The sequence below is a fragment of the Girardinichthys multiradiatus genome, chromosome 10 (genome assembly GCF_021462225.1).
Source record: "Girardinichthys multiradiatus isolate DD_20200921_A chromosome 10, DD_fGirMul_XY1, whole genome shotgun sequence".
Taxonomy (NCBI): Eukaryota; Metazoa; Chordata; class Actinopteri; order Cyprinodontiformes; family Goodeidae; genus Girardinichthys; species Girardinichthys multiradiatus.
Genome location: NC_061803.1, coordinates 584,871 through 846,406, shown reverse-complemented (window position 1 = coordinate 846,406; position 261,536 = coordinate 584,871). Strand labels below are relative to the sequence as shown.

The 261,536-nt window shown below is 42.3% G+C and overlaps 6 protein-coding genes and 2 long non-coding RNA genes across 13 annotated transcripts; 4 read left to right on the top strand and 4 right to left on the bottom strand.

Annotated features, from left to right (window-relative positions):
* Positions 1-15,461: 15,461 nt before the first annotated feature.
* noxo1b (NADPH oxidase organizer 1b) lies at positions 15,462-20,061 on the bottom strand. Its single transcript, XM_047377373.1, has 8 exons — positions 19,903-20,061; positions 19,738-19,818; positions 19,566-19,638; positions 18,935-19,118; positions 18,640-18,842; positions 18,449-18,553; positions 16,864-16,981; positions 15,462-16,728 (listed from the first exon to the last, which is right to left on the bottom strand). Exons 1-8 carry the CDS (start codon positions 19,975-19,977, stop codon positions 16,095-16,097), a joined length of 1,473 nt encoding a protein of 490 aa, XP_047233329.1. The 5' UTR covers positions 19,978-20,061; the 3' UTR covers positions 15,462-16,094.
* A 12,101-nt stretch (positions 20,062-32,162) lies between these two features.
* Positions 32,163-49,693, top strand: atpaf2 (ATP synthase mitochondrial F1 complex assembly factor 2). Of its 4 annotated transcripts, none has more exons than XM_047377377.1 (10): positions 32,163-32,235; positions 33,946-34,114; positions 44,072-44,128; positions 44,239-44,283; positions 45,072-45,220; positions 45,519-45,616; positions 47,459-47,539; positions 47,653-47,765; positions 47,846-47,961; positions 49,273-49,693. In XM_047377377.1, exons 2-10 carry the CDS (start codon positions 34,078-34,080, stop codon positions 49,408-49,410), a joined length of 834 nt encoding a protein of 277 aa, XP_047233333.1. In that variant the 5' UTR covers positions 32,163-32,235; positions 33,946-34,077; the 3' UTR covers positions 49,411-49,693. The 4 variants fall into 4 exon arrangements, with proteins under 4 accessions (XP_047233333.1, XP_047233331.1, XP_047233330.1 ...); XM_047377375.1 differs by having other exon boundaries at positions 33,946-34,135; XM_047377374.1 differs by lacking the exons at positions 32,163-32,235; positions 33,946-34,114 and adding an exon at positions 36,871-36,973.
* gid4 (GID complex subunit 4 homolog) lies at positions 34,329-43,707 on the bottom strand. Its single transcript, XM_047377379.1, has 6 exons — positions 43,243-43,707; positions 42,855-42,914; positions 36,417-36,524; positions 36,240-36,341; positions 36,019-36,149; positions 34,329-35,531 (listed from the first exon to the last, which is right to left on the bottom strand). Exons 1-6 carry the CDS (start codon positions 43,429-43,431, stop codon positions 35,468-35,470), a joined length of 654 nt encoding a protein of 217 aa, XP_047233335.1. The 5' UTR covers positions 43,432-43,707; the 3' UTR covers positions 34,329-35,467.
* Positions 49,694-52,062: 2,369 nt separating the features above from the next.
* On the top strand, positions 52,063-68,559 carry tom1l2 (target of myb1 like 2 membrane trafficking protein). Of its 3 annotated transcripts, XM_047376774.1 has the most exons (16): positions 52,063-52,216; positions 52,579-52,663; positions 55,447-55,525; positions 55,636-55,785; positions 57,661-57,795; positions 57,875-58,021; positions 58,825-58,941; positions 59,052-59,185; positions 60,863-60,914; positions 61,989-61,997; positions 63,202-63,370; positions 64,001-64,127; positions 64,252-64,324; positions 64,908-64,967; positions 66,317-66,353; positions 66,432-68,559. In XM_047376774.1, the coding sequence occupies exons 1-16, from the start codon at positions 52,165-52,167 to the stop codon at positions 66,578-66,580; spliced, it is 1,575 nt and encodes a 524-aa protein (XP_047232730.1). In that variant the 5' UTR covers positions 52,063-52,164; the 3' UTR covers positions 66,581-68,559. The 3 variants fall into 3 exon arrangements, with proteins under 3 accessions (XP_047232730.1, XP_047232731.1, XP_047232732.1); XM_047376775.1 differs by lacking the exon at positions 61,989-61,997; XM_047376776.1 differs by lacking the exon at positions 64,908-64,967.
* A 3,183-nt stretch (positions 68,560-71,742) lies between these two features.
* Positions 71,743-76,220, bottom strand: foxl3 (forkhead box L3). The gene is made up of 3 exons (XM_047376777.1): positions 76,019-76,220; positions 74,682-74,850; positions 71,743-74,239 (listed from the first exon to the last, which is right to left on the bottom strand). Exons 1-3 carry the CDS (start codon positions 76,123-76,125, stop codon positions 73,781-73,783), a joined length of 735 nt encoding a protein of 244 aa, XP_047232733.1. The 5' UTR covers positions 76,126-76,220; the 3' UTR covers positions 71,743-73,780.
* An 8,272-nt stretch (positions 76,221-84,492) lies between these two features.
* Positions 84,493-155,212, bottom strand: fam20cb (FAM20C golgi associated secretory pathway kinase b). Its single transcript, XM_047376605.1, has 11 exons — positions 154,041-155,212; positions 152,504-152,679; positions 147,233-147,311; positions 99,391-99,483; positions 92,153-92,268; positions 91,216-91,396; positions 90,777-90,886; positions 90,590-90,671; positions 90,398-90,457; positions 87,375-87,525; positions 84,493-85,887 (listed from the first exon to the last, which is right to left on the bottom strand). Exons 1-11 carry the CDS (start codon positions 154,532-154,534, stop codon positions 85,771-85,773), a joined length of 1,659 nt encoding a protein of 552 aa, XP_047232561.1. The 5' UTR covers positions 154,535-155,212; the 3' UTR covers positions 84,493-85,770.
* Positions 101,098-105,240, top strand: LOC124874928. Its single transcript, XR_007039916.1, has 2 exons — positions 101,098-101,797; positions 101,895-105,240. It is a non-coding gene; the product is annotated as an uncharacterized LOC124874928 (long non-coding RNA).
* Positions 155,213-155,394: 182 nt separating the features above from the next.
* On the top strand, positions 155,395-160,126 carry LOC124874929. The gene is made up of 2 exons (XR_007039917.1): positions 155,395-157,437; positions 159,470-160,126. It is a non-coding gene; the product is annotated as an uncharacterized LOC124874929 (long non-coding RNA).
* Positions 160,127-261,536: the final 101,410 nt, after the last annotated feature.

Here is a 261,536-nt window from a genome sequence, read left to right as displayed (position 1 = left end):
AAATACATTATGAGTAATAGTGGCCCAAGAACACAGCCTTGAGGAACCCCACATGGTTCAGATTTATCATTGTCATAGCCCCAGTTTGCTTTTCCAGTATGTTACTCAGTATGTCATGATAATCAGTGTCAGAATCAGACATGAGGTCCAGTAAAACCAAGACATGTTCATAGGTGCGTCATTTTATACATTTACCATAACCATGCACACAGTGCTGGGGTTGAAAACCGAACCTTCTCTCAAAAAAATATCATTGGTTATGTTGACCAGTTTATTAACAAAAGCAGTTAAATTACCCTCATTTTAATTATCTGATTTTCTATAATCAAAAGTTGATATTTTTGCATGAAACAACATTTTAAAAACAAAATAAGAAGATTCCACGTACTTGTTTAATTGAGCTGATGGACGAACAGTTTCCTGTAGTTGAGGGCATAGCAGGGAGCTGGATGCATGAAATGAAGCCATGTGGGAAAATCAGTGTGATCATGTGTAGGAGGAAGCATATGCAGGGAGCATGTAAATGTGCACACCTGACTCTATGAGGCGCTATTTGCATCTAATGAAAGAGGCTCCAGGTTTGTGTTTGTTTGAACGTGATATAAGATGCATTCCTGATGATAAAATGATTATTTTAAAGTAGAAATAATGGGTAGCTTATCACAGTCGGAATAATCATTTGTTGTGCAATTTCTAAAGTTCAGTATGAACACCTACACAGCTGATCCCAACTCCTAATAACTCTGCCTGTAAGCTACTACTAAAGCTTGTAAATAACTACAGGACAGAAGCAGAAGAAGTTTTAGTATTTATTATAAAACTTTTTTCCACATCCAATCCTAATTTTAATTCCCTCAGACCTGGAATCTGCAGATACAATAAATAAGGTGTTATTAAAGAGTGTTTAATGTAAATCACATTCATCTTCGATAAACTAAGTCATTTTTCTTTTATCGGACTGAGTCTACGTATAACGAAAGCATGAAGCAAATCTACATTTGATTAACACTCATTCCTTTGTCTTTAAAGCAGTGGAGAAAAAGAATAAATTACCAATCATTTGTAAGTTTATCCTCTGCCAGCATCCTCAGCTGCATCATGTGTCGGGTTCCTAACATCCCATGTTCCTAACGTGATATATCAGGAATGCCTGAAAGGAATTTCTTTAAATATCACCCAAAAGTCCTCTTGACAATGCAGTCTGAAACAGTCTTTAAAAACACTTCCAACCACTAGATGGCGTTAAGACTCAGGAAACTGCAGTGGTATCCGGTATGCAAGAAACCCCATAATTTAAAAATGCTCAGGCTTCAGCTTCGATAGAAGAGACATTCTGCCCACAGTCAAGTTTAGCTTCTAATGGTGCGTTCACACCAAACGCGGTTTCTGCGATAGGAGCGGCTGATTTACATGTTATCCCTATATAGAGGCGCGTTCAGGAGTGGCGTGGTCAGTGTTACCAGGTGAGAAATATAGGATTATCGTACTAGAGACATAAAATTATCGTATTTTGAGGGAAATTATCGTACACTCGTCATAACCAAAATAAGTCTGTTGATGTGTTGAATAGCGTCTAACAGGCACTTGCAGCTTTGTGGCGTCAGTACGTAACGGATTTATCAACAGCTGCAGCCCCACAGTGCAGCTTTTCTTCTTTTTCTATTCATTTTTTCTTTTCCTCTATAATGGGCGGGCGCAGTGGACTATTCAGCCAATCATGGCCGTTGTTCTGAGGCCAACGCATCACGTCACTCGTAGGTCACATTTAGAAAAGCACGATTGGCTGGAATGTCCAGCATCTGTTTCCGAATCCGGACACAGATGCCTTCAGGGTTCACAAAAAAATTGTACATCGCTCTCTATACGATCGTACATTGTACAGAGAGCAAAATTGTCGTACAAATACGATAATTATCGTACACCTGGCAACACTGGGTGTGGTGCAAAGGAGACGAAGCTGCGGAAGGCGCGCCGAGCGAACGGGAGCGGAGCGAGAGGAGTTGAAAAATCTAAACTTTTTCCTAAATTCGCATCGCGTCAACCAATCAGGGACTGGATGTGGCTGTGACGTAGGGTGAAGAAAAGCAGGGGAGAAGAAGTGGTTGTCAGTGAACATGGAGGACCAGATCATAGTGACAGTGTGCAGCAAGCCAGAGTTGTATGACTCAACTAATTACTTTTACCGAGACAAGTACAGGAAGGACCTGGCCTGGTTATGTTTAGGCACAAATATCTTATATTTAGGAGATGTGGACATTAAAAATCTGCTGTTTTTTTTTACTGAGCTGAGATTTATTTACTCACCGAAGACAGATGGACAGGATTTCAGCAGCGGGGATACAGCACCGGTAGTTGGTGTCCCGGAGGCTGATTCGTGTCCCAACGCGGGACAGCAGATCTTCGAACTGGGTCCTGGATAGACGGAAGTACCGCTGAAATCGATAGTCATCCAGACGCAGCTCCTGGAGTAGGTGGTGGTACTCTCCGAACTGTTCCCGTCCCTGAAGAATCTGGTGAACCCAGGGACGTCGACAGCGTTTTTTGGCTCTCCACCGGTAAAACACCGTGATTAGGTCCGTGAAATCCATGTCTGCCATGTTCAGTTGAAACCAGCAAGCAGCAGATGGAAGCTCCTCCTATTTGATGATGGGGCGAAGCGTTGCCGCTTGTTGCCAAATGGTCACGCAGAGTTCACGCTGAATGTCAAGCAGGCAAAAGCACACAAATGACGCGAAACATTCGCAGAATCCGCGTTCGGTGTGAACGCACCATAAGGAAGAAGCATGTAGAAAGTTAAGGAAATGCAGGAATATAAGACAAGTTATCAGAGACAGCTGAGGTTTTATACAGACTTTAAACAGTTAAACTGATCCTTTAATCTAAAGCTGTCCTCTGATTGTTAATGTAAAAACATGGAAAGAGGCTTCACAACTGCATGTAGATATTGAAACAAATGATCAATTTTAAAATAAAATCATGTACAATTTGGGATTCCAATCAAAAATGCTGTAATACCTATGTGGCACCTGCAGTTGGCGAAAACATAATTGAAAGCCTGAGCATGATAGAGCAGGCCTGTGTAGCTGCAGCAGATATCCAGTCCACACATATACACCACTGGAAACCCCAACACAGCTCTGTTTGCTTGTGGATGGGTGGAGCATCCAGTGGAAAAAGCCTCCATGTTGGATACAGCCTACGAGGCTGCTGCATTATTTCTGACTGTCTCCATAGCAGCCTCTTTGAAGCTAGCTGGACATCCAAGCTAGGGTCTGCTGAAAATCCTGATGCTGTGGAGGATATCTGACTTAAAACCCAAAGCAGTGATAGAGGTGACAGAGCACCCATTGGCCAGCGCAACAGTTGGTTGCCATAGAAACCAAACCCGGGCTGAGGGAGAGACATTGATGCCTCAGGAGTTAAGCCTCAAGTATAGATCTGTGTGCCTCTTCCAGACAGAACCCACATGTGGGCCTCTGCTGGGAACAGCAAAGACAGAATGGATGGGTATAAACCTGGTGTTGCACTGACCTCTTTGGCTGCTTTGGGCCCAGAAGATGTGACAGGTGACGCTCTCTCCAAGATCTGATGGATCTCCTGATATGTAATATTGTTCTCCATCAAACAGCTTAAATATAATGTTGTTATTTAGAATGGATTATTTACTGTAAGCATTACATATTATCCAATCAGCACTGAGATTAAGAAAGATCTGAGTTCATTGCTGAGAATGAATCACTGCAGGAAGATCCTGGGTTTGAAGCTTTCAACCTGGAGCATCTGTTTGTCAAGTTAAGATTTCATCTCAGGTGGCTTTTCCATCCGCAGACCTGCAGGGAACAATACCTGGCACCTATAACCGTTTTGTCCTTTGCTCCTCCAGATAAAGCTGTCAAAGAACGTAGACAATAAGAGTCACAATCATCAGTTTACTGAAGAACTGTTCATCACAGAGATGAGGGAAAAAAGCCTGAATACTCTGCTGATATTTCCTCATCTAAGGCCATCATCTCACACCGTGACTTCTAACAATCCAGAAACCAACTTTTACAGAACAAACTTTGCAAATGTTGGAAAGATGTAACACTGATGTGATTCATGTAACACACTGGTTATACCCTAACCCTAATCGGTTAATACACTGGTTAACACACTGGTTATACCCTAACCCTAATCGGTTAATACACTGGTTAACACACCAGTTAACACACTGGTTATACTCTAACCCTAACAGGTTAACACACCGGTTAACACACTGGTTATACCCTAACCCTAATCGGTTAATACACTGGTTAACACACCAGTTAACACACTGGTTAACACACTGGTTATACTCTAACCCTAACAGGTTAACACACCGGTTAACACACTGGTTATACCCTAACCCTAATCGGTTAATACACTGGTTAACACACCAGTTAACACACTGGTTAACACACTGGTTATACTCTAACCCTAACAGGTTAACACACCGGTTAACACACTGGTTATACCCTAACCCTAATCGGTTAATACACTGGTTAACACACTGGTTATACCCTAACCCTAATCGGTTAATACACTGGTTAACAATCTGGTTAACACACCGGTTAACACACTGGTTAATACACTGGTTAACACACCAGTTAACACACTGGTTAACAGTCTGGTTAGCACACTGGTTAACACACTGGTTATACCCTAACCCTAATCGGTTAATACACTGGTTAACACACTGGTTAACAATCTGGTTAACACACCGGTTAACACACTGGTTAATACACTGGTTAACACACCAGTTAACACACTGGTTAACAGTCTGGTTAGCACACCGGTTAACACACTGGTTATACGCTAACCCTAATCGGTTAATACACTGGTTAACACACTGGTTATACTCTAACCCTAATCGGTTAATACACTGGTTAACACACTGGTTATACCCTAACCCTAATCGGTTAATACACTGGTTAACACACTGGTTAACAATCTGGTTAACACACCGGTTAACAATCTGGTTAACACACTGGTTAATACACTGGTTAACAGTCTGGTTAACACACCAGTTAACACACTGGTTAACAGTCTGGTTAGCACACTGGTTAACACACTGGTTAACAGTCTGGTTAACACACCAGTTAACACACTGGTTAACAGTCTGGTTAGCACACTGGTTAACACACTGGTTAACAGTCTGGTTAGCACACCAGTTAACACACTGGTTAACAGTCTGGTTAGCACACTGGTTAACACACTGGTTAACAGTCTGGTTAACACACCAGTTAACACACTGGTTAACAGTCTGGTTAGCACACTGGTTAACACACTGGTTAACAGTCTGGTTAGCACACCAGTTAACACACTGGTTAACAGTCTGGTTAACACACCGGTTAACACACTGGTTAACACACTGGTTATACCCTAACCCTAATCGGTTAATACACTGGTTAACACACTGGTTATACCCTAACCCTAATCGGTTAATACACTGGTTAACACACTGGTTATACCCTAACCCTAATCGGTTAATACACTGGTTAACAATCTGGTTAATACACTGGTTAACACACCAGTTAACACACTGGTTAACAGTCTGGTTAGCACATCGGTTAACACACTGGTTATACGCTAACCCTAATCGGTTAATACACTGGTTAACACACTGGTTATACTCTAACCCTATTCGGTTAATACACTGGTTAACACACTGGTTATACCCTAACCCTAATCGGTTAACACACTGGTTAACAATCTGGTTAACACACCGGTTAACAATCTGGTTAACACACTGGTTAATACACTGGTTAACAGTCTGGTTAACACACCAGTTAACACACTGGTTAACAGTCTGGTTAGCACACTGGTTAACACACTGGTTAACAGTCTGGTTAACACACCAGTTAACACACTGGTTAACAGTCTGGTTAGCACACTGGTTAACACACTGGTTAACAGTCTGGTTAGCACACCAGTTAACACACTGGTTAACAGTCTGGTTAGCACACTGGTTAACACACTGGTTAACAGTCTGGTTAGCACACTGGTTAACACACTGGTTAACAGTCTGGTTAGCACACCAGTTAACACACTGGTTAACAGTCTGGTTAACACACCAGTTAACACACTGGTTAACAGTCTGGTTAACACACCAGTTAACACACTGGTTAACAGTCTGGTTAGCACACTGGTTAACACACTGGTTAACAGTCTGGTTAGCACACCAGTTAACACACTGGTTAACAGTCTGGTTAGCACACCAGTTAACACACTGGTTAACAGTCTGGTTAGCACACCAGTTAACACACTGGTTAACAGTCTGGTTAGCACACTGGTTAACACACTGGTTAACAGTCTGGTTAGCACACCAGTTAACACACTGGTTAACAGTCTGGTTAACACACCAGTTAACACACTGGTTAACACACTGGTTATACCCTAACCCTAATCGGTTAATACACTGGTTAACACACTGGTTATACCCTAACCCTAATCGGTTAATACACCGGTTAACACACTGGTTAATACACTGGTTAACACACCAGTTAACACACTGGTTAACAGTCTGGTTAGCACACTGGTTAACACACTGGTTATACCCTAACCCTAATCGGTTAATACACTGGTTAACACACTGGTTAACAATCTGGTTAACACACCGGTTAACACACTGGTTAATACACTGGTTAACACACCAGTTAACACACTGGTTAACAGTCTGGTTAGCACACTGGTTAACACACTGGTTATACGCTAACCCTAATCGGTTAATACACTGGTTAACACACTGGTTATACTCTAACCCTAATCGGTTAATACACTGGTTAACACACTGGTTATACCCTAACCCTAATCGGTTAATACACCGGTTAACACACTGGTTAATACACTGGTTAACACACCAGTTAACACACTGGTTAACAGTCTGGTTAGCACACCGGTTAACACACTGGTTATACGCTAACCCTAATCGGTTAATACACTGGTTAACACACTGGTTATACTCTAACCCTATTCGGTTAATACACTGGTTAACACACTGGTTATACCCTAACCCTAATCGGTTAACACACTGGTTAACAATCTGGTTAACACACCGGTTAACAATCTGGTTAACACACTGGTTAATACACTGGTTAACAGTCTGGTTAACACACCAGTTAACACACTGGTTAACAGTCTGGTTAGCACACTGGTTAACACACTGGTTAACAGTCTGGTTAACACACCAGTTAACACACTGGTTAACAGTCTGGTTAGCACACTGGTTAACACACTGGTTAACAGTCTGGTTAGCACACCAGTTAACACACTGGTTAACAGTCTGGTTAGCACACTGGTTAACACACTGGTTAACAGTCTGGTTAGCACACTGGTTAACACACTGGTTAACAGTCTGGTTAGCACACCAGTTAACACACTGGTTAACAGTCTGGTTAACACACCAGTTAACACACTGGTTAACAGTCTGGTTAACACACCAGTTAACACACTGGTTAACAGTCTGGTTAGCACACTGGTTAACACACTGGTTAACAGTCTGGTTAGCACACCAGTTAACACACTGGTTAACAGTCTGGTTAGCACACCAGTTAACACACTGGTTAACAGTCTGGTTAGCACACTGGTTAACACACTGGTTAACAGTCTGGTTAGCACACCAGTTAACACACTGGTTAACAGTCTGGTTAACACACCAGTTAACACACTGGTTAACACACTGGTTATACCCTAACCCTAATCGGTTAATACACTGGTTAACACACTGGTTATACCCTAACCCTAATCGGTTAATACACCGGTTAACACACTGGTTAATACACTGGTTAACACACCAGTTAACACACTGGTTAACAGTCTGGTTAGCACACTGGTTAACACACTGGTTATACCCTAACCCTAATCGGTTAATACACTGGTTAACACACTGGTTAACAATCTGGTTAACACACCGGTTAACACACTGGTTAATACACTGGTTAACACACCAGTTAACACACTGGTTAACAGTCTGGTTAGCACACTGGTTAACACACTGGTTATACGCTAACCCTAATCGGTTAATACACTGGTTAACACACTGGTTATACTCTAACCCTAATCGGTTAATACACTCGTTAACACACTGGTTATACCCTAACCCTAATCGGTTAATACACTGGTTAACACACTGGTTAACACACTGGTAAACACACTGGTTAACAATCTGGTTAACACACTGGTTAATACACTGGTTAACAGTCTGGTTAACACACCAGTTAACACACTGGTTAACAGTCTGGTTAGCACACTGGTTAACACACTGGTTAATACATTGGTTAATACACTGGTTAACAGTCTGGTTAGCACACTGGTTAACACACTGGTTAATACACTGGTTAACACACTGGTTAACACACTGGTTAACAGTCTGGTTAGCACACTGGTTAACACACTGGTTAATACACTGGTTATACGCTAACCCTAATCGGTTAATACACTGGTTAACACACTGGTTATACTCTAACCCTAATCGGTTAATACACTGGTTAACACACTGGTTATACCCTAACCCTAATCGGTTAATACACTGGTTAACACACTGGTTAACACACTGGTAAACACACTGGTTAACAATCTGGTTAACACACTGGTTAATACACTGGTTAACAGTCTGGTTAACACACCAGTTAACACACTGGTTAACAGTCTGGTTAGCACACTGGTTAACACACTGGTTAATACACTGGTTAATACAGTGGTTAACAGTCTGGTTAGCACACTGGTTAACACACTGGTTAATACACTGGTTAACACACTGGTTAACACACTGGTTAACACACTGGTTAACAGTCTGGTTAGCACACTGGTTAACACACTGGTTAATACACTGGTTAACAGTCTGGTTAGCACACCAGTTAACACACTGGTTAACGATCTACTCAGATGAGGAGGAGAAGGAGAAAGTAGAAGCAGATCTTTCCTTGGTTGTTGTTTTTCTTCCTTCATTTTCTTTCTCCACTGTGAGTCTGAAGACACATTAACGCTATAGTTTTATTGTCCCTGCAGGTCTATACAGTTTTATTCAGTAAATGAGAATATTATTGGCGACCGGCCGTGCATGACACCCCCCAGCCTCTGCACGCAAGCGCAACAGAGCAAACACCATTAAGTCCCATACCTGCACCGGACCCCCCGACCCAAAACAAAGACAGGATCAACTCACCTGCAAGCAGTCCCCGATGGCCCCCACCATGCAACAACATAACCGCCACTGCAATGGCAGACCAGGGAGAACCACCAATCAGTTCAGCTCCCATCAGAATATTATTGAAAGGTTTCATTTATTTCCGTTTCTCCTTCACTAAGTGAATCACATAGTAACTTTACCTTTTAGTATTTCTGTAGATGATTGTTTTACCTGCAATCATACAACAACAATCTGTTTTAAGGAGCTAAAATATGACAGTTCATTGTTTCCTTGTAAATATTAACCTTCCAGCAGGTGTGCGCAGAGAAAACATTCCCCAGGGTTTGTGCACAACTTGTTTGTTCTGGAAGCTTCTATTGACATCCTTTAGGACCTTGTGTTTATTGGAGGTTCCACCTCCACGGCTGTTTGTCCAGTATGACAAGCACGTAAAAATTAATTATGGTGTTTCTTTTAAATATTTTTTTCGGCAGTAGTCTGGAGAAGGTTTCTGGCTGTCTTAAATGTTTTCCATTTTTGAGTAATCTTCACTACGATGGATTTCTCAATAAGCCCTCCCAGATAAGGTCCAGCAACACTCTCTAAGGTCATTGCTGATCTCTTTCTGACCTGGCATTCTGTTAATATTTTTCTGCATGCTCCAGGTCCTACTTTTATCTAAGTGCTCACACTTACTGATGATTGTTTAATGAACTGCACATGACTAGCAGCAACTGACTGCTACTTTACACCTTTTGGCTGTGGAGTCTTCTTCATGTTTTTCAAAAAGTAGCTGCTTGAAACTGATTCCACACAAAATTTAAAAGCATTATTCTGCTTTCCAGCTCATAACCTCCCCTTACATCCATTCTGGAGCCTGCTCTGTATCAATTTTCCTCTGGGGCTGATTTGCATCTTCCCACATTAGCAGGTCTACCTAGAATGGATGATTCTCTGAAATGCACAGGTGATTCTGTCAGTAACATCTACACGCAGACAGCCTGAACACAGAGGAGTGAAAATGTTATGTTACATAAAATGTTATGTGAATCTGGCCTGTCTGGTCATCCATTATTTTAGCTGACATCTGATTAACCACGCCTGTCTCCTGTCAGAAGCAGTAAAGAAAAAGGCCTTTAGATTAGCATTCAGTTTGTTTCTCTCAAATTTGTGTCAGACCAAAAGACTAAGCCTTCCTACTTTAGGTCACACCTTGCAGAAGGTTTACATAATGAAAGGATGGTGAGCTGGTTGAACTAGTTACCTCACTGAGAAACCTTAGATGCATCTTACATAACAGTGGTTTTTCTCACAGATGGTGTTTAGTGATGTTATGGTAAATGGTGTTGCAGGAAACATTCAACCAAACTGTAGGACATTTTATGTATGAATCATTTGGCTCTAGAAGACAAAGCATTCTCTGTTCCTGAAACCAGCAGCAGTCTGATGTCTCTTTAAAAAGGTATCAGACTAGAATAATATTTGCTTGTCTTTGATTTTTCAGCTTAAGGTAGTTTAGATAATGCATGAAATGAATGTAGTGACTCTTTTACTTAAATTCCTGTAACTTTGACTTTGAAAATTTGACTGCCAGGTGTTTGTGAGTGCAGCTACCATGCATGAAAACTTTGCACCCTTTAAATTAAGACGAGTTTCATAGCATGTGTCCCCAAATTGAAACTACACTGAGAAAACACTAACGATGAGTAATTCTAGAAACAATCACAAAGATTTTCACACATAGCATTAAATAAAAAATGCATTTTGTGGAAAAGTTAAAGTACGTTTAAAAACCACGAGTGAATCTTTTTCCTGAAAGAATAATTAACTTACAAAATAATAAAAAGAAGTGCATTCATTTATGTATGTAGGATTAAATTTAAATGCATTTCATGAAAACAGTTACTGAGCTTCTGTAGTAAAAAAGTTCAGAAAACTAAATGTGCATAAAATCTCCTGCACTGCACCTTTGTTCAGGTTTCTTGTTTTCCTTAAAGGTAATAGATCTGTGTTTCTTTTAAGGAAGTAGTTTCTGTCAGGTAGGTAAACTCCTTCCAGATAATAACTGGATGTTTGCCAGTAAAATGACTTCTTTCTTCCAATCTGACAAATTAATATGTTTCACATTTTATATGCATTTAAACAGTTTATAAAATGTTTTAACTCTAAATCATTTTTGAACCATAAAATTTACTGATAACATAAATCAGGATGTGTTTTTTCTGTAATATTAAAGCTTTATGATAAGTTATATATTAAAGATGATAAATGATTGAGGAAGCGGTGCTTTGCAGGGAAATATTTGTTAAATTGTCTCCACCTTCATCAGTTAAGGATTTAAAAGCAAACCATATCCCACCTCTCTATCTTCAGTTGTTTTAATCATCAACGCTGCCTGGCCTGAGTGATAACAAATACCTATGAACATTGATTGCCATCAGTGGCACACTTCTGACTCATATTTCTTCCACATTTCCTCATATTTGTCCATAAACCTTGTTTGATGGTAAGTGACCCTCCTAAAGTAAACAGGGCAGTTTAATGATTTTTTTTTAGCAATGCTAAAGTATGCACCATTGCTCCAAATGTTTGTTTTAAGGAAATCAAGTGTTTTACACATTTGAGTCATTACATAAGTGGAAGAATATATTTGTTTTCTCAAACCTTCTTTGCCCTGGTGAACTAGTCATGCATGTACACACTTGATGTTGATGTCAGTGTAGGATCACCCTTTAATCCGGCATTCAAACTGGATCCTGACACGATGATAACCTCTTCACCACCGTGCGGAGAAGCAGCCTTTATACATTTATTGGACACTCCTAGCAACCGTTTTGTCCTTTGCTCCTCCAGATAAAGCTGTCAAAGAACGTAGACAATAAGAGTCACAATCATCAGTTTACTGAAGAACTGTTCATCACAGAGATGAGGGAAAAAAGCCTGAATACTCTGCTGATATTTCCTCATCTAAGGCCATCATCTCACACCGTGACTTCTAACAATCCAGAAACCAACTTTTACAGAACAAACTTTGCAAATGTTGGAAAGATGTAACACTGATGTGATTCATGTAACACACTGGTTATACCCTAACCCTAATCGGTTAATACACTGGTTAACACACTGGTTAACACACTGGTTAACGATCTACTCAGATGAGGAGGAGAAGGAGAAAGTAGAAGCAGATCTTTCCTTGGTTGTTGTTTTTCTTCCTTCATTTTCTTTCTCCACTGTGAGTCTGAAGACACATTAACGCTATAGTTTTATTGTCCCTGCAGGTCTATACAGTTTTATTCAGTAAATGAGAATATTATTGGCGACCGGCCGTGCATGACACCCCCCAGCCTCTGCACGCAAGCGCAACAGAGCAAACACCATTAAGTCCCATACCTGCACCGGACCCCCCGACCCAAAACAAAGACAGGATCAACTCACCTGCAAGCAGTCCCCGATGGCCCCCACCATGCAACAACATAACCGCCACTGCAATGGCAGACCAGGGAGAACCACCAATCAGTTCAGCTCCCATCAGAATATTATTGAAAGGTTTCATTTATTTCCGTTTCTCCTTCACTAAGTGAATCACATAGTAACTTTACCTTTTAGTATTTCTGTAGATGATTGTTTTACCTGCAATCATACAACAACAATCTGTTTTAAGGAGCTAAAATATGACAGTTCATTGTTTCCTTGTAAATATTAACCTTCCAGCAGGTGTGCGCAGAGAAAACATTCCCCAGGGTTTGTGCACAACTTGTTTGTTCTGGAAGCTTCTATTGACATCCTTTAGGACCTTGTGTTTATTGGAGGTTCCACCTCCACGGCTGTTTGTCCAGTATGACAAGCACGTAAAAATTAATTATGGTGTTTCTTTTAAATATTTTTTTCGGCAGTAGTCTGGAGAAGGTTTCTGGCTGTCTTAAATGTTTTCCATTTTTGAGTAATCTTCACTACGATGGATTTCTCAATAAGCCCTCCCAGATAAGGTCCAGCAACACTCTCTAAGGTCATTGCTGATCTCTTTCTGACCTGGCATTCTGTTAATATTTTTCTGCATGCTCCAGGTCCTACTTTTATCTAAGTGCTCACACTTACTGATGATTGTTTAATGAACTGCACATGACTAGCAGCAACTGACTGCTACTTTACACCTTTTGGCTGTGGAGTCTTCTTCATGTTTTTCAAAAAGTAGCTGCTTGAAACTGATTCCACACAAAATTTAAAAGCATTATTCTGTTTTCCAGCTCATAACCTCCCCTTACATCCATTCTGGAGCCTGCTCTGTATCAATTTTCCTCTGGGGCTGATTTGCATCTTCCCACATTAGCAGGTCTACCTAGAATGGATGATTCTCTGAAATGCACAGGTGATTCTGTCAGTAACATCTACACGCAGACAGCCTGAACACAGAGGAGTGAAAATGTTATGTTACATAAAATGTTATGTGAATCTGGCCTGTCTGGTCATCCATTATTTTAGCTGACATCTGATTAACCACGCCTGTCTCCTGTCAGAAGCAGTAAAGAAAAAGGCCTTTAGATTAGCATTCAGTTTGTTTCTCTCAAATTTGTGTCAGACCAAAAGACTAAGCCTTCCTACTTTAGGTCACACCTTGCAGAAGGTTTACATAATGAAAGGATGGTGAGCTGGTTGAACTAGTTACCTCACTGAGAAACCTTAGATGCATCTTACATAACAGTGGTTTTTCTCACAGATGGTGTTTAGTGATGTTATGGTAAATGGTGTTGCAGGAAACATTCAACCAAACTGTAGGACATTTTATGTATGAATCATTTGGCTCTAGAAGACAAAGCATTCTCTGTTCCTGAAACCAGCAGCAGTCTGATGTCTCTTTAAAAAGGTATCAGACTAGAACAATATTTGCTTGTCTTTGATTTTTCAACTTAAGGTAGTTTAGATAATGCATGAAATGAATGTAGTGACTCTTTTACTTAAATTCCTGTAACTTTGACTTTGAAAATTTGACTGCCAGGTGTTTGTGAGTGCAGCTACCATGCATGAAAACTTTGCACCCTTTAAATTAAGACGAGTTTCATAGCATGTGTCCCCAAATTGAAACTACACTGAGAAAACACTAACGATGAGTAATTCTAGAAACAATCACAAAGATTTTCACACATAGCATTAAATAAAAAATGCATTTTGTGGAAAAGTTAAAGTACGTTTAAAAACCACGAGTGAATCTTTTTCCTGAAAGAATAATTAACTTACAAAATAATAAAAAGAAGTGCATTCATTTATGTATGTAGGATTAAATTTAAATGCATTTCATGAAAACAGTTACTGAGCTTCTGTAGTAAAAAAGTTGTATTTCCTAAGTTTATTATTTTGTGTTCTTGTGATCCTTTTACATTTAGACTGTTAGATCTGTTTCTAGTTCAGATCCATTCATGTTTGTTTGTCCTTTCTCTCCTTCTTTGCTCTTTTCTTCTTCCTCAGCTGCTCCACATCTTCTCTGATTGCTCTGCCTTCTCTCTGCCTCAGCTGCAGTTCATTCACCCTGATCAGCTCTTCTGGTTTTCCTGTCATTTTTCTACCACTGCCTCAGTATATATACTCACTGGTTTCCTTGTTCCTCACTGGTTCCCTCTGTTTTACTCGTGTCTGGTGAGACATGACAGGCTCAAAGACACACAGCACCAGCAAGTGCCGGGTGATTCTTCTGGCTGGATATTCCATCACTCTGTTCATCAGAAATAATAAAAACTATTTAAATAGTTTCATTTTCAGTCATGGACCTTTTCCTTAAAATAAACATTTTCAGTGTAACTGAGGTCCATGTCCGGTCCAGAAGCCTACTGTTAGCCTGCTTTAACTTATCTTAAGCCAGTTCTGAGGTGCGTTTGGGACTGTTGTTCTTTAGGAGCACAGACTGAGTCCAGGGATCCGAGGGATATGACCCGAAGCGTCACCACCAGATCAAAGTAAGGATGTTCAGGAACAACCCGCTCAAGTCAGAGTCTGAGAAAAGATTGAACTATGTGGTCACAATGACCAGAAGATTGTTTAGAGTCAAAGTGAAGATTTCATGCACAAGAACAAGGTACCAACTGTCAAGCATGGCAGTGGCAGTATCATGCTGAAGAAACTTGGAGACAGATTGGTGGCTCCAACAGGAATGTATGGTGTATAGTTATTAAAAACCTCTGACTGTTAATTTGTTTTTTAACTTGAACATTAAATCTCTGCTGATTTGTTAAAGCAACAGGACCAGAGATGTTGGAGCCTTTCTAAAATGAACCATGATGTTCTCCAGAAGGAATCAAACACCTGAGTGCAAACAGCTTTTTATTGACATATTTTTATTTCATCAGCAAAGGTTTCAGGATGAACTTCAGTTAAATATAGTCAGGATTTATCCAGATGAGGAGCTGGGATTTATCAGCATCGTCAACTGACTCCCTGCTGGTGGCTCCTGCTGCAGCCTAACAGCAGAACCTCCTGGGGATCATTTGCATCATCAGAATCTGTTTAAACACAGAATACAACCTGCTAAAGTGTCCATGGAGTAACAACGAGGCTGCTGGACATAAGGAAGCAAATCAAACATTGATTCAAGTTTCAGAAACAGTTCAGATCCTGCAGCCTCAAGCAGACAAAAGTAAAACAAAATCAAAGTTTACATGAAGATTTTCTACAGTCTTGTTAAAGTAAGTGAATCCTGTTCATCTTCCTGTTCCTACCTGCTGTAATGCTTTGCTGAAGCTACGCTGTCAACATGCAAACAGTTTAACAGAAGAACATTTCTAACACTTGGTTTGTAATCATCCCGACCAGCATGAAAACAACCTGACAAATAATGCTGCACAAAAGCCATCTGTGTGTGAGAATATAGTTTACATCATAGAGTACAAATATAATGTTAACATTAGAAAAGAGCGATGAAGACCGCAGCTTCTTCCAGGGTTCTAATGGCTCGACTCGACTCTCACAAGCGGCTGTGAATGGAGTCTGCTTCCATCTCAAGGCGCATCTTGGTGGCCAAGGCCGTCTTGCGTGTCATGGTGCTGCAGCGAGTCAGGATCTCCTCCTTCTTTGGTCTACATGGCACCCTGGGAGCTACTGAAGCTGTCTTGCTACTTTTGGACCTGGCAGATCCAGAGTTTCCAGTGCTGAACCTGGAATGGGTGTTGTAGCGTTCGGAGAAGCTGCAGCCTGTATCGTCGGCCTGGAGAGGTGAGTCAGGATCGCTTGTTTGGTCCTGCACCTCCTCCCTAAGGCTTGAGGAGGAGTTGCTGCTGGAGGAAAACCTGGAGAAGATGGAGCCGTTGCTGTTAGATTTCAAGGTGTCATGCTGCGTCTGGGTGTGGGGCCAGGTCTCTGAGAGGACGTCCAGGGAATGGGCCCTGGGGCGACATGCAGGGACAGCGGACTGCCGTCTGGGGTCCTGTTTGGAGCTGTTTTCTTTAATTCTCTCTAGATGAGAACGTCGGGACTGTGTGCTGCTGGTCAGATTCAGAGAGGAACTGTGCAGATGTCTGTGCAAGCCATGTAGACCTGCCCGTGGGTTGTTGTGGGGCTGCAGGTACATGGACGGGATGTAACCAACCTTGCCATTGAATCTGAGGAGAAGATTGCACCACATTTAGAGCTAATGTTCTGAGAGATTTGCTCAATTCATCTATGAAGCTACTTTATGGCTGTGTTAGGAGACATTGGTAATTTATCTGCATGCAGGTAAGACAAGAGGTTGATACCTGATGAGCCACCAGCCGTCATCAGACTTCCTCAACACCTCCACCACGGAGCCAATGGACACAGCCACCTCATCAGCCTTTGTGGTTGAGTAGCTCCTCACAGCACAGTACAAGGAAGCTGAAAGCAGGAGGCAGAAGATCTTTCAATGACAGTGAATGACTCATATACAGGTCCTTCTCAAAATATTAGCATATTGTGATAAAGTTCATTATTTTCTATAATGTAATGATGAAAATTTAATATTCATATATTTTAGATTCATTGCACACTAACTGAAATATTTCAGGTCTTTTATTGTCTTAATACAGATGATTTTGGCATACAGCTCATGAAAACCCAAAATTCCTATCTCACAAAATTAGCATATTTCATCCAACCAATAAAAGAAAAGTGTTTTTAATACAAAAAACGTCAACCTTCAAATAATCATGTACAGTTATGCACTCAATACTTGGTCGGGAATCCTTTTGCAGAAATGACTGCTTCAATGCGGCGTGGCATGGAGGCAATCAGCCTGTGGCACTGCTGAGGTCTTATGGAGGCCCAGGATGCTTCGATAGCGGCCTTTAGCTCATCCAGAGTGTTGGGTCTTGAGTCTTGAGACTTCTGGCATTTTGGCATTTCCTTCTCCCCAGTCTTCCTCCAGACTCTGGCACCTTGATTTCCGAATGACATGCAGAATTTGCTTTCATCCGAAAAAAGTACTTTGGACCACTGAGCAACAGTCCAGTGCTGCTTCTCTGTAGCCCAGGTCAGGCGCTTCTGCTGCTGTTTCTGGTTCAAAAGTGGCTTGACCTGGGGAATGCGGCACCTGTAGCCCATTTCCTGCACACGCCTGTGCACGGTGGCTCTGGATGTTTCTACTCCAGACTCAGTCCACTGCTTCCGCAGGTCCCCCAAGGTCTGGAATCGGCCCTTCTCCACAATCTTCCTCAGGGTCCGGTCACCTCTTCTCGTTGTGCAGCGTTTTCTGCCACACTTTTTCCTTCCCACAGACTTCCCACTGAGGTGCCTTGATACAGCACTCTGGGAACAGCCTATTCGTTCAGAAATTTATTTCTGTGTCTTACCCTCTTGCTTGAGGGTGTCAATAGTGGCCTTCTGGACAGCAGTCAGGTCGGCAGTCTTACCCATGATTGGGGTTTTGAGTGATGAACCAGGCTGGGAGTTTTAAAGGCCTCAGGAATCTTTTGCAGGTGTTTAGAGTTAACTCGTTGATTCAGATGATTAGGTTCATAGCTCGTTTAGAGACCCTTTTAATGATATGCTAATTTTGTGAGATAGGAATTTTGGGTTTTCATGAGCTGTATGCCAAAATCATCCGTATTAAGACAATAAAAGACCTGAAATATTTCAGTTAGTGTGCAATGAATCTAAAATATATGAATGTTAAATTTTCATCATGACATTATGGAAAATAATGAACTTTATCACAATATGCTAATATTTTGAGAAGGACCTGTAGCTGGTCAAGTTCTTAAGATGGTCCCAAGTTGGTCAAAAGTTTTTCTAACAACTAGGCTCTATGGTAATTTTTAACCATGAAACTCAGGTGGACTTCAACTACTAAAAACAATATCTCACCTCCCAAGAATCCATCATTATCCTCATCTTCTCCTTCAGAAAGCTCCAGGTAGGGAGCAGGAAACCAAGCCAGGCGCTTGTCTTCGCTCTCCACCAGCCACCAACCTGCAGAGGAGAGAACAGCTTTTAGTGTCTCTGACTAAACGTTGCCATTAAGGAACGGATGGAAAGTTGAAAGCTGCTGCGCTTACCTGCCGGGTCTTTGATCAGGACATCCAGCGTCTCATCTGCAGCCACCTTCAACAGCCGGTTCTTGGTGTCCTTGGTCTCATAGGGTGCCACGCAGCGGTACGTCTGGGTGACAAACGGGTTGGTGACGTTGCCCACCTGGTGGCGAGGAGCACCCTCTCCTCCTCTTCCGCCCTCCACATCTTCAGACATCAGGATCATGACGCTGTAAAAGATGTAAAATCATCCTCAATGTTGTAAAACTGCTAAACACACTGAGAAACTTCAGAGAAATCCCAACTGGATCTCAGAGCTTACGTGTTCTTGGTGAAGTCCGTCTGCAGGTCGTGGTCTTTGGGCGTGAAGAACCTTGCTACCTCCGAGCTCAGGGTCACAGTCTGCTCACACTTCAGCAGTTGGTCGCAGTAGGTCTCCAGGAACGTCATCTGCCTCACAGACTTCTTGGATCCTTTCTGCTGAAGGCTGCTTCTTCTGGCCTTTCCTGTGCAGAACCAGGACAATCAGATTAAGATAATGTTTGCTAAATGTTCCACTAATGATGAAACAACACGTCAATGAAGTAGGTCTCAAGTCAGCAGTGTGGTCAGAAAGGTTCTTTAGGATGCAGACCCACCCAGATCAGCTCGGTTTTAAAGTCCACATCTACATATTATTTAAATAAATATCTGGGTTCTATTATAGCTTTAGTTGTTTTAATGATTCCAGTCAGAACTTATTTTTACCAACTTAAAATGAACGTAAAATTACACGTCTTCCTTCAACCAATCAAACAGGACCAGTGGATTAAACAAATTATTTTTATGTTTCTTCTTTTTAAAAAGTTTTGTTGTGATTCTGTTTTCTGTCTAGATGTTGTCACTAGGACATATTTACTGAGGTGGTCCTTCTCATTAATGGATTGGGAGGTACCGTGGTGGTTTGTCCTTACCAGTGAACTTTGGGATCATTCTGTCGTTCTTCCGAAAAGGATTGAAATTGGGAAACTTCTTTTTCAGTTGTCTCTGTTGGAAAACATAAAATATGCCAGTGGCCCAGATTAGGATTTTATTTATAAACCAGTTTGTTGACATGTAGCTCTGATTAAATGTTTACTGACTCACATGAAACTTCTCGAAGTCCTGGAAGGACCTGTAGATGATCACCTCAGATTTATCAGACCAGAGGACCGATACCATGAACGTCTGGGAAGAAAACAAACCACAACTATTAAAAGAACCGTCTTCTGAAATAATGGATGGAAAGTAAAGTCTGAGGTCTAAACCTACCTTAAGTTTTGGCTTCTCTCTGTGGACTCCTCCGATAACTCGGGCAGTGATCACGTAGCGCTGATCTTCAGTCATCTTGTTCTTGTTTGGGGCTCAAATTGCTGCTTGCATCAACCTCAGATCTGCTGCTGCTGCTGCTGATGTGACGATCAACCAGCTTCGACTCTTTTTTTATTTGAATGAAGGAGGAGTCTAGCCTGGCCTGTAAGCGAGAAGATGCAGTCATCTGCTGGCAGGGTGGGGTGGAGTGGCCACTCAGAGGACAGCAGCACCGCTGAAAGATGTCCTACAGGATTGGCAATAACCTGCAGCAGAGATCATAAACCATCTTCATACAGAAGATATGAGCTGTTTATGCCAGAGTATATATAAAATAAAAATATGGAAAAAAACGACTATTAATATTATCTAAAAATGAAACATGTAAGGGATTGTGTTAAATACATAAAAAATGTAAATCTCATAAAACAGAAACCATGAATGTGTGAAAATATGTCGATTCTAAAAAAGACTGAATGTGTAAATTCATGCATTCAGTCTTTTTTTCATACTTTTAAAAATGTGTAGAGTATATATAAAATGAAACATGAAATCAAACTATTGTGAAAAAATGTATCTGTTTCTATAAAGTCTAGATTTTTAGGAGTGTCAGTGGTTAAAACTTTCAGGGAATTACATGAATAATACGTTCAAGTTGTCAGACCTGAAACAGTTTCTCGCAAAGCCTTGTTTGTTATCAGCTACTTCCCGTCGGTCTGGATCAGGCCTTCCAGGCATCCCTTGCATCATCAGCCATCATAATTACTACCTTGGCACTTGCAGTCACGCCACACTTGTCATCTAACAGCAATAAAACTTTGCAAGATCAGAGCTGGATCTGTGTGTGTGTGAGAGAGCAGTTTAAAGCAGATATCTGTGAGTATTAGCAGGTGTTTCTTCAAAAAGAGCCAGAGGCACAAAGGGGGGCTGTCCCAAGCACTCATCAGATGGATGTGAAGTCCCTGCTGTGAAGGAATGCCAGCATCTTATCCCACACTCACACAGACATAAAACCAGCAGCACGCAGGAAAACACACGGCACGTGCTGTGGTGTAAAAGGTCACGACTGTTCAGCTTTGAGGTTCACCTGAAGAGATGTCAACACCTGAGACCGTGGACACATGGTGTTCCTGACAGAAAACAGCCGTGAGAACTCTGAATGTTCTGGACATCTGCTCATTGTGCATGTAAAGACAAAAACATGAAAACTCTCTGGATGTTTGCAGGAGGAACGCACACAGAAATGTACACAAACATTTGATTTTATTAGGACCAGGATCCACTAGATCAGTCATCTGTTCAGAACCAGGAGAACCATCTAAGATGTCCTTCAATACAAATACAAATGCATGCCTACATTCAGTAATGCAAATGTCTCATATTATGTGTAAGACATTATCTGATGATCCAAAAGAATAAAATATATTAACTGCAGATAATTATATAATTATTGAGCAGAAGATACTCTGGTCAGGTGGAACCATGATAGAACTTGTTAGCCTAGATGTAAAACCCCATGTCTGTGTGTGTGTTCCAGCAGGAGAACCACCCTGAACATACAGCCAGAGATACAATGGTTTAGATCAAAGCAGATTCATATGATAGAGCGGCCTAGTCAAAGTCCAGGCCCAAGTCTACTTGATGTTGACGATTGACTCGGGATGGGAGAAGTAAAAATATTTCTGTTTACTCTGGATGCAACACAGTCCCAGATCATCACCAGTTGACCCCTGTGCGAATCATGCTGGCTTCCAGGTAAGTTTACTCACAGGGAATGTTGATGGGAGGCTGCAGATACAACTTCCTTATTGTCAGTCGGTCAAAGTTTGTTCATGCTGGGTCTTTCCAGCAAATCAAGCTTTTCTAAGGGCCTAACAAATGATTGACAAAAGCAGGAAATACAACAAAGACTCCAGGAAGGCCATATTTATCCAGATGTGACTGCAGCAGAACAACGCAGCATCTCTCCAAAATCTTCCTGAAGGTATCTGGAAGGAAAGCATCTTTTTAGTTTTATTTTATGTGTCTGTTTAGTCTGGAGTTATAATGAACAAATAGCACAAATATTCCAGGTCAACCCTGTCTTTTAATAAAGATTTGAATGTGATCTCCCAGGATAAATATAATAAATGAACTTTTTAATATCTGGAATCATAAAGTTTTAATAATCAGGTATTATTGCACTGGACTGAATCTGACCAAATAAACCAGAAATAAGTTGAAATGTACAGGATTAAAAGAAATAACTAATCTTTTTTATATATAACTGGAGCTGGTATTTATTTAAGTCTAAAAGAATTGAGACACTTTAACGGGTTTCCAGTGTTAACATGTTTAAGGTCAGGCCACACCTTTGCAATCAGATTTAAGTCCAGACTTTGACTAGGCCTCTTCAAAGCCTTTGCATCTTGTCCTTCTGCAGAATCCAGGTGTTCTGGAGCTTCAGTTCACAGACTTGACGTTTACCTTACGGACTTTCAGCTAGAGATCAGAACTCATGGTTCCATCAGTTACAGCCAGTGACCCAGATCCTGATGCAGCAAAGCAGACCATCACACTGCCACCACCGTGTTTGACTGTAGGTTCTGTTTGGGCTGTGTTAGGTTTACACCAGATGTCACCTTTAAAAAGTCATCAAGATGTTTTCGGTAAATGTGAGACGGGACTTTGTGTTCCTTTGGGTCAGCAGTGGTTCTGACCTTGGAACTCTCCCATATGGAGGCCATTTCTGCCCAGTCTCTTGTTGTTATTGTTGAATCATGACCTCTGACCTTAACTGGGGCTCAAAGCTATTTTAGCAGAAATATCAGCAAAGGTGTTCCCCTTCGTTTCCATGGCTTCATTAGATTGATGCGCTTTACATTTACAAAGTGCTATCTTTGCAGGTAGCTGGATAGCTAACAGCAGTCGTTTTAACAGATTAAAATGTGTCAATTCTGTTCCAGAGGATGTTTTAAACCCTCTATTTTCCCACATTTTAGCAAAATGGTGAACAGAACTGAATACACATTGGCTGTCTGTATAAATGGTTAGGATTTTTCCTTCATATAGTTCACACGCTCTGATAACAGCATAGAGCTCTGCAGTCTGTGCTGATCATGTATGGGGCAGGGCCTGTGATTCTATAATTTTAGTTTCAGTGGTTACTGCATAACCAACTCTGTTTTTTCCATATTCATCTTTTGATGCTGATCCATCTACAAAGATTATTTGTGAGTTTTCCAGAGGTGTCTGAGAGATATCTTGCCTAGGTTTTGTATCTTCCTCAACCTTTGTTTTACAAGAATGTGGTTTTCCATCTTCTGCTGTTGGAATTAATGTGCTAGGGTTCAGTGGACCACATCTTTGCAGAGTTATATTTGGTTGTGAGAGTAACAATGAGGTCAACGTAATATGCCTTGCATGAGTCAAGAAAGGAAGTGAAGTTTGTAGCAATATAAGTGACACTGAATGAGGAACTTTCAGTGTGAGCGGGTGGCACAACACAATTTCAGCTGTCTGCTTCACAGCTTCTGCTGCTGCGATGCAGCTCTGCAGACAATTTGGAAATCCAGATGCCACAGAGTCCAGTTTTTTAGAATAAAATGCTAAAGGTCTGTTTTTGGAGCCAAATGGCTGGGTTAATACAGCTTTCATATAACCCTAGGCTGGCTATAATCCGGCAGAGCTAAGGTGACTGTTGTTTGAAGCAGATTTTTTAGCTCTGTGAATGCTACTTCTCCTTCCTTAGTCCATGTGATTTTGTCTTTTAATGTCATGTCTTTGCCATAGATCATAGATTGCAAAGGTTGTACAATGGCTGCATAGTCTGGTAGCTATTCTCTGCAAAAATTACACAGTCCCAGAAAGGACATCATTTGTTGTTTAGTTCGTGGTTTTGGGGCTACCTGTATAGCTGTTTTTCTACTACTTAGGAGGGAACGACCATGCTGTGATAACATATGTCCCAAATAAATCACTTTCTCCTTGCAAAACTGCAGTTTATCCCTAGAGGCTTTGTGCCCCGTCTGGTAGAGATGTTTCAGAACTGTTATGGTAGCTTCCTCACAGTGTTGTTGAGTGTCTGAAGTTATAAGAATATCATCTACATACAACAGGACTTGACTATGTTCAGGCACCTCACAGGTGCTCATAGAGTATCTTAAGGCTTGTGTATATACATGTGGGCTTTCACTGAAGCCTTGTGGTAGTCTGGTGTAAGTATATTTTTTCCCTTTAAACTGAAAGCCAAATAAATGCTGTGACTCTTCATGCAGTGGTACTGTAAAGAAAGCATTGCTAAGATCTACCACTGAGAAATATTTTTTATCTGGAGTTAATGAATGCAGTAATGTATGTGGATTTGGGACGTCTGAAATCGCATGTCACACTATTTTATTTATCGGTCTAAGATCCTGAACCATTCTCCACTTTCCTGTGCTGACTTTCTGCACTGGAAAGATAGGTGTGTTGCATGTAGCATCAGGTGCTTCCCTTAATATTCCTGACTTCAACATATCCTGTATTACTGGCTTAATACCCTCTTCAGCTTCTGGTTTCAAGGGATACTGGCGAACTACTGGCCTTTCTTCAGATATTAATTTAACCTTATATAGTGGAAACCCCTTTATAAGTCCTACATCAGTCGATGATTGGGACCACAGTTCAGGTGGGACAGCAGCTAAGGCAGGGTGCCTGTTGCTCTCTTTGCTTTCAGCTAGGCCCTGTATCTGTCACTTTGCCTCATCCAAATGTGTCTTTGGATGAACTTTGACTATCCACCCTAGAGTGAGTTTCCAGATTCCTGTGTTAGGATCTACTTTCCAGTCAGAGCTTGTTAATGCCTCATATCTCCCTCTTTCAGCACGCTGTGTAAAGTTTTCTAATTCTTCCCACTGACCCCCACAGGTTTAGTTAATGACAGATGAGGTGTACTGCCTTTAAACTGTTGAAGCTGTCTTCCTGACAGTATGATTGAGGTGGAAGATTTCCCTGTTTTGGGGTCAACGTACAGATGCTGTATGGTAACAGTCTGATTATTTTCTCTGTGAAAAACAGTATCATATTGATAATCTGACCCTGGAGTATTTTTATATCTCATGGTTACATGGAGCTCAGTATCTAGCATGTACTGTGCCTCCTGGGAAGTTTGTTTTTCTCTGGTTCTCCTCAGCAGTTCTCGAGCTGTTAGTGTGGGGCCTAGATCGAGGGACCAGTAATAATGTGGCTGTGAGAGTTCATTTAGGACCAGGGCATCTTCTTCTACTACAGCTTTCATACCTGTTTCTGTTGATACTATATTTATATGCAACTTTTGCATAAGATCTCTTCCCAACAGGTTTACTGGACATTTTTGACTTATCAGAACGGGAGCCTGACAAGTAAGTTTTGTCTCAGGTTCTGTTATTGTTACTGGTGCACTTAGGTAATGTACCTCTGATGTACCAGCTGCTGATCTAACATGCACTGCGGTGTTAGAATATTTTACTCCGGGTGGAGGTTTAGTTAGCACAGTTCTACATGCCTCTGTATCACACAAACAGCTTTATACTTTGCCATTTATTATTATGTTTTTATATGGCAAATCTTGCGTCCTACTTAGTGCTATAAGTTCTAATGCTGCTTGTATATCAACTTCCTCCATTTCACTACTGTTTTTCTCTGCTAGTGGGGGAGGAGGTGGAGGCTGTGGGTGTAATTGTCAATTCTGGGTAGAGTTGGGGTTATACACCCGCTTTTCATTACATTCTCTTGCAAAATGTCCTGGCTCATTGCAGATCCAGCAGTTTTCATCTTTTGCGCCAGGGTTTTGTAAAATTGTCCTACATTCTCTAGCATAATGCCCTATTTTTCTACACCTCAGACACACATTGCTCTGTGTGTAACTGTGTCGTGGCCCTCCTCCTCCTCCTCTTCCTCCGTGACCTCTAAATCCCCTCCGTCCTCTTTGCCCGCTTGCCCATGAGCGATGCAAAGCCATTAAACTGTCTTTCATTCCAAACGTATCTGTCTTCCTATCTTGCTGTGTTTTATGAGCGTGCTCCACATATTCTAAACCTTGTGTAACAGTTCCTGTATTTTGATGAACCCAGTGTTTATCTATATACCATCTGAGTTCAATTTTAAGGCCTTGCAAAAAGGCTCTCTTCAACTGTTGCTGATAGGCTCCTGCCTCTGCTTCATCATATGGTATAGCAGAGTTTGCTCTAAAAACACGTCTCATCCTATCCAAGAAATCTTGTGGGTCTTCTTCCTCCTTCTGTTTGCATTGTGAGATTTTACCATAATCTGCTGTCTGTATATAAACTCTTTGAATTCTTTCAAAGAGTAAGCGTGAGGCGTCCCTTAAATCTAGTGAATTATGTGATAGTATGTCACCATTATCATCACATCCAGTGAAACCTCCTGCTACTCTGCACCAGCGATGACCAAACAGCTGGGTAAAACACTGGAGCATCTCTCTGCCATTAAGATGAAAACTTCCTCTGAGTTCTGTAATAGCGTCTAGAAATTCTTCCACGCCTTCTTGTATCGAAGGGATACCTTTTAAAGCAGCAGTTCTGTCTTCCTGTGTCCATGGTCTATATACTAGAATAGTTGGCGGCTGTCGGTGATTAGCGTCACCTACGTTTGGATTTGCTACTTCAACTAGAGGAAATGTGTTTTCCTCTAAATTTATTTCAGATGGATGAAATTTCTGTTCGTGAGCCATTAAGGCTTCACCTGGGTATATGCTGGGAGTAATTTTCTTATTTTGACTCCTAGTTCGCACTCCTGTGTCCCACCAGTAATTAGGAGACCAGGGCTCACTAGAAGAGCTCTGTTCTTCTGTTTTAAAAGGATTACTTAATTTTTCTTGCTTACTTATAGGAGTTTTAGGAACTGCTCCTTCCATCTCTCCTCCAATTTGCTGTGCTCCAGCCTCCTGTCCTGCTTCCTACACAGCAGGGGGCTGAACACCTCGCTGTCTGGATGTGACCACTGTTTCCTCATGTGGGCGCACCAAGACTGCAGCTGTCAGCTTCTCCTTTCATTTCTCCTTCTTATCTCGCCTCTGAATGTTTCTTAATTTACTTTGTTCCAGCCATTTGTCTGAGAATTTATACTCAACCTTTCTGTTCCTTTTTAGTTGGTTTCTTGGTTTTTATTATTTCTAATTTTAAATCTTGTAATTTTAAGATATCGTTAATATTTAGTTTACCCAAGAAACCATGTTTTTTGTTCCATCTATGACAGATCATACCTGCTCCTTCTACATAATTCTCCATAAACTTTACATCTCCTTCTAAGTTAATTACTTTACTTTGTTTCTTCCCCATGATGTTTAATTTTAGTTCACAATACTATAAATGTCCCAGATAGAAGTTCACTGTCATGAGATTCAAGGAGAGGACATTAACACGCCCTTCTACTGCGACTAATTCGCAGCGGTGTTCATTTTCTGGGATTAAACCTGACCTTTATCTCCATAAATCACCAATACGTCTTTCTATTCTGGGCAAAAGAAAACACAAGACCAGCAGAATCCTACTAAGATTCTTCCAAAATGCTTAGTCCTCCAAACACACAAAACATCACTCACACAATTTGTATTTTAACATATTTATGTCCCTTCAGATATATATATGGTCGACCTAGTTTAGTTTATGAGCTCTCTTTATTATTCAACACTTAATTTCATTCCCTTCTGGTGGAATGTTACCAACCAAATTATCCAGTTCACTTTACGGCGCCTAGTCGTTTTTAATCTCCTTACGTCGAGATAACTACCTAAATTTATCATTATTTCTTTGCGGCGAAATAAAACCTTCCCAATGCAGTGTCCTTAACCGGCGACACACTACCAACAACTTATAAGTACTTTTCTTCTTTCATTTATATAGCGCTTACTCTTATCTCATGTACTGTATTTTAAAACTGTCTCACCTCGGAGTTGACTTTCAGGTGACTCTGTCGGACCTCCAGAGTCACCCGGCGCCGAGTAAGACAATAATCCACCGGCCAGATGCGAACGTCACACACCGGGACTTTCAGCCACCAGGCCTAAATGCGGCTGTACGGCAGCGCTTAACTCGACGTCAGGCTGTTCCCGGAGATCCGCCAGTCACTGCAAAGAAAGAAAAAATCAGTTTAGTTCTTATAATATCCGGCTCCGAAGGACCAAATTAATGTTAGGTATTATTTAGTCAACTCAGAGGTAAGAACGATACAGAGTCAGTTATACTTGCGGCAAAGGTAGGTCACACTCTGCAGTGCAAAACTACAAAGTGTTAACACTCCTTCCTCTTTATTTATACATGCTGGTTCACACACAGTTCAACAAACATTCAGGGTGTGTGTGTGTGTGGGGGGGGGGGGGGGGGGGGGGGGTCAGAAAGGTTAGGGTTCATGTGTCTTGATTATAAACAAACAGAGGAAGTGGGAAGTGGGGACCTGGTGAATAGCCCCCAGATGCTGCTATTAAAATAATAAAATAATAAAAGAATAAAAGCATAACTCATTCTTGTGACCATCTCCCTTCCTGTAACATGTAAGGAGGGAAAAGCACTTAGATGAGTGATAAACAATACAAAAAGTCATAAAAACCCTAACACCTTTAAAAAGTCATCAAGATGTTTTCGGTAAATGTGAGACGGGACTTTGTGTTCCTTTGGGTCAGCAGTGGTTCTGACCTTGGAACTCTCCCATATGGAGGCCATTTCTGCCCAGTCTCTTGTTGTTATTGTTGAATCATGACCTCTGACCTTAACTGGGGCAGCCAGGCCTGCAGGGCTTTATGTTTACAGGTATATTTTAACAGTCAGGCTGGTTGTGACACATTTTACGATGAATAAATGAAATCATCAGGTTATCTTCATCTGATCTTAACTTTAAAATGATCTGAAATATTTAAGTTGGACAAAATACAAAAACGGATCTAATAGTTTTTCACAGAAGTAAACATTTTTAAATCCTTTCTTTACTGCTCCACCCACAGAGTCATTGTAGAGCACAATGAACAATGGTTCAATAGGTGATGTTGATGAGACATGCTCTGCATCCATCAATGTCATCTTGTGTTCTGACTGATGTTGGAATAATCTCAAATTTCTTTTGTTCAAGGCTCTCCTCCTACAGAAACAACAACAACCGCATGAAACACTGATTCATGAGGAAACCATCACAGTCCTGCATATGAAATCTCCTTTAGTCGGACCTAATACTTACTGGAAAAGGTGTGTTTCAGTGTGAAGTTTACCTGGAGGGGGAATCTGAGCCCAAACAATGAGGACCGATTCATTCATGCTCAATGCTACTACTACTAATAAGAATAATAAGAAGAAGTAGACAACTTTAAATCTTAGGCTGGATGTTCAGGGTGGTTCTCCTGCTGGAAGGTGAACCTCCACCTCAGTCTCAGGTCTTCTGCAGCCTCTTAACAGGGTTTCTTCCAGGATTGTCCTGGATTTAGCTCCATCCATCTTCTCATCAACTCTGACCAGATTCCCTGTCCTACATCATGTCTGCTGTGTTTCTTCATGATTTTATTTATTCAATAATGTTCTCTAATAGACTTCTGAGGCTTCATTAATTTAATTTAGGGGTTATAGATGAAAGGACACATTTCAGATCTTCCTTCCACATCACAATTATTGTGTTGGTCTGTTAGATAAAAACTCAATAAATACGTTGAAGTTTGTTGTTGGAACACAAACTGAAATGTTGGTCCTAGAGTCTAGTTCTCCCTTATCACTATACCTCCACCGCACTTAATCAGAGCATTAACACCCAGAAACAGACGTTGGGACAAGAGGACAGATGTTTTATTCATAGGGTGGTGCATCAATCAGGAAATACACCTAATCCCACTAATATCACAGAGTAAGTGTGACTTTGGATGGAAAGCCAGTCATACAAGGATGGGCCAAAGTGCGTTACATCATCTGACATGGACGGGCCTTACAATCCCGTCTTTGTTTCACTAACCATGAAACTGGCCGTCTCATCTTACTTTTCCATTTTCCCCGGACACTTACAGGAAAACATTTGCAGTAAATAATCCTTCAGACGTAAATATCTCTCATCTTTTGTTCTATACGTTTTAATTTAAACACAATAAAAGATAGAACCATTAAAACTACAGACAAGGAAGTGCAAAAGTTTTTTTACTGTTGTTGATTTGCTCATGTTAATTTACACATTATTTTATTATTTTAGTGTGAGTTTTTATTTTTACATTTCCCACTTCAATTTATAGGAAAGATAAGGTCTGGTTCCTGAGAATATAAAAGTGAGGACGTGACAAGAGGCTCGTGAGGGTTCCTATCCCTTGCAGGATAAGTTTATTGCACAAACCTGACCTGCAATCAGAAACAGCTTGAGATCTTTTTCTCTCCATATAAGGACGTTTCAGGTGTGTCTTCAATTCCAGGCTTGAGAAATAACAGGAAGGTTTCTAGGTGTTTGTATTGGAAGAAAGCTGGTTGGTAAATCTAACTTTTATTAAGTTATATTTCCTCGACCTAATCCTGCAGGAGGATATTGTAGAAGTTTGACCAAAGGCCATGATGATACACACAGAAAGGTGAAGTAAGAACATCAGAGCCTCTAAACCACTTCCCAAATACAGGAAAAGATCTCAGAGAGCATATAAAGCACGGCTAGAAAATCAGATCATTTGCAGCTGATTAAGATCTGTCATGTCAGATTGTTACCAATGACTCACTTCCCTTTAAACAAAGAAACCAGTTTCTGACTGTAAATAACTCATCATTTATTTGTTTCTATTTTAATGAAACGGCTTTCAGAAGTTTAGCTGGGTTTGGCAGCTGATGTTCTGGGTAATGAGAACCTATTGTCCAGCTCCTGTTTTAGAACGGTGGGTCTCTGAGAACCCAACTCAGAGATCTCCACCAAATGATGGTGGTGATTCTTGCAGAGGGTCCTTACAATGATGGGGACATTCATGTTTTACCTCCTGGGGGGGGACGCAGTTTAAAATGAACTGCTGTTGTGTATAAAATGAAGTTGACTGCACAGAATTTAGTCTTCAGAGCAGAAAACAAACGACTGTCCTGGAAAAAGCCCCAAAGGAAGTCATCTGTTCAGAACCAGGAGAACCATCTAAGATGTCCTTCAATACAAATACAAATGCATGCCTACATTCAGTAATGCAAATGTCTCATATTATGTGTAAGACATTATCTGATGATCCAAAAGAATAAAATATATTAACTGCAGATAATTATATAATTATTGAGCAGAAGATACTCTGGTCAGGTGGAACCATGACAGAACTTGTCTGATCTTTATGTCTAAATTTGTTAATTATGATGGCCTAGTCAAAGTCCAGAGCTATGTCAACCGAGAACCTGTGACAAGACTTGAACATTTATGCTCACAGACATTCTTCATCCAATGTGACTGAGCTGGATGAAGATGAAAGATGTTTTCAGGAGCAGTGTTTTTGGAGCACTTCCTGGATTGGTTGCTGTCTGGATGGGTGAAGGGGATGGTTAGTATTTCATCCACATGAATGGAAATGAAGAATTTCCCTCAGATCTGTGTGAAAAGTGTCGCCATGGTTGTTCAGCGGTGAAGGTCAGTCAGCAGCTCCTGCACTTTGCCAGAAGATCACTCTACAAATATCACCTTCATCTTAATGATATATGCCTCAGCTATCCCTAAATCTCATGACACCAGTCCTGTGACGTCCCTGCAGGAACCTTTCCTGTTAACAGTTAAAATTCTTCTATTACCATGCACTAAAAACGACCAACCTCTTCCAATAAACTCAGAGCAGAACAGAGGAAGGGAAGAATACGCTGTTCAGTTACTCCACCAGATGGCAGCACAGGGTAATTACGGTGAGGAAAATAAGTATGTGAACACCCTGCGACTTTGCAAGTTCTCCCACTTAGAAATCATGGAGGGGTCGGAAATTTTCATCTTAGGTGCATGTCCACTGTGAGTGACATAATCTACAAAAAATCCGGAAATCAAAACGTATGATTTTTAAAATAATTTTTTTATGTGTTACTGCTGCAAATATGGGTCCATTCCTCCACACAGATCTTCTCCAGATCAGCCAGGTTTCTGGGCTGTCGCTGAGAAACACGGAGTTTGAGCTCCCTCCAAAGATTTTCTATAGGGTTTAGGTCTGGAGACTGGCTAGGCCACTTAAGCAGGGCAACCTTCCATGCCATGCATGACTTTAAACTATGACGTCTTAGTGTATTACCCACAGTAACCTTGGAAACAGTGGTGCCAGCTCTCTTCAGGTCATTGACCAGCTCCTCCCGTTCACCGTTCTTAGGATCACTGATACGCCACTAGGTGAGATCTTGCATGGAGCCCCAGTCCGAGGGAGATTGACAGTCATGTTTAGCTTCTTCCATTTTCTAATAATTGCTCCAACAGTTGATCTTTTTTCACCAAGCTGCTTGGTAATTGCACCGTAGCTCTTTCCAGCCTTGATTAGGTCTACAATTTAGTCTCTGGTGTCTTTGGACAGATCTTTGGTCTTAGCCATGTCAGTAGTTAGGGTCTTTCTATGGCTCAGTAGGAAGAGTAGTCGTTTTGCAATCACATGGTTGTGGGTTCAATTCCAGGTTCCTCTTGCCATATGTCGATATGCCCCTGGGCAAGGCACTTGACCTCAAGTTGCCTACTAATCTGCATATCGGTGTATGAATGTGTGAGCGTTAGTGAGTGCTATTGGGTGAATGTGGTCTGAATGACTGGAAAACACTATATAAGTTCAGTCCATTTACTGATTGTGTGGGATGGACAGGTGTCTTTATGCAGCTAACGACTTCAAACAGGTGCTTCTAATTTAGAATAATAAGTGGAGCGGAGGTGGACTTTTAGAGGTGGACTATGGCCAGAATTTTGCTGATTGGCAGGTGTTCAAATACTTATTTGCAGCAGTAACACACAAATTATTTAAAAAATCATACAGTTTGATTTCCGGATTTTGTTTTTAGATTATGTCTCTCACAGTGGACGTGCACCTCAGATGAAAATTTCCGACCCCTCCATGATCTCTAAGTGGGAGAAGTTGCAAAATCGCAGGGTGTTCACATACTTATTTTTCTCACTGTATACAGTCTGGTTTCTGTCTACACTGACGACAAACAATGCTTGTGTGGTGAAAAACAAACCTGTCCATCACCACAAACACCACCCTGACAGTAAAACATGGTGATGGCAGCATCATGATGTAGGGAAGCTGGTCAGAGATGAAGGAAGATGGATGGAGCTAAATCCAGGACAATCCGGGAAGAAAACCTGTTAGAGGCTGCAGAAGACCTGAGACTGAGGTGGAGGTTCAGCTTCCAGCAGGACAAACACCCTGCTGGAGAACATACAGCACATATATTAGAATGGCCTAGTCAAAGTCCAGACCTAAATCTAACAGAGAATCTGTGGCAGGATTGAAAACTGATATTCTCCATCCTATCTGAGATTGAGCTGTTCTGCAAAGAAAAATGGGTAAAGGTTTCGGTCTGTAGATGTCCAAAGCTGGACGAGCCAAACCTCAAAGACTGGACCTGCAGCGAGGTGGTTCTACAAAGGTTTTCTTCAGAGTAAGGATCACTTTCCTTCCACTTCAGGACACCCTACTTTCTGTTGGTTTTCAAATCCTAATAAAACACATTGAAGTTTGTAGTTGGAACGTGAAGAATTGAGGAAAAGGTTTTATATAAGAGGCCACTCACTAATGCCTCTGGACTATTTATCGTCTACATTTCCACAGTAAACAGGAAGCAGGTCTCCTCTCACCATATTGCTGCTACCTCCTGCAGTCAGTGACACAGTGCTCCATCACTCTTAAAACACAGATCATTAGGCCTATACTATTGGAAGAAGATGGAGGATGTTTCAATAGGACTGTAGTTTCTAATTAAGCCTAATTACCTAGAGAGGCAGCCCCAACCACTGATGCTATCAGGAGACCTCAATGTTTGCACCGCAGAGAACCGAAGCAGGATTTATCAGAGAAAATAACTTCATCTCAGTCTTCTGCTCATCCTTCTCCTTCAGGTGGACTTTTTCTTGGATAAAAGTGTCTTCTCTGCTGCCCCTCTTGCACCAGGCAGTTCAAAGGTCTTCACTGTGGATGGAGATGTGCTGAGGTCCAAGCTGAACTGCTCCTTCAGATGATGAGGCCTTTTGATGCAAAACAGTGGCGTGCAGCACATCCACCCTTCAGGTAGCAATTACCCTACTGGAGGTGACTCTCTCTCTCTCACACACACACACACACACACACACACACACACACACACACAGTGCTGTAACCCCCACCAGATGGCAGTGCAGTGCACCTATAGTCCTGTGGCAACTCCTTCAGGCTTCAGTTCTTCCAGCATAAATGCAGATTTATTCAGGGAAATATATAGAATGAGGATAAAAAGACACATAAAGATGTTTTGAATTGTTTCTTTGTTCACTCTTTACAGTCACTCCAACCTTAAATCCCAAACAGCCCTCAGATGTGTCACGCTGCAGGCGTGGCAAGCTGTGAACACCATGGCACCATCACAAGGAAGAGAAACATGATCAGGGAGGGGGTTTGTTAACAGACAGTTTAACAAAAATAGTCTCTTTAATGAAGATACATCTTTTTATATATTATAGGAATAGAATAAAACTTCACCTCTAATGTTTGCTTTCTCTAAAGTGTTGCATAGCTGAGGAAGGATAAATGTAGTAAGGAGGAAATCAACCAAATGCTCTTAGTTTAATGCTGACTGTAAAATTCCCTCCTTTTAATACTTTTATCAGATTGTTTTGGCTCGAAACGTCACTGTTATAAACCTGACCTGCTTTAAAACCCTAACTGTAAGCATTATAGTAACACATGTACAGGAAACTCAGAAGAAACAGAAGAAAATCCACAACAATCCTATATGAGAAGAATCTCCAAAAGCAGCTGTATGAAAACGGAGAAAAGCTCATTTAAGGAATCTCCCAGATTGTACCTAATGTTTTTAAAAGTGCCACTCGCTGCTCAATCAGTAAAATATGAAAATATTCTCTTGGCAGACCAACAACCTTAGCTTAAAAATACTCTGTCACTTTTCCATGGACTTCTGTCCTGCTTCTCCTCCAGTCAGACTAGCTGGTTTCTGTCCAGAATCGGAGCGGACTCCTCAGAAGAATCCTTGTCCAACAGCAGTTCAATGTGTGCAAAGCTGGAATTGTTCCTATTGGCAAACCAGGAAGGGAGGAATCCCACCAAGGCTTAGAAAGTGTCTGGATAAACGAAGCCAAGCGTTTTAAAACCAGACCTTAAAACAAATGAAGGGGAACTCTACAGGAACCACACCCAGTCTATGCTGCTGGTTCCTGCTTCAGGAGCCGCTTCTGGAAAGCACAAAAGCACATCCCACCTCTTCTGCTTGCATCCATACATTCACTATGCTCATTTAGAAAACGTGAGCGTTTGCAGGTGTCCCAAGCGTCACTCTGGTGTTGCAGGTTGGTGTCCTTTTTCTTCTCAGCAACATCTGCAGACCTTCTGCTTTTCCATCAATAGAAAGATCCTGGAAGGTGACGGCGGTCACCGGAACTCATAGATGGCTGCACTGTGCTCAGGAACATGAGTGAGGTTTAAGGACTGGTACCTGGACAGCAGAAACAACACAGTAAATATTAGAACCTGCGCTCTGCACGGGTCCACATGGCTGAAGTGGAGAACCACTAAAAGAGATGATGGAAGTAAGTCTCCTCCTTTCTAAATGAAAGCTATTTAATAGCTATAGAAGTGGAATTGAAAATGTCCACTTGTGTCCAGGACGGGTCACACCAGGTTTTAACTTCTGCCTCACGGTTTTTCCTGTCTGCAGCTGAACCACATATTTACATACGCTGCATAGAATAACATAATGCAGCTACATTTGGTGCAACCCACCTTAAAAACTCACTTCCCGTTTCTGTGCTTCATTTCTGCATAATCCTGTTACACCATGTTGTCTATCTAGTGAATTTTTAACCATCACGGTGATTTTACCCTATTTTCCCTGCTGTGAAAAGAACTATATTAATAATATTGGTAAATACTGGTTATCAGCCCAACCTTTATCCCATAATAAATCCTATTTAAGCTGTTACCATTCGGAGCTCCTGTGGTAGTAATAGCCCTCGATTGTTGCTGTGGACTTCTGGAAGCAGATGTAGTAGAAGCCGGCAAAGGAAGCACCGCTGATGTCTTTGATGGTGTGGTCAGGAACCAGAAACTGCTCCTGAGGGAGGAGGAACGTGGAGAAAACAGAAGAACCATTCATTTATTGAGGCAACCTGTACACACCTGCAAAATTCAAGCAGTGACTTACTTTCCACCTCATGAAGATATAATCAGAGTTCTTCAGATCCTCATAGTCGAACTCATCAGTGTTGAAAGTCTTTGCGTACTGGTAAAAGGCCTGGAACTTCCCCTGAACAGAAAAACTTGCTATGATTCGTCTGTTTGTTGCTCATTTGTCCTGTAAAAATAAAAGATTTTATGGTACCCAGTGTTTACGATCCACATCTTCATCTGCGTCCCACTTTCGAGTGAGAAACGGGCGCTTCCTGCTGATGATTTCTCCAGCGAAAAACGTCGTCAGTGTTGGATATTCCTACAGGAACAAGCAGATTAAACAAGTCCTTCAGTTTGTTGTCCATAAACTCATCTTCCCTCACCAGGATCACAGGGGGCTGTTGCTCATCTGCAGTAGACAGCAGCCCAGTTCAGAGTCACCAATTCCCTGTCATGCATGTTTTCACACTGCAGAAGAACAATGTCGTTCCTGGAGAAGACCTTCTTGCAGCCACGGAGCTTCCTCTGCAGTCCACAGTTATTATTCTCCACCACATTCATGTTGTTAAACCCATTTGAAATGCGTGTATTGTGTCGAGACATTACAACCCAATAGATGCTGATTATTTGGAACTTTTTATTTATTTATGAATTCATTTTGAGTTCTTGCAGGTCTCTCTATGCTTGGGTTAGGAATATACCTCTACATCTCTGGACCACCTGGAGACATCCTGAGTTCTTTAAAGCTCTCTGTGCTCTGCTCCACAGGTAACAGCCAACTTTAGCTTTCTAGTTTATATGACTTTAGCTGGGGACATACCAACAGAACATAGTCTCAGAACTTGGGCTGGCTAAATGTCTGGTTCACTCCCCCATAAAATGAAAGAGATGCAAATAAAATATGTTGAAGTTTATCCCACAGGTAGACGTGGTTCTGATAGTGTGGACTGTGTTCTTTGTTCCACTCATGTGGAGAAAAGTCCTGTTAGCTTTTGTTCAATATGTGAAAGATTTGGTTTATTTCAACAAGGTGCTTCATTATTTACTGTATTTTAGTCACTTTTTATGATTATGGGACCATAATTAAATAGTCTGTGTTATGCCCAGTGCTGTTCCAGCAGTTAAAGGAAAGGATAAACCGCATTTCATTCAGGAAGGAACGAGAGATGAACAAGTTCTGGTGTTAAATGTGTGAATCAACCCCGTAACAGAAGCTAAAATCCTTGTAGAGATGTTGCTGAAGCTGGTAGAGTTCAGTTCAATTCAATTCAGTTTTATTTATATAGCACCAATTCACAACACATGTCGTCTCAAGGCTCTTCACAACAGTCTGGTTCATACATTCCTATTAATCGTAATCATTGAACAGTTCAGTCAGATTCAGTTATTTATTCAAATTGGATAAAAAGTTTTTCTATCTAAGGAAACCCAGCAGATTGCATCCAGTCAGTGACTTGCAGCATTCACTCCTCCTGGATGAGCATGTAGAGACAGTGGACAGTCACTGGTGTTGACTTTGCAGCAATCCCTCATACTGAGCATGCATGTAGCGACAGTGGAGAGGAAAAACTCCCTTTTAACAGGAAGAAACCTCCAGCAGAACCAGAACCAGGCTCAGTGTGAGCGGCCATCTGCCACGACCGACCGGGGGTTAGAGAGAACAGAGCAGAGATACAAAGAGAACAAAGAAGCACTGATCCAGGAGTACAGAGTCAATGTCCAGAGAGAAACAAGTCCTGCACCAACATGGGCTGAAGCCTGTAACAATATATCTATATACACTCACCGGCTACTATATTAGGTCCACCTGTCCAACAGCTCGTTAATTTCTAATCAACCAATCACATGGCAGCAACTCAATGTATTTAGGCATGTAGACATGGTCAAGATGATCTGCTGCAGGTCAAACCGAGCATCAGAACGGGGAAGAAAGGTGATTTAATTGACTTTGAACGTAGCATGGTTGTTGGTGCCAGACAGGCTGGTCTGAATATTTCAGAAACTGCTGATCTACTGGGATTTTAACGCACTACCATCTCTAGGGTTTACAGAGAATGGTCTGAAAAAGAGAAAATATCCAGTGAGCAGCGGTTCTGTGGGCCTAATGCCTTGTTGATGCCAGAGGTCAGAGGAGAATGGCCAGACTGGTTTGAGCTGATAGAAAGGCAACAGTATCTCAAATAACCACTCGTTACAACCAAGGCATGCAGAAGAGCATCTCTGAACGCACAACACGTTGAATGGGCTACAGCAGCAGAAGACCACACTGGGTGCCACTCCTGTCAGCTAAGAACAGGAAACTGAGGCTACAATTCACACAGACTCACCAAAGGTGGACAAAGAAGATTGGAAAAACGTTGCCTGGTCTGATGAGTCTCGATTTCTGCTGCAACATTCGGATGTTAGGGTCAGAATTTGGTGTCAACATCATGAAAGCATGGATCCATCCTGCCTTGTATCAACGGTTCAGGCTGGTGGTGGTGGTGTAATGGTGTGGGGGATATTTTCTTGGCACACTTTGGGCCCCTTAGTACCAATTGAGCATCGTGTCAACACCACAGCCTACCTGAGTATTGTTGCTGACCATGTCCATCCCTTTATGACCACAGTGTACCCATCTTCTGATGGTTACTTCCAGCAGGATAACGCACCATGTCATAAAGAACGAATCATCTCAGACTGGTTTCTTGAACATGACAATGACTTCACTGGACTCAAATGACCTCCACAGTCACCAGATCTCAATCCAATAGAGCACCTTTGGGATGTGGTGGAACAGGAGATTCTCATCATGGATGCAGCCGACAAATCTGCAGCGTCTGTGTGATGCTATCATGTCAATATGGACCAAACTCTCTGAGGAATGTTTCCAGTACCTTGTTGAATCTATGCCACCAAGGATTAAGGCAGTTCTGAAGGCAAAAGGGGGTTCAACTCGGTACTAGCAAGGTGTACCTAATAAAGTGGCTGGTGAGTGTTTCATCCCCTTTTCAAATGTAACTGTATAATTATTGAGAACTACAGTAAATACTCTGTATTATTTTACTTGCAGGTTTGAAACAAATAAACGAACGGACAATGAAAGTGAAACACCTGTCATTTTAGTGTGGGAGGTTTCATGGCTAAATTGGACCAGCCTGGTAGCCAGTCTTCATTGATTGCACATTGCACCAGTAAGAGCAGAGTGTGAAGGTTCAATTACCAGGGTAAGAGCACAGTTTTGCTCAAAATATTGAAATGCACACAACATTATGGGTGACATACCAGAGTTCAAAAGAGGACAAATTGTTGGTGCACGTCTTGCTGGCGCATCTGTGACCAAGACAGCAAGTCTTTGTGATGTATCAAGAGCCACGGTATCCAGGGTAATGTCAGCATACCACCAAGAAGGACGAACCACATCCAACAGGATTAACTGTGGACGTAAGAGGAAGCTGTCTGAAAGGGATGTTCGGGTGATAACCCGGATTGTATCTAAAAAACATAAAACCACGGCTGCCTAAATCACGGCAGAATTAAATGTGCACCTCAACTCTCCTGTTTCCACCAGAACTGTCCGTCAGGAGCTCCACAGGGTCAATATACACGGCCGGGCTGCTATAGCCAAACCTTTGGTCACTCATGCCAATGCCAAACGTCGGTTTCAATGGGGCAAGGAGCGCAAATCTTGGGCTGTGGACAATGTGAAACATGTATTGTTCTCTGATGAGTCCACCTTTACTGTTTTCCCCACATCCAGGAGAGTTACGGTGTGGAGAAGCCCCAAAGAAGCGTACCACCCAGACTGTTGCATGCCCAGAGTGAAGCATGGGGGTGGATCAGTGATGGTTTGGGCTGCCATATCATGGCATTCCCTTGGCCCAATACTTGTGCTAGATGGGCGCGTCACTGCCAAGGACTACCGAACCATTCTTGAGGACCATGTGCATCCAATGGTTCAAACATTGTATCCTGAAGGTGGTGCCGTGTATCAGGATGACAATGCACCAATACACACAGCAAGACTGGTGAAAGATTGGTTTGATGAACATGAAAGTGAAGTTGAACATCTCCCATGGCCTGCACAGTCACCAGATCTAAATATTATTGAGCCACTTTGGGGTGTTTTGGAGGAGCGTGTCAGGTGATTAGCAAGACACTCAATAAAGGAGTAGTTCTGCAGGTGGGGACCACAGACCACTTCTCAGTACCGATGCTTTCTGGCTGATGTTTTGGTCACTTTTGAATGTTGGTGGTGCTTTCACACTCGTGGTAGCATGAGACGGACTCTACAACCCACACAAGTGGCTCAGGTAGTGCAGCTCATCCAGGATGGCACATCAATGCGAGCTGTGGCAAGAAGGTTTGCTGTGTCTGTCAGCGTAGTGTCCAGAGCCTGGAGGTGCTACCAGGAGACAGACCAGTACACCAGGAGATGTGGAGGAGGCCGTAGGAGGACAACAACCCAGCAGCAGGACCACTACCTCCGTTTTTGTGCAAGGAGGAACAGGAGGAGCACTGCCAGAGCCCTGCACAATGACCTCCTGATGATGGCCTGACGTCCACAAATGGGGGTTGTGCTCACAGCCCAACACCGTGCAGGACGCTTGGCATTTGCCAGAGAACTCCAGGATTGGCAAATTCACCACTTGCGCCCTGTGGTCTTCACAGATGAAAGCAGGTTCACACTGAGCACATGTGACAGACGTGACAGAGTCTGGAGACACCGTGGAGAGAGATCTGCTGCCTGCAACATCCTTCAGCATGACTGGTTTGGTAGTTGGTCAGTAATGGTGTGGGGTGGCATTTCTTTGGAGGGCTGCATGGTCCTCCATGGGCTCGCCAGAGGTAGCCTGACTGCCATTAGGTACCGAGTTGAGATCCTCAGACCCCTTGTGAGACCATATGCTGGTCCGGTTGGTCCTGGGTTCCTCCTTATGCAGGACAATGCTAGACCTCATGTGGCTGGAGTGTGTCATCAGTTCCTGCAAGATGAAGACATTGAAGCTATGGACTTGCCCGGCCATTCCCCAGACCTGAATCTGATTGAGCACATCTGGAACATCATGTCTCGCTCCATCCACCAACGTCACGTTGCACCACAGACTGTCCAGGAGTTGGCGGATGCTTTAGTCCAGGTCTGGGAGGAGATCCCTCAGGAGACCATCCTTCGTCTCATCAGGAGCATGTCCAGGCGTTGTGGGGAGGACATAAAGACACGTGGAGGTCACACACAATACTGAGCCTCATTTTAACTTGTTTTAAGGACATTACATCAAAGTTGGATCAGCCTCTAGTGAGTTTTTACACTTTAATTTTGTGTGTGACTCCAAATCCAGGCCTCCATTGGTTAATAAATTTGATTTCCATTGATGATTTTTTTGTGATTTTGTTGTCAGAACATTTAACTTTGTACAGAACAAAGTATTCAATTAGAATATTTCATTCATTCAGATCTAGGATGTGTTATTTGAGTGTTCCCTTTATTTTTTTGAGCAGTGTATATATGCCCTAAAAGACACATTACACTTGGTAAATTAATTTTTAGAGACATCTCATCTGGTCTGATGAAGCCTTTCACCATAATGACCACTGAAGCCTGAGAACATCATTCCATCTGTGAGATACAGAGGAGGCAGCATCATGCTGTGTGGGTGTTTTGCTGCAGGAGAGACTGGTGGACTTCACAGAATAGACAACCTTATGTGGAAATATTAAAGCAGCATGTACCAGAGAGGGCCTGCCAAGATGGGACATTACTTCCATGTCAGGCAGGAAGTACGTTGTGTTCTGCAACACAATAACTTTGATCTCTCTACAGACCAGGTTAGCTGACAGGTTTTAATGGAGAATCATTTTTTGGTGACAAGTTAAAGCTCTAATTATATTGATGCTTTATTTAATGATGGTATTTTCTAGCTGACAAGCTACAGACACATCAGACAGAGTGCGTTGTCAGGGCCTTCATTACAGTGACGTCTCCAGGACCACCTAATCAGCAGTTCCCGAGATTGTCTAGAGAGAACACCGTTTGTATTCATCAGTTCTGTCTGCTTTATTCCTGCCATCCTGGAGAAAGAGATACTTTTCCCTTCCGATGTTAAGATTTTGCCAGAACTTCCTCCCCTTCTGCTGATATCTGCCTCAAACCAACCACCAAACACCTGTGTTGAAAGACAGATAACGCTGTGGCTGGCCCTTAGTGAAACGATCCCCAGGGCCAACACGTCCCAGCCTCGAGAGACACTGGTTTGACACTGAAGGACGCTGCTGGCATGTAGCACTTGGACGAGCGAGACAGAAGCTTTCTGGTACCCAGATGGGATTCTTTAGAATACTGCAAATATATCATCATCGCAATATCAGTGTGTGCAATGTTCTTATCGCAAAGGGATTGTTTAGAGTGCAATAATCGTAGGCTATATCGTGTTAAAAACTTGCATTTATTAATTATAATGTAATATTTATCGAGCTGGAAAGAGTCTCAGGGCAGCACATGATGGAAGCACAGATGAGAAAGAGAAGAAAATAGGCAGATTTGGCATCTGATATCATCATAATATTCACGAAGATTTTCTAATTTATTTAAAAATGCAGCTTTCTGTTTGCACATATGAAAAGAAACTGGGGAACTGAAGCAGCTCTTGGGAATTTATAGAGAAATACTCACTTCTGTCAATCCTTTTATCTTCAGGTAGCCACACAAGTAGGAATCCTCCATGGTGACATGCTTTGGGAGGAAAAAATACAAGATTTTCATTCTAATCTTTTCATATTATTTATCGATCTAAATCATCTGCATGAACATGAAGACCAACCTGAACGCCACTGTTGTTCTTCACATAAATACGAGCAACGTTTAGTAGCATTAAATAGTTTTTAAGACTAATCAAATGGTGTGTTTTTTAGTTGCGAGCAGTTGTTAGCTTATTTTTGCTCTGCTACACCCTCAGACAGGCCAGGACGGATTTATTTTCTCCAGCTGTCAGTCATCACATCACCAGATGCCTGTCACGTCTTCACTGAGACATTAAAAGGTTAACATTTTAGTTCCCTACCTGCAAAACAACCTCCACGTCGTAAGAGTTCCCTTTGCTCTTCTGGTGGCCCCTGAATTTGGAGCCGCTGTACAGGAGCGAGGTGACGACGCCCGGCTGCTGGGTGTTTATCGGCGGCGGCGGGATAAGCGAGACCGAGGAAGTGAAGGCCGCGGGGGAGTCGCTGAGGTATCCAGCGGGGACGGGCATGGCTCCGGCTTCGCTGGCTGTGCACCAACCGCAGTCAATAGCCGTGCACGGAAAGGACTCCACTCGCTTCTAGAAACAGCTAAAGCAGCGCTGGGTACGTTCAAAAACATTCAAAAAGCCATTTACGTCCGCCACCGCATAGTTTCCCCGAGAAGTAAAGTGGACTTCGTTGCTGCGCTGTGAGCGGGAGCATCAGCCTCTCTGATTCGTCAAAGGAATTCACTTCGCTAACATCGTAAACGATCATTGGATGAACATGCGGAAACGTTTTCGTGAAAATGTGAGTGTAGTTTATTTCCTGCTGGGTCAAGGTTCTACAGAGATACTAAAAGACTACACATCCCTTCACGTAAAATCCTCTAGGAAGCCGTCTGTTAGAGAAGGTCACACGCGTGCTTTTGAACGCAGAAGCTGCTGTTATACGCGGCCAAAAAATAAAAACAGCATAAATTAGCATAGCTGCTTCATAGCATTAGCAGTTCACCTTAAAATACAGTTGGTCCAACAGGACCGCGCCATTTTAATTGAGGAACTTACAGTTGTCTGCATCTTTATCCGCCACAGCACTGCTTTACATTAAGCTTCACTATGTTTAAAAGTATTATTAGACTGAAGAGCGGTGCTATTTCTTTTTGTAAAGTGTGTCCAAGACATCAAGCCTTCAGGGGTACGCTGAAATACTCCACCGCCTCAGCAGGTAGGATAATAATTAAACTGAATAAAACTGGGCAGATGATACATTTTTCTGTTAGCCTGACTTGTGTCGTGTGTCTCCAATGTTTTTTGGTTTTTTTCGCTCTTTACTAGATAGGAAGAGATTTTATGAAGATGTCAGTATATCCCAAGGTGAAGGTAAGCACAAGCAATGTACAGTTCCTTGATTAATACCTTCCTAAAAAGTTGAGCCTCCATCCCCAGTTTCAAGTCTGTTGCAGCCTCTAACAACTTTGCTTCCAAGATAACCCAGTGTTTGGAATCTGACTAGCTTCCCCATTCCTGCTGAAGAAAAGTATCCCCACAGCATGATGCCACCACCACCATGTTCCACTGAAGGGATGGTGTGTTCACGGTGATGTGCAGTGTTTGTTTACCATCACACCTAGTGTTTTCATGTAGGGCAAATAGTTTAGTTTTGGTCTCTTCTGACCTGAGCCGCTTGTTCCCCATCTTTGCTGTGTCTGCTGCATGGCTCTATCTGCTTTTCCATAAAGACCAGGCTTGTGGAGTGCAGGACTAATAGTTGTACTGTCAACAGATTCTCCCTGTTAGTTGTGGATCTCTGCAGCTCCTCCAGAGCCAACATAAGCCTCTTGGCTCCTCCTCTGATTAATGCTCTACTTGTCCAGCCTGTATGTTGCCAGATTTACTAATTAGGTGACCTCTGAAGTCAGTTAGTTGCATTGGATTTCATTTGAGTTATCAGACTAAAGGCCACTGTATTATTTTTCTTTATATCTTGCAATCATATACTACTTTGTGTTGCTGTCTCATCAAATCCCAATAAAATACATTGAAGCTTGTGTTTGTAACATTGCAAGATGTGAAAAATGTGAAGGGTGAAAATACTTTTCCTTTCCTCACACATTAATCCGCTGTACATCAATATCTGTTTTATAATCAAGTCTTAAATAAAATTACAGGTGGTCTGTATGAGGTGAACCTTGACAGAAGGAAGTTAAAGACTCCCAGTGGGAAGTTGTTCACCGTGCCAAATGAAGCCCTGGCCATTGCTGTGGCTACGGAGTGGGATGCTCAAAAAGACACAATTAAGTTCTACACCATGCATCTGGTACGGCCTCCTATCTGACCTGGACTCGTGTTCACTTCTCAAGCTGTTACTGTGGATGTTGTAATATTTTTCATTGCAAATGTATATCTTTAAAAAAAGACAATGTGTCATTTCATTTGTTAGAAACAGAAAAAGTGACCAAATCTTCCAAAAAACTCTTAACTTCAGTTTTAAACATAACAGTCAGTTTATATCCTCAAAATACTCTAAGCAAGCCTGGTACTTGGAATACATTAGATGAAATGTACATGTAGAGATGGTCTTTTTCCTGCATTGATGATAAAAACCTCCTCTGCAGACTACTTTGTGCAACACTGCTCTTGATAATCCCACTCAGCGCAACGAAGACCAGATGATCAGCGCTGCTCTGAAGTTTCTGGAAACAGACACCATTTGGTATGCTGTTCTTTTACGTTGTGTGCAGTATCTTCCTAACTTCCTTAAGAAGATGTTTTCTTACCTAATGCTTCAGTTAGACTAGAAGTTAGTTGTCACTGTAACCAAAATTCTGATGTTTCTGCATTTCAAGCTTAGTGATAGATCTCATATGTACATAATCTCACTGGAGCTATGATTATTTTCTTCTGATGTCAGGTTCTGGCCTCTATTGGTATTCCTATTTTGTAGTACTCAGAGTAATTGTACTGGTTGACATATCTGGATGCCTGCAGCATTTTAGCCTCTGGGTTGTTTTATCACGCAGTCATGTTGTTGTAGTATTTGAAAAACTTGGTTTGGGAATGCTGTACTAAACTAAGAAGACCTTTCCTGAAAAGATGTCAACAGATCGAACAGAACAGAACAGAACAGAACGAAAGTAGAAGTTCTAGACATTTGCTTCCCTGGAACAGGAGCGATGTGAGGTAACATCAAGAAGAAAAGACATCAGCAGTGTCTTTAGGGAAGCAGTTAAAGCTGTCAACAATATGGGATGGGTTAGAAGGCCACTTGAAGTCCATCATTCTACAGTAAAAAATAATTCATCAGTGTTAAAACATGTAGAACGTTTTCCAGTCCTCCCAGTAATGGATGGCATCATGACTTTAGTTTGCATCTGAATGAACAAGAAGACCTCTGGGACAATGTGGTTCAGACAGATGAAACAGGAGCATGTTGTGAAGAAACCAAGCTCAGTATGAGGGCTGGGCATTTATCCTGTTTATCGTTATCATGAAAATTTCCTTATTGTGATAAGAAATGTGGATTTAACAAAGATAAATTCCCATTAATGATGACTATTGTCGGGATTGTTACCTTTACTATTTTCTCCACTGGTGGTTCCATCAGCGCATCAATAAATATCAATACATTTATAAATATGATTAAATGCAGTTACTTTGTGCAGTTTAGTGCTAAAAATCAAACTTCTTCATGTAACTGGTGGCCTGAAGAAGCTCATTTAAAACAGCAGTGGTGGCCAATCACAGTCAGGCAGTTACTAAAAAACACTAAAAAGAAGTCATAAATACTTTTTTATCATCACCTGTATTACCACAATAAATACTACAGAATATCATGATAAAGGGTTCACCCACCCCTGTAAGCACCTTATTTCAGCTGTCAAGCACGGTAGTGGAGGGCTGATGGTTTGGGCTTGTTTCTCAGCCACAGGACCTGAGGAACTCACCCGAGGCAGTCATTCTGTCAACCAGAAGCTCCTTTGTAGACCAAGCTGTAATCTGCCTGACAGCTGAAGTTTGACTAGAAGAGTGTCGTCTGAACCGGTGGTTTTCAACCCATGTCCGCAGGCCCGCTGTCCTTCACGTTTTAGATGTTCCTCTGCTCCAGCACAGCTGAAGTAAATGATTGCATTACCTCCTCAACACACCAAGAAGTGCTGCAGAAGCGTGTTAATCACCCATTTAATCAAGTCAGGTGTGTGGAGACAGGGACACCTACAACATGCAGGACACTGGATCCTGAGGAACCAGGAATAAAACCAACAAAGCAAATGGCCAGATTTGCCCACAGCAACTGATGAATACAGGCAGACTGCTTGAAGTTGCTGCTACTAAAGGTTGTTCTACAAGCTGTTCAATAATGGCATGGACCTTTTCACAAAGCTTCTCCGTTTTAGCTTCTTTTTAGTTTAATAAAATAATCCCGGGGTTGGATCTGAATGGGTTTTTCTGCCCATGAGGTTAGATTTACATTTAAAGAATTAGAATAGTTCAACGTTTAGTTGCAAAGATTCTATTATATTAAGCTGTGACTTCAGACTGCTTTCTGTGTTTTCAGCTACAGAGTAGATGAACCTCCAGGTTTGGTTGAGCTGCAGAAGAATGAGTGGGACCCTGTGCTGCAGTGGATTGAGAACAGGTTGGAGATAGTTTTAGTTAGACTCCAGGATTATTGGCTGGTGTTGGAGACCTGCCTTTTCTGTCAATGAAGATGGAATAACTACATGTGTTAATCTTTATTTCACTCAACAGATACAATGTCACTATCGGGTCCTCATCAAGTATTTTAGGTCCAGAGATACCAGAAGGAACTAAAGACAGGTTCAGAAAGCACCTGAGCTCCTACACTCTCTGGTCCCTGACAGGTAAAATATCAGTACACTAACATCCAGATGCCCTTTGAAGAACTGGGCCCTGATGTGCATGTGTGGTTGCTCCTGTGCAGGGCTGGAGTTTGTGATCACACAGCTGAAGTCCTTGGTGCTTTCACTGGGAATGATCGATAGACATCTGAGTGTAGAGCAAGCGGTTCTGTTGTCCAGACTGGAGGAGGAGTACCAGGTAGGAATGACCCGATACATGACGGTACAAAGTTTATTCAGTTATTGGTCATGTTAATATTTTAGTGCCTTGTGATTTTTTAAATCAACAATATTTCTTCAGGTTTTTAAAAGTTTTTCAAAGATTTGTTGGGCATGACCTTTCCTGCTTTCCCTTTAGTTTTGTCCGGAACCGGAACATTTTTAAATAAATGTTTTTAAGCCACTTCAATATAATTCCGCCCTAAAAAGGCTTCTGAGCTTGATCAATGAACCTTCAAGCAGCTAGCAAAAGTATTTACACCCCTGAAACCTCTTCACATTAAAACCACAGACTTCAATATATCCTCTTGTGATTTCATCTGTTAGACCTACACAAAGTTGTAAAGTGGGAGGAAAATTATATTGCATTAAATAAAGAGACAACCAGGAGCCCCATGGTAACTCTGGAGGAGCTGCAGAGATCCACAGCTCAGGTGGCAGAATCTGTTGACATAACAACTATTAGTAATGCATTCCAACTCTGGCCTTTCTGAAGAGTGGCAGGAAGATGGATATTACAGAACAAAATCAAAAAGAAGTCCTGTTTGCAGTGTGCCACAAGCTATGTAGGGGAGACCACAAACATGTGGAAGAAAGTGCTCACAACACACTCATGCAATGCCCACAGCAGACATGGTGGTGGCAGCATCATGCTGTGGGCATGCTTTTCTGCAGCAGGGACAGGGAAGCTGTTGATTAAGAGTTGATGGGAAGATGAATGGAGCTAAATCCAGGACCAACCTGGAAAAACACCTGAGACTGGGGTGAAGGTTCACCTTCCAGCAGGATGACCACCCTAAACATACAGCCAGAGATACAATGGGATGGTTTAGATCAGAGCATACTGAGGTGTTAGAATAGCCTAGTCAAAGTCCAGACCTGAATCCAATTGAGAATCTGTGAAAAGACTTGAAATATTAAAAATGATTTTCCCTCCACTTCAGTTATGAACTACTTTGTTTTGGCCTGTCACATAAATACCCATAAACCACATTAGTGTGTGGTTTTAAGGTGACAAAATATGAAAGAAACCGGTGAGATGAAACCTTTGAACAGTACTATAGTACTTAACAGATTGTAGTAACCATTTCCTTGTATAAAGCCTATTTCTGCTTGCCTGGCCTCCTTCAGTAGAACAAAGCTCTGGAGGTTGACTGGCTTTGCAGCTTCTGTCTCAGGTCATCTTTGAATATCTATGTGTACTGGTCTTCTGGTAGAAAGTCTCCAGCTGGTGTCTCTGTTTATTCTCATCATGTTCTTTATTTTTCTTGGTTTTCCTCTGTCTTGACAGATTCAACAGTGGGGAAATGTAGAATGGGCCCATGACTACGACATGTATGAACTGAGGGCACGGACGGCTGCAGGAGCTCTTTTCGTTCACCTCTCATCTGAAAGCTCAACCGTTAAACACAAACTAATGCAGGACTGAGGATGATCAGGATCACCCGGTACCTCAGAGAGAAACGGCAGCAGAAAGTCTACCCTGAAACATCCAGACCATCTGTGTCACATGGTTCTGTAGCAGGACATGCTGAGCAACCCAGTACTGGATTGTTCTTCTTAGACGTGACACATCTTAGTGAACCGTCAAGTCATCTCAGCCCAGTATTTCTTATTTGTTTAAATGTAGCAGCTGTCAAAGTGTGTATCTTCAGTTTCTGATGGGACATTCTGGACATTTTCAAAATAAAGCGTCACCTCAGTAAATAATACGTTTATTGATAACCTCTGTAGGTTGATTTCTTTTATAAAAAACTTATCTAATGGTGAAATGTGTTTTCATTCAGCATTGTGTTTCTCCTTGGAAGCTGAAACAAAACAACCACTAATCCCACCTGAAGTTGGAAACTTCCAAATGGGAACTTTGGAAGTTTCACTAATATATAGCCTGAAAACCTAATATGGCTGCTGTACATATAAAAGGGAGATGCAGAAGTTAATTTTTCCACTTTTTTTTTTTTTTTTCTGCATCTTCGAGATACAGGGGTTGGACGATGAAATTGAAACACCTGTCATTTTAGTGTGGGAAGTTTCATGGCTAAATTGGACCAGCCTGGTAACCAGTCTTCATTGATTGCACATTGCACCAGTAAGAGCAGAGTGTGAAGGTTCAATTACCAGGGTAAGAGCACAGTTTTACTCAAAATATTGAAATGCACACAACATTATGGGTGACATACCAGAGTTCAAAAGAGGACAAATTGTTGGTGCACGTCTTGCTGGCGTATCTGTGATCAAGACAGCAAGTCTTTGTGATGTATCAAGAGTCACGGTATCCAGGGTAATGTCAGCATACCACCAAGAAGGACGAACCACATCCAACAGGATTAACTGTGGACGCAAGAGGAAGCTGTCTGAAAGGGATGTTCGGGTGCTAACCCGGATTGTATCCAAAAAACATAAAACCACGGCTGCCCAAATCACAGCAGAATTAAATGTGCACCTCAACTCTCCTGTTTCCACCAGAACTGTCCGTCAGGAGCTCCACAGGGTCAATATACACGGCCGGGCTGCTATAGCCAAACCTTTGGTCACTCATGCCAATGCCAAACGTTGGTTTCAATGGTGCAAGGAGCACAAATCTTGGGCTGTGGACAATGTGAAACATGTATTGTTCTCTGATGAATCCACCTTTACTGTTTTCCCCACATCCAGGAGAGTTACGGTGTGGAGAAGCCCCAAAGAAGCGTACCACCCAGACTGTTGCATGCCCAGAGTGAAGCATGGGGGTGGATCAGTGATGGTTTGGGCTGCCATATCATGGCATTCCCTTGGTCCAATACTTGTGCTAGATGGGCGCGTCACTGCCAAGGACTACCGAACCATTCTTGAGGACCATGTGCATCCAATGGTTCAAACATTGTATCCTGAAGGTGGTACCGTGTATCAGGATGACAATGCACCAATACACACAGCAAGACTGGTGAAAGATTGGTTTGATGAACATGAAAGTGAAGTTGAACATCTCCCATGGCCTGCACAGTCACCAGATCTAAATATTATTGAGACACTTTGGGGTGTTTTGGAGGAGCGAGTCAGGAAACGTTTTCCTCCACCAGAATCACGTAGTGACCTGGCCACTATCCTGCAAGAAGAATGGCTTAAAATCCCTCTGACCACTGTGCAGGACTTGTATATGTCATTCCCAAGATGAATTGATGCTGTATTGGCCACAAAAGGAGACCCTACACCATACTAATAAATTATTGTTATCTAAAACCAGGTGTTTCACTTTCATTGTACAACCCCTGTATATCAGCAAAGCAACAACGTGGTACTGCACAACATCTAGCATGTTCTGAGCCCCTTATAGTTACTATCATGGTCCAAGAGCACAGCAGCTGGCACATCCCACCAACTTTCCAACGTGTTGCAGGTTGAAGAATCCACATATTAATTTGGGTTTGGCCCATTTATCTCAGAACTTGGAATTAGATTTTTGCAATGTGGAAAAAAAATCAACATTACAATGTTCTAGTTGTAAATCGGACCGCTAGTAGAACTTTGTAATTGATTAGATCAGTGACCCGACTAACTACAGTTGGTGGTACAATGGTTTTCATTCTCTGTAAGCCATCAAAATTGCAACAAATAAAGGCTTCAAATATTTCACTATGTGTATTGAATCTATATAAGAAGTTTCACTTTCTGACATGAGATGCACAGAAGTAGGAACCATAAAATACTGAAATAATTTTATCTGGTTGATTTTGACATCATAGAACTTTAAATTTCACTTAATATCACATAGTTGTCCTATTACGTATTTAATTAATGACCCTTTTAAATAATTATGAAAACATGCATGATGGCATTTATCATGTTTCATTTTAATAAGGATATGTGTACTTGTGGTATTTTTGCCTCTCTGTCCTATTTTTCCATGCTTTCCATTAGGTTTTGCGCTGTACGCAAATAAACTGAAGCAGAAAATATTTTTTGCACTCATGGCTTCTTCTTAATTACCTGATAAGATGAAGATTACTGTGACGTCAGCAGGCGTTTATTGGCGTAACCTTTGGCATCTTTCGTTTATCGTTCCCATAGAGTTGCTGTTGTCCAATTAAAATAAAGGGCCAGAATTTGTTGACCAATTGTTGTCGTTTGTGGGAGGGACTTATTAGGCGTTTCCTATCTATCATCGCCGTCGTCCCATGGACTGACTTGTTTGTTGTCGAACAAGATGGAGTTCCTTCTGGGAAATCCTTTCACTACCCCTGTGGGACATTGCATCGGTGAGTTAGATTATTCTGAAGAAGACAGTCCAGGCTTGTAGATGTTTGTAGAAGTAATTTAACGGGTTGCTACTTTAGCATGCTAACGTTAGAGCTGGAGAGCCTCCGTTAGCCGCCTAGCTATTGACCAGCTATAGTCCTACATCTGTCACTGTGGAAACATTGACGTTAACTAATTAAATGTCTCCTTTAGATATTATTCACAGCAGTTGGTGATAACGGCATTAGCAGTCAAACATGTTTTAAAGGGTTACGTGCAAAATTAGCTCGCAGCTAGCCGCCAGTCATCGTCATGTAGGCTGTTACTGTTACAACGTGGTAAAACGTGGTTATTTTCCTGACATTCCGCATGTATGTTCCAGAGAGAGCCACTGATGGCTCCCTGCAAAGTGAAGATTGGACCCTGAACATGGAAATATGCGACATCATCAATGAAACAGAGGATGGGTGAGTACCCATCACTGTAGGTCAGTATCTATAACCTGTACACAAAGGTCCATGGGATTTACATTAGGAATTTCTGTCCAAAGTTGCTCCCTCACCTGGTCTCCATACCTGAGCCAAAGTAAGAACAGGAGCATGAATCCAGCTCTGGCTGGGGGAGACTGGTGCATGCGAGGCCTCACTGCTTATCTCGTTGCTCCATAATCTTCTGCTTTTATGCTTGAAGCTGGTGTGTGAAGTCCAGCTTTTTGTTTGATTAGTGGGGTGTAAACTGGCCAAGCCCTGCATTGACAGGAGGCTGCTTTACATCAGCTTTGTATTAAAAAGAAATGACTCCTTCTTGATATAATGCAAAAGATGCCAACCCAGCCCTCCAGTGTAGCCTAGGCTGAATCACTTAAATGTTGGAAGAACATGCTATGCCTGTAGCTCTTAACAAATATTAACAGTTTATCTTTTGTTTTCACTCACTAAATCTTTGCTGGTATGCTCGACTGACTATTGGTGCCTCCAGGAATGTCAATCTGCGCCCTCGCCTACAGATCCTTGCAAACATAGCACTTGTTTTTCTCACGTTTGCTGCAATTACAAATTTCCGAGTTTTTCAGTGACAAAACTGTACATAATTGTGATGCAGAAGGAAATTTAGGTTTTCCACAAATAATAAGTGGGGTGTGCATTTGTATTTAGGAGAGCATTAATCAGAGAAGCAACCAAGAGGTCCATGCTAACTCTGGAGGAGCTGCAGAGATCCACAGCTCAGGTGGGAGAATCTGTCAACTGGACATCAGCTATTTGTGCATTTCAAAAATCTGGCCTTTATGGAAGAATGGCAAGAAGAAAGTAATTGTTGAAAAAAGCTAGAAGAAGTTCTGTTTGCAGTTTGTGACAAACCCTGTAGGAGATATGTGGAAGAAGGTAATCACATCTGAAGAGACCAGAACTGAACTTTTTGGCCTATAAGCAAAACACTCTGATGGCAAACTAACACTGCTCATCATCCTGAGCACACCATTCTTACTGTCAAACATGGTGGTGGCAGCATCATGCTGTGGAGATGCTTTTATTCATCAGGGACTGTGAAGCTGGTCAGAGTAGATGGGAAGATGGATGGAGGTAAATCCAGGACAATCCTGGAAGAAAACCTGTTAGAGGCTGCAGAAGACCTGAGACTGAGGTGGAGGTTCAGCTTCCAGCAGGAGAACCACCCCGAACATCCAGCCACAGATACAAAGCAGATTCATCTGCTAGAATAGTCTAGTCAAAGTCCAGCCTTTTTTCTTCCACTGGGTCTCCCCAGGGCTGTGTCTTGTCACCGCTCCTTTTCATCTTGTACACTGACGACTGTGACAGTCAACATCCCCAATGACATTTCTTAAAGTTTGCTGATGACACAGTTATTGTATCCCTCGTCAGCAGTGATGACCTTGAACTCGGGTCAGAGGTCAGGGAGTTAATTGACTGGTGAAAGTCCTCATTTTTAAAGATTAACGTCTCAAAAAACAGTAGATATGGTTATAGACTTCAGGAGGAACTGTATTGTACTACAACCAGTTCTATTTTCAGATATAAAAGTTGAAGTTACAAACCGCTACAAGTACCTGGGAACATTAACCGATGACAGGCTGACCTTTAAACCCCATGTGGACCTAGTATGCTGAAAGGCTAATCAGAGGATGATTTTATATGGAAAGCTTTGCTGTTTTAATGTGAATTCCACTTTTATGTGTATGTTCTATTCTTGTTATGTTGAGTCTGTTCTCACTTTTAATATTGGCCGTTGGTTCGCTACATGTTCATCCAGGAGGAGTGAATGCTGCAAGTCACTGACTGGATGCAATCTGCTGGGTTTCCTTAGATAGAAAAACTTTTAATCCAATTTAAATAAATAACTGAATCTGACTGAACTGTTCAATGGTTACGATTAATAGGAATGTATGAACCTGACTGTTGTGAAGAACCTTGAGACGACATGTGTTGTGAATTGGTGCTATATAAATAAAACTGAATTGAATTGAATTGGACCTTTTAACTGTCAAAGATAGGAATAGACTTAAGAATATCACTGAATTATGTAGGAAAATTGCTGGAATAAACCTTAACAACCTCACTCGCCTGTACAAGACAAGGTCAACTCTAAAAGTAAAGCAGATGTTGGTGCAACAGGATCACCTCCTAAATGGGTTCCAGTTGCTTCCTTCTGGACACAGGTACCTCATCCCAGGTGTAGGACAAATACATTTATAAAATCCTTTGTTCCTGTTTTCTAACATTTCTTAATGATATTCTTCAATGACCTGATTTGAAGATAGGTTTTCTGTCAGACTGACTGACTTATATTTATATCTTGAGACTTTAATCCAAATGACAGTTTGTGACAACAGTTGATCTTAACAGATGCTTTCCATTCAGACTGAGTCTGAGATATTTTTCAAATGACACCCGGCTGAAAGGTCCCTCTATGTGCATATGTGGTAGAACCATGACCAACAAGACGGCTGTAAATCCAGCAGAAAGTGGTTCGAAGTATTTCAGGAATATAAATTCATGACACACTTGTTTAAGATGTTTAACTGTGTATCATTTTCCTTCCACTTCACAGTTCTGTTGTTCTTTGTATTGGTCTGTCAGTTATGGATACTTTTTCATGCCACAGTGATTCTTGGTGTGGTCTGCCTAAAGATCATCTTTTATTTGGTCTTCTTGCTTGGCTTATTTTCTGACCACATTTAAATGCAACAGAAAAGCCATGTTGAGATGTCTTGGTTTGTTTCTCTTCTCTTTAGCCCAAAGGATGCGATTAGAGCAGTCAAGAAGAGACTTGGTGGCAACAGGAACTATAGGGAAGTGATGCTGACTTTAACAGTGAGTTAAAGTGGCTGTGTGCTACTGCACCATCGTATAAATGTAGTGAATGGATTGGCTCCTAACTATTCATGAAAACCACTAACAGCTTTTCTATCTCTGTTTGTCAGGTTCTTGAGACGTGTGTGAAGAACTGCGGTCATCGTTTCCATGCTTTAGTGACCAGCAAGGACTTTGTGGATGGCGTGCTAGTTAAAGTCATCGCTCCTAAAAACAACCCGCCAACCATCGTTCAAGACAAAGTGCTCGCTCTGATTCAGGTAAGATGACCGATCGGCTGGAAAACGGACTGTAGTCTGGATTACTGGTTTCACAGTGGGCCAATTAAACGAAGCTTGATCCTGATCAAGCAGCACATCCCTTTCGCAGCTAAATGTATGTTGGATTTGGCCCGTTGGAGGTGGGGGGAAGGGGCAGCAGCAGTGGTGGTGAAGCAGTCGAGGAGATAGCCTGTTGGGTCTCTGGGCTGTAGGCAGCAGCAGCTATAGTTACCTGTCCCAGCTCAGGTGACACTGCAGCTCTTATTTCCACCAGTCAAGCTTACAGCATGGATTCAGCATTCAGGAGGGACCTGTTGTAGCTGCTGGTGGAGCGTGGGGGGGTGTCGTCATTGTGTTTTGTTTAGCTAATATTTAGACAATCTGTTGTTTGCTGGGAAACTGTGGAGAAATGTGGGGCAGCGATCCATAAAACCCAAGCGAGCCACAGACTGTAGATGTGTTGTTCAAGCCTTCACCATCTGTGGAGCAGATTAAAAGTTCTAGCAGTATGGACTCTCTGTTAGTATTGATGAACTCATGTTACTGATATGTAAGAGGGAAGTTATCTGCTTCTATCTGGTTGTATAAAGCTGCTGAAAGTGTTCCCTACCCAAAGTACTGGTAATGTTGATGCTCATCTGCTGGTTTATCCTCAGTTTGGACCTTTTGAAATAGCTGGTCAGACTTAAAGCCAAGAGCCTCCATCCGCTACAACATCTACAGTGCCTTGCCAAAGTATTCATACCTCTTTACAACCACAAAATTTAATGCATTTTATGGAACTGACCAAAACAAAGAAGTGGAAAGAAATCAGTATACAAGAAATGATTTCATATTTTCATTAATTAAGATCTAAAGGCTTTGGCTTGCCGTCCGTGCTGAGTCAGAACTCTGTAGAACAAGGGCCTGACCCAAACCCAGGGGTCGGTGTCCTGCAGCTGCTAGACATGTCTCTTCTTCAACGCTCCTGAATCAAATGTATGGCTCATTACCGGGCCTGTGCAGAACTTTACTGCATACTGAGCAGGTAATTCATCCAATTGATTCAGGTCTGTTGGACAAAAAAAAACCCCACAGATAAAAATGATAAGGCACGCCAGGAGAATTGGAGCACTTACAGCAGCTGAAAACATCTAAAGAGAAGTATGAATTATGTACAGGGGGGTGTAGCATGACGTATTTATATGAAGTGCAGCTCATGCCAGAGCAGCCAATGAACAGACAAAGGTCATGACATGGACTATTCAGTGTCAACAGGAGGTGATTGCCTTCACGGCTCTGAGAGAGAAACTGTTTTAAGTCTTTGTTTTGGATTTAATGCAGCTGAAACGCCGACGCAATGAAAGTAGGACAAACAGTTCATAGCCTGGGTGGAGCTAGCTCGAGACTTGCTGTAGATGTTTCAGTTGGATTTAGGTCGAAACTTTGACTAGGACATTCTAACATGAATAGCCTTTGATGTATACTATTGTCTTGCTGACTGTATGCTTATAGTTTACAACATTGTGGCTGCATTGAAATGTGACACAGTTTATGAATATGAAGGTTCTGTAGGTCCTTCATGTTTTGATGGAGGACATGCATCTAATTCTCCTCCTTCTTTGAGATGTTCTCACATCTCTTCTGTCAACTTAAGGAAATGATGATGCATATTTCTAAGTAGCATGGGTGAGGCTAATTTTCACTGCACCAAAAATAGGCACAAATCCATCTAAACAATTGTGGTCTGTAGACCTGGCTTTGAGGATTGCTGACTAAAGTTTTCACTTTAGACAAACAGGAGTTCTTGGAGAAAGCTGTTAACTATTATAGGCCCTCGCTTTGCTGCTTGTTTGTCTTTTGGTTTTAGCCCATTTCTCGGTTCTCTTTCTGCAGGCATGGGCCGATGCATTCAGGAGCAGTCCAGACTTGACGGGTATAGTTCAAGTGTATGAGGAGCTGAAGAGGAAAGGCATCGAGTTCCCCACATCCGACCTAGAGACCCTGTCACCGATACACACCCCTCAGCGGGTTAGAGTTCGAGCAAACGGTTATGTTGGCCTACACCTCACCACAAACCCTGATCTTTGCATCCTTGTGTTGCTTATAGGTGCCATCGGCTCCAGAGGGTGACTCCACCCTACATAAGTACAGCACCAGGACTAAACCTGCACCCCACTTTGTCCCACCAGCCTACAGCACCCCTCAGGTCCCAAATTTACCTGCATCTGGATCCATCAACCCGACCCCTGAACAGGTGCACTGATGCAGCAGTAAACTTGTCTCAAACTGTGCAGGTGTGGTGCTCTGATTGTTGGGATAGTGTTTCTGTTGGGCCCTGCGCACACAGCAACATTTTGTTGCGTTTCTTCTGTTTGTGCTTAAAAACGGTTTCCAGCGTGTAACGTTTTAAAAACGTCCCAGTCTCTGTTGTCCTGTAGACGGAGTGTAAAGGGAATCCCAGCACAGTATGACTGCAATCAGTAGGAATTCATGTGGGGACCAGTTTAAAACCACTAAAAAGAAGATCTTAACAATAACAATGGTGGATTGCAGAATACTGTTTGTGCTGCTGACAGAAAATGAATCCTGTTATTAATGGATTGTTGTGGTTTAAACAGGCCCTAAGGTCACTGTACCCTTCTGTTATACCTAAAGATGATCCATGTTTGAGAAATTGATTTCTTATCAACATCTATCTTTGGTGGAAGCGCACATGTTTTCCCTGACCTGTCTGCTGGGTTCCTTGGTCTCCATGATGCTGTTTGTTCTCTAAAGAACCTCTGAGAACAGAAGCAGAACATCTTCAGGTAGACTTTGACTTCTGAGGGCCATTTGTGACAACGGGTTTTATTCAGGGGTGTGAGAGTAAAGGGTGTTAGTGCCACACTACAGTTATGTATTACGTTAAAGTGCCACATAAGATTCTCCGTAAAAAGTTTGTCACCTAGGAAACGAGGAGCGGTTCAGAGTATGAATGATGTTGGAGGGTACTGTTAGTTGATCCCAGCTTCACCACTTGGAGGCTGATTGTTGTTGGATTAACTTTGTGTTCTTCAGATTAGCCGGCTACGCAGTGAGTTGGAAGTTGTTCGTGGAAACACGAAGGTCATGTCAGAGATGTTGACTGAGATGGTGCCAGGACAGGAGGATTCTTCAGACTATGAGTTACTGCAGGTGAGACGTGCTTTCTTCTAATCGCTGCGTGGGACTAGGGAGTGTTTTCTTCTGAACATGCCTGTAGAAATCAGAAAACTAATAACCTGTCCATGTAACGTGTTCCTCAGGAGCTGAACAAGACATGCAGAGCCATGCAGCAGAGGATAGTGGAGCTCATCTCCTGTGTTTCTAATGAGGCAGTGACTGAGGAGCTGCTGCATGTAAATGACGACCTCAACAACATTTTCCTCCGTTATGAACGGTCAGAACTGTTAAAAAATCAGCTGTTTTTCATACTGTTGGCCTGAATATTTCTGGTAGCAAGAGAAGTTTGTTAGGAGGGAGCAGATCCAACCAGTCAGGGAGAAAGGTTCAGCAGTGACACATATGGTCAGTTCTGGGGCTTCATATATTTATGTCGTGTTTGTTTGGTATAATAAAGTATAGTTTCAATGACTGAATGACATTTCAACCAGTAGTGTTGACCTTTCTTGTTTCCCTCTTCTTCAACTTGGCAATTCTTGAACACAGATTTAGATTCAGGAAACCATTTCTCTTTTAGAATAAAGAACAAATAAGATCAGGTGTGGTCCTTTTCCAGCCTGAGGACCACCTTCTTGGGTCCTACTTGAAAGCTGCAGTAAAACCTGAACTGAACTACACTGATGCAGCTTTCTCAGGCAAAAGCTAGAGCAACCTTACCCACACACTGTATCAGGATGCTTCACCTTTGTCAGCTCTCACCTCTTTGTCTCAAGTCCAAGGATGTTCCAGATGTCCCAAACCAAGGAGTTGATTGGAGGAAATACCTGTGGACCAATTATCTGCAGTCCATCCCTGCAGGTCCTGCAGCTTCACTCTATCCTTGATTTGATTCTCTGTGTCTTGTTTGCTGCTACTGTTTTCACAAGATCATTGCTCTAAAGCATGTACCTCACTGTGCAGATGCACACCAACCTGCTGCCAGCAAGCTCTGCACTGGTGGCTACAGGATCTGTAGGTCACTCCTCGGGGTGACCTCTGTCTTTTCTCTTGCTCCAACCAGAGCTAACAGGCAGGAAATGAAGGTCTTCCTCTCAGTTTGAAGGAGAGACAACAGCCTAACTTGACCCGTCAGCTGTGTTGGAGGAGAGACTCAGGTAGGACACTGGCTCTGGAGGGCTGCAGTTGTCTACCTCTGGACTGTACTGAAATGAAGTTGACTGATTTGGGTCGAGAGGCCCAATGGTGTCCAGGTTTTATCCATCTGACCCAAACTGTCACAGAAGAATGAAAACTGGTTTTAATGTTCAGGACCAAACCAGGAACCAGCCAAGGCTTCGGCTCCTCATCAGCTGGAAGCTGCTGTTACTGTCCACATCCACATGGACTCAGACGCATCGACCCTGAAAGAATCTGCTCCTCCTAAATCGAGACCTTTAAGCTCAACTGACAGTTGCAGATGTTCAGATGAAAAAAACAAATTTGCTTCTGGATAAAAGTTTAATGGAGTCACAGGAGAACGAGGTTGGTGGTGGTGGCATCATGCTGAGGTCCAGCCATATTGGAGCATTGCTCAGAGTAGATAGAATAATGGAGGGGGACTACCTCCGTGTTCTTCAGCTTCCTTTTATCTCAACAGTTACTTGGTTGAACCTTGGTCACTACTAGAAATTCTGGGAGGAGAATGATCCCAAACACATCCGGACTGGTTTGGGATGGGATAAAGCAGGCTAACATTAAGCTTCTGGAATGGTCCTCCAGACCTGAACCCTGCTGAAAACATGTGGACTATGTTTTACAGCTGGGTTCGTACCAGAACACCAACAGATCCTGAGGATCAGAACATGGTCATCAATGACATCTCTGTCCATAATGCTTGTATGGAAACGTCTCACCAGATAACTCTGCTCTAACCTTGGGTCATGACTGTTTTGTTTTGACCTTCTTGTTGCTCCAGGTACGAGAGGTTTCGATCTGGGAGGTCCTCGGCTCAGAGTGTCAACAACGGGGTGAGTCAGAACCAAACACCGTATCATCTCTGACTGGTTAGCTTCACTGCTTTATCTCATCAGCGTTTCGTCTTTACTTGTCGATCTCTAAATGTCATGTTGCTCCTCAGTATTGGCCTGATGTACGTGCCTAACCTGAGACCCAGTCAGCTCGGAACCAATCATCTACTTTCTCCACTAAATCTTTTTTACATTTTGTTAAAACACGGAGTAAAGATCATGTTCCAGCAACTTTCTCCCAGCAGGGGGCGTCACACTGACGGTGGATGCAAAGGAAATGGACCCGGTTTAAATAAGCAGTATAATGCATTATCAGCTGTTCTGCAGTTTTCCGTTACAGACCTGAAATGGTCCAATCATTGGTTTGAGGCAGACCTTTTGTGATGCACCATTAGATTAATTTCATGTCATTTTTATTTTTAAACCAGTAGGTTTTCTTTATTCAACTCAATAATTTGCAGGCAGGTTTTTTACCAGTTTACCTTTTAACCTGCTCTGTTTCACCACTGAATCGTAGAAATAAGCTGCTTTTAGTTGTTAAAATGGCTGCTTCTGCTCTACAGCGCATAAAAAAAAAAAAAAAAAGTATTCATACCCCCTTCCCCATCTCCATATTTATAATGAGAATAAATTACACGCAAGTAGAATGTATTTACTAATTGGGTCACATCTTAAGGCAGGGGGATGCACTTAATTTTCTTTAGGTGTATCAGAAAAAAAGAGGCTGATTTAAAATAAAAAAAATGCATGAAAGATTTTAAACTATATATACATTTTCTTTCAATTTACACTAATGCACAATTTTGTTTTGGTCAATTACATAAAATCCCAATAAAATAGGTTTTAGGCTACAAAAGCAGAGTAAGGGGTGTGAATACTTTAGCTAGGCACTAATGCTTGCAGCTGATGGCTGTAAAGCTCTTTGACTGTTTCATGCTGCTCCTGTTTCAGCTTTAATCAGAAAGCAGTGATGAGTCTGTGTAGCTGCAGCGTTCTGGGGTCTCATCATCCATAACTGGCATACTAATATTATTCACTGTCTCTTCCTCTCTGTCCATCTGTTTCTGTGGCTAGCTGAGGCAGGCAAGTATGGAAAAATTGTCCTCTTCCCTAAACAAGCAGCCATTTGAAAGATGGTGAAATGACCCGGGCTCATTTTACCATCATTACTCCCCCACATGGCAGTGGTTCTCAAACCTTCCGGGTTGAGCTTAATGAAACCCGGTGCACAGACCATGGCTCTACACCGTGGCCCGGCAGGATGCTGTCGTGGCAGAATGACGGCACCAGGACCCAACGGATCAGTGGTCCCATCAGTAAATGAGAAGCAGGTTCTCGTTGGAGGCAGACCATGGCAGTGAAGGAGAGGATAACTATTTATTCATCTTTAATCTAATGAAGCGATCAGATAATAACTCGGCAGTAATTTAGTCAAAGCTTTGAGCCAATAAGAACAAGACTCATGGGTCACATGACCACTGTTCTCTTCCTGATTTCTATCACCTTCCGCTAAGTGATCAAACTATCAAAACCACCTCATCCTGAGAACTAAATATTTATCTATGCATGACATTATGAGTTAAATATCTCCACTAATGAGCCGTATTAGAAATACAATAATTATATTTGACTAACTGGGTCTTACAGTCTAAATTACGGAGCTGTAGTGCTGCTAAAGTACCTGCTCAGATCTGTTATATTATCATCTGCAGTTATTATCATTTTTAAAGCTACATGGTCAAGGTAACAAGTTATCATGCTGCCATGCATGTTTGCTCTGTGTTGTAGTAGTTGAAAGTACAGCTGGCTTCCTGTTCCTGCCTGTGATGCTTTTCCTCCATATCTATCTCTGTCCTCATCCATCAGTTTGTGAACCACTGCCATGCAGCATGTTGTGACCCTAATAGCCTGAAACAGGAAGTAGATTTTGGAAACAGCAGCTTAAGACGGCACCAAAATAAAAGGCGTGCTTGTAGCTCAGTCATGTTGTCTTCTCCACTGATCTGTCTTCTTCAAGGGGTTTCTGTCAACATGTTCCTGTGGAACCTCAGTGTGTCTCTAGGAATAATTGACCTGGTTGACCCCTCTTAAGAAACAGCTTTCTATAGAGTTCTTCCTGTAGTCCTCAGTCACACCCTTTCATACTTTCCTTAAGCTAACCAGTAAGTGCTACACTTGTTGTGCTCCACACTCGTACTTCTTGTGTTTAGTTAGAAAGTATTGTGAATTATTTCAGGCTTATTATAGTTTCTCTTTGTTCAAACATAAAATGTTTCTTCTTCATCAGGTCCTCAGCGAGGCCACAGAGGACAACCTGATTGACCTCGGTCCAGGCTCCCCTGCAGTGGTCAGCAACATCCCCAACACAGCTCCAAGTAGCTTGCCCCCCGCCCCGACGGGCCCTGCAGGAAGACCCTCCTCCCCTGCTACCTTGGCCTCCCGTCTGGCTGGTTTAGGTATTCAAACCTTCTTCTGGTTAGAAGCCACAGGTTGAATTTAGGCCTTTTATACATTCTCCTTGTAGTAACCTGTTTAGACTTTAATAGTATCATCAGAGAGCATTCGGTCGCTCAGTAAATGTGAAGCTACTTCATCTGAATTGAGTGATTATTAGAAGACTGCTGCTGTAGCTCTCAGGTTTGACCACTAGGAGGTAGCAGTGGTGCTGATGGCATCTATCTATTAATACAACTGATGATGCAGACATTACAGTCACAGTTGAGTTAAATAATAAAATATCTCCTTATTTAGCAATGAAGAAATATGAAGTAAATAAAACCAAACCTTTGTGATGATGGAGGCTCTTCATTGGCTTTTAAAGATGATTTCTCAACGTTCTGCAGCAGAAACTTTTAAAGATGATTTCTCAACGTTCTGCAGCAGAAACTTTTAAAGATGATTTCTCAACGTTCTGCAGCAGAAACTTTTAAAGATGATTTCTCAACGTTCTGCAGCAGAAACTTTTAAAGATGATTTCTCAACGTTCTGCAGCAGAAACTTTTAAAGATGATTTCTCAACGTTCTGCAGCAGAAACTGTCCCTGTTAAATCTCACTCTTGATGTGTTTTTATTTGTGTCCACTGCAGATATGGGTGCAGACAGTGTCAGCAGCACCCTGAGCTCCCTCAGCAGCTGTAAACCTCCGCCTGCCCAAGATGACTTCGATGTGTTTGCTCAAACCAGGAGCGGAGCTCTGGCTGAACCGTACCCAACGTAGGAACCGCTTCTGAACTTCCTTCATCTTAAATGAAGAAGGGAGTTCAGGGTTTACTCCTCTGGTCATCTTTGATTGAGAAAACACTTGTTGCTATGATCTAACCCGCCCGTTTCATGTCAGTACTGCAGCAGAAAACCCTGCAGCTGAGGGTCCTCCTCCCACCCTGGACGTCCAGCAGCCGGCTGCAGGAGGGGTGAGTTGTTCTAATGATGTTCTGTTAGCAGTCTGGTCCGTCACTGGTGGCGTTGCGACTTGGTATTTTTCTAAGAGGCTGCCTTTTTGTTTTGCTTTCCTGGGTCGATTCAGTTCTTCGCCCCATTTTGATCTGTTCTGGTTTCTGTTCCGGTTGACCCAGAGAGACCTCCTGCTGTTATTTATTGGACTCGGTATATTATAGAAAATGACTTTATAAATCATGGTGAGTTTGACATGAGGTGCAGGCGAGCTGTGAAAGACTGCTGGATGGGAGAAGACGGGCCATAGCAGATGGATCCTCCTCACATCCAGAACCTCTGGTAGAAAATAACCAAAGGATGAAAGGATCTGCACCCTCCTGCTGTGGTACAACATGTGATCTGATCCCTGTGTCTACAGCTTTAAATAGTCTGTCCACCTCACCTTCCAGAACCATCTGCTTTCTTTGTTTTCATCTGTGAATCAGTTTTAAGTTGCTTTTAAGTTTGTTTGAAGTCATGTTTTCTATTGTTTTTGTGCTGTTTTTTATGTGTTTGTCTCATTTTGTGGCTGCCTGCGTTGCTCTTGGTGCTGCCCCCTAGGGCCTGGGATGTCAGTCTTCTGTCATGGATGACATAGAGGAGTGGCTGAGTACTGATGTGGTGAGCCCGATCAGAACTTTTATTTCAGCTTGCTTTTCTTTGCTTGTCTGTCTTCTGTTTCATTTGTTTTTGCAGCGTGAAAAATGAATGTCTCATTTCCTTAAACTGGGATGAATCACCTCCTAATTCCTTTACTCACTAAGCGTTTACTCGGTGTTGCTGGATGAAATGATTATTAAATATAAAGTGATTAACATGAGCTCTTGGTGATTGATTAGATATTAATAATGCCATAAAACGCTGGACATGTTTGTTTAGCACCAAATAAATGAAATGCATCAAAGCTGAAATGAATGGGGCCTTGCAAACATTCATATCCCTGTTTTCACCTGTGATCCCATCACAACAAAAGCTTCAAGTATTTTCTTTCTGTGCCAGAAAAACACAAAGTAGTCAATAATCATCAGGTGGAAAACCTGAAAATCTAAAAAAAAGTGTGTTGTGCATTTATGTTCAGCAGCCCCGAGTTGAGGCTTTCCAGAACCACTTTGTTTTGTTCAGTTGCAGCTGAAGGTCTTTTTGGGATGTGTCTGTTTTAGCTTCCCACATCTGGAGACACCTCAGTTTATCTTTGAAAAACAGCTCAAACTTGGCCAGAATGCTTGAAGAGCATCCAGAGAACGCATTCTCAGCTGGTTTTAGGTCTGGACTTTGACTAGACCATACTAACACCTGTATCTGCTTTGATCTAAACCATCCACCATATCTCTGGCTGGATGTTCAGGGTGGTTCTCCTGCTGGAAGGTGAACCTCCACCTCAGTCTCAGGTCTTCTGCAGCTTCTAACAGGTTTTCTTCCAGGATTGTCCTGGATTTAGCTCCATTCATCTTCTCATCAACTCTGACCAGCTTCCCCACAGCATGATGCTGCCACCACCATGCATCAGGTCTTCTTTGGTCTTCTAGACACCGTCTTAGATTAATTAATTAGGTGGCTTCTAAAGGCTGCATTGGACTTTATTTGGGGGTATCAAAGTTACCTGGGCTATAGAGGCGTTCCACGCTTTTATTTATGTTTTTAGGGCTTTAAATCATTTTCCTTCCACTTTACCGTTGATGTTTGTGGATTTGAATACTTTTGGCAAGTACTGCTCATTTGGCCCAGATGGGGAAGACTCCCATGTTACTGAGTTTGAGGATCTCACAAATGGAGATGGGAAACATCTCCAGAAGGTAGTGTCCCAGTCTTGGGTAAATGGCTCCTCAGCTTTAGGGGTTGATGATCGTTTAAAGCAACAGAAATGATCTTGTTTTGGTTTCTTTGAAGACATCAGAGTTTGGTAATTTGCAGCAGGTTTTGCAGACCAGTTCTCTAGAAGTGACATTTCTGTCGTGTATTTTCTTCAACAGAAAGGAGATGAAGGTGAGGAAGGGGTCACCAGTGAAGGTAAGATGACCCAAATCAGATTTTCTCCACTTTTTAATTTGTTTTCCAGCTACATTTTTAGCCTGATCTTCCAACCAGAGTTTGACAAGTTCCTCGAGGAGAGAGCCAAAGCTGCAGAGATGACCCCCGGCCTACCGTCGCCCCCTATCAGCAACCCAGGCGCAGCGCAGGGAACGCCCAGCAAGAAGAAGCAGACACGACCGGAAGACGCCCTGTTTGCCATGTAGACCCTCCACCTCTTAGACCTGAGCAGCAACACCTGAGAATGGACTCACCTGCCATCCACTGAACCGTCATAGTCTTACATTGCAGTTTTTGTACATGAGTAGATTCTTACCAGAAAGGCTAAACCAAACAAAAACAGCTAGCAGATGATGGTTCCATCTACTGGCTAAAGCAGAGACGCTGAGGTAGACCTGCTTCCTGCTCTGATGGACTGCAGAGCTTCACGTTGCTGCTAATCCTTAGAAAGTGTTTCACTAGAACAGAATGGGGAAGGAAGTCCATTTCTTATTAAATTCCTCAACTTTAGGTTTAATTTTAGTTAACAGTTTCCAACTGCAGACAACAGCAGAAGCACTGATGGAACCTCCACAGATCCTGGTCTTCTGTTTGTCCTTCAGTCTCCTTGCAAACATGTCCAAGCTGTAAATCTGTAAATGGTAAATGTCATGTTTATTAGTCTGGTGTATATTTAAGCTCCATATATGGAAGAGATGGTAATTTATGTAGAGTTTATGTTCTTACTGTCATCTTAGAGATGAACGTTAACAAGAAGGGAAAACATCTCTATGATTATCTGTAAAAGCAGAAAAGGGAAGGAACCTAGATCTGCTCATAGTTGACTGGTCCTGAACTGGGAGCAGGTTGGTGGTTTAGCTGAGGTTTCTCACACTGAAGCTGCTATAGCTGAGCAATGCTGTGTAGAGTCATGGCTCTAAGCTGAACGAGCTCACAGGGAGGCGTTACTGAGCAAATTCACTCTGAGGACTTCTTCTAGAAGCTGGACATGCTGGCAGGGCCGGTCCACGGTAAACACGGCCCGGGGCAGAATTCCTCTTTGGGCCCCATTGGAGCTAAATCCATCCCAAAAGACCTGGGTAGAGCGGAGACAAGAGGCAAGTTTAATATTTGTTTCCAAGCAACCAGGGTAGTTATCTACTCAGCAGCAGTTACACTGTGCTTAAACATGACCCCAACTCAGACATGCAGCACAAATAACTAACATTAAAACATGACTGTTAAAATAACAGGGTGCCCCCGAGCAGCTGCAACATTTGCTCATGACTTGGGCCGGCTCTGCATGCTTTACTCCGTGATTGTAGTGTTTTTGTCCTAAAATCCTGCTGAGACGACCAAATGTGTTTTATTTCCCTTCCCTAACCTCCCGCCTCTTTTAACGGAAGAATTCAGCATCACACTACAGATGCATTTTGAACATTATTATAATTTTTTGCTGACATCTTTAGAGGACTGACCTTTCAACATGACATTTAGTTTTCAGAAATGAGGTCCACGTAGACACGCCACCACAAACGAGACATTTTGATCTCTGACAACCGGTAAACACAGCCTTTGACACCATGGCAACAAGCTTAACAACAAGCCGCCAGTTTGACGACTGTTGGGCTGCGTCAGCGAACTCTTTTCATTTTGACCCGTTCAAGTAATTTATTTCTTTTTGTAATCAGTATTTAAAAGGTTTTTATTGTGAAGGAATTGGAAAGGGTGGATCAAACCATCGTCATGTGTGAGCTTTAATGTTATTGGCTGCTGGTTTAGCTTCTTGTTAGTTTTACGTTGATATTGTTGGTTAAAAATGAGCTGATGCTGGAGAAGTCATCTCCTGAAGGAAACATGGCTCTAGTCTGAAGTTTTTTCACTAACCAGAACACTAACACAACCTGGGGAAAACCTGATCGTCGCACATTTTAAGAGATTTTCTGTTGAATTTTCTTGTTTTCAGTGTTTGTCGTGTGTTTTGTGTTGCAAAGACATCTCAGCTGAGTGGAGAAAGAAACCTCCATGTTTGTTTTTAAGGATGCACATCAATCACTGCTCTATTTAAACCGTTGAATAAACCTCTGCTTCTCAGTGGATTGTATGAAAAGGGAGACTGTGCTGGGTTGCTTCATCTTTCTTTTTTCTTTGTGTTGGTTGATCTTTGCATGAACTTTAAATAAACATTAGCAGTGTGTGATCCACATGCAAGATCTAAGTTTTTTTTTTTTTTTCTTCCTCTGAGTATTTATTTCTAAAGATTCTGGCTTGCAGCTCCTGAAAACCCAACAATCAGGTTCTCAAATAATGAAAATATTACATAAAACCGACTCTACAAAAAGATTTTAACAGGGATGTTCTGTCAGGTTTGGTTATGACCTCCATGGTCAAAGTAAAAGACTGTTGACCTGTCAGATGTCTGACAGACCCTCCACCAGAAGGTCATTGGTAAATAAGGTGACTGTTCAAACTGCTGTATCCAAGCATATTTATAGAAAGTTGAGTGGAAAGAAAAACTTGTTAAAGGTTTGAGACAAGGAATTAATTGCAGTTTAAGTCAGAGCTTCAAGGCATGTCCAGGTCTGGACTACAACGATCATGTTCCTTGTGGTTAGCCCGAACCAGAGAGAACATCAGAAGCATTTTACATCCACTAAGGGGAAAAACACCTAGACTGTTGGTTCAAAGTTCTTGTTTCAGATGAAACGAGATGATTTAAGGAGGCAGTGTGTGTCCGCTGGGTTTTATCGAGGTCAGAGCAGCCATCTACCAGGATGTTTCAGAGCACTTCATGCTTCCCTCTGCTGATGAGCTTTTATGGAGATGCTGATTTGGACTTGGGACCTGCCCACGCTGCCAAAACTACCAATACCTGCTTTAATCACCATGGTAACTCATTCTACAAAAGGGGGAAAATGACTGATTTCATGGAGTTAATTACATGATATGGAACATCTGGTTTCCACAGACGAAGTGGACGGGCCACGATTCAGGGTCATAGGAAAAAGGTTTGGGGTTATCTAGGCTGGTCTGTTATCACCTCCACCCCCTGTTGTGGTGGTGTTTGTGTAGGGGTCTGTCCAAATCACTCCATGATTAGTTCCCAGGTGGAAATCTATGGTTCTCTGGGATGCTCTGGGCCTGAGTTGAACCCCCTGTGGGGTTCCTGCCCCCTTCAGACCCCAGTCATTGGGGATTGCCAGCTAACCTGTGGGGGTGCCTGGTTTCTGTATGCCTGGGGTGCTGCGACCTCTGGGAGCAAAGCTGTGCTGAAACGTGAGCAACCATCTTCTTCATATGGTACGCCTGAAATGTTGAGATGGGACCCATTAAGAACCAAGCCTGGAAAGTGATGCTTTGACAGTTATTGCATGAATGTAATGTAAGGGCTAGAAGTTTTAAAAGATCAAAATGTTCAAAATAAAACTTGATTTTAAATGATTTTATTCAAACACTGGCTATTAAAGTGTGTTGTTTTTCAAAAAGCAGCCCATCGGGTCTCCACAACAGGTTTCTTCTGTGCATGTGTGGTAGGTTACCTGTGTCCCTCATATAAAGCTTTAGGGAGACCGGGTCCGTCTGTATGGACACCTACAGTACCGACAGGCAGCGTTGGGGGCGATCCAGTGTGGTGCATGAGCAGAGAAACTTTGTGCATGTAACAAGTCAAATGATGAATTGGCGGTGATTTCCCATCAGTGGATGCCCCATAAACGCATCACAGCATTATAATTATAATAATTATAATATCACAGCATTATAATTATAATATATTATAATTATAATTATAATATATTATAATTATAATATATTATAATTATAATTATTATAATTATAATATCACAGAATTATAATGGAGTTGGAGGTGGATGAGTTCAGGTAGCTGCTGAAAGAATCACTAAACCCAAGTCAGATTCTTCTCAGGACACAGTCTGGTTGCCGTATGTCTAGAAAACACAACAAAAATGATATATTTTAATACAAAATGTGTTTTAAAAGTAGAAATGTTTTTTGGTGGAATGTGGCCTAAACCCTTCAGTCTTACCATGATCGTCATGGAAATCCTCCACATGACAACTTATAGGAACCATTTATCCCAACATGAGCTAAAACCACTGAACGTTAACAGCTATCAACTCAACTAAATTAACCGTTAAATGTTTGCAGTTTGTTTCAGAGCTTTACTGGAACCGTTCTGACTCTAAACTTGAGAAGTTATTCTAAAAGAAGATTCCAGATCCCAGAAGGTTTGTCTCCTACATCATTAACCAGACGTTAGGAGCTCACTGTCAGGTTTTATGAAGTTTCTCTTCACAAGAACAGAAATATGATTAAACATTTTCATAAATATGTAATTTGTTATTTTCCTGCTAAATGCCCCCACCATACCCTGGTAGTTATCAATGAGTTTTTGATGTCATGCAGCCCACAGCATCATAGATCCTCCACTGTACTTGACATTGGACATGAGGTGCTTCAGCTCATATTCAGTTTATGTTGCTGAAAAGCTCAAAGGTTCAGCATTGAACTGTTTACAGATTATGGGATTTTTAGCTACTGTAAAGGTTTCTGCATGTTGAAGGTTGGTTGCTCTGGTCCCAGCAACAGAAATGTGTTTTAAACCAGTCTGGACATTTGTGCCTCTAGAAAAACAGTGTGAAGCTTCATGAAAACATTTTTACCAAAAGAAACGTTTAAATTGGTTTCAATCTTCAACCCTTCATTAAAGTGCCTGTTTTCAGATCCTTTCAAAATAAAAGCCCTCCTGGTGACCTTCAGCCACTGCTGCTGTATTCCCAGCAGGGACCTTCTAATAGGTGAAACACCATGTCTCCCTGCAGCTCCCTTTGACTGATGCCTCCTCACTCAAAGCCATTTAAACATAAGAGCATATTCCAGTTTGGATTACACACACAAGGCTTTTTATGTGCCTTCAAAATGGCAAAGGCCAGAGATCTGTGTGGAAGACCTCAGGTTATTTTCCACATCTTCATTGGCTGGAAGCAAAACTTTAATACTCCCACATTTTTCTATTTAATGTGGAGAAATGAAACTGATGCATTTCTATAGAAATATTTCTCTCTATTCCCATAATTTTCTCCACAGCCTTGGTGAAATTCAAGCCTAAAACAAACATTGGAGATTAAATGACCTCTTTGTGTTTATTATTTACTTGTTATTAACGTTGCACATCAGTAGTTTCCCAATTTCCTGTACCTTTAATTCAGCTGTTTTTGCCGTCAGCTGCTAATTTAGCAGGCGGCATGCACATAATGAGGTCTCAGACAAAAGAACAGCTCGTATTTAGAGAGACGAGAAAGACTGGAAGTAATTATAAAAAACAGTCTCAGTTTGTTCAAGGAAGCAAAGAGGACTGAAACAAAGGAGGTGGATTTCCAATAGGTATTTAATAGAAGCGATCCATTCGGACTCACTGCCAGTAGCTAAACGCTCACATATTCACTCACATTGTAATATGTGCATTGACTTTTGTGGTCTGACTGCTGCACCACATTTAGTTTAACCGGCTCCAAAGACTCCTGTAGCCTCGAAGCACTTTATGCTAAGTTAATTTACCCAAATATATCCACGGCATCGCGGCTACAGCGAGCCTCCGCTCCTCAACATCAACAACTTTGTTAATGGAAACTTGCTGATCCATGAACGCTTTGTGCCACGCAGACAGCTGCTGGGGGGCAGTTCACACGTGAATGTTAAAAACCCGCAGATCGATGAGGGGCATTTGCAAAGGAGGCATGAGGTGTGTTTAATTATACCTGAATCAGGGCTTTGTGGGTGTGCATTGTCGTCGGGGGAGGTGCTGCTGTTGAAGCTCGGGGAACAGGCCCTGGTATTTAAATAGGGTCACTTCTGGGCCTCACCTTGCAAGTGTTATGCTATATTAAATGCCACTCATGTTAAGTGTGTCGAAGCCCTCCTCTCATGTAGTCAAGACATAAAATAAAGGTTAAACTGAAAAATGTCCCTTCAACAGCGAGCCAACATGCAATGATTGATCTCCCCTGTAAAGGAAACAAATGTTTCCACAGGCCTCTTTTACCACATTTAATGCAACACGCTGTAATAAGAAGGGACTGCATTACAATCTAAGTGTCAGTCAATCAGGCTCTCCAAAGGTCAATGAAAAATTAGCTAATGCGGGCTGAAACAAAACCAACTGAATTCCATCAGAACCGGCCCGTTTCACTGCGGTCTGCTGTGATAGAAAGATGCTACTAATAACACCAGCCAGTTTCTGCAGGAAACATCTTTCAGTGTGAAAGGAGGTTCTGGATCCCCCAGCTGAACCTCAGCTTCCTAACAACAAAGCATCATGGGAGATATAAACCCTCCAGACACCATTGTGTCTCATGCAGCCGGTGCTACATATGCTAATTAATTTCATTTTTAATTCAAATTTTTCCTCTCATATTGAGTTCAGTTTAAATAATTAAAACAGTTTCTTTCATGATTTCAGTTTTACTACAGTTTGACTCATTGAGCAGTCAGATCAGACAGATACACACAAGACAGACAAGCTCCAAACCCAGACAACTTGGGCAGAACCAGAACATTCAGTGGTAACTACTGGTTTAAAAGTTTAGCTTTAAGGTACGCATGGTATCAGCATGCTAAATCCTGCAGCCATGTATTACTAATTGCTGTTTCATTAGTGATTTAACTTCTTTAATTATCTTTTACTAAGTTTTACTGTTTCCACTTTAAATTTGACTTTAAAAGTCGAACATTAATTTTATATAAGGATGTCTGTTTCCATCTGACATTTAACGGAGGATAAACCTGGATGATGTTCTGCCTCCTACGTACGAAGGTGTGTGTGTGTGTGTGTGTGTGTGTGTGTGTGTGTGTGCGTACGTGTGTGTGTGTTGAAAAAATGTTGCGTTCATTAAATATTTGGGAAACATTTTTTCTGCTTTAATTCTGTGTTTTAAATCGTTGGTTTAAAACACAGAATTGAGCTGTCTTTGTGCAGCAGGTTAACTTATAATAAAATATAATTCATGAACGTATATTCAGCACTTTTCATGAGTTTTTTTCTTCTGAAATAACTTTAACAAACATCTTCTGTGCTTTTAAGGTTCTTCTGACACATCAAACGTTCACATCACAGTTGGACCTACAGGTTCTGTGGAAAAGCAAATGCAGGATACTAGAAATACTGACTGGCAGCACAAACTACGGCACCAAAGATAGAACAACACAGAGACTCTTTAGTGAGTTTGTATCTTCTGGTAAAAGTTGATCTTCTGGGTGACCTCTCCTTGAAGAAACCTTTTCCATCTCAGATCCAGTAGAACATCCTGTAGAACCTCTTGTTTCCTATTACACATGTTCAAGCTTTGGAAAATGTCTTGAGTCGAAGTTCTTGTCACCATGAAGAAATATGTCTTTCATTATCTGCCTTCTCAAAGAGTCCAGAAGTGCAGGTTCAGCTGTTGTGGCTCCAGAACATGAGCAGGGGGCCCGGTTGGGACTATAGAGGATCTGAATCCAGGCAGTGGTGGATCTGGAGTTGACAGGATGTAGTCGATGCTAAACTTGATCTCTGACTCTGGTTTTCCCTGCTGGTTAGAGGTCGGGATCAGGTGGTTTTGTTGGAGACTGGACCTGGGCCTTTCAGGGTTCAGATGGCAGAGGGCGGAGTCGAGCTCAGGGCGCCCAGACGACGGTCCTCGCTGGTTGCCGAGGCTCTCCACTGGGTGAAAGGAAGCCTCTCCTGAATCCCGGAGGCCAGTTTTCATGTTCCTGCGGCGCCTGCGACGTCGAAAGTTGCCATTTTCAAACAGGTCGAGCATGGATTCACACCCGGCTGCAAAAGTCCAGTAGTTCCCTTTTCCTTTCTCGTTACCTTCGGTCCGAGGAACCTGTTCAACCAGAGAACATCAGTCAGGTGGAGCTGCTTGTTTAGTCTTCAGAGAGCCAAGAGAGGTCTGATCATGACCAATCAGTCAGAACCAGATCATTTCCTCTGGTCGGTTCTGATCAGCACCGATCGGCAGGTCCAATACTGAAAAATCTGAATTCATTTTTGCCTTTTCTTTAATGCATTAAAAGTCCCATCTAGAAATGTTTTATTATCCACTTTATTGACTTTATTAGAAATCAGGCGAAGGAGAAAATCTTTCTAATTCCTTCAGTTTCTGTTGGATTCTTAACTTCTGCGTCTATCAAAGAATCTGTCTCAATCAGAACCAGCAGTTTGGACCTCAGAAAGCGGCTCTACAGACAATAGAATAAAAATGATTTATTTTCTAAAAGTGAATCTGTTTGATTGAATTAATAAAGCATCAATTTGAGTGTTTTTACCTTGATGAAGCAGCTGTTGAGGGACAGGTTATGTCTGATGGAGTTCTGCCAGGCTCTCTGATTGGACCGGTAATAAGGGAACCTGTTCATGATGAACTCATAAATGCCAGAGAGAGTGACCCGCTGCTCCGGGTTCTGCTGGATCGCCATGGCTATCAGAGCGATGTAGCTGGAGCACAGACGGAAAAGTCTGGATCAGGTTGTACAGAAAAATCCTTGTTCCGACCGGTTTGGATCCCAAGTAGTTTAATGCAAATATTTCCTTCTGTTTGGACAACAAATAATTACCTACAGTTGAGCCTAAAAGTTTTCACACCCCTGGCAGATTTACGTTTAAATGAATTTTTTAATGTGACCAACATGATTTTTCTGACAGGAGGTAATATTGATGCTTTGGAGCGACCCAGCCAGAGTTCTGACCTGGTTCTGATAGAGAATCTGTGGAAGGAGCTAAAGATTAGGGTGATGGTAAGAAGGCCTTTCTAACTTCACCGCACCGATGATTAATAATCAGAGGAACCCTGCAGAAAGCTGCTCAGCCGTTAGAAGAAGGGCTCTAATTATGTGATGCTAATAAAGATTTTTCACTGATTATAAAGAGACAATAAATAGTTTTCAAAGTTAATGTTTTACAAAAATGTAAATAAAAACAGATTTTCTTCAAAAATCAGAGATGCCGTCTCCTTTTATTTATTTATTTATCTGAGAAAAAATGTTTTTACAAAGAATAATATTGTAAAAAGGAAAAGTAGAGTTGAACAACTAGAACACTGATATATGGGTTGATATGTTAAAAATAAATAAATGTTCCATCTTTTAAGAAAGATATATCTTATAGTTAAGGAGCATTATTTTTTTAAACATTTTATATAATAATACTACTCCATAAATATATGCTGTATAGCAGAGAAAGATTTTAAGTTTTGGCACCAGTGATTTTATTTCAGTGCAGAAAAATGCAGTTTTTTCCAAAATGTAAAAAGCAACCATAACTTCTAAAGCAGGTAAATATGCAGTGGATTTAATAGTTACATGTTGGTCAAAAAGGCATTGTTAAATAATTACATTTTTTCTTAATTAGAAGGAACAAACATGATACATTTCTCTATTAAAACCTTTTTATTTAAATACTTTGCTGAAGATTTTTTCTAAATTGATGAGAATTTTTCTCAGAATTCTAAAATAATTTTCATCATATTTATTTTAGTTTTAATGAATATTATTTGTAGTGTAATAAAACAGCTTGCTTAGCTGGGTTACAGCATAAGACTATATGAGAATAATAAGTAAAAGCTATAGATTTGGGTCTAATCATTTCTCTATGAAATCCTGCATACCTGTAAGCGGGTCTGCATATCCTCTTCTCCTCATCGGTACCAGAGGACGGGTACCCGTCCCCGTCGTAGTTGAAGCAGTTGAAGGGGTAGTGAGAGTTGTCAAACATCTTTGAGGAGTCAGGTGTGGAACAGCAGGACCGTCCCGTCCAAAGCCCAGCAGCAACGCTCTGTCCTGCCGTGCAGCTCAGCCACCATGCTCTGCTCAGCCCGCTGACACTCTGAGCTCTGCTGAAGACGGCCAACCCCCCCCACCCTCCTCATCCCAGCTGCTCTCCAAGAACCGGGTCTAAAGACTCCCCCGCTACCTTAGCAGTTTTCCTTCAGCTCAAATCTTTCATCTCTAGATATTTTCTCCACCTGGTTTTTTTTATTGACTTCAAGCACATCTTTAAAGACCTCTTTTTTACATGCAGAGCCCGGTAAAAGTATTCACACCCTTAGAACATTTCACATTTTGTTAAAAACAAACTGCGGTTTATTTTGTTCGGGTTTTATGTGAAAGACCAACACAAAGTGGAGCAGAACTCTGGTGGTGCTGAAGCAGAAGGATTCACAAGTTTCAACTTTTTTATTTCAGTCAGTCAGTCATTTTCTACCGCTCCTTCCATAGTGGGTCGCGGGGAAGCTGGTGCCTATCTCCAGCAGTCTATGGGCGAGAACTTTTTTATTTTACGAATAAAAATCTGAAAAGTGTGGCATGTCTTTAAATTCATCTCCCTTTACATTGATACCCTGAATCCCCAAATCAGCAACCAGAGTTCAGCTGAGTGTGACTCTGACTGCAGATGTTCTGTTTCTGGTCTCAGAGGTTCTCTAGAGAACATCGGAGAACAACCAGCATCATGGAGTCCAAGGAACACAGCAGAGAGGCCAGGGAGAACGTTGTGGAGAAGGTTAAAGCGGGGTTCAATTCAATTCAGTTTATTTATATAGCACCAATTCACAACATGTCGTCTCAAGGTTCTTCACAACAGTCAGGTTCATACATTCCTATTAATCGTAACCATTGAACAGTTCAGTCAGATTCAGTTATTTATTCAAATTGAATAAAAAGTTTTTCTATCTAAGGAAACCCAGCAGATTGCATCCAGTCAGTGACTTGCAGCATTCACTCCTCCTGGATGAGCATGTAGAGACAGTGGACAGTCACTGGTGTTGACTTTGCAGCAATCCCTCATACTGTTCTACAGCAAGCTTTGAACAGAGCTCTGTTCTACCCATCATCTGAACATGGAGAGGATGGACCACCTGCAGACCTACCAAGACATGGAGGTCCACCTAAACTGACAGGCTGGACTCAGAACTTTAATCAGAGAAGTAGCCAAGAGGTCCATTGTAACTCTGGAGTAGCTGCAGAGATCTACAGCTCAGGTAGGAGAATCTGTTAATAGGACATATTTCAGTCGTGCACTACATCAATTTGGCCTTCAAGGAAGCGTTTGCCTTCTTGCTGAAGGATCCTATCGTTGAAACAAAGCTGTAAGAAGTTCTCTTTGTAGTTTGCAACAAGACATGGAGCAAATGTGAAGCTCTGGTCAGAGGAGAGCAAAATGAAACCCTTTGGCCAAGATTCATGGTGCTATCCGGCTTGAAAAACAAGCACACCACCCTGAACACACCATCTCCACAGTGAAACATGGTGGTGGCAGCATCATGCTGAGGGACAGGGAAGGTGGTCAGAGCTGATGGGAAGGTGGATGGAGGTAAAACCAGGACAATCCTGGATGAGGAGACTGGGATGGGGTCCACCTTCACCTTGGAGCTCATAAGTATTTTCTTGTCATTCTGCTTCCCAGTCAAAGCCACGTTTCCTGCAGAGTTGACCTCTAAATAAGCTTATTGGTGGGACCTGTGGGAGAATGTTACCTCTTTGCTCCCTCTGGAGACGCAAAGATCAATGCTCAGGTTCTCCTCAGTTTCTCCTCACGTGCATGAAGAGGTTAACAAACACTCATGTATTTCATATTAATTTGGGGCTTTTGGTGATTTATTTCTATTCTTCAGCCATTCTGGAGACATTTACACACAACAGTTGCAATTCTCAAATCCTGAAGTTCACATTTATTTTTATTTTTTTCTCATCAATGCAGACCTGAAATTATTCATACAGGCTCAAAAAGAACATCTAAGAAGGATTACTGCAGATTTAACCGAGTGAGGAAGTCTGTAGATTCAACGATCAGCAGCTTAAATGAGTACAAGTCAGTCAGATGTGTCATCACTCTTCCAGGGTCCAGAAGAAGACCCAAACTTTAACCCTCAGATGAGTGTATGTATATATTTGAACCAGTTCTTGGTTTTAAAAAGCATGGAAGCTGTTGAAGCATCATTCATGTGGGTCTTTAGTCCGTTGTTCCTCACCAGCGCCGGGTTTGGATCTCACAACAACTGTGAAGCAGAGAAAAAAACTCCTACAGGACATTATATGACTGCAAGACATAAACAGAGGGGGCCCTGGGGCAGGTTGCTGATCTGCATCCACTGTAAGTGTACTGGACAGACCCACCTCCATCCGGTTGGATTCTGGGTGGTCCAGTAGACTCAGAGGCTGCCTTTATGTTTGATTCCCGTTCTTTTTAGAGCCTAATCTCTCTCACTGAACTTAAAACAGCCAAGTTCACATCAACAAACTAAATTCTTTGTTTTCTTTTTCTCTCTGTTAACTCTTTAGTGTGCATGTGTGTGTGTGTGTGTGTGTGTGTGTGTGTGTGTGTGTGTGTGTGTGTGTGTGTGTGTGTGTGTGTCCGCCTGGTAGACCTTTAGTCAACAATGGGAAGTTTTGTAGATGCTATCTATAATGCTCTATAATGGCCACAAATTGTTTCCGTGTCTATAAATTAAGGGGATGTGTGTTTTCTAGGGCTCATAGCGGGCCAATCGGAGGTGTCCCATGAGGACGCCAGGGAAACAGCCCGGGGTCTGTCAGGTCTCTGTGTGTGGCCTCTCAGCTGCAGGAGTCACTTACATGTCGCTGAATATTCAATTCAATTCAATTCAAAAATACTTTATTAATCCCAAAGGGTAATTAATTGTTGTTGTAGCTCATATCATGAAGGTTTCTTCAAAGAGTCGTTGTAGATGCTGATGGCTGTGGGCAGGAAGGATCTCCTGTAGCGCTCCATCTTACAGCAGATCTGAAGAAGCCTCTGACTGAAGACACTCTGTTGTTGTAGGACAGTCTCATGAAGAGGATGCTCAGGGTTCTCCATAATGTTCTTCATTTTATGAAGAATCCTTCTTTCCACAATGATCTCCAGAGGTTCCAGAGGAGTCTCCAGAACAGAACCAGCCTTCTTTATCAGCTTGTTGAGCTTTTTTAAGTCCCTGGTTCTGATGCTGCTTCCCCAGCAGATGATGGTAGAAGATATCACACTTTCCACAACAGACTTATAGAAGATATGCAGCATCTTGCTGCAAACACCAAAGGACCTAAGATTCCTCAAGAAGTACAGTCTGCTCTGTCCCTTCTTGTAGATGGCTTCACAGTTGCATCTCCACTCTAGTCTGTTGTCCAGGTGAACAACGAGGTATTTATACTCCTCCACCACCTCCACTTCTTCTCCCATGATAGAAATAGTTTTTGACTTATTCCTGTTTCTCTTAAAATCTACAATCATCTCCTTTGTTTTATTTACGTTCAAAATGAGATGATTGTTTCTACACCATGCCACAAAGTGGTCCACCACCTTCCTGTACTCAGCTTCTTGTCCATCTCTGATCCACCCCACAACTGCAGAATCATCCGAGTATTTCTGCAGATGACAGGAGTCTGTCTTGTACTGGAAGTCTGAGGTGTACAGAGTGAAAAGGAATGGTGAGAGTACCGTCCCCTGTGGTGCTCCTGTGCTGCTGACTACCTGGTTAGACTCACAACCCTTCAGTCTCACAAACTGTGGTCTGTTTGTCAGGTAGTCTTTGATCCAGGAGATTGTTGAGGCCTCCACCTGAGTCTTCTGGAGTTTCTGACAAAGCAAATCAGGTTGGATTGTATTAAATGTTCTGGAGAAATCAAAGAACATGATCCTCACAGTGCTGCTGGCTTTGTCCAGATGATAGTGGGTTTGTTGAAGCAGGTGTATGATGGCATCTTCAACTCCAACTCCACAGTGATAAACAAACTAAAGGAGGTCCTGATGGTTTACTGTTTGCTTACTCAGGTGGGCCAACAGGAGTCTCTCTAGGACCTTCATGATGTGAGATGTCAGGGCAACAGGTCTATAGTCATTGAGGACTGATGGGTGAGTTTTCTTTGGTACCGGAACAAGACAGGAGGTCTTCCACAACACCGGAACCTTCTTCTTGGCCAGGCTAAGATTGAAGAGGTGCTGCAGACTTATCTGCTGAATGAAAACCTCCTGTTCCACCTCATCCCAAAGAAAACTGTGGAGTCCAGTGAACCCATCGTGATGTTCCAGAAACCAGTCTGAGATGATCTGAGCTTTGTGGCGTGGAGCATCATCCTGCTGGAAGAACCATTAGAAGATGGGTCCACTGTGGTCATAAAAGGATGGAGATGATCAGCACCAACACTCAGGTTTGCTGTGAGGTTTAAATGATGCTTAGTTGGTACTGAGGCGCCTAAAGAGTACCAGGAAAATTCCCCCGCATACCATGATACCTCCACCACCAACCTGGACCATCCCGACCCGACCGTCTTAATGTTGCTGCTAAATCTGGACTCATCAGATCAACAGTGGTTTTCCCAACCTGTTATGGTCCAGTTTTGGGGATTCTGTGTGAATTGTAGTGTTGGGACCACAGCCATGGTTACAACGTGAAAGGCCAGTACAGACTTTCCTGGAACTTTCAAAATAAATTGCATTAACCTACTTCCGGCACAGCCAGGAAACGGGGTAACTGCAGACTTCCTGTGACGTCACTGTCCAAATAAAAGCACCGCTCTTGCTACATCCTGTCTCTTCCACACCGGTGATCATCGGTATAAGAAAGACAGCGCACTAATGTCTCTTTGCTGGCAAAAAGACATAAACTCTTCAAACTGGATCCAAGGGAGTCATCAGATCATCGATTGTTTGCACTAAGTTAAGTAGGAATGAATTGCTGTTAAAAGAATCTTGTATTCATTCATAAAAAGGGGTAATAATTAAGGTATAAGCCTGTCTTAACTTTCTCTCTGAGGCCTGCAGAAGCAAACTGTGTTCCAGAGAAGTTCCCAGTAGAGTGGAGCGGTTTCCCCGGTTTGAAAGGACGACAACAGGAGCTGCATCCCTTGGTAACTTGCAGTTTGGTAGGCCCGATAGAACAGCCCTCCAGCCACAGATCCGGAGGTTAGCTGGAAGCTAACTTTTGTTCTCTGAGCTTTCATCAAACTTCGTCTCGCCTGGACAACTCGTCCTCAACACGTTTCAAAGAGGTTAGGTTTGGGCAGAGAAAGATGTAGATTGAAATGATCTAAACGTTTTTCATTTTATGAAGTTTTGTTTGTGTTAAACTCAGCTATCTTGGTGCTAGCAGGCTATCTGCAGCACAGTGTTCAGGTTGTGTTCTTTATTTCCTGTTTTTAAAGTTAAGACAAACTTTATTAAAGGGTGATTTTAAACACAGAAGATTGATCATAACGTGCCATCCATGCTTATGCATTTTAACCCTTTTATTAACGGTATTTTAAAGGTCTGTCTTTGATTCTGATGCTAAGCTATTAGCTTCTTTTTTTAGCTTTAACCGCTAACAGCTAAGAACACGTGCTAGCTGCTAAAGATCATTTACCCAAAAAGGTTGTTAGTTTTCAATCTAGTAAAATAATATTTCCCTAAATATTATTTTACTACACTTGATATCTAAGTAACACAATTAAGCCCATTTCTCCAGAAAGATTTGGTTCTTATTCAAAATATTCCCTTAATAATATTTCTTCAAATATTATTTTAATAAATAAAGGCAGTTAATTAGACACCGTTGAGAATTAGTCATCCAGAAGTTTGGTTTTATTCAGCAGATCATTATTTAATTGAAATAATATTTTATCTGATCTTACATTGTGAATGGTTGTCTAAACGTTTGCTGATTATTTCCTAAGTTGGTTCCAAGACTAACTTAACTTCATTTCCAGATTCTTCAAGATAATCCTTGGTTCTCAAACATAAACATTGCATGGTAATGTTGCATCACTCTTTTGATCATAATTATCAATCATCTTTAATCAACTTGTTTATATTGTACATAGTCCATTAGTCTTCATTATTCTTTAATTCTGCTTGGTAGTTTAGTTGGATTGTTTTAGCAAAGTAAAGAGTTTGTTGATTGAAATATGTTTGACTTTGAGTTGACTTATTTTTGTTAATAAATTCTTGTATTTTAAGAAATTGTGTGAATTTATTCCATATATGTGCAGAGTTTATGCTGTTCAATAATGTCAGAGCTCGTCTCACACCTTTCTATTTGGTCCTAATACCATCACCTTACTGGGCTGGTATTCACAGGACAACCCTTAACAGACCCAAATATTATTTGATTAAATATTAATATTAAATAATATTCTCAGATTCATAGTCACAACAGTAGTGCTGGCTGAAAACAGTGGTTACTGGAATTACTGCTGTCATCTGGAACCAGTCGGCCCTGACCTCTGACACCTACAAGGTGTTTCCTCCACACAGCTGCTACTACTAGATATTTCCTCTTTTCAGACCATTTTCTGTAAATCTGAGATGGTTGTTTCTAATATTTAATAATATATTCAAACAGCCAGTTTATTTTGACTTTTTAACCAGTTCTTAGTTAAGTCAATAAAAACCAGTGTAAATAGTTTCCAATGTTTCTGTCAACTCATCCAAAGGACAAACCAGCCTTTAGAAGCTCTAAAATGTGCCTGAAGTTCTCTGCATGCTCCTCCTGATGTTCCTGGGCTCATTCAGGTGTGCTGCCTCACACCAGGCCAAGAAAAACACGCATTCATGCAAAGCTGGAAACATGACCCACAGAGGGTGGCAGGACAGAAGAGACTAAGAGGTCATTGAGGTTGGTATGAGCTGGGATCTGATAAGCTGCCTGTGGCCCGCTCCCATGACGAGGCTTCCTCTGGAGGCCCGTCTGCGGCCGGCTGCAGTGATTATAGGTCTCCTCTGGTCACTCTGTCCCCTCTGATGGTTGTCTCAGACACCACTTCCTCCTCCATCTCAAGAGTGTTCGTGTAAAGCAGCCGAGGAGGCTTTCCGGGGCTGTTCTGTGAGGAAAGGTTATCAAAACACAACAGAGCACATCAGATCTGGGCTGCAGCCGTCTTTGCGATGCCACCTTTGTCAAAGTGCGTGAGGTTGTGTGAGTGACTTGTACAAGTATTATTGACCCCTGAACTTTTCCACATGATGTCAGCTTACAACCAAAAGCATGAATGTTTTAATGGGACTTTATCTGACTGACTGAGACACTAGTGAATAACTGAAGCAGAAGGAAAGGACACAGGGGAAGTGTTGCATGTATTTGTATTCAAACCCACTGAGTCCAAACTTTAACTGCACGGCTTTCTGGCTGTCTCCACCAGCTTGGAACAAAATGACACAGAGAGCATTCTTGAGTGCAATCTTTAAGTCACTCTGTACTTTGACTAGGCCATTTTAAAGCATCAATATGTTTTGAACAGCAGCATCTTAAAAGCACAATGCTGCCATCACCGTGTTTCACTGTGAGGATGTTGCGTTCAGGGAGATGTACAGTTTTGGTCTTCTGCTACACAGCATTTTGCATGGGGGCCAAAAAGTTCAGTTCTAGTCTGTCTGACATGTTTGTGTCTCCTACAGCCCACCTTGTGGTAACCTGCGAACAGGACACCAGAATTTCCTCAGAAACTCCTACCTCCTTCCACTGCAGCCAGATTTGTGGAGTACAAGAGTGATAGTTGTCCTCTGGACAGAAGCTCCCACCTGAGCTGTGGTTCTCTGCAGCTCCTCCAGAGTCACCATGGGCCTCTCAGGTGCTTCTCTGATTAATGCTCTCCACCCTGTCAGTTTAGATGGACGTCCATGTCTTGGTAGGTCTGCAGGTGGTCCATCCTCTCCATGTTCAGATGATGGGTTGATCAGAGCTCTGGGTGATGTTCAAAGCTTCGGATGTTGTTGTAGAACCTGACCCTGCTTTAACCTGAACCAGAACTTTCTCCCTGACCTGTCTGTTGTGCTCTTTGGTCTCCATGATGCTGGTTGTTCTCTGAAGAACCTCTGAGGCCAGAAACAGAACATCTGCAGCTTGACTCAATTAAATGACACAGCTGGACTCTGGTTCTGATTAGGTGATGTCTGAAGGTGATTGGTGGGACTGGATTTTAGTTAGGGCTATTAGAGTGATGTTGAATACTAATATATGCCACTCATTTCTCATTTTTATTAAACAGTTATGAGTATGACCTGTTGGGGTCTGTCACATTAAACTGCATTAAATTAAACGAATGCCAATAATAATTCATGTAGATCTGCAGCTGCAGCCCATCTAGTCTAATCAAACACACACACTGCATAAGATTATGCTGATTTTGTTTTATTGCACTGTTACCATGATGCAAAGAAATAAAAAACAAAACTAAATATAAAAAACAATGAGTCAAAGAAAAAAAAGAAACATTTTCCCTTTAGGACCATGGTCTCCATGGATTCAGCCACACACGCTGTTCTGGCCCGACCCAGACAGGACCACAGGAAAAGGATAATAATTAGGAATCTGCCTCATTCAGCACAGACGCGTATGAAGAGCTCTACAGTTTGGACCCGCTCCGCTATGAAACCACACATTCAAGTATTTCTATCATTGCACAGGCACTAGATTTTCCTACTGAATATATTAACTTTCAGCTCAGATTTCAGCTGTTGGTCATGAAGGAAATATACAACCTGAAAAATAATCTCTCCACAACAGCAACATCAGGACATCAAATACATTACAAACCAAAGTAATAATAATTTGAATAATTAGTGTCACATTTGGCTTAAAAACAGCTGATGGAAACTGATTAAAGAAGAGGAGAGAAAGATTGCTGATTTAACCATAGACATATATAAAGATATATTATATATATATTTTATGTATGTCTGGATTTACCGGCTTGGACCGTTGCACATGCTCACGGTGCCCTCTTGTGGAGAAACAGAGAATTATACTGTTGATGAAAATCATTTGGCTTCTTTACCAGAACATTTTTCATTTTTTGGCAAACAATAAATATGAACTTTAATAAATACTTTCTCAAGTAAAAGATTAGGGACAACATGATCGAGGAGTAAACCTGTACTCCCATCAAAAACCTCCTGAAACAGATCAGCAGAAATAAAGTTAAAAAAGAAACTATGCAACAAAATATTTTACAAATAAAATCATTGAAAACATCATTTTGATCCAGCTTCAGCTCCTCCTCCTCTCCTGTGGTGAATGTTTTATCCTCGCTTTAAGGAAGTGAGTTGAGGAAGAGTTGGGAGATTCGCTTCAAGGCCCTCAGAATTCACTGAATTCAAACACAGGGTTCAGGATGTGTCTGTAACAAGCTGTCTCTTCCAAGACTTTGACTAGGACCTCAACTTCATGTTCACTTTAAGGAGTCCGGGTAAAATGGGATTGTTCTGCTCCCCTTTGCCTAAAGAAACCCTGGTTGGTTTGTGAGAGTTCTGGTGAAAGTTCTGGCTTCCTTGGAAGTTCAGAGGAATTCACCACAGGTTGCTTGTTCAGTTTCAGCAAAAGGCAGCTTCAGATCAATATCCAGTGTCCTTTCCCCTGGAAGTTGGTCCAATCCAGCCATCTGCACCCCCTGGCTACCTCCTTCTTGGGCCGCTGTGTATGTGGTCAGCCCCTAGGTCTCCCTGGAGATCGTCCTCCACCACGTAGCTGTAGCCCTCCTTGTCGATGCACTCAGACAGAGCATTTAGCACCTAGAGAAACCATAAGAGATATGGTTTAAAAGTTGGCTGTGTTGGTTCCACTTAACGATCAAAGAAAGTTCTTTGGACTTGGACTTAGCAGCTTAAAGAATGATACGTCTGATGTTTCAGGCTGTAAACCTAAAACGTCTGACAGCAGAAAGCTACATCTAGTCTGGAACCAGACCTGCAGTCTGTGGAGGATGAAGGTCAGAAGCAGCATCCAGTCTCTTGACACTATGTCTCATTTCCAAATAATATCTCTCATTAGACGACACATAAGAGCTTTTAAAGTTATTTAAATATACTTTAGTTAAACGCAACCTTTCAAACTGCAGTCAGTGATGGAGAACCTTCTGGATTTGTTCCACTGTGTCATACATACTGCTGCTTCCCGCTCATATCACATTACAAACCCAAACATCTGCTTCTCTAAACATCAGTGTTTTAGTCTTGCCACAGATTATCTGTGGCTGGACTTTAACTAGGCCACTCTAACCCATGAATCTACTTTGATCAGAACCATCTGATCGTATCTTGGGTTTTATGTTTAGGGTGGTTGTTCTGCTAGAACACCTCAGTCTTTTCTAACAGGTTTCCCAGCTTTTCTGTCCCTGCTGAAGAAAAGCATCTATTCAGCATGATGCTGCCACCACCATGTTTTACTTTAGGGATGTTGTCTCATTGTGCATTAGCTTCCTTCTTGCCATTCTTCCATGAAGGTCAGGTTTTTGATGTGAACCAACCTACCAGTTGGTTACTATGTGTTATGTTACGCCCTCAGAGTAACCATGGACCTCTGATTAGCAGCTGCTGCTTCGGTAGTTTCTGATATTCTGCTGTTTTCGCTGTGATTCTGTGAAGGAATTGGGCAGTAAGTGACATTATATCCACGTCTCTCCGATAGTGACTGAAATATATCTAAAGAAACACCAGATTCTTCGCTGCTGTCTGTGTTGCTGCCATTGTAGCAGCAGTCAGAGCGCAACAAAATCGCAAAGGAGTCGTCTGGAAATGTTTTTTAGTGGAATTTATGACCATAAATTTCAACAACTGTTCATTTCAGGGGCATGAACTTACTTTTTAAATTATTTGATCAATGTTTTCTTTCTATAAATATAATTGGATTTATAGTAAAAATTTGATGTCACAGGCACTTTAAAGGTTTTCTGTTGGTGGTACCAGAACCGCAGCAGCAGTAACAGTGTACATGTGCCTTGGTAACAAGTACACAGCTGGATTGACTTTACCATTTAGAAACCTGTCCATCCTGCAGAGTCAAACTATGGTTTCATATCTCAGTAGGTGGGACAGAACCCAGCACAAAGAGGGAGAATGAATCTAATCTGGGACGTCTGACTCGCTTGGTACTGAAAAGACGTCAAGAAAAGCTGCAGGTGATCGGAGCATCTTTCATTTAGTTCAATTATTCTTTGGTTTGCCTTTTCTAGATTTCTGTGCTGAAAAACAGCAGAACACGCTCATACTGAAGCACCGACCAGGCGCAGACGTCGGTCCATAGCGTCCAGGTGAACCTGGATGAGGATGGGACTGAGCCGGTCCCTCGTCATGGATTCTGCCATCAGAACGGACAGCTTGTATTCCTCCTTCGCCAGCAGCTGCAGACGCAGGTGGGTTGACTTCCTGACCCTGCACAGAGCCAGCAGTTCAAGCAGGTGTAGGTGAGTGCTGGAGATCAAACTATGTTAATCCAAGACATCATTTTCACGTTTTGTTAAATATAACAACTTTTCATAGCCTGTTTTAATCTTTAATGTCATTACATTCTGCTTACTGTGTCTTATTATGTATCACTTCAATTTTTCATCAGGTATTTATTTGGCATATTATAGACCAACACAAACACAAAGTAGTGCATAAAGACAGGAGTCCTTCCAGGACTGTCCTGTTTTTTGCTTCCAAAACATCCCCACAGCCTGATGCTGCCACCACCATATTTCAATGGGAACTCTTTCTGCTAATAACAATTTAAGGCCGTTGGTTGCACTGGATTTATTCCGATTTCTTGGTTAGAAGCTTTAAAACCATGAATCATTTTCCTTTGCATTGGTGATGAAATACCAGTGAAACACACTGATTGGTTGTAACTGGGCTTATCATAACTTGACTTCACCTTTCCCTTTGGTGCTGATAGACTGAAATGTTCACAGTGAGGCACAAATAAAAGATTATTTTCTTCTACAAAGATTTTTACAGTGAATACAAGAATGTATTCAGCTGCAGCTCTGTACAGTTTCTGCTCCAATGGTCAGTTTCAGTTTCAGTCTGGGTTCACAGTTTATAATAAGCCACTAATTCCTTCATTGTGGTACAGATCGGTGATGGGGGGGTGCAGAATGGAGTGGACTCTGCTCTAAATCTGGAGAAAGCATCTGGATGGGAATCTCAGACCCACGTAACACCAGCGTGTTTACTCCTAGCTTTATGAAGCTAACATTGGTCATCTTCTCCAAGCTTCAGTTACTGTGCTCTAGGGGGACACCTGCTGGCACAGTTGTTGTTTTACAGCGTTGCAGAGGTGACTGATGCACCTAACTTCATTTAACTTGTTGTTTTTCTTCCAAGCTTTATAAAGTATCTTAAATTACAATTTTACAATTAAGTAACCATTTTCCCCAAGAATTCATATGAAATTAAAATGGATTTATGATTATAGATCCCAAATTACACACTGAACCGAGCCCATAACCCCCAGAACTTATTTACAGAAGGTAGGAAACAGAGGACACTGCGCTGTTTCTTCTTTATCTCAAATAAATCTGTGCCGCTCCCATGGTTTCAGGCTCCGCCTAGCGACTGATTCAGGGAAGTGCTTCAACCGTCATCATTCACATCATTGTTCCTGAATTTAAGTGATCTCTGACAGTACCTGAAAAACTATCCTGCTGATTCTGAAGCAAGCTTCAGACCCTTGGTATCACTGTAAGGGGACTTTTAAACCTTAGTTCACTGTTTTGATCTCAGCCATGAATATACTCAGGTGAGCCTCTGGAGAGGGGAGGGGCTTAGAGTCAGTGTGTCTACAGAAAGGGGAGGGGCTTAGAGTCAGTGTGTCTACAGAAAGGGGAGGGGCTTAGAGTCAGTGTGTCTACAGAGAGGGGAGGGGCTTAGAGTCAGTGTGTCTACAGAGAGGGGAGGGGCTTAGAGTCAGTGTGTCTACAGAAAGGGGAGGGGCTTAGAGTCAGTGTGTCTACAGAGAGGGGAGGGCTTAGAGTCAGCGTGTCTACAGAGAGGGGAGGGGCTTAGAGTCAGTGTGTCTACAGAAAGGGAGGGCTTAGAGTCAGCGTGTCTACAGAGAGGGGAGGGGCTTAGAGTCAGTGTGTCTACAGAGAGGGGAGGGCTTAGAGTCAGTGTGTCTACAGAGAGGGGAGGGCTTAGAGTCAGTGTGTCTACAGAAAGGGAGGGGCTTAGAGTCAGTGTGTCTACAGAGAGGGGAGGGGCTTAGAGTCAGTGTGTCTACAGAGAGGGGAGGGCTTAGAGTCAGTGTGTCTACAGAGAGGGGAGGGGCTTAGAGTCAGTGTGTCTACAGAGAGGGGAGGGCTTAGAGTCAGTGTGTCTACAGAGAGGGGAGGGCTTAGAGTCAGTGTGTCTACAGAAAGGGGAGGGGCTTAGAGTCAGTGTGTCTACAGAGAGGGGAGGGCTTAGAGTCAGTGTGTCTACAGAAAGGGAGGGGCTTAGAGTCAGCGTGTCTACAGAGAGGGGAGGGCTTAGAGTCAGTGTGTCTACAGAAAGGGAGGGGCTTAGAGTCAGCGTGTCTACAGAGAGGGGAGGGGCTTAGAGTCAGCGTGTCTACAGAGAGGGGAGGGCTTAGAGTCAGCGTGTCTACAGAGAGGGGAGGGGCTTAGAGTCAGTGTGTCTACAGAAAGGGAGGGCTTAGAGTCAGTGTGTCTACAGAGAGGGGAGGGGCTTAGAGTCAGTGTGTCTACAGAGAGGGGAGGGGCTTAGAGTCAGCGTGTCTACAGAGAGGGGAGGGCTTAGAGTCAGTGTGTCTACAGAGAGGGGAGGGGCTTAGAGTCAGCGTGTCTACAGAGAGGGGAGGGGCTTAGAGTCAGTGTGTCTACAGAGAGGGGAGGGGCTTAGAGTCAGCGTGTCTACAGAGAGGGGAGGGGCTTAGAGTCAGCGTGTCTACAGAGAGGGAGGGGCTTAGAGTCAGTGTGTCTACAGAGAGGGGAGGGGCTTAGAGTCAGCGTGTCTACAGAGAGGGGAGGGGCTTAGAGTCAGTGTGTCTACAGAAAGGTGAGGGGCTTAGAGTCAGCGTGTCTACAGAGAGGGGAGGGGCTTAGAGTCAGCGTGTCTACAGAGAAGGGAGGGGCTTAGAGTCAGTGTCTACAGCTCTGCAGTGCGGGGCGTACCATCTTCAGGAAATGAATTTCTCAACAACTAAGTCTCTTGAAAGAAATTCATTTTTTACCCTCTATTATTTTGACAGCCCAAGTTGTAATGTGACAGAATATTAAAAGCATTAAAGTTCTTCATAAAAGCACTAGAAAGGAGAGCTTACCTGCAGCACTGCACAAGAGGCACCAGGATAGACATCTCATCATGAGAGTGTTTTCCAAAGCTGGCAAGAAAAACAGCAGAATGAACAAGTTTCTGATCATAAGGTTACTCCTGATTCTGGGATAAACACAGAATATAATCCAACGTCATTTTGAAGCCAAATCATCAAACAGCAGAAATGTTGGCTGCTTACCCTCTGCCGTTGTCCAAGTGGATGATGAAGGTCTCATTTCCAAACTTTTCAAATGTCTCATAGTGGTGCCGATCCATGTTCCCTGCACAGAAGTAATGAAAATGCTTTTGAAATGAGTGACCATCACCGCAGAGGACGTTAAACCAAATCAAAGCATGCAGTGTCTGCAAAGCCCAGTCAAACGTACCCATGAGAAAGTCAAAGATGGTCATGTCCATGATGTCCAGCAGCCGTGTGCCGCTGTCGTACGGTGGAGTCTGTTTCACCTCCTCGCAGTAGTCTGGGTCCACCTCCCATCTAAAAGAATTTGGATTTATGTTTAGCAAATATGATTTAATTAAATTTTCTCCTTTGATGTTATTTCATAAATTCTGTCTTAGTCTGTTGTCTAAATCTTGCTCGTTTTTAAGGTTCTTTGCAGATAAAACTGACACTAAATGTATCTGCTTGGATTATTTTTGGGAACTAACCTGTGAGGTTCCCTAAAGGACCACAGAATATCTCCTAAAACACAATTTGAAGTTACAGGTTTCATGAAGTACACCCACCGCCAGCCAGCAGCATGTGCAGCAGCAAGCATTTCTACTGAGCGTCAGTACTAGCAGCTCTCTGTCTCAATCTCTTACTCTGCCTTCTTGCGCTTGTGGTAGGAGCGCCTCCACGGGTTCCTCCAGGTCTTGCGCTTGGCGAGGGCCAAGTCGGGCAGGAAGGCCGCCAGAGATCCTTCGATCTGGTCCGGTTTCCCACACAGAGCGTGCTCGGTGGAGCAGTAATAGGAGCACTCTCCGTAGAAACACACGTTGTTGGCTGTGAGTCACAGAAACAGCCTGCAGTTAACAACTGAAACACACTTCCTTCAGATATGTTTCAGTACTCCACCTGGCGGTTCCTCTCCTTTTAATCTTTTGTTATTCAGGCCACATATACCCAGAGCCCCCGCTGTGCACGGCTAAAGCTGCCTGGGGGCATTCACTGAGCTGTGTTAAGTGCTGAGATTGCTGTTCATTTTAATCCTTAGAGGTTTCCACGTGTTTAATATGTGAAGGGAAGTTGGACTAGTAATTAAATGAAGTGCTCGGCACAAGGTAAATTCCCCCGATAGAACTAATCCCATGCAAGTGATTCTGGTAATTCAGCTTTGCATTATGAGAACAGAAACAGGGTTTTTTATTGCTGGGCTTTGACTTTCTCTAAGATGATCATCAAATCTTTTTCACATTTACTCACATTACAAGCACAGTCAAATGTGACTTGGATTTATGTGACAGACCAATGCAATATGGTGCATAAATGTGATGATACAAAGAATCAGATGTCTGGGCTGCAGCAGAGTGGAGGAACGAAAGCCACGGTTAGAGACATGTGGAGGAAAGTGATGAGACCAAAATTAAACTGCAAGAGTGACAGACTTCAACACTTTGTTTTGGTCTCCCAGAACAGGTTTGTAATGTGACAAAATGTTAAAATATTTAAATGGTTCTGAATACTTTGGTATGGATCTGTACAGGTTCTATTTATGCAGAACATGTGTAAGTTGCAGCACACTGATCTGAGTGTTTTTACCTGGAGAAATGAAGAAGGTCCTCCACAGCTTTTTGTCTCTCGTTACATCTCTGATCTCCTTCGTCATGTTGACCAGCCTGCCAGCAACAGGAGGGACCCGACGGAAGTCCAGGATCCTGTTAGACGAGACAAATATGAGCCGGCAGGACAGACACGAGGTGTTCATGTTCTCAGAGACAGCCTCCCACACAGGATGAAGAGATGATTAAATGTGATTTACTCTTTCTAGGTGTCAATTTTTCTACGAATTCAATGAAGTAAGAGAACACAGGAACAAGATAAATATGAAAATACTGAGTCGGTTCTGCTGATATTTGGACACGGTTAATGATTGGAAGCTTACATAGCTGTGATTAAAACTGAATCAATTAGAACATCATGGTCAAATTAATTTAGTTCAGTTCTAAAAGTGAAACCCGTATTATTTTATAGTACAGATTCACAAGACTGCTTGTTTTTGAAGCTTTTTCCTGTTAAGTTGGAGGATTTTAGCTTCTAGCACAGAAATAGTCCCAGCATTGACACCCTCCATAAAAGGTCATTGCTAAAGGAGCTGGTTGCTCACAGAGTGCTGTATCTAGGCATATTAATGGAACATTGAGTGGAAGGAAAAAATGTGTGAAAGCAGCAGGGAGAACTGTGGTGAGAAGATTCACATGGTGTGGACTGCAGCTGCAGTCAGAGCTTTAAGAACCACCTCACACAGATGGATTCAGGACAGGAGATACAAGTGTCACAATCCTCATGTTAAACCACTCCTGAACCAGAAAACACCAGAAGCTTCTCGCCGGGACTAAGGAGAAAAAGGAGTGGACTGTTGCTCAGTGGTCCAAAGTCCTCTTTGAACATGAAATTAACTTTCACCCAAATAGTGGAGAGGGTCAGAATCCAAACTGCTTAAGGTTCATTGGTAGGTTTCCACAGTTGGTGATGGTTTGGGGTGCCATGTCATCTGCTGGTTCTGATCCACCTGGTTTTCTTAAGTCCACAGTCAGCACAGCCATCTATCAGGTCATTGTAGAGCACATTTTAGAGTTTACTTCTGCTGACAAGCTTTATGGAGATGCTGATTTCATTTTTTAGCAGGACTTGGTACCGGCCCAAACCAAGTAGTGACAGTAGATACTGTTTAGTAGGTCCATATTCCATTTTTGCAAAATTCCAGACTTTTTGCAGCTTTTCCTACCACATTTTTCCTTCCACTCAACTTTTTATGAATATGCATGGATACAGCACTCTGTGAACAACCAGCTTCTTTAGCATTGACCTTTTGAGGCATCCCCTCCTTGTGGAGCCGGCCAGTAAACTGTCTCCTGGACAACTTTCCCATGATTGTGTAGACCATTGACTCCCAACCGGGGGTACTCGTACCCCTAGTGGCAAGGATATCTGCCGAATTTTGTTTTGATGGCAGCACTTCAACTCCTGCAGCAACATCTGGGTTAACTCTCCTACTACTGGTACATTTGGCGAAGGTAGAAGTCCACAAAATAGCCCAAGTGTTTCATGACACGCAGCTAAAGTCACCCCAGTCACCTCAGAATAAATGTTCTGACCTGGCCTGGCTGTTGGAGATGAAATAGTCCCCCTGGCTCTAAAAGAGTGTCAATCAATCAATCAATCAGACACACAGACAGACCGATCGATTGATAAATAAAGAAAGAAAGAGACAGAAATAGATAAAAGATGTGATAGTGACAGAAAGATGGATAAACAGAATGATGGAGAGCCAGTTAAAACAGATAAAGGAAAATATAGAAATTATATATGAATACAGTAGGTAGAAGATGAACAACGAAGTTGTGTCAAATATGTAGACAGCTTTAACAGACTGCAATCAGAGGAAACTATGGACCAGGCCATTCCTTCATATATATATATATATATATATATATATATATATATATATATATATATATATATATATATATATATATATATATATATATATATCAGGGGTACACAAGTTCAAGAACCACTGGTGTAGACCATAACACAATTGTAACCGAACATTTCTGTGATCAAATCCTTTTTATTGCTTTGATGTAATATTAGGTTTTTATTAACTGTAATTCAGTCATCAAAAGGAATAGAAATAAAAACTCACTCTGTGTAAAGAATTGCTTTAAAATAATGTTTTACTTTTCTAGCTGAATTAAAATAAATTCTCTTTAATGTTTAGAGATGCACCAAGTTACAATCACTGCCAACAGGGGGCACTGTTGCACCACTAAGAGTCTAGTGAGGTAAACCTCCCTGTGGTGATGAAGTGGCTGTGATTCTACATCAGAAGCATTTTTCTCCCTTTCCTCACTTTAATATATTTGCAGGTAAACATTTCTGTAGCAGCCTTAGAGTTTAAGATCTCTGAAATTCACCATAATAAGGTCGCTCACTGTGCTCCGGTTCCTCTGCAGCATTTATACAAGTTATTGACTCGTCTCACCTACTTCATGCATGCTCCACCCTTCCCTGTCCACCGACTGCATCATCAGCATGGGCTCTTTAAAAATTGATGCCTGTGACAAACCCTAATAGCCGAGGTCTGCAGGCCCAGAGATGCTGGAGGACACGCCGTGGTTCTGTTGGCAGGAGGAGGCGGCTGCCCGCTCATTGTCACACAGACAGACAGACTGAAGGAAGAGGACAAAAGCAGCGTGCGGCACCGGCCTGCTGGGCCTGAAGACGTGCTGACGGGAACAGTCGGGGTTGGCTCCAATTTGCTGGATGACCCGTTGGGCAAAGCTTTGTGTGACTGCAGAGAGCTGCTGGCTTCCTAATGCAGCAACAGCATCAGTTGAACCCAATCACATCATTAATGATGCTAAAAGCAGCACGGCCTACATAAAAGGAGACAGTGTGTGTGTGTGCTTCTTTAAAAACGGCGGTGTGTGTCTGCGGGCCCTCTAGGAGGCAGTGCAGCGCCTGCACCAGTTATCCCACCATCAGCACCACCATCACCAGCACCACTCCTTTCTGGACGGGCTTTAATTTAGGACCGACAAAAATAAGGGAAAAATAAAGCGCCGCTTTTGGCAAACCCTGCCTGGCTTATATTTAGTACGGGCACAGAGCCTTTCATGCCTTTGGTTTCCTCCTCTTCCTCTAAACCCACACATATGCTGAAGTGTGTGTGTGTGTGTGTGTGTGCAGAGACCAGATGTGCAGCAGATCGCTGCTGCACATGTAACTGCAGATGAACTCTTTGTTTTCGCCTGAAGGGGAACGAAGGAATAAACATGGCTGCCCTCCGCTATGTCTGAGTGTGACCTCCGTATCGTCTGCTGTCGTTGCAGAGAAACACCTGCCTTCACACCACCCACCCCCACCCTACAAAAACACCCACAGCCACAGTGAAACAGCTTGACTTTAATGGCAACACCGAGTCCAAACTCGCTGCCCTCTGTTGTCGATCAGAGAGCCCTGTAGGGATTTCTCTTTTCATTCAGGCCTCTCCAGCAGGCGGTCAGGCAGGAAGACGACCCATAAAGTGTTACTTAGTAAAGGCAGTGAAGTCAGAGAGCGTGGTGGTTAGCTAAGCATGGAGGCTGGAGTCATTGTTCAGTCAGATGCTAGCTGCGGGAGGCTGGCATTCATTCTCTGTGACTCATGGCCTCATGGAGCTCACATCCTCTGCTGCATGGGCCGAGAGGAACGCTTTTTGTCCTTTTGAGGGACAACAGAGAGGGAAAGGCATAAATAGGCGCATAAAAATTCGACTTTATAAAAGATGCTGATGCTCAGAGATAAAAGGTCAAATCAGGTCAACCAAGGAAGGCTTGTGTGTTTTTCTATGGATACTTAATGGTAAATGGTAATTTAATATTTCAACAATACTGAGAAATCCATAACAAACAGAGGAAAATTACCTTTTAAGGTTTTCTGTTAGATTTTTTAAAATGCTATTTTTAGTACACCCCCACACTTATTCCCTCATAACAGCTAAAATCCACCGCATAACACATCAGGTCGACATGATGAGAACGTCATTACTCAGCATTTAGAAGGAGGTTTGCTCTGTCTAAACCTCAAACATCTAACCTGGTGCTCCTGACTGCTGCAGTAAGAGTGAACACCATGCTTAGATCCAAAGATCTGTCTGAGGCCCTCAGAGAGAAGATTGGAGCAGCTTCTGAGTCTGGTCAGGGATATAAAGAGGTCTCACTGCAGGTGGAGGATATTCAGAACATCTGTCAACATGTCCAGGTCTGTCTAAGCAAGTTCACCCTGAAAACAGACCACAAAATGCTAAAAGAAGTCTCTAAAACATGTCCTCATGAGACCTACAACAGGTTCCTGCTACAGTTGACATGAAAGTTCACATCTGTCCAATCAGAAAGAGTCTGAACAAGTTTGATCTTATGGGAGGTGGGAAAGTACAAAAACTTCGGTCTCTAAGAAGAACATGAAGGTCAAACTGAAGTTTACCAGAGAGAACGATGACAAAGTTTAGAACCTCTTGAATAATGTTCTTTGAACAGATAAGTCTAAAACTGAATTATTTGGACGTCAGAACAGAGACCATGTTTAAGGTAAACCAAATACAAACCAAATCCCAGCTGTGAAGCATGGAGGTGGAAGTGTCATGGTTTGGGATGCTTCACTGCAGCAGGACCTGTCCAGTTCCCCCTCATGGAGTCCACCATGAACTCCACCCTGTATCAGAGGATGTCTGAGGAAAATGTGAGACCATCTGTATGAAATTAAAGCTGAAGCAGAACTGGACCCTGCAACATGACAATGACCCGTAACATACCAGTAGGTCCACCAAGAACTGGCTGAGAATAAAGAAAATCCTGGGCCTAGTTAAAGCCCAGATCTTAATCTCATTGAGGTTCTTTGGGGGGACTTGAAACAGGCAGAACATGTAAGAAACCCTTCAAACATCTCACAGCTGAGGGGGAGGAGACAGGATGGAGACAGGAAGGTATTTCAGTTAAAGAAGAATCGTTAGTTGCAGTAACCATCTAAAGATGACCTCTACAAAGTGAGACCAGGTTTCCCCACAGAGGAAGACAGATGCGTCACATATGAATCAACAAAATCTCACATGATCTTGGAAAATATGAAGCATTGTAATAAATAAAAACTGCAGTAGGATCAGCTTCCAACAAACAGCAGGGCTGAAGCTGCTTCCAGGCAGATGTGGAGTTAAACTTCAAACCGTCGGCACAGAGGCACGGCTGGCCAAGGTTAGAACGCACACGGAAACCCAACAGATAACTTTTGTTGAGTAGATAAAAAAAAACTGAAATATGCAATAAAATCTTAAAATACATTTTATGACTATTAGACAAAGGTGCCAGCACTGCGCCATGAGATGGTAACACCTGGACGACTGAAATATTAGGATGATGTGAGAATAACCAGATACTTGACGGTTCCAGATGAAACCTGCTGGTGAACAGAACGGGCCAGTTTTTGGTGACGGCCGAGTGGAAACTCAGAACCTGAGCCTAAACTGTTCATAGATGCTAACAAATCACGCTAACAAAAACACTTCAGTGTGGAAGCTGTTAACGGGGATCAAAGCTAGCTATGTTTAGCATTAGTGAGGTGTTTAAAACCAGAAGAACCGAGATGTAAAAGGAAACTACCTGTGGCTCATTAAGGCTGTAAGAGAGAGCAGGACGTTTAGCAGATAACAGGAAGGGTGAACAAAGTTCATAAGCATATCTGTTTCTGCTATGAAACATGCTGGATTTAAAATAATGGCAGTATTGAGAGAATCACATCACTGAGGTAAGAGAATATAATGATGCATGCTGTTTATGGTGCTAGCCATGCTAGCCAGTTTAAAATGTCAACTCTGAAATTATTTTGTCTTTGCTGTAAAATAGTAAAACCCTGTTTTAGAGTGACTGCTCTGTCACACAGTGTGACGTCGCCTCTGCCCCTCATAGAGATAATAAAAGACAACTGGAAGGCTGAAATATTCCTGTTAAATCTCCTCAAATAGATTCAAATCTCCTAAAATGTGTCTCAGCAGGTCCAAGCTTTGGCTACAAAACTCTGATTAGTGCGTCTCTTCTCGTCATGCATCATACTAGATGAAGCAACTCTTCACACAGGAAGTCTGCAAACTTAAAGCACAAGAGGGATGCAGTTAAAGCTGCTGGGACATTTTAGTACTTTTCTTCCTGGACTGCCTTGCTTGGTGGTCTTTTGTCTTACTTCAGTCTATAAAAATCTTTTAAGTAAAAATAGATTTTTTTACCTAAAAGCAACTGAAGTTGGCCGATACAGTAATACTGTTTGCAGAGAATCTACAGAACTGTTTCAGATTTCAGGTCCAAAACCAGTGAAATGAAACCGTGTTTTTAGCAGATTGGACCTTTTCTGTCATCTTCCTGTCCAAACAGATAATCAGATCTAGAAGCACCTCCACCGCTGTGGTGTGCACAGATATGACCAATCATTAAACAGCAGGTTGGTTCATTATGAAGGCAGAACATGATTAACCACTGAGGCTGTTGTTCACACTGCTCTAAGTCACCCTGACCCAAGTCCTTTAAACGGCCCCACGCTGTAGAGAAAAACCTCATTCATCTGTTATTAACTACTATTGAACACGTGTTGTTATCTGGTTTATGTGGGACAAATACACACAAGCCCCGGACTGATCAGCAGACATAATCAGCCTGCTCCAGCCTTTCTTCCTTAAGAGCTTCTCAAACAGAACAGTAGTAGTTCTGACGTTCTGGGCTCCACCCAGGAGGTTAATGAGCTGACATGGCGACAGGCTAATTAGCAATCAAGGACGGACTAAAACCTGGCAGGACGCCGCCCTTCAAGGATGCAAGATAAGTAACTGGGAGGTTATAGTAGATTTGCACCACACCAGCCTCTTCATTCCAGCTGAGTTGAAGATGTTTAGAGTATCTGGACCTAATCTGGATCCGCAGAGAGCTGCTGGGTGAAGGCATCTAGAATGCAAATGAATTTTGCTCACATACTTTACTTGTCCATCATTATCAGATTGTGACGGTGGTTTCTGTCTCTGGAATATTAATATGTTTTTCATTTAGTTCCTCTGTTTAAGCAGAGGGTGATGCTTCCTACTGTGAGATGGAGGTCACATCCAGAGCACTGTGGAGAAGTGTGCAGTGTTAGTTTTCCACCACACACTGTTTGCCTTTAGACCTTCTTCCACATGTTTGCTGCGTTAGGGTTGGGCAACCCACAACTGTTCCCTTCCACTTTAGAGTCCTGCTTTACTTTGTGCTGATTTCACCTACTTGTCCAGATGAAAGGCTGCGATCTCTGCGTTGTGTCTTTCAAAGTCAGAGAAATAGAAGAAGTCTGGCGGGGTTTCCTGCTCCCGGGTTTGCCTGCAGGGGGACAGAGAGACTGTTGGTTGGTGTGCTTTTTAAAATCTTTAACAACATGCAGAAATTTAAACTTTAACATGAAGATTTCTTCAAAGCTGAAACAGAAATGATACGTTAATATCATTCAGAACTGTGTACGCATTAAAACCAGCACTCTGGTCTCATGAATGCTCCTCTGAGGCTTCCTCCTGGACCATCTGCTCCTCTTCTTGGTCTGCACCTGTATCAGGCCAGCTCTGATCGTTCCCCTCCAAAAACTGCTCTCCACTCACATTCTGCCTTAAAGCTTTTACTGCAGGGAACAGATGCTCTTAAAGGCTTAAATCCCCAGGCTGATGGAAAATGGGCCGGTACCGAGCAGGACATGTGGAGTAGAAATCCAAAGTGAAAGGGAGCGTGGGTAAAAAGACCCAGAGAAGGTACAGAAGATATGCTAATGTCCTGGAGGAGTACAAAGAGGAGCGTGCCGTCCGTCTTCCTGCAGAAGAGTCACACATTCAAGCTGTTTTTTGCTTCCTACAAACTGCCTCCTTTTCCTCTCTTTTATTGACAACAGTAAATAGTTTCCAAGAAGGCAGCTGAGCGTAATGATTTGGACCGCAGCCTCTGCCTTTTCTTCTCCAGCTCAGGCTGAGGGAGCAGGAGAAGAATGGAAACTATCTTGGCAAAATCTCTTTCTCCCTGTGGATTGCTTCTCTGTTTATCCTCTTTCTCACCTCCTCTGCTTTGCTGCTTGCCCCTAAGAACTGTTTTCCTCCATTTTTATCATCAACAGCTTAATGCTTTAAGTCTGCCTGCGTTTCCCTCACTCCCCTCCCTCAGCTGGCTGGCTGATTGTGTCTCCACAGCTGCGTGGCTGACATATGCACCAGTCATTATCTAAACTAACACTGAGCCCAGAAACTCACTCATCCACTAAACAGTCCTCTATTTCCTCCATCTTCCACCCCCCGTGTCTCTGCAGACCTTTGACAGACCGCATCGTGCAGATGGGTGGCCTGCTTTGAGCAAAGCAAGCAGAAAAGTTTCATGATAAATTTGGGATAAAATAGCTGAGTTCTTGTTTTTCTGCTGATAAAATCTCTGAGCAGGATCACATTTTAACAAGAGTAGAGAGTCACAGAAACCTGATTTCTTCTCAGTGTCGGTTTCTTCCGTCTCTTATTTCCTGAGCCGTTGAAGGCCAGGAGCTGCCTCTTGATGCTACCACCCAGTTTCTCTGGAAAGCTCAAGTCCAGGAAGTCACAGCTGAGAAGAGACGTTTGCACCACCACAGCAGAGCCAAGCAACAGGACCAGTAAGCTTCATACCAGTCAGACTCAGCTTCATGTTTCCTTCCAACTGCTTAAAACTTCTTCCTAGACCAGAGGTCCACAAACGTCTCAGATTCTGCCAGCACAGACTAGGTGACCTATGACCCTACCTATAGGTTCGGTAAACTACTACTTGAATATTCATCAGTCAGTTTATTACAAGAACTATAAACTCATTTAATTTAATTTTATTCTCCGAGCAGTGTCTGACTGTTTCACCACGTTTAGATACTTTTATCATTATAACAGAAAATACTGATTCTGATGGATCTATTTTTAAAATAAAGCTCTAAGGTGTGTGAGTCCAGACTCATTAAAAATGCTAACATTAGCCTCGTTAGCGGCTAATGGTTAGCCAGGTGAGAGATTCTTAAATCATTTGGATCTTGTCTGTCATTAAGAGCTGGAAGCTTCTTTTTACCCAAGAGCTACAAGCTAACCCAACAGATCTTTATTAGCCATCTGTCAAAACAACAAGAGAACTACTTCCTGTCTTACTTCAAAATAAAAGTCTCTCACACATACAACAGGATGTCAAACCTAAAGAACACAACACTGTTGCTACTTTAGAGGTCTATCTGTTTAGTGAGCATTCAGACTCCATTTTTACAGAAAAGAGACAAATCTAGAGACTTTCTGGTGTCATTTAGGCCTGAAGACTCTGAAACAAGCTGACCTGCTGCTCCGTCTGCTTTGATTTCACAGAAGAATAAAGAGAATGTAGCTTCATGAGAAGGAAAAAGAAATCCTCTGCTGACAAATTGTCTGACAGTGGAAGCTTTAACTCGGTATTTCATGACCTCGCTCTCTGCAAAGCAGTGTAGTCATGGAGATTTCTTCAAGGATAAGAGAGAGCAAACATTCTAGTGCAATGAGTCATGGCCGCTCAGCTTTAAAGAAGCCAACTTCACATAGTCCTACTACATTGCTCTCTCTGTATAGGAGGGGAGGATACCACAGTAAGCCTCTTCATGCTCCAGAAAGCCTGTTAAAGACAGTTGGTAAGTGCACATATTCTCCACCGCTGCTTTTCTATCAGAACAGGAATGAAAGTCAGAGTAAACATGTTAAAAATAGGAGCATGTTTGTGTTTGACAGCTGGTTTTAAAGTGCTTCTGCTCCCCGACGCTCTCAACTCTGGAAGGCTGGGGTAATTGCTGTTATCCACGACCAATTGGGATGTCAATAAAGTTATTTAAAGCGTGGCATTACACCCCCCGCCGACATGGAGAGGATGAGGAACAAACACAGAGAGGATGAAATGAAGAAAGGAGACAGAAACTGTGATAAATGCAGCTCTGAGGTTAAATAAACCCAGAGTGGAGGACGCTCCCCTGCATAATAATACTTATAAATAGCAGTAATGTTAACTACCTGAATTACATCCAATAATAACAATATTATAAATAATATTATTACTGGTTGTAGTTTAAGTTGTTGACATTAGAACTATTCATATTCAATGTATTTCATCCTTTTACAAAAATAATAAAAATGTTTTTGTTAATCTCCAACAGGAGAACCAGAGTTCTGGAAACTCTTGGCACCTTCTGATCAAGCAATCTATTTCAGGCCATGTTATGAGGGCAGAGGACACCTGCATAATGTATGACCTCATAATAAACTCTATAAATGTTTGAATGTGCGGCGAGCACGAAGTGGGCCGAGGGGAGCTTCTCGTCCCTTTGGAGCTTAACCTTTAAAATATTTACAAATTTATATTTTTGCAGATTTCTCACACAAAGCTGCTAGAAGAAGCCCACCTCTCTCCTCTTTCTCCTCCACCTCTCTCCTCCTCCTCAGAGAGGCACAAGTATAAGCTGCCTGTCTGCACTGACATCAGCCCCTTTATCATCAGAGGCAGGTGAGCCGAGCATGCCCAGAGTGAACCTGGCCCTGCTGTAAACACATAGTTTACATTGGGTGGCCAGACAGTTTCTTGGCTCGGCTCTCTGCTCTGAGGGGCCCTCGGCTGTGTGGGGTCCACACAGCTATGTGGAAACTTGGAGCTGAATAGCAGCGCCGCCATCTTGAGTGCAGAGCAGGAAGAGGAAAAATTTGAACCAATGAAGAACAGATCCTGTTAGATTGGAGTTTTAGAAATGAAATGAAACATTTGTTAATGTGGGTTTTTGTCCAACTAAAGGTTGAGGTTTTATCAGATTTCCAGTGTGAGGTTGTGCAGCTGCACTAAAACATGAACGTTGGAGGTGTTACTATGTGCGGAGGCCACTGTATCACCCAGGTAACGAGGCCCATAAGGCTTAGGCGAGGCACGATGCATGTGGGCTGTGGGTCAGAAACCAACTTCAGCAGTGAACCGTCCCGCCCTCCTCACATGCCTGACACATACTAACTGAATCATGCTTTACCACCTTCATGTGATGAGGCTACAGCCTGGTACCACTACCCAGCCTTGCTGCACACTGAATGCTAAACGTTTCAATACAGCTACAGCTCAATAAATTAAAATATAGTCAAAAAGTTTTTTTATTTCAGTATTTCAATTTAAAAAGTGAAACTCACATATTTTCTACATTTAATAAACATATTTGAGTTTTTTTATTTCTGTTCATTGTGATTAACTAATAAAAGCCCAAAAGTCTGTTTCTCATCAAATTTAAATATTACATTAGAGCCAAAAAGAAAGCATTATAATACACAAATGTTGTGTCACGGTCTAAAAACCATGGAGAACACTGGTGACCTGACCAGCGGACAGTCAACGACGTCCTCCACAGGAAGGCGAGTCTAAGAAGGTCATTGCTGAAAAAGGTGGCTTTTCACAGAATGGGTGCAAACAAAGAAAGGAAAAGTTGGGTGGAAGAAAAAACTGTGGTAGAAAAAGGTGCCCAAAATCCAAGGTGCTTGAGATTAAGTGTGACTTTTCCCACAGTGGGGAGCAATACCATCTGCTGGTGTTTGGTCCACTTTGTTTTATCAATTCTATGATGTTGCTTTTTGAGATCGTTTAGCCTACTTCATGTTGACAGACAGGTTCTACTGAAATGAAACCAGTAATCAGGCCAGGGTGAGGCAACTTTTTTGCATTTCTGTTTATGATCTCTGAGATCTACTGTCTGTATTAAATGACTGAAATAAATAAACTTCCTGATGATATTCTAATTCATGCCTGTACAGGCACGGAGCTGAGTTTGGTAGCTTTAATGTTTTCCTTCGGTGTGGATTAAAAACATGTATTAGAAATCAAACAACATGTTCCTGAAGTGGGTGTTCACACTGCAGAAATGTGTTTCCCACTTCAGCGTACCACCCCTGTGGGATAAAGCCTTTCATTATGGAGAACAATTCAGAAGCTGTGACAGTCGACATTATGCACACAGCTTTTTCACTGAGAGATGTATCGGAACAACTCATTATCCATGCTCTATTTTTCTTTTTGTCACGGTCCAACCGCTCACTTCTGAACAACCCCTGCTCCTGCTCCACAATTTTGTTTCATCTGGAGCTGAGCTGCATTACAGAAACCAAACATCATGGAAATGCTGTTTCATTTCACTGAGCGATAAGAGGGGAGTTTCGCTGCACATTTGGATAAAGCAGAGGATGTTTTATGTAGTTTCAAAGTCAATCGATCATCGCGAGGCCTTTGGTTGCAGGCCAAAGCACAGCAGATCCGCAGAGCAGGGAGGAAGAAAAAGATACGCTGTAAAATCTAAAAGGACAAGGGCATCCTGGAGCCCCAACGGGTTCCCACCAAAGGGCTGACTCCACACACTTGTCACACATCATCCGTCAAACTCATGGACAAGGCAAAGTGAGAGTGACGCTGTGCACACACAAAACTTGCACACTTCAACGTGCAAACACACAAACAGTCACTGTGTGGTGTAGCTTCTGCACTTGGTCACAGATAAAGAAGGGCAAGTTTTTCCAAACCTCAAGAGGGAGGTGTTGAGCTGCAGGCCGCCAGGTGGAGCTGAGATGTTTTACAGCAAATCCCATTTATGGTTCAATTAAAAATAAATCCCCATAACAACCCGAGTGAGACTGGAAGTGAGAGTAGACGGCGTGATGTCTGTGGCCTGGAAGCTGACCTTTCCAGCCATGACATCTGAAGAAGTGTCTGAGACGGACGTTCCTGCTTGTGAACATCTGGCTGAATGTGTGAGGGTTTACTAGCCTCTGCTGCTCTATAACCCCGCCTTAATCTCCCGCCTGCTATGAGGATTCGGCACGCAAATGGAAAGTGGTGACATGTTATTTTTGTATGAGCGAGCGCTGTGTTGGTGACACTTCCTGTTTGTAACGAGAGGATCTGTGGACATAATAACAGGCAGAATGAGGAGGGAATGGACTGAAGAGATAAAGAAAACCTTGAAAGCAGGAAGAAAGCTCATCCTCACATTACTGTATCAGTAGCTGCTGTTTATTTCACTCCTTTTATCACTAAATAAATATTCAACTTATCTTCATATAGAAATATATACGTGTTTGTGTATTATTGTGGTAGCATTATTTTTTACTAAAACCATTGTAGAAATCCAACCTTATACTGATGAACATTCATTTGGTGGGAAACACATAGTGTTAACACATATTTAACAAAACAACTTGTTTTTAACTAAATATATTGTTCAATATTTCCCTTGAGTTGATCAAAGTGTTGAGGTCCCTTTACTTAGTAACCCAAAACTTCCTGTTTCCTTGGGGTATAAATATGATGTGGCAATGACACTCATTTCTCTTAGCTACTCTTCAACATAGAAAAGACAAGAGAACATCCAGATGTGTGTTGATACTAAAAACAGGAAATGGCTCCAAGAGAAAAGCTGCTAGCTTAAAGGTTGTACATTTCTACAGTCAGAGCAATAAATAAAAAGTTTTAAATAACTGGAAAAAGTTATTTTAAGGCTTTTGTAGACATTTTTACCTGCGGTGGTAGTAACTGCAGAGGGCGCTGTAGCTCTGTGCTCAGTGTAAGAAGAGTTTAACTGCTGGGGCTGCAAACCTCTTAGTAGTGACTGGAGGACATAAGTAGCTAAATCAACTGTACTTTTATAACAACTGCAGAAAATGCAACTTTCTTACTTGTAGAACAGAATAAAACGGAAATACAGCTAAACTGGACCTCTTCCTGTTTACATACAGTTAGCTATCGCACAGCTAGCTGCTACTGGCAGTAAGAAAAGTAGGTGTTTAAGAACCCCTCAAGAGACAATGTTTAGAAAAGAAATGTAATGATCAACTGACTGATTTTCACATGAAGTTTTCAGTGTAGCTTCAGAAGTTGTTGCTCACATCTGCAAATAGTGACCATGACAACATTTCTTTGGCTGGAAGTGATGAGCTGTTTGCACACCCAGAAAATCTTCAAAACAACAATTTTCTTTTAGCCTAGAAACATCTGCCTGTAAAGTGAAAGCCTTGTCTGTGCAGAGTTGAATAAGTGCTGCAGTAAAAACTTCAGCCTGTGATTTTTAACGAGCAAACCGCAAACAGCCAAAGGCTCTCAAAGTAACCTTCACACAGGGGCCCAGGTGTGTGTTGTTTTGACTTTGTGCGTCACAGTTTGGAAGTGAGACGGCTGTCGCAGGTCTCCAGGCAACGCAGGGACTCTTCATCTTCCTCGCGCAGTCAAATCCTATAGACCTGACATACAGAGAGACAGCTGTTTCCTACTGGCAATGCTCATTCTGCTTGTCTCTCTCTTCGATGCATTAACACACACGCATGCAGATAAATTTATACCGTTTATACACGTTTGAGGGACAAACCTCAGGGAAGCTTGACGATGAAGTAGGACAGAGCTCCAAATAGAGTCATAAACACAGAAATGGATAAAAGTGTAGCGGTAGCATCCAGGACAGCTACAGTAACACATTCAGTACAAGGTATTGTGATGCAAAAGAAGAATTATACAAGCATCCATTTTTCAAATCTGAAAAATCTTTACTATAAGCGTCTACAATGATCAGACAAAATTTAATTCTATTTTGTATTCAGTCCCAGTAACCCAGTTTTTGTAGAGCCCACATCTCTCTGCAGGTCCAGCTGCAGGTCTTTGGGATTTTCTCTACCAGGTTTGAACATCTGCAGACTGTCAGTTCTCACCATTCTTTGAAGGATATCTCAAGCTCAGTCAGACTAGATGAAGAGCTTCTGTAGGTTATCAGGTCTGGCCACAGATTTTTAGCTGGATTTAGGTCTGCACTTTGACTAGGCCATTCTAACATCTGAATCTGTTTTGATCTAAACCATCCATTGTATCTCTGGCTGTATGTTCAGGGTGGTTCTCCTGCTGAAAGGTGAACCTCCACCTCAGTCTCAGGTCTTCTGCCGCCTCTAACAGGTTTTCTCCCAGAATACTCCTGGACTTAGCTCCATCCATCTTCCCATGAACCCTGACCTGTTTCCCTGTTTCTGCTGAAAAGATCCCCATAGCATGATGCTGACACCATCATATTTAGGATTGAAATGGGGTGTCCAGGGTGATGTGAAGTGTGAGTTTTCCACCACATATAGTGTTTTGCATGTTGGCCTAAAGCTATTTGTTTTTTCTGATCAGACAACCATCTCCTGCATGTTTGCTGTGTCTCCAGTTTTAGAACTTCTAACGGTTTTCCTCTTCCTGCTCTACCAGAAAGGTCAGACTAGTGGATTGCATCAGCTGTCCTGTCAACAGATTGTCCCACTGAGCTGTGGATCTCTGCAGCTCAGCTTGGTACAGTTCCTAACTCTCATTCCTGTCTAGAAACCATCTGCACATCTCTTCGTTTTTAAAGCTGATTCACATAACCGTGACTTGCATTCATCAGAATGCGTCTGAACAAAGAGAATGTCACTGCCATGAATTATGCATTGAAGATGTTTTTTTTTGCTGGAGGTTTTCTAGCTTTGTGTCCCGAGGCTTAGGCACCATGCAAATACAGCCCTCCTGAACAAGCCAACGCCTTCAGACAAGACCAGACGGCGCTTTTTCTTCTACTATCTACACCTTCAAAGAATCCTCTGCTTTTGCAAAAAATTGGCCCAAATGAAAATCATTGGGCACAGCTCTGGTATTAGAGGTTTAATGTGTGTCAAGATGCTGTGAAGAGTGTTAGCTTGTAAGAGGATGAAGGTGGAGAAGGAGGAGGGACGAAGGATGTTCAACTAAATCAGCACTAAGAGGCTTTTTAAGATGATGGCAGGAAACAAGGGACAAAAAGGTTTGCACCATTAGTTACAGACTCATGCTGTCATTATGTTTGTATTTTTCCAGGAATTGAGTGATTTTGCATGTCTATAAATGCTCAGCCACACGTGGAGGCAACGCTGCCTCCTCTTCTTCTTCTGCTGTGTGAGTGGTTGTCATCTCCAACTGTAAATATCCTGGAAAGATAAACCAACCATAAAGCTGGGGACATCATCACAGCATAATCTGAGATAGATGCACCTCCAACAGATCGCTCCACGCTCTTATCTGTGCAGGATGCTTCGTCCCAACAGCGCACATTCTAATACAGCACCTCTTCTTATCTCAGGAGCTCTATCTTCTGCCAGTCTCTTTCTCCTAACCTGGTATCTGTGTGTGTCAACAACTGAATGTACTGCCTTCAAGAAATAGTTACTGCATGAGGTATGAGTGGTCACAGAGCACTGAAGCTTTCAAAGGAGTCATCCCTGCAGCAACGGAAAATCCTGGGAAGCACACGGTCAATTTAAATGCATCAAAGCAGACAGGAAATCAGGAAGGGCTCTGAGTTTAATTAAATTTCCTTCGATTAGAAATAGAGCTTGGAAATGCAATTATGTGTTGCAAAACACCTAATGCCATTCCCCTCACCTTGAAGTTAGAGCAGCTAACTTCAGCTGGGAGATGGATGGAAGGATAGATAGATGAAAAACCTCTTTCTTCATGCACAAGGACGTAGATCATGAAGGTCTTTTTCTGGAGCAGATTTAAAGTGAACGCTGGATTCCTATAACCTGTTTTCTGATCTCTGCTTCTAAAGCTGAGGTGGATTATACATCTGTCCAAACGTCTGTAAGTGGAAAAGGAGAGAAGATAAATTTCCCCGAACGGCATGAAAAGTTCATCCTCAGTTCGTATGATTCATCCATTGTTCAATCGAAGAGCTTCAGTGATTCTCTGCCATTGCTGGTTGGCTTGCTCAGATCTGCAGTCTGATCAGATGATCACATCACACTGCTCATATGCATGGATAAGGAGTTCCTGAAAACTCCAGTTGTGCCCTTTAAAAGCTCATATATCATGACCTGCTGAAGTATTCACACCCTTAAATATCGTCGTCGTCATCGTCTTCCGCTTCATCCGGGACCAGGTCGTGGGGGCAGACGACTCAGTGGAGACACCCAGACGTCCCTCTCTCCAGACACCTCCTCCAGCTCCTCTGGAGGGAGCCCAAGGCGTTCCCAGGCCAGCCAAGAGACATAGTCCCTCCAACGTGTCCTGTGCCGTCCCCTGGGCCTCTTCCCGGTGGGATTTGCCTGGAACACCTCCCGATGGTCTTCCAGGCACACTAGGGTACAATAAATATTTAGCAGTTAAAAGCATTCCTAAGTAGGAATGTCTTAAATCCAACTTTAAAAGAATCCAGACTCTGGATGTCTCTCCGCTTTGGAGGGAGGCTATTCCAGAGCCAGGGTGCAGAAGAGCAAAAGGCTCTGTCCCCCATGGTTCTGAACCTGGTAGAGGGGACCAGAAGGAGCAGTGGAGGTTTGGAGTGGAATGAGTTCTTGTAAATAAGATCGACAGTGGCCGCTGATGCATTTATGTGTGAGCAGAAGAATTTTATATTGGATGCGAAATGGTACTGGGAGTCGGTGGAGGGAGTATAGGATGAGTGTGATATGTTCGCACTTGCATAAGGACTCTTGCAGCACTGTTCTGGATATACTGTAATCTTTGAATGTTTTTGGAGGAGATCTCCGTAAAACGTCCATTGCAGTAATCCAGTCTGGAGGAAAGGCAAGGCAGGTTTATTTACAAATGCATGGATAATTTTTGCTGAGCCAGAGTGGGAAAGAAATGGGCGGATCTTGGAGATGTTGTGAAGGTGGCGGAATGAGGTCTTTGACACATTCTTTATGTGGACATCAAAGGTGTTGGGAACCACAGCAAAAAGACATAAACTCTTCAAACTGGATCCAAGGTGTCATAAGATCATTGGTCATATGCTCTAAGATAAATACAAATGAATCACTGTATATCCGATAGATTCATTCATGAACGGGAATTAAGGCATAAGCCTGGCTTGACTTTCTCTCAGACGCCTGCAGAAACAAAATTTGTTCCAGAGAATCCCCTGTAGAGACGTGATCTCTACGAAGCCGACTGGAGCAGTTTCCCAATCGGAAGGACTGCATCACCGTGGTTACGGTAACGTGCAGTTGGTTGGCGGACACAACGAGCCATTTTTCATCCACAGCTACGGAGGTTAGCTGGAAGCTAACCTTTTGTTCACGGAGCTTTCTTCAACTTCGTCGTCGCCCGGACAACCCCTTCTCAGTATGGTTCATACGAGGTTAGGTTTGGGCAGAATAATAGAGAAGGATTTGGATATAAATGATCTAAACATTTTCATTTTATGAAGTTTGGTTTTGTTTGGGTTGAACTCAGCTATCTTAGTGCTAGCAGAATATCTGCAGCACACGTGTTCAGGTTCTGTTCTGTGTTTGTGGGTTTTTAAAGTTAAGACAAACTTTATTTAATGGGTGGTTTTAAACACAGAAGGTTGATCATAAAGCGCCGTCCGCGCTTATGCATTTTAACCCTTTTATTGACCCTGGTATTTTAAAGGTGTGTGTTTGATTCTGGTGCTAAGCTATACGCTTCTTTGCTAGCTTCAACTGCTAACAGCTAAGAACATGTGCTTGCTGCTAGGGAATATTTAACAGAAAGGTTTAGTTTTCAATCCAGTAAATAATAGTCCTAAAACATCATTCTACTAAATATGATAACTAAGTAAACACCATTAAGCCCCATTTCTCCAGAAAGATTTGGCTCTTTTCCAAAATATTCCTTTAATAATATTTCTTTAAATATTATTTTAATAAATAAAGGTAGCTAATGAGACACCATTGAGAATTAGTCATCCAGAAGGTTGGTTTTATTCAGCAGATCATTATTTAATTGAAATAATATTTTATCTGATCTTGCATTGTGAATGGTTGTCTAAATGTTTGCTGATTATTGTCTAAGTTGGTTCCAAGACTAACTTAACTTCATTTCCAGATTCTTCAAGATAATCCTTGGTTCTCAAACATAAACATAGCATGGTAATGTTGCATCACTCTTTTTGGTCATAATTTCTAATCATCTTTAATCAACTTGTTTATATTGTACATAGCCCATTAGTCTTCATTATTCTTTAATTCTGCTTGGTAGTTTAGTTGGATTGTTTTAGCAAAGTAAAGAGTTTGTTGAATAAAATATGTTTGACTTTGAGTTGACTTATTTTTGTCAATAAATTCTTGTATTTTAAGAAATTGTGTGAATTCATTCCATATATGTGCAGAGTTTATGCTGTTCAATAATGTCAGAGCTCGTCTCACACCTTTCTATTCTGTCCTAATACCATCACCTTACTGGGCTGGTATTCACAGGACAATCCTTAACAGACCCAAATATTATTTGATTAAATATTAATATTAAATATTAAATAATATTCTCAGATTCATAATCACAACAAATGTGAGTTGTTGGTCAAACCTGACACCTAGGTTAGTTACTGAGGGGGAGAGAGCAATGACATGACTGTCAAAGGAGAGCTGGGATATTGAGGAGTTGGTGATCTGGTGAGTTGTGTCAACAATTAGTGCCTCGGTTTTGCTACTGTTGAGCTAAAGAATGTTGCTGTTCATCCAGGCCTTAATCTCCTTAAGACAGACAGCAACACGTGACATGGCTATGGAGGGGTTGGAAGCAGTTCTGATTTATAATTGTCATCAGTGACAAATAGTGTCTGCAGATGACACAACCGAGTGGAAGCATGTAGCTGACAAAAAGCAGGGGGCCCAAGACTGATCCCTGGGGGACACCACATATAACAGGGTGGGGTCTGGACTTACATGATTCCAAGAAAACATATTCTGTTCATATTCGGTAACTAGTAATGAACAGGTAACCAGTGATGAACAGGTAACCAGTGATGAACAGGTAACTAGTGATTTACAGGTAACTTGTAATGAACAAGTAACCAGTGATAAAGAACAGGTAACCAGTGATGAACAGGTCACTAGTGATTTACAGGTAACTTGTAATGAAGAGGTAACCAGTGATGAACAGGTAACTAGTGATAAAGAACAGGTAACCAGTGATGAACAGGTAACTAGTGATTTACAGGTAACTTGTAATGAAGAGGTAACCAGTGATGACAAAAAAATCTGAGCAACCATAAGAGCTAAACAATCATTTATTACTTGTATTTTAATTTGTTTCCTCTCACCAGTGGGTTGTTCCTTGTTGTTTACCAGTACGCTTTATCATTTCCCAGTAATATTACTAATCAGTATCCATTTGTACACATTTATATCATTCAGATTAATAATAGATTATCTCAATGATTCTATCAGTAGCTCGTCAGATGAGAATGATTGATTAATATCTAGTTATACATAGCCATAAATTCACATCTTTACTTAGGGAAAAACAGTAATATGGTAAAAGGTAGTGATACAGAACCCTGGAAACGATGCCAGACATTTATGTAAAACAGAACAATTTGCTGTTCAATTTGCTACTGAAAATAGATGAAAAAAATACTGACTGATGAACCATCTGTAAATCATTGTTTAAATGCTGCTTTATGATCAGAGACGGATCAGCGACAATTTTTTATTCCCTGCAATGCAGATCCTTGGTAAAACAAGAGGGAGGAACAATTTAATCAACACAGTACCTTTATCATACTGGGTCAAGTCTGATGCTATTTGTCGCTGTGTGTTTGATCAGCTCTTTAAAAGGAAAGCTATAGTTTTGAAATATAAAAGAAGGGTAAAATGCATAACACAATACAGTTATAAGACTGATTGCAAACTGCTTTCAATTATCCATACCCATAATGGCTGCACATTTGACTTCAGTGGAAGTGCTCAAGTGCCAGTTTCTGAGGAAATTACCTCCATTCACAATAAAAATCTCTACTGGATGATTAGGGGACAGGCTTTGGCTAAGACTGATTGCCGTGGCCTTTCAAGTGCTATTCTGGCTCTGCTGAGTGTGTGCCTTCCACTCAGCATCGATCTATCGACCTCCCCTGTCCAGTAAAAACCCAGCTCAGACCAAAAGGTGAATCACACACACACACACACACACACACTCTCTGACTAACAAGCATGTTGATTTTTGATGACAAGATTGATGCAGGCTCTCTGAGTTCTCCTCGCGTCAACAATGACCAGCCTGCAGTGTAACTGGGACACTGCGGCTCATCCATGTAACTGTGCAGCGCAGTAGGTAGGAGGTAAGAAACGACAGCTCTCTGCAGTAAGGAGACACAGGTTGAAGGAAAGTTACAGTATTTGTAAAGAAGACAGCTGCTGCTTGCAGTGGACAGAAATAAACAGTTCTGAATGAGCAGGACAGCACTAAGGAGAATAATCCTACTTAGTGTTTAGTGTTTCTTCAAGCTGCTGTGACTGTGTACATAAGTGGTCTCACTAGTTCAGCATGCAGCAGCAATTTTCGCCACTATGCATAAGCTCCAGCACCTTCAGTGAGCTTTCCTCTCCAGCGTGAAGCTACAAATGCTTATGTCCTCAGTGCAGAAGCATACATCCATCCCCCCCTCCCTGATCTGAGCATGTTGAGTCCAGGGAAAAGCAGCTCTAACAGTGTTTACAGTGTATCATTGACAGGTGTACAGCTCTGTGTTTGTTCCGATACTTTTACTTCCTCCCAATAAATCATGACAAGATGATAACTGAGGATAAGCTTGGCACTAAATATAACTGCGAATATTCTTGATAGTTCAACCATAATGTTTGTTCTTTGTAAGCTTCTGTTTCTTATCTTGTGTATGAATCAAACATGACTTTTAAATCTTGTGAAACATTGAGTTCTGTTACATATACCAAGTATGCTTATCATTTCTAATGTGCCTCTATTATGCATGGAGCATGTTAATTGGGATGAAGGATGATGTTACTGCATCAGGGCCGAGTAATTTACTTTTTACAAGATGAGGGTTCAATGCTCTATGTAGAGCCTCACATATGAAACAATTAGCTAAAGTAATTAGAAAATAGGACAAGCTGACCTGCTGTAGGAGCCTCCTCAATTATTTGTATGAAAACAATATCATAGCAGGTGTCTGTCTTGTGTTCAACAGCAAACTGAAGGTTATTAACCTTCCTGTTGGCATGTGAACATTTTGATAGATCAGTTGAGAAATTAATGAGCCAATTAACAAGGTCATATAAACAAGCACCAGTCCCATCTTTACTCTGATCTAATGATGAACTTCTACCCAAACATTTTTATCATCCTTTAAAATAGATTACATTTGTCAACAAACGAGCAAATACTATATTTTATTAAAAAGTGTTAAGTTTGTACCCGACAACAAAAACAAAATGCCTGAATAAACCCCCTGACATCCCAATATGCAGTAAATTAGATTCCTAATAATAATAATAATGATGATAATAATAATTTATATAACCTGAATAAACTGGGTGTTTTTAATGCAAAAGCTGTTTATTTCTCAAAGCCGTGACTTTAATTTGATGCTATTAAGTTTCTCAAAACAGAGGCCAAAAATGTAAGAGTACAGTTAAACACAGTGGAGGTTATGTCATGCTGTGGGAGTGCTTTAATATCTTTCTATGCTGGAAAGACTAAACGTATAAAACAAATAATGATACAAGATCATTGAGAAGTGAAATCTACTGTCTGGTTTGAAAAAGCTAATTCTGTAGTGAGGGAGGTGACAACATCAAATGGCTTCAACATGGCAGCAGTGAGGTCTGATCTACACCATACATCACAGCTGGGACATTTAAAAAATATCCTCACTTAAAATAGTTAAAATAAATAAGGGCAGGAGGTTTGTATAAGAAGAACCAGATCTACTCTGGCCAGGGCCTTCAAATGAAACATCTCCTTCTCCCTGTTAGGCAGGAAGAGCAGCAGAATTTCTCTAAATCATTGAAATGAAACCCAAACCATTTGCCTTTTCTTCCTCCCTCAGCAATAATTACAGCTAATTATCAACTTCCTCTGCTCTCCACAGTTTCTGCCTTTAGCACTCGAGGCACGTAGCTCTGATCCGTCAGTTCCTTTCTCAGGCCATTGTTACCTGGTTCTACCTCTCTTTTACCCAGGCTGGGGTGCCACTGTACCTAATGGGCCAGTGTGTGCTCCAGAACCTTCCATTCTTCCTTTTTCCTTGTCTTTCACCCATAGATTTAAAAAGAAATATTAGAACCAAGAAGCTACCATCCTTACATCAGAAGGTAAAGTTGGAGGATACTGGTCCTTCAAACCCTCAGCACACCTGTCTCCTCCTGTCTCCATCTCCCACTGCTGACCTTTGTTTGACTGCACACCTAAAGCACACACACCATTTGATGATTTGTTGAGATGACCTGTCTAAACCCAGACATGCTACTCTTTAGTGGGTGTGTGTCATACAGAGTTTCACATGTTTGACTGAACTGAAAGCATCCAGGTCATACATACACATACAGTACATGTAAAAGCACATGCTGGAAGCACATATTTGCTGCAGATCATGCATGTAGGCATAATGCATGTGTTCAATGCATGTAGTGCCGTCTAAAATAACTTACACAGTGTGAACTTTTCCACACCTTGTCATGTTACAAACACAAACATCAGTGTATCTCAATGGGTTTCAGCGTAATACATTAACACAAAGTAATGCATTTACTGATAAAATCTTCCATAGGTGGAAAGAAAATCACCGATGGTTTTCTTCATGTTTGACAAATAAAAATCTGAAAGGTGTGGCAGGCATCTGTATTCAGTGCGCCAAGTCAGTACTTTACAGGACCACTTTTCACTGCAGTTACAAGTCCAAGTCTCGTGGGCATGACTCACTTGTTTTTGAGAATGCAGAATTGAACGACGTTGGTTTTACACGACAGATCTGAACTGAGTGCATCTCTGTCTGACGGTATTCTGCTCAGGAGTGAATGGCAGACGTACGCCATCCTCTTCAAGGGGAAACATTGGATCTTTCATGCAAAAAACAGCCAACAACAGATCTGTGTACGTGTGTGTGTGTGAGCTGTGCAGATATGGTCCAGCTGTTGTGCACAGAGAGTCTTTACAGTCTTTGTGATCATGATATTGATAATGCATGATTTTTTCTCACCTTAAATTTGTTAATACAGTCTTCAGCTTCATTTTAAATGTTAAAGATCAACTGAAGACTCGGGCTCTATAGTTTAATCAAGGTTGATTTTGCACCTTGATTTGATTGTTTTTAGGTGAAAGATACAGCCGAAAAGCTGTAGTAGCATTCAGAAACTGCTAACTTTTCACTCTGACCTTCGTGCAGGTAAGTATCGCACCATCTTCTCATCAACTCTGAAAATTATACCCCTCAGCATGATGCTGCCACAACCAAGTTTCACAGGTGCCTTCAGGTTGATACGTAGTATTAGTTTTGCATATAGGCTAAAACCTAAATGCTGGTCTTAAATGATCAGAGCACGACGTTCCACGTGTTGTCGTCTCCGCTCCATGACTTGTAGCATACTGGACATCTTTTTTTAAATGTGGTGTTCTTCAGTCAATAAGATTCTACCTGAGCTATGCCTATCTGCAGCTCCTCCAGAGCCACTACTGGCATATTGGCTGTTTCTCTGATTATTGCCTCTGAAGGCAATCAGTTGTACTGGATTTTGTGTTGCACCATGACATAAAATCTCCCCAAAATAGATTAACGCTCATAGCTGCAAATAAACAACATGTAAAAAAAAATCAGGGTGTGAATATTTTTCAAGGCTTTATATATTGCATTGATCCATATGCAGTTTATCATATTTTGCTGTTTTTGACAGTAGAAATTGAACATAAAAGCTTAAACATGGATCTTTTATGAAACTCATCTTGGAGCTTACACTACCAACAGTGGCTACAGCGATCAGTGACACTACTCAGAACAATGCTTTGATTCAGCGTCATCCAAATCCCCAAAGAACCTCTCCATCATGCCACTCATTGTGCACCAGACGTATCGGACCGTTCCTGAGCAGGACGCACTAATAGAATTATGAGGGGATGAATGGAGAGAAGAATAGCAGAGATGTTTCCATTGAGAGATGATTCATTTCCAAAGACAGCAAAACCTCTCGCAGACATACGCTGCGGTCATTGCACAGGCTCCGCTCAACGAGGCCTCGGCTGGCACTAACAGGGTGGAAACACCCAGAAGAGGAAATCCACTATCCTTATTGGGCACCAGAACTGCAAGTGATGCTGCATTCAGTCAGATTTGGTGCCGAGAGAGCAAGTCGAAAGGAAAGAATCAAGTTGTTCACGCATATAAATATCTTGTTCCTCAAAAGTGTCCTGAGAAACAAATAAATATGCATCCCCAGAGAGATGCCGGGCCGAAACAGTCCGATGGGCCGGAAACAGCTGGAAGTGGCCGATCAACACTGCAGCGGCACAGCAGAGAAAACTGAAGCAAATCGGATCAGCAGCGTGATACAATGAGCTTCATTAAGTTCATACCGCACTAGGCTTCTGTCACATGTTATTAAGTTTGCAATAAAGCACACAGCGATTCAGCATTAATGCAACATGTGGCCTTTACAGAATGTGTTTCACTAAACTTGTGTTGTGTCACTATATGCTTAAAGAATGTTCAGAATTTGATTCTGCTATCGATGTAAAATCATCCTGAAAAACATAAGTGGGAATAAATTCTCCTCCCAGCAGGTTTGCACCTCTATGCTGAGCTCGCTGTCCTGTCTGTAAAGTGCTTTCCTGCTGCTATTGGGAACAGAGATTTGTGGTTTCTTCATTTATCAGTCAGTGGTCCTGCAAGCATCAATAATTTAGGCAAATGGGACAAATTGCACCATCTCAATTAGAAGGGACAACAGGCTATTCTGATTGCAAATATTACTTATTGTGTTCTTAAAACATGCAGGAGGAGATATATCCAATAAAAATTCTCCTTGAACAACAGCCGTTCGCTGCAGGTTGGTGTCTATGCATTCATGAGGCTGATACCTGACTGCAATTTGGAGCTGGACGGTGATTAAAATATCAGCTCCTTGGAGATGTGATCAGGTTTTTAATGAAGCAGCTTGGTGAAATAAACCTGGTACTTATCATAAAAATTCAAGGTCCCTGGAAGTCTGTGAAGGCTGAGCTAATTTCATTGGCTGGAGCAAAATCAAATACTCATGTTCATTGGAGGAGATAAACAACATCAAAAGGCCAGAAATGATGCTGTTCATTCATGTTAGTAAGAAACAGCTAAGTGTAAAAATCTATAAGATCTCTCTGAAATGTGGGATAAGCTGCGTTTGTTCAGTTACACTGTTTTTCAAAAGTCTAAACTCCAGTGAATGTGTTTTATTGGTACTTTATGTGTTTTACAAACAGAATTAAACTTAATTTTCCTCTTTTTTACAATAAAACGGAAAAGTGCAGCGTGCATATCTTACTCTGATACCCCTAAATAAATTCTTGAGATTTTCAACATTTTGACACATTACAGCCACAAACCTCGGTGTATTTTTTATTGAGGTTTTATGTAATAGACCAAAACAAAGTAGTGCTGACATATAGTAGAACAGAAAAATGATACATGGTTTTCAAAATCTTGTACTCGTCGTCTTCCGCTTATCCAGGACCAGGTCGCGGGGGCAGCAGACTCAGCAGAGACACCCAGACGTCCCTCTCTCCAGACACCTCCTCCAGCTCCTCCGGGGGGAGCCCAAGGCGTTCCCAGACCAGCCGAGAGACATAGTCCCTCCAGCGTGTCCTGGGCCGTCCCCTGGACCTCCTCCCGGTGGGACGTGCGAGGAACACCTCCTGAGGAAGGCGTCCAGGAGGCATCTGTTATAGATGCCAGAGCCACCTCAACTGGCTCCTCTCGATGTGGAGGAGCAGCGGCTCTACTCCGAGCTCCTCACCCTATCTCTAAGGGAGTACCAGGCCACCCTACGGAGGAAGCTCATTTCAGCCGCTTGTATCCGGGATCTCGTTCTTTCTGTCATGACCCAAAGTTCATGGCCATAGGTGAGGGTAGGAACGTAGACCGACCGGTAAAAGTGTATTTGACATCTTCCACCTTCACTTTGATATCTAAACAAAATCCAGCACAACCTCCTAGAAGTTACCATTCAGTCTAGATCTGCAAAACTGGTAGAGAGAAACCCCAAAGACCTCCAGGAAGTGTAGTAAAAGTTGCCTCTACAACATATTACCTCAGGAGGGCTGAATACAAATGCACAATACACCTTTTACGTTTTTATTTGTAAAACAATTAAACAATTAAGCCCTACTTTGATATTGGTCTTTCAGATGAACTCCCAATAAAATATATTTAAAATCATAGTTGAAATGTGACATATCGAAGCTCTATAATTTCCTAAAGCTTTCCCTGCAGCAGACAGCATTAGCACCAAGCATGGGACATTCACAGATCTTCTTTAATCAGAAAATCATTCAGTCATTATTAACATGCACACAAATAGGAAAGTAATGGAGAATATGTGCTGATCTGATATTATGTTTATGCCCCTAGGATCCAAATGGCCCCACCAAGTATGACCAGGCTACATGTAGATGCCATCAGAGTGCTTCTGATGGGGCTGAAGTCATTCCTTCTCCTCTTCTTGTCTTTCATGTTGGCTACATTAGTGACAGGAGAGTAATCAAAGCGGCTGTTAATGCTTGGCCATTTCCGTGGCCCTCGTCATGCAGGCCCCTAGGGCAATTCTGCGCTTTCAGTTGGGAAGAGGGGGTTGGGGTGGAAATCATTCAGCTAATGGATTTTCCTCATTTCCCGTGGCTTTGGACTTGAAAGCAAGAAAACCATCTTAGATGTTTGAGATTTGTTAACAGTGCATATCAGACTGGTTTCATACTGGAAGCTCATTTCTCTGAAACATCTTTGCTGTGACTGACTAGCTACAGTCAGAAAGTTAATGCATGATTATATACATGGACATGAAATAAAAGAAAAAAATAAATTCATAATTTAATCAATAAAGTGAGGTCTTTTCAATATGGTTGTTTAGCGTAGCATAGATAAGAAGGAGCTAGTTTAAAGTTGTGTTCAAATTGTCTACTATAGTCAGTCAGTTACCCAGTTTATTAGAAACAATAAATTTTAAAAAGTAACATTTATAATTTGCACAATACATCAGTGAGATTAAACCATTATAGACTGCGGCCTGGGCTAATGAGGTATGCTAACGCTAATGTTAGCAAGCTAATGGAGATGCCCACTGCTTATTGTTGGTGATGCTATTTTAGTGTATGCTAATCAAAATGTTTCCATTCTTTTTTAGAATTCCTTCAGCCTCCAGCCACAGCTAAATTTTACATTAGATAACCCAACATTACAATGTGTTAACAATTTTAAACAATGTGTTCAAGATTAGAATTGGTTTCCAAATAATCCCAGAATTTGTCTGCACTTCAGAGATAGAGTTGCCAACCGTCCCTTGAAAAACAGAATCGTCCCATATTTAGAATAAAAAGTAGGCGTCCCGTATTGAGCTGAAACGAGACGGATCAAAAATCTTCACTAAAATGTCAATAGAATTAATAAATGATGGGGTGCTTTATATTTAACATTACGGTAAATTCATTACCAGCCATATCCTGCTCTGTGACCAATGAGCTGACAGAATATTTCGACTCATCTCATTGGCCAGCAGGTACCGTTGCTAAGGATAGATAGATAGATAGATAGATAGATAGATAGATAGATAGATAGATAGATAGATAGATAGATAGATAGATAGATAGATAGATAGATAGATAGATAGATAGATAGATAGATAGATAGATAGATAGATAGATAGATAGATAGATAGATAGATAGATAGATAGATAGATAGATAGATAGATAGATAGATAGATAGATAGATAGATAGATAGATAGATAGAAAAATAAGTGGACTGATGTGAGGAACAAATGTTCTGCAGAATTAATGAGAAGTGAACTAATTGTCAGTCTAATTAATGAAATGTTCTGCTCAGAGTTTTACTCGGTAGTTCTGAAAAATGAACAACTCCTTGCAGCAGCAAGAGCTCAAATGAAATATAAATGGAAAAAATAGGTTGTTTCTACATAATTCAATACTGCAGTTTTTAGTTCACTAGTTCAATATTTTTTTCACTACATCTGTACAGTCATGGCCTTTAAGACACAAATGTTTATGTTTACAACGTTTCTACAGACTTTTTGTTTGCACTAAATGCACTATTAGGAAAATGTTTTGCATTATACTGTTATGCTTTTTTATATTGTTTTAAGTTAAGCAGGACGGAGGTCTTTTCAATAGTGGTTTATTTATTTTAGAAGGATATTTGTTTTTGTCTAGTAATTTTATTTTGCAAAAAGAATAAATTATTTTATAAATTGCTGTATAATTGTCTTTCCATGGATATTTGTATCATTCAAAACATGCATCAAATTAAACTTGGGTTCGAGTCAAAGTTATTTCACACAAAGAAAAAGGGTGAAAAAAATCACCAGGCCTCTAGAGGTGCAGACAGTGGGGTTGGACGGCCCTATGAGATGTCCCTTATTTATTTATCAAGGAGTTGGCAACCCTATTCAGAGACCACAAAACTAAGGCAGTATGTTAGCGCTAATGTAACAAGCTAACGGCAAATCTAGCACAATCTGTAACTAGAAACAATGGTTTGATGTCAGATATTAACAGCTTTTTAATGGATATAATTTACCTTTTTATATAGTGAAGACATGGCATAGAGACAACTGCAGACTGTGCTTCTTTATGTTGATACAGTACAGTGAAAAGCTTTGTGAGTAAAATCAAATACATCACGTAATATGTAAAAACATTTTAAATAAGTGCACCCTAAAAAGCTTAGAAAAGTATTATATAAATAAAACCCTAGAAATTCACTTTCCTTCTTTTACCGTAACTGTAAATCAAATTAAATTCTATATACAGAAATCAAGTAACTACTTGTTACAGAAATGTGTTGTACAGCCTTTAACTTTGACATAAGAGGGACAGATAATTAGAAAAATAATAACATCTTTGCTATTTAACGGTAATTACATAATTATTGTACTATGTGCTAAACCCAACTGGTCATATTTATTCTCTGCTTTTTGAAATTGTAGTTACAGCTACAATTGGCAGCTAGGCTGTTTATAAAAAAACTAAATCAAAACCAAATTATGGTAATAGAAACAGAGATGGCTTAGCGTTATTTCTGTGTTTTACAGAAGATAATCTACATGTTCCCTTTGTGTAGTCTCTATGTCACACAGCTGCTGACAAAGCTAGTGAGATCGGTGTCCGAATAAGGCCAAGATTTCTCTCTTGCTGAGTCACTGCTGGTTTGTAGGTCACAGATTATTTTCAGTACAGTCTTCCTGTGTGATGATTGTGTGTGAGTCTGACTACTGAGCATCATTACTTTAAACTAAAGCCAATTTCTTAAAGAATGTAGAGAAATGAAAGAGAAAAATGTATTGACTACAGGCAAGTGCAGGTTGTTTTTACATAATTCCAGCACACTTTATAGATAGTGAAAATTTGTATTTTATAGGAAGTCTTCAATAATAATAATTGAGTCTGTTTATTAGTTGAACTCTGTAAAGTGTGTCACGTTCTTTTGTTACCCTAAAACGAAGTTTGGCACTTCACCGGTGAAACAATTTTCACGCATTACAACAGTTATTTTTCAACAGACTGAATTCAAAGTTAATTTGTTTGAATTGATGACATCCCAGATCTCAGTCAACATCAGCTGTTCATGGACCACCAGGGTAAAGGACCCATCTGAACACAAAGCCACTTGTTTGGTAATTGGGTGAGGCTGACCCTTGTTTGTATCTGCTTAGTGGTTTTGGCAGGAATTGGACCAGTAACAAAGTATATCAAGGTGTTGGGCTAACATCCATTCAGTGAGGTAAACGAACTGACTGCGCCTCCCAGCATGCATTGCAGGCCTGAGGTCACCGGAAGAGGTGATAAATAGCTAGCTCAAGCTAATACAAACTGCCATTTCCATATTCTGCCGATACTGTGCCCGGAGGCGATCACTGGAAAAATAGAAGCTTGCGGGCAGGTTTACGTTTCCTCCAGACTGGCCATTCCCAGAAGAGCTTGACAAAGCTGGAGATCTGTCTGATATAAGAAGATGATAAGATTCTACTCAGGCAAAGGTGAAAACCCACAGAGGTTTCCCAAGGAGGCAAATATCCTCCTTGTTTGTTCAATCGACTGCAACGGTTCATCATATTTTCCCCATTTTGGACCAAGGAGGAGAACGTGACTGTTTACAGTGTTGGAGGATGTGCGACACTTGCCACTCATAACTTCATCCCTTCCTAGAAGGAAGCCCAGTCAAATGCACCCCTTGAATCTTAGTGTTTTGGACTTAAAGTTGGACTATTAAAGTTTTATTCAAAGCAGAGGGAAGCTCAGTGCTGATATCTGCTTATCCATTTGTCTCAATATTTATGGCCCTTTCTGTTTTTCAATGAGGTCCCGCCTTGGGGGGGTTTGTGACTCTTGCTGTCAGCTGTTAGCAGGTGAAAAGCTAAGCTGCTCCTGGAGGTACTGCTTGTGTGGAAAACCCTTTGATGCTCATTATCTTTGTTTCCATATTCCAGTTGAAGCCTAAGCTTTGATCCATTCCCACTCAGTCCATAAACTGCTGGTTTGATCTCCATTTACACTCAGTACGCATCTTTATTTTTGATTGTTAATTTCCCCTTTTGTAGAATAGTGCATGCTTAGTTAGGTGAAAGATGTTGAACATGAATAGTTGGTTGTAAGAGGAACTATTGGTTTAATAAATGTTCACATAGATAAAGAGACAGCGTTTGTGTTTATTTTGTGTTAGAGTGATTTTCTGTTCAAATAAGGTTAGTCTACAACACCATTCAGTAAAACACAGTGACATTTAGCATGATTTTGGTTAATAATTATCAATTATTAATGACAATCTGCTAATTGTAATTATTAAGTGCTGTGAGCCCAATAATCATAAATCCTTACAAAGGTTTTAAAAGTTTAATTTAAAAACCATAAAACAATTTCCATTGTACCTTTCCTATGATTTCCTCTTAGTAGATGCCTGAGAAAGGTCTTCTTTTCCTCCAGCTGTATCAGCCATACAGTAAAGCTGTGCTGCGCCTCCCCTACCTGTTACTGTGCACTGCTGGTCAGCTGGCTGAAAGAAGCCTACTACACTTTTACCTAACATACAAGAAAATCAAATCCGGTCATTTAGAACTTTTCAATTTGCAAAAACCACAGATAAGTACCTTTTATCTGGCCTATCGAGGTTCCACTGTTTCCGTTAGACATTGGCTGGATGACGACAAATGAAGGTTATACATAACATTATTATAACTTTAACATCTAAGGTGTTGTATTAGTTTAGTTGCTGTAGTAAATATTGTTATGATTGTTTCTATGTCCATTTACTTTTTGCATAACAAGTAATCTGAATCTGGCCCAATATTAACAGAACCACAGCAGAAACGGACTCGGTGTTCTCCTAGAACTATTTTTAGGTAAATTATCATCCTTGCCACATTTATTTTAACACTTTTAGTATGTTTTGTTTAACACCAGCTTCATAATTATGGACTGCGGGATTTATGTTGTGGAGTGAGGGTTTAATCAAAACACAGCCACATGCTAAAATGCTAATTCATGCATTTCCTTTGGAATATTCACAAGTATATTTGACACAGAAAGCTTTAAGGAGTAATGAGGAATATTTTGCCCTCATACTCACCTGGCTCACCATCCAGGCCAAGTTGAGCTCAACCTCCCTTCGTCTCATTTTATTTCCGAGGCACATGGTGCACCACAAAAAAAGCAAGGGGCTTTTTATATCTTGGCCCTGCTGTGCACAATTTAATTTAACTATGCCCCAACTTGTGAGTTTCTTTAATCAATTCTAGCTTAAAATTACCCACCATCCACCACTGCACCACTCCCCAGCATTAAACCAATTTCTTTGTCCCGCCACTCCGAACACTCTGACTGCAAACTGCGTGAGTAATTAGTAATACAACCCCCTTCAAATTCTTTCATGTCTGGATTTCAATTTATTGCCGAGACAATTATTCTAATTACAATGTTTGCCGGCTGGCTGGCTGAGAGGTTGCTGACATGCCACTCTAACATGATCCAACTCCTGGTGCTGCTCCTCCAATTCTGACTATTGCAAAAAAAAAAGAGAAAAACAGTGGTTGTATAAAAATGTAATCTGGCAACTTGGTGGGTGACTTTAAATGTTTGATTTATTGCACGCAAATGTGTGCAGATTACAGCGCATCCGTCAAAGCCACAGCAATGCACACAAGAGGAGTAGAGAGAAGCCTTTAAATGAGCGCTGCGAGGGATTCAGTCTCACCACTTTATGAAGCAGAAGAAGACAAGAGAGAAGGAGAGAAACCATGAAGAGTGGGTTTACTGGCAGAGAACTTTAAAACTAAATGTTCAGAAAAACATCAATCAGCAAAGCTCAATGCTGGAGATCCGGGGAAGGTCTAGTGAGAAATAGGGAATGAGAGACTGGGGTGGACAGGGATGAAGCTGCTGTGAGGGGCTGAAGCGAAGGCCTGTGGTGTCCTCGAAACGCAGGGCTGGTTCTCCTAAATTGGTGGGTGGGGAACATGGTGGCTGTCGATAAGCGGAGAGAAAACAGTCCTCAGCGCCTATAAATACATAATAAATGCACATAAGGAAAAGCCTGGAGCCATGGAAATCCAGAGGGAAGAAGAAAGCTGCAGACATATGCACAGGAACAGATGGACAGAAGTGTAAAAGTTCACATGGGGCTTCAACCAATCCTTTTACAAGAAACACTCTGAGATGATCTCAGTAGCATTTTATTTTATCACCATTAAACATACAGAAAGAGGGAATTTTATGCCTTCAACCTCAGAGGAACCAACACTCTTTTATTCTAACCCTCACAAACACCAGAGGAAAATGATGGGATGGACCCTGCTGGAAGCAACAATACTAAACTCACTTTGTTAAGAATTTATAAGTAGTTGCTGGAAGGTTTTTTATGGAGGAAAAAAACATGTTTTACGGGAGGAGAAACAATAAAGTGCAAATGAAAATTTTTCCAGAGCTGTGAAAACTAGAGGCCACACCTCTTTTTCTCTTAGCCCAATCAGTCGCATTATATCAGAAGAAAATGAGGGAAGGTTGATTGTGGTGTTCCTGGTAGGAAAGGAGGCTGGATGAAAAGAGTGATGGTTTAAAGACCGATGGAGAGAAATCAGTAAACAGTCTAAAGAGGACTGGATAAAAGATGCAGAGAAGGGAAAATAAAATAAAACGCTAAATGAGGATGAGATGCAAAGGAGAATAAAATATGCTGATGAAATAATTTAGGGTGTTTTTGGGATAAAATAATTTTACAGGCAGTTTAAACAATATAGGATATTAAACTATTTAGTTTTCAGAAAGAAGTAAACTACTGTAAATTCTATAAATTCATGTAATCACTGAAGTTATTCCAACCTAGTTTAAACTTGAAGGGCATCCTGCACAGACGAAGCTTTACACCTTTACTCTGGTACCCATTAAACCAAGACCAGTATAACGAGTCTCCATCAAACGTCCTATAATTGGATTAGGGCATCATTTTAGGCAACAATGATCTATACTACATCTAAAACAGAAAACACAACTGCATCTCTGCTTCTCTGGTCCAGTGACACCCCCCCCCATAACCCTGTCTCCACTGTGAAACACACTGGTGGCAGCATCATGCTGTGGGACAGAGAAGTTGGTCAGAGTTGATGGGAAGATGGATGGAGCTAAATCCAGGACAATCCTAGAAGAAAACCTGTTAGAGGCTGCAGAAGACCTGAGGCTGGGGTGGAGGTTCACCTTCCAGCAGGAGAACCACCCTGAACATACAGCTGGAGATACAATGAATGGCTTATATACAAGCAGATTCAGGTGGTAGAATGGCCTAGTCAAAGTCCAGACCTACATTCAACTGAGAATCTGTGGCAAGGTTTGAAAACTGCTATACTTTGTTTTGGTCGATCACATAAAAGTGATAACATGGTAAAATGTTTATGGGGTAGGAATAGTTTTGCTAGGATCTGAAGTGCTCTTCCTAAACGGTTCCTTTCACCAACCAATGGAAGATCCCAAAATCACAAACGTTTACCATTTCTTCAGCACTGCAAACAGAACCTCATCCCTGGCGTCCCATCTAATGTACACCAGTATTATCTAAGATGAGTAAAAGAGAAGGAAGAGCATCTTCCAGCTGGCAGTGAAGACCCAAACTGCCGCTCCGCTCCATCTGTGCTGCAACATGACTCTCAACAAGAAAAGGAAGCAGGAAATCTTTGAACAACACGCCAACTTCTCTTCAGCCCTGAGAAAAAGCTGGCCTGAAGCTTCAACAGCAACAGTAACTAATGGTGTGTGAGCCTTCACATGTGCATGCACATTGATTTCAGATGCATATTTAAGTTGAATGAACTTAACTGTAACTTTCCATTAATGCATCTTTGAATTAAGCAGTGAATATTGGCTGAGTGCTCAAACAAACTGCGTTTAATGTTTTGCTACGGTCTGCATCACATGTGAAAGCCTCTTTTCTGACTGATAAATTATGAGTTGGAGCGTTTGGGTGTTTGCTGTGAGTTTAAGTGCCTGCTTGAGTTGTTTGTGGCAAGTGAAGCAGGAGAGGATGTGTGGAATAAAAAGCTGGAAGCCCTGCCCTGGATTAGACTCCAGGTTTGGTTTTTTAACGGCTCGTTACTTTGAAGGACGAGTCGGCCACGCCCCACTCTGAAGGCAGCTTGTGGTCAAACGAGAGCCGAGGCTCCAAAGCTCATATTTGAGCAAGCGCTGTGCAAACATGATAAATGTGAACCCCCCTGGTCCCGGCCCGGCTCTGAGTTGACTGAGCACACAGCGTCCCAGTCAGAGGGAAGGCGGACTCCATCGCTAATCCCAGCCATTTTACCAAGCTGCTTTCTCCTGGCAGGGCCGGACAATACTGGATTCACTTTCCCCCTCTGTTCTGTTTTCTTTCTTTCAAACAAAAACAAACTATAATCCTTCGCTGAGCCCAACCATATGTTCTTTTCCTTATTCATATCCCACTGACATTAATAATCTGCAGGACGGCGCCGAAGCATGACCAGGATTTAAATAATCTTCCCTCCTCTTGCAGCTACATCAGACAGTCGATGCCAATAATCAGCATCAGAATCAGCTTTATTGCCAGGTTCGTACATACAATAAACAAGGAATTTGACTCCGGTACACTTTGCTCTCTGGGTTTCTTTTTTGTTTTTTCATGTTATAAGATATATTCTGCATATATCTTTATGTCCATAAATACATATATACAATATACACATATTCAAAGGTGGATTTGCAACTTCAGTATGAGGTTGTTTGGTTCTCTATTAAATGTTCAGCAGAAAAACAGCCTGGGGGAAGAAACTGTCTTTGTGGCGGCTGGTTTTAGTGAACAGTGCTCTGTAGCGCCACCCGAAGGTAAAACTCTGAACAGTTTATGTGCAGGGTGTGTGGGGTCTGCAGAGATTTTAGCAGCTCTTTTCCTGACCCTAGACCTGTATAAGTCCTGGATGGAGGGAAGGTCAGCCCTGGGAGTCAGGTTTAGCCTAAACCGGCTCAGTTATGGTTGAGGTCCAAACACACCCTCCATTTCTGCTACCTGTTTGACCCCTTCTCTTTTCCAATGGTTATAATCAGTCTGACAGAGGGAGGTATCCCAATCATTGTGGTTTTTAGTAGAACAATGACCATCAGTGGGACCCTTTGTGAGGTTTCTTGAGACGACATTGTTGTAAATAAGCGCCGTTTAACTAAATAATCTGAAATGAAACTATCTGTGTAGTTATGTTGCTATAGGCTTATGCTGCTGGAGGACATAATGACCACTTTCACCCTCTTCGCTACATTCTCATACTACTCTCCAATTTTGCATTATTTGCTGTTATTTCAGCTTTTAACTTTGTTTTCTCTTTTCGCTACACCTGGCCTGACTCTGTGTCTACCTGTGACACCTTTCTGGAGAGGGGAATCGTCCGAGCTTCTGCTGGCAACAACTTAATGCTCACCTTCTACAGATGATCCACATGGCCCTGTCTTTTAGTGTTTAACCCTTTCTCTCTCCTAGACATGGCTACTGACTGAACTTCTACTGTAACTAACTCTATGTTCTCTCTTTCAGACTCTAACCTTGAAAACTGGATCAGAGTTTATCTGTTCTTTCTTTCTAGATGAAACGACTAAAGGAGCTACATCCATTAACATTTACTTTTCCTTCCCATAGAAAGTACTCCTGGATCAGTGCTTCTTTGTTCTCTTTGTGTCTCTGCTCTGTTCTCTCAAACCCCCGGTCGGTCGTGGCAGATGGCCGCTCACACTGAGCCTGGTTCTGGTTCTGCTGGAGGTTTCTTCCTGTTAAAAGGGAGTTTTTCCTCTCCACTGTCGCTACATGCATGCTCAGTATGAGGGATTGCTGCAAAGTCAACACCAGTGACTGTCCACTGTCTCTACATGTTCATCCAGGAGGAGTGAATGCTGCAAGTCACTGACTGGATGCAATCTGCTGGGTTTCCTTAGATAGAAAAACTTTTTATCCAATTTGAATAAATAACTGAATCTGACTGAACTGTTCAATGATTACGATTAATTGGAATGTATGAACCTGACTGTTGTGAAGAACCTTGAGATGACATGTGTTGTGAATTGGAGCTATTTAAATAAACTGAATTGAATTGATTATTCTCTCTGCAGTCCTGATTATTCGTTGCAGTCTGGACCTGTCCTGTTTGGTGGATGATCCAAACCACACTGAGATGGATGAACACAGGACAGATTGAATGATGGCAGTGGAGAAGATGACCAGCAGCTCCTGTGGAAGGTTGAACTTCTTGAGTTGCCTCAGGAAGTACAGTCTCTGCTGGACCTTCTTCAGAACAGTGTCTATGTGTGAAGACCATCTCAGGTCCTCAGAGATGGTGGTTCCTAAGAACCTGAAGTGGTCCACGGCCGATACAGTGTTGTTGAGGATGGTGAGGGGGGTGTATGGGGTGGTGTTCTCTGAAAGTCCACCACCATTTGCACAGTCTTGAGTGGGCTGAGTTCCAGGTAGTTCTGACTGCACCAGTGTATCAGCCGATCCACCTGCTGTCTGTATGCAGACTCATCACCATCCTGGATCAGTCCAATGACAGTGGTGTCATCTGCAAACTTCAGGAGTTTCACGGACGAGTCCGATGAGATGCAGTCATTTGTGTAGAAGGAGAAGAGGAGTGGGGATAGAACACACCCCTGGGGGGCACCAGTACTTATTGATCTGGATCGGGAGAAGATGCTCCCCAGTCTCACCTGCTGCTGTCGGTCTGTCAGGAAGCTGTTGATCCACTGACAGGTGGAGGCTGGGACGTTGAGCTGGGTGAGCTTCTGCTGGAGGATGTCAGGTATGATGGTGTTGAAGGCCGAGCTGAAGTCTACAAACAGGATCCTGGCGTACGTCCCTGGGTGGTCGAGGTGTTGCAGGATGAAGTGTAGACTTAAGTTAACAACATCATCTGCTGACCTGTTTGCTCAGTAAGCAAACTGCAGGAGGTCCAGCAGGGGGCCTGTGATGTCCTTCAGGTGCTTCAACACCAGCCGCTCAAAGGATTTCATGACCACAGACGTCAGGGCTACAGGCCTGTAGTCATTTAATCCTAGGATGGTGGGTTTCTTAGGAACCGGGATGATGGTGGATCATTTGAGGCAAGGGAGGACCTCACACATCTTCAGTGACTTGTTGAAGATCCTTGTGAAGATCGGAGCGAGTTGATTTGCACAGGCTTTCAGACATGATGGGGAGACGTTATCAGGTCCTCCAGCTTTCTTTGTTTTCATGCGCTGAAAGAGCCTGTTTACATCTTCCTCGGAGATGTTTAGAGAGCGGACATTTGCCAGGTGGATTGAAGGCAGTGGTGTTCGAAATCCTCTTTTGCGGAGCTTTACCAGCACGGTTTCCCCTCCAACGCTTTCGGCAGAGAATCCCACAGAGTGCCGCGGCTCCGCGGAATTTGGTGAAGCTTGGATGGATGAATGATGGTGAAAAAATCCCAAGAGAGGACTCTGATGTTGAGAAGTTCCTCTCTACTGTATGAGACCACAGTACTGTGGCTCGATAAACATAAAAACACACAAAATACACAAAGAAAGAGAGAGCGAAGCTCTGAGGCTGGCATCGCCAGCACCATCTTGATTGTTCTGGAATATAAATACAGTTTATTCATCTCAACATCATTAAACCTAACATTTGACATTTCACATTTTTATGACAACACCACAAAAAAAATCACAAATCATAAGGTTATAGTGATGAAGTAAGAAAGTTGTGAAGAACAGACCTGAAACAGTCAGTCAGTCATTTTCTACCGCTTATTCCATAGTGGGTTGCGGGGTAGCTGGTGCCCATCTCCAGCAGTCTATGGGCGAGAGGCAGGGTACACCCTGGACAGGTCACCAATCCATCACAGGGCAACACACAAACAACCAAGCACACACTCATTCATTCACCTAAGGTCAATTTAGAGTGACCAATTAACCTAGCAGGCATGTCTTTGGACTGTGGGAGGAAGCCGGAGTACCTGGTGAGAACCCACGCATGCACGGGGAGAACATGCAAACTCCATGCAGAAAGACCCCTGGCCAGGAATTGAACCCAGGACCTTCTTGCTGCAAGGCAACAGTGCTACCAACTGCACCACCGTGCAGCCCTCAGACCTGAAACAGTACCTTGCAAAAGTATTCCCACCCTACATTTTGTCTGAGGTTGCAGGATATGATGCTCCTCCGGTTCTAAATGGTAAATGGACTGAACTTATATAGCGCTTTTCCAGTCATACAGACCGCTCGAAGCGCTTTACACTAGAGCCACATTCACCCAATTGCACTCACTAATGCTCACACATTCATACACAGATCAGTAGGCAACTTGAGGTTAAGTGCCTTGCCCAGGGGCACATCGACATATGGCAGGAGGAAGCTGGAATCAAACCAACAACCTTCTGATTGCAAGACTTCCTAGTGAGCCACAGTCACCTCTGACCTTCTACCCAGCAGGTTGGAGGCACGTTTTCCACGTTTTCATTTCCTTTTCATTTCCAACTTCTTGGGTGAAGGTAATTAACAAAAAATATTGCTAAAAACTATAGAAAGCTATTTTCTCATAATTATACAGTTGTCAAACCAACATTTACTTCCACCTACCGGACAGGAGGGTAAAATTATTAACCCATTTGTCTTGTTTGCAAATCTACATGAAACATGCTGCACCAATGTGTCAGAACCGAATATATAAACTGTAGTAAAACAGGAGTGCAGAAAAAATGTAAACTAGTCTGAAGATTCTTATTGGCTTGGGGCAGATTGTGGACTGCAGGAGAGCAACTCTGGGTTTTAATCAGGCTTATGCAGCAGCGTGGGACAGATGTTTAATCTGCATTTATTCCACAGCAGGACAGTAGGAGATGTGGTTCCCACTTTGACCCGAGTCGTCAGTCGGCGCTCTGCTGTTTTGCTAATTACGTACCAGGACAAGTCCTCAAAACAGCAAATTCCTCAACGCTTCAGAGGACAACATGAAGCAGGGAAGTGTACGTTTAATTACTCCAGCGTCCATCTGCTGCAGCGTAGAGATGGAGGTTGGGCTAAACAATGAGATTGAAAGAAAAGAGCCAAAGAGCTCACAGCGTTGTAATTAAACCTGACAATCAGGAATGTTGGAAAGCAATGGGAGAACATGCTTTTTTACCTCCTGTTTTTTTACAATATAATCACCCCCCCAGGTGTTTTCCTACACGTTCTAAAGGAGGACGAGGTGAGGAGATACGGAGCTCTAACAGGAGAAACCAGACTGAGCCTCAAACACATGAAGCTAAGTGGCAGTAATCAGAATCAGAATCAGAATCAAAAAAGCTTTATTGCCAAGTACATTTTTGGACATACAAGGAATTTGTTTTGGCGTAGTCGGTGCAATACAATACAAATTAAACAGTATAAACATATCTACAATATAATATAAATATATGTGCACAGTTTTAAGTGAGTGAGAGTAAATATAGAGCAGTATAAGATGCAAGAGCAATACAACAGTGCAGGTGATCATTGTGCAAGTAAAGCAGTGCAAGTAAAGCAGGAGTCCAAGCTGAGCGTTAATGTAACTCATAGAGTTACAGGTTACAGGTGTCCTGTCAGCAAAAACAGGGGGGTGTGGGGGAAAGGGAGAGTGTCAGGGTGGTTTCTGGGCTTTGTTAACCAGGCTGGTGGCAGATGGGAAAAAACTGTTCTTGTGGCGTGAGGTTTTGGTCCGGATGGACCGCAGCCTCCTGCCAGAGGGGAGAGTCTCAAAGAATCTGTGACCGGGGTGGGAGGGATCAGCCAGAATCTTCCCTGCCCGCTTCAGGGTCCTGGAGGTGTACAGTTCCTGGAGCGACAGTAGACTGCAGCCAATCACCTTCTCAGCAGACCGAATGACACGCTGCAGCCTGCCCTTATCCTTGGCTGTAGCAGCGGCGTACCAGATGGTGATGGAGGAGGTGAGGATGGACTCAATGATGGCTGTGTAGAAGTGCACCATCATAGTCTTTGGCAGGTTGAATTTCTTCAGCTGCCGCAGGAAGAACATCCTCTGCTGGGCTTTCTTGATGAGGGAGCTGATGTTTGGCTCCCACTTGAGATCCTGGGAGATGATGGTTCCCAGGAAGCGGAAAGATTCCACAGTGTCAATTGTGGAGTCACAGAGGGTGATGGGGGCAGGTGGGGCTGGGTAAAAATTATTTCAGCAGAATGAAAAGGTAAAATTATGAAATCATTTGGAAACATTAAAATGCATTAAAACAAAAAAGAAACCATGACTAGGCCAGATTGTTATCATCATCCAGCTCTATTAATGGCAATAATTGGTTTTATGCCATATTTTGCATTTAACAGATCTGCTTGGTTTATTTTATATTCCGATTTTTTTATTGTTTTGTTCTCAAAGTTAATTTGTTGATGAGCACGCCGTCATGCTGTCTGAGATCCTCTAGTATGTTTTTATTGTTTAGTCCAGTCTTCCAGGGTTCCTGTACTTAAACGCTGTTTTAATGAGAGTTAGCCACTACCCCTCCCCAGCCTGTTGCTGTCTGGTCACTTGGCTGAATATAACTTCGGAGATTTTTCTGTTGCTTACAAGAAAGACAAATTCAGCTGTTTGAAAATATTTTCAAGTGTCAAAAACTCACTAAGTAGCACTTTTTTAAAAGTGCAGTTAGCAAGCAAGCAGCTGGCTGCCGGCTAGCTGCCACAGCAGACAGCCTGACTAATTAACCAGCTAACTTCAGCTAGTTATACTCCTATTGTTTCTTTATGATGACCAAAATGCTGAAATATTCTCTGCAATAAGCTCTTGAAAACTAATCTAAAAATGTGTTTATTACTTCTTTTTGCCTTTATCAACATAGAGATAAATCCATTTTATGGATAACATCAGTGTAATGTATCAACAATATGTTATATTATTTTAGCAGCAGTGATGCTATTTATTTATTTTGTATAAATTCTGTGGAGAAAACACACCCAAGACATTTTAGTCCATGGCTTCAACAAACAATGAAAAGTCTGAATGTGATTTATGCTTTAAAGATTTTTAGGTTTTCTGGCTCTAAAATGAGAATACTTGGCCTTCAAATGTAAATCAAGCACCACATTTCTGGTTCTTTTCAGCCCGTTAAAGAACCTGTATTTGGAGCATTCAGGACTCATGAAGCTGTCATACACCCCCTTTGTTCTGGGACTCCAGGGAAGACATTAAAGGCCTATTTCCAGTCATGAAACACCCTCTGTGCCCATGCTCTCTGCAGCTGCTCCTCGGCAAGGATGCTGCTGTGGAAGGCCAGGCTCAGGCAGGATGAATCAATGTCTGCTGCTTTTGTCACATCAGCTGCTGAGGTGTGCTGAGTCCAGACAGGGACGGAGGAGAGCCTGTCTCTGAGTGACAGCCTCTTCAAGACGAAGTGACAAGATGACAGATGGTTTCAAAGAACGGTTTCCCACAAAAACGCAGAGCAAGTATCAGCCTCTCTCAGATGCTTATGATTGAGTAATTAAGCTTCTTCTCATAATTTCCAAGAAACAATGAGTTTTTCAAGGATGAACTAGGATTTTAATAGACCATGAACAAGTTGCCTCTGAGACTGCAGAGGAAGATCATTACAATGCATCTGAGAGTGTGTGTGAGTGTGTTAGCACACATGCACACACAGATGGCAGAGGACTTTAGCTGTGGCTTTGATATGCAGATTGGAAGTTGGCTCGTCATTTCTGGCTGCAGAACTGTGTTATCGTTCCTTCAACACAGCATTAGAGCTGATAACATGTACCTGAAGGGGGCGGCTGAACGATCGTATCATAAAGATGTTCCAGCGGGGAACGGGTGAGAAGCTGCGTGGAATTGGCAGCAGAGTGATCCTCACCTTGTCAATGAAGACAAGCAGAAATCAGCATCAAAAGAAGAAGAAATACGACCACTCTCTCCTCCTCCAAGTCTCCAAGTTAACCAAAGCTGTTGTGACAGCTAGGAGACCAAATGTCCACAGTCACGGAGGGTGGCAGTAGCAATGTGACACACATACACACACACACACATACACATACACACACACACACAAACACACACATATGAAAGCAAAGTTGCACCAGCAGATGTTCAGTTTTGGGATCATAAAAATGAAACCAACGACTAGCAGATATGTTCAACTTAATGCTAATCAGCCTCTCTAATTAAAAGTGGCGCTCTGTGCTAGAATACATTGCAGAAGAAAACATCACCTGCTCACTAATATGTGCATGAATCATGATGGCTGATTACTGTAGATGGCAGAACGCCAGCGCTACATTAACAGATTTTTACTGAGGGATATGGGCAGCTTCCCACAGCCCCACTAGACCATAGATTAGTTGCATAAGCTTCTGTTACTGCAGGCTCAAGGAGTGATTTTCTATAGAGCAGCAAACCATAAGTCTACAGTGCTCATTGTCTATTACACCGCCGCCCATTACAACATTTGGCTCACATTATAAGACAATTATCCAAATGGGTGAGTTTATCCTTTGGCTTTAATTGCAGCTGCATGGTTTGGTTTACAGATTATATTCCAATGGACGCATGTTCATGCATGAGATTCTGCATCAGTTTCCTAGTATTGCATGTAAGATTGCTCAATTTCATACAATATATAATAAGTTTTAACTTACATCCCTGCTTCAGCTGAAATAATATCTTATATTGCTTAAATAATAGTCTGCACTATCTTTGCTAAGACCAATATTTTTTCTGCAGCTTCCAAACACAAGCAAATTAGGGTTTTGATTTTTAAAAATACTTCAATGTAGAAATGTTAAAAAAGCTCAGGGTTGTGAACCTGAGCAGAGTTGGTATCCAGAGATTAAAAACGATGCATTAGAGTCCCACTGTACACGCTGCATCCATCTACAATCCATTTTAAGAGGTTGTATTTTGAGTAGAAAGTAATGATTTGCTAAAATGAGGGAAGTGAATAACACAATGTGCAAAGTTGCCCTGTGGCACTAGCTCGTCCATTATTGATCACTTCATTTGTGCCTCTTTCTACAAAAATTCAATAGAAAAGAGCAGGTTTAACAGACGGTAACATATTTTCAAAAATACCAGAGGGAAAATGCCAGACAAGCTGCCTCACACCCAGCAAAGCCCAGTGAAGCTGTGATCTCAATGATCCGGATGCACCGGCTCCAGATAACTCGCCCCAGCCTTGTAGGGAACGCAGTAAGGAGGTCAGACTGCTAAACCAGGCGGCTCCATTTGATCGCATGCACCCCTGCGCTGCACTAAGGGAAACACCTTCAGCACACATGAACACTGCTGCACAGCTGTGCTTAATGTGCCGGTGTCGTATTTCTTTGGATCAGGTTCTACACACTGGTTCTGTTCCTCAACTTTTTCACTGCTTGTAATTTCTCCCTTAGCAAAAACTGCAGAGCGAACAATAATCCCTGAGAGGAACAATTAGAACAAGCAAAGTCGCAGAGAAACGAAACCTGTGATTGATCCACATCTGGATCCAAACAACATTCAATGGTCAAATGCTGACATCATCGTAGACCCACCCCCTGAGAACAGTAAGTGTAATGTCCATACTTGACCCCTGTCACCTAATCAACATGAAACTGTCCCCAGTGACAAATAACAAGATGGTCTAAGTTGATTGTATCCAATTGCGTCTAAATTACACATGCATGGTCCGATTTACTTCAAACTGAATATGGTTGATCTTTGTCAACCCCCAAACAGCTCTATTGGATTACATTGGAATTTGGATCAATGGCAACCCCTAGGAAACGTCATCCACTTTTTCTCCCTCATACATCATCGGATCCACTTCAAGTTTGGTATGCATCATTGTGGACGAATGCTGAACATGGTCAACTGATGACATCACTTTAGCCCCACCCACTACAAACCAAATGACAGGTTTGCTGACAGTACCACCTAGTGGCAAGGTGCGGAATCAAGCGCCAGGCTCGTCGGTCACGTGGAGGCGACGATGCCAGTTTCTCACAGTCGCGATAGCGGCGATGAGCTGCAAGGGTTGCCCAATGTTGCTTCCAGCTTTAATTATAATTATGTAATTATATTATAATTTACCAATTTTATTTTGTCCAATTTTATAACAAATTTTTAAAACCAAAGCTGCTCAAACTGCTTTCATCCCATGTATGCTGACATAAGCAGAAAAGTGTCTAGATGCTCTATGAATGCCCCAAAGAGACCAGATAATTAGTAGCTCAATTCATTAGAAAGTAGGTCACAACGTCAGTGTTACTTTGATCATCTTGATGTGAATGAACCTTCATTGGCACAGACAAAGTGTTTGCATAGTGTTGCATGAGATTAAGTTCTGTTATTATTGGGTCACTGCTACAATACTGAAGTAGTTGTTGTGTAAACTCTGTGGTGGCATTTGTGCAGCAAGCATGGCGTGTGATAGCTACACAGTTTATGCTGCAGACTTCAACCTGTCTAAAAGGTTCATGGCAGCAAGGCCTAGTTGATAATCAGACTGTGTTAGCTGCTTACTAGCAAAATGTCTAGTAGGGCGAGGCTGGGATGTTATTTATTTTAAGGTAAATTTTTTTGTGGCACTAGTGGCCTTTATTTTGTAAGTTGGCTGACAGGAGATGGGGTGAAGGGAAAGAGGAAAAGACATTCAGCAAAGGTCAATGGGCCGGGACTTGAACCCGTGACGGTTACGTTCTTACCACTGCACCACTGCCGCACCACCTGGACAGTTATTCATGATGCCGGTATTAGTTTACCCTGACACCAGTAACCAGCCCTGTCTGTTCCTGTGCTTTACCAGTTTGGGGAACTTGGTTCATGGCTTGAATCAAAGTCCTGTTAGCAGTGTTTGTTGATAAGTAGGCCAGTAAATCTGAGGGATAAAGTTATACTTTGGACCCTCCAGCTTTGCCACTGTGCTGCTATGAGTTTCATCTGTTTCATCATCTATGTCCTTCTGTGGTTCATCCCTTTATTTCCTGACTCAAAGTCGAAGCAGAGGCACAAGAGACCTTGTGAATACAGTATAAAGATCATTTACACAAGTGAGCAAAACCAAATAAATATATGTATAGATATTACATTTGTGATATTTTTATTAAAAGACTGAATCCTTATGTTTTTTTTAACATGAGTTCAGATTTAGTCTCATTTATATTACCAAACAGCATAATAAAGATTTTCATCTCATCATCTACAGATGAAGCTCTTTTCTTCATCTCCCACAGCTTGATGATACAACTCCAGCCCTCATATGCAGCCAATTTCCCGCTTATATTTCACATTTAACACACACATTTCCTCCAGGCTGTTGTTTGTGCTTCTGTCGATATGTTATTGACACAAACAAGGTGACATTATGGGGCCCTCGTCTCTCGACTCCCCCAGCACGTCAATCAAAAATTACTCACGCACCGAGCTCTGCACAGATATAGATTGCAGAGAATGAGGAGGGGCAGCGGAAAGAGGAGATATCTCTTCTAGAAATGCTCAGATTGATTTGCGTGTCGCCGAGCCAGAAAGCCGACTGATTGACAAGCGATACAATTAAACTGAGGCAGGAGACCATGATTACATCCATCATCATCGGCCTTTCCCACGCCTTCCTCTGCTGATGACTTGCGCTCATCGTTTAATGGGCTTCGTGTTCTCGCAAACTCTTTACACTTTACAGCAACGGCTTCATAAAGGAGTTCACACCAGAGCAACTGGAGAGAAATCAACAAAACAGACAGAGCGAGATTATTTTACTCCAAGAACCCTGTGAGGCAGAAGTCTGTTTCTGTTTTCACAGAAACTTGGAGCAAAGGTTGTTTGGTTCTTCTCAGTTGGTTACCGGTTTTAAGGTTTTAAAAAGGTCTGGTTTCAAATATATCCCATCATACTGCTTCCAGACGCCAGAGGAAACAACCTTGTCCACCTTTTTAATGCATACAGTCTGGTATTTAGGAAATAGAACTAATTTTGGTAACAACAGTTAAAGTTTAATCTCATTCATACAGTGTAAACATCTGGTTTTTAACTGTGTTTTAAAGGCTAGATGTCACTTCCTCCACAAGCTGCTGTGATTTCCTACTTCTCAGCATGGATGTTTGTGCCACTGGGAGAATAATCAGTGTAACAATACAAATCCCAGCCTAAACACCAGTAGCTAAAAACCTGACCAACAACCAGTGGTTATCACATAGCAGATAATCGTTCCTCCGTCCTTGTAGAGGACAATAAACTGGATGATAGGAACTCAGCAGCAGTGAGGAACCACATCACGCTAACATCGAACCAGGCAGTCCAAGACGTCTGATATGAAATAATAACATGCTCGTAGTAACCTGGTGATGACAGTCTGAGCCCAAACAGAACCTTTCCAGACACACAGCCATAAATCACTGCAGGCTCTCAGCAAGTTCTCCATCCTCTGAATGGGCCATCAGGAAGAAGGTTCAGAATACCAGGGAACAAAACCAGGCCTCAACTCATGATCAGATCTTTGTGAATAATTTTAGGGTGTCCTCTTGACTAATGTTGACTAATGTTCTCTATGAGACCATAAGGGAGCAGCTGACTGGTGAGGAGAAAATACACATTTGTATCAGGAAGAAATAACAGAGCTATGAGGAGCCTTTAACAGGAAATTATTCTCTATCACCCATGTTTAACAGTTTATTCATGGAATACAGAGAGAGAGAGACCTCCTGGTGTTTTAGTAATGCTATTGGCGCTAATAGTTGATATAAGATGCTATCACCAGCATAATAACCAGTATGCTTTCCTATAAATTTGTGAAACGTTGTTTTACAGCGACTGCTTTCTCATACACACAGTGTGACATCTCTGCTGCTTCTAATATCAAAGCTGGAAGAACATATTTTAAATACTGTTTCTATGTGGCTCTTAAAGATTAATTGGAATCAGCTAAAATCCTACTTGACAGCTTAAAACTTTAGAAATCAGCCACCAAACTGTGATTGGTGCATCTCTATTAAAAATAGAAGAAACAAACAACAAATTTCACATAAGTGATTTTTTTCTTTGTTAAGGGAAGGTCTATACAGAAACAGTAATTACCATTTATATTCATTTCCTGTTTGTAACGTCTGTTCCGTCTTTTATTAAGCATTACATACCTTCAAGCATTAATTTGTGTTTCTTTATGCTGGTTAATTAAAGCAGATGAAAGCGTGGCTCAAGGGATCCTTATTCTAGTATGATGTACAGGGGTTGGACAATAAAAGTGAAACACCTGGTTTTAGACCACAATAATTTATTAGTATGGTGTAGGGCCTCCTTTTGCGGCCAATACAGCATCAATTCGTCTTGGGAATGACATATACAAGTCCTGCACAGTGGTCAGAGGGATTTTAAGCCATTCTTCTTGCAGGATAGTGTCCAGGTCACTACGTGATACTGGTGGAGGAAAACGTTTCCTGACTCGCTCCTCCAAAACACCCCAAAGTGGCTCAATAATATTTAGATCTGGTGACTGTGCAGGCCATGGGAGATGTTCAACTTCACTTTCATGTTCATCAAACCAATCTTTCACCAGTCTTGCTGTGTGTATTGGTGCATTGTCATCCTGATATACGGCACCGCCTTCAGGATACAATGTTTGAACCATTGGATGCACATGGTCCTCAAGAATGGTTCGGTAGTCCTTGGCAGTGACGCGCCCATCTAACACAAGTATTGGGCCAAGGGAATGCCATGATATGGCAGCCCAAACCATCACTGATCCACCCCCATGCTTCACTCTGGGCATGCAACAGTCTGGGTGGTACGCTTCTTTGGGGCTTCTCCACACCGTAACTCTCCCGGATGTGGGGAAAACAGTAAAGATGGACTCATCAGAGAACAATACATGTTTCACATTGTCCACAGCCCAAGATTTGCGCTCCTTGCACCATTGAAACCGACGTTTGGCATTGGCATGAGTGACCAAAGGTTTGGCTATAGCAGCCCGGCCGTGTATATTGACCCTGTGGAGCTCCTGATGGACAGTTCTGGTGGAAACAGGAGAGTTGAGGTGAACATTTAATTCTGCCGTGATTTGGGCAGCCGTGGTTTTATGTTTTTTGGATACAATCCGGGTTAGCACCTGAACATCCCTTTCAGACAGCTTCCTCTTGCGTCCACAGTTAATCCTGTTGGATGTGGTTCGTCCTTCTTGGTGGTATGCTGACATTACCCTGGATACCGTGGCTCTTGATACATCACAAAGACTTGCTGTCTTGGTCACAGATGCGCCAGCAAGACGTGCACCAACAATTTGTCCTCTTTTGAACTCTGGTATGTCACCCATAATGTTGTGTGCATTTCAATATTTTGAGCAAAACTGTGCTCTTACCCTGCTAATTGAACCTTCACACTCTGCTCTTACTGGTGCAATGTGCAATCAATGAAGACTGGCTACCAGGCTGGTCCAATATAGCCATGAAACCTCCCACACTAAAATGACAGGTGTTTCAGTTTCATTGTCCAACCCCTGTATTTGATTCAGTCAGCTGCCTTTTTCCTATAACTCTTCCTAAAACCATTGCTGCAATGGATTCCTACTTTCCAGACAGAGTAAGGCCTCTTGCTCTACCATACTTGCTATGAATGTATTTATCAGTCATTGATGGCATCTCTTGAACTAGATGTGAGGGCATTCCCATTTCCAGAATATAAGCCAGCACAAAATATTAGGATGCATGAAGCAGCTCCTTCTACTTGACCTGAAGCAACCCATCTCTGCATCTTTTCTAAAGCAGCACACTTTCACTTGAACTCACTTAGTACCTGCTGTTGAAGCAGAAAGTGTTCACTTGCAGGGCACAGGGGCAGAAATGATGATAGTTCTGTATTCATGGTTATTTTGGACCTTGGCAGGAGAAAATGGCGTTTCTTCATTAGTTTGGGTTACAGTACTGGTTGTTGTGAAATGATGTATTCATCCGTAAGCCTCAGAAATCCTGGGTTGGGCATCAGTGAAGATTTTCTCTTCTTCCACATAAAGCCACACTTATCCTTCATGCTAGACATGCGTTACGAAACCAGCCTTGAGTTGGACTAGACTGGTTAATACCAGGTGAACTCCAGGTCTGCAAGGATGGAGCAAGACTGTTCTCTGCTACATCACAGAGAACAGGCCCTGAAGGGCAGACTGTAGCATCGCACAAATACAGAGAAATCCCACCCAGGGTGTATTTGGTCCTGGTCCTAGAGGAACCATGACACCATAGAAAAAGAAGAACTGATTGGAGTTTCAGATCTTCTCTTTTAGAGGACAGAAGAAAACCAAAAAAAACACCTAAAGGATCGATACTGAAAGGCTATTAAAGACAGAATGAGGGAGAACACTGAGAGAGGAAAAAGAGACAGAGGAGTCGATATCCAAACACAGAGGAACAACCAGAGTGCAGCTTTCCAAAGATACTGACGGCTGACCGGTCGATAGCTACCGAGAAGCGGCACGCATGCCTGCCGACCTGCCTGGGCGGCCCGATTGCGTGGCACACATTTGCATCAGAGCCAAGAAGAGCTGGGAATAACAGCAGAGGCGGAGCGGTCTTTGATCCTGGGGCCGCTGACTCCTTTGATGCTGCATGTGGAAGCTCAGCAGCAGATTGAAGAACAAGAAGATGATTCTGGGTGTTAGTGGATGTGTGTCATTGTGTGGTTGTTAGGCTGAGCATGCAAGTCTGAACCCAGAAACGAGGCCATGCAAAATTAGTCATACCCCGTGAATATCTCCACATGTTGTCATGTTGAACCCTAACCCCTAACCGGCAGTGCCTTTTATTTTCAACACACTCATAGATCTGCGTCACTGTGAAATGGAGGGAAAATTATAGTTTTAAGGTTCTATACAAATGAAAATCAGAAAACAAGGTGCGCTTTTGGATTGAGACCCTTTTATTGCAATTCCCCTAAATAAAATCCAGTCAGATGTCACCAAATCAGTAGCCAGAGTCCAGCTGTGTGTCATTTTATCTACGTCTAACAGCAGCTGTTCTCGGTCTCAGGGGTTCATTTGAGAACATTAGAGAACAACCAGCATCATGAAGACCAAGGAACCCAGCAGACAGGTCTGGGGGAAAGTTCTGGAGAAGATCAAGGCAGGGTTAGGTTCTACAACAATATTCCAAGCTTTAACATCTCAGATTTAAACTGTGATGTCAGGTAAGAACAACATGGCCTAGTCAAAGTCCATACCATTTGAAAACTGATGTTCACGAATGCTCTCCATGCCATCTGAATGAGCTTGAGCTGTTTTGTTTGAGACAAACTCCAGAATATTGACCCAGGGAAGCTAAACACAAACATCTGAAGATCATCAGTCATTTTTCCTTCCCTGTTCTTCACATTAAATCCCAATGAAACAAGCTGAAGAAGTTAAAGGGACATGAACACTTTTACAAGACGCTGCAAGCAGAAACACAAACATCTGCATCAGTCACCGGTTTGGTCAAAGTTAAGTCCGTGTAGCTTTTACTGTTTTTACGGCAGTTCTGACAGGCCCAGGTGTCAGAACACAAATTTACCTCCAACAGCGTGAAGCCGTGCTCAGGCATATTCTGTGGACTCCAACCAACACTCCCTCTCCTCCATCCACTCCTCCTCCGCTCTCCTCTCCTCCATCTCTCGCCTCCTCTCACCTCTCTCTCATCTGGTCTCCTCCCAGCCTGTCAAGATGATTTCAGGCTTGTTGCGTCGGGCCTGACTCGGTGTGGTGCGACTGAAGCAGTAATTACAAAGTCTCTGAATAGCTTCTCCGCCCTCCCTCCTACCTATCATCCGAAGGCTTAACCCCGCTCTCCAGGCTGACACCAGAGGCTACACACCAGGATGAGTAAGAACCATTAACCCACAATTAATTCACAAGCACAATAACAAAGGAAATGTGACATTTAAATCCACCAATCATTGTGGCATTAGGATCAAGCAGCTCTTCTTCTGTTATCATCTAAATGCGACTGGACCGACAAAGCCAACGTGAACTAATCCGACAGCATTGGAAGCATTTTATCATTAACCAGGTGAACAGCATGTTTATGGTTTCCACCAAATCTGGTGAGAAATCCAATCGTCACATGTTTTATGTTCTGTCTGGGATAAAATCAAGAACTCTGAACCGTAAACATGTTACAGTTTCCATCTTTGTCTTGTTTTCCAGCTTCCTTTCTGTTAATTTTTTCATGACGTCAGAATCCTGACTTGAAAAGCTGGACTTTTCTAACCAAATCCAATATGGCTGCCAAACACAAACACATACTGACGGCGGCCTGTGTCCCATCATCAGTCACGCACAGTCATGTACAGCCTCTAAAAATGGGAGCGTCGCAAGGATTTTTATGCCTAAAAGGCTTAGAAGAACACTGTTATTGGCCTGTAGAGCTAACAGTAGTTAGCCGGGTTGCAGCTTAGATATGTCTGTTTGAAACTGCAGCATCCGTCTGAATATTTTCATTGTTCCTGAGACCATGTGGAGGACTGTTAAAGCAGCCTACATGCAGGAGTCATCTCAAGACGACAGATTCTTGGCTCTTCACCGCTGCCTCTCTATGGCGTTAATGATACGTTATACCGTAGTTCACTCATTCTTAGCAGAAATAGGATTAGCAGGTGATGAAGCAAGGAATGTGGGCTTTGCAGCTGAATCCTAAAGATCCCAGCAATTATGTCTTTCAGTGTTAAACTGGATGAAAAATATGCAAACCACAAGCGAGTAATATTTTTATTTTCTTACTGTTTTCAAACTGAATGCATCTTGGCAAGTTTGACTGTGTCAATGAGAATCCCACTTTATCTGTTTAATTTTAATCACTGATCCCCAAAAACCTGGTTAAATTGCTAGAGATCAAATATTTAATCATCCAAATATGATCAGTGCAACAAATCAGAATCTATGAGGTCCAACAAAGGTCGGGGCTGGCAACCTGCGGCTCTGGAGCCACATGCTGCCCTTCAGACCTTTATTAACTTTGGCCAAAAATGAGCGATGCTTTTAATTAGAGCTGAGCAATAAAACTATTTCAATAATTTATCCAGAAACAGACAATATCAATAACAACAATTAAAGCTTTAAAATGATACATGAGGTCAGCATTAAGCTTGCTGTTTAACACAGGATGGAGAACAGACGGAAAACGGTCCTTTTATTTTCTGCTTGAACTCACACAGATTTAAATTGTCCTGATAATAAGATTTATACATCATTATTTTGCTGGTTGAGAGAGTTTTATTTTTAATCCATAAAGTCCTGAAATCTTTGAGGAAAATCAGAGTTTAGTTTCAGTCAGATTTTCAACACAAGTGTTATTATTATTCCTCATGTTGTAATATTTATTTTAATTTGTTCTTTAAGTCCACCGAAACAGAAACTCTTTTAGAAATTAGATTTTAACTTGAATCTGTATCGTTCTAATTATTGAAATTGTTTAAGACCAAAAAAATATTGCAGTATTTTTTTGTCCAAATCGCTCAATATTTCAATTTAATCTAGAAAACAGAATGAAACATTCTTCTTCTTAATCTTTTGTTGCAGTCATCTATAAGGTATATTTTAGCTTCTGACGCCAAAACAAATTCCTTGTATATCCAAAAACGTACTTGGCAATAAAGCTTTTCTAATTCTGATTCTAGATAAAGTTCCTGAATGTTAGGTTATTAGGTGATTTGCCTGCTTGAAGCTATCCGTTATTTAAAACTGGAATTAATCTTCAGGAATGCAGAATATATCAGACCCTTACTCAGCACCTTCAGGCTCAGCTATTTGAGCTGCAACTTTTGAATATTTGCTAAATAAATGAAGACAGATGCATCATGGGAGCAAATTAGTTTTTTCTATTTATAAATTGTGAGCAGTTTTAATGAACGTATACTCTTACTAATGTACTAAAGGCAGCAGATCAAATGGTTACATTTCAAACGTCAAAAACAGCAATATATCAAATATTTAAGACTGGGAGGACTGTTCTGTCATGCAGTCATTAAGATCATTGGGATTTCTCCTCTGGGAACCTTCATTGAGCATATGCTGAAAGGCATTTTCACATACTTTCGCCACTACATGATGACGCAACGGATCACTTGGGTCAGAATCGCTCCTCTGGGCCTCATAGGTTACAGTATCTTTAACATAACACTCATCCATATCTTCTAAGTCTGCTGTTGGACCAGAAGAAATTTCCAGGAAACATTCCCAGTCCCACAGCTGCATTAAAGCTCAATAATGCTCCACAGAAAAGCAGATAAAATTCAATCAACAACATCATAAATCAAGGTTAGTGGAAACATCCCAGAATTTATGCGTGAGATTATGAAAACGTCACAGATGAGATACAACAGATGAATGCCGGAGAGCTGAGGACCTCCAACACGGCCGCTGAAGAATAAGATGTATCACCTGAAGCCAAATGCCTGTTAACAGCCTTCAGTCAGACATCTTTGAAATCACCAGGGAGGTGGGTGAGCGAATGAGGCTGATGTTGTCATGAGAATGAGAAGATGGGAAGATGTTCAAGCTACAAAGCTGCATAATCGGTGCTGAAGCATCATTTTTCCTTGAAGAAAATGGGCTGACTGTTTGCATGGTAGAGCACGGAGAGAAATCCACCAGCACACAACACGCTAAATACACGCATGTGTGACTTACTTCATGGGTTTGAACAGCGCCTGGCCGTAGTTTTGGAAGGTCATGATGAGCTTCAGCTGGGTGCCTCCAGACTTCATTGCTGTTGGAGTCAAACAGAAAACAAGTCAGTGATCTTTATGCAAACTGACACAAAGCAGCAATAGAAATCAATACATTTTAATTTAAAGCCACAAATAATAAAAATAAACATTTTCTCCGGCAGCTGGTTTTTAACTGAAGCCACATTCACCCAGTCACATGTATACACATCGGTGCCTTGCCCAGGGGAACATGCTGAAATCTGGAATCAAACCCACAACCTTCAAAAAGTAGGAAGACTACTCTTCCTACTGATCCACAGTCGTCCCTGCTACCATCTAGAGCTCATACCAGTCAGTCTTTGTGTCCCAACCCGACCCGATCAACATGGACTTGTTTTCATTCTTTCATTTGGTCAAAAACTAAAATATTTTAAAACTAAATAACAAAAAATACAACTTAAGCAAATTTGTGTCTGTGAACATTAGATACAAACACATAGATGAAAAAGTGTAAAAATAAAAAATAATAAATAACCTAGAAGTGAATTTCTAGACTGTAAAGATCTAACATAGAGACACAAACACAGAATGACAGAGACACAGCGTCCGGCTTTATGGCATCTGTCCACTGGATCAGTACAAAATGTCCATAAGGCCAGGGACAAACTGAAACAGGACTGGTCCAAAACATCCTGTGATACCGGGCCCGGTTCCAAACCCAACAAGACTGTGTTCAACAACTGCAAATGTACCAAATATTGAATGGATCCATCCATCCATCCATCCATCCATCCATCCATCCATCCATCCATCCATCATCCATCTATCCATCCATCCATCCAACCATCCATCCGTCCATCATCCATCCATCCATCATCCATCTATCCATCCATCCATCCATCCATCATCCATCTATCCATCCATCCATCCATCCATCCATCCATCCATCATCCATCTATCCATCCATCCATCCATCCATCCATCCATCATCCATCTATCCATCCATCCATCTATCCATCCATCCATCCATCCATCCATCCATCCATCCATCATCCATCTATCCATCCATCCATCCATCCATCCATCCATCCATCCATCATCCATCTATCCATCCATCATCCATCCATCCATCCAACATCCATCCATCCATCCATCCAACATCCATCTATCCATCCATCCATCCATCCATCCATCCATCTACCATCCATCCATCCATCTATCATCCATCCATCTATCATCCATCCATCCATCCATCCATCCATCATCCATCCATCCATCTATCATCCATCCATCCATCATCCATCCACCCATCATCCATCCATCCATCCATCCAACATCCATCCATCCATCCATCCATCCATCCATCATCCATCCATCCATCTATCATCCATCCATCCATCATCCATCCACCCATCATCCATCCATCCATCCATCCAACATCCATCCATCCATCATCCATCCATCCATCCATCCATCCATCCAACATCCGTCCATCCATCCATCCATCCATCCATCTACCATCCATCCATCCATCCATCATCCATCTATCCATCCATCCATCCATCCATCCATCCATCATCCATCTATCCATCCATCCATCCATCCATCCATCCATCATCCATCTATCCATCCATCCATCCATCCATCCATCCATCCATCCATCATCCATCTATCCATCCATCCATCTATCCATCCATCCATCCATCCATCCATCCATCATCCATCTATCCATCCATCCATCCATCCATCCATCCATCATCCATCCATCCATCATCCATCTATCCATCCATCCATCATCCATCCATCCATCCATCCATCCATCCATCCATCATCCATCTATCCATCCATCCATCCATCCATCATCCATCTATCCATCCATCCATCTATCCATCCATCCATCCATCCATCCATCCATCATCCATCTATCCATCCATCCATCCATCCATCCATCCATCATCCATCTATCCATCCATCATCCATCCATCCATCCAACATCCATCCATCCATCCATCCAACATCCATCTATCCATCCATCCATCCATCCATCCATCCATCTACCATCCATCCATCCATCTATCATCCATCCATCCATCCATCCATCCATCCATCATCCATCCATCCATCTATCATCCATCCATCCATCATCCATCCACCCATCATCCATCCATCCATCCATCCAACATCCATCCATCCATCATCCATCCATCCATCCATCCATCCATCCAACATCCGTCCATCCATCCATCCATCCATCCATCTACCATCCATCCATCCATCATCCATCTACCATCCATCCATCCATCTACCATCCATCCATCCATCCATCCATCCAACATCCATCCATCCGTCCATCCATCCATCCATCCGTCCATCCATCCATCCATCCATCCATCCATCCATCCATCCATCCATCCATCCGTCCATCCATCCATCCATCCATCCATCATGTCAATTAGCAGAATAAAATGGAAAATGTTCTGTTCAGCTAGAACTAAAAGCCAAAGTGTGGAAATGGGTTTTTAAAAGAACCATAAAATGTTCTGTAAAGCTTGGATGGTTAAAGACAGGTTGTTCCTTCTGAGACAGCTCGGTCAGCTCCACTTCTGAGCCCGGATCTGGGACTCTCTACCAGCAGTTCATTATTGGACCCTAAACCTATGTGCAACGGTTGAATTGGACCCTGGTCGTGAAGAGGAAGCTTGTGCAGAGACAGCATTACTGGTGTCATCATAGGGTTTAGTCCTTCTGCAGCTGTTAGCAGTTTTTACCTCCAGGGCCGTCACACCAGTCACTGCTCCAGGTCCACTCGCCTTTTCACCCATGAACAACCCATTTTAGACCATTTCATGAAGTCCCGTAACCACAAGTTCTCACAGCAGACTGCGTTCAGACTATAGGCTGATTCTAAAACATTACTTTAACTCATCAAACGTCCTCCTGGGGGGTCTAAACCGATGCATGACTGTGAACCACAGCACGCCGTAAGGTTGGGTAGAAAAATGACCAAAACTGCCACGGTTCTGAACGTCGAAGGGGCGATTGTCCCACAGTCTGCGGTATTTACCATACGTTTGCATTGATGTGTCTGAGGTCTGAAGTAAAAGTTATTTATTAAAACAAAATTACATCTTAGGACCTGAATCTTTATCTTCAGCTTAACACTGAGAATAAATGGGTTTTTGATGAATTATGGATTTTTTACTGTAACAAATAACTGAGGTAATAATCTGTTATTACTGATCAATGAACATATTTTTAATTTATACTTTTGTGCCAGCATAACAATATGCCAATAAGATTTGTTTCAGTATTCCCCAGATGTATAAGGCTCATTAAAACATTAAAAACCGTTTTTATTAACGTTTGGTAGATCACATATTCACTGGGACACATTGTACTAAGAGAAGATAAACTGGACAATAAACAGAAGACATGTCCTGGTTCTGTACCACAGCTCCTCTAATCACTGCAGTGTCCTGTTGGATATGTGCAGCCGTGCGTCATTGTATGTTTGAACCTGGAGCAGATTGAAACCTGACGTCTTGCTGTGAGTTCGGTTCTTTTCTGGACGGTTTATCTTTAAAACCAGCCTTCAATCCTTCTGGGTTTCTCTCTTTTTCCTGACATGATGATGCAGTCTGAGGGCCCATCTGGGACCTAAAACGCTGAAAAAGCAAAGGTGCGATTTCAACACTGATCGATGGGATTTGCTGCGTTTCAGTGGCTTTCCGCCAATGATCAATGCTTTCATTATTTTTCTACATACAAAACTTACGAGGACAAACAAACTGTTTACACAGAAAAAAACGAGAGGCGAAGGAATCGATGTCCTTCTGACCTTTGCAAAGCTGACAGTTTTCACTCGGATGTTTGAAACATGTTAAATAAAGTCAACTCAGGCTGGAACAATCAGGACCTCATGCATGCAGAGGCCTTAAAATACCATCTCGTTTCAGCCTACACACAGTAAACTGCCCACGTTGTTGTTGCAGAAACCTTTACCTCCATCTCTGACCATCAGAGTAAAACGCACTTCCAATCAGCTGCAGAAATGTATCATAACTGCTGCTTTTTTCTTAGCAGGCCTGCTTTCATGAAGGCTGCTGCAGGGAGGTTAGAGTCTAGAATACATCTAAGCATTCCTACCCTTAACTTTAAATGATAGACAACTGCTGCTGGGCTTTATTGGTATTCTGCCCGGAGCCTGTGTTAAGACTCTGTAATTACTGAAGCACCATGTATTTAGCTGGCAAGAGATGCTCAGAAACGCTTCCTGTGTCCAAACAGGCTGAAAGTACAGAGAAATGTAAAGAACTTAGACAACATTTTCTCTAGATAGACAGAAAAAGAAAGTGTTGTATTATAACAGCAACCAAGCATGGAAGGGAGCTTCATGAACAGCTAATCCTGCTCCTAGATAAGCATTTAATCTCCACTTTAGGCTAGTTACATTGTTGTCATTGGCAGATAAACCTGGAATCAGAAATACATATTTTTACAGATGGGCGACCTTGAGTCGACAAGCACTCTAGGAATGCTCGAGTCAAACACAGCCGAACAGAGAAGACACAAAAAGGTGCTCCAGCGTGCATGGATTATCACCTCAGCCTGAAACCTGCTTGCATTCTCAGCAGGAGGAGGTCTTTAATGATCTCTACAGAAACAGCACACGGTGCTTGTGGGATTTGCATGGAGATCCAGGCGTTCCTCTCTGGCTCTTTGTGTGAAATCGTGAAGGAGGACTGTGCCGAGCCTTGTAGGGCAGGAGTGTGCAGGCAGAGGAGATTGAGGTGTGTGATAGCCCGCAGCTTCCTTTCTTTCATTTTGCATACTTGTGTGTTTGTGCATGCTGGTGCGTTCAATCGTAAGCATGTGGGGCAGTGAGGAGATAAGCTGTTAGTTTTGGACAACATTACTGAGTGTTTTTGAAAAATGTGATTGTTTGAGATACGTTTTTTAACATTTGATCAGAATCATGCAAAAAATGTACCATAATTTCACATTTATTTCATATTGAAAACTAAAATGTCTTTCGAACAACTGCCTTTATTTCTTGTAAGCAAGTGCATATGTCCAGCAACAGGTGGGGGAGGGGAATGCAGAGCTACTACATTGGCGTAAATGGTTTTATAATCTGAATTAGACCTAACGTGTATGGTCAGACTGGATGTTTAGGTGAACCTTTACCTCCATCTGTGCACTGCAGTACCCCGTTCCTTGCTATCGTTGCCCCTTCATGTGTCTGACTCACCGACGCTGGTGATCCTCTGCGTCACCAGGTCTTCAAGGAGAGCATCGACGACCGGGTTGTGTCTGGAGTACAGCTCATAGCGGTTAATCCCAAGGTGAAAGCGGAGCCAGTTGGGGTAGGACTCTGCCGTCATCTCCCCAGTCGGGCTGAACTCATCATCGGTGCCCTCCCCGGTCCTAGACAGTGTCAGGAGGAAGAGGAGGTTTAAATAAACTGGAAAGCAGAGAGGATTTACAGGTTTGGGTGATCCAACAGGTGATGAACATGGATGAGGATGAGATCACTGTCACTATACAAAAATAATAATTAGTGAAAAAATTTTAAACTGAAGACTTCTGAGATTTACAACAACAACTCAACGACTCCGTGGGGACAGAGACAATCCCCTTAGGCTCCCCACTGCACCACAGAAACAGCCTAGACGCCCCCTTAGAAACCGATGGGTTGAGGGGATCATGGCTGAAGGGAAATATCTGTGTCAAAACCTGGAATATAGATGTAACATCATGATTGGCCAAAGGATGGTAATGAATGTATGCTATGTAAATTAAGCTGCTTTGCCTAAATTTATGAAGTGGTGGTAACTTTAATCAACCCATTGGGACTGTAATGAACAAGAGGACAGAGGTGAATTTCTACAACTGACCTGTTGGGGGCAGCATCCTGCTTTCTGTCTATGTGATGAAGCCCCTCAGCTGAAACCTTCCCAACGTTAGGAACCACCACAGTGAAAGCAGGGCGCTTAGTTTATCAAGCAGGAGAACAACTGTTTCTACAGGTTCTGACTGCACAGGAAGAACTAGAGTAGGTGAAGTGCTGTTAGAACCTTATAGCGGGTTTCTAAAACCCAGTTAGCAACATCAGAGTTCAAAACCTCTGGAGGCTTAAAACGTCCTAAACATTATTATTACATTTGAAAAGTGGGAATTTTAAGTTTATATCATATCATCATAAGCATGGGTGCAACTTTTTAAATAACAACTAAACTTAAAGATAACAGGGAGAATTTTTAGAGCTTTACAAAAATATTGAATGATTCATTTATTTCCCATATTTGCCTTATTCTCTATTCTTCTAAGTTAATTATTAGCCACATAAATATGAAGAAAATTTTAGGTGAAAGAATGTTTTCCCTTTTAAAATGAGGAGTTCAGAAACATAAACGTGGAAAAACAGAATTTTGAGCAAGAATAAAATAAAGTAAACCAGCTTTTATTTGGCCCTAATGTGCAAATCTACAGTCTTTTGTTGGATTTATACTGCAGATTTATGAACAAAGATTGCTTTATAAACCGTTTTTTTTTTTTTTTTTTTTTTTTGTGAAACACACGTTACATAAAAGTATTTTGATTAATAATAATGAAGGTTTGCAGTGGCGGGTAAAAACTTTGACTTCTGTCTGCATCCCTGCAGCTTAAACAATGAAATCAGGTCTACTGCTCTTCATCACAGCCAACCTAATAAACTCCTCTAATGCTGCTGCTTTTATCTGAGCCGTCCCCCCCCTCTAGGACCCTCTAGATGCGCCCCTGCTTACCATGCCGGGTCCTCCGCTGCTTTGGGGTCAAATCTGAGGTCCGTGTTCACGTTGAACAGCGTGTCCTCCTCCGTCAGACCCGGCAGAGACCTTCTATATAAGGAATGCTCAAACAGAGCCGACAGCCTCGAACCTTTGGCCGGCGTGTGCTTGGCCACCCACGCCTCCTGGGTGAAGGGTCTCTTCCTGTCGGCGCGCTGGCCCAGGAGCTCCGGACCCGGGGCTCGGTCCGCTGGGAGCCGGTCCACGGAGCGGGATGACGCGTTGGAGCTGGGCTCGCTGCTGAAGTCCTGGAGGATCCGCAGGGTGTGCTTGTTGGGCCAGCCCTGCTTCGCCCAGCTGCGGTCGGGCTCCTCGCTCGGCGTGTGTGAGCAGGAGCAGCCGCCGCTGCCCTGACGCTCCAGCTTGGGTAGCAGGTCGATCATGATGTGCATGGAGCAGGCCACCAGGAACACCATGAGGATCAGGACCCGGAATTTGCGCAGGAGGATCATCTTCACGGTCTCCTTCTTTAACAGATGCGAGAACTTGCTGCAGATGATGAGGACGCAGATGAACAGACTGACTACATCGCTGATGATGTTGATCAGACTGGACGCCAGTTTAATGAAATACACATTGAGCAGGTAGGACCCATCTTCACCAGCCGTCTTGAGTAAAGGAGTCAGCGTTCAGCCGGAGTCCAGAGCTTCTTCTCTAATTACTCAGAGGCGTCCGGGTCAAGAAGATTCGGGTGGGTTCAGACCAGCGGGAGATTTGGGCCAGCCTCATCCTCCTCTTCCCGGTGCTCTTCCCTTCCCTTCCCTTCCCTTCCCGGTGTGAAACAGGAAACACGGAAGCTGGACCCACGATCCTGGACCCACGATCCTGGACGCACGATCCCAAGAGACCTGACAGCGCGCACGACTCGAGTCTCCCCGTCCAGTTCGGATCCAGAACAAGGGGACGGAAAAGGAAACGGAGAAGTCCAGTTCGGCTGGGACAGTTGTTCCAAAGAAGGACGACAAACGTCACATTTCAGCGTTGTTCACGGAAAGTCCCCGGAAATCGGTGCTCTCACCCACGTCCCGTAGAAAACTAGCGGCCCTACGGAGCGGTTGAGGTATTCAGCGGAAGGAACCGCTGGGCTTCCTGCAGCTGGAGAAGAGAACGAGCCCCTTGTAAGCATGTGGGAATCTGGGTGGGTGTGTTAAATATGATGATGAAGCCAAGACTAGATCCAACCTTTAGCGCAGCGTCACCGGGCGCAGATTGGCCAAGAAGAGCCGGAGAGAGAGAGAGAGAGAGAGAGAGAGAGAGAGAGAGAGAGAGAGAGAGAGAGAGAGAGAGAGAGAGGCAAAGAGGAGGAAGAAGAGGTTCTGTTGCACATCCCTGCTGCTCAAGAAGAGGGCGTGTTTCTACTGCAGCCTGCAAGCTCAAAGTTGTCTTCTTCTTGCACCGAAATCCATCTGCTGGACAAACCCCCCTTTCTGAAATGTCTCCTCTGAGATGATACCTTAGACAGGCCTATTAGAGCCCTCCTCAGTCTGAGGATCACCTTCCATCCTGCATGAGATGTTGCCACTCTGCAGCAATTGCATCTTAAATACCGTTCAATGGTTGCATGAAATGAACACCACAAAGTGCATCTGCTGTTTTTCTTATCGCAGGACAGATTTAAACAGTGCAGAGACACAGCCTTACTATTATAGCTCATTTATTCATAGCTTCATTAGGATTCATGCCTTCCAGAATTATTCCACATTTGATCACATTTCAACCAACAACCAAAGATTATTTCACTGGTTTCAATGTTTTTTTTTTTTGTTTTTTTTTTGAAAGACCAGCACAAAACATCATCATCGAAAAGGAAAGCATACCTGGTTTTACTAAACTGACAGGCTGGGCAAACAGAGCATTAATCAGAGAAGCAGCCGAGAGGCCCTTAGTAACTCTGGAGGAGCTGTAGAGATCCACAGCTCAGAACTTAGTCGTGGAGACTGTTAGAGATTGTTAAAAGAAAGGCCTGTTTGCAGTTTGCCAACCATAAACATACAGCCAGAGATACAATGGACCAAAGAATATTCATGGGTTAGAATGGCCTAGTCAAAGTCCACTTCTAAACCTACATCTATAGCAATCCATCTTTCTCCAATTGATTGAGCTTGAGATATTTTGCAAAAGGACTGGCCAAATCATTCAGTCTGTAGAACTGCAAAGCTGGTAGAGATAAACCCCAAAAGACCTGCAGCTGGAGGCGGTTCTACAAAGTTCTGGCTTAGGGAGGATGAATACATACCGCTCGCATGCTAAACGTTCTATGTTTTTATCTGTAAAAGATGTTCCTTCCACTTGACAATGATGCTGCTTTGTGTTGGTCTGTCATATAAAATGTCTCAAAGTTTGTGGCTTTAATGAGACAGAAGGTGGGAAATATCAGAGGTATCAGCTGGACCAGGGCCTGACTGCTGGTGGTTACCTCCTTAAAGCAGTTATTACGGGGAATGAAGGAGGAGGGAGATGTTATCCTGATGGGAAACCAAACTAAACATGAGCATCAGGGACATTTCATACATCAGACATTTCAGGCACTCTGACTGATTTTGAACAAATCCAAAAGGTCCGACAGACCTCTGCTGTTTGATACCAGCGAGTGTCTGAAGCAGGAAGACAAAGGGATGCCTGCTGCCCGTCCAGATTTCATGCAGCCAGTTGACCATGCTTGCCTGAGGTGAAACCAGTGCAGACGGATGTGTACTGGTGTCAGTCAGACATGGATCACAGCAGTCAATGGGTCACTGGTTCCTTACGAGGCCTGTCTTGTGTAATTGTAGCCAAGCCTTTCAAGATGAATAACCAGCACTGTTTGAGTTTCGGGTTCATATGTCAGCATATCGGTTTATTTATTTTGTTTGCTGTCAAGTGACATCAGTGTATGGGCCACGCTGACAGAACCAGACTGTTCTACAACAACGGTTTCTCAGAACCAAATTAATGACATTGTTTTATTCACAGAGCTGAAATGGAAGCGGTCACTATGAAAAGCTGAAATCCAGACGACAACACGTCCCAGCAGAGACCAAAGAGTCCATCTCTGGGATTTCCAGGGTCTGATTTCAGTCTTTGTCTGACTTTCCCTGCAGCTGAGGTTTTTCTTTTACAACACGGCCACAGACTGATTGAGCAACAGGAATAAAGCAGCTGAACTTTGTTCAGACATCATCATCGGGGACATGCAGGCGGGGCGGGGGGAGGCAGGTCATCCTAACAGGTAACTCATTAAGACCCGGGTCGTGTGTACACAGGATTTATGTCCTCTATGTTTTCAGCAGAGGCTGTCCCTTTGTGCAGAGACAACACATTCTGTGAGAGCGAAGGGTGGAGGTGGTTTGATACAAAGTCTGCCAGAGAGATTCAGGTGAGAGGCTGAAAGTATGACCACCTTTAGTTCATACTGTTACAGCTAAACATGAATTAGTAAAGAGCCTAAAAATAAACTTTATTACAACATCATAATCTAACATTGAAAATGTAGAAAACATACAAGCTTCAGTTTGATCACATTCATTCAGCAGGAAATATGTTAAAAATATCTGTTCTTAAAATTACTAGTGCCACAATTATTGGCACCTCTGAGAGTCCCTTTAACATCTTACTGTTACCATGCCAACAGGTTAGCAACAGTTCATCGCTGATTGGTGGACTGGAAAAGTGGGTGGGTGACTTCTTGTCCTGTTCTAAATTGGTTCAGATCCTACTTGGCATCCACAGCTACTTCATGTGACCAAGCAATGATACATCTGAGCTAACAAAATCACATGTGGGGATCCTCAAGGCTCTTCATATGCACCACTAGCTCAGATCTTGCAACTTCACATTTCTGTCTCCACATGACCACTTTGGAGTGAATGATCCTGTTTTTTATATCAGCCTATCAATCTACTGTTTATAGCTGCTTGCAGAGTCACAGAGGGGCTGGTCTCTATCTCCAGCAGTCATTAGGTGAGGGGTGGGGTACACCCTGGACAGGTTGCACTCTCCATGTAAGAAGAGGCAACAGTGCTACCATCTGCACCAGGGTGGAGCTCTAAATTAGCCTAATACCGTCTTAAAATTTCTGCATCTCAGAACTGGTCTGGTAGGAACCATGTGGACCCGTCAGGTCTTCAGAGACCTGCTCCGTCAGAGTTCTCTGGACCAGAACTAAACCAGGCAAGGCAGCATTTTATTACTTCTGCTACGTATTTCTCATCTCTAATATAGCTTTAGTTGCCTCTGCTCATAAAGAACTTTAAATCACCTCATGTATGAATGTTTCCATAGAAATAATCCTTGGCTTGTTTCTAACACAAGACATCATTTGTACTTTAATCACCAGAGTTTCTATAAACTTTATATTATTAAACTATGACTATATGTTTCCCTGGGGAAGAAATATGATGTGAAACAGATGAAAGCATATGTTCATCTTGGCACCACACACAGCAACATGAACTGAAGCGAACAGATTCATCTCAGGCCCTGCTGCTGACAGTCGTTTCATATTGTAAGGACAGAAAGTAAGAGGAGGTTGGGTTTCACTCTGTATCATCAGCTTTCCAGACATACTGCCTGAATAAATTCATTTGTCTGTGTCTGCCCTCGGTGTGACCACAGCTTAGAGGGGAACAAGACCAACTTCCATCCCTGCACAGCGGCGCACACAATGCATCTGATATGGCACATTTCAATGTATTTTACAGATAACCATGCCCTCTGTTGACCCCAATAAGTCTTCATCTTCTCCAGCATCTTCCTCATTTCCATACACAGCTGCTTGGTTTAGATCCAGATGTTCAAAACTTGAACCACCTGAATAAAGTAAAAACACGTTGAGTCACAAGAGGCCTTCTCAGACATGCTTTAGAACATCTCACCCTGAAGGTGGCTCTTCTTTCAGCTTCAACACGCTGCAGTTATTTGCAGCTCCTTTTCATTCGTTTCCTTCTAATGTTGAAATGAAAGACGCATCTTTTGTTTACATATTTATCAGCTGTGGGTGTCAGCACAAATCAGGCTTGACATTCTGCTTGATTGCATGTTAGGGATGCATGAGAGAGACGCGTGTTCTCCTTGTGATCGTCACTTTGCTCTGCTAACACAGGGATGGAAATAATTGCTGTCTTACTTAGAAGAAATCTGATACTAAGAGCGAGATGATGCCTGAGTATGGAAGAAAGCAGCCATTTAAAAAAGTAATATTCTATGTTTTAACAATGCACATTTCTCCATTAATATTTTATTAAAATTCAAGCTATATTGCTCTCATTTGCACTAATCAGTAATGTGTCCTGTATTTAAATACACCAACCAGTCATGTACTGTTTCTCACTAACAGATGTAACAAACTAGGTAACAAAGTATGGCTCGTAAACTTTTAAAAACGTCCAACTGTATTTTGTGTGTTTCAGGTTGATGACATCACAGGGGGCACGGGAACTAAACTGATCAGTGTTAGTAAACACTATGTAGGATTAATAACCTTTGACACATTTAAACTTTGATTCTGATGCAGAGTTTGAGTCCGATGAACCTCCACATGGATACTGCTATGGGTCCTGAAAATTAACCTAACAGTGATTAGGACAATGATTGTCTACAGAACTTTAACTGGTACAAATTGGTCCGGTTGTCATAATTTGAGGGAGTTTGAGGTTTTGTTTTTGGTATTTCTCTCATTCTGATTATGTTCTCCAAGCTGTGTTTTGGACTTTGTTCATGATTGCTTATGTTTTCCATGTGGTCCTTCAGGTCATTTCTTTAAGTTTAGTTTCTTGTTCTGATTATGGTGCATTCTAGTTCTGTTACTTTAACATTTATGCTTTGGTTTCATTGTCCTTGCCCCTTTGCTTAGACCATTTATGTTTTGTTTTCACTCTGCACCTTGCTAATCAGTCTCCTAGCTTCACCTGTGCCGTGCCTCATATATACTCCTCTGTTCTGGTTCTCCTTGCTGGTTTATTATGTTCTGTTCAGCTGTCCATGCCAGAACTGTTTTTGCCAAGCCAGTTTCATGTCCACCTGCCTGCCTGTAGGTTTTGTTTTGTTATTAAACCTTTTTATTTTTACCGATCTGCTCCTGCCTTTGGATCCGCTCCAAGAACCACCACTCTGACACCAGTATGAGGTTCTGTTGTTCTGAACCTTGAGTGAAAAGGATCCTGAGAAAAAATGACAGTAAAAACACAATCATTTCAAATACAAACTGATCTAATTGATCTAATTCTGCTTTTTACACAACTATAAAAACGTCTATTAGCTGGATGATTAGTCAGGCTATCTGCTCAGGTAGCTAGCCTGCAGCTCACCCATTAACAGATATACCACTCATTGCTTTTCAACTGTAGTTACAAAACAGCTGTACCTTAATAACTGTAAAGAGTGGCACTTCTTTAAATTCCTCATTATAAAAGTGCGCAGCAACAGGTGGGGGAGGGTAGCGCTGGATTACTCTGCCATTTTGTGTTCGATTGGCCTCCATTATGCCAGAAAACTCTGGGATCTCAAAAAAAGGACGTAAACCTGTAGGAACAGAAACTAAACTGAAACAGATTTAAATGGTAAAGAGGTAAAAAATAATCTGGGTTCTTCACTGCGAGGCAGACATCTCAGAACCAGAATTAAAGTAAAACTTTAGCCCTAACAGAGTAAAGATGTAGCATGAAACTTCAGTTAAACATACTAGGAAACATCCCAGTCAAAGATATGTTGGTCTACAGTGGTAGTCATGGTAACCATCCATCCACCTACCTACTGTCCTCAGCAGTATTCATGTTAGCTAAAGGCTAACACAGACCATGTCTTTAACCTAATTATTACATGTTTAGACCGACTCACTCAGCATTTAAGATAAACCATGTTTTCTCAGAAGAACCTGGCTTTGTTGCACCACTTATGAATCAATGCCACCAGTTAGCTGGTTCTATTGCCTCACATCTGGATGCTGAAAGGGTCAAAGGTTGTAGGTTTCCCTAGAAACCTACAAAACAATGAGAAAAAGAAACCTGCACCTATAAATGAAAGGACAAGAAAGAAGCAACTTTAAAAAGGAGCACAAATGTTTGAGGAGGGAGACATCCTGACAGCAGATCATTCCCGCAGGTTAAAGAGTCAACAAGAAACTTTGCAGTCATATTTTCTTGTCAAACTGGTCTTTAAAACTGCTTCATGACTTCATGATTTCTATCATGGCTGAGAGCTGACGTGACCTAAACTATTACCCTTCCTTTAACCAACTTTTACTTTTACTTTGACTTAAATTCATCTTTGCAGGAATGTTTGGCTTCTAATCTCTTGCCATTTTATAATCTGTGAACTTTTATTGTGAAAATTGCAATATTAGTCACTGGCTTATTTCTACTGTAAACTTGTGGAGTTGGATCAATTCTGCTGGGTGTTTAACTGGAACTTTGGTCAGATGATATGAAGATGGAGCTGGACTGAGCTGAGAGAAGAAGAAGTGGATCAGAGGAACTAGGAGTCTTTTGCAGGTAATACCTCAACACACATGATTTAACAGGCCTATAGCGGTTAGCAGTCCTGCAGCAGACATGAAAGTAATTATTTTTCAAGATTTTTTTTATTGCCAAATAATAGTCCAGTAAATGTGGATAATGCTGAGGATCTTCTTACCGGGTTTTGTGAAGTCCACAGTCAACGCAGCCATTTACCAGAACATTTTAGAGCACCTTATACAGATGGCCTAAAGCAGCCTGGGCTTCCTGAACATCTCAGCAGAACCACAGGCCGATCGCCACATTTATGCAGTAATTCATGCAAGAGGAGCCCAGAACCAAGTACTGAAATCTGATACAATACAGAACGTGAAGATACTGTTCAGTAGGAACACATTTCTGGATCATTTTCATTGGTTTGATGTAATTTTATAATAACTGAGAAACTGAACTTTGGGTTTTCATGAGCTGAAAGCCAGAATCATCAAAATAAATAGAAATAAACACCTTAAATAAACCACTCTGTGTGGAATGAGTCTATACCAGTTTCTATTATTAGAAGTGAATTACTGATATAAATAAACTTTCTAATTTATTCAGATGCTGTCATATTTCTACAATTGTTTCCTTTTTAGGTCAGTCCAAAGTGCATAATGTGTGATTTTTGTTTCTGAATCTAGTGAGGCTGTTGAAAGGAGGACAGGGAGAAGGCACTTTTCTCTTTCCAGTGATGCTGCAGCATCTGTGGGATCATCACTTATAACATCTTCCAAGCCCAGACTGTCTGTGGCTATAATAAGCTGTTATTGAGCAGAGTTCTCCTGACCCAGTGCTCCCTCTGCAATCAGACGTTGGAGCTGACTCTCCTTGTTGCTCCATCTAAGAGCTTATTTTTAAGCTCGTTCAGGAGGTCCAAAGTCAGCACTATACTTACCCAGGTGTGTGTCTTGTCTGATTTGTGTGAGTTCAGACTGAGGTGTGTTCACAGCGTCCTGGAGTGAGGCAGACAAAAACAGGCTCTGTGCAAATAAATGTTTGAGGTTAGGGTGTGTGTGTGTGGGTGTGTGGATACCTGGGTCACTAGGCACAGTGATCCATGTGTTTTGAGGCTTCTGCATCCAATCAGAGGCCCTTGCTGTGTTCTGATGGCTGCCCTCTAATCCTATAATTAGAGCTTGGGTGGACCTCCTTAATGAAGGCTGGCTCGGATGGATTAGCGTTCCTGTTTGGACCGTTTCAGCACATCGTTTGTTTATTTTGGAGTGTGGCCCTTTTGATTGCCATGCCTCCCCAGCGTGGGCTTGCTGCTCAGGTCCAGATATAGCAATGAGCCTCAGTCAGAAACCTCCTCACTCCTCATCGTACACCAGTCATCTGGAGAAAATCAGTATACTTTTTCCAATTGCCCCGTCAAACATTCACCTGAAAAACTGCTTATTTTGGAGGAAACATATTTCCCACAGCGTGTTTCCTTCAGAAATCCAGCTTAGATGAGATGTTCAGCAGAAACCTTTGAAAACCAAATAGAGGACGATTAGACACAAAGCCCAGTCATCAGGACGCCCAGCAGCAACCTGGGTTTTTCTGACATATCTGGACATCGGGATATTTCATAGACATTTTAACAATACTAAAAATAAACAATTAAAACAGAAGAAGAGAACATTTAAAACGTCTGTAAGATATAATAAAAAAAATAGCTAAAATCCCACACAGGTGTATCAGACCAGGTGGACATGAACTCAGCATTTAGAAGGAGGTTTGCTCTGTTTGGACCTCAGACATTTTGTTTGGTGCTCCTGACTGGTGAAGTGAGACTGGACATCATGGTGAGATCCAAAGACCTGAGGCCTTCAGTTTCTGAATCTGGTCAGGGATATAAAGAGGCCTCACTGTATTGAAAATAGTCTGCAGGTGGAGGACATTCAGAACATCTGTCAACATGTCCACGTCTGTCCAAGCGCGTTCACGCTGAAAGCAGCCCACAAAATGCTAAAAGAAGTCTCTAAAAACCCTAAGATGTGCTCATGGGACCTACAGCAGGTTCTTGCTGCTGCTGATATGAAAGTTGAAAGTTCACAACTGCCCAATCAGAAAGAGACTGAACCAGTTTAACCTCCATGGGAGACCCAGCAAGGAGGTAACCTTTGGTCTCCAAGAAGAACGTAAAAGTCAGACAGAGGTTTACCAGAGAGAATGAAGACTTCTTGAATAATGTTTGTTAGACAGATGAGTCTAAAACTGAATAATCTGGTCACTAGAACCAAAGACATGTTTAGGTTAAACCAGATACAGCATTCATAGAACCACATGTGAAGCATGGAGGTGGAAGTGTCATGGTTTGGGATGCAGCAGGACCTGTCCTGCTGACCCTCATGGCGTCCACCATGAACTCCACCATCAGAGGATTTTTCAGGAAAATGTGAGACCATGCCATTGGCCCAAAACATACCAGTAGATCCACCAAGAACTTGCTAAGAAAAAAGAACTGTCAAAGACCATATCTTGATCTCATTGAGGTTCTGTAGGGTGACTTGAAACAGAACCAAACTCTCTTCAGTCTGAGGTCAGAGATGGTTGCTAGAGACAAGAAGCTTCTCACTGAAGATATTTCAATTAAAGGAGGAAACATTAGCTGTTTGAGGGCAGGGTGTACTAACTTTTTCCTTAGCTAGAAACACATTTTTGCTGAAAGCTTTTGTTTAATGGGTAAAAATAAGTAAATTGTTTATGTTTAACTTATTTTCAGCAGATGAATAAAAACTGCGTTGTCTCAAGGCAATATTAGACAAACATGGAAGGAGAATTATGGTATGAAGCAGGGTTTTGGGAACTGAACTCGGATCCTTGGTTCTAGTGAAGGAACTCTTAATGCTTCAGCAAACCTGGACCAAAATGCAGACAGCACTTGGGACACAGCATGGTGAGTAAAATGGTTTAATGAAAGAAAAACACAAAAACTTACATGCAGGCATGAGGTGAAGAACTTGTGGAGTATGAACAGAAAACTGGGCTGAACCATGTGGAAAAGGAGCTTAGAAAACAGGTATGACACGGGCAGACAAGCAGGGAAAAACAGAGAACTTAAATGAGTAGAAGGTGCAGGTTATGGATTAATTGAGGCGGCGCAGGTGAGAATCTACCTGACTGAATGGCTGTGGCTGAGGGTGCAAGACGAGCTGAACAGAATACAAGAAAGCCCAAGAAAAGATCTAACAAAGATCTGATAGGAAATATAGATGGTTGTCATCGTTTTTTAAGGCTGACTTGACCCACATGCAGAGAACACTCAAAGACAGAGAAACGTTTAAGATAATTATTAATAATGCAGAAAGTACTAAGAGCAAGGGAACCCGGTGGGCCGTCAACCCGAAAGAAGAAACGACAGAAGGTGAGTTTAGATAACGGAGACAGATAACTGTCAGTAAGGCGAGGCTTACTATTCGGGTGGAGGCGATCCACCAGGGGGAAGGTTTGTGAGTCTGGAGACTGATTCTGATTGGGGCTTCTCAGATGATCCAGGATGAATCGTTGGAGGGTGGACAGGGTTCGCTTTACCGGACAGATGGATTACCAGAGCGGCAGCCAGCTGGGGAAAATATCCAGAGTCCAAATTACAGTCTATGGTTTCTTCAGAAAATCTCCAACAAGGAGGGATGTAAGGCTTCCTAGAACAAGGTAAACAAGGAGTCAGTCAGGATTTCTTCAAGAACAATTCCTCAAGAGTTTCAAAACTCGAGGCCAGGTAGAAGTACCACAGTGGGCAAAACACTCAGGCGTAGAGGTGCTGGTGAGCCACCCTGATTTAGTCCTCCAGCTGATGTGCATCTGTCACACCTTCGGTCCTCAGCTCCCGTAGCCCCTAGTGGTGGAAAACGTTAGCAGCAGGCAAGGTGAACAACCAGACTTTGACAATGGTGACAACTCCTTCCTCTGTGGGAACGGTCTGATGATAGCTCCTTCCTGTTCCTCCATGACTGACCACCAGTGCACAAAGCACGATCCATGAAGAGACGGATGATCACATTTGATGTGTGGAGGAACTGGAGTAGCCTGGACAGAGTCCTGACCAGGACCTGATAGAAGACCTTTGGGAGGAATTAGAGCAGAAACTGCGAGTCAGACCTTCTTGTCCAACATCAGTGTCTGATCTCACACATGCTTTTGGAAGAATAGTGAAAAATACCAAGAAACATTCCTCCAAACCATGTAGAGAACCTTCTCAGAAGGGTTTAAGGTGTTATAGGTGCACAGGGTGGATCAACAGGGGGACATCCCTCAGGTTCATGTCTGACCAGACAAGCAAAGACGTCTGCATTATAGCAACTTAATTTTTATGCAGGATTCGACTTTTTAAACCTTTATATGTTCTTATCAGAGCTAGCAGTCAGTAGCAGATGTTAGCTTTAGTTTCAACAACCTTAAAGTAAGTTTTCCCAATTAATTTTTATTTTAAACTTTAGAAAATTCTGACTTTAATAAAAAAAACTGCCTTGATAGCAATAATAAATTAAACTGTGAAAGCAAAACTACGTTAGCTAAAAGTTTTTCCTGTAAAGCGGAGGTTTGCATCAGTTCTTCCTACTTTATTTAAATTTTAATTCCAAGTTTCAGCTAATGATCATGGCTCACTTTATTTAAAAGTGGGTATCGTTTTCCAAACACAGAAACAGAAGTCAGAACCTTTCATTTCAGATGATTTTTTCCACATACCCACATTTTTCAATTTCATGCAGATAAGTTAAAGTAATGACTGTAACCATCATTTGAGCATAAAAATATATTCTTATCTCGCTGCATGCTCTTTTTTTAAAAACAAGTCTTCTGCTCCCTCTACGCTTTTTACATGACCTCGTTTACAGATACTATCTCACAAAATCAACATTTCTATTAGAACATTTTATGGCGTTTATGCAGACCGCCTCCTGAACAACGGGATGATGCGGTGCGCCGGAGCAAAGCTGCACGTTTGGGACCTCAGAAGGAAATAAACATCTTGATGGCATGAAAAGGCTGAAATCTCCGCATTAATCTCGCCGCCTGCCTGGCAGGAACGTGTTGGGGTTGCTTACTGCAGCTTCAGCAGAGGAGCGGCTCGGCACTAAATCCCAGCACTTATGACAGCTGGGCCTAAAAAAGTGCTAAATGGAGACAGATCCTGTTGCCATGAAGTCAATATGAGAGACAGAGATAACTGAGACATTTGACTTAGGGTCAGAAGCAATACGAGTGTGATTTCTAATTCAGATCCAGGATCCTGGGGAAAGGCAACTAAGTGCATGCGCACATGTGGAAAACATGTAACTAGGTGCACACACACAACCTATATAATCTCCTGCGTGAAAGTCATGCATGGTGAACTATTCCAGCAGCTTTCTGCAGGCTCCAGACTGCTGACTGTGCAGCTCCTTCCTACCTCTGTGTTTGTCTCCACCTCCTCAACGTTGCCTTCTCCTCATTAAAACCTTCCTGCAGACCTGTCACTGCTCCTACTTGCTTCTCATTAGAGTAAAATTCAGGTTTTCTCACCACTGACAGCCACCAATGAACTCTAAACACCAGCGAAACCATGCAGTTTGCTCTGAAGGTCTCAGGTTCTGCTGCGTGTTTTTGGTGAAATCTGAATTAATGAAAGCCGTGTAAAAGGGCTACCACCAACATGTGGGCCTGGATGTTGTTTTTCTGCTGTAGGAATAACTTTGACTTCAGGCATGAAGGCGGTTCTGTTCCAGTGACGAGCCCAGCTTTTAGCAGCCTCTGCCTTCCTGCTGGAGCCTGTTACATCCCAGGATGATCTTCACTGACACCACAGAAGTCAGCGTCATGGAACCAGTAACAGCAGCTCTGCTGGTTATAATGGAGCTCTGTTCCACCACACCGGTCCTTCAGCAGCTCAGAAGAATAACAGAGGTTATGGTCAGAGGTTCTGGTCGATATTGACATGATATCATCATACAGCTGCTGCAGACGAGTCTGCTGAACATCCATGATGAGAGTCTCCTGTTCCATTACATCCCAAAGCTGCTCTGATGGACTCAGATCAGGTGAATGTGGAGGCCATTAGACTCATTGTGATGTTCCAGAAACCAGTCTGAGATGATCTGAGCTTTGTGACATGGGACATTATCCTGCTGCAAGAACCATCAGAAGATGGGTCCACCACGGTCATAAATGGATGAAGATGGTCACAACCAACACTAAGGTAGGTATGGGGTTTAAATGATGCTTAATTGGGAATGAGGATCCTAAAGGGTCCCAGGAAAGTATCCTCCACACCATGATACCTCCACCACTAGACTGAACCATTGACACACAAGAACTCTCACCAAATTCTGACCCAACTATAAAAAAATCTTAATGATCCAAAAGGTTTTTCCTGGTTTTGTGGCATTAGTTGCCTTTAGTCACACTGCCCCAGAAGGTCCTGAGGTCAGCAGTCAAACCCTGGATGGCTGCTGGAGGATAAATAGCCTCTGTATAAGAAGCAGCCGCTACAAAACGCTGCACCCTGATCCCCAAGACCTTCAGAAAAATGTTCCCTGGACAGTTGGGACAAAAGTGGACATTTTTGGTAGATGTGTCTCTTCCAACAAGGTCCACGTCTTAACTCACAGCTCCTCTGAAACAGGACATCATCCCTACAGTTAAACATGGTGGTGGTAGTGTGATGGTCTGGGCTGCTTCTGTTTCACAACCTGGATGACTTGATTTAACTGATGGAACCATGAATTCTGCTCTCCTCTTCTCAAACCCCCCAAGAGCAGAGCAGGATTCATGGTTTAGAGCAGACACACACACATTTACACACATCATCTAGGAGAGAAACATAGCTAAGCAGAGAAGCTCTGATCCAGGAGGAACATCTATGGATGAGAAACAGAGAACATGGTGGGAGCGGCAGCTCCTTCAGTTGCTTCCTCTTGGAGAGAGACAGGGCTGAACACAGAAAGACAGAGACAGAGAGAGAACATTTAATACACTGATACAACATCTTTCTCCTGCAGGTCAGGGAACTATTACTGATAAGTTCTTAAAACCTCAGAACCCAAACTATTCTTTTAAATTGTCAGAGGAGCCTCATCTCTGCAAAAACAATTACTGTATATGGATGAATCAGATTTATTTAATTTTAATGTTTCACAACAATATTGTGCCGCACAATAATAAAATATATACCCACAAACCCAATATTTAACAGTTCTGTTTCTACTGGAATAACAAGAACTAGTTTCTCTTCAAGGAGCTCACGTCTGAGGGACCAACACCTTCTTGCTGCAGTAGATCCTGAGACCAGGAGACCAGTGATGTGTGCCATCAGTTTAAAGCAATCCAGCTCCAAATCTGACCCCCTTAAACCATCGAACGTAGAGCTGAAAGTCATCTTCATCAGATCTTCCTCACCTTCCAACAGGAATCTCTGCATCTAACCATCAGAATCAGAATCAGAATCAGAATCAGAAAAGCTTTATTGCCAAGTACGTTTTTGGACATACAAGGAATTTGTTTTGGCGTAGTCGGTGCAATACAGTACAAATTAAACAGTATAAACATATCTACAATATAATATAAATATATGTGCACAGTTTTAAGTGAATGAGAGTAAATATAGAGCAGTATAAGATGCAAGAGCAATACAACAGTGCAGGTGATCATTGTGCAAGTAAAGCAGGAGTCCAAGCTGAGCGTTAATGTAACGCATAAAGAGGGGGGGGGGGAGTGTCAGGGTGGTTTCTGGGCTTTGTTAACCAGGCTGGTGGCAGATGGGAAAAAACTGTTCTTGTGGCGTGAGGTTTTGGTCCGGATGGACCGCAGCCTCCTGCCAGAGGGGAGAGTCTCAAAGAGTCTGTGACCGGGGTGGGAGGGATCAGCCAGAATCTTCCCTGCCCGCTTCAGGGTCCTGGAGGTGTTCAGTTCCTGGAGCGACAGTAGACTGCAGCCAATCACCTTCTCAGCAGACCGAATGACACGCTGCAGCCTGCCCTTATCCTTGGCTGTAGCAGCGGCGTACCAGATGGTGATGGAGGAGGTGAGGATGGACTCAATGATGGCTGTGTAGAAGTGCACCATCATAGTCTTTGGCAGGTTGAATTTCTTCAGCTGCCGCAGGAAGAACATCCTCTGCTGGGCTTTCTTGATGAGGGAGCTGATGTTTGGCTCCCACTTGAGATCCTGGGAGATGATGGTTCCCAGGAAGCGGAAAGATTCCACAGTGTCAATTGTGGAGTCACAGAGGGTGATGGGGGCAGGTGGGGCTGGGTTCTGCCTGAAGTCCACAACCATCTCCACTGTCTTTAGAGCGTTGAGCTCAAGGCTGTTCTGGCTGCACCAGTACAACAGATGGTCCACCTCCCATCTGTACGCAGACTCGTCACCATCAGAGATGAGTCCGATCAGGGTGGTGTCGTCCGCAAACTTCAGAAGCTTGACAGACTGGTGACTGGAGGTGCAGCTGTTGGTGTACAGGGAGAAGAGCAGAGGAGAGAGAACACAGCCTTGGGGGGAACCGGTGCTGATGGTCAGGGAGTCAGAGACGTGCTTCCCCAGCCTGACGCGCTGCTTCCTGTCAGACAGGAAGTCAGTGATCCACCTGCAGGTGGAGTCGGGCACACTCAGCTGGGAGAGCTTCTCCTGGAGCAGAACTGGGACGATGGTGTTGAAGGCAGAGCTGAAATCCACAAACAGGATCCTGGCGTAGGTTCCTGTGGAGTCCAGGTGCCGGAGGATGAAGTGAAGGGCTAGGTTGACTGCATCATCTACAGACCTGTTGGCTCTGTAGGCAAACTGCAGGGGGTCCAGGAGGGGGTCGGTGATGTCTTTTAGGTGTGAGAGCACAAGGTGCTCAAAGGACTTCATCACCACAGAGGTCAGGGCGACGGGTCTGAAGTCATTAAGCCCTGTGGTCCTTGGCTTCTTGGGAACAGGGACGATGGTGGAGGACTTGAAGCAGGCTGGCACATGACATGTCTCCAGTGAGGTGTTAAAAATGTCTGTGAAGACTGGAGACAGCTGATCAGCGCAGTGCTTCAGGCTGGCTGGTGAGACAGAATCCGGACCAGCAGCTTTCCGGGGGTTCTGTCTCCTGAAGAGTTTGTTGACGTCCCTCTCCTGGATGGAAAGAGCCGTCCTCGGCCTGGGTAGGGGGCTGGTGGGGGGGAACTTCAGGGTGGGGGTTGGAGGTGCCAAGGCCCCTCTTGAGGTTGGAGAGATGGGGGTGGTGGATTGTGGCTGCAGCTGTTGGGGGGCGTCGTGAGGGATGGTTGCAGGACTGTCCCTTTGTCTTTCAAAGGGGCAGTAGAACTCGTTCAGGTCGTTGGCGAGGCGTCGGTCGTTGATGGAGTGGGGGGCTTTCGGCTTGTAGTTGGTGATTTGCTTGAGCCCTTTCCAGACAGACGCAGAGTCGTTGGCTGAGAACTGGTTTTGGAGCTTCTCAGAGTACAGTCGTTTGGCCTCTTTCACTGCCTTGCCAAACTTGTACTTAGCCTCTCTGTATATGTCTTTGTCCCCACTCCTGAAGGCCTCTTCCTTATCCAGTCTTAACCTTCTGAGTTTAGCTGTGAACCAGGGTTTGTCGTTGTTGTAACTCACCCTGGTGCATGATGGTACACAGCTGTCCTCACAGAAGCTGATGTAGGAAGTCACAGCCTCTGTGTACTCGTCCAGACTGTTGGTAGTAGTCCTGAACACATCCCAGTCTGTACAGCCTAAACACGCCTGGAGATTCTCCACAGCCTCACTGCTCCACTTCCTTGTCGTCCTCACAACAGGTTTGCAGAGCTTTAGTTTCTGCCTGTATGCAGGAATCAGGTGGACCATGATGTGGTCGGATTGGCCCAGTGCAGCACGTGGGACGGCGTGATAAGCGTCTCTGATGGTGGTGTAACAGTGATCCAGAATGTTGTCCTCTCTGGTCGGACATTTTATAAACTGTCTATATTTGGGGAGTTCGTGGGTGAGATTACCTTTGTTAAAGTCACCAACAACGATAACTAAGGAGTCCGGGTTGGTCCGCTCCACACTCAGTATCTGGTCGGCGCATGCGCTGAGCGACCTGCACGTTAGCTTGCGGTGGGATGTAAACACCGACCAGGATGAACGAAGCGAACTCACGGGGGGAATAGAAAGGCTTACAGTTTATGATGAAGGCTTCCAGGTCTGGAGAACAGTGCTGCTGAATCACTGTCACGTCGTTGCACCAACCACTGTTGAGGTAAAAACAGATTCCTCCACCTTTCGCTTTGCCGGAGAGTTCCGTGTCTCTGTCCGCTCTGTAGAGCTGGAATCCTGCCAGCTGCAGCGCAGAGTCCGGTATTAATCCACACAGCCACGTCTCCGTGAAGCACAAAACTGCCGATGAATAAAAGTCCCTGTTTTTCCCCAACAACAGTTGTAGTTCCTCCATTTTGTTGGGAAGTGAGCGCACGTTAGAGAGAAATATTCCAGGTAACGGTGTTCGTAGTCCACGCTGGCGAAGACGTACCAGCACCCCAGCCCGTTTCCCTCTCTTCCGGCGTTTCACCGAGTGAACAAAGGTGAGCGGAACCTTTGACCAGAATGTCCATAAATTCCAGAGCAGTAGGTAGAAATGTTGGAAATAACTCCTCTGGTGTAGTAGCCCTGATGTTCATGAGTTCTTCTCTGGTGAAAGAGCTCCGGGTACCATCACAGAAGACCGTTTTAAAGCAAAAAACAAAACAAAACAATGCGCACCAACACGCCGAGGCGACCATCTGCGGCGCCATCTTGTAGTTGGCGCCGCAGCATCCAGCACTGGTTTAACCAGTGCTGGATGCACCATGCTCCGACATGTTCGCATGCTCGTATCTTCTACATTTGAATCAGACATGAAGGCTAATGAGACAATTTAATATAGGATAAAACTGTAAAGTTCCCTTTGACCCAATCAACGAGAACCTAAACGAGTCGTTTTACTGAATAAGAACAAGTGAAAACTAATTAAACTAAATGTTACATAAAAATTCTGATTAGTTTCTCAAATAAAATGAAATAAACAGATTGTAAAAGTGTGTCTCCTATATGCTGGGTCAGATAGAATCCTGTTTTTATGCATTTTTGCCGGAAAAAAGGTTTCCATAAAAATATGGAATTGCGCTGGAAAAAGCCAACCCAGCTTAACCTGACGTAAAACTCCTGGACTGAGCTGAACAGCTGGATCAACGCCAAGAAACTAACCCATAATAATGAACTCTATCATTTTATATCAGAAGAAGGGTCAAATATTTATAGAACAGTCCAAATGAAATAATAAGATTCAGGTGGCGTTCCTGCCCATGCTGAGTGTATGTAAACCTCTGACTGGACCAGACGTTACATCGGGTTGGTGAAGGTGCTTCATGAAATGAAATGGATAAGTTCTGAGCAGACACACACACACAGTAATGACAAAGTGAAAGGGTACTGAAAAATGGGATGCCCATCTGTATTCACGCCGATCAAAAGGTCAGAGCGTTGTTCTGACATTCTCCACACCGCTGGAGCTCACACTCCCCCCACCATCGTCTGGAAATGTTATTTTAACAGACATGATAGGCGGACGGGGGCCCGGCGTGGCTGGGGGAAGGTGTGGATCCTGAATGGACTTTTCCATGAGAGTCAGAGCAGCTTGACCTTTTGCTGATAGCCTAAATGTGAGGTACTTTTCTGAGGTACTTTCCCCCTCGGGGTAGAAACGCTTCCCTCAATGGGAGCTTTATTGAACAGGGGCGAGGGAAATAAGGCTGGCTGTTTCTCCTCAACTTTCCTTATCAAATGTCAGAGAAAACTGCGATAAAGTCTGACCCTCATCCATTTCTCGGCCGTGGAGGGCAAACAGATTATTTAGTTGTGCATGAAAATGGTTCTCACCATGAAAATGCATTAAGGATGGAACAGGCCATTCACAGAGGTGACACTGTACTCCCTGTACAGTAATGGAGGGTGATATAAGCCACATGCTTTACTTTATGTCTGTTTTTAGTGCATATATAATTCTGTTGCAGCGTTTTGTCCCTTTGTGCTGCGGTTTTGAGGATTTTACTTTATGACTTTTGCTGCAGTGAAAGCAGCAGAGGATATGATCAGCAGGAGTAAAATATGGCAAACCTTGAAGCATTACGGCCTAATAAAACATACTATACAACAGATGCTGTAACCATTATTAAACTGACAGCAGTGTGCTTTTTAATATTCACCTAAAAACCAATTGATTCAATTTAGCAAAAAACAATCCCTGCCTTATTTCCCTTTAGACTGCAGAGACTAAAGCCCCCATTTGCACATGTTGTAGACAGATATTGTTGTTTATAATAAAGCGTAAAGCCTCCTTTTATTGTTCTTCGCTTTAGACTGAGTCTCTGAGGACAAGTCAAGTAAAATGATTTAGTTTTATGACTGAAAATGTTTGTTTTTCCTCAGAGATTTAATTCATCTGCTGCAGGATTTTAAAACCCATCAACCTTAAGAGCTTTGGTTTAGTAGATGCGAGGGGTTGTCACCATAATCCAGTATAACATAAGGAAGCTGTCATGAAGGCTGCACACACCTGTACTGGGGTCCGTTTCTGTTGTGTTATCTGAGTTAGATGCCCAGTGGGTCTCAGAACAGAAGTTGGTTCTGATGAGGCCACGGCTTGGACTGTATATCAGGGAGTATCAGCTGGCCCAGAGGTTGGTTGGTGGTTATCTCCTTATATCAGTTAATAAAGTAAAAAGCGGAATAAAGGAGGTGTGTACAAATGCACACAGATTTTTATTTAAAGTTTTTAAAAAACACAATTTTCTTTTCATCACATAATTACAGACAACTTGGTGTTGATTTGTCACATAAAATCTCAACAAAACTACATTGAAGTTTCTGGTTTAATGTAAGAAAATGTGTAAAAGTTCAGGAGGATAATAAGACTGGAAGATATCATTTTAATATCAGCCTTTCCTTTCTTTTTATTCTAACATCAAAAAGCAACAAACTAATTCTGCTCCGAATACAAGAAAAGAAATCAAAGTGTCTGATTTGTGTTTACCTCAGATTATCAGCTTCAGAGCATTCCAATAATTTCCTCCTATCTGCTTGATCTTTGTTGGCTTCCACCCGCCTGCTCGGCCTTCTTTCTGAAGCTTTATTGAGCCCTGAGAGCAGCTTAATGCCTGGAGCTGATCTTAAACTTGGAAAAGGTTTTCTGCTGTGCCTCCTGCTGCATTTCATTTCCTAGTCCTCTGCAGATGAGATGCAATGTGAACACTAACAGACCAGTGAAAAATGCAGGGTTTTGGTGGGTATGTGTGGTTTCCAAAGGTCTCTGTGAGTTACCAGGACCTGTGAGTGTTTGTGATAAACAGATAGGCGGATTTTAGGTTTTCTTCAGTAACAGAAAGAGAGCAGAAAGTGGCAGATTGTTTGGATGATTGTGTTCCCATCTACCTCTAGCAGCATATAACAATAGACGTAGAACACCCTCAGCATAGATACAGAATGCTCCTGCAGCCCTCTACAAATGAAAGTAAGGTTAGAAGAGCGGTCCTTCAGCAGACTCTTATCTGCTGCCTTTTTGTTGTCCACAGCAGAAAAAAGGTCTTGCTGCGCCGAGTGTCCCAGACGTTCAAGGAGGCCCAGAACAAAGTGTGACTCAGAGCCATGGATGCTGTTTCCAGATAGACACAATGGGAAGCTTGCTGATTTATAGCAACAATCACACAAATGGATCCACAGAAAAGCAGAGCCGGAGTTCAATGACAAGAGCAAACCAAGCGTAAAGATGCTCGGCGGCCAGCGATCACAATCAAGCCCAAAGACACTAATGGCATCTGTCTCTATCCATCATTTAGCCCACTTCACATTAAGAAAGGCAAAGGAAAACAATCCCAGGCCTCTGAATGGATCTTAGACTTCAGTCATTCAATCCCACTATTGATCTGTTGCTAGTTGAAAAATCTGCAGCATCCAAAGTGGGATTGATTGGGAAAATGGGAAGAACATGACCTGGTTTAGCTGATGTCTTCACTCACTTCAAAGTTCAGCAAGCACACAGAATCTTCTAAAGTCAGAACACACTCTGGACTTCACGCAACCTGCAGAACCGGGATAATACTCCTTTTTTAATTTTATTTATTGATTTTTTTTGTGGCCTTATTTCACAGTTTGCAGACAGGAAATGGGCAGAGAGATTAAGGAGAGAAGACACGCAGCAAAGGTCTCAGGGTCGGGAATCGAACCCCAGACGGCTGTGTCGAAGACTCATAGCCTCTGAATGTGCACCCACTCTACCTCTACAACCTGCGCCGCCTTCAGGATAACATGTCTGAGTCGGTATAAAACCAAAAGGACATTTTCACAGAGATTGTACTCGGATGGATGTTTAGGCGTGTTTGTCTTCCAAGACTTCCCCACATCTGACACCTAATGCAACGCCAGCACGCTCAATAAGTTTTCACAAACATGACCCAACGTCAAAGCGGAACCGTTTCTTGCATGAATGGATGAATGGTACCCTGGGCGGGACGAGCCCACATACAAACTCACTGTCTCTCATCCAACAAAGCCTCATCTGCCAAAAACAGCAGCTTTCTGTCATGGGCTTTAAAAATTAAATGAAAAATGTTCTGATTAACAATCATTTCAGTAGGTTAGTCTGATCACACTGTTTTTTTTTCTACAGGTCGGTACCCTAACATCTCAGACTGGGCTGTAAAGAATCTTATTTGATTATGGAATTATCCAGTTCAGCTCTGAAACATCTAAACATTTTATATTATGAATCAGAGATCATCAAATGCAGCCCAGGTTCATTGAAAACAAAAAATCCCGTAAAAAAATAGCAACAAAGTGGACTTCAGCATCACTAGCTAGCTGCAATGTACCACCATATTTTCATGAAGTGATGAAGCTGTGGGGTCCCAACCATCACTGAATGGACATGCAAGTAAACAATAGAAAACTTGTTTAAAATCCAACTAACAGCTTTTATTTTTATTTTATCATTTTCTGTCATGGCATATACCCCTCTCTAGCCCATGCCAGCCTGGGCAGAGAGCGATATCTCCTATTACAACTTCAGTCATACTGTGAAAATAGCAGCTGAATGGAGAAAAGAGAGAAAGGAAAGAGTTCCTGTAAGTATAAACTCCACCAACCTTCTCACCACCACCAGCATCATTAAAGGACCTTAATGAAGAAGTCTTCAGATAGCTAAGAGCAACAACACCTCCTGGAACTTTAATATGAGGAGCCACTAAATGCAGGCTTCCCTGCCTAAACGCTCCACACTGCCTTGATTGGACTGATTATGTGGTGGTTTAGTGGGAAAGTAGCAGTAAACACAGGTTTGATGTGTTTACGAAGGTTTGGTTATAGAACGATGGGTTTTAAATCTGAAACGTAGCAATCAGGACTAAACCAATTAAATCAATTTCATCCAACCTTGTTTGACTACTTCATCGGATGGCAGTAAGGAGGGGTTCTGTTAAAACATTGTAAGGAGTTTATATCTTATCTGCAGTTGATATCTCTCTTAGTGTGTTTTAGTATAAATGCAGAGTAGTCGGTCTGAGAGGCTAAAGCTAATGGCTAGTCCAGCAGACTTCAACCTTTACTTCCATAGAGCCATTTTTACCCTCAGTCTAGCTAAATAAACCTGTTCAAAGCTGTAAATATTACATATGCCGTTTATGTCTTTTTTAAAGAACCAACAATTTATTTCTATTTTTAGGTTTTATGGATAATGATGCAAAAATAAAAGCACATAGTTTCCAACCTAATGACAAGAAACATAGATCTAAAGTTATATTGCTGGTTCTTTTGGTGTCATTGTGTTGTGGAAATTCAATGTAACTATTCCATGAAAAAGCTTATAACTGCTATAACCTGCATTTGTTAATATATCTACAATTAAAAATATGTGGTTTTTTCTCATTTTTATTTAACCGTTTTAAAACAATCTCAGGAACATCATATTGGTTCATTAATGTTTTTTAATTCATCTTTATGCTGTCATCATGATTGCATTGAGTGGTTGTTAACGTAAAAACTAATGATGTCCTGCACAGGAAATGGAGGTTGGAGGCAGTGCGCCAGCAGTGATCTTCCTGTGTACAACAGATACGGAGAACTAACCCTGTCAGGTGTCTCCTGGTTAGAATCACTGTTAGAATGTAATAAAGTAAAAAAGTGTAGAAAGGAAAACCATACTTGTTTAAAAGTGGATGATATTCTATGTATTTTTACACTGCCTAACTTTTTTGTCAGACAGTTACTCTGATGCCCTCAGATTAGCTTCAGCCTCTTGGACCAACAATCTGGCTCATTCTCAAACAAAAACCTATTACTCTGGGTAAGATATTGCCTACTATAACTGTTTCACAGAATCTCCAAAAATACTGAAATATGCGTTTAATCAAGACATCATGAACAAGAAATTTAGATGTGAATTATAATTACTTTCATTAATTTCAACCTGCTCCACATAGAATGTTCTAGCTATTGGACTGGAGAGCAACACTGTCTTAACCCTCTTAAATTACCACAAACTTTTATGTCAAACAATATTTGATGAAAAGCGACTGCAGGGGCAAAGTATAGAAATGAATGGTCACGAGAAGTACTTGAGTCAAACTGAGGATGTCTCAGCGCTGTTTGCTGCTGGTAAGATACTGTCTAACAGTAATAACTTCACAGAACCCTACTACAGCAGACTTTAAGGTCAAACTTTATTTGCTGCTGTTGAAACTACAGGTTAGGTACTGACTTCTTGACTTAGCTGATGGTCCCCAGCAGGCACAAGGACATCCAGATATTACTGAGCTGATGAGCAGTTGCTGACCTTTTCAGCTGTAGGACTTTGAGATGATCAACAACCTTCAGTGACTTCTATCAGCCAACAGCAGATCTTTATCTGTAAGTCTATTGAATCGAAACAGAACCAGAATCCGTAAAGTTTGTGATTACACTGTTTGACTGCCTTGGATCTAGGAGGTGTTGTTTCACTGCAGGGTTAGAACTAATTGCACTTACCTGTCCCCGTACCCTGTCCTGATGGTTATTGGGTGGAATGGTAATCAGGCATGTTGAGTGTTAGCAGCAGTAATTGTTTATGGTTTGTTGTTTTCAACCACAGATAAAGAACTGAAGTAGATGCTGAGTTCTGCCTGTGATCCACACAGAGGAAACTCAGGGTTTCATAAGTTATCTTCCATGTTTGCCCTACATTTACCTCCAATACATCACACAGCGCAACACAGGAAAACAAATCAAAGTCTCAGCTTTCTAGTGTTTCGTGTTCAATGTAGGATTTCTGATGCAAAGTGGGTCAGAACAACCAAACTGCTGTGAGGCTCCTTACCCAGCCTCATCCTGCTCTTATCATGGATAACGAAGCTGAAACTCTTAGTCTGATTTATTCAATTTAAACAGCAGCAAAATTATTGGAATTTTATTGATTAACATGTTAAGGAAAATCTATCTGTTAGTGCGTAGACTTCTTCTCTAAAGACATTATATATGTATATATATTAACAAAAATGATTTTATTTCTTCATTGTAAAGTGGAACTGAAGCCAGATTCCTGCTTGTTTTTACCAACATGGTGAATAAAGCTGGTTCTGGTTCTTTTGTTTCTAAATCAAACTTTCTGTTCCACACGCTCAGCCCAGGTTATTACTATCTAATATCTAGTCTCTCCAGGACTTTATGGCCTCCTCTGGCTGTTTAATCCCCTAGGACTGGGGCGTAAGAGGTTAAAACATTTTGGGCGCATGTTAGGGGGTTAAAACTTATCTGAAAAGTCTAGCGTGCACATACATTCAGCTTCCCTGAACTCATACTTTGTAGTTATGATCTCTGTAAAACAGCTCAAGCTCAGTGAGATTGGATGCAGAACATCTGTTAACATAAGTTTTCAAGTCTTGCCACAGATTATCAGTTCGATTTAGGTCTGGACTTTGACTAGGCCATTCTAACACCTGAATTTGCTTTGACCTAAACCATCCATTGTATCTCTGGCTGGATGTTCAGGCTGGTTCTCCTGCTGGAAGGTGAACCTCCACCCCAGTCTCAGGTCTTCTGCAGCCTCTAACAGGTTTTCTTCCAGAATTGTCCTGGATTTAGCTCCATCCATCTTCCCATCTACTCTGACCAGCTTCCACGTCCCTGCAGAAGAAAAGCATGATGCTGCCACCACCATGTTTCACATTGGGGTGGGTAAGTGTTTTCTGGCATACACTGTGTTTTTGTACATAGTCCAAAAGTTCAGTTCAAGTCTGTCAGTCTAGGTGGACATCCATGTCTTGGTAGGTCTGCAGTTGGTCCAGATGTTCAGATGATAGATTGATCAGAACTCTGGGAGATGTTCAAAGTTTTGGGATTTTGTTGTAGAACCTAGCCCTGCTTTAAACTGAACCAGAACGACCTGTATGCTGGGTTCCTCGGTCTTCATGATGCTGATTGTTCTCTAATGTTCTCTAAAGAACCTCTGAGGTTTGCCCTAGAGTTCATATAGGGGTAACTACCCGGAGGTTTGTGGTTCAGAGTTAAGCTTCATATTGAGTGAATGTGGTTGTTGATTTATAGCTAAAGTGAGGTTAGAGGCAGTGATGTTTCAGTGGTGATTTTTGATCTATGATAAAGGTAACAGTTTGATTAATTATTATTTCCTAAATCCTCAAACATTGGATGATTTCCAAGTCCTTTGGGAACCTGGTCAATGATTCTATTTTAGTCTCAAAGAAGATTTTGTTCAATTTATCTTTAAATCTAACAAATCCCACCTTTAAATGCTATCTGTTCATTGAGAGATGGAAGCATGCAGATGGTGATAACATACATGAAATATTACCATCATTATAGCCACCCAGCACTTCTGACAGGCGCTAGCCATCTCAGGATGGCTGTTGTTGTCTTATCTGGGTGGTGGCAGACTGAAATGTTAATGAGGCCTTTTGATCAACAGCAGACCTGTCTGTCAAGTTAACATTTAAACTGATCTGTTTGTTTGTCCAGAGGCTAAATGGAAAAAAATCTAGATTCAGCTCCTTGGAGGCCTGACCTGTTCCCTGAATTAAGAGATCCAAGCAGGCCTGCGTCTCTTCCTGCCAGCAGTTGGCTTCTCGCCTCCTTCTGGCTCCAGGAATTGATTTGGATTTTAAAAGGAAAGAAACTACAGGAGAAGGAATTTGATGGAAGAGATGAATTTGGACGTCTGAAATGGAGACGAGGTTTGGAGGACAAAAATGGCCGCATCAGCAAAAAGACGGAGCTAAAGAATAAAATCTGAATGAGAAGGAAAATGGAGAGATTAATATCCAAGAAAGAGAGGAAGAAAACAGATTCATCTAAAGTTGAGAGAAAAATCTATTTGATGAAGTCATTAAAAACTTAATTATGGCTGAAAACAGAGACAGAGATGAATTGCTGTGGCATTGCTTGCTAGATGTCCACTATCGCAACACTGGATGTCAGGGGGACATTACTGATTCAACATTCATCTTATGAAATCCTTCTTTATCCATAATTCTGCAACATCTTCCCTCCAGACACCAGCTTACAGAAGATCCAACCCAAACCTGACATCTCCACCCAGTCTGAGTGCAGCACAAGGAAATTAAAACCACAAAAATAAAACAGAAAGGTTTAAGGGTTTCCATGCATGATGTGGCTCACCACCTGGGGCGGCATGTCCTTGGGGGCAGCAGGGGTACATTAATCTATCAATTGCACCCTAAAACCAGATATTTATTGCTTTGATGCAGGTCCGGTCAGTGGAGAGTGAACAGAGAACAAGCTCTCGGGTCATAGACCATGTCTGACCACAAGTCAATTAAAGGCCTATTTGCTATGAATCAGAAAAAGGCGGACCCAAGATTCAGCCAGACAGTACTGAAAGTTTAAAAGGTTTATTCAGCCACAGGAAAACATCACACAGGTAACACTCCTCACAGCTTCCAGGAATCACTGAGGCAGAAAGACAGATTAGTGACTTGTAGTCTCTCCAGATTTTGCAGGGATCAGAAAAGTCACTAACCTGCTTTTGTCTTGAGTGGAACTTGAAACCCAGAGGGGAAACCTCAGTGGGCGGCAGGCGGTGATCTCCACAGCTCAGGTAAGAAGTGACTCCAGGCTGAATAATTCGAGGGCTAGGCTGGCTCAATAATCCAAGGACAGAAACAGGGTCAACGATCGGAACAAGAGACGTCAGGCAAGGGACAGGCAGAGGCATAAACCAGATGCAGGAAACAGGGTCGAAAACCAAAATCCAAACAGTCCGACAGGGAGCAGGCAGAGAGGCAAAATCCAAGAGACAAGGCAAGGTCAAGAACAATGATCAGACAGGAAGGAACGCTGGATATCTACTCACACGATGGCTTTCAAAAATCTGGCACCGTCTGCTTGTCAGAGTCAGTATATATCAGGGAAGACACAGGTGCTTGGCATGACACACATTGCACTACACTGCAGCAGCCACCAGGTGCATCTAATCTGCTGATTGCAGCCAGGGAGACAGGGTAGAGCAGACGTACCAGAATCATAACACTATTTAGCAGTTTTTATGTAAACTGGAGATAATTTTAATGATCCCTGTTTTAAAATGAAAAGTCCGAAAACATACCTTAATTAATTTATGAAAACTTTATTCTATATTTGAGAAATTGTGTTTACATCTGTGTCTAGCCCATCTGTCTATATTAATATGTATTTAGATCTTTACTGTATTGGTGAGACGTAACCTAGACCAGATCAATACTTTGTTCAGTGGGGTCCAGAATGAGAAGCTCGCCCAGGGTGCCATGCCTCCTAGAACCACCACAAGGCATAAAGATACAATCAGCTCACAGACAAGATGATACATAAAATTAGCTTAATTAGAATGAACTCAGTTTTTAATGAAATTTGTAAGAAAACTAAGAAACAACAGGTTTTTAGTTTTCACAACTAAAGGTTTTAAAGGCCACAAACTGGATATGGAAACAGTTTAAAATATTTCAGTTCTCCAGTCTTCAAACAGGCCCATTTCTAAACATAGCTCCTGTTTGTGTTATTACTGATAATTAGTGCAGAGATGGTCCAAGTCAGGTGAGAATTTAGTATTTTTGTCAGGATAGCTGATCGAAGTGGTCCCCAGAATGCAGACGGACTGGCAGAGGTACGGTAAGTGAAAGGTTTTATTTTAAGCAAAACAAAAAACTCACTCTGAGGTGGAGCCAGGAACAAACAGGCAAAACATGAGCAGGTAATAAAGAGAAGTGTGATCCAGAATGTTTCTGCAAGGAGTAAACAGAAGAGACGTGTATATATATGGAGTGTGAACCAGGTGAAACAAGAAAACTGATTAAAGATGCAGGTGGACCGAATGAAGCTGATTGCTAAGGTTGGCAGAGGCAGGGAGAAACAAAACGTAACTGGGCAAAACAGAAATCTGAGAACATAATCAATCCTAAGAAACAAAACTGTTACAGAACATAAACCTGAAAACACTATGAACTGAAAATATCCACAAGAAAACAAACCTAAATAAATAACTACAGCACCACCTCTAAAACAGAAAGAGATTTCGAAACTCAACTGTGAGAACAAAAATGAGAAAAACCCAAAACCAAAAACCAAACACCCCCAAATCATGAGAATTAAACTTTGTCAAGGACTGATAACAATACTGTTATGATTATTAATCTCCAAAACTAATAAAGGCCTTAAACATTCACCACATGTCAACATCTAAGACGTTCTGACAATAAATCAGGCTAAACCTTCCCTGTTTTAGCTCAGATTAACTAAAATATTTCTAATAATTTTCTTTAAATTCAGAAGTTTACATAAATGTTCTTAATATTTGGTAGAATCACCTTTAAACTGCCCGACCTGGGTAAAGTGTTTTGGGTTTCCTTCCACAAGCTAAACAGTTTTGGCCCATTCCTCCTGACAGAACCGGTGTAACCGGGTCAGGTTTGTAGGTCTCCTTGCTCAAATGTTCTACGGAACTGAGATCAGGACTCTGATGGTCTCTCCAAAACATGGACTTTGCTGTCTGTCAGGCACTTTGTAACTAATCTGGTGGTCTGCTGAGGGGCATTGTCCATCTGGGAGATCCATCTGTGTCCAAGCCTTAACTTCCTGGCTGATGTCTTGAGGTGTTGCTCCAATATTTCCCCACAATGTTCTTTCCTGATGCCATCTGTTCTGTGAAGTGCACCAGTTCCTCCTGCAGCAGATGATATCGTCACCCCTTCACTACACAGTTGGGGTGGTGTGAGCTTCTCCCATTTCCCTCCAGATGAACATTATGTCCAAACACGTCAGTTTTAATCTCATCAGACCAGAGCACATGTCTCCAATCATTACGGTCTTTGTTTCTGAGTCCATTTGCAAACTGCAACCTGGATGTTAGAGTGATGGCTTCTTCCTCTCTGAGTGGCCTTCCAGCCCATGTTGGTGCTGGACTGGTTTCACTGTGGATGATGACTCTCTGAGCAGCTTCAGCAGCATCTTCATGAAATCTTAAACTTTTCTTCTGGGGTGGAGTCACACATTTAACACCAGAACCTGTTCATCTCTGTTCCTTCCTGAACCGTATGATGGATGGACATCCATCCCCATGCTGTTCACATTTGTATAAAGATGAACGTAGAACCATCAAGTAGCTGGTCATTGGACCTAAGGATGACCAGATCCATAATTCATCTTTGCTGATTTTTTTTTTTAGATCTTTCCATGATGTCACAGAAGGAAGTGAAATGCAGCTACTTAACCTATCAGAGGCTTAAAGAGCCATGACATCACCATCCAGAGTTTCCCTAATTGTTTAAAACCAGAATAATTTTATAGCACGTCAACGTTTGCAGAAAATAAAAAAAGAATTATCTCTCGTTATTCTGATATTTACTGAATATAAATATTTTGACTAATCCCAACTGACCTAAAACAGGAGAGGTTTAGTCTGATTATTGCCAGAAAGTGAGAAAAAAGTCTAATGTTATAGAAGTATTTGGTTTTTAACTTCAAATGAGAAAAGCTCAAGCTGTGTGCATGTTTCTTATACCTTGTAGAAAACCTGTGTTCTGTTGGACATCTTACAGAGCTGACTTTTCATCAAAGGACCACATCTTTTCTGGGACAGTTGTAATCAATTTTCTTTGATGATCAAGTGGCTTCAAGCTGATCTAATCCAGACAAGTGCAATCAGCCATCACCAAGCTGGAAAAGTGACAAGGTCTGTGAGACAAAAATAGGAAAAGATGTTTATCCCAGAACCAGGAGAACTTTGTTGGCCCTCCCTTCTTCAGACATCTGACCCCAACTTGTTGCACCAGATTTTATTTCAAAGGGGTACATAATTATCCACGCTAAATGTTTCTGATTTCTATTTACAGAGTTCAGATGAAGGAGGTGCCCTCTGGTCTTTCATGCGCGATCTATGATCACGTTATTGCTGTTCATGGATCTCAAAGCCAGAGGCTTCAGTTTAACTACCACTGCATTTAATACCTAATATTTTTCATAGCTAGAAGGAAAATCTTTTTATTTAATATTTTAAATTCATCATACATCATTCATAAAAGGGTTGCATATTCCTCTGTGGGTTCAGAACCTCTGCTTGTACCAACATTAGACTATTAGACACCAGACTGAAGATACCAGTTCACACTAGCCTCTCAGCAATCCAGAACAAAAACCTAATTAATGCTAAAAATTAACAACAATAACCTTAATTCTTCCCATTCATGATCATTTCTGAAGTATTACGCCCTCAGAGCTGTTGGGACAAGGGTCACATTCGACCCAAATGCTCTAAATGCCACTTGATCATTGTTTCAACATCAGATATACAATGTCTCATTTATCTCACCATGCACTCTTCATTAACCAAGCTGCATTCAGAGATGGACTCTGGAGGCCTAATGGCTGCAATTAGAAAAGATCTGCTTGAGTATCATGGAGCGCATGAAAGCCAGACACTCCTCCACACACACGTACACACACACACACACACACACGTACACACACACACACACACACATATACACACACACACACACGCATGCACACACACACACACACGTACACACACGCACACACACACGCACACACACAAGTACACACACACACAGCTAGAAACCTGTCAAAGCAAATTGTAGCCCGGGTGAGTTGAGGGCTAGTAGGATGGAGGGAGAGACAGACCCAGCGGGCAAACACAGACTTTCTTGTGCATTTGTTAATAATGTGGAGCTGAGAGTGCCAGGCTTGATTTCATTGGCTGTCAAGACTGGGACCACTGGCCCTGGATTAGCGCATTGGCCAGAGGGTAGAAGAGAAAGAGCTCTTTGAATTAAAGGCTGTTTTAATAAGGGCTTCTCAAATGTCACTAAATGTGACTCAATTAGCTCAGTTTAAATCGCTTTAAAGGCGATCTTAACCCTTACTGGAACAGATTACCTTTCATTTTAGTTTCATCAGTTAATCCTCCCTTTACCAACAGTTTTTAACATGTTATAAAGGAAACTGACAGGTCTTAAGTCAGTGGTGTCATTCAGTCATTCAAGGGCTACTTTAGCTCAGTGAACTTAATCCAAGGTTTGGGAAAACTAAATCTCTAGTCTAACAAAATCTTTCAAGCCTTCAGGGGTTTTTATTGATTAATTTATTACTGGACTTTGGAGATGTTCAGTAATAAATTGGGGAGCATTGTTGCCTTGCAGCAAGGCGGTCCTGGGTTCCATTCCCAGCCTGGGATCTTTCTGCATTGAATGTGCATATACGCCTGATGCATGTGTGGGTTCTCTCTGGGTACTCCAGTTTCCTCCCACAGTCAAAAAACGTGGCTGGTGGGTAAACTGCTCTCAAAATGGGCCTTTGGTATGAGTGTGTGCATGGTTGCCTGTCCTTTATGTGTCTCTGTGTTGCCCTGTGATGAACTGGAGACCCGTCCATGGTGTCCCCCACCTCTCTCGTTAGAGACTTGAAGAAGCCCTGCCACGGGTACATGCGGGTGTAGACAATGAATGGATAGATACATAGACCATTTATTAAATAATGTATTGTTGGAAAAACCAGTCAATTCCCACAGCTTGTGCCCTTAGAACCGATTAGAACCACACTGAGATGAACAAAGCATGTCACCTATGCAGGTTAGCTTAAGTGGAGACTCACTTTTGTTCTTTCATGGTGTTAAACTGGTCCCCTGACAGGGGCAGTAACGCCCCAGCCCCACCTTTTGCTGACAGATTTATCTAATGGCACAAATGTGATTCATTTTCAGCATCTATGGTAACTAGAGCAGATTCTTTATGGTGTTTTTGCTGCGGTGATTTTATGAGGATGTGATGTCTGTCTGGTTGCAGTAAACTTCTAGTCCCAAGGATTTTGTCTTCATATTGTCTTCCTGTAGACACTTACATGTGTTTAAATTAGAGAACATCTGGGTGGTCCATATCTGTGTAGAAATGTTGGTAGGTTGGCTGAGTGGTTGTTGGTCAGTTTACCACAGATCTGCTACAAACTAAGTGGTTAACCAAGTAAAGGATGATGCTTTAGCCAGTCAGCTGTTAACACTGCAATCTGCCTCTCACTCTCAGGCAGATGGCTCCAAGAACATCAATGGTTGGAGGTCAGATGATCCATGATTTCATTCATCTTCTTTGGTCTTTAAGCAGGTCTTTCTGTCAGGGAGTCTTTAGTGTCGAGTTGATCATCTGTTGGTGTCCATCTCTGGAGAACATCTGCAGACTTCATCATTCATCACCTCAGCCTTGGGGCCTGTAGCTGTGATTCCTGGGACACAGTTAATAACTTGATCAACTGCAAACATCTGTAAATCTGAGCCCTCTGGAGCAATTGGCCTTACAGAATATATATCTATATATCTATAGATATATATCTGTACATGTCTGTTCTGGTTCTGTTAGATCTCAGTGCTGCATTTGATCCAGTTGATCATAATATTCTCTTAGAAAGGCTGGAATATGCTGTAGGGATCAGGGGAACAGTGCTAGGCTGGTTTAAATCTTATCTGTCTGACAGATTCCAGTTTGTTCATATAAATGATAAATCATCTTTAAACTCCAGGGTTAATTGTGGAGTACCACAGGGTTCAGTACTTGGGCCAGTTCTCTTTACTATATATATGCTTCCAATAGGTCAAATTATCAGGCAGCATAGAATTCAATTCAATTCAAAGATACTATATTGATCCCCGAGAGGAGTAAATTTTCACTGTTACGATGGTACTCAACTTTACTTATCAATAATATCAATAAATTCAGACCAGACAGAAGTTGTCGACTTTGGACCGGAGTCTTTGTTACGACGAGTGGTCGTAGGTGTGTTTTGTTTTTATAACCTTGTGTACAGGCTGCTGATGTGCCCGCTGAAGAGGAGAAAACCCTGCTCCTTCGTTTCTGTCGGCTTGGCTGTGCGGGACTCCCTCCCGGTGGGATTCCCCCTTCTGTGTTCTTCTTTGCTGGTTGCTGGTGGATGCGGATCTTCCTGGACGCTCAGTATTCCTCCTGCTGGACGTCGCCAGGATTTCCTGTGGACTGTCTCTTCTGCTTCCGCAAATGCGCCGCCAATCATCACGGAGTCCAGCCTATATAAACTCTCTACACCTGTCACTAAGGGCGGCTGTGATTTAATCTGAGCAGCTCGCCTCGTGTGCTTGTGAAGCTTTGCTAGTGGTGGTATTTGTTGGTTGTGGTTAAACTATTGGTTACTGTTTAACCTGTCTGTTTTCCCTGGCGACTTGGTTAGAGCTGGCTGGCTTGTTATTACGAAAACTTGTTAAATAGTTATCAAACCTAGGGTTTGACCTCCTTTGTGTGTGTTTTGACTGTTTTGGTTCCATGTTAGCTAATTGCCTACTCACCAAGAAAACTTTGAGTGATTTATTTAGGGTTCTTTTCTTTTGTGCTACAGGCTGTTTGGTTTGTTGCCTCATGTTAGTGGTGCATTCTTTTGCATATGTGTCTGTTACTTTAAACATTACAAATAAACAACATTCATTAGACTTCCCATATCTCCATTTTTCTTTATGTTACTTCCCCTCCTTCACCCCTGGCTGAGCCAGGTCGTAACATAAGTGGCGGCTCGTCCGAGATTTTCCTGTAGCAAACAAAAGTAATTATTTTTTTTTTGTGACTTAGGAGTCTGAAGGTGTACCTGCAACTCATTGTGCTATTCAGTCAAAACAATGGCTCAGTTCAATATTTACCAATTCTTGGAAAGCCCTTCTCTTGAACTTTTGGAGTGTTGTCGAAAAGAGGATTTAGTTCAAATAGCAACTCATTTTTCAATTTCATACTCAAAACAACTCCTTTAAAAGGATTTGCAGAAACCTGTTATAGAAAAGCCTGTGGAACTTGGATTTGTGCTTTCCGATACAGCTGATGGTGACTCTGTTCTGCCTCCTGGCACGGCACTGCCCTCTGCTGGCCTTTCTTCTGAGGAAACAGATAAGCCTCATGTCGTTGCACCATTTCCAGAAAGAGGTACTGAGGTAGGTGCTGGGAATCAAACTCCTTACACACTTCCTCAGTTTGATCCTCTTTCTGATGCCAGTGATTCGGCTGGATCAAAAGCCGACGCTCGGATTAAGGTGCGACTTGTTACATTGCAACTTGAGGCCCAAGAAAAGGCATAAAGTAGACAAATCCAACAAGAGATTAAAAAGTTGGAAATTGAGGCTGAAAAGGCTGTGAGGCTCCGTCAACTAGAACTTGAATTCCAGTCTAGAGCCTCTGACTCTGCTGTTAAAGCTGGCATTTCAACGGGTTCTGTTGATTTTTCCTCTGTTTCGTCTAGAAATCAGCCTTTTGATATTACAAGGTATGTTGCATTGGTCCCTGAATTTAGGGAAGCTGAAGTAGATTGCTACTTCCCTGCATTTGAAAGAATAGCACAAGCTTTGCACTGGCCACCTGATGCCCGGTCACTTCTACTGCAATGTAAAGTCTGTGGAAAAGCCCAGGAGGTAATTACAACCCTTCCTCTTGAAGATTCTTTGAATTATGACAAAATTAAAGCCGCCATTTTGAAAGCCTATGAGCTTGTTCCTGAGGCTTATAGACAAAAATTTAGGTCTGCTAAAAAGAGCCCCACTCAGACCTATGTGGAGTTCGCCAGAGAAAAGGGGATCTTGTTTGACTGATGGAGTTCTTCATAAAGCAACAAATTTCACCAACTTAAGATTTAATCTTGTTGGAGGAATTTAAGAATTGTTCACCTGAATGTGTTGTGATGCACATGAATGATAAAAAAGTAGAAACTTTGTCAGAGGCAGACATTTTGGCAGATGAGTATGTGCTGACCCACAAACCAGTTTTCCAGTCTGTTCCAATGAAAAGTCCTTCTATTAAGACACAAAGTTTCACCCCCAAACCTCCTTTGCAAAAGAAGGAGAGGGAGTGTTTCTATTGTCATTAAGTTTGACATGTCATTGCTGATTGTTTGACTTTGAAGAAGAAAACTGTGCAGTCTCAACCAAAAGGGGTAGGACTTGTTAAAACACATCAAAACCTTGTAACAGCTGAAGTTGGTTACACCTCTGAGGTTAACTGCACCCCTGATTCTTGTTTAAAGCCATTTCTAGTAAATGGGCTAGTTTCCTTACCAGGTAGTCCTGCTGATCAACGACCAGTTTGTATGCTACGTGACACAGGTAGTTCGCAGTCACTTATTTTAGCTGACACGCTCCCATTTTCAAATCAGTCTTCCTGTGGATACAGTACCTTCATACAGGGAATAGAAATGGGTTATGTGCCTAGGCCGGTACACTTTGTTTGTTTGCAATCTGACCTTATTTCAGGTACTTTTCCCCTTGCTGTTTGCTCAGCTTTACCACTGCAAGGGGTGACCCTATTGGTAGGAAATGGCAATGCTGGCAGCAAAGTACCTCCTACACTGGAAGTGTTTGATCCGTCATCAAACACATTATATTTTAAAAAGAGGGATGAACAAAGAAGGATGTAGAAGCACAGGACAAATTACCAACTGCTGATCCTTCCCTGTCACTTACTCGTGCCCGTCTGTGTGCTTCCCAGAAGACTGATCCAACCTTACAAAAGTGTTTTTCGGGTCTGGTAAGTGCAGAAGAAGCTAAAGCAGAGTCTGTGTCATTCTTTCTCAGTGATGGAGTCCTGATGCGTAGATGGTGTCCTGTAGTTATCCCTAATTCTGATTGGAATGTAACTCACCAAATTGTTGTCCCTTCTGAGTATCGTGAGAAAATCTTGGCCCTAGCACATGAAAACTAATGGTCGAAACATCTAGGGGTGGTCAAAACATATCAACGCATTCTTAGATATTTTTACTGGCCCGGATTAAAAACAGATGTGACAAAGTTTTGCTGAAGTTGACATGTTTGTTAGACAGTAGGTACATCCAACCACTTGGTACCGCATGCTCCCCTTCAACCAATACCAGCTGTAGGGGAACCTTTTGAACGGATCATCATGGACTGTGTTGGTCCGTTGCCCCGAACCAAGTCTGGAAACCAGTTCTTGCTTACCTTAATGTGTGCTTCCACTCGCTACCCTGAAGCCATCCCGTTACGCAAAATTACTACTGCATCAATTATCGGGGCCATGACAAAATTCTTCTCAACTTTTGGATTTCCTAAAATAATTCAAAGTGACCAAGGCACACATTTTCAATCTAAACCTTTCAAACAAGTTCTTAAAGAGTTAGATATTCAACAGGCTGTCTCCAGTGCTTATCACCCTGAGTCTCAAGGAGCGCTGGAATGTTGGCATCAGACCTTAAAGTCTATGATGCGTAAATATTGCCTTGAGGGTCAGAAAACCTGGGATGAAGGCATACCTTTCCTTTTGTTTGCAGCTCGAGATGCTCCTCAAGAATCCTTAGGATTTAGTCCTGCTGAGTTGGTGTTTGGACATTCACTCCGGAACCCATTAAAGGTTCTCAAAGAGAAACTTTTAGATTCTCATACCTCACCACATCAAAACATCTTGGATTACGTTTGCAACCTTCGAGAACGGCTATAGTGTTTACATGCCGCTGCTAAAGAGTTACTCTGTAATTCTCAGAAGTCCATGAAGCAACGTTATGATCGGTCTGCTGTTGCACGCCACTTTCAAAAAGGTGACTCAGGTTTGGCTCTGCTGCCTCTACCTGGTTCAGCTTTAGCTGCCAAGTTTTCTGGTCCATACAAGCTACTTGAGAAATTAAGTGAGACAGATTATGTAGTCAGTACTCCGGAGAGGAGAAGAAAAACAATGGTTCATTTGAACATGCTTAAGCCATATTACTCTCATCCCTCAACTCCTACCTTCGTACCAGATAGGTCTGAAGCACAGCCTAGCAGTGTTTCAGCTCTCCTTGTAACAAGTGGTGATACATTTAGTGAAGATGGTCTGGCACTACAGCCAATCGAGTGCCAGAAACCTCGTTTACAAAACTCTGAAATGTTAAAAGCCTTACCTAACCATCTTACACACCTGTCAGTGTTATGACTTGTGAGATATAGGACCCCAGAATGCAGACGAGCAGGCAGCGTGATGGTAAGTGAAAAAAGGTTTAATAACAAAAACTCACACTCAGCAGGAGGCAGGAACAAAACAAACGGGCAGGCAAGACAGGCATGGCATGATCAAAAAAACAAGACTTGGTATGAGAATGTTTTTCCGCGACGACTAACTGAACAGGTGTGCCTATATGGAGTGAAAACCAGGTGGAGCAAGGAGACAGATTAACTTGAAGCAGGTGAACAGAATAAACTTAATTGACGGACAGAACAAAACGTGGCTGCGGCAAAACAGACTAATAAACAAACAAAACCAAACTTGACAAAACATGAACAAGACTAAAACATGACCAGGAAAATAACAGAAGCATGATTCAAAATCTAAGAAGAATAATAATAAACAAAAGAACGAGTCAAAACCTTAATTGTGAAAAACATAAGAAAAAACCAAAAACCAAAAAACCCCAAATCATAACAGTCAGGGAAGCAACAAAGTGATGTCATATCACTAGTACACCAGTTTCCATCCTTTATTCAAGGATGTTCCAACCTGTACTAATGTACTTGAACATGATATTGATGTTGCTGGTGCTAGGCCTATTAAACAGCATCCCTACAGAGTGAATCCAGTAAAAAGAGCACTGATAAAAAGTGAGACAGATTATATGTTGCAGCATGGGTTTGCTAAACCCAGTTCCAGTCCTTGGAGTTCCCCATGCCAGCTAGAAGTGAAGCCGAATGGTTCTCCTCGTTTCATAACTGATTTCCGAAAGGTAAATGCTGTCACAGTTGCAGATGCTTACCCCCTTCCACGCATTGAATATTGTGTAGATACAATTGGGAATGCCCAGTTTGTGAGTAAATTAGATTTACTCAAAGGTTATTGGCAGGTACCACTTACTAAGCCAGCTTCAGAAGTTTCAGCTTTTGTGACGCCAGATAGTTTTTTTACAATACACAGTGATGGCTTTTGGCATGTGCAACGCTCCCGACACCTTTCAACGTTTGATAAACACTGCATTAGTGGGACTCTCTAACTGCAATGCCTATCTAGATGACCTTATCGTGTTTACCTCTACTTGGGAGGAACATATCCATGTATTAAGTGAAGTCTTCACACAACTAGCAGGTGCTTCTCTTACAATAAACCTTGCTAAATGTAACTTTGGACAGGCTACTGTCACCTACTTGGGTAAACAGGTGGGCCAAGGGCAGGTACGTACTGTGGAGGAAATGATTTCTGCTCTTAAAACGTTTCCTGTGCCCCATACTAGAAAGGATTTGCGCCGATTTCTAGGTATGGCGGCTATTATAGAGATTTTTGTCGCAACGTTTCGACTGTCGCTCAACCCCTAACTAGTCTTCTTAGTCCTAAAGTAGACTTTACTTGGACTCCCAACTGTCAGCATGCCTTTGAAAGTCTTAATTCTCTATTGTGCCATGCTCTTGTACCTTCTGCTCCACATTTGACCAAATCATTTAAACTTGAAGTAGACGCCAGTGCAGTGGGAACAGGAGCTGTTTTACTACAAGAAGATGACTACGGGGCTGATCATCCCGTTTGTTATTTTTCACGTAAGTCTAATAAGAACCAGCTAAACTATTCCACCATAGAGAAAGAAACTCTGGCTTTACTTGTTGCACTGCAGCACATTGCAGTAAACAGCATGTTGGATCTAGTCCTTTGCCTATTGTCATATACACTCACCACAGTCCCCTCATTTTTCTGGCAAAGATGTACAACCACAATCAAAACCTAATGAGGTGGGCTTTATTTATCCAAGATTACCATCTGACATCAGACACAAAAGAGGTGTAGCCAACACCTTCGCTGATGGTTTATCTAGAGTGGGATCAAAATTTCGTTTGGTGAACATTCTGTGGTTCTTTTAAGGGGGGAGATGTTGTGGTGCGTTCACACCGAACGCGGATTCTGCGAATATTTCGCCTCATTTGTGTGCTTTTGCCTGCTTGACATTCCGCGTGAACTCCGCGTTGCCATTTGGCAACAAGCGGCAACGCTTCGCCGCGTCATCCAATAGGAGGAGCTTCCATCCACTGCTTGCTGGTTTCAACTGAACATAGCAGATATGGATTTCACGGACCTAATTACGGTGTTTTACCTGTGGAGAGCTGAAAAACGGCACCGTTGTCGACGTCCCTGGGTTCACCAGATTCTTCAGGGACGGGAACAGTTCGGAGAGTACCACCACCTACTCCAGGAGCTGTGTCTGGATGATGATCGATTTCAGCGGTACTTCCGTCTATCCAGGACCCAGTTCGAAGATCTGCTGTCCCACGTTGGGAGACGAATCAGCCTCCGGGACACCAACTACCGGTGCTGTATCCCCGCTGCTGAACGCCTGTCAATCTGTCTTCGGTGAGTAAATAAATCTCAGCTCAATAAAAAAACAGCAGATTTTTAATGTCCACATCTCCTAAATATAAGATATTTGTGCCTAAACATAACCAGGCCAGGTCCTTCCTGTACTTGTCTCGGTAAAAGTAATTAGTTGAGTCATACAACTCTGGCTTGCCGCACACTGTCACTATAATCTGGTCTTCCATCATTGACAACCACTTCTTCTCCGCTGCAGTCTTTCACCCTACGTCACAGCCACATCCAGTCCCTGATTGGTTGACGCGATGCGAATTTAGGAAAAAGTTCCGATTTTTCAACTCCTCTCGCTCCGCTCCCGTTCGCTCGGCGCGCCTTCCTCACCGCGTCCTTTGTCTCCTTCGCTCCGCGCCGCTCCTGATCGCGCCTCTACATAGGGATAACATGTAAATCAGCCGTTCCGATCGCAGAATCCGCGACTTTTGTGCTACAGGCTGTTTGGTTTTTTGCCTCATGTTAGTGATGCATTCTTTTGCATATGTGTCTGTTACTTTAAACATTACAAATACGCAACATTCATTAGACTTCCCATATCTCCATTTTTCTTTATGTTATTTCCCCTCCTTCACCCCTGGCTGAGCCGGGTCGTAACAGTCTTTAAAAAAGAAACTGCTTAGTCAATCACTTAACCTGGATGGCATTAAATTGACCTCCGGTAATAAAGTAAAAAACCTTGGTGTTATTTTTGACCAGGACATGTCATTTAAATCCCATATTAAACAAGTTTCTAGGATTTCCTTCTTTCATCTCCAGAACATTGCCAAAATTAGAAATATCCTGTCCAGGAGTGATGCTGAAAAACTAGTCCATGCATTTGTTACTTCAAGGCTGGACTATTGTAATTCTTTACTATCAGGATGTCCACAAAATGCAGTTAAAAGCCTTCAGCTGATTCAAAATGCTGCAGCAAGAGTTCTGATGAAAATGTAAAAAGAGAGATCATATTTCTCCTATTTTAGCTTCCCTTCATTGGCTTCCTGTTAAATCCAGAATATAATTTAAAATTCTCCTCCTCACATATAAAGCCCTTAATGATCTAGCTCCATCATACATCAGAGATCTGATTGGTCCATATGTTCCTAACAGAGCACTTTGTTCTCAGACTGCAGGTTTACTGGTGGTTCCTAGAGTCTCTAGAAGTAGAATGGGAGGCAGATTCTTTAGTTATCAGGCTCCTCTCCTGTGGAACCAGCTCCCAGTTTTAGTCCGTGAGGCAGACACCCTGTCTACTTTTAAGGCTAGGCTTAAAACTTTCCTTTTTGATAAAGCTTATAGTTAGAGTGGCTTAGTTTATCCTGAGCTATCAATGTAGTTATGCTGCTATAGGCTTAGGCTGCTGGAGGACATAATGACCACTTTCAATCTCTTCGCTACATTCTCATACTACTCTCCAATTTTGCATTATTTGCTGTTATTTCAGCTTTTAACTTTGTTCTCTCTTTTCTCTTCCTAGAAGCTACACCTGGCCTGACTCTGTGTCTACCTGTGACACCTTTCTGGAGAGGGGAATCATCCAAGCTTCTGCTGGCAACAACTTAATGCTCACCTTCTACAGATGATCCACATAGCCCTGTCTTTTAGTGTTTAACCCTTTCTCTCTCCTAGACATGGCTACTGACTGAGCTTCTACTGTAACTAACTCTATGTGCTCTCTTTCAGACTCTAACCTTGAAAACTGGATCAGAGTTTATCTGTTCTTTCTTTCTAGATGAAACGACTAAAGGAGCTACATCCATTAACATTTACTTTTCCTTCCCATAGAAAGTACTCCTGGATCAGTGCTTCTTTGTTCTCTTTGTGTCTCTGCTCTGTTCTCTCTAACCTCCAGTCGGTCGTGGCAGATGGCCGCTCACACTGAGCCTGGTTCTGGTTCTGCTGGAGGTTTCTTCCTGTTAAAAGGGAGTTTTTCCTCTCCACTGTCGCTACATGCATGCTCAGTATGAGGGATTGCTGCAAAGTCAACACCAGTGACTGTCCACTGTCTCTACATGCTCATCCAGGAGGAGTGAATGCTGCAAGTCACTGACTGGATGCAATCTGCTGGGTTTCCTTAGATAGAAAAACTTTTTATCCAATTTGAATAAATAACTGAATCTGACTGAACTGTTCAATGATTAGGATTAATAGGAATGTATGAACCTGACTGTTGTGAAGAACCTTGAGACGACATGTGTTGTGAATTGGTGCTATATAAATAAACTGAAGTGAATTATTTATATATATATATATATATATATATATATATATATGCTTTGTATAATAAATAGATGCTGTCACCATATTGTTAACACTTATTGGTTGGTTAACTGTTTTCTTGAAGTTGTGTTTGGATTTGACGCTGAGTTTCAGTCATGAACTGTAAAAATGGCCTAGATTTAAATTTAAACGTAGATCATCAAATCAAAGAAGAACGTTTGGATTACAACCCTGCCATTAACAATAACAAGCTGCTAAACAGAGAAAATGAAGAATGCTGCAGTGACAGTGAAATGGAGGAGGTTTAATTGCTTTGAGAACTTCAGCAGACAGCTGCAGGACTGGAGCTGCTAGGAGAACAAGGCCCGGTAATCTTCCAGAGGAGCACCTATTATCTATAAGGCCGACCCAGAGCTGAAAGCCCAATCCCAGAGGTAAGCCTCGTACTTCTCTCCAGATGCTCAGATAAATCCACAACTACTCAGCAGATGAGAAAAGCCAGCAGACAGACAGATAATGTTTGAACCAAACGCACCGCAGCCATGCAGGCGGACAGGTAGACAGTCAGGTAGAGGTGGGCAGGGAGGCAGGCGGGGGGGGGGTTAGGCCGGCTAGGTCCCCAAGCAGCAAGAGATATTGCCGCTCTACTGAACAGCATAATGACACTTTCTCCTACTTCACATGTGAAAATCTGCTCAGAGAGAATACATCATAGTGGGGCTCTAACAGGACCGAATACTGCAGCAAGAGAGTGCAGGGCATACAGAGACCAGGCTATAACTTGATCTGAGGTCAGGTTAGCTTCAACTGTTTGCACATGAAAGAAAACAAGAAAGACATTTCTTCTCTTTTATTTGCTTACAATAAACCTCCAACTTTTCCATATTTGGTCAGGTTACCAACACAAACTTTAGCGTTTTATTGGTGATTTCACCTTCACTTCAAGCCTTGCAGGAAATGGCTTGAAATAAATTTCATTTGGCCCAAATGTAAAATTTCCTCCATGGCAGAAAATAAATATTACAGTTGAACCTGAACCCCACATTCTTATTGTGAAACATGGTGGAGACACCATCATGCTGCGGGGGATGCTTTACTTCAGCAGATAAACTAGTCAGAGTTGATGGGAAGATGGTTGGAGCTAAATCCAGGACAATCCAGTAGGAAAACTTGTTAGAGGCTGCAGAAGACCTGAGACCGTGGTGGAGGTTCACCTTCCAGCAGGACAACCACCCCGAACATACAGTCAGAGATACAATGGATGGTTTAGATCAAAGCAGATTCATGGGATAAAATGGCCTAGTTAAAGTCAGGACCCAGACCAAACTGAGAATATGTGGCAAGACCTGAAACTTTATGTTTACAAAGGTTCTCCGTCCAAACTGACTGAGCTTGAAGTTCTTGGGCGTTTTCATTACAATTTGACTGAGCCTGAGCTGTTGTGCAAAGAAGAAAATGAAGAAAATCTCCAGCGCGCAGATGTTCAAAGCTGTTAGAGATAAACCCCAAAGACCTGCAGCTGGCCCTGGGATAGGAGGTTTTAAAATGTTAAAAACATATTCAATGAGTATTCTTCCTCTTTATAGTTATGCACAATTATTGTCCATCTGTCACATAAAATCCCAACAAAATAAACTGCTCAAAACAATATAAGGAACACTTTGAAAACACATCGGATCTCAATTTGGACAAAAACCATCCTGGATGGAACAAGGTGTCACATTATCTGATAAAAATGTTCAACCCACAGAGGGCTCAATCCAAAGTCAATGAGAAAGTTAAATGGACGCAGCCGGCTGCTCCAATCTGCTGCATTGAAGTTTGTGGCTGTGATAAAATGGGAAAAAGGTTCTTTAGGTCCTGGTAGACGCAGAGCTTCAGTTCAACACCAGCTAAAGGTAAAAAACAGAAGAAAGCAGACTTCTTGTAAAGGCCCAACGCTCCTGTCAGGAAAGAGGACACCTTCCTGCTTACTGTTGCCATGGAAACATTGTCAAACCAGTTTTAGGACCCGATTTAGGGCTCGAGATGTTTTGCATGTTTTCCACCTTACACATGCACTTCCCTGTTCGTAAAGACACAGCATTTTCCAGACGATTCACAGGGAAATTCTATAATTTGGTGCAGTGATGCAGACTCTAGAGTGCGACAGCGCGTTTTATTTGCTCGGATAGGATGGCAATTAGCCACATAATTGATGGGCAGCCTATTATGCAGGGCTAATTAAACAAGCATTCACAGTACAGTAATTGGACTTTTGGTTCATGGACCGCCCCCCCCTCCAACTGTAAAACCCAGCAGTGGCTCAAGCTGCAGGTAAAAATGCTGCAGCTGTGTCAGTCATAAGTTTAGCTTTTTATGTCCTTTTTAAAATTCCCCCCTAAATGCATGTTTTTGATTTCTCTTCACTTCTGCTCCTTTCTGATAATCTCTGCTTTTACCTGCCCATATTTTGCTTATGTTCCTCAAAGAGGACAAGTGGAGTTCAGAAACCACTGTGAAATTAATCAATTAGGCAGTACACACAGAGAGGCAAAAACTTTTTCTTTTCAGAGAAGAAAAATAAATGATGTGCACAATGTCTTCAGGCTTCTATTTATTCTTTTTTCCCAGACTGCATAGTAAAATAACAGTGTTTTCAGAATAGTGAGGGGTTTTTGTGCAGGATGGACCCAAACTTTTAATACACTATTCATTAATGTGCTTCTTCAGCAGAAAGCAGGGTGAAGATAACCTCAGTCACTCACAGCTACCTCTTGCATTTAGGAAGGAACTGAAAGAGACAAGAAAGCAATTATATCTCCACCGCCATACTCATTTTCAGGTACTCTCTCTCCCTTCTCTTTTCTCCCAAGCTGATGAAAAATGGAGGAAAGCAGCAGAGCTGCAGGTGCTGATGGTGTCTCTGTGTGTGAGTGGGAGTGGAAGGTGGGTGGTGAGGATCACGCTTCATTTGAGTTCATGTTATGGTAGAGCAGCAGCGCTGACCACAAGAATTGACACTTTCTGGGGTTTTTAAGCTAATTCTTTTTCAGTCTTTGTAGAAAGAGCCTATAATAGCAACATATTAAAGCGAGGAAACTGCAGGAGGAAACTGTTAGCTTCTTTGGTATAAATCCAGATCAGTTGGACCCAGTGGCTGAAGCTATCAGCTGGTGTGAGAGGAGCCAAAACCAAAGCAGACTCCTTCCATGTTCCCACAGCTTCATTCTCAACAACCTCATATTGATTTTATGACCCTTTAAACTCTCATCCTGTTGTCATTTAAGAAGAAGCATTATTTACACAGGAGGTTGGAGGCGGTGCAACACCGATTAACTTACTGTGTTTAACAACGGCAGAGAACAAAACTGTCTACAATAGTTGTTGTACTGGACCCAATATCAGGCAGGAGGCAGGCCAAATCATGACATAAAGTATTTTATGTAGCCAGTAGCTAGGTAAGCACGATAAAACAGGAACCAGAGGTTCCGGTTACTCTGAAACTGTTTTACACGTTTCTTACAGGAAGATCATTCGGGACGCACCGCCTCCAAACTTGTTTCCAGGTAAATAATAATTGACTTCTGTACAAATAACCACTTAATGCTAATGTGGCAGTAGGTTGTCTTGACATGAGCTTCAAGGTGCTGCACGTTGGAGCAGCTGTATGCTCTAATGCTGTGTAGCAAGAAGGTCCTAGGTTTGAATCCCATGCAAAAAGCCTAGGTCTTTCTGCATGGATCTAGCATGTTCTCCTCATGTATGTGTGGTTTCTCACCAGGTATTCTGGCTGCCTCCCATAGGCCAAACATATGAATGTTAGGTTGAATCTCTGTAAAATAGCCTTTCGTCTGAGGGTCTGTGCATGGTTGTTTGACCTGTATGTCAAGGTGTTGCCCTGTGTTGACTGGTGACTTGTCCAGGTTGTCCCCTGCCTCTCACCCAATGACAACTGGGGCACCACTGGTTGAGTTTAGTGTTTATTCTGAATCTGTATCTTTCCTCCTAAACATAAATCAGTTCATAAAATCTTGGGAGATCTTTCCAGTGATCATTCGGATAACTAAGGGGAAATTTCCCACCACCTTCTGCATTGTCAGTTCACAAAAGATCTTTGTTCGTCTTGTTTCCATTGTGTGAACAGACTGCACGTGTCTGCAGGGTATTTCCAGTCAAGCAGGACTCACCAGTTTGTTTTTTTGAAGGGAGAAGAATATCTGATCATAACTTTGACCTTCTAGTTTTCAGAGTCAGGAGAGACACATGTTAGGACACACCCTTCACCAAACAGAGCAACACAAAGTTAATGCATTTTTCTCCTAGAGCATCAGTGTTAAAATGCCACAAGCTGAAGTTTTCTTATTACAGAGAACTGCAGAAACGGTATCAGTATTACCACTATAGAGTCGGTCCATTTCTAGAAGCTTAGCTGATAAGGATCCAAATAGGCTCATTAAACACAAACATGAGACACAGAGCAGCAGATCTACCTGAAAACGGCTTTATCTATCTGGATCAGCCCTGATCCACCCGTTCTCAGCTATGCATGTTTGTCAGTACAACATAACTGGTTCTGTTGTCATGTTAGCATGGGGACATATTTCAGACTCCTGCTGACAGCAATATCATCAAAGGTTCCTGTTTTCAACCACAATATTCCAGCATGAAATCCAAATCATAGAACATCCATCCATCCATGTCTGCACCAGCACATCCTTGCAGGGTTGTGGGGGTGGCTGGTGCCTACCTCCAGGGTGAGGGGGGGGTTGCTGGTCCATCACAGATCAGCTGTGTTTGTTTAATCGGGTGAACTATTTACCAATTAGGTGTAGTTCTGTGTACCTCCGTGTTATTTAGGGGTGTCAGAGGACAGGGGGCAGAGATGTAAACTACTTTCACTTTTGTTTTCTGCTGCTTTTGAAAAGAAACAAGATACTTGCTGAGTTTCTTTCATTCATGAATGAATCTGAACCAAACGGCACCAGAAACGGATCAGCCCGCTGAATGATCGGGTTGCTGTTTCTTTTATTCATGCAGAGGCTGAAGATCAACACTGATAGCAGCTCCATGTTATGAGGTGCATAAAGAAGAGCAGGTTGTTTGCTGTGATGTTCTGCTGCTGGATGTTTATAGAGACAGGAGGAGAAGATCTTTATGAACAAAGAGACAGTGACTACTTTGTTCACTGGACCTTCTTTCTTATTTCTCCTCTTCCTTCCATTATCTTTCAATCTATGTCTATGTTTTTCTGATTGATGCACCCATTTCACAAAGGTTTCACGCTCAAGAAATCCCAAACCTCTCTCACAACAAACAAATCAATTTTATAGACTTTAAAGTTGCTGGTCATGAAAATGATTTGACTACCTTGAAGACCCCGCTGAATTGTGTGCTGGAGATGCATCTCGCCATGTTCACTTGTTACCAGCTGATATCCATTAGCATCAAGCCACTTTCTCTCATGCATGATGAGGAACTACAGAATGAGTGAGAGGACCGGATGGCTTCATCTGAAAGGATCTAAACATGATTATGATGTGTGTGATTTGATTTATGATGTTGGAGGCCTGCGACAGAAACAGCAGGTGGCTGAGCCTCTGAGCACTGATGTTTCCAAGCGATCCACCTGCCTCTTTGAGATATCATTGGCAGCCTGGAGTCAAGCTTTAGCCTGGTGGCTACCTGAAGAAAATTAGCTAAAAGTCCAACATGCAAACTCTGAACACAAACAGAGATAAACCTTTCATTGAGACGCATAGTGAACACGGCTATGGGAGCGAACACAAACGGCATAATTAAAATGCTGGTGTCTCCACCTGCAGGGATTTTCACAGCAAGCCGAACCATCATGTTTCTACAGAAGGACTTTGATCCCAGCAGGGTCTGGTGGAGGAGAGGTGAGCAGCACATTTTCATCTCATTCACAGAGCAAGGTGAGCCGCCTGCCTCACTACATGCTTTTCATTATCTTCATCATCTCTCCTCTCCTCTCTTGTTGGGTTTGGTGCAGGTCCGAACATCTGCTGCAATAATTAAAGCCAACAAGTTATTAGGAGGAATTTCTCACAGCGTGCCAGCATGTGAAGACTCCCTCTGCCTGCAGGACTTTGCATCTTCACAAGAAACATTCTCTCATGAACCCTTCAGTCGTGGATTCTGTGTTTTATTGTGATTTCCTGTTGAAAGAAGCTACTTTCATTAAAAATACATTCTCTGAAACTGAGCAGCACCATAAAGTGGAGATGAATCGGACTCGTTCTTCCCCTGCTAGATACCCAGATGTGGTTTAGATCCTTAAAATACATTCGGACTGATAGAAGCAAGACGTTCACTTCACAGTTTACCCCCGATCGCCTCACTTCTTATCACAGGTTCAATGTTTAAAGGTTACACATAAACTGCAAAAATTGGACTCACATTACTTTGATATTTCACAGGGTTAAAATTTTATTTTTCACAAAATTATATATTGAAACTCCAGTTGACAGCAATAGTAATTTTTTTGTCTAAATCGAGCTCCTTTTGTTGTGTTTTGTTGCAATATTGCATAGAAATAAAACTCAAATTAGCTTCATACAAAATTATCTGGAGAAAGCCCAAACATTGCACTCTGCACTTTGTAAGTTATTTTTGTGCATTTATATGTAAAATAATATTTCTTTGATTAGGGCTGAAGCTGATTTAAGGATTTAAAGTTTGAAAGTAAAGAATAATAATTGATGTCATTTTTTTACAGCATTTTTTTCTGTAGGGACCAATTTTAGTCCCATGTTGAAGATTTTCTGTTTGGATCTTGGGGGATTAAAGATAACCTTCAACTTTTCCGATGAGACACAAAGTCAACACATCTAAAACATTACTGGTTGAAATCAGGAGGAGTTGTATGTTCTCAGTCATGAGCAGGTCTTCTCCAGATACTTTGGTAAAGTACCTGGAGAAGTACCAGGTAAAAGCATGTACTTTAGGTTACTTGGCAATGCTGAGTTGTCCTCCTGACAACCCTAAAGGGCCTTAAAATAAAATACTCTTTTATAGCCGCAGTATAATCTCTGACTGAAGATTTTAGAGGAAATGTATCTTTATTTGGGCAAATTTATGCAGCTTAGGGAAAGAAAACATCAAATCAGAAATTCCTATTAAATAAATGTGGTTGAAGCATTTTTTGCATTTATCTTATAAGAGAGTTCAGGAACCTTCAATTAATAATCTATGACTTCCTGTTTCTCTGGGCTGCAAATATCATGTGACAAAGACAAGACAGCATGAAACCCATTCATTTCTGTTCCATCCAAGCAAAGTGCAAGTGAGGCGCAGCCTCCGCCTTGAGGTGGAGCTAATCAGCTTGTCTAACATTGGTTGAAGTTCACTGTCAGGAATACAAGCAGCAGCACAAAATGCTCCCAATGCAGCGGGAGGTAGCTGGTCAATGATGAGCTTCTCAGGTCCATCACAGCTCTCTGGATCTCGTCATCATCTCCCCTCAGCTGCTGTTTCTCCTCCAGTTTGTCTCCCTTTAACAGGATCTACTGGTGACTTTACCACTAGTTAAATGCATCATTATCGCCGATTATTGCAGCTTTGTTATCGTCTGCTTGTTATTTGAGAACTCTGGGTTGTATTCAGCTGCAGATGAATATGTTGCAGACCAGTTTTACCTCTGAATTAAAGGTTTTTACAAGGAAACAGTCACTCACCTCCAGTGTTCCCAGCATCTCACCTGGTCACTGCTGGGTTTACACACATCTTCAGTCTGCATAAAAGGTTTCCCAAAGTAAGACTCTGGATAATGGTTAAACCCCAGAGGGTGTAGTCATGGTTCAATAACTGTGTGAAAGACGCAAAGGTATTTTATTCATTTTACTGATGTGGAAATCTCAGAGCTGTTTTTCCATCTTTTCTTCAAGCACTAAGAAATGTGATTAAATGTGTTTGACCACAGATTTCAGGGCTGGAAACCAATCTTCAGTCTGACTAATTTTTACCCAGCATCTAAGGCCCTAAGAGTGTTGTTGTGTGTGCCGACGTTGACAGGATCCAGTAAAACCTTCACCAGCCTGAATGGTTGACTGTGCTCCAGAGAGCAATGACTCGTAACACTGAAGCGGGGGAGAGTAGGTGGAAGGACAATCTGTGCTTGATTTACTTCTTTGTGGATCTGCTCTGCCTGCTGAGATGTTAACATCTATCCTCAGTTTATGCTTTGCTCTTGTTTACATTCAAGCACTAGGTGTGTCCATTCATGTGGAGATCAGTTTAAAAGGAAGAACAGAGAAGGAAATGATTTAAAGCTGCTGACGAATAAAGAGAGGAGCTGGAAGAAAGATGGTCTAACAATGCTAGGAAACATAGGAGCAGAAGGAAGCTGTGATGCAGGTTTGGTGTCCAGAAGAGGCAGGTGCAGAGCACCGTGGAGGCCGTCTGTAGTCATCTAGGTCTAATCAGAGCAGGAAATGATGCGCTGCGTAGTTTGTCCATTCCCAGATGGGGCTGGACACAGGTGAGTCTGATTAATGAGGAAGCGGCTATCCACGTCTCTGGTAAACAGCAAACAGACACCATTCATAAATCAGCGCATGATTGTTCTCAGCTGGACAGGATGGAGCTCATTCACTTTTAATCAGTCCCAGAACAATGTCTTATGAGAGATCTGCAGTTATGGAGTGGATACAGAACAAAAGAAGACACTTGAGAGCGGTCCAGATCTTTTCCTGTCAGTTTTGTTGATTCTGGTTTAATTCTAAGTCACTGACACCGAGACCAGCAGCAGAGAAACAGATCACAGCATTTTATATATTGCAACAAAGCTCCTGGTTGGTGTGGCCGGGTTTGGGGCTATTAGCTATGCCTGTGCACATTTATCTGTGCATATATACAGGATCTGTGCACATATTGCTTCCTCCACAACTACAACAGGAGCAGCAATTTGTTTTCTCAGAGTGATTTTCTGACCTTTAGCTGCAGGGCTGATTAATGTATTTACAAGTTGTGATCCGTGGCTTGTTTCTCTGAGTTTGCAGGGATTCATATGACCTTCTACACATACTGTGACCTTCACACTGCTGCTCCAATCACCAGCTGACCTTAACGAAGTAACAGAGCAATGAGAAATTGGTTGACAAAAATGTTGATACAACAAATAAATTTGAAAACATGATCAATGTAACTATTTTAGCTATTGCCCAATTAAAAGTCCAAATAATTCAATTCAATTCAGTTGTATTTAAATAGCTTCAATTCACAACACATGTCGTCTCAAGGTTCTTCACAAAGTCAGGTTCATACATTCCAATTAATTGTAACCATTGAACAGTTCAGTCAGATTCAGTTATTTATTCAAATTGGATAAAAAGTTTTTCTATCTAAGGAAACCCAGCAGATTGCATCCAGTCAGTGACTTGCAGCATTCACTCCTCCTGGATGAGCATGTAGAGACAGTGGACAGTCACTGGTGTTGACTTTGCAGCAATCCCTCATACTGAGCATGCATGTAGCGACAGTGGAGAGCAACAACTCCCTTTTAACAGGAAGAAACCTCCAGCAGAACCAGAACCAGGCTCAGTGTGAGCGGCCATCTGCTACGACCGACTGGAGGTTTGAGAGAACAGAGCAGAGACACAAAGAGAACAAAGAAGCACTGATCCAGGAGTACTTTCTATGGGAAGGAAAAGTAAATGTTAATGGATGTAGCTCCTTTAGTTGTTTCATCTAGAAAGAAAGAACAGATAAACTCTGAGCCAGTTTTCAAGGTTAGAGTCTGAAAGAGAGCACATAGAGTTAGTCACAGTAGAAGCTCAGTCAGTAGCCATGTCTAGGAGAGAGAAAGGGTTAAACACTGAAAGACAGGGCTATGTGGATCATCTGTAGAAGGTGAGCATTAAGTTGTTGCCAGCAGAAGCTTGGATGATGCCCCTCTCCAGAAAGGTGTCACAGGTAGACACAGAGTCAGGCCAGGTGTAGCTTCTAGGAAGAGAAAAGAGAGAACAAAGTTAAAAGCTGAAATAACAGCAAATAATGCAAAATTGGAGAGTAGTATGAGAATATAGCGAAAAGAGTGAAAGTGGTCGTTATGTCCTCCAGCAGCCTAAGTCTATAGCAGCATAACTACAGAGATAGCTCAGGATAACCTAAGCCACTCTAACTATAAGCTTTATCAAAAAGGAAAGTTTTAAGCCTAGCCTTAAAAGTAGACAGGGTGTCTGCCTCACGGACTAAAACTGGGAGCTGGTTCCACAGGAGAGGAGCCTGATAACTAAAGGATCTGCCTCCCATTCTACCTCTAGAGACTCTAGGAACCACCAGTAAACCTGCAGTCTGAGAACGAAATAATAAAAGTTTAATTTTGAGATGGACCTCAGACTGAGTCTCAGCATCATGTTCTTGCAACACAATGTCATATTTTCACAATAAAGGGCAGAAAAATGATTGGAAAATGAGTTTTCCAACTACTGCAGCTGTTTGCATGCGAGTTTTACAAAATGATGTTCAACAGAAACATGTTTGAGAGCGTTTAAACAATGCTGGAATGTTTCATTTCTTGGATTATTTAGCAAACCCAGTTCTGGGACTGAATATGGACCCATCCAGTCCTGGGTTTGGTTTTGACCCAGGATGCTGGGTTTGTATGATCTGCTGAACTCTGGTTTTCTAGACATGCTGCTTCTGATCAGTTTGTTGTAATTCTACTAATTTGTTTTCTGCTCCACATCTGTGTTCATTCTGTTCAACACCAGCCAGCCTAGCTCAGATGTCCCAGTTCAGGTCCTGCCACAGCTGCTTCACACCAGTGGTACCAATCAGCTGTTGCCTCTCCAGTCATCCCTCCTCCTAGTATACATGCTCCTGTTCATCCACTCCTGTTGTTGATCTTCATGAGCTCTCGGTTCTTCTGTTGTCTTTCTTGTATTTGGAGTTGGAACCATTCAATAAATTATTCTGCAGACCCTCCCTGCACATCTGTGACTCAGTAAAATGACATAAAATATCGTTTTAGTCACAAAAACTGTAATTTAAAGTTTAATATCTACAAGGTTTGTAGCTTATTTATCACAATGTTACTGGAACAGTTTTGTAAAAATGCAGCTAAAATGGAACCAGGGATGCATGATGTCCACTTTATTGGACTGATGAGGAACTAAAATGTTCTCCCAACATTTAATAATTTCTTCAACATTTCACCAATTATATTTTAGTCCTTATTAGTTCTGTGATGGTACCACTGGAGGTACGGTTGTGATTCTCAGCTGGTTCAGCGTTTCTGGCTGGCTGCCGCGCCAGTGGCTTTGAAGGTTTTTTCTGCCCTTACACTGGTTGGACAGTAGGTGGCGGTGTATGAAGTGACACATCAGAGTCCAATGACTTGGCTTTTACAGGGGTTGGACAATGAAACTGAAACACCTGTCATTTTAGTGTGGGAAGTTTCATGGCTAAATTGGACCAGCCTGGTAGCCAGTCTTCATTGATTGCACATTGCACCAGTAAGAGCAGAGTGTGAAGGTTCAATTAGCAGGGTAAGAGCACAGTTTTACTCAAAATATTGAAATGCACACATTATGGGTGACATACCAGAGTTCAAAAGAGGACAAATTGTTGGTGCACGTCTTGCTGGCGCATCTGTGACCAAGACAGCAAGTCTTTGTGATGTATCAAGAGCCACGGTATCCAGGGTAATGTCAGCATACCACCAAGAAGGATGAACCACATCCAACAGGATTAACTGTGGACGCAAGAGGAAGCTGTCTGAAAGGGATGTTCGGGTGCTAACCCGGATTGTATCCAAAAAACATAAAACCACGGCTGCCTAAATCAGAATTAAATGTGCACCTCAACTCTCCTGTTTCCACCAGAACTGTCCGTCAGGAGCTCCACAGGGTCAATATACACGGCTATAGCCACACCTTTGGTCTCTCATGCCAATGCCAAACGTCGGTTTCAATGGAGCAAGGAGCGCAAATCTTGGGCTGTGGACAATGTGAAACATGTATTGTTCTCTGATGAGTCCACCTTTACTGTTTTCCCCACATCCGGGAGAGTTACGGTGTGGAGAAGCCCCAAAGAAGCGTACCACCCAGACTGTTGCATGCCCAGATTGAAGCATGGGGGTGGATCAGTGATGGTTTGGGCTGCCATATCATGGCATTCCCTTGGCCCAATATTTGTGCTAGATGGGCGCGTCAATGCCAAGGACTACCGAACCATTCTTGAGGACCATGTGCATCCAATGGTTCAAACATTGTATCCTGAAGGCGGTACCGTGTATCAGGATGACAATGCACCAATACACACAGCAAGACTGGTGAAAGATTGGTTTGATGAACATGAAATGAAGTTGAACATCTCCTATGGCCTGCACAGTCACCAGATCTAAATATTATTGAGCCACTTTGGGGTGTTTCGGAGGAGCGAGTCAGGAAACGTTTTCCTCCACCAGTATCACGTAGTGACCTGGCCACTATCCTGCAAGAAGAATGGCTTAAAATCCCTCTGACCACTGAGCAGGACTTGTATATGTCATTCCCAAGATGAATTGACGCTGTATTGGCCGCAAAAGGAGGCCCTACACCATACTAATAAATTATTGTGGTCTAAAACCAGGTGTTTCATTTTCATTGTACAACACCTGTATATATGCGAGTACCATAAACAAGAGAAGAGTTTATGAACCAATGCAGTGTTCTCTGTGGCTGAAAGGGTTAATTAACCCTTTCAATGCTGAGTGACAATCCTTCAAACATCCACAGCGTATTTAGACCTAGGTGTTATGGGTAGTCTGGTTCTGGTCACTATGGACTCCTGCAAATAAATTGATTTTTAAGAATGTGCTGACAAAGCTACTGTTAGCCTGTTTGTAGATGCGGCTGGTTCTATATTAGATGAGTTATTTAATGCTTCCGCCTCTCTGCCTGCTCAGACGCTTTTCTCCTAAACTCCCTGCTTGCTTGGATTCTTTTACTCCTAACTTTTTATCTCTTAGCCAAAATTACGGAAATATTGGACAAAACAACTTCTTACCAGCGACTCCCAAGGATTATTAGGCCCGAGCAGGAAAACTATTGTAATCGCTCCAATTCTTATTCTTTTTTCCGCTGCCTCTTTGCGGGGCAATATGGGGACTTTGCCATGCCCCAAAACTCACCAAACTTCGCCCAAAATTGTCCCCCGCGTGAAATTATTGATCCTTAATGTCGTCGTCAGTGGGCGTGGCCAAACCACTTAGCCACGCCCCCAAACGTTAGATAGGCCGAACCGTAAGTCGTACAGATCTTAAATTCGGCACAATGCTAGAACTCCTAAAACCAAGAAAAAAAGTCTCTTGGGGGTATGTCCTAAAATGCACAGGAAGTCGGCCATTTTGGATTAAAGGCCGATTTTTGCCCGTTTTTCACTTTTACTCACCTCGAACTTTCACGAACTCCTCCTAGGGATTTTGAGCTATCGGGTTCATATTTGGTCAACATGCAGTTAAGGGATGGGAGATTAAAAGTTATCAAAATTGCGAGTTTTTGGCCATGTTTAGGGGGCGTGGCCGGGGCACGAACTTGCTGTTCGCGCCGAAAGTGAAAAATTGCATTAACTTTCCCAAAAAAATTCCAAATCGCACCAAAGTTGGCAGCAAGGAGGACCTTCGGGTTCCCGACAATCCTATGGGGTCATATGCTGACATCATTAAAGCGACGCGCCCTCATAACAGGAAGTCACTTTTTTCACTTGGAAAGTTGCCTCTCTGACCCTCTTGACCCAATCAACTTGAAAGTGTGTCAGAAGACAGATAACTAGTGGGTCTAACTTCGTTTGAGGCACAGTGTCTTTTCATAAAAGGGCGTGGCCGTGGCGGCGCCGCGAATTCAGACGTCACGCCATGGCCATACGTTTGCCTCTAATTTCCACATAGATCATCTGATCTGCATCACATTCAATGTGATTGATCCTTGTCCAGTCCCCCACAAAGATCTGATGACATATTCGGTGGGCGTGGCCTAATTCGTCCACAGCGCCCCCTAGAATATTTCAAAAAATCAGCCCCAAGCCATGCTTTGACCGAGGATTGTGAAATTCGGTACACATATGTCACTTCTTAGGACCTACAAAAAAGTCTCTTGGAGCATTGGTCCAAACCCCACAGGAAGTCGGCCATTTTGGATTGAAGTTGCCATTTTGACCCTCTTTTGGGCGTTTTTAGCCCGCATATCTGAGCGAACTCCTCCTACAGCTTTTTACTTACGGACATCAAAATCACTCAGTATACTCTTAAGGGATTGGGGATCAAAAGTTATCAAAACCTTTTTGATACATGAAAGCGTGTGGGCGTGGCTAGGCCACAAAATATGACTTCTCGCCATAAAACACTAAATTGATATAGCTCCTACAAGGAAAGTCACAGACAAATGAAACCTTCTGGGATTGATCTGCCTCTAGGCCTCAACAATATTCATTGATCAGATGCTGACATCATCGAAGCTCCGCCCCCTGAGAACAGGAAGTAGCACGTTTTCCTTTACATAGTCAATGTTTGATGTTCTTCACCTAATCAGTGTGAAGCTGTCCCAAGTAACAGATAACATGATGGTCTTAGACAGTTGACAGTACTTACTGCTTTAGCTGGAGAGTGGGGCTATGATGGCATGGCGTATTATGATGTCACTCCACGGCCATACGTTTGGCTTTAAATTACACATGCATGGTCTGATTCACTCCAAACTGAATATGCTTGATCTTTGTCAGCCCCCAAACAGCTCTATTGGATTACATTTAAATTTGGATCAACAGCGCCCCCTAGGACACTTCAAGTGCTATATCTCCCTCATTTATCATCGGATCCACTTGAAATGTTGTATACATGATCATGAGTTAATGATGGACATTTTCAAACAGTCAATTGATGATTTTGTTTTAGCCCCGCCCACAAACAAACAAGCGACTGCAGCGTCCTTCTGGAAGGTCCGATTTACTCGAAATTTTGAATGCTTTTTGCCAGACCGAAACTGCATGACCGAAGATCATATGACATGTTGCTCACAGTATCACTTAGTGACGACGTGTTGAAGTGAAGCGGTGTCATCGTCGGTGGCGTGTATGAGGCGAAGCCAGGCTCCTGCGGTCGCTCAACAGCCCGAGTTGCGCTGAGGGGTGCGAGGGCCTTCAAAGCTGCTTGCAGGTTTCTAGTTATTATTATTATTATTTTTTTTTTTAAAGACTTTGATGTTTTTATAATCGAACTCGAATTTTCAAGATGGCGCCGCAGATGGTCGCCTCGGCATGTTGGTGCGCATTGTTTTGTTTTGTTTTTTGCTTTAAAACGGTCTTCTGTGATGGTACCCGGAGCTCTCTCACCAGAGAAGAACTCATGAACATCAGGGCTACTACACCAGAGGAGTTATTTCCCGCTTTTCTGCCTACTGCTCTGGAATTTTTGGACATTCTGGTCAAAGGTGCGCTCACCTTTGTTCACGCGGTTAAACGCCGGAAGAAAGGGAAACGGGCTGGGGTGCTGGTACGACTTCGCCAGCGTGGACTACGAACACCGTTACCTGGAATATTTCTCTCTAACGTGCGCTCACTTCCCAACAAAATTGAGGAACTACAACTGCTGTTGGGGAAAAACAGGGACTTTTATTCATCGGCAGTTTTTGCTTCACGGAGACGTGGCTGTGTGGATTAATACCGGACTCTGCGCTGCAGCTGGCAGGATTCCAGCTCTACAGAGCGGACAGAGACACGGAACTCTCCGGCAAAGCGAAAGGTGGAGGAATCTGTTTTTACCTCAACAGTGGTTGGTGCAACGACGTGACAGTGATTCAGCAGCACTGTTCTCCAGACCTGGAATCCTTCATCATAAACTGTAAGCCTTTCTATTCCCCCCGTGAGTTCGCTTCGTTCATCCTGGTTGGTGTTTACATCCCCCCGCAAGCTAACGTGCAGGTCGCACAGCGCATGCTCGCTGACCAGATACTGAGTGTGGAGCGGACCAACCCGGACTCCTTAGTAATCGTCGCTGGTGACTTTAACAAAGGTAATCTCACCCACGAACTCCCCAAATATAGACAGTTTATAAAATGTCCGACCAGAGAGGACAACATTCTGGATCACTGTTACACCACCATCAGAGACGCTTATCACGCCGTCCCACGTGCTGCACTGGGCCAATCCGATCACATCATGGTCCACCTGATTCCTGCATACAGGCAGAAACTAAAGCTCTGCAAACCTGTTGTGAGGACGACAAGGAAGTGGAGCAGTGAGGCTGTGGAGAATCTCCAGGCGTGTTTAGGCTGTACAGACTGGGATGTGTTCAGGACTACTACCAACAGTCTGGACGAGTACACAGAGGCTGTGACTTCCTACATCAGCTTCTGTGAGGACAGCTGTGTACCATCATGCACCAGGGTGAGTTACAACAACGACAAACCCTGGTTCACAGCTAAACTCAGAAGGTTAAGACTGGATAAGGAAGAGGCCTTCAGGAGTGGGGACAAAGACATATACAGAGAGGCGAAGTACAAGTTTGGCAAGGCAGTGAAAGAGGCCAAACGACTGTACTCTGAGAAGCTCCAAAACCAGTTCTCAGCCAACGACTCTGCGTCTGTCTGGAAAGGGCTCAAGCAAATCACCAACTACAAGCCGAAAGCCCCCCACTCCATCAACGACCGACGCCTCGCCAACGACCTGAACGAGTTCTACTGCCGCTTTGAAAGACAAAGGGACAGTCCTGCAACCATCCCCCACGACGCCCCCAACAGCTGCAGCCACAATCCACCACCCCCATCTCTCCAACCTCAAGAGGGGCCTTGGCACCTCCAACCCCCACCCTGAAGTTCCCCCCCACCAGCCCCCTACCCACGCCGAGGATGGCTCTTTCCATCCAGGAGAGGGACGTCAACAAACTCTTCAGGAGACAGAACCCCCGGAAAGCTGCTGGTCCGGATTCTGTCTCACCAGCCAGCCTGAAGCACTGCGCTGATCAGCTGTCTCCAGTCTTCACAGATATTTTTAACACCTCACTGGAGACATGTCATGTGCCAGCCTGCTTCAAGTCCTCCACCATCGTCCCTGTTCCCAAGAAGCCAAGGACCACAGGGCTTAATGACTTCAGACCCGTCGCCCTGACCTCTGTGGTGATGAAGTCCTTTGAGCACCTTGTGCTCTCACACCTAAAAGACATCACCGACCCCCTCCTGGACCCCCTGCAGTTTGCCTACAGAGCCAACAGGTCTGTAGATGATGCAGTCAACCTAGCCCTTCACTTCATCCTCCGGCACCTGGACTCCACAGGAACCTATGCCAGGATCCTGTTTGTGGATTTCAGCTCTGCCTTCAACACCATCGTCCCAGCTCTGCTCCAGGAGAAGCTCTCCCAGCTGAGTGTGCCCGACTCCACCTGCAGGTGGATCACTGACTTCCTGTCTGACAGGAAGCAGCGCGTGAGGCTGGGGAAGCACGTCTCTGACTCCCTGACCATCAGCACCGGTTCCCCCCAAGGCTGTGTTCTCTCTCCTCTGCTCTTCTCCCTGTACACCAACAGCTGCACCTCCAGTCACCAGTCTGTCAAGCTTCTGAAGTTTGCGGACGACACCACCCTGATCGGACTCATCTCTGATGGTGACGAGTCCGCGTACAGATGGGAGGTGGACCATCTGTTGGACTGGTGCAGCGAGAACAACCTTGAGCTCAACGCTCTAAAGACAGTAGAAATGGTTGTGGACTTCAGGCAGAACCCAGCCCCACCTGCCCCCATCACCCTCTGTGACTCCACAATTGACACTGTGGAATCTTTCCGCTTCCTGGGAACCATCATCTCCCAGGATCTCAAGTGGGAGCCAAACATCAGCTCCCTCATTAAGAAAGCCCAGCAGAGGATGTTCTTCCTGCGGCAGCTGAAGAAATTCAACCTGCCAAAGACTATGATGGTGCACTTCTACACAGCCATCATTGAGTCCATCCTCACCTCCTCCATCACCATCTGGTACGCCGCTGCTACATCCAAGGATAAGGGCAGGCTGCAGCGTGTCATTCGGTCTGCTGAGAAGGTGATTGGCTGCAGTCTACTGTCGCTCCAGGAACTGTACACCTCCAGGACCCTGAAGCGGGCAGGGAAGATTCTGGCTGATCCCTCCCACCCCGGTCACAGACTCTTTGAGACTCTCCCCTCTGGCAGGAGGCTGCGGTCCATCCGGACCAAAACCTCACGCCACAAGAACAGTTTTTTCCCATCTGCCACCAGCCTGGTTAACAAAGCCCGGAAACCACCCTGACACTCCCCCCCCCCCTCTTTATGCGTTACATTAACGCTCAGCTTGGACTCCTGCTTTACTTGCACAATGATCATCTGCACTGTTGTATTGCTCTTGTATCTTATACTGCTCTATATTTACTCTCACTCACTTAAAACTGTGCACATATATTTATATTATATTGTAGATATGTTTATACTGTTTCATTTGTATTGTATTGCACCGACTACGCCAAAACAAATTCCTTGTATATCCAAAAACGTACTTGGCAATAAAGCTTTTCTGATTCTGATTCTGATTCTGATTCTGAAAGCAGGACAAGTTGACGCCAGCTAATCAGCACAAAATGCCTCCCTGCACCACAGAGGACTTCGACAAACTTTTACAGAAATTGGCTGTTTTGGAGATGAAAATCTATGGACTAGAAGTGAATGTGGAGGTAAATATGAGGTACAACGATGATTCAACTCTGCCTGTGATCCCAAACAGTGACAGCCAGGTCAACGACTCAGCCGGCAATCAGAACACTGAGAATAAACTGACCGGCAGACCTTTCTGGCATGTTTTAGGGGCATGCCCAAAAAATCAAGGTGGACGACTCACTGGAAGATCTCAGCAATTAAATAAATTACAATGGCCAGAATTACAGAGAAATGCCCCCGTTTCCCCTGGGAAAAGGAGACTTCGACAGCGAGCTGCTGTCACAACAACTGATAGGAGTGAGACAGCTGGAAATAATGGAGTTCTCCTCCAGAACAGATCTGTTCTACTACAGAATGAAAACCAGGAAAATGATCCATCTTCTGAGAATAATAAAAGGTTTGAGAACAACCTTCATTCTAAATAGTCTTCTCCTAAGCTGCCAGAGAAACTGCCCCACCAGACCAAGAACCCTAATAGTGGGCAACACAGCTGTGGATGGGATTAAAAACTTCTGCAACAAGAAAAACACAGAAGTTCTGATTGGTACCAGTAACGTGGTGTCCGATATCTCAGAGAATATTCTTGCAATCTAGAAAACCTTATTATACACTGTGGAGCGATGGATGACGTGGCTAAGAAAAAATCAGAAATACTGAAGGAGGATTTCACTTGTCGGCTGAACAAAGTTGGAGGTCTCAATATCAAGGTGTTTCTCAGCGGACCCTTTGCACCGATTTTCTGTGGAGATGAGATCTTAATAAGATCTCATCTCCATGAGATGATTAATAAGTGGTTGAAAAAAACATGTGCCACCACACCTGTGAACTTCATCGACAACTTTAATATTTTTTGGAAAAAAAGACAACTCTTCAAGCAAGATGGTTTCTGCTTGAAGAAGCCAGGAGCCAGATGTCTCACATCTAATCTCTTCTATTCAGTAAATAATCCACCAGCAGCTTCAACCTTCAGCAGAGAACATGGAGCATCAACAACAATGATAACGGTGCCTCCAACAACTCCAGCAGAAACAATCAGCCAGTTGGCTGAGAAAGAGAGGTCATCACAAAAGGTCTCCCTGTCGAAATTCACAGGAGAACTGGACCTCCCTTTAAAACCCCTCACCCCAGACCTCGACCCAGACCGCACAGAACTCTCCATCTCCCCACTGAGCCCGCTTTTTGCTTTACTGGATTCTGATAACATGAAAGGAGCTCTTAAAATCGGGACCAAAATAGTTCTGACATCTTCTCCATTCAACACCCCCCGTGGCCGAGGACCTGCTACTAAACCAACATCTTCCAAATGCCGCAGACCTCCACCACCTCCTAATCTATCTCCTCCTAATCAGGACCTTCAAATCACTTCTTTGTGATACAGTCTGGGCCCCAGTGGTAACTCTATCAGAAATGATCATGTCCAGGAAAAACTTGGGCCCCTAATAGGAGATAGTTGTAAAATCTCTGTGCTTCTATGTGACAGAAAGAACAAAGCTAAAAGGATAGGAGACAGTAATAAACAATCAATGAAAGCCATAAACTGTCAGGTACAACCAGACACAGAGTTAATATCAGCAACTAAGTCATATAAACTGGCTTTATTGAAGATTAGATCTCTGTCAGGAAAATCATTTTTAATCAATGACTTCATTACTGACCACGATCTTAATGTTATGTTTTTAACAGAAACATGGTTACATGAATTTAATGAAGCTCCCATTCTGATAGAGGCAACGCCTCCGAACTACAATTTTCTTTGTGAGAGCAGACAGCAAAGAAAAGGTGGAGGGGGGGCACTTTGTTTAAAGATTTATTAGAGTGTAAAAAAGTATTTCTGGCCAAATTTGACTCTTTTGAATATTTGGCTCTCCAGGTAAAGAGCCCGGTCCGAACCATGTTCTTGAATATTTACAGGCCTCCTAAGTCCAAAACAAACTTTATCACTTCTGTCTTGTCTGAATTTAGAAGCAGAAAATTTAAAGTCATCCAAGTGTTTATATCTTCAAGACCTGCTTGTAGTCTATCTAACTGGTTGGGCTCATCAGGATTTATGGATAAGTAAAGCTGAGTATCATCAGCGTAACAGTGAAAGTTCTGATAGAGGCAACGCCTCCGAACTACAATTTTCTTTGTGAGAGCAGACAGCAAAGAAAAGGTGGAGGGGGGGCACTTTGTTTAAAGATTTATTAGAGTGTAAAAAAGTATTTCTGGCCAAATTTGACTCTTTTGAATATTTGGCTCTCTAGGTAAAGAGCCCGGTCCGAACCATGTTCTTGAATATTTACAGGCCTCCTAAGTCCAAAACAAACTTTATCAGTGATTTTAATGAGCTTTTATCTGTAATATGTGTTTATTATGACTGTTTAATTATTGTGGGAGACTTCAACATTCACATGGACAATCCTGAAGACAGAAGTCCAATAGATCTATGTGACACTCTTAGAAATGTTGGTTTGACTCAACATGTTAAACAGCAAACGCACAAACAGGGACATATTTTAGACTTGATCATCACTAAGGGTCTAAACATTTCCAAGGTGTCTATAACTGATGTTGCTCTATCTGACCACTTTTCTATTATTTTTGAAAGCATCATCTGCAATGACTCAATTAGCCAAAGAGACATGATAAGGAAACGCATCTTTAAGGACGGTGCTGCTGAAACCTTTAACCAGATTTACTCTTCTACCTCCACTTTGCCCTGTAACACTGTAGATGAGCTGGTAGAAAACTTTCATTCTAAAATCTCAGACATCATTGATTCAATTGCTCCAATTAAAGTGAAAGTCGTTTCTGGGAAGAAAATGTCTCCATGGAGAAGTGCTCCACCAGTCAGAAGTGAAAAAAAGGAGTGTCAAAAAGCTGAACTCAGGTGGAGAAAGACAGGACTCCAGATTCACTATATTATCTATAAAGAGAGACTATACAGATATAACCTACAACTGAAAAATGTAAGAGAATCTTTCTTTTCTGAGATCATCAGCAAAAACATTAACAATGCTCGTGCATTATTTGCCACGGTCGACAGGTTAACAAACCCTCCTGTAACTGTAGCATCTGAACTCCACTCTACCAGGACCTGCAATGAATTTGTTAACTTCTTCACTGAAAAAACCCAAAAGATCAGAGAGGCAATCAGAACATCCACATCAACTCCAGGACCAATGTTGTCTCCAACTAGAACTGATTTTAACAAAATGTCCCAATTTCACTACAAAATAAACTACAAAATCTTAGAAGAAATTGTACAGCAACTAAGTTCTTCTTCCTGCTGTCTCAATCTTTTACCCACAGATTTCCTTCAGAAAGTTTTGCCTGTAATAACATCTGATTTAACACAAATAATAAACACGTCCCTTTTGCCAGGTGTTTTCCTCCAGGTCCTAAAAACAGCAATTATCAAACCTCTATTGAAAAAGAACAACTTGGACAAGCTGCTACTACAGAACTACAGGCCTATATCAAACCTCCCCTTCATCAGTAAGATTATTGAAAAAGCTGTGTTTCAACAGTTAAACAACTTCCTAACAATGACCAACCGCTTTGATGTCTTCCAGTCAGGCTTCCTGCTCACCACAGTACAGAGACTGCTCTTGTCAAGGTGTTCAATGACATCCGTATAAATGCAGACTGTGGAAGAACCACGGTGCTGGTATTATTGGACCTTAGTGCAGCATTCGACACTGTTGATCACTCCATTTTATTAGAGCGCCTGGAAAACTGGGTCGGCCTTTCTGGTACAGCACTCAACTGGTTTAAATCCTACTTGAAGGACAGGGACTTTTTTGTGTCAGTAGGTAACTTTACATCAGAGACACAAAAATCACATGTGGCGTTCCCCAAGGGTCCATCTTAGGTCCCCTCCTATTCAATATCTACATGCTCCCCCTAACTCAGATTTTAATAAACAACAACGTAAGTTATAATAACTATGCAGACGACACACAGCTATACGTTACGATGTCACCAGGTGACCATGAACCCATTCAAGCGCTGGGTAAATGCTTAGAAGAAATCAATGCATGGATGGGCCTAAATTTTCTTGAGCTGAATCGAAACAAAACTGAAGTAATAATCTTTGGACCAAAGGAAGAGCGTTTAAAAGTTAGCACACAGCTTCAGTTAATACAGCTATAAATCACCAGTCAGGCTGGAAACCTGGGTGTAGTGATGGACTCAGACCTGAACCTTCAGAGGAACATAAAGACAGTAACAAGGTCATCCTTCTATCACCTAAAGAACATCTCCAGGATTAAAGGACTAATGTCTCAGCAGGACCTTGAATGGCTGACTGAATGGCTTAGCACCAAAATACATTATAGACTTGTTGTCAGTGGATCAACCAGCCAGACCTCTCAGGTCATCTCGCTCAAATCTACTCTGCAGAACCAGAACCAGAACCAAACATGGAGAAGCAGCTTTTGGTTCTTAAACTCCACTAATCTGGAATAAACTCCCAGAAAACTGGAAAAGCGCCGAAACCCTAAGTTGCTTTAAATCAAGATAAAAAACTTATTTGTTTAGAGCGGCCTTTGATTGTGCCATCAAGGCATGACTAGTTTTCAATCCAACTTTCCTTTCATTTTCTTGTCCATTATTCTATTCTCTTTATTTTATTTTACTTTTTTAAATTACCTCTGTTGTTTGATTTTATCATTTGATTTGTTTTTCTGTGTCTGTATCTGTGTTTATTTGCTATGTGATTGTATGTACAGCCCTTTGAGTGTCTCATTGCTGAAAAGCGCTATTTAAATAAACTTACCTTACCTTACCTTAATGTGGGTTGAGTTAATAGACCTTAGCGGTGACAGGTCCTGGCTTGATGCATGATGTACGTCCTCCTATAAGAAGACCATGCTAAACTGAGAGCCTGCTTCCTTTCTGCTAACAGAAAATTATTTCTTCTTCTGTCTCCTCTGACATTTTGTTTTAACGTAAGAATGAGGGTGAAACAGCTGGCTTGAGATACAGACCTCTAAAGTTCATGTTGTCTTCAGATTAGCTCAGCAACAGTGTGAGAGCTTCATGGAACGGGTTTCTATGGCTAAGCAGCATTCTGGTGGGTCAGCATCATTTCAAGCCCTTTATTAATAGGATGTTTCTCAGGTTCATATGTGAGTGCAGACAGTGAATACTTTAGGCGGTTTGGAGTAAATCATTAGTTGCATTAATAAAAACCCATTTGGTCATGCAGATTTTATTCCATTCTTCATTGTCCTTGTGTTCCTCGTCCTCTCTGGTGCCAGCGGCCTCCTAATGATGAAGAGATTTATTCCAACTGCTGCTCAGGTCAACCGCCTTGTTGTGCTTCCGGGTGCAGCTTAATAACGCTCATAATGAGAGCTGTCAGAAAATTAATCTAGATTAAAATGGACCAGAGACTGCATACAAACTTTTCTTCATTAATGAAAGTGACAATAAAGGTTCTGTGGTTCTGTAGACCAGGAGGTTTAGGCAGTAAGCTTTGTACAGACTGCCATCCTGTGAGATTGTCCATTGTTCCTGAGAATAATTAGCTTGTGACAAAGCTTTATGAGGGTCTGGGGATGAGGACAGGGGAGAGAAATGGTGAAATAAAACAGCTTCAGCCCCTGGGTCCTGTCCCTTTAGTGCTGGGTCATGTTCTGGAGGACATTATGTGAATTTGGAGTGGTATCCTTTTGCAGGAAGGTGGAAGGCCTCTCTTTCATGTGTCCTTTTCTGCGGTTTCCCTCAAACCATTTTTCTTGTGGTGCTCCAGCCTGTATTGATTAGGTCTCATGAAATGTGAAAGAGAATCAGGTCGATGGAGAAGTCTAAAAGCTGTCCTAAAGAGTTTCTACTGGGGACAAAGAGTCGCAGCACCGGAGCACAGAGGAGCTCTGAGAGCCTCATCTCAGAGTGGCTCAGTTAAAGGCCCAGATGAAACCGGGTCTCATCCACATCCGCCTTCACCTCTGCTACAAAAGTGCCACTCTGTCAGGATTTTTAACCCTCATTCTGTATAACAGCTGCTTAGATTGGAATGAGCAGCAGAAAAATAAATACAAAGAAGTAAGACAACAAGGACAAATGCAAGTGTTGCTAATATCTGCTTCTACACTGTGTAAGCATCACACTTGACCTAATAAAAAGATCTCTGCTGGAGGATTGTACTGACTATTGTCACATATTCACATCAAACTGCCTGTTTTTGGATTAGTTTGGATTTTTGAGGTCGCTCTCTATAAAGGGATTGGTAATAGGTCCCTTACTTGTTGTAGAAAGATGTCATATGTGAGCTGGTTAGAAAAGTAAGTACATCCTTATAGTGGTCCAGCTACCAAGCTAAGCAGTAGTACGCTGTGTCAACTGATCATGAGTCCATTTGGATAATTTTTCTAAACATCCAGGAGACCTGGAAAGCTTACAAACCAGCCATCTTCACCTTTGCTGCATAACTGACACAAAACCCCAAAAGTTTACTCGGTTCTAAGCTAGATGGGTCGACAACCAGGAGCCTCCAACATTGTAGCTTCACGTAGAAATGTTGATCAGCTGAATAATCGGCACCAGTGGTCTGCTGTGAAACTGCAGCGCTAACACAGAGCTGAATAAAACAGGAACCTTTTACGTTTGACTTGTATTAAACAGCTGAAGTCAGCTGAAACAGAAAATGCTGTTATTTTCCACCACTCTGAAGGTTACTTACTTTCTAACAAGCTTACAGTGGAATGGCATCTTTCTACTACAGGGAAGACAACTATTACTGATAATTACTTCACCGAACCTCTTCCAAAAATCCAAACTAACTCTTAAATGCAGGCATTGTCCTTATTGATGCATATTTCAGACAAACCAAGCATTGTACTGGAAACACATCGCTGCCATCTAGTGGTCAGATCATGAAATGCATCCAATGGTGAGTTTACTGTTTTAGGTTGTATTTAAACTACGGAAATGATGGAACAGCAAATATTTCACAGAAAGATAGATTGTGATTTAATTTCAAAGCCCTGTTTCAACAGTAGCAGAATCAACAAAACAGCCCACATACCTGAGACTAGAACATACTATGAAGCCCAATTATGCCTAATGTTGCTAATTTGCATCATTATTAAATGTTATGTTGATTGTATGAGCTATCAGTCTCTACTTACTTTACAATTTGCTTGACAGCAAAACCCCTAATATTAATTTTCAATATTAGTGTAAATCATTTTAAAAACACCTCATTGCAGAAGCAATAAAACCTCAGATTTACTAGAGATCATTGGTTAAAGGCTCTCAGCTGAATGTTTGTTAAAAAAATATATCCCACTGCATGACGGAGTACAGTAGGGATAAACTGCTATATTACAAATATTACATGTTTTCTATTGAGATTAATCTCTTTACACAATTCAGATGTTTTATCTATGAAGGACTGACTATTTCCTGCACTGAGTGTGAAACGAGGCTGTATAAGATCTGGTTTATCGCCATGTTTAACACTAACTTTGTTTTCCCTGGAAACACTGATTGTGTGCACTGAGAAGATCACGCTCTATTCTGCACAGTCATGAGATCCCTCACTCCATCGGTCACGGGAGTTCACTCGCTGGCACCGATCAAGTGTAATAAAAAGCGCCTCGGCCTCTCGGCTCAGCTCTCCACGCCCAGCGGACCTTGATCATAGAGCTTAATGTGCCAATCAGGAGATGGAAAACACAGCCAGCTTGTGGACCAGGAAACAAAAGTTTCTTCTCATGCAGCAGCACCAAGCTTTCAGGTCTAGTGTTTTCTGTTTATGGTCACTCTGGTCACTCAGGGTCTCGAAACATGAGCGCTGACCCGATAAGACAACAGCAGAACCGCTGTGCTGGTCATACATGTAAAGAACTGATATTTAAGTGTTTTATAAACAGTAGGAAATAATTTTTTGTATATGTCGTTATCATTTGTTGGTGGTGTACTGCTGTGATTTTATGCAAACTTTAAATATATTGTGCCACTGCTTCCTCCTTCTCCTACACCACAAACCTCTGACCCTTTGGCCTTACCATGCAGAATGTAATAGTTGGAGGTCAAAGGGGACTCAGCCTCTCTGGAACTTCACTGTTTATTCTTGCTTTCATAGGAACAGTGGTTGAAGAGCAGTCTGGAGGTGAGGTATGAATAAAACTTGAAAGCATTTCATTTTTATAGACACAGTGAATGCTCAGCTCTTCTTCACTGTCTCTATGTTGTTGTTGTGTCTGTCAAACCAAATATAAGTGGAAGTTTAAATCCTGGGACTCCGCTGGCACAAATCTGCATCTTTCTCATTAGATTAAAATGACTCCTTTCCATTTAGTGTTATCATCAGACTGCATGGTTGTCACTGTGATGATGGTGAGGCAGACTGAGATTAATGTCTGTGTTAACGTTTCAGTCTTCAGTATATAACAGTAAGGCTTCATCCTCTGCATGGCTGCAGGGAACGAGCCGCTCTGCTGTGGCGACGAGTCACAGTCATCTGTCTTTGTTCAGCGCTGACGTTCTGTTATATATCAGAGGCAAAGATGAATGCAGGTAATAGACTGTGACACAGCCATTAACTACAGGTGTAATAGAAGTGTAATGGTATCAAACAGTGATTTCTCGCCTCAGCATAGGCAGGAACAGGTAAATGTTTAAGGAGCAGACGGTCTGGTTCTGATTCTGTTTCATTTGGTCCAACTCTTTCCTCTTACATTAATGTTTCTCTTTCAGGTACCTCTCAAACACACTCGCTCTCCTTCCTGTCTGCCTGCATAGCCCCGCCCCTCTGACAGTCGTCCTTGAACCTGCGTCTGCGACCTCGCCAACATCAAAGACAGCAGATAAAAGTGTCCAATCATCCGTTTGTGTAGTGATACCCGCTGCTGCCAGACAAAGACACTGATGTCCGCTTTTATCCGCAGCCTCCTGGGAATAAAAAGTGACATTGTTCTTTGCCACCCCCTTTGTAAGCTCCCATGTATAGCTCCTCATATATTCCTGTATGAAATTACTGTATTGATTGGTGAAATAGTCGTTTATGGTTAAGCTCTTGAGTTTCAGGAGATAATGGAAGTTGTGTTATCCACCAAACTGGACAGAAAATCATTGGGAAACAGAAAGCAATCATATCTGCACACTGATAATATTGCTGTATGAACAGCCCAGTCAGATTGTTTTAACTGCCACATGGACAACTACAATATTCATAATTAATACCAATCATCTCCACAAACACATTAACAATTTACACAATTTTCTACCATGAGAATTTTGAAATAAATTTTTATCCATCTGGTTTTGAAACCATAAAACTAAACTGTATTTGTGCTGTGGTCTGTGGTTGCACCCATCAGGCCATACAGGTTCAAAAGACCAGCAAGAACCAAGCCTCTTCACAAGTCATTTTTATCAAGTCCAAGTCACGTTTTTAAGAAAAAAATCCATGTCAAGTTTCAAATCTCTGAGAAGCAAGTCCTTGTCAAGTCTCAAATCTTTTACCTAAAGACAAGTCTCAAGCATCTTATCCAAAGTCAAGTCTCAAGTCTTTGGGAGGAGAGTGCAAGTCAAGTCTTTGAGAAGTAGGTCCAAGTCAAATCTCAAATCTTTAATCCAAAGTCAAATCTCAAGTATCTGAGGGGCAAGTTCAAGTCAAGTCTCACTTCTTTGAGAGGAATGTTCTTGTTGAGTCTCAAATCTCTAACCCAAAGTCAAGTGTCAAGTCTTTGAGCAGCAAGTCCAAGTCATGTCTCAAGCCTTAAACCCAATGTCAAGTCTCAAGTCATTGAGAGTTCAGTCTTTGTCGAGTCTCAAATCTTTAACCACAAGTCCAAGTCAAGCCTCAAGTCTTTGAGGGGCTGATCGGACCCATTGTTTTCTTTATCTGATGCGTGTTTAGCGCCACCCTTTGAATGGTAGTTGTATTGATGCTGTTGGAGATCAATAGAGAGTCCCAGTGAACACAGATCAATGAGACAGTGGAGCAGACTGGGAGAGTTTAGTAATTAGTCTTTACACTACATCTGGGTTTACATACATCACGAGTCGAGAGGGATTTTTCCAAGAAAATGTGAGCTTCCATAAACCAAGTCATCCTTGCTGGACTGATGGACTGGAGCCTATATGGTCTACTGGACAGAACATGTTATTCATCTCCTAGTCTAAAGGTTAAACCATATTTGTGATGCATGTGGAAAATATGCCTCGGTTATTTTAAAACATTTGTTAGCAGGGGCCTCATGTACGAAGCGTACTTACGCACAAAAATCTTTCGGCGCAATGTTTTACGCACAACTCGGCATATCCAAAAAAACAGGTCACTTTGTTGAAAACACTGAAAATTTTCAACCTTACTTGTAGATTATTGTCCTCCTGAGCAAGTCTGCAACCTTTCACTTCTTTGTGGGCAATTTTCAAACTTTTATTTTACCTTCAGTATGACAGGCAAAAAACATTTCCACAGCATGACAGACCCTCTACCATGTTTTACCGTAGGTAATGCATGGGGTTATCTTGTAATTATCTCTGTGGTTTTTATTTGTCCCTGGAGTATGCTTAGTCTTTCAGGATTTGCTGGAGTTGGACTCGTTTTTAACAATGAAACAAACATTCATCACCTTTTGGTGTTGATCATTCACTTAAATCCATGACTTCAACAAGCCAGTTTTCTTTGTAATGTTTCTTCTTGTTGGTGTTTTTCTCTCAGCCTGTTTTGTGTTTGTAGAACCATCCTCAGACATGGCAGCAGATGGGTTATTACATGCTGGTGGTCACCACAGTGTTTATGGTACAGGGGTTGGACAATGAAAGTGAAATACCTGGTTTTAGACCACAATAATTTATTAGTATGGCGTAGGGCCTCCTTTTGCGGCCAATACAGCGTCAATTCGTCTTGGGAATGACATATACAAGTCCTGCACAGTGGTGAGGAAAACATTTCCTGACTCGCTCCTCCAAAACACCCCAAAGTGGCTCAATAATATTTAGATCTGGTGACTGTGCAGGCCATGGGAGATGTTCAACTTCACTTTCATGTTCATCAAACCAATCTTTCACCAGTCTTGCTGTGTGTATTGGTGCATTGTCATCCTGATACACGGTACCGCCTTCAGGATACAATGTTTGAACCATTGGATGCACATGGTCCTCAAGAATGGTTCGGTAGTCCTTGGCAGTGACGCGCCCATCTAGCACAAGTATTCTGGTGGAAACAGGAGAGTTGAGGTGCACATTTAATTCTGCCGTGATTTGGGCAGCCGTGGTTTTATGTTTTTTGGATACAATCCGGGTTAGCACCCGAACATCCCTTTCAGACAGCTTCCTCTTGCGTCCACAGTTAATCCTATATATATATATATATATATATATATATTCATATATGAATATATATATATATATATATATATATATATATATATATATATATATTCATATATATATATATATATATTCATATATATATATATATATATACATATATATATATATATATTCATATATATATATATATATATATATATATATATATATATATATATATATATATATATATATGTATATATGAATATATCTATATATCTATATATGAATATATATAGATATATATTCATATATATATCAATTTATCAACTCTTAGATGATCTTTGTCATCATTTCCTCTGCACTGAAACCAATCATCTATGATAAAATCAGCAGCTCACCCATTATTAGAGAGGAATATGTTATGAATAACAGCAGCACCAGAATCCCTGCATCAAAACAAATGCCTAATAATGCAGGTTCTGATTTTGAAAGATCCGAACACAGCGCTGAATGTTACTGATATCCCAACACAGCAGAGGCTGGATCTCTCTGGGAAATATCTACACGGACCTAGATGGTCTGATAAACTGAATGAAATGATCATTTGTGTCAGACTATGGTAAACTGGTATTTAAACTGGACAAAACAGGGTTCCTTAGGTACACCTTCCTGAAGCAGAACTGAGTGGCTACTGTATTGTTTTAGACCTGAAATTAACTGAATTATCCTTTCAGTAACAGGTACTGTCATGATTCCAGCCCTTCAGCTCACCTTGACTGTGCTGATTACTCATTGCCTTCACCTGCACTGGGCTGCTCCTATTTAATCAGCTGCCCGTCACCAGCTCAGTGCGAGATTGTCTGTTGTCTCTGTCACAGCTTTCAAGCCTTGATTCATGTTTCAAGAGTTTTTTCTGGTTATCTGATCCTGCCTGTTTTTTGACCACAGATTTCTGCCTTGTCCTTCTGCTGTTCGGAAAAGTCCTGACCTCACGTTGCTGAAACCTGCCTGTCTCTGACTTTGTCTCTGGATTACTGGACTATCCCTGCCTGAAACCCTCCAGTGCTTTACCTTGGATTGTCTCCCGCTTCTGCATCTGGTTGGTGGAAATATTCTCTGTCTCCTGTTTGTTCCTGGAACCCCCAAGACCTCCTGTTGTCCACTTCCCCTTCCTCCCCGGCTGGATTTCAATTTCCTGATAAACCTCCATTCCTGTCCTTCCTGTCTGACCACTTCAGTGGAACCTCTTCTACCCAATTATTATTATTATTTTTTATATTAAAACTTTTTGTTAACCATTCTCTTGTCTGGCTGCGTTTTGGGTTCTGGTTGAGTTGCATCATCGTTACAGGTACTGCATTAAAAGGTGAGATATGACACAATAGCTTCAGCTTCTAGCATTACATGTAATTCTCATGTGTGAAAAATGGGCTCAGTGAGCATTATACCTCCCTTTTTCCACATATAGCTGATATAAGGCCTTTTAACAGGATGATTCCATGAAATGGTTGCAAAGAAAAGCCCATTAGTAATCATAACCAAATATCATATTTCAGAACCAGAAAACCTAAAAATCTCCAGAGTATAGAACAAACAAATTACATTATTTTTTCAAAGCAGAAAAGTCTTTTAAAAACATGCTTTTCTGAGACAAAACAGGTTTTGGAGCCACATCTCTCTGAATCAGACATGCACTTCTATGGCTGATTATGTAGGACACCTTACTGCACCATCTATAACTGCACCACTGTCTATTGCTTTTAAATAGCAAACCCCATTCTTGGCCACATGTTTGGCCACATGTGGGCAAAACAGAAAACGAAGGAGTGAGCACTCCTACTTTCCCCTAAGAGTCCTTGTGCAGGAATCGTGGGTTAGCTTGATGAAAGAAAACATGTGAAGGTGACAGATTTCTCCTAAATGTAGTCTCCAGGATCATTTTTTGCCCCAGTAGGTATGAGACTACTTGAAACTGTAATGGAAGGAACAACCCCAAGAAAAGAGATGAGGAAACAAAACATGTTATGTCTCAGCTACAGAAGATAGCTCTAGCAGTGAGTCGGCGGCCAGATCATCAAGGTGACTGTTTTTTCAGGTAATATGGTGCATTGTTTTTAGCTGTAGTCTGTTTTCTGTCAGTGCTAAACACCGGCTAACATCCACTGCTCTTGTTTTTAAATTAAATTAGTCACTGCTCTCTCCTAACAGGTTTGCATCCTGCTTATCTACAATGTCTGAGCTAAATGCAGGAAGGGCCTTTCACTAAAGCTGCAGTCTGATTCTAGCAGCATTTTAAGCTCCCTTCAACCTGCTACATGTCTACCAATAGCCTGAAGAGACCTTCAGGCCAACAGAGGAGCAGAAAACCAACTGAAACGGCCTTGAAGAGTTTGAGGTGTTCTCACTGCTCCTTCACTGTAGTGCAGGTAATACAGGTCCTTCTCAAAATATTAGCATATTGTGATAAAGTTCATTATTTTCCATAATGTCATGATGAAAATTTAACATTCATATATTTTAGATTCATTGCACACTAACTGAAATATTTCAGGTCTTTTATTGTCTTAATACGGATGATTTTGGCATACAGCTCATGAAAACCCAAAATTCCTATCTCACAAAATTAGCATATCATTAAAAGGGTCTCTAAACGAGCTATGAACCTAATCATCTGAATCAACGAGTTAACTCTAAACACCTGCAAAAGATTCCTGAGGCCTTTAAAACTCCCAGCCTGGTTCATCACTCAAAACCCCAATCATGGGTAAGACTGCCGACCTGACTGCTGTCCAGAAGGCCACTATTGACACCCTCAAGCAAGAGGGTAAGACACAGAAAGAAATTTCTGAACGAATAGGCTGTTCCCAGAGTGCTGTATCAAGGCACCTCAGTGGGAAGTCTGTGGGAAGGAAAAAGTGTGGCAGAAAACGCTGCACAACGAGAAGAGGTGACCGGACCCTGAGGAAGATTTTGGAGAAGGGCCGATTCCAGACCTTGGGGGACCTGCAGAAGCAGTGGACTGAGTCTGGAGTAGAAACATCCAGAGCCACCGTGCACAGGCGTGTGCAGGAAATGGGCTACAGGTGCCGCATTCCCCAGGTCAAGCCACTTTTGAACCAGAAACAGCAGCAGAAGCGCCTGACCTGGGCTACAGAGAAGCAGCACTGGACTGTTGCTCAGTGGTCCAAAGTACTTTTTTCGGATGAAAGCAAATTCTGCATGTCATTCAGAAATCAAGGTGCCAGAGTCTGGAGGAATACTGGGGAGAAGGAAATGCCAAAATGCCAGAAGTCCAGTGTCAAGTACCCACAGTCAGTGATGGTCTGGGGTGCCGTGTCAGCTGCTGGTGTTGGTCCACTGTGTTTTATCAAGGGCAGGGTCAATGCAGCTAGCTATCAGGAGATTTTGGAGCACTTCATGCTTCCATCTGCTGAAAAGCTTTATGGAGATGAAGATTTCATTTTTCAGCACGACCTGGCACCTGCTCACAGTGCCAAAACCACTGGTAAATGGTTTACTGACCATGGTATCACTGTGCTCAATTGGCCTGCCAACTCTCCTGACCTGAACCCCATAGAGAATCTGTGGGATATTGTGAAGAGAACGTTGAGAGACTCAAGACCCAACACTCTGGATGAGCTAAAGGCCGCTATCGAAGCATCCTGGGCCTCCATAAGACCTCAGCAGTGCCACAGGCTGATTGCCTCCATGCCACGCCGCATTGAAGCAGTCATTTCTGCCAAAGGATTCCCGACCAAGTATTGAGTGCATAACTGTACATGATTATTTGAAGGTTGACGTTTTTTGTATTAAAAACACTTTTCTTTTATTGGTCGGATGAAATATGCTAATTTTGTGAGATAGGAATTTTGGGTTTTCATGAGCTGTATGCCAAAATCATCCATATTAAGACAATAAAAGACCTGAAATATTTCAGTTAGTGTGCAATGAATCTAAAATATATGAATGTAAAATTTTCATCATGACATTATGGAAAATAATTAACTTTATCACAATATGCTAATATTTTGAGAAGGACCTGTAGTTTCCACATAATACACAGACTGGACACGTTTAGAAAAGTGAGACTTTCAGCTGCTTCCATTCACTGACGTCCTGTTTCACACAATCACTGCATGTGCTAACATGAAGTATTCTGGTAATGCTAGAAGAAATGGGAATACTGGGAATACAAACAATCGTTACTCTGGGTGCTCGCTTCTTCCTCTCACATCAGTGGTGGACCTGGTGAGAAGATATGCAACCTTCATGTGATGATGCATCCTCTCCCCAGACCCAGACCTTCAGAGGATGCTGTGACACAAATTCAACGCTCAGTTCTGCTGTGATCTTTAGAGGAAGAGGAACCAGGCAAAGCTGGAGCTTGAATGGATCACTTGCTCAGGGTCAATATTTTAATGTTTGTAGGTCACAACTGGAAAAAGCTGAATCTTTCAAGTTACTGGTTCTGCTCCACCTTCCTCCTCTGCCACATGCTGATGTGCCCTTGGACAACATGTGTGACTGGGTGAATGTGGCTCTGGTTTAAAGCTTTGGGTGGTTAGTATGACTAGAAAAGCTCTCAGTCCATTGAGCTTATAGTTGCATGCTGTTTTGTAGAAGTATCAGTGACAGTCAAGTGGGTCACGCCGGGCCAAACAGGAACCAGCAGTTAGTTAGACAGGGTTGTGTTTTGACATGATGCAGATCGCTGACAGAAGAAAAGCCCCCACAGTCATTTTCCTACATGATCCTCAAACATATCCGATATTTTATCATCATCCTTAGTTTTCTTTCTGGGCGCTCCATCCCTCCAGTGTCCTTTCATTTTGCTTAGTGTCCATATTTTCCTGCTCTCCTCTTCTGACATCAGCTTATTATGTACGACTCTTCCACTGAACGACTTTGTGGATCTGACAGCTTGTCATAGATTAGTTTTAAATGAGAAGTTGTATTTCAGCCACATTTCATTGTGCTGCTTTTTTAATGTGATATGTTGACCTTGCTTTAAAAATACAGCATCTTTATTCCTCCATCCCTCCTTCACTTCTCCCTCTGTCGACTGTTGGCCTGCCATCAGATACCTTTATTCATCTTCTGAAGCCGCGGCCCATTCAATTAGCCATCTGCTCGCCCGGTCCACATTTGCGGTGCGACCAGCAGGTTTGATGATGCCGACCTCTGGGATCAGGACAGCAGAATGGTCCCGCAATCAGCCGTGTTGATTACTCCCTTATCCACTGCAGAGCAACCAATTTACGGCACAAGCTGTGAACCTGCTAGTCTGCACGGCGACTGCAAGGAAATTAGATGTGATGTTTTCTACGTGAAATTCCCTTTAGGTGGAAACGAAATAAAAACACAGCATGTTAAACATATTCAACATAAATCAATTTATGGCCCAAAGTGGAAACCTACACTGTTTGTGGCTGAAGCTGTAGATACTGTTTTCTCTACATGTAAGGAGCAAATTATGCTCAGTCAGTAAAATTATTATTATACACATATGGTCTCTATAATATTCCTTGCTGGGCATTGGTCAGTATGACGTTCTGACAGCAGGATAACCTTCAGTAAACACACCCCAGTTTAAGTTTATTTCAGCTGCTGCTAAATTATATCATGTTTATTTTTTCTTTTATATTAATGTGATATTCAACACTTTTTATTGTTATTTTCACACGTAGAAGAAAGAATGCCGTGATCCTGATTTTCATCTGTGATCATTTTCTTGTTATGTTCTTTATGTTTTTAGTTCATTTTCTCTGTGCTGTTTATGGTTACTAAGGTGTTACATTAGTAGTTCATGTCTTTGTGTTTAGTTTTTTTCATGTTCTTTATTCCTTTAGTTATTTTCTGATAGATGTTTCCCTGAGTTTTCTGCTCTGCTGTGGTTAATTAGTCTCCCTCCCTCAGCTGCTACTCCTTCAATCTGATTGGCTCTTCTGGTTAGCTATCCCACCCTACCTCAGTGTATATAATCTACTTTTTCCCATCATTCCCTGCTGGATTGCCTCCGTTCTCTGCCAGGTTCCTCATCTCTCTGCCATTCAGTGCCTGGTCCAGGTCCTGAGCTTCATGTCTGTCCTCCATACACTGGATCAATTTTATATGTTTGCATGTAAGTATTTTTGTAATTCTTCTCTCTTGAGTCCTTCATAAATAAAGACATGACAGAATGTGCTTGATACAAAAAGTACAGAGACTTGTGTTCAATGGATTGTTTGCATGTTGTACAAAGCTTGATGATTTCCCTTCACATATCTGCACTCCTGCAGAGCAGATATGGGACATGATGTTCTTGGTTTTCCAGTGATGTCCCACACCATTACACTGCCTCCACCATAAACTGATCGGTGGAGGCACAGAGGATTTGGAAAGTGCTTCATGAGAGCAACACACAGCTCTGCTACTCAACCCACAAATACATTTTCCTTAGGAATGAGGCACCGTTTAAAGGGAAATTAACAGGATTTGCAGTAATATAGGATTTGCTGAAGAGAAACTACAAACAGATCCTCAGCAGATAAAAAACAGCATGAACAAACTGTAAAATGTTTTATTATATTAGGCTCCTGTAATGAGTTTGTAATTTTCATCACAAGCTAATTAGTTGTGTTTACATCGTTTTAATTACTTATTGGCTTTTATTTCGATTTACACAGCAGAATAAACAGGATGTTGTAGCTTAAGTGAGGAGTAAGTCCATCCAGTTAGAAATACGCTCCATGGAGGTGTTCATCAGGTCCAAACTCACATGGAGGAGAGCTTGGTGCTTAATATCAGAGAGGAGACAGAAAACCAAGGAGAGGAGAGAAATAAAACAGTTACTGACAGATGAAAAACAGAGACAAAGAGGTGGAACGGGGTGAGGACTTCTCCTAATAAATTCAGTACAGAGCCGAAACAATTTCCATTCTTAACCTCGGCCGGACCAGTTGATGATTAGGAACAAAGCTGGGGTCACCTTGCTCCCATTCTCCTTTCTTCATCTCAAATTAGGAACACTTACAGATTCATGACATACATGGAGAAGATGTTCCAGTATATAAAACAGGATGCTCAGAGGTAATAGGTGAGACATTTTGTCCCACTAAAATCACCAACCTCAGTGTCTTTTATTTGGACTTTATGTAACAAACCAAGGTTAATTGGTCTCTCTAAATTATGCTGAGGCGTGAATGGGTTTGTGCATGGTGTGTCTCTGTGTTGCCCTGCAGTGGACTGGCGACCTGTCCAGGGTGAACTCCTCCTCTCCCCCGTGGTTATAGAAGATGAATGGATGAATGTAGCAAACCAACACAAAGAAGAACCTAAATGTTTAGTGGACGGAAACTGATTCATGATTTTCATATTTTATTCAGATAAAACTCTGAAAAGTGTGGCGTGCATTTGGATTGGGTCTTCCTGAATCAATACCAGAACCACCTTTGGCTGCAGTTCTGTTAGGGGTTTGTCTACACAAGCTTTACAGATCAGCTCAGTCAGATTGGATGGAGAACATCTGAGAACATCGGTTTTCAAGTCTTGCCACAGATTCTCAACTGGATTTAGTTTTGGACGTGGACTACACCATTTTAACACATATATCTGCTTTGATCTAAACCATCCCATAATATCTGGCTGTATGTTCATGGTGGTTGTTCTTCTGGAAGGTGAACCTCCACCCCAGTCTCCAGTCTTCTGCAGCCAGGTTTACTTTCACGATAGTCCTGGATTTAGCTCCATCCATCAACTCTGACCAGCTTTCCTGTCCCTGCTGAAGAAATGCAACCCCACAGCATGATGCTGCCACCACCTTGTTTCTCGATGAGGATGGTTTGTTCACTAAAAACATGTTTTACTTTAATTTATTACTGAATAGAACAGCTTTTAAATGAACTTCCTGTTTGACAGGTCATTGTAACTTCAAGCCACACTTTGTCTATCTTATCTCTGCATTATCAAAGCCGAACCAAGTTTACGTCAGTGACTGCAGAGTTTCCTAAATATATTGGGTTCTGGTATCTTTGGGCTCCTGGCCAACAAGGTTGGGGTTACTGCACATATGTGGAGGAAAACCTGTGGTCAAAAACATTTTTAGTAGGATGCGTTCATATTTAGAGGTTCCTCTTATAATGTCAATACAAAGGGCCCAAAGGTGGATCCTTGAGGGACACCACAAACTAAAGCAGCAGTAGATGAACAGAGAGGAATCTACAAGATAAATAAGACATCAACCACACTCTGAGTTCCAACTAGTTTGACTCATAAATCACATTCAGAACTATCCAGTTCTGATGGTCTGAGCAGCAGAAGGGCCAGACAATAACTTCTAATTATTGTTTCACCAGAGCGTTAGGAAGCATTCTTTATGAGAGCTTGTTTCTTACTTGGCACAGGATGTAATATTCAGCTGAGAAGATGCTTTAAAAGGTCACTAAGAGTCTTCACCTACTGTGCAACAACAGAGGAGTTTCCAAGTGTTTTGGTTGTTTAACTGTGGGTCAGGAAGTAGCGCAGAAAAGTGGAGGGCAGATCCGACATTAACCTTTCATTACTTGAGAAAACACTTGTGTTCTGGGGCGTGACTTTATAAGTTAGTAAATAGACTGAAGATTGGTCCCTACGTCATGTACTATAACCTAAATGCAAGTACAGTTAACAATGTATTGGTTTAAGGCTGATATAATTATTGCTATATTTAATGCTTAATTTATAATCATCGGGTCTTCAGGGTGGGCTGTGAATGTCTTCTGATTCCTCTGAATCTAAATATTAATAACAAGCAGCCCAGTGAATCCAACTGCTGGAAATGTTCCTTTTAAACAGGGCAGCAGCTGTTTGGTGGCCTGGTAATCAATACCTGACCTGGTGTTAACTGTCTAATTAGAAGCATTGATTAAAAGGAGATCTACTCTGCGTCATCCAGCCTATATTTTACTTAAGAGTGGAGACAGAGAGCACATGGCAAACAATGACAACAATTTTCCTGAAGAGCGAAGGAACTATAAATACAATTAGTTCTTTAATAAAACTGCAATATAAAATCTATTGTTTCCTGGCACATCCTTCTATCATAGCAACGTCAATGTAACAACCAAACACAGCGACTAAAATGATGTTTTTATTACTGCATCACCATATGCTCCCACTGTGAACATGCAGATCAAAGAGTCACCCAAGGTGCATTCATTTCCTGCACAGCCAAGATAGAAGCGGCGCCAACGTGATCTCAGACAACAGGCCAAAAATAGTCTGTTTCAATGAGACGAACAAAGGAGCACAGCCGAGCAGTAAGAGCATGAGATAAAAGTAACCAAACTCCCCAGCTTTACCCCCACCCCAACCCTCCACCCAGACCGTTTAAAGTGTTGATTTTAAAACACCGCCATTTTGGACATTGGGTACATTTTAAAATGAACGGTGTAAATGTTTTAATGCTCTACTTTGTCTGGACAGAGTTAGTGATTGTTGCTGTGATGTCATCAACCGGTTTATATCATACTTAATGATGGCCTGACCATCTGGGGATGAAAGTGCAATGCTCTATACACAGTTTAGGAGCGCTTTTTTATTTTTATTTTTAGTGCCTTGCTTGATTTGTTCCTTGATTCTCTACAGGAACAGACAAAAGTATTGGAACCCCTCAGTGTTGTTCCATTCTTCTCTTATTTAGTCTTAGAGTAATGGTTTCTCAGCCTTCTCTTTGCACCTGTGTGAGATAATATGTACGCCACACTGTTAAGATTTCGTTAAGACCTCGTCTCTCTGGGTCTCATGAGAGTCACCTTGAAAACTGTTGTAGCTTATAAGGTGAACCTTTGCTTTGTCTGGTTAGAATGATTTGGCAGCACTACTGAGCGCATCTCCAATTCTGTAAAATCCTTCTCTCTGGCAAGATTCTAATAAAGCTGAGTGACAATCATCAGTCTCTGGATGCGAATGTTTCTGCAACAATTTGGCGTCACGAACAACAAATGGCGCCGAGGATGAGATTCCTTGACTGGGTTCTTCCGAGGACATCGGCAGGAGTGTCTGATCAACCTGGGAAAAGCTTCCCTGCCTCAAACCCTTTTAGTGTTAAGGGGTGGAGGACTTCTGACTCGGTGTTCTTGGAGACTCAGCGCTGGAATCCAAAAGAACCACATTTTATTTCTTCCAGAGACGGTGAGAAACAATGAATCAGCATAATTTAATTAATTATCATCAATAATAATTTGCGTAATAGTTTTATAATTATAACCAAAGGCCTAAAAATTTAATTGCAAAATATTTAAAACAAAAAGCAGAAATAGAGAAAATAATAAAAGGGTTAATAATAATAAGGACTTCTTAAATTTTAACTAAAAGGTTAAAACTAACAGTTTTCTACTGGGGACAAAGGGGATCTGGGATTTTTCCCTCCTTGGACCAGGAGCGAGATGTGCCCGGTTGATGCCACGCTGCGCGCGGGTGAACAGTACTTCATCAGTAGAGACCCTCCCTGTACGGTTGAGTGAGGCTCCTCTAACCAGTAAGTTAGTGGGAAGGCGATTAGGTGCCAGAAAGCTCTAAACTCTTGTGGAGACGTCTGCAGGTTTTAAAGGAATATTCCCCCATTTACCAGTAAGTAAAGGGTGTGGCAAGGCTGTCAGTATGGGACAGCGGTTAATTTCTAAGGGATTACCTCCTCCTCCCCCAGGGAGAAACGTGTGAAAAAATATGAACCACAACACAGCAAGTGCATCAATATATGGATTAAAACTTTTGCAGCTCTACAATATTAAAAGGACTGAGGAAGCAACAAAAGAGAAAAAGGAAAAAAGACAATGGATGACATTATGTGAAAAACTAACTGACTGACTGACAATATTTCTGATTGTGTAAAATCTGAACCATGTACTAAACCTTTTTCTCTGCCTCTTACACACACACACACACACACACACACACACACACACACACACATGGGGATTTGAGCGCTCCCTGGACATTAGACACCTGCCCTCCCCACAACTTCACTCCACCAGAGATGTTTCTTCAGCATGACCTGAAAGGGAGAGGTCCTGCCCGCCTGCTGCAGATGACAGCGTGAGAGTTTCCACCAGAACAAAACTCAGAAGAAGTCTGGTAAAAAGCCCAAAACCCACTGAGATGGGCAACAATCCATGCTGTTTACCAGAGCCAGAAGAGCGTTACACTGGACTCATCTTGAGAACACATCTTATGCAGACAGAGGAGAAACAGGCTGGAGTAAAGTTTTCCCTCCCTCCTGAAGAAGTTAAAGTGGACAAGGAAAGAGCAAATGTCCACCAACAGGCCAGGGGAGGGCCTGGGTTTCTGGACTGATAGGGGACTGGATGCCACAACAGTCCGACTCTAGAGCGGTCAAGAAACTGAGGGGGGTAACGTACAAACACACACACATTTGCAAATATCTTTTCTGTTTTTCTGCAATAAAGAAAGCTTATTAACTGCTGCTGATGTGGTTTTGATGTTGACAGACGTAACAAAGAGGTTAAATATTATTCCTGTGTTAAAGAGATTCTTTTCTAAAAGGGTCATAAAATAATTGTTTTAGAGAAACAAGTTCTCTCTCTCATCACGGTAGATTCAGGGTCAAATATTGCTACTAAAAGTCCTTAAAAGGCAGAGGAATTTCCCACTCTTCTGATTTTATGAAGCCTGCTGACTTACACTGTACCTCATATCTGGTCCTGACAAAACTATGAAAAGCTTGGTTCTGCATTTTCTCCTCTGGGAAAAGAAAGAAAATCTAATCACTTCTGTGTTGCATTGGAATGTAAAAACACTTGTTATTTTCTCTAACACCCCAACAGCAAAATGTTTCAGAGTAAATGGTTCAGTTAAACACATCTTCCCTGGCAAAAACCTGTAAAATGAGAATGGAAAGATGTATTTCTGGTTCTGAAGGTAAGAAAGAATCTAATCAGACAAGTGGGACCACAAAAACTCTAATATCATGTTCTCTAAAGACTCTGCTTAGAAAGGCCTTCTTCCAGAAACTGTGGACCTATTTCCCACCACAGAACCAGATTTTGAAGCATGATTTTCCTTTAATCGAAAACAGATCTGTGTTGTTTTATTATAATGTCTGAAGCTCCTTATGAACTCTGGGTTAAAATAAAATATGACGTGGGGATTAATTTAGAGCTGTGAACTAGTGATTGAAACTCTTAAACTCTTAAAAGGTACCAAAATATTTAAGATATTTAATCCATTTTCTTTAATCTCTGCAGAAAGCTGACATCAGTGTTTAAAGCAGTGGTCCTCAACCTGTGGTTCCTGGACGCCTGAGGCCCGTGAGCCATAGATTGTGGGTCAGTGAAGAAAATTTAAATAAATCAATAAAGGTTAAAGGTATGCCATTTAACTGAACAGAGTATATTCAAATAAAAACAACAACCCAAAATACTACATTTATTAAATAAAAGATCTAATGATGGGTTCTGGCTTTAAAATCTATTAATACTCAGATTAGGTTTCTACTCTGGGGAACAGATTGAAGCTGAAGGTTGTTTTGGAGCCAGGGCTGGGATTCAGGAAATTAAAACTCATAGTGACTAAAGTCCTTTATAACAGAATAAAGGCAGAAGTAATTAGGGTTCAGGAATTAAAATCCTAGGAAAGAAATTTATGGGGCATAAAGGCAGGTAAAATCCTTTATTTTAGGGATACATAAAGGCTCTTCTTTTAATATTAAAGAGGAAGAGCGGCTCAAACTCCAGTCTCCTCCCCAGGGAGAAATGTTTGATTTCATGACAACTTGGATGAGATTGAAAATATTCAAATAAAGGTTTCATTTTTGGAGACTTATAAGGTAAAATAATAATTAAATCCTTCACTACCTAGGAGTACCAAACCAATTTTAAATTAGTACAAAAGATATTTTTAAATTAGTACAAAAGATCATTTCAAATGACCAATATTTCAAATAATGGAACATTTTCTAGCATTTGAATTATAACAGAGGGGTCCTGAGAATAACTTTCTTCCACAACTTTCAAAACTTTAATAACCCTGATTTAAAGTTTATTATGTCCAATTATGTCTTTTGAAGGTCTATAATGAAATAAAATCTAGTTGGGGATTAAACTTAATTGTTCATTTTTCTGTTTAAGTTTTAACACTGCAGTGTTTGTGTCTGTTTAGTTTCTGGCTAGAACCATAAAATGTCAATGCCGGCCTAAAAATAATTGTCTGCATTTAACCTGAGCAGAGAAAATACAGCTGTGATCAAATTAAACTGAACAAAAAGAGAAATTTAAAAGCAACTCTGCTGTCATTACAATGTTTAAAGTATGAAGAATTAGCAAAGAGTTTCAGCAGCAAATCATTTGGATTCATATCAGAGAAAACTGTTTCTGTGTTTCTAAATTATTTGAGATTATTTGAATTGTCTTATCTTATTTTTAAACAGGATCCTGATGATTATCAATCAAAGCATCTGGAGATATGCTAAGAAAAACATTTTTTAGAAGAGATTGTTGAACATTTCTTTAAATTCCTGAAGCTTCATTAAGTCACTGAGTAGATTCATAAAAACATTTATTAAATTTCATATTTACAATTTGATCAGGAAAAAACTAAATTTTGTCCAACTGTGTCTCTGTCTGTGATGTTTGTCTTTGTTTCATAGGAATGAATGAATGTTTGTTCATATGTTGCTATAATAATTCATATTTAGAATAATGTTTTCTAACCCAGACTGATTAAAACCTTCAGTTTTCAGAAAAGATTCTTAACTCCTAAGAAGCAGCGTGTTTTTGATGTAAGTTGATGTTAACAGTTCTGCAGTTTAAGGTCCACTAAGACGGTTGGAAGGACAGAACCGTGGGGACCGCCCACAGCCCACCTATTGACAGCCTATCAGAGGTTGGTTCTGCCTGGCTCCGCCCACCTACCAGGTTTGAACACACCTTAACTTCCATGGAAACGCTGACCCCTCCCTTCCTGAGTTCAACAGTGTTTGAAAGAAAAGTGAGAATAATAAAGGGGGCTTGTTGTGAGAACTGAAAATTTTATCCTGGTGCCAATAAATTAAACTAGCTGAAAGTTCAAGATATGCCACAAATAAGGAATATATTTTAATAACAAACCTGAGTCATGATCCTAAATTATAATTAATAATTAGATTCAATTGGTAGGATTTATGCATTAAACTTGCATGATTTAAATTTACTCATCTTAAACCAAGACAAATCAAGCTGATGTGACTCATTTATAATTGAAACATTAAAATGAACTTCATAACATTTAATGTTTTATTGTTAAAACTGAGGTGACTGCAAATAGAAACAACCAGGTTGTTTTTTCCTAAATCTATTGAGGTAAATTCACAGTGATGAACTCTGAGACCAATTTAATTAATACTAATTCATTTGAAATACATGATGATAAATTAATTCATTTTTAATAAATAATTCTAATGATGTAAATGGTTAAAACATAGAGCTAACAAAAGCTATAAATATTTTAAATACATCAATCCTATGTGGTTCTAACTAGGTTAAAATTATATGCATGACTTCAAATGAAATTTAAAGGAAAATGCCACATTACCTACACAAACTGAAGCTAACACAATTATAAAATAAACAGTCTAATAAGGAAAATAGACCTTTATATTAATGTACAAAATGAACATTTAATTAAAACTAACATTTAACATTTCATTTCCCTTTGGGATTAATAAAGTATTTTTGAATTGAATTGAATTGAGCCTTTTGAGGAGCAATCTATTAGCAAGAAGGAAATAGATTCTTAATTTCTTTAAATTATATTTAATGTGGTCTTGGTTGCTAAAACATTTTTTTCAATCATTTTGCTAAATTGACTAATGGGTTGAACCATGCGTACAAAGAGGGGATGTCAGCCTTAATAAAATAAAATGAAACACTGGGTTACAAACGTTTTAGCACGTATGGGAGCAGTACTGTAAATATGGAGAAGGTTGCTCATATCTCCAGTGAGGACGTAGTGACGTTGTGAGAGAAGATCACACTTTGTGTTTTGTCTATAAAACTGGTGCCCAGCTCCCCAAGGTCTCATCCTATGAACCTGTCTGAATGTACGGGTTAATTCCTCTAAATTAGTCAAAAGATTCATTCTCCTTTTCTGGATATTTTGATGAAGATCTATGTAATTATTAAAGTAGTTTCTGCTTAATGGGAAAGGTAAAAATACAAACAAAAGTATTTGAACCTTCAGTAACTGAACCAACTGTTGGAAATAAAGGAGTTTAAACGGCAGCAGATCTAAAGTTTGACGTCGCCAAGTGATACAGTGGATAAAATGCAGACTCAGAATGGACCAGTCTCACTTATCAAAGTAAATATCCCTATTTGAAGATTTTTGAGCATTAATATGATGCAAACTGAGTTAAGCACCTGGGCTAATAATGAACCACTACATTTGAATTTCATGCAAAATAAGGGTAGACATAAGTTTAATTTTGTTTTGGTGCAATGAAAACACAGAATAATTTATTTATTCTAGATCTGTTGAAGGCCACTGAAAACAGCTATTACTGTAGAGGTTTGTGTGCAACCGTATATGGAGTCTTCTCTCCAGGTGGAGCTGTCTGCCATTAGCAGGGTGCAGTCAGATTACACCAACTGCAGCAAAGGTTATTTGACCAGCCAAGGAAGAGACATCGAAGGTCCAAACGCAAACAGCGTCCATTCCAAGGTGCTGCTGGTGGCTCGAACAGTGGCTGCTAACTGCAGACGGCTTCCTAATCCACCAGATGACTCCACTTCTGAAGGACGTTGGCCCAAGCCAACGGGCTAGAGCACTAGGCCTGCTCCAACCATCACAGGATGAAAAGAAAGGAGATCATCCCATGAAGGACAACTGTCCACCACAAGCCAAAGAACTTTAAGCTAATCACTGGAGAGTAATTGAAGAGGTGGGTGAAGAACACTGTTTTTACAACGGGCATAATATTCCCTTGGGCAGTGCAACATTTGCTTTAAATAAGATCACGGATGAGAAGAAGATGTCTTTTATCTACCTCAAGTCTCCCAAATTGAAGATGTACAGAAGATGGGACATTTTGCATGTTTGTTCTCTGTCTTCATCATTGTTTTGTTATGTTGGTTTATTCTTTCCATGTTTTTATCAAAGCTTATCAGGTCTGACAGAGCTGTCTCCACATCAGAACCACTGAGACAGGTAACTGTAAAGGTAACCCTAAGAAAACCACAGTGGCAGCTAGGATTGACCTCTGCGACGTGGTCCCCTGATAAGGTCATGACAGTTGGTTTCAGAATGCAGATGTGTCCGCACAACTGGGAGGCTAACAATTGGAAAGTGGTGTCCGTACTGGACTTATGTGTACTGGAATTCAATTCCAAAAGGTTCTGTCAACCCAAACTCTAACTATATTCTGCACATCAGTTTGATTAGAGACAAGTCCACCCAACGAGCTGACACCACTAGATATAATCCACTGGTGATAACTGTCAGGGAAATGTGGAAGAACCCCTGGCCTTCTGTTAATCATGCAGAACTTCATGAACTTGTTTTGGTTTTAGGAGCTGATGTCTCTGGAAGAGACCCACTGTGATTGTTTCAAATTCAGTTTGTGGATCAGCCTAAACCTCCTGATGAAGTTGTAGATAGTACTGGTGTTAGCCCTTCTCCTAGCCCAACCGCACCTCCTCATCAAGCATTGGTCATTTACTTCAACGTCTCATCACCTGAAGTAATATTACTGGTTGAAACTAGATTTTCTGACATAAACACCTGGTTAGAATGTATAACATTTACGCTGAAACCAATAACATGACCGAGTGTATTGCCTATTCTTCAGCCAGACCACAACTTTTCACTACTCCTGCTCTCCCATGTGGTGTTCCAGATGAGTGTAAGTTAGCCAATCCTGTAGTCAATGGGTTTGAATCAATATTTCTTTGGATTACTCCTAACAAAAACGTTGATCGCATTAATTATGTCCACTACAATATGCAGCGCTTAGCAAACACCACCAGAGATGTAATGGTCGCCATAATGGACCAATTATCCACCAGTTCTCTTATGTCTTGGCAAACCAGAATGGCTTTAGACCTGAAAAGGGAGGTGTTTGTTCCATGTTTGGTCCTTTATGTTGTACTTTTATTCCAAATAACAGGTCCTGATGGTTCAGTAACCAGAACTCTGGATGGATTATTCACCCTGGCTCCCTGGTACCGTGACCCTGGTGCTGATTCTTTGTCTGATTGGTTTACTGCTACCTTTGGTAAATGGAAGGTTTTTATTATTGCAGGTCATATAGATTCCCCTCCTCACAGGTGAAGGGGAACCCTGGGATTGCTCTGATGAGTCTGAAAGTGACTCTCATGATGTTTTTTTTATAAGTTTTATCAATGTTCAACTTCCATCTGTTCACATAATCTTCTTGATTCTAATGATGTAGATGTGTGTCGAACACACACACAGTTGATGATTGGTGAATCATTATTTCATTTTATTATTATTATCTTTTATTTTTCTTACTTTGATTTTTGAGTGTTCTAATTCATTATATTCTTTGTGTATTCGGTTTATCTGGTCATTCCTTAAAATGTGGTTGGTTACATTCATTTCCCCCTACAGAGTTAGTTGATAGGTGTTTTATACTCAACGTTTTCCATCTGACAGATCATTTTTCCCCACACTGAGGTTGACAGTTATGGTAGTTTTGGAAGTTTTAATTTGTGATTTTTAGTAATCGGTTTTATTACTCATTTCTTCCTACCAATTCATACATTTTTATTCGTTTTTATTATTATTAATCATCTTTTTATTCAATTTTTATTACTAATTTTATTGTTAATTTTTATTATTAATCAATTCACTTTTATAATTAAACTTTCTTAAACTTTCCTTCATTGTCATTCAGTAAAATTTCTTTTGTTTTCTTCAGTGTTCAATAACATATGAAACAAGTTTCATTATAATCGGAGGGTGGATTATTATGGAAATTTTAGTGCCTTGCTTGATTTGCTCCTTGATTCTCTACAGGAACTGACAAAAGTATTGGAACCCCTCAGTGTTGATCCATTCTTCTCTTATTTAGTCTTAGAGTAATGGTTTCTCAGCCTTCTCTTTGCACCTGTGTGAGATAATATGTACGCCACACTGTTAAGATAATGTCTGGGACTTCATCTCTCTGGGTCTCATGAGAGTTACCTTGAAAACTGTTGTAGCTTATAAGGTGAACCTTTGCTTTGTCTGGTTAGAATGATTTGGCAGCACTACTGAGCGCATCTCCAACGCTGTAAAATCCTTCTCTCTGGCAAGATTCTAATAAAGCTGAGTGACAGTCATCAGTCTCTGGATACACATTTTTCTACAACAACAGCTCCCAAGAAGTCAATGACTATTAGCTGAACTAATCAGAAATGGGTCTTCCCTGGAACCACTTTGAGCAATCAGCATGCCGAGGTCAGTGCATATTCATCAATGTACACAGAGAGGCTGCATAGCATTGCATGAGAGCAAGTAACATGCTCATTGTTGTGACATCTGGGTGCAGAAGCTCAGATGCTAACTCTAGGATAGCTTTGCTGAGTTGATGACATCATCAGGCGTGCCACAGTATCAGATGTGTAGAAAGGCAACACTAGTGTGATGCAACAGTGTGATAAGTCATTACCATTTTATGCATTTCAGCCAAATTTCATGTTGAATTACCAACGACACTCATAATGTTGTTCCTTCTAAAATGGACCTGATTTAAGAACCTGGTTCTTAAACAAAACCATAAAGCTTAATTGTTACCATGACATTAAAGACAAATATCAGAAATCATCAGAGTTCATTAGGACTTGTTTGTAGTGTTTTAATTAGCCATCACGCTAGCTCGCTACCATGGCAGCTAAGCCCACAAAGGTTGAAAGAAGAAACATTAAATTTGACAAAACTCCCAGATGCTCTGAGAAAGGCAGCATCCTCCAAACATCAGACACAATTTAGTTGATTTCTTGCATATGAATGACTCAGTGAGAAGTTATCAAAGGGAGGAAAAAGCTTCATTCAAAGCTCTGTAATTCAAGATTCAGTGAGATGTTTGCGATCTGACAAAGGTCACCCACAGAGAGACTCAAATAGTGTCTAAATGTCATCAGGGGAAACTGAAGCCACTCTCTGTGCAATTATTTTATTATATTAATCTCTGGGCCATTTTATCTTTATCAAAGGAATGTGGCTCACACAAGAAGAAAGGAGAGCCAAAATTCACAGTTAGGAGACAATTTTTAAAAAGCTCGTCACCACAAAGAGTCAAATATTCATTTGTTTGTGGTGATTTCTCTTGTGATCACATCTCATCACTAAATATGACCAGATCTCCTGCCTTATCTGTTCTTCTCAAACATGGTGGTTGCAGGTATCAGAGCACAGATCAGTAATTACCGAAGGGTGTCCACAGTTTATCACAGAACCTTAGCAGAGGTCCATGTAAGCCCGGGCGCCTTGCTACCATGTGGAGCACACATGCATGGAGCCAGTGGTCAGTGTGAAAGTTCATCAGCCCTTAGGAAGGTTTTCTATATGGATCCTTTAGACACAAACACACACATTCAATTACTCAACTGTTTATGAACTGGGCAGCAAATTGGTTTCTATAAATATCCTGTTTTCCTTCCATTCTATTAGTTATCACTTTGCCAAACATTTTACGGACCTCTCTCCTCCTGCCGCTATGCAACATTAACAGAAAAACCCATTAAGCAATTTCATTTTTTGTCTAATGATTCATTTCTGCAGATGAACATCTGAGTGGGTGTAGCATTGATAAACTCTAGGCGTGATTCATTTTTACGGTTCTGCTGTGTTGTGATTATGAATATGAATATATTATTTAATATTTAATATTAATAATGTAATATTTGATCAAATAATATTTGGGTCTGTTAAGGATTGTCCTGTGAATACCAGCCCAGTAAGGTGATGGTATTAGGATAAAATAGAAAGGTGTGAGACGAGCTCTGACATTATTGAACAGCATAAACTCTGCACATATATGGAATAAATTCACACAATTTCTAAAAATACAAGAATTTATTAACAAAAATAAGTCAACTCAAAGTCAAACATATTTCAATCAACAAACTCTTTACTTTGCTAAAACAATCCAACTAAACTACCAAGCAGAATTAAAGAATAATGAAGACTAATGGACTATGTACAATATAAACAAGTTGATTAAAGATGATTGATAATTATGACCAAAAAGAGTGATGCAACATTACCATGCAATGTTTATGTTTGAGAACCAAGGATTATCTTGAAGAATCTGGAAATGAAGTTAAGTTAGTCTTGGAACTAACTTAGGAAATAATCAGCAACATTTAGACAACCATTCACAATGTAAGATCAGATAAAATATTATTTTAATAAAATAATGTTTTAAATAATGATCTGCTGAATAAAACCAACCTTCTGGATGACTAATTCTCAACGGTGTTCAAACTGAGCACATGTGCTGAGCAGATATTCTGCCAGCACCAAGATGGCTGCGATCAACACAAAGACAACCAAACTTCATAAAATAAAAAACTTTTAGATTATTTGATTCTAAACCACTTCTATCTCTCTGCCCAAACCTAACCTCGTTTGAACCGTGGTGAGGAGAAGTTGTCCGGGCGACAACGAAGTTTGAAGAAAGCTCTGTGAACAAAGGTTAGCTTCAGCTAACCTCCGTAGCTGTTGGGTGGAGTGGCTCGATCTGCTCGTTGACCAAACTGCACGTTACTGCCGTAACCATGGTGATGCGGTCCCGTTGTCCTTACTTCAAACCGGGAAAACTGCTCCACTCGGCGTCGTAGAGACAGGGTCTCTGCTGGGAACTCTCTGGAACACAGTTTGCTTCTGCAGGCCTCAGAGAGAAAAGTCAAGCTACGCTTGTACCTTAATTACCCTGTTGATGAATGAATACCGGATACACAAACAGTAATTCATTCCTGCTTAACTTAGTGCATATGATCGCGTGATCTTATGACAATCTTGGATCCAGTTTGAAGAGTTATGTCTGTTTGCCAGCAAAGAGACATTATCGCGCTGTGTCTCTCTGTCCCGGTCATCACCGGTGTAGAAGAGACAGAAGCTTTGCGAAAGCAGGGTTTTATTCAAAACAGTGACGTCATGGGGAGTCCACCATTACCCTTTTCCTGGCTGTGCAAGAAGTAGGTTAATGCAAATTATTTTGAAAGTTCCAGAAAAGTTCGTACCGGACTTCATGTTGCAATCATGGCTGTGGTCCCAACAGCTGTTAGCTGTCAGAAATGTTCAGGTGCTGATTTAAAGGTGTCGTCCCACCAAATTCAACACAATCATAAATAAACAAAATAATTAAATAAACTAACATCTAAAATTTCGTATTTTTAGCACATTGTAAGCGAATACTTAAAAACTCACCCCTACCACAAATGGGCACTGAGGTCACAGGTCAAAGTTTACTTTATTACCATCAATAATGGGCTGACCCACCCAAATCATTGGGTCAAGGTGTTTCCACAGTTTCCACAGCAACAGGTGAATGAAACCAGCACACAGACATGATTCACACCAGCAGTGTGAATCAGTTTGGACTTTCCAGACAAACAGGTCCAGTTCCTCTCCAGAAATATAGAAATACATCAGAACATCTGAACATAAAGTCTCTGTAGAACATGTCCTCAGATAGTTGTTTCATGGACATGACCAAGTAGCAGCTTCTGATTATAATAAACCTGTTTAAAGCATTTTTCTTTTAATCTGGGGACGTTAACAGTCAGTAGGTTTTATCTTATTCTCGTGTTTACTGGAATATTTGACTTTTCATTTGAACATTGTCTTAGATTTTTAATTAACGAATTAACCTTTCTATCTTTTTACAGCTTGTTTTATCGTCTAGTTTTTACCTTACAGATTTAAGTGGGAATAAAACCTGTTTTAATCCATCTGGTTTCAGAGTTGCTTGGTAACAAGAACAGTAACCTCCACTGCTGCCTTCCCTATCAGCTTATTTACTGCAGTTTCTGAATAAAACCAGCGCGCTGACACGTTGTCGGTGGTGCACATGGTGAGGGCTTTGAACAGTTAAGGTCATGTTGTTTCCTGAGCAATTTATGACTCTCAACATGCAAATCTAAGAATGCACGCTGCATGCAAACGCTCCATCGCTGTGCTGTTAAATTAGATTTATGAGAAGTGACAACAGCATCAGTGTTTTTAATTAATAATAGGACAGATCACAGAGGACTCATCTCTCAACCCTCCCACAGAGGAACCGGGGTTATTTGTCGTGACAGGGCCTCTTATGATATGATTCATTTGACAACCACCTCTCATGTTGATGGGAGCAGCAACGGGCTCGGAGATAAGGAGGTTCTGGTTGATCTGATGACATTGACCCACCTTACATACCTGCACATTCAGGGTTTCATTGTGATTTCATCTTACAGCCGGTGTTTCAGGCCTCATTGTTGAGACAGGGCCATTTTTACCACAGCTAACTCCGAACAGCGACCCCAATTAAATAGCAGAACCAAATAAATACAACATTAAAACGTTTAATGAACTCAATTCCTGTAAAACTCAAAATCAACTGATCCTTGCTTTTTGCTGGTTATAAAATCCGACAGTAAATGCAAGTTTGCATGGTTGCACACTGTGTTCATCTCTAGAGGCATCTGCCAGGCCACACAGGGAGGCTAAAGGCACAATTTTCCAATATGTCTTAATGGCAACCCTCCTGTGAAGACACACTGTACCCTGAAACCTTTGCACCGCTCTGTTTGCAGGACTGCAAGAGCCCACAACAAATTAGTCATAGGTGGAAGGTGTCTTCTACAGAGGCAGAGGTCAACCAGCTGCTCCCATCAATGCCACACAGTCTGAGTGGTTCTTTTAAGCAGTGGATCGTGTAAGATTACTGCCATTATTATTGCCATTAATATCTTTCCATATTAGATCCTTGGTTTGTGTTGGTTTTCTAAGTTCTGTTGTGTTCTGTTGTCTGTGTGTTTTGGTTTAGAACCTTATATTAGTGTCAGTCTTAGTGTTCACCTTAGTGGTTAAGCTGGGGACACTACATGATTCCCAGTCAGAGAAAGTCTACATCAGTGTGTGCACAAGTCAGTCGGCACAAAAATCTACTGCTGTGAGGAGAAGATGCCGTCTGCACATGTCTGACATCTTTCTTTAAAAACTTTGTCATTTCTATGGGAGTGTCTTCCAGTGGTGGGAGTGTCTACTTGTTGTGGGAGTGTCTCCCTGCTGTGGGAGTGTCTTCCAGCTGTGGGAGTGTCTACCTGTTGTGGGAGTGGCTCCATGCTGTGGGAGTGTCTTCCAGCTGTGGGAGTGTCTTCCAGTGGTGGGAGTGTCTACTTGTTGTGGGAGTGTCTTCCAGCTGTGGGAGTGTCTACCTGTTGTGGGAGTGGCTCCATGCTGTGGGAGTGTCTTCCAGCTGTGGGAGTGTCTACCTGTTGTGGGAGTGGCTCCATGCTGTGGGAGCGTCTTCTAGCTGTGGGAGTGTCTCCTTGCTGTAGGAGTGTCTCCCTGTTGTGGGAGTGTCTTCCTGCTGTGGCAGTGGATCCCTGCTGTGGGAGTGTCTCCCTGCAGTGGGAATGTCTTCCAGGTGTGGGAGTGTCTCCCTGTTCTGGGAGTGTCTATCTGCTGTTGGAGTGTCTTCCAGCTGAGGGAGTGTCTTCCAGCTGTGGGAGTGTCTTCCTGCTGTGGGAGTGTCTTCCAGCTGAGGGAGTGTCTATCTGCTGTTGGAGTGTCTTCCAGCTGTGGGAGTGTCTCCCTGCTGTGGGAGTGTCTTCCAGCTGAGGGAGTGTCTTCCTGCTGTGGGAGTGTCTTCCAGCTGAGGGAGTGTCTATCTGCTGTTGGAGTGTCTTCCAGCTGTGGGAGTGGCTCCCTGCTGTGGAAGTGTCTTCCTGCTGTGGGAGTGTCTTCCTGCTGTGGGAATGTCTTCCAGGTGTGGGAGTGTCTCCCTGTTCTGGGAGTGTCTTCCAGCTGTGGGAGTGTCTCCCTGTTCTGGGAGTGTCTTCCAACTGTGGGAGTGTCTCCCTGTTCTGGGAGTGTCTCCCTGCTGTGGGAGTGTCTTCCAGCTGAGGGAGTGTCTTCCAGCTGAGGGAGTGTCTTCCAGCTGTGGGAGTGTCTCCCTGCTGTGGGAGTGTCTCCCTGCTGTTGGAGTGTCTTCCTGCTGTGGGAGTGTCTTCCAGCTGAGGGAGTGTCTATCTGCTGTTGGAGTGTCTTCCAGCTGTGGAAGTGTCTCCCTGCTGTTGGAGTGTCTTCCTGCTGTGGGAGTGTCTTCCAGCTGTGGGAGTGTCTCCCTGCTGTTGGAGTGTCTTCCTGCTGTGGGAGTGTCTTCCAGCTGAAGGAGTGTCTATCTGCTGTTGGAGTGTCTTCCTGCTGTGGGAGTGTCTTCCAGCTGTCGGAGTGTCTCCCTGCTGTTGGAGTGTCTTCCAGCTGAGGGAGTGTCTTCCAGCTGAGGGAGTGTCTTCCAGCTGTGGGAGTGTCTCCCTGCTGTGGGAGTGTCTCCCTGCTGTTGGAGTGTCTTCCTGCTGTGGGAGTGTCTTCCAGCTGAGGGAGTGTCTATCTGCTGTTGGAGTGTCTTCCTGCTGTGGGAGTGTCTTCCAGCTGTGGGAGTGTCTCCCTGCTGTTGGAGTGTCTTCCTGCTGTGGGAGTGTCTTCCAGCTGAGGGAGTGTCTATCTGCTGTTGGAGTGTCTTCCAGCTGTGGGAGTGTCTCCCTGCAGTGGGAATGTCTTCCAGGTGTGGGAGTGTCTCCCTGTTCTGGGAGTGTCTATCTGCTGTTGGAGTGTCTTCCAGCTGAGGGAGTGTCTTCCAGCTGTGGGAGTGGCTCCCTGCTGTGGAAGTGTCTTCCTGCTGTGGGAGTGTCTCCCTGCTGTGGGAGTGTCTTCCAGCTGAGGGAGTGTCTTCCTGCTGTGGGAGTGTCTTCCAGCTGAGGGAGTGTCTATCTGCTGTTGGAGTGTCTTCCAGCTGAGGGAGTGTCTTCCAGCTGTGGGAGTGGTTCCCTGCTGTGGAAGTGTCTTCCTGCTGTGGGAGTGTCTTCCTGCTGTGGGAATGTCTTCCAGGTGTGGGAGTGTCTCCCTGTTCTGGGAGTGTCTTCCAACTGTGGGATTGTCTCCCTGTTCTGGGAGTGTCTTCCAACTGTGGGAGTGTCTCCCTGTTCTGGGAGTGTCTCCCTGCTGTGGGAGTGTCTTCCAGCTGTGGGATTGTCTCCCTGCTGTGGGAGTGTCTCCCTGCTGTTGGAGTGTCTTCCTGCTGTGGGAGTGTCTTCCAGCTGAGGGAGTGTCTATCTGCTGTTGGAGTGTCTTCCAGCTGTGGAAGTGTCTCCCTGCTGTTGGAGTGTCTTCCTGCTGTGGGAGTGTCTTCCAGCTGTGGGAGTGTCTCCCTGCTGTTGGAGTGTCTTCCTGCTGTGGGAGTGTCTTCCAGCTGAGGGAGTGTCTATCTGCTGTCGGAGTGTCTTCCAGCTGTGGAAGTGTCTCCCTGCTGTTGGAGTGTCTTCCTGCTGTGGGAGTGTCTTCCAGCTGTGGGAGTGTCTCCCTGCTGTTGGAGTGTCTTCCTGCTGTGGGAGTGTCTTACAGCTGAGGGAGTGTCTATCTGCTGTTGGAGTGTCTTCCAGCTGAAGGAGTGTCTATCTGCTGTTGGAGTGTCTTCCAGCTGTGGGAGTGTCTCCCTGCAGTGGGAATGTCTTCCAGGTGTGGGAGTGTCTCCCTGTTCTGGGAGAGTCTATCTGCTGTTGGAGTGTCTTCCAGCTGAGGGAGTGTCTTCCAGCTGTGGGAGTGGCTCCCTGCTGTGGAAGTGTCTTCCTGCTGTGGGAGTGTCTCCCTGCTGTGGGAGTGTCTTCCAGCTGAGGGAGTGTCTTCCTGCTGTGGGAGTGTCTTCCAGCTGAGGGAGTGTCTATCTGCTGTTGGAGTGTCTTCCAGCTGAGGGAGTGTCTTCCAGCTGTGGGAGTGGCTCCCTGCTGTGGAAGTGTCTTCCTGCTGTGGGAGTGTCTTCCTGCTGTGGGAATGTCTTCCAGGTGTGGGAGTGTCTCCCTGTTCTGGGAGTGTCTTCCAGCTGTGGGAATGTCTCCCTGTTCTGGGAGTGTCTTCCAACTGTGGGAGTGTCTCCCTGTTCTGGGTGTGTCTCCCTGCTGTGGGAGTGTCTTCCAGCTGAGGGAGTGTCTTCCAGCTGTGGGAGTGTCTTACAGCTGAGGGAGTGTCTATCTGCTGTTGGAGTGTCTTCCAGCTGAAGGAGTGTCTATCTGCTGTTGGAGTGTCTTCCAGCTGTGGGAGTGTCTCCCTGCAGTGGGAATGTCTTCCAGGTGTGGGAGTGTCTCCCTGTTCTGGGAGAGTCTATCTGCTGTTGGAGTGTCTTCCAGCTGAGGGAGTGTCTTCCAGCTGTGGGAGTGGCTCCCTGCTGTGGAAGTGTCTTCCTGCTGTGGGAGTGTCTCCCTGCTGTGGGAGTGTCTTCCAGCTGAGGGAGTGTCTTCCTGCTGTGGGAGTGTCTTCCAGCTGAGGGAGTGTCTATCTGCTGTTGGAGTGTCTTCCAGCTGAGGGAGTGTCTTCCAGCTGTGGGAGTGGCTCCCTGCTGTGGAAGTGTCTTCCTGCTGTGGGAGTGTCTTCCTGCTGTGGGAATGTCTTCCAGGTGTGGGAGTGTCTCCCTGTTCTGGGAGTGTCTTCCAGCTGTGGGAATGTCTCCCTGTTCTGGGAGTGTCTTCCAACTGTGGGAGTGTCTCCCTGTTCTGGGTGTGTCTCCCTGCTGTGGGAGTGTCTTCCAGCTGAGGGAGTGTCTTCCAGCTGTGGGAGTGTCTCCCTGCTGTGGGAGTGTCTCCCTGCTGTTGGAGTGTCTTCCTGCTGTGGGAGTGTCTTCCAGCTGAGGGAGTGTCTATCTGCTGTTGGAGTGTCTTCCAGCTGTGGAAGTGTCTTCCAGCTGTGGGAGTGTCTCCCTGCTGTTGGAGTGTCTTCCTGCTGTGGGAGTGTCTTCCAGCTGTGGGAGTGTCTTCCAGCTGAGGGAGTGTCTATCTGCTGTTGGAGTGTCTTCCAGCTGTGGAAGTGTCTCCCTGCTGTTCGAGTGTCTTCCAGCTGTGGGAGTGGCTCCTTGCTGCCATCTGGTGGAGCTAAAACTACTGAAGGCTTAGACATCTGAGACGAACTTTACTCAAAAATAAACAAGTTAACATAGCGAACGATGTTCATCAGGTTGACCTGTTGTGGTTCAGTCGGGTCCAGCTTGTCTGTTGGACCAAACCTTTCTCTGAATTCAGTACTGAGGATGTGCTAAAGAGCTCAGATTAGCTTGTACATAAACAAGAAATGGAGAACCTTCGTTTTCAGCTATTTATTTTATTTATTTATTATGTTAGAACATTGAGTGAATTGATAATATGTCAATGTAACTAGTCACCTCTGACTGATACTGATGATTCCTCTACAGAACCTCCCTTCAAAATGTCCAGACTATCTGTTTAATGGTGTATCAAAGCAGAGATGAATGTAGAACAGACTAAGTTCTTGTAGCTGGAGATAATAACTGTCACAGCTGCTTCTAATGATTGAATTACAGAGTTTTTCTCCTGGCTCTCATCTCTTGGAGTCAAACTAAGTTAGATATTCTCTTCATCTGCTAACTCCATCCTGAGGAGCCTCATCACCAGCTGGTTTATGTTTCTGTTCCACAGCCAACTCAAACAGAATTACACACCGGGTCAGTACTAATGAGCAGCTTCAGAATCATTTCTCATGTTTTTCTACATAAACCTGTTATGACTTTGCTCCTCCAACCTTCTCCTTGGTTCAGTTTGGTGTCTCAGGTTCTGGAGGCTGTGCTTCTTCTCTGGGAGCCATCAGAGGAGTTTTGTTAGAAACAGGACAAGAAATCAGCTGAGGGAACACGTCTGAACATCTACATCCTGAACACACCTGGATCTTTTGTGATGATAATTTCATCTTGTTATAATTATTTTCCTCAGCTCCTAAATAATAAAAAACATCAACTCATGCAGAGGAAGCACAGTTAAATCTCAGCTTCCTGCTCCTCAGCTTCCCATCAAGGAGTCCTATAATTGTCTTTTGCCAGCAGACATCATTGACTTCCAATTACTAAATACTGGCTCTAACCAGCCTAGTATGGAAATCCTGTAAAATGTTTCACTGGGGACAGAGAAATGGGTTTGTGCTGGATATGAACAGTAATTTTAGCAATTTGAAGGTAATAGAGGAGATATCCTTCCACGTCTCCAGCAGTCAGAGGAATTTACTTTCTCAGAAAATCTTTCCCAACTTCTTTCCAACCCATTTGGAAGTGTAAACTCACCCTGATTGGCTCTCAGAAGTCAGATTCTCCCCTAACTCCCTGGATAATTTCCTCCGATCCATTATCCGGCGTGCTGGTGTTTGTATCTACAGCACAGCTGCGTCTGCAGCAAAAACATACAGTCAACCGCAGGCAACGCCAACAGCTGCTGAAGGATTTATTCGGTGAACAGGCCTTTATTTGATTTCCTGTTGTGTTTCTGCATATAGTTGTGGAAAACATTGTGTTCATTAGTTTATGTACATTAGCAGAGGGGTCTAATGGTTTATGTGTACCACAGCAATAGCAGAGAGCTCAGATGATTTAAGATGATGCTGATTTTATGGAAATCAAAGCAAAAAATAAGAATAGTTCTTGTAAGGCGTTGATGCCTCCCCCCCTGCAGATCCTCAGCTGTCTCTGTCATGACAGTTCTGCTGTTCTCGTCTTCATCCTCCCGTTCTCTTATTGTTGTCAGAACGCATTAGGATGCTGCTAACGAGTGACTTAAATTAGGAACCCTCACAGGCCTATCCAGGTGTGGGTAATGAGGTGGAGCTCCTCCTCCACATGTTCATTAACTGAGTGACACAGAAAACTTTTGCAGTGTTTCGGCCCTGCAACCAAAACCTTTTACAGTGTCGAAAAAGTGTGAAGAGTTATAATGTGATTAAGAAAACGAGGCATGTGTCTCGATTCTGATACCCTTAAACTCAATTTCGTCCAGAGCTGCCAAACAGAACTGATCTGCGTGAAATTTAACTGCAGACCTACCAAGATGTGGAACAGCCAGGAGAGCATTAATCAGAGAAGCAGCAAAGAGGTCCATGGTAACTCTGGATGAGCTGCAGAGATCCACAGCTCATGAAGGAGAATCAGACCACAGACGGACCTGTGTGCAGAATGATGCAGGTGATAAACAGGCTTCACCCTGAACATCCCATCATTTCATCTCCGTTTCATGATTCTCTGCTTCTTTCAGCTTCTCTGGCTGCAACCTGACAAAAGTTCAAGAGGTGTGAATACTTTTGTCAGGCACTTTAAATGGATTAAAGTCATAAAATCACAACCTTATTTGTTAAGGTCATTTATTATGAATCAGTGTGTGTTTATAGAAAGTAAAGTGCTTCATATTCAACCAATACAAGTTCTACTGGATTTTAATCAAGACCACAGAGTCCACTGAAGTCCAACAGAAGACAATACTATGGGGCATCATCAGCAGATCTACTGGGGACATGTAGGTGCACAAGTCCACTGAGACATCCCGGTACCTGCACCTGAGGAGCTCTACAAGTCAGTGAGAAGATCTTAAATTTGTCTCTGAAATAAACTGGAGGCCAGTTGCATCAGGTCTGGAGTCATATATGAGTATTTTTAGCAACTTGGCTGCAGCATTTCGAACCAGCTTCAACCAGTAGATGGAAATATGTGCACCCAGGCCTAATGAAATGGAAATTGAAATCCTAACTTTTGTGGAATGCAGTCATGGTTCCTCTTCCCAGAACCATCAGTTAGATCTGAGCTCTGTTATCGTGCCTGTGGCCTGGCCTCTCACAGACAGGCTAAATAGGTGGTCTCCCTCCACTGGAGGTGGAAATGAATCTGGTCTCAACTCCTCACTCCTTTCTGCTCCCTTCAACTCCAGGCTCGTCTCCTCATCTCCCAATCTGGGCCACTGGGGCCGATGCAAACAGTGGAGGTGTGTGAGGAGACAGAGGAACCAAATCTAAACTTTCAAAAACTTCCAAATGATGGACTGCAGCATGATTTCACTGAATCCCAATAAATCCTGCGTCTGACTGATCCAATGTACTGGAGCAGTGCAGTCAGCTAAACAATCAGGGCCTCACATTGTTCCTACACTTTGTCACTGTCAGCTGAGCTGCCTTTACTCATCAGGATCAGCGGAGGACTTGACAGGAGGACATGGTCACAAATGATGGCTGTGATCTGCCTTGAATGAGAGTTACTTCATCTTATTACCATCTCCCTGCTGTCTCAGCATGTTCTCAGTCCAGGAGCTTCTAGTCTCTGAGTTACATGCCCAGACATGGATCTGCACAGAACCAGATGTTCTGCTAATAGAAGAACCAAATCTAGGATCACCCAGAGAACAGACATTAACCTGTACTGTCAGTCATTTACATAAAGCTAGCTCAGAGAAAAATCTGCTTCTTCTGTCAGATTTTCATCCTGATCATCTAGCTGAACCCCTTTACTAACAGAATCACCGTCATAAATATTCACAGCACCATCATGAAAGATGTAACAATAAAACAGTTTCCAAGCAGGACATTTAGAGATTTTCGAGCAGCCCTGACTTCAAAATCCAATATGGCCGCCTTGTAGAAAACTTAGTGAAGGATGAAGGAAAAAAAAGTTTGCACTTCTCTTCTGATGAAGCATCCATCCATCCATCCAAGATTGGGTCGTGGGGGTAAGGAGTCCCAAAAGAAAACCCAGACATCCCTAACCCTGGCAGCATTCTCCAGCTTATCAAGGGAGATCCCATGGACAGTTCTGGCTCTGCCCCAGTTTACTCCCAGTCTCCGTCCAGTGGGATGGACCTGGAAAACCTCTAAAGGTAGGTGTCCAGAAGGCCTCCTGATCAGATCAGACCCACCTCAGCAGATCTCCTTCAGTGCGGAAGAGCAGCGACTCTACGCTGAGCTACTCTGACACCGAGGTCGAGTTGCCCCACAGAGGAGCTCATTTCAGCTGCTTCTATCCAGGCTCTCGTACTTTGGGTTATAGTCCATATCTTACATAGATGGACTGTTAAACTGGGAATATCCCTTTGTGGTTCAGCTCCTTCTGCACCACGACAAACCAGAACATTAGCTGCATAACTGCAGATGTCTATCCTTCTCCAGCTTCATGAAGAAGATACCAGGGTGCTTTAACTCCTCTTCTTAGGGCAGAGACTGACCCTCAACCCAGAGGAGACCTCTACCTTTTTCCTGTTGGGAACAATGTCCTCAGACTTTGATGAACTCCCATCCTACCCTCTTGGTTCTGATTGAATGAGAACGGCTCCAGTGCCTGCTGGAGGTTATGACCTGAAGAAGTCAACAGAACCAAATCATTCACAAAAAGCAAAGATGAGACCTAGATGTTCAGAAACCAGACATTCTCCTCTCCATGCCTACTCCTTGAGATCCGGTCCATGAACACAAACAGGATGGGGGACATGGGGCAGCCCTGATGGAGGTCAAACTAGTTTGCTCCATGATCCACAACACCTAAAGATACTTTGTTTTTCATCTCTAATCTAAAGCCTGTTAAGTTTTCTAATCTCTAACTTCTAAAAAACACATAACAGCCTGCAGGGGTGAGACCAGGAGGAAAGGGAAGATGTTTCTTAATTCTGAGGAAGAATGTGATGAAGACCTAAAGGTAAGACCTCTGTCTGCCTGGCCTTTCCCATCAACTGTTGGTCTGCGTTACCTGAAGAAAAATTCATACAGTCAGCTTAAAGCTTCATATTATTTCATATCAGTTTCCTGATCTAAACGACTGAAGAATTTAAAAGCTGGATTCGACTAAACTTTGACCAAACTACACTGAGACCATCACATGACCTGCCAGAGTGGTTAGGAGCAGATTGGACTGACTGGATGAGCTCCAGCAGGTTGTGGGTCTCCTGTAGCACCTGGTGTTTTGTCTCCATTTTTAACAGCTTCCTTCTTCACGGTTGGCTCACTTCCTGACACAGAAGTCTCCAGTAGAAAAGAGTGAAGAGAATTGGAGCCTGTCTTCCTCCTGGTACATCTTTCAGCCCTCCGAGCATCTCCTCCCTCCTCCCTCCTCCTCTTCTACTCTCCTGAAATTCACTGCCCACTCAAGCAGCTGTCAAGGTAAGGCAGGTTTAACATGGTGAGGCTCCAATGCCCTTGTCCAATTTCACTTTAGAGTGAAGCTGGGCTGAACATGCCAATCCTGATATTACCAAACAAATTAAATCACGCAGTTGGGCTCAGAGGAGAGGGAGAGTGCTGAGAATGCAGGGATGAAGAGCAGGGAGGGAGGTGGGATGCTTGTCAAAGTAGCTGAGAAGCTTCATGCTTGGTGTGATCAGAACTTCCTAGGAGGAAAATCATTAATTGGCCAGGGTTGTTGGAGGACGCCGGTGAGACAAAGCCATGTGGGCTGACAATTAAAGGATGGATCAGAGAAGAAGCAGCCACAGAAGGTCCATATGAACCAAGAACTGCACCTAGTTACTGGAGAAACACTGGATGTGTTTATCTGCTCTCTTCATATTTCAGTCAGACACTCTAAGTAGAAACTGTAGGTCTACAGAACTGCTTCAGCACTAAATGAGACTGAAACAAAAACGTTTCACTATTTAACCCGTTTCCACATCAGAATATCACTGCCATGTGTGTTTGGACTTTCAGTATCAATTAAAGGTACAGTGTCTTACCATACATAGCAAAAATTAAATGCGCAGTGACCTACCATATAGGAGTTGAATATGGATGTATAATTTCATAAGCTGTCTTTTCATGCAGGTTTTGAGGATGAATAAATAATTGTGTGTTTTGTGAAGGTTGCTCATCTCTGAGATGAACCAACACAAGTAGAGCAGACGTTTGACGTGGAACCAAAATGACATTTGGTTTTTGATTTTTCCACATAAGTAAAATGAAAACATTTAGGTGTTCATTTGTTTTCAACTCCCCAGAGTTATTACTTTATTATTTATGACCTTATAAAACCACCTTCAGCAGCAGGTCACTACCAGCTTTGAACATTTACAGACTGGCTCCAGCTCAGTCCGCTTGGATGGAGAACATCCGTTTTTAAGTCTTGCTACAGATTCTCATATTGAGGTCTGGACTTTGACTAGGCCATTCTAACACATGAACATGAATGCGTGACAGTCAGATGTTTGTGTTTCTACAACATGATGGACAGCATAAGCTAATTATTATTTGAACTTAATTCAAAAAAGGGCAAAAATGAATTCCAGAAACTTAAAACCCCAGGGGTGATCCTCAGGGAGCACAACTAGGAAAACATGTAAACAGAGCAAAGGAGAATACAGGTCCTTCTCAAAATATTAGCATATTGTGATAAAGTTCATTATTTTCCATAATGTCATGATGAAAATTTAACATTCATATATTTTAGATTCATTGCACACTAACTGAAATATTTCAGGTCTTTTATTGTCTTAATACGGATGATTTTGGCATACAGCTCATGAAAACCCAAAATTCCTATCTCACAAAATTAACATATTTCATCCGACCAATAAAAGAAAAGTGTTTTTAATACAAAAAACGTCAACCTTCAAATAATCATGTACAGTTATGCACTCAATACTTGGTCGGGAATCCTTTTGCAGAAATGACTGCTTCAATGCGGCGTGGCATGGAGGCAATCAGCCTGTGGCACTGCTGAGGTCTTATGGAGGCCCAGGATGCTTCGATAGCGGCCTTTAGCTCATCCAGAGTGTTGGGTCTTGAGTCTCTCAACGTTCTCTTCACAATATCCCACAGATTCTCTATGGGGTTCAGGTCAGGAGAGTTGGCAGGCCAATTGAGCACAGTGATACCATGGTCAGTAAACCATTTACCAGTGGTTTTGGCACTGTGAGCAGGTGCCAGGTCGTGCTGAAAAATGAAATCTTCATCTCCATAAAGCTTTTCAGCAGATGGAAGCATGAAGTGCTCCAAAATCTCCTGATAGCTAGCTGCATTGACCCTGCCCTTGATAAAACACAGTGGACCAACACCAGCAGCTGACACGGCACCCCAGACCATCACTGACTGTGGGTACTTGACACTGGACTTCTGGCATTTTGGCATTTCCTTCTCCCCAGTCTTCCTCCAGACTCTGGCACCTTGATTTCCGAATGACATGCAGAATTTGCTTTCATCCGAAAAAAGTACTTTGGACCACTGAGCAACAGTCCAGTGCTGCTTCTCTGTAGTCCAGGTCAGGCGCTTCTGCTGCTGTTTCTGGTTCAAAAGTGGCTTGACCTGGGGAATGCGGCACCTGTAGCCCATTTCCTGCACACACCTGTGCACGGTGGCTCTGGATGTTTCTACTCCAGACTCAGTCCACTGCTTCCGCAGGTCCCCCAAGGTCTGGAATCGGCCCTTCTCCACAATCTTCCTCAGGGTCCGGTCACCTCTTCTCGTTGTGCAGCGTTTTCTGCCACACTTTTTCCTTCCCACAGACTTCCCACTGAGGTGCCTTGATACAGCACTCTGGGAACAGCCTATTCATTCAGAAATGTCTTTCTGTGTCTTACCCTCTTGCTTGAGGGTGTCAATAGTGGCCTTCTGGACAGCAGTCAGGTCGGCAGTCTTACCCATGATTGGGGTTTTGAGTGATGAACCAGGCTGGGAGTTTTAAAGGCCTCAGGAATCTTTTGCAGGTGTTTAGAGTTAACTCGTTGATTCAGATGATTAGGTTCATAGCTCGTTTAGAGACCCTTTTAATGATATGCTAATTTTGTGAGATAGGAATTTTGGGTTTTCATGAGCTGTATGCCAAAATCATCCATATTAAGACAATAAAAGACCTGAAATATTTCAGTTAGTGTGCAATGAATCTAAAATATATAAAAGTTAAATTTTCATCATGACATTATGGAAAATAATGAACTTTATCACAATATGCTAATATTTTGAGAAGGACCTGTATATGTGCAGATATGGACTGGAACCAGAACCAGGTGAGTCTAATCAGCAAGATGTGTGGCAGCTTTGAGGGGAAAATAACAGGAAAATTAACAGGAATGATCCCAGAAATAGGAATAAATAATGATCCCAAAGCAGAACATGATCCTCCCTCCATGTTGAACAAACACATCGTTGTTTATTC

Coding starts and splice junctions, on each gene's coding strand:
- noxo1b (XM_047377373.1), bottom strand. CDS start 19,977: ATGACTGAAGATCAGCGCTACGTGATCACTGCCCGAGTTATCGGAGGA. Junction 18,843..18,934: donor ACGGACTTCACCAAGAACAC/GTAAGCTCTGAG, acceptor CATCTTTTACAG/CGTCATGATCCTGATGTCTG. Junction 18,554..18,639: donor CCTGATCAAAGACCCGGCAG/GTAAGCGCAGCA, acceptor TCTCCTCTGCAG/GTTGGTGGCTGGTGGAGAGC.
- atpaf2 (XM_047377374.1), top strand. CDS start 36,886: ATGCTTGGGTTAGGAATATACCTCTACATCTCTGGACCACCTGGAGAC. Junction 44,129..44,238: donor ATACTCCACCGCCTCAGCAG/GTAGGATAATAA, acceptor GCTCTTTACTAG/ATAGGAAGAGATTTTATGAA. Junction 44,284..45,071: donor CAGTATATCCCAAGGTGAAG/GTAAGCACAAGC, acceptor ATAAAATTACAG/GTGGTCTGTATGAGGTGAAC.
- gid4 (XM_047377379.1), bottom strand. CDS start 43,431: ATGCCCGTCCCCGCTGGATACCTCAGCGACTCCCCCGCGGCCTTCACT. Junction 36,150..36,239: donor ATATCTTCATGAGGTGGAAA/GTAAGTCACTGC, acceptor CTCCTCCCTCAG/GAGCAGTTTCTGGTTCCTGA. Junction 35,532..36,018: donor TACCACAGGAGCTCCGAATG/GTAACAGCTTAA, acceptor TCTGCTGTCCAG/GTACCAGTCCTTAAACCTCA.
- tom1l2 (XM_047376774.1), top strand. CDS start 52,165: ATGGAGTTCCTTCTGGGAAATCCTTTCACTACCCCTGTGGGACATTGC. Junction 64,325..64,907: donor AGCAGCCGGCTGCAGGAGGG/GTGAGTTGTTCT, acceptor GCTGCCCCCTAG/GGCCTGGGATGTCAGTCTTC. Junction 66,354..66,431: donor GGAAGGGGTCACCAGTGAAG/GTAAGATGACCC, acceptor TCTTCCAACCAG/AGTTTGACAAGTTCCTCGAG.
- foxl3 (XM_047376777.1), bottom strand. CDS start 76,125: ATGTTTGACAACTCTCACTACCCCTTCAACTGCTTCAACTACGACGGG. Junction 74,851..76,018: donor ATATGCAGACCCGCTTACAG/GTATGCAGGATT, acceptor TCTGTGCTCCAG/CTACATCGCTCTGATAGCCA. Junction 74,240..74,681: donor TCAACAGCTGCTTCATCAAG/GTAAAAACACTC, acceptor CTGGTTGAACAG/GTTCCTCGGACCGAAGGTAA.
- fam20cb (XM_047376605.1), bottom strand. CDS start 154,534: ATGATCCTCCTGCGCAAATTCCGGGTCCTGATCCTCATGGTGTTCCTG. Junction 91,397..92,152: donor GACCTTCTTCATTTCTCCAG/GTAAAAACACTC, acceptor TGTGACTCACAG/CCAACAACGTGTGTTTCTAC. Junction 90,458..90,589: donor CACTTGGACAACGGCAGAGG/GTAAGCAGCCAA, acceptor TTTTCTTGCCAG/CTTTGGAAAACACTCTCATG.